This window comes from Trichosurus vulpecula, chromosome 7 (assembly GCF_011100635.1).
Source record: "Trichosurus vulpecula isolate mTriVul1 chromosome 7, mTriVul1.pri, whole genome shotgun sequence".
Taxonomy (NCBI): domain Eukaryota; kingdom Metazoa; phylum Chordata; class Mammalia; order Diprotodontia; family Phalangeridae; genus Trichosurus; species Trichosurus vulpecula.
This window is the reverse complement of record NC_050579.1, coordinates 272,243,661-272,511,904: the sequence shown is the minus strand read 5'-3', so window position 1 is coordinate 272,511,904 and position 268,244 is coordinate 272,243,661. Positions and strand designations below refer to the sequence as shown.

The 268,244-nt window shown below is 41.7% G+C and overlaps 1 protein-coding gene and 1 non-coding gene across 6 annotated transcripts; both read left to right on the top strand.

Annotated features, from left to right (window-relative positions):
* Positions 1 to 62,831: 62,831 nt before the first annotated feature.
* Positions 62,832 to 172,731, top strand: ILRUN (inflammation and lipid regulator with UBA-like and NBR1-like domains). 5 transcript variants are annotated; one of them, XM_036768761.1, is made up of 5 exons: positions 62,832 to 63,057; positions 110,480 to 110,634; positions 117,596 to 117,793; positions 151,576 to 151,679; positions 169,280 to 172,731. In XM_036768761.1, the coding sequence occupies exons 1-5, from the start codon at positions 62,900 to 62,902 to the stop codon at positions 169,313 to 169,315; spliced, it is 651 nt and encodes a 216-aa protein (XP_036624656.1). In that variant the 5' UTR covers positions 62,832 to 62,899; the 3' UTR covers positions 169,316 to 172,731. The 5 variants fall into 5 exon arrangements, with proteins under 5 accessions (XP_036624656.1, XP_036624652.1, XP_036624655.1 ...); XM_036768757.1 differs by having other exon boundaries at positions 151,576 to 151,904; XM_036768760.1 differs by lacking the exon at positions 169,280 to 172,731 and adding an exon at positions 162,065 to 162,164.
* LOC118858917 lies at positions 76,295 to 76,397 on the top strand. The gene has a single exon (XR_005011030.1). It is a non-coding gene; the product is annotated as a U6 spliceosomal RNA (small nuclear RNA).
* Positions 172,732 to 268,244: the final 95,513 nt, after the last annotated feature.

The window sequence follows — 268,244 nt, the reverse complement described above, 5'->3', positions numbered from 1 at the left end:
TGTGGTATATGATTGAGATGGAATATTATTGTGCTATAAGAAATGATGAGCGGGATAGTTTCAGAAAAACCTGAAGAGACTCACATGAACTGATACAAAGTGAAGAGAGCAGAACCAGGAGAATGTTGTACACAGTAATAGCACAATATTGAATGATGATCAACTGTGGATGACTGAAGGACTTAGGATGAAAAATCCTATCCACCCCTAGAGAAAGAACCAATGAAGTTTGACTGCAGGTTGAAGCATACTATTTTTTACTTTTCTATTTTGGGGTTTTTTTTTGGCCTGTATTTTCTTTGACAACATGACTAATATGGAAAGATGTTTCGCACAACTATATATGGATATCCTATACCAAACTGGTAGCCTTTTCAGTGAGGGGAGAGGGGAAGAATTTGAAACTCAACTTTTTTCTTTGAGGATTTTTAAAATTAAATTTATTAATTTTTAGTTTTCAACATTTACTTTTATAAGATTTTGAATTTAATTTTTTCCTTCTCCCTCCCCTCCTCCCTCCCCAAGACACCATGCAATCTGATAGAGGCTATACATGTACAGTCATATTAAACATATTTCCTCATTAGTCATGTTGTGAAAGAAGAATCAGAACCGAGGGGAAAAACCACAAGAAGGAAAACAAGAGAAAATAGTCTGCTTCAATCTGCATTCAGACTCCGTAGTTCTTTCTCTGGATGTGGATGGCATTTTTCATCCTTGTCTTTTGGGATTATCTTAGATCATTGCATTGCTGAGAAAAGCTAAGTCTATCAAAGTTGGTCATTGCATAATGTGGCTGTTACTGTGTACAATGCTCTGGTTCTGCTCACTTCACTCAGCATCAGTTCATATATGCCTTTCCAGGTTTTTCTGAAGTCAGCCTGCTCCTCATTTCTTACAGCACAATAGTATTCCATCTCAATCATATACCACAACTTATTCAACCATTCCCCAATTGATGGGCATTCCCCTGATTTCCAATTCTTTGCTACCACAAAAAAGAGCTGTGATAAATATTGTGTGTATATGTGGGCCCTTTCCCCTTTTTTATGCTCTCTTTGGGGTACAGGCCTAGCAGTGGCATTGTTGGATCAAAGGGTATGCACAATTTTATAACCCTTTGGGCATAGTTCCAAATTGCTCTCCAGAATGGTTGGATCAGTTCACAACTCCACCAACAATGCATTAGTCTTCCAATTTTCCCACATCTTCTCTAACATTTATCATTTTCCTGTTTTGTCATGTTAGCAAACCTGATAGGTGTGAGGTGGTACCTCAGAGTTCAAACTCAAAATTTTTAAAATGAATGTTTAAAATTGTTTCTACATGTGATTGAAAAAAATAAAATATTTTTAAAAATTAAAAAACAAGAACAATAGTATATGAGTGTGCCTATCTCCCAAAATCCATAAGGCTTTCCACTGTAGCTTTCCACTGGGGGAAAATTTACTTCTTAGGAGTGAAGTAATCCAGTATAAAGAATGGAAGCACCAGTAGTCACTGACTATAACAATCCTCTTTGATAAACCCAAAGAATCCAGCTTCTGGGCTAAGAATTCACTATTTCATAAAAACTGCTGGGAAAATTGGAAAATGGTAGGGCAGAAGCTGGGCATAGACCAATATCTTACACCATATACCAAAATAAAGTCAAAATTGGTTCATGATTTAGGAATAAAGGCTGATACTATAAGCAATTTGGGAGAGCAAGGAATAGTTTATCTGTCAGATTTATGGGAAAGGGAAGCATGCATGACCCAACAAGAGATACAGAGCATCATAAAATGCAAAATGGATAATTTTGATTGTTAAACTGAAAAGTTTCTGTATAAACAAAGCCAATGCAACAAATATTAGGAGGAAAGCAGGAAATTGGGAGAAAATCTTTACAACCAGTGTCTCTGATAAAGGCCCAGTATCTAAAATATACAGGGAACTGAGCCAAATTTATAGGAATACAAGTCATTTCCCAATTAAGAAATGGTCAAAGGATATGAACAGTCAGCTTTCAGAGGAAGAAATTAAAGATATCCATAGTCATATGAAAAAATGCTCTAAATCACTATTGATTAGAGAAATGCAAATCAAAATAACTCTTAGGTACCACATCTCTCCTGTCAGATTAGCTAACATGACAAAACAGGAAAATGATAAATACTGGAGAGGATGTGGGAAAATAGGAACACTGTTACATAGTTAGTGGAGTAGTGAACGAATCTACACATCCTGGAGGACAATTTGGAAGTATGCCCAAAGAGCTATAAAAATGTGTATACTGGGGCAGCTTGATGGCACAGTGAGCACTGGCCCTGGAGTCAGGAGTACCTGAGTTCAAATCTGGCCTCAGACACTTGACACACTAGCTGTGTTATCTTGGGCAAGTCGCTTAACCTCAATTGCCCTGCCTTCCCCCCTGCAGAAACCAAAACAAAAAACAAACCAAAAATGTGTATACCCTTTGACCCAGCAATACCACTTCTAGGGCTGTATCCCAAAGAGATCACACAAGTGGGAAAAGGACCGGTATGTACAAAAATATTTATAGCAGCTGTTTTTGTGGTAGCAAAGAATTGGAAATCAAGGGGATGCCCATCCATTGGGGAATGGCTAAACAAATTGTGGTATCTGAATGTAATGGAATACTATTGTTCTATAAGAAATGGGGAACATACAGACTTCATAATAACCTGGAGAGACCTACATGACATGATGCTGAGTGAGTGGAGCAGAACCAGGAGAACACTGTACACAACCACAGATATATGGATTCTGTGATGACTAACCCTGATAGACTTGGCTCTTCTCAGCAATACAAGGTTCAAAGACAGCTCCAAAGGACTCATGATGGAGAGAGCTATCTACATCCAGAGAAAGAATTGTGGAGTCTGAAAGCAGATTGAGGCAAACTGTTTGCTCTCTCTTTTTTTCTTTTCTCTCTCTCTTTTTTTTTTTTTTGGTTCTGTTTCTTCTTTCTCATGATTCATTCCATTGGTCGTAATTCTTCTTTACAACTTGACTATTGTGTAAATAAGTTTAATGCAAAGGTATGTATCAGATTCCATACTGTCTTGGGGGGCAAGGGGGAGGGGAGAGAGGGGAAGAAAATTTGGAACTCAAAAACTTGTGGAACTGAGTGCTGTAAACTAAAAATAATAAATCTAATTAAAATACAAAACAGAATGGAAACACATGCTGTCCTTTGTTTTTGAATTAACTTAAAAACCTTGAATCCTTGGTGGGATATTCCTTTAATATAGGAACCTTAGATATAGCCCCTAGCCCCCTCTAGTAATCAGGAACTAACTGTTGACATTCATAAAAATTGTTACCCTTCTGAAACCATTTTAGATGATCATCTATTCATTCGTTCAATGAGCATTTATTAAACACCACTTTTAAATTAGAGCGCATTTTTATAACTTTGATTCTGGAGGACTAATGATTAAGCATGCTACTTGGCTCCTGATGGAAAGGGGATGGATTTAGGGTACAGATTGAGACATATATTCTTGAGTCATGGACAAAGCAGAAATTCCTTTTGCTTGACTATCTGCTACTAGGGCTCTTTCTCTCTCTCTCTCTCTCTCTCTCTCTCTCTCTCTCTCTCTCTCTCTCTCTCTCTCTCTCCTTTTTCAGTGATAGGTGGGGAGAAAAAGTGATTTTTGTTAATTTAAACGAAAATTAAGTTAAATTAATCAACTAGCGGGGGTGGGGAACCTTGGACCTCGAGAGTACATGTGGCCCTCTAGATTCTAAAGTGTGGCCCTTTGACTGAATCCAAACTTCATAGAACAAATGTTAGTTTAAATTCAGCTTCCCCACCCCTGAACTAGGAGGTCATTTTAAATAAAACCAAAGTAAACACTGCCCAAAGTTCCAAACCATAAAATAAAGATTTTAAACTCATGGGGACTGGGAAAAGGTGTGATGCTAGCACCTCCTGGTGGAGGAGCAGAGCATAGCGTGAGAAGAATTTTTCCTGGCTGAAAATAACCACTCCTGTTTGTTTGTTTGTGTTTTAAGCTTAGGAAGAATTTTAGATAAACACGATTTTTCTCCCCTATTTTTCAAAATAATTACTTCCTTTATACAAGTTATTGCAAAAGTTTTAGTGCATTTTTAAGCTTTAATTCCTGAAAACTGCCCCAAGACTTTTGGGATATTCTGTATTTCAGTAACCGATTCCAGCATTTGAACCCGACACTTTGTAGACTATTCAGTTAACAAACTTTAGCCTTTCTGGTTTGCAGATGAACTTTACAGCGGTCATCAGTTAAAGATATAGTAGGCTTACCCACATGCCTCTTCTGTTTGATTAGGCTCATCCATAGTTGAATGGGGTTGAAATAACTGTGGGAATTTGGAAGCAAATTCAAAGAAAAAGTATTGCTCTCAACAGAAAAGTTTATGTGAATACTTAGTGTATAGCAGATTTAGATTTTAAATACTTTTTTTGAGACCGCTAAGTGGCACAGTGAGTAGAACACAGGGCATGAAGTCAGGAAAGTCCAGAGTTCAGATGTGATCTCAGCTATATGACCTTAGGAAGTTACTTAACTGCTGTGTGCCTCAGCTTCCTCACCTGTAAAATCGGATAATAATAGCACCTATTTCCCAGGGTTGTTGTGAGAATCAGATAACATAATAATGATAAAGTGCCTACCACATAGTAAGTGCCACGTAAATGTTGGCTACTATCACTTTTTAGTAGTCTTCTCGGGAGGGGTGGAAAGCGATTCCACACTTGTGACTTCATTGGTAGAAGAAACTCCTGGAAAGGAAATTCTCTCTACCAAGGCAGATTAGCAACTTTTTTTTCTTTAATTTATAGTCTGTTTGATTTACCTAGAGCACTGATCGGCTAAGTCACTGGACCACGGTCATATAACCAGAGGCAGGAACTAGATGCAGGTCATTCTGATTCTTTTAGACGACCGTCTCTCCCCATGCCATGCCCCCTCTCTTTATAGCCTTAAATTAAATAAATAAGCCCGACACATATGAACAAAGGCCAGGCTTTCTACCTCTTCCTTAACCTTACCACTTAAGAATACCTCCAAAGCAAACCGATTCCTCGATGCTAGTTTATGGACCATAGAACATGAAATTCAAAGGGCAAGAAGACATGAGGAAAAAAGTGCAGGGTGATTGCTTTAAATAACAATGATGATCATAATGAAAATACCAATATTAATAATTAACATCTCTATAGCATCTACTAAGTACCTGATACTTTATCACAAAGGAGATGAACCAAGAATAAAAGAACGAATGAAAGCAGAAAGATAATCCAAAACACACTTAGTTTGGGGTGCCTAGGCGGCTCCGTGGATAGAGCACCGGGCCTTGGGACCAGGAAGACTCACCTTCCTGAGTCCAAATCTGCCCTCAGACACTTACAAGCTGTGGGACCCTGGCAGGTCACTCAACCCTGTTTGCCTCAGTTTTCTCATCTGTCAAATGAGCTGGAGAAGGAAATGGCAAACTGCTCCAATGTATCAGCCAAGAAAACCCAAATGGGGCCACAAAGGGTCATCCACAATGGAGCACTTGTATTTTGGTACAGAATGCAGTTGGAGATATAGATAGATAGATAGATACACACACACATTTGTCTATGTATATATACACACATACATATATCATATACATATATTTAATTAAATCCACATTCGTCTTTGCCAGAGTCCAAACCCCTTCCGTTTCAACCTTGTCCATTGCCTGGTACCATGCGGCCAGTGCGGAGGGTTGTCCCAAGATCATTCCTATTCAGTTAAAACAGGCACTGTGGATACAAAGATGAAAAGTTACAGTCCCGCTTTCCAAAAGCCTGTAATCTAATTTGGAGGTGGGATGTCATATGTACACAAATAAGTGTGAAGCATGGGAGCATGTGCCAAGGTAAAAGTCAGTTCCAAAGTCCTGTAAGGAAATCTGAGGAGAGATCACTTTCAGCTGGGGACTACAGAGAAGGCTCCCAGGAGGAGGCAATCCCTAAGCTGGATCCTGAAGAAAACTATTTCAATAGGTGGAAATGTGCTGTGTGCCCTGAGCATGGAGGCAAGTAAGGCCAGGATGAGGTCAGGGGATGGCTAGTAATCCAGTCTGACTGGAATATAGAGTGCTTGGAGGAGGCAGAGTGAAATAAGGCTAGAAAGGCAGATTAAAGTCATTTTGTGGAAGGCCTCAAATGCTAAGCTGAGGAGTTTGTATTTTATCCCATAAGTAGTAGGGAGCTACTGAAGGCTCTTAGATAGTAGAATACCGTGGTCAGACCTGTGCCTATATTAGGGAACAATTTATAGGCCTGATGAGTGACTGTGAAGTCGGCTGTGTTACAGCAGGTTAAGACAAGTAAAGATTGTGTTAACCAGCACACATAGGTGTTGAACTCTGCTTGCTTCTCAAATGTTTAACAATGCACACATCTGCCTCTGTACCTGCCTGCCTGTTGTAGAACTGAATTTTGGGAGAGACCTCTCTGAGACAACAGCTACTTGCAAGGTCTCGTAGAGGAATGCGGGTGTCAGGTGTGATAAACTTTTGAGGACAGCCACAGGCTAAATCCGGAGCCAGCCTTCATATAGTGTTTAAGGTTTGCAAAGAGCTTTACGTGTGTTATCTCATTAAAATGCTACAACAACCCTGAAAGGTAGGTGCTACTACCACTCCCATTTTATAGGTGAAGAAACTGAGGTTGGTAGAGGTGAAGTGAATTGCCCAGATTCACACAGCTAGGACGTTTCTTGGGGTCTGAATTTGAACTCGTCTAGCATTCAATCCATTAAAAAACCTAAGCACATTTTATCAAGTCTTTTTACTCTCTAAACTAATGATAATGTTGGTGCACTTCAAAGAACAGATTTTTAAAGAAGTCAGTCACATGTATATACATACATATATATATACACATACATATATATAGAACTTATATGAAATTGCCTACCATTTTTGGAAGAGGGGAGGGAAGGTAGGGAGGGAGAAAAAATTTAGAACTTGAAATCTTGTAAAAATGAGTGCTAAAAAATGGTCTTGACATGTAATTGAGGAAAAAAACTACTATTAAAAAATAAAGAAGTCAATCAGTTAATAAACATTAAGCACCCACTGTGTTCCTGACACTGTGCTAAGTGCTAGGGATACAGGGAAAGGCAAAAGAGAAGTCCCTATCCTGGAGAAGCTCACAGTCTAATGGAGGAGACAACATGTGAATAACTAAGAATAAACAAGCTACATATAAGATAAATGGGAGGTCATCAGCGGGAAGGCACTAGAACTAGGAATAATCAGGAAGGACTTTCTAGAGAAGCTGAGGTTTTAGCTGGGACTTGAAGAAGCCTGGGAATCCAGGAGGCAGAGATAAGGAGGGGGGATATTCAAGGCATGGGGGACAGCCAGTGAAAATGGAGAGGTCGTCTTATAAGTTGAGAGATGAGATTTTAAAAACGATTGTTGAAAATTGTTTTTACATGTAATTGAAGAAAAATAAAATACTAAATTAAAAACAATAAGCTGAGAGATGGAGCGTCTCATTCCAGGAACAGCAAGGCTAGTGTCGCTGGACTGAAGAGTACATGGATTATAGTAAGAGGTAAGAAGTCTGGAAAGCTGGGGGTGGGTGAGTCAGCTTATGAAGGGCTTTCAACGCCCAGAACAGGATTTTATATTTTATCCTGGGATGACAGAGAACTGCTAGAATTTTTTGAGTGGTTGTTTGGGGCTTGGGGGAAGGTTGACTTGGGCAATCTTATGAGGAAAGATTTGTGGGAGGCGGATGAGCCAGCTGGCTATTGCAGTAGTCCAAGCATAAGGCGATGGGGACATGCACTAGGGAGGTGACGGTATCAGAGAAAGGGTTCATTTGAGAGAGTTTTTATGAAGGTAAAATCAATGGGCCTTAGAAACAGATTAGATATGGAGGGGAGTGGTAGGGGAGAGACAGAGAGAGAGACAGAGACAGAGAGAGACAGAGAGACAGAGAGGGAGAGGGAGAAGATTGAGGATGCTATACAGGGTGTCCCTAAAGTCTGGACACATGGGAAAAATTTTCAACAACGTTTTATTTATTTAATTGGAATATTACAGACCTTAGCCCCCTTGACTTCTTTTTCTGGGGTATGCTAAAGGAGAAGGTTCACTCAATGAAAATCACAGATGCAACGCACTTGATTGGACGCATAAAGAGTGAATGTGCTAAAATTGACGGCAATGTGGGGTTACTGCATGGAGTTCACGTGAATCTTGCAAAGCACATCAACCTTTGCATTACAAATGATGGAAATCATATTGAAGATGTTATTTGTTCATATTCCAATTACATAAAATGTTGAAAATTTCATTCATTTCATTTCTTGAAAATGTGCATTTTTGCCTGTGTGTCCAGACTTGAGGAGCACCCTGTACATAGGCTATGAGCCTGGGTGACTGGGAGGTTGGTGGCACCCTCAACAATAACAGAGAAGTTAGGAAGAAGAGAGGGTTTCGAAGGGAAGATAATAAATTGAGTGTCGTACGTGTTGAGTTTAAGATGTCTACAAGACATCCAGATTGAGATACCCAAAAGAAAGTTGGAGACTTGAGACTGGAGGTCAGGGGAGGTGGCGCAGTGGCCCTGGCTTCAGGAGGACCTGATTGAAAATCCAGCGAGAGATAGAGAGAGAGAGAGAGAGAGAGAGAGAGAGAGAGAGAGAGAGAGAGAGAGAGGGAGGGAGGGAGAGATTAGGGCTGGATGAGTAGAGTTGGGGCACTTAAATGATGCTGACCCTGGAGTCAGGAAGATTTGAGTTCAAATCTGACCTCAGATACTTCTTAGCTATGGGACCCTGGGCAAGTCCCTTTACTTCTCTCTGTGCCTCAATTTCCTCATCTGTAAAAAGGGGATGGTAATAGCACCTACCTCCCAGAGTTGATTTGAGGACTAAATGAGATGATAATTGTAAACTGATGATAACAGCACAGTGCTGGGCACATAGTGAACTCTTATATTAAGCACTTATTAGAAATACTTATTGACTGGTTGGTGTTCCAGGCACAGTGCTAGGCACTAAAGACAGAAATACAAAGACGAAAGGCTCTACACTCAAGCAACTTATATTCTCTAAGGAGAGACAGTATTTACACATATATGTATATTTTATACATGTATTAAATGAATGCAAAATATAATCAAAACCAGGTAATGGGGGTGCAATGGGAGGATTGTAGGAGGGGAGAAGAGGGCAGGCTAGAGCATTTTCCAGGTGTGGGAGAACACCCCGGGCAAAGGCAAGTGGAACGTCATGAGGAAAAGCAAGAAGGTCAGTCAGGTTTTGGGTTGTGGAGTAGGTGAAGGGGGATAATGTATACTAAGCCCGGAAAGCTGGGGTAGAGCCACCTTGTGAAGGGCTTTAAATGTCACCCAGAGCCAGCACTGGATCCTAGGGCAATAGAGGGCTTTTAAAGATGAGAATGACATAGGTCACAGCTTTATGAATGTCACTTCACAGCTTTGTGGAGGATGGACTAGACAGGAAATGTCTTAGGCAGGGTGACTAATTAGGAGGCTATTACAGTAGTCTGTGCAAGAGGTCATGAGGCCCTGAAAGAATGGTGGCCTTGTGAGTTACGAGAAAGACAATGAGAAAATGTGGAGGCCAAATTGATAAGATCTGTCAGAAGAACAGCCAAAGAAGGAAAGAGGGAAGGAAAGAGGGTGAGAGGATAGAGAGAAGAAAGGAAGAAGAAGAAAAGGGGGAAGGAAGGAGGAAAGGCCTTCCCTTTAGTGAACTCTTCTTTTACCCAGAGAAGTATAAGCTGACCTTTTCTCTCAGAGCTGAGCCTGTTATCCCCCCTCAGGCAGTCAGAAAAGAGCCTTTCAACCTATAAACATCTATTAAGCACCTTCTAGATGCCAGGCACCGTGCTAGGTGTTGGGGATGCAAAGAAAGGCCAAAACACAAAATAAAAAATCCCTGCTCTTAAAGAGTTCCTGGTCTAAATGGGGTAGATATCATGTAAGCAAATATGTATGAGCAAGCTATATATAGGAAAAATTGTAAATAATCAACAGAGAGACACACGAGCTTTAAGGGGAATTGGAAAAGGCTTCCTGTAGAAGATGAAATGTTTGCTGGCACTTGGAGGAAGTCAGGGAAGCTAGGAGTAGAAGGGAGGAAGGAGAGTGCTTCATGACAGCCAATGAAAGTGCTTGGAGTCGGGAGATGGAGTGTCCTGTTGGAGGAACAGCAGTGTCACTGAATTGAAGAGTATGTGTATGGGGAAGAGAATGGGGCGTAAGGTGGGAAGGTGGAAAGGGGGCATGTTCTGAAGGATAATGTGACAGGGAGCCGCTGGAGTTTATTGGGTGTGTGTACGTCGGGGCGGGGGGAGGATATGGTCAAACCTATGCTTTAGAAATAACACTTTGATAGCTAAGTGGAGGGTATACTGGAGTGGAAAGAGGCTTGTGGCAGGGAAATCTTCTAGTAGACTGTTACAATACTCTAGGCATGAGGTGATAAGGGCCTGTACCAGAGTGGTAGCAGAATCAGAGGAGAGAAGGGGGTGTATCAACAGGCCTTAACAACAGATTAGATACGGGAGGGAGCACTCTGAGAGAGTAATGAATTAAGGACAACACATTGTCTTCGAACCTGGGTGATTGGGAGGATGTTAACGCCCTTAACGGCAACAGGGAAATTAGGATTAAGAGAAGGTTTGGGGCAAAAGATAATGAGTTCAGTTGAGTTTAAGATGTCTACGTAACTTGAGAGCTCTGAAAGACGGGTGGAGATATGAGACTGGAGGTCAGCCAAAAGATTAGGGCTGGATAAGTAGATCCGAGAATCATCAGCCTAGAGACGATAACTGAATCCATGGGAGCTGATGAGATCAATAAGTGAAATGACACAGAGGGAGAAAAGAAGGGAGACCAGCACAGAACCCTGTGGGATACCCATGGTTAGTGGGCAGCACCTGGATGAAGATTCAGCAAGGGAGACTGAGGAGTGGCGGGATAGATAGGAGAAGAGACGGGAGGGAGCAGTGTCATGAAAATCGAGAGAGAAGAGAGCATCCAGGACAGGAGTGTGATTGAGGCTGCAGAGAGATCAAGAAGGATTGAAAAAAGACCACTAGAACTAGCAATTAAGGGATGGTTAGTTTTGGTTGAATGATGAGGTTGGAAACCAGATTGTAGAGCATTGAGCATTTGTTAAGAATACTTAATTTAAGAACGCCAGGCACTCTGCTAAGCTTTGGGGGATACAAAAAAAGACAAAAACATAGGTCCTGCCCTCAAGGAACTCACAGTGTAAGGGAGGAGGTAGCATGCAAACAACTATGTACGAACAAGATATAAAGGTAGATAGATATATACACACATATACACATGTATACATATACACACATGCATACTTGTATAATAGATGGAAGGCACTATATAGATATATACATACATACACGTGCATACATATATGTATGTATACATACATGCAGTAGATGGAAAGCACTCTCAGATGGATGGGACTATGGAAGGAGGGAGACCGGACTTTTTTGGCCTGTTGCAGAAGGTGGGATTTGAGCTGAAATTCAGAGGAAACCAGGAGGCAGAGGTAAGGATGAAGAGCATTCCAGTCGAGGGAGGCAAAGTGAATAGTCACAGTCACGAGATGGAGTGCCGTGTTTGAGGATTAGTAAGTAGGTCTGCATAGCTGAATCATAGAGTATGTGAAAGGGAATAGAGTATAAGAAGAATGGAGAGGTATTAAAAGACAGGTTGTGAAAGGCATTAAGTGCCGAACAGGGTTTACATTTGATCCTGGAATTAATAGAAAGCCACTGGAATTTATTAAGTAAGAAGCAATATGGTCAGACCTGTATTTTAGGAAAACCACTTTGGCAGCTGAATAGAGAAGAGACTTGAGCCAGGGTGACCAATCAGCAGGCTGCTGAAATAGTCTGGGCATCATCATTTGGAGAATGGCCGAACATGCTGTAATATATGATTATGATGGAACACTACTGTGTTATAAGAAATGATGAGCAAGATGGTTTCAGAAAAACCCGGGAAGACCTATATGAACTCATGCAAAGTGAAGTGAGCAGAACCAGGAGAACATTGTACACTGTAACGGCATTTTGTAATAATGATCATCTGTGAAAGACTTGGCTCTTCTCAGCAATACAATGTCACAAGACAATTCTGAAGGACTTATGAAAAATGCTATCTATCCCCAGAGAAAGAACTGATGGAGTCTGAATATATATCCAAGAATACTTTTTTACTTTATTTTTCTTGGAGTTTTATTTTGGTCTATGTTTTCTTTAACAATATGACTGATATGAAAATGTAAAAAAGACTTAGTTACTCTGATCAAGACAATGATCCAAGACAATTTCAAAAGACCCATGATGAAAACTACTCTCCACCTCCAGAGAGAAGTGACAAACTCTGAATGCAGATTGTAGCATACTTTTTTCACTTTCTTTATTTTTCATAGGTTGTGTGTGTGTGTGTGTTTTCTTTTGCAACATGGCTAATATGAAAATATATTTTATGTAATTTCACATGTATCATTTTGCTTATTGCTTACTGCATATCAGTATCATTGCTCTCCTTCTCAAGGGGTGGGGAAGAGGAGGGCAGGAGGAAAAGAATTTGTAAGTCAAAATTTTTAAAATTTTTAAAAAGTAATTTAGATTTTTCCTTTTGTCCTGTTCCTTCCTTCTTTCACAACATGACTTATATGGAAATGTGTTTTATATGATTGCTCGTATGTAACCTATATCAAATTGCTTACTGTCTTAGGGAAGGAGAAGGGAAGGGAGGGAGGGAGAAAATTGGCAACTCAAAATTTCATATAAAATGTATGTTAAAATTGTCTTTACATGCAATTAGAAAATACTATTTAAAAGGAAAAAGTAATTAAGAACATTTAATGAAATAAATAAAAATATATTTTAAAAAAGAAATAGTCTGAGCATAAGGAAATGAACTAGGGTAGTGGCAGAGTGAGTAGGGAGAAAGGGATGTATATGAAAGATGTTATGAGGGTAGAAATGATAAGACTTGACAACAGATTAGATATGTGTGGTCAGAACAAATGAAGAATCAAATATAATACTGAGATTGTGATCCTGAGTGACTGGGAGAAGGGTGGTGCCCTCAACAGTAACAGAAAAAATTTGGAAGATAGGAGGGGTTAGGAAGAAAAAGTGAGTTTGGTTCAAGACATGACAAATTTGAGATGCCTTCAGAATATCTTGTTCGAAATGTCCAGAAATGGTCATCTGGGACTGGAGTTCAGGAGAGAGATATGTAGATCTGGGAATCATTTGCATAGAGATTTTAATTGGACCCATGGAAGTTGACAAGATCACCAAACAAGATAGTATAGAAGGAGAGGAGAAAAGGACCCAGTACAAACCCTTGGGGGCTTCCATGATCACTGAGTATGATCTGGATGAAGATCCAGCACAGGAGATTGAGAAAGAGGTCACACAGATAAGAAAACAAGCAGGAGAAAGTAGAGAGGAGAGAGCATACATAGAGGAGGCAAAGGTACGTAGCAGTTTCAAAGCAGCTATTGAGAGGTCAAGAAGGATCAGGATTGAGAAAAGACCGTTAGATTTGGCAATTAAGAGATCACTGGTAACTTTGGAGAGAGCTGTTTCAATTGAATGATGAAGTTAGAAGTCAAATTGCAAAGAGAGTAAGAGGATGCATCTCCTACAGATGGCTATCTCAAGGAATTTAGCCAAAAAGAAGAGGAGAGATACAGCATGATAGCTAGAGGAATGGTGGGATCGAGTGAGTGTTTTTGAAGTATGGGGGAGATATGAACATGTTTGTAGGTGGCAGAGAAGGAGCTATTACGTAGAGCTGGAAGGGAACGATATAGGGTACAATCAACTGAAGATGATGGGATAGAATAAGAACAAAGGTGGACGCCGAAGGGTTTGTCATGATAAGAAAAAGCCATCTCTTCATATGAGATAGGAGGGAATGGGGAGCTAGTAGCAGTAAATATCTGAGTCATGTGAGATGAAAAGGAGGTATGAGAAGACGGGGCTCTTGGCAAGTTTTCTGGGTGAAGTCTTAGGCACCTGAGTGAGTGGGGAGAGGTGTTTATTATGGAGGCCTTGAGGAGACATGAGAATGTTTGGAACAGACACTGTGCTGAGTAGGATAGTGAATTGATTAAGGAGATGGAAAAGGATTGTCTTGCTGCAGTAAAGTCTCAGTTGTGATTATGTAACAAAAATTTGTAGGGGACCCAGTCAGTAGAGTTTTTTTTTAAATTTTTTCCATTTAGCAAAGAATAGGAGAGAAGGAGATGGGGTAAGCTAAGGCTGGGGTTTGGCAAGGCCTCCTTTTTTCACTTGGACAAAATGCTTAAAAATCCTTTGGTTCCACCTCTCTGGCCACAGGTAGTGGCATAGAATGGCAGAACTGAAAGGGATGTTCTGAGTTGTATCTTCATTCTCTCCAGCAGCCCCTGAGCTGGAGCAGCCCTGCAGAGAGTAGAGGTGGCTTTCCATGGGTAGAGACAGGGAGACACTGGCTCCTCTCCTTCTCCCTTTCTGTAGGGGTCCAGAGAGGCAGTCTATAGGGCCTAGCAGGGTCCATGTGTTTCTTGTTATACCCTTTATCTGTGTTGCTCCTGGAATTTCAGGGCTGGAAATCTTACAGATGTAAATGTGGGGAATAGGATTATGTCTATTGTAAGAGCTTCGATTTTGGTGCAGGGTGTTCCAAAAGTCTGGACACATAGGAAAAAATGCATCTTTTCAAGAAATGAAATGAATGAAATTTTCAGCATTTTATTTAATTTTAGTATGAACAAATAACATCTCCAATATGATTTCCATCATTTGGGATGCAAAGGTTGATGTGCTTTGCAAGATTCACCTGAACTCGATGCAATAACTCCACATTGCCATCAAGTTTAGCACATTCACTCTTTATGCGTTCCATCAAGTGCGTTGCATCTGTGATTTTCATTGAGTACACCTTCTCCTTTAGCAAACCCAGAAAAAGAAGTCAAGGGACCTAAGGTTTGTTAATATTCCAATTAAATAAAATGTTGTTGAAAATTTCATTCGTTTCATTTCTTGAAAATACGCGGTTTTTTTCTATGTGTCCAGACTTTAGGGACAACCTGTATGGATAGGAAACAGTCATTGGATGAGAGTCTTTGAAGCTGAGTTTTTCTCTACTGAATCAAATGCTTTTTTTTTTTAAATCAACAAATAATATGTACAATGGGGTCTTCCATTTTTGACTGATATCTTTCAGTCAACTGTGCAACGATAAAGATGTGATCTCTTATGGAATTTCGCTTGTGAAAGCTTATCTATGCCCTCCTAATACCCTCCTAGAAGTTTCTCTTGGTGCTTATATAGCTCGTTCTCACACACAACAAGATTATTTAGATGCAAAAGTAACTACAGAGGGCAGTAGTTGTCAATACTTTTTAATTTGGCCTTTTTTCAATATTCGTGTTTCCTCCCACACCTTAGGCATCTTTTTCCTCCTTCAGATATCTTTGGAGTTGATTTCCCAATACTCTCACCACTGTGTTGCTTCCAGGATGGCTCTGCCCTTTGTACACTTGGTCTAATCCAGCCGTTTTTCCTGCCTTTGTTCTCTGTAGTGTCATTTCCACCTCCTCTACAAACACATCCGGTATTGTGTCATTAGAGTCCAAGTGTTAAGGCTCTCCTCTCCTTAATGGGGAAAAAAAACTTCTTTATAAAAATCTTTGCATATCTTTTCCATCTTTCTTAGAACTTTGAGGACCCTCCAATCATAAATATCAGGGTATAAAATGGGGAAATGTGCTTGCCTGAGGTGTTCACCAATATCATGGAGGAGCATCAAGTTCACATTGAAGAGAGATATCCTATCAAGGGTGAGGTCTCCCAGATGCTCTTGTGTATGAATGACATTGACCTAGTTGTATTTAGTCCTGGTACACCAAAGAACCTTCTGGAAAAGTCCTATATAATCATTGAAAGGAGTTTGACCTGTCCATTCACATAGGAAAAACCAAGTGGATGAAGATCATCTATTTACCAGATTATAAAATGGACAACTTATAGGACTTATTCATATATGCATGTTGTTGCTGCTGTTCAGTCATTTCAGTCATGTCTTACTGTTAATGACCCCATTTGGGGTTTTCTTGGCAAAGATGCTGGAGTGGTTTTCCATTTCCTTTTCAAGTTCATTTTACAGATGAGGAAACTGAGGCAAATAAGGTTAAGTGACCCATGGTCACACAGCTAGTAAGTCTGGGACCAGATTTGAACTCAGGAAGATGAGTTTTCCTGACTCCAGGCCTGGCACTCTATCCACTGTGCCACCTAGCTGCCCTTCATATATGCATATATACAAGTATACGTATACATACAAGTATATAAAGATATAGATAAAAACATGACTAGATTCAGTATGTACACACAACACACACATATACACATCCCATATACACGTATCTGGAATTAGTCAATATTAATTGATCACCCACTATGTGCCAGGAACTGTGCTAAATACTAGGGATACAGAAGGAGGCAAAGGACAGTTCTTGCCCTCAAGGAGCTTAAAATCTAATAGGGAGACGACAAGCAAATAAAGATCTTCAAAGCGAGGATAAATAAGAAACCACTTAACAGTGGGAAGACACTAGAATTAAGAGGAGTTGGGACTTACAGGAAGCCAGGGAAGTCAGTAGGTAGAATTGAGGAGAGAGTGTGTTCCAGGCGTTAGGGACAGTCAAGGAAGATGCCTGGAGTCGAGAGACGGATTGTCTTGTTTGTGGAACAGTTAGGGAGTTAGTGTCATGGGATTGAAGAACACATTTCAGGAACAAGTAGTATAAATGGGTGATGAGTGGTGCCCAGAATTAAGCAAGAGGGGAGCGACAGCAGTAGGTAACATTTATATAGTGTTTATCATGTGCCAGGCACGCTTTCTGCTCAGCCAGCCTCCATAGGCGCTGAGTGTTTGTTGAATGAATGAATGTTCACTGTCCAATTTAGATGGGAAATAGAATCCTAGATCCCAGCTCTACAGACAGGCGTATCTTGGAGATATTGCGGGTTCATTTCCAGATCACTGCAATAAAGGGAAAATTGCAACAAAGCAAGTCCCATGAAGGTTTTTGGTTTCTCAGTGCATATAAAATTATGTTCACATTAAACTGTAGTGTGTTAAGTGTGCAATAGTAGTATGTCTGAAAAACCATGCAAATAATTAAAAAATCGGTTGTTTCAGTCCTGTGTGACTCTTCGTGACCTCATTTGGGGCTCTCTCGGCAAAGATACTGGAGCAGTTTGTCATTTCCTTCTCCAGCTCATTTGACAGATGAGGAACTAGGCAAACAGGTTAAGTGACTTGCCCAGGCTCACATAGCTAGGAAGTGTCTGAGGCCAGATTTGAATTCAGGAAGATGAGTCTTCCTGATTCCAAGTGCTCCATCCGATGCACCACCTAGCACCCTAATTAAAAAATACTTTAGTGTTAAAAAAAGATGCTAACCTTTAGCAAGCGGTAATCTTTTTGTTGATGGAAGGTCTTACCTCAGTGTTGAGGTGGGATGACTGATCCGAGCGGTGGTTGCTGAGGGATGGGGTATCTGTGGCAATTTCTCAAACTAAGACAATGAAGTTTGCCCTCATGGATTGACTCTTCACTTAGAGGCCAATAAAGGGTTGTTAATTGGCTGAATCTCAATATCGTTGTGTCTTGGGTCACAGGGAGGCCCAAGGGGAGGGAAGGAATGGTCACTGGTGGAGCAGTCAGAGTAGCGTAACACTTGTCAGTTAAGTTAGACACTTACACAGGCACGATGAACAATTACAACGGTGACGTCAAAGATCACCGATCACGGTTCACCATAGCACATAATAACAGGAAAAAGTTTGAAATATTGCGAGAATTACTAAAATAAGACACCGAGACACAGCGTGTGGGGATGGTGGAAAGTGTGGTGGACTTAAAGAGAAGCCTGGGTTTGAGTCCTGCCTCTGGAGTCAGGAAGACCTTCCTTCAAATCCAGCCTCAGACACTTACTAGCTGTGCGACCCTAAGCAAGTCAACTTTTTCCTTTGGTTTCCCCATCTATAAAATGGAGATAATAAATAATAGCAGCTGTGTTTCAGGGCTGTTGAGGTAATAACTGTAAAGCCTTTAGCGCGGTGCCTGGCACGTAGTAAGAGCGATATGGATTTCGGTAGTAATGACAGTGGCCTCCAAAGCAGGGACTGGTCACTTTCTTGGATCGTTCCTCTGGCCATCAGATAGAGCCTAGGGACCTCTTCTCAGTAACAGGTTTTTAAATGAATAAAATTAAATACAAGAGAAACCAGTTATAGTGAAATACAAAATTCAAAAATATTGAAATTCAAAGTTAGCAAAATATATTTTTAAAAATAAGTTCACGGATTTCAGGTTAAGAACACCTACAGGTCTAAAAGTTACTAGCTATGTAACAATGGCCAAGCCATTTAACTTGTCTTCATTGTCCATAAAATGGGGATATGAGCCAACTGTGAGAACTTCCTCCCGGGATTATCTTTGGGATCAAATAAAATAATGAAGATAAAAGTGGTTTGCAAAACTCTCAGGTACCTTCTCTGTGCTGCTGCTACTATTAGCCACTCTGTCTGGGGCAAGGAGAGCGGGTGGGCAGCCCCTGGGACTGCTTAAGAGAACTATGCTTTTGCATCCTGTAGATGCTAATGACAGGTTTGAGCTCAATCTCTGGCCTTCACTGGCCTCAGACTTTGCATACATGGTTCTGTCTATTTGCTTATGCACTGAATCTGTCATTCTAAGTCTCACTCCATAGCCCAAAGTCACCACCCTATGCTACCTAGAAAGAAGCCAGGTAAATAAATCCTGTTGGATGATAAGTGCTCTCTGCACTCCCAGCTGGACCTCCAAGACACTGGAGGGGTCCTAACCTGAAGCCATTTGCTTGGATTGAGATTTTCCTGTTCTGAAGCATACTCAGAAGGCTAAGGATAGGCCCCAGTTTCTTGGAGCAGCATGGGACCGTAGAGCACAGACTATGCAAACTAACAGGAGCTTCTCCGGGAGGCTGGAGCCATAATTGTGTCTGGCTGGTGACAGAGACAGAGATAGAGAGAGACATAGACAGAGAGAGAGAGAGAGAGAGAGAGAGAGAGAGAGAGAGAGAGAGGAGAGAGAGGGAGGGAGGGAGGGAGGGGGAGAGAGAGAGAGAGAGAGAGAGAGAGAGAGAGAGAGAGAGAGAGAGGGAGAGAGAGAGAGAGAGAGAGAGGAATCATTTTGGCTGACATCACCCACCCCTCCCACTGCTCTTTCTGCAATGGAATCGGCTTAAAGAAATAGAGCTCTAAGATTCCAGGTCAAAGTGGGCAGGATTTCTCCAGCTAGGTAAGAAGGGAATAGTGAACTGATAGCTACCATACCCTTAGGCAAAAAGGATGGCGTCGTCTGTCTTCAGACCTAGAAGAAAGTGGCGACAGAAACTCTATCCTTCTTTGCCTGGCTATGTTTAGAAGGAAATTACCATTCATTAGTCCCCCTGTGATTCAATGGCCTTCCTTGGAGTAAACAGAGTGCTCACCAAGGAGGGGAGAAAAGGCTTTCCAAGTCCCAGGGACCTAGGAGCTCATCTCTTTGTGCCATTTCAGTAAGTGGAGGTGGATTCTCACCACTAGCTAGTTCTGCCTGTCAGATTCACGAGTGAGTCCAGACGCTAACCAACCCAGGCAGAAAAACTGGTTTGGGAGGTGAGTGGGAGATGGGGTGGGAAGCAACTCTTAGTGACATGGGTGTAGGCTGTGTGGGCACTTAGCATCCCATGTGACACTTTGGGCACTCCAGGAGTGCAAGCAGCCCATGGCAGCTCGTAGCTTACAGGAAAGCAGGGTATCACTTTATTAACTAACAAGCAAAGGAGCATAATGTATGATTTGCCCATCATGTAGCTTTATTCTCAATCCACTAGCCCTGTGATCTCATCAAGGTCTCTCTGTTGTGGGCCATTGAGACCCCTCTTCCTTCTCTCCCCCTCCCAAGCTGGGTTTCATGGCTGACAAGTTTAAGGAGGAAAACCCCACAATGTCAGATTATAGGGTATGAAATGGCACATAGTCATATAATTACTTAAAATCTCTGGCTTACTACTCCCCCACCTTCCACATGGGAAACTCTTTTTGACCAACCCCCACGTTCAGTAGACAAAGGTACTGAATTTACGGTAGATTAGTTTATTTAATATACCCAGTTCTGCCTCTGCTTTCCATGTTATTTACCCCAGGAAAATGACTAAGCACTCCTCCATGGAACATCCTACCCCACCAGCTCTCAAAGATTTGCCCTTCCAGCTTTTCCTTTGGAATACTCTGGGGTCAGTTTTAAAGAACTTAGCCTGTCTTCTTCCACCTTCCACCCTTCACCCCCTCAAGTAGCAGGTAGTGAGGAAGATCTAGGGAGGTTGGTTGGCCATGGGTTTGGCTCTGTGGGCAAGGGAGGAGCAGGAGCTCAGGGAGGTGGCTCAGTTTCCCTGCCTTCTCACCAGCCTGGCTACAAGTCTGATCTTGTCTCTATGATCCCCATCATCTGCTTTCTGGAACTAGCTTTCTCTGACACTGGTCCTTGTCTTCTGGTCCAGGGCACCATAGATTGAGGGAGTACTAATTAGCTCATAGGATAGTAGATTTAGAGGTTGAGAGGATCATCTAATCCAATCCCACCATTTTACAGATGATTAAATTGAGGCCAATAGAAAGTGATTTGCCCAAGTCCTCACTGATAATAAGTGTTAGAGACAGGATTTGAAGCTGGTCCTGACCCCTGAAATCTTAGATTGCCATAGTCAGGCAATCAACTGTTACTTCTCCCTGTGCTGGGCAGGGAGTCTCGGTAGACCTCTAGTGGTTTCCTGTTCTCCATACACCACATGCAGCAGTGTGCTGGTGAATATCGAAGTTCTAGCTATCTATGTGCAGGACACACTTTTAAGTGGTGACTTTGTGTAACTCTGCCTCACTTAGATCCAGTTCACTGGCAAGTCAAGACATCGCCTATGATGTCACGGGTCTTCTTTGAAAACAAAGGATGAATGAACAGCAATAACATTTCCTCTGTCATTTTTTTGAAAGTCCAGACAATCAACAAAACAATAAATGGAGCCAATTTCCAAGGTGTAAATGCATACCCTGAAAATTTAACAATCAGCTCTTGTGACCTAGTTCCAGCTAGCTCTTGCACCCTGCCCCTCCCCATAAAGGAATGGAAGTCTTTCTCCTAGGCAGAAAAAAGAAGGGGAGATCTCGTTCACCTCCTCCAATCTCACGGCACATATACTCTGTTTCTACAGTGTCTACACTGTCTCCCTGTAAGCTTGTACTTCCTTAAAACTCAGTGAAGGGAAGGGCATGAGTGGGAAGTGGGGGGAGAAGCAGAAGCACTCTTTGCTTCCCAAATTACCATTGATCACCCTGGGCCCTGGAGTAAATAAAAACATAAAGAGTCAGAGCCTGGGCGTAGGTTCTATCTTGATTAGGGAGGACGTCTTTCCTTCTCGTAAAGTCTAGTCTTAGATGCATACATTATTTGGACTGGGCTGGTTTCGTGGGTTTGAGGATGACTCTGGTGTCGGGAGGTGAAAGGTAAGATCATGCCAAGAGCATCGGATTCACAATCGGAGGATCTCAGTATCCCAGCTCTGCCACTCTTTGTCTGGGTCACCTTGTAGAAATCACTTTATCTCTTGGGACTTCAGTTCCTCATCTATAAAATGAGGGGGTTGGACTAAATGATCTCTAAGGGCTCTTCCAGCATTAAGTCTGATCCTATGAATTAGTCATATTTAGCTAAACCCATGGGAACCCCGGGATCATGTTTTTAGCAGATATATTTCCTGCTGCCACTCATCATATTGTCTTTATGCTTTTTTCATTCATTTAAAATATATTTATTCGCATAGGAAAACCTAATTCCATAATCTGTCATTTAATTAGATGTTCCAATACTTCCTGCATTCTGAAGAGTGCATTTAATCCATTCTGCATGGAGATGAACGGAATCAACCATCCTTTGGGCTGCATCTGTGGCATTCCCCACAGGCAACAGCAACGACCGCAATCAATTATTAAATTTCTTCTGTGTGGAGAACAATGTGTTACAAACTAGGGAAACGTGAAGTTGTAAAGGTTCACCTCTGAATTCAAGGGAGAGTCACACAGATCACACACACACACACACACACACACACACACATGAAAATGACTTAGTTTTCTGTAGATTTGCAAAGGGAGTAGTCAGCCTGGATTCATCTCGTTTCTGACACGTAACAGCTGCATGATCACAGGCAAGTCGTGTCACCTCTTGGCGTCCCAGGTAAGTCTCTAATACTATAAGTTGCAAAAAGAGTTGCCTGTCTCCATTGGTAGAGGGATTTTCCTGCCTAGGAATTTCTTATGCCAATGAAATCATAGATCCAGTGAAAACATTTTTATTCATATAGTAGCATATTTTACTGATGTAGGGCATAGTATGAACATATGCTAACCTGCGATTTGGACACCCGTGGTCCCTTTCGAGCTGATTCTAGGTCATGTGACAGTTCAGGTGATGTCCCAGCTCTGCCTGCACTGCATGTTGGTTTTGAGTGGTCCGTTTTCCAGGGGCATGCCTTTGTACTCCGGGATTAAACAAATTTCTCAGGTGCCTCTTTATATGTATACTAGTGCAGGGTGAGAAAACTTTATGCATCTATAACCGCCAATGGGAAGCAAGGCAGATGAGGCACACCAAGATTGACCGAGTTTCTTTGGTTCTACCAAAGGATTCATCACCATTATCATTGTTCCTTTCTATGGAAAGGAACTTTCATTTGGAAGGAAGGACCTTCTAAAGGAGGTACTATTTCCTTCCCCTTGTGCCCACAGCCCACTAGGAAAGGAATCAAGTCTGATCACACTGTTCCAACAGTTTAGATAAGACTGCATCCTCAAAGAGTTTGTAGCCTTATAGGAAGACATAGATAACTAGTGCACGCCAATATAGAGATATCATTGTGGTTCTCTTTGAGTGTGAACGACGACAGCTCACTAACCAGCTTTTTTGGGCCACGTCGTGCTTCCTCAATATAATAAAATGTCCCAATTTTTAAAACACTCTCATGGGCATTAAGTGATAGAGCTAGGTCCTGTTACCCCAAGGTGTAAGAGAAGGGTTAGAGAACAGTAACAATAAATGAAACAAAACATTATATGGGTTAAAGGGGCATATGGTACACGGGCAAATCTCCCCCGTGTGCTCAGATGAGGACTCTCCTAGGGAACTGCTTCTAGGAGCATCGGGGTGATGTTAAGGGAATTTCTTTGGAGAGACTATGGGATAAGCATGGACTTTCTGGGACTGGTTCTTTTTGGCTAACCATATGGTTGAGAGGAGCCTTTTTCTATTGGCCCTCATAGCCATAATGGCCTGGGTACTTCCTCAAAATGGAGGTTCTTAGAGCAATTCACCAATGGGAAGAAAAGGTTACAGAGGCAGAGGCATCTTCCAGAGTGAGAGGACTTCTGGAGAATGGCAAAGATGTCTAGGAAGTCAGCGGTAGATAAAGTTTATTTTATTGAATAAAAGAATGTTTAAATTATTTTATATTTATCTCATAATGTATGCATTATTACGGTATAATACTGCATAATTTAGAATATGCATTTATTGGCAATGTATTTTCAAAAAGTTTTTATTGATAGGGGTTCATGATCAAAAGCATTTGGAAGTGATTGGTTTAAGAAGGCCTGTGTCATATTCTGATTATCCAGCTTTTGAGACCATTGGCTTTGTTCTGCTCGGTAGCCACAGATGGCCCATCAGACATCTGACACATGAGTGTTGTCGCTGACAAAAGGTAAAAGAGGAAGGAAAACTACCACTTAAAAAGTTATTCAGTGTATTATAGTTCTTCCCGACTCGAGTTCATCCGCCGTATCAATGGAAGATTAAGCTAATTAAAAGCATAAAAGCATGTATCTGCTTATCTCTACTGCTCCAAAACCTTCGATGGCTCCCCAACACTTCCCACATCAAGTCATTTGCTGCACAAAATCTGGCTTCAACCTCCTCTTCAAAATTTCTCACACTATTCTCTCTTAGGCCTCTAGCAGACTGGACTCCTCCCCATTCCCAAATCCCTCAATTGCCTACCGCATCCCTATCTTTAGAGATTGTTTCCCACCTTGTTTCCTACATCTGCAGTCCTATCAAATGCTCCCATTCTGCTTGTTGAAATTCTCCCCGTCCTTCAAGATCTATCTCAAAAGCCTCTGCCTCCATGGAGTCTTACTTAATTGCCTTTAATGTCTTTTGGGTCCTGTACCCCTTTAGTAGCCTGGCAAAACCTACAGGCCTCCTTCTCAGGATAATATTTTTAAATGCACATAATACATAAGATTATAAAGGAAGCCAATTATATTGAAATAGTTAAATATTTTTTGAAATCAAATTCACAGACTCTAGGTTATGAACTCCTGCCCTAGTTAGAAGTGATATCTCCCTCCTCGGGAAAAAGTCTTCTCAGGAGCACTTTCCAATTCTTTTAGGTCCTGCTCGGGTTCTGTTTTGTACACAGAGTTTTACTTTTCAAACAATGTTAGATCTAGAATTTGTTTCCTCCTCTAATGACCTTGCAAAGTTGGAAGATCAGAAATCACTACCTCATTTTGACACAAGAGAAAAACTGAGCCATAGGAAAGTTTGGTAGGGACGTAAGGTCACATATTCAGTTAATGACCAGAAGTCAGGTGTCCTGACACTCAAGCCTGGGCTAGGTAACTTCTCAAGTTCCCCTAGAAGGCCCATGTATCTTATTTCCTTGGCTGGTGCCGGTATGAGCTCTTGCCAGCTCCTCCCACATGGGACACTCTCGTCACATTGCTCTCAGCCCACAAAGTTCCATAGATTTGCATTAAGATCCAGGATGATCGGGGGCCTTGCAGTGCAGCCTTCCATAGCAGAATATAGAGCAGGTATTTGGAGATCATATCATGTGATTGGCAGGATATGCTTCAGTGGAAATGCCTGAGGCGAGAGACAGCTGGGATTCTTCCTCTTGGCAAGACGATGATTTATTCACTCTCTTGGCAGCAGGGGAGAGAGAAGGGAGGTAGCTGCTCCCTTCCTTGATGGTGGTGGGGAGATGGCATCTGCTCATCGGTCATAGCTGCCTGTCTTCCCCATTCTCACACTGGGAGTCACTATGCTGAGAGCAGCCTTGGTGGCCCAATCAGCAACAACATGGTTGAGGTACCCCTGAGGGTAAGACCACCCCGGGACTTTGGCCTGGTGGCTAGAATGGCTTTTCCCCACAAAGTTAGCCATGGCATGAGCACCCTTCTCTCTATAACTGCCAGAAATTTCCTGGAAATTAGGAGCTGTTGTGGGGATTTGGTATTTGCAGCCTCCACAGTTCTTACTCCACTACTGCCATACACGCAGATCAGGACTGGAGTCACCAAGTTGTTCAGCTTTCTGACTTCTGGATAAAGTGGAAAAGTTTAGCCGATTGGGAAATGAGAATTTGATTCATTAGTGTGGCCAAGTTAATCTCTCTTTTAGATCAGTAATGGAGTGAACATTTTAAACTATATAAACTATCGAAGTTTGAAATGTAGGGTAGTTTAAAAAACCCCTCTGAGAACCTGACTACGGAAACCTTCAGAAACAAACACAAGAATCTTATTGCAATCCTATGTTCATTTGGAATAGAGGGAAATGTCACAAAGATTCAGGTGGCTTGCGTATAACAGGGATTTTTAGATTAATTAGGAATGCCCCCCTTACCTTTTAGGGAGATTGGAGCTCCATCTTGGAGAGAAGACAATCCCTGTAGCAGATAATCCGTGACTGGGTGATCACTTTCTATTTCAGAGGAGGTACTGGGATAGAATTATATTTATCTATTACATATCACATATTTGCAGTCTAAGGATATTATTTTGAGGGGCTCAGGATAAAAGCCACTTTCCTTGGCTGGTACAAAGAGAGAAGTCGTTCCACACAAACCTGGAAGTTAGCAGTTAAATTAAGCTTAGCTTTCCTCCTATCAAATGCTAAGTACACACAGGATAGTTTCATATGGTTAGCAAACATTTATGCATCAAAGCAAGCAGCAAAAACCATAAACAGATCAGTGTGGTAACAGAATACACAACAATCAGGGGGCTCTGTGAACCAGGTACAAGATGAAATCTCAGCTCACCGAGGAAGGGACTGATCTCACCGGAGTAGTCCACTTTAAAAGTGGCCAAAGTTTTAGTTGATGTTAATCAAGGGACATATTGGGGCACCCGCTTCTTCCCACAGGCCTCCAGCTCCGGGGGCCTTCCCTCTCTTCTCCCCGTCTCTTTCCTCAGTAGTTTATCAGCTAAAAGGGAGTCACTCTCCCTATGCATACAAAACTTCTAGGGCTGTGCTTTGGGAAAACCAAAGGTACCTGGGAGTGGGGAATATGGACTGAAACATTTGTACTCTTGCAAAAATGAGCTGGGGCGAGCTTGAAATCTGTAATTCTACAGTAGATACACACCAGCACTTTAAACAGTAAGGGGTATTTTCCTGCCACCCTTCATCGAAAAAAAAAAAGCTAGGTGGCGCAGTGAGTACAGCACCAGCCCTGGAGTCAGGAAGACCTGAGTTCAAATTTGACTTCAGACATTCGACACACTTACTTAGCTGTGTGACCCTGGGCAAATCACTTAACCCCAATTGCCCTGCCTTCCCCCCTCCAAAAAAAAAAAAAAAGAAAAAAGAAGAGAAAAGAAACAGACATTAACTTTACACGGTATATATAGCACTATACAAAGATGACCCAACAGGGTAACTTGGGTGATAACGCACCTGAGTCACATGCAGAACACAGTACCGAACACTGCAGCGCTTTGGCAGGTATAGTTCCAGTATGTACATCCCCATATTCTAACTGCCACAGTAATTATAAACAAGGACAGCTAGCTATATCAGTGTATAAAAATGGCATGACAATAAGCATTCTCACGTATTGAAATAAATAAATAATAAAACACTTAAAAGCATGACCATCACACAGACAAGTCAAGTGAACACGCAGAACAACAAACAGACGTATTCAAATATGAAACCATAAAACGCATATGGTGACGCTGAAGGCACGTTTCACGTGAGCAGTCTCTAGCATTATCACCTGGGTATACGCTACAACTATTTCTTCAGGCCTGCCTACAGTGTCATAAGTGAGTCTGGTGACAGTCCCTTGTCTCTCCCTGGCAGACCTCTGTCCTCCTACACCTGAGCCAGCAGATGGTACAGGCTGGTATCGGGATCGTTGTAGACGCCTTTGTCTGTACTTTTTGGGTTGACAGCAGGGACGGGTTGGCTGCTAGTATGTTTGTGCTCTATGGGGCATATCTGCACCCTAGGAGACTCTATAGTAGCAATTCTAGGCAAGAAATATAAGTTGCCTCTGGGTCTAGTCCCTCTGCCTTGTAATAGTAATCTCGTCACCAGGCACCTTCAGTGCCCACATAGTAACGGTAGCTGGCATTTATATGGTGCTTTAAGGTTTCCAAAGTGCTACATACATATGATATTATTTGATGCTTACAACCACCCTGGGAGGTGGGTAATTTTATTATCACCATATTACAGTTGAGGAAACTGAGGCACCCAGAGTCACCTAGCTCAGAAGTGTCTGAGGGGAAATTTGAATTCATATCTTCCTGATTCCAAGGCCAGAACTCCATCCACTGTACCACCTTGCTACATATCTGGGATTTGAATTCATATCTTCCTGATTCCAAGGCCAGAACTCTATCCACTGTACCACCTTGCTACATATCTGGGTAAGGCAATCTTTGTACCACTGGTGGACAGTCTTTGCTCAGCATTCAACGAGGAGAGTGACTGCCATTTCTCTCCACGTATTCGTCAGAAATTCAAACTAATTTGCGTCTGGATGAGAGGCAATTGTGGCAAATAAATTTTGATAGTGACCCTCTACTTTCTGAGGGAAATTCTGTGAACAGCCAGATTGCTCAGTATGTAGAGCTGATTCAGTGAGTGGAGCGCTGGCTCTGCAGTCAGTGAGGTCTGAGTTCAAATACCATCTCCGACACTGGGCAAGTCATCTAATCTGTCTTCCTCAGTATCCTCATTTGCAAAGTGGGGGTGATATTAGTACCGACCTCCCAAGGCTGCTGTGAGGAGTAAATGAGATAATACATAGAATTTTAATATATTTAATTTTTTTCCTTTTTGGGGGGGAGGGGGAAAGGCAGGGCAGTTGAAGTTAAGTGACTTGTCAGAGGTCACACAGCTAGTAAGTGTGTCAAGTGTCTGAGGCCAGACCTGAACTCAGGTCCTCCTGACTTCAGGGCCGGTGTTTATATTTAACACTTTCTATTAAATTCTCATTTAATCACACACACTTTGCAAACATTAAAGTACTCTGTAAATGGTAGCTCGTAGTAGTTATTTTCTATTGGTCAGCTAAATTGTGAAGCCCTTCAATGCTAAGGTTCCTCCTTAGAACTCTGCCACCTTGTTGAAGGCTTTGACCATATACTCTAGCATTCTATCGCCTTTTATTTCTGTCACACAAACTTTGCTTTGTTGACTAGCTCCTTTTTGCTTATGATGACTGCTGCTAGTTGGAATATGACTATGCATGTACCGGAGCTATGTACCTTTAAGGTTATTAAAACTTAAAACTGCACTAAGACTTTTGGGACACCCCGTTCAGAGCTGAAACTATGGCTCACCGGTAGCTTCTCTCTTGGTGTATGGAGTGTGGGTATTTACACCTCCTCTAATATCTGGATCTCCAAAAAGAACAGGTAAGTGTGACTCTCACTTCAACATGAACAAGTACGGTGTTAAGCCTATGGCATCATTCCTGATGGGATTGTATGTGTGTACTAGAAAGAACATGTTGACTCCACTGAGTTTTTTGTTCTGGCCTCAGAATTTCCAACACGTTCAGCAGTTTGTGGTTGATGTGCTCGAGCTGCGGTTCCCCTCGTGGATGGGATGGCATATTTTTAGCCTTTTCGATACCTGCCAAAGCCAAGATTTTGTTGAGCAGCTTTTTCCCAAAGAGTCCACCTTGGGCAGAATGGATCCTGGCAGAGAATCCAGACACAGAGAAACTCTTTTCCCATCCGATTTAACAATCATGCACGCTTTCTAGCTCCTGGTTGAGTACGCTTGTATATACCTGGTGAAACAATCAACCACCACTAAGAAAGGGCTTATATTTTTACTGTCTTTTTTCCAGAGACAAAAAGTCGTAATAAATAAGTTCCAAAGGTTACTTACACTTATAGTCTCCAAATATGTAGCACGAGTTGGCAACGCTTTATTTTGTACACATTGGGCACAAATTTCTCACTTCTTGGTGATATCTGCAGCCATCTTGGGCCACTAAAAATCCGCTTCTTATAAGTTATAGGGTCGTTTTCTGACTCATATGTCTGTCAACAAAGAGGGCTTTTACAGCCGTGCGATACGCTCTGGTCGGCACCAACTGCCTCTTGGTTCTGTGTGAGGAATCACAGTCAAAACCCAGAACGGTCCCAAATTCTTCCCTTGTCGCAACAGCAGAGTTCCTTCTCAGGAGTGGAACTTGGGGGTCTTAGCACAACTTCCTTGCTTTTTGGCTTGTGTCACTTCTCTTAGTACATCAGTCATCTCTTCTTGTTTTCTGTCCTCCGCAGATACCTGAGGCAAGTAATATTGGTTCCATGAAATAAGTTTTACATATGTGTTTTGGGATTTTGTGGAAGTCCTAAGCGCTCAGCTGCCCTTCCAGTTGTTTATAGTCCAAATAACTCTCCCATTTCCTTCTGGTATCCAGCTCTGCCGTCATGTGGCCTTCTTGATAAAGCATCTGTATCCACATTAATCTTACCAGGCCTGGAGTGCAAACCGAAATCGTGGTTGACGCTGCTACTACTCAACGCTGGCAAGTAGCATCCTACCTGGCAGTCAGAAAATGTCAACGGACTTACGTCAGTCCATAGTTGGAGTTTTGTTCCATATACAGAAGTCTTTGACCTCAACAACGGCACATTCCACCAGCCAAGAACTCAAGCCTGGGGGCAGCGTAATGAGTCAAGCTATGAATCAAACCTCTTCTGGTGAATACCAATGGTTTCTGATGACCATCATTCTCTTGGTACAGGACATCTCCCAAACCTTCTAGGCCGGCACCTGTGTGAAAAACAAAAGTCTTGGCTGGGTTGGCATACACCAACGTTGGTGCATGGACGAGACATATGATTAAGTCTAGGAAGGCTTTTTTCACATTTGTCTGACCCCCTTTTCTCCAACAAACCTTGTAGGGTTTAAGACAGTTTGGCCTTTCTGGTTCAGCCTCTCTCATCAAATGTTCACAAGTTCCTTCATTGTGAGGAAGTGCCCAGGCCAGCCATACTTTCTCCTTCACTCCTCTTCAGAATCCACTCCTGAATCTCCGGACTTCACCCTTCCTGCATACACACCTTCTCCTTCTCCCTGCTACCCACTACCTACCGCTCACAGATTTACAAAGCACTTTACACGTTAACTCGTTTGAGATCTCTGTGAGATAGGTGCTATTCAGATGAGGACACTGAAGCACAGAGAGGTTATATGACTTGTCACGTAGCTAGTAATCATCTGAGACAGGATTTGAACTCAGGTCTTCCAATCACATGTCCTCTACTCTATCTACTGAGTGTAAACTAGCATTATTTTAAAATGATCTAGTGGAAGACGGATTAGATTTGCTTCGGGTCGGCCTCAGAGGCCACAACTAAAACTAGAACTACAATTAGTGAAAGTGACAGGGAGGCAGATGTTAGCCTGACAGAGCTGTGGAAGAGTGAGCTCCCCACCGTTTATGGTCTTGAGCAAAAACTAGACGATCACGTGGTGGGGATGTTGCTGAGAGGGCTGATGATGTAGGAAGGAAAAGAAGCAGCCATTTGCTGAGCTCGTGCTCCTGTGCTAAGTACTTTACAAATATCTGTGATCCTCACCACGACCCCGGGAGGTAAGTGCTGTTACCATGCTCCATTTTACAGCTGAGAAAATGGAGGCAGACCTAGGTTAAGGGATTTGTCCAAGGTCATTCAAGCCCAGGTCTTCCCGGCTTCAGGCCAGGGCTCTCTCCTGGGCACCGCTCAGATGATCTCTGAGGACCCTTCCAACTTTCAGTCGATTATTCCATGACCTCTTTCATCCCCCTTGGTCTTAGAGCTCATCTTGCTCCATTCCAATCACTTCTTATTGCAACAGCCTCCTAATTGGATTCTCAGCTTCCAATCTCATCTCTCTCCCATCCTTCCAAAAGGATGCCAAAATAATCTTCCTCAAGCCTAAGTCTGAATCCCCTCTGCCCCTGCTCAGGATGCCCGAGGGACTCTCTAGGACAGCATCCACAGGAGAAAAGAGAAATCCCTCTGTTTGCCATGTAAAGCCCTCTACAAGCTGCCTCAGTCTAGCTTTCTGGGCTTCTTGTGCTCACCTCCTGCCACGGTGCTCTTTGAATTTGATGTTCCACATCTGGGCCTTTGCACAGGCTGTCCCTACACTTAGGAGGTATGACCTCCTGCCCCCGCCTCAGAATCCCATTTCCTTTGAGATTCAGACCAGGTGCTTCCTCTAGGTAACCTTTGTTTTCTGAGCCTGCTTCTTGTGACTGTATGCGTATGTGTACATATACTTACATGCACACACACATACACATGTTTTGTACATCTATAAATACACACATGCATATGCACTTATGTGTATGTATATGTATAAATATTTTTAATGTTGCCAACATTTCTCCCAATATGCCTCCTCTTTTTCCCTGACAGAGAGCTGCCTCATGTAATAAGTAATTTTAAAGGAAAAAATAAGGTGCTGCTAGGGATTGCCTTCTCCTCCACCAAATGATCATGAACGTTCTTTCCATTTGCACATTGTACACAAGAGAAAGTAAACTCCTTGAGGGCAGGGGATTGTAACCCTCACACCTAACCTGGTGCCTCCACAAAGCGCGTACAATAAATGCTTGTTGGACTGGATAACTGATTTCCATGCACGTGATCCCTTACCTCAACTTACCTACGGCATCTGCCAGACCTCTCCTGCTCAGCCAGACAATATGGGGCCTGGCGTCTTCTGGGCTCAGCTCTAGCCAGTTGCCATCCACACCCTGGTGAGAAAATATGTGTGGGGGAAACCAGTTACACAGGACTGAGCAGCAGGGGCTGATTTCACGCACTTTAATTAGGAGCATCAGAAAAGAATGGCCAGGGAAAGAATTGTAGTGTGTTTTAAAAATCACTCAATATTTTATTTTCCCCCAATTACGTGTAAAACATTTTTTTTAAATTTTGAGTTCCAAATTCTCTCCCTCCTTTCCTCCCCCCACGATTGGGAAGGCAAGTAACTTGACACAGGTTATACATGTGGTAGTGTGTTTTAAGAGCTAGCATTTTTGTAGCACCTACTATGTGGATCCTGTGCTAAGCACTTTACAAATATTGTCTCATCTGACCGTCACAGCAACCCTGGGAGGTAGGTTCTATTGTCTCCATTTTACAGTTGAGGGAACTATGGCAAACAGAGGCGAAGGGACCTATCTGGAGTCATATAGTTGTCAGACTGGATTTGAACTCAGGTCTCCCTGACTCCAGGCCTGGTACTCTACCCAATGTGCTACCAGCTGCTGCTTTCGCCAGACCCTATAGAACAGCGTGGCAGAGAGGAAAGACTGATGGATTTGGACCAGGAGGACCCAGATTTGAATCTTGACGCTGCTAATTTACTGTCTGGGTGACTTGGTGCAAGTCACTCGATTTCCAAAAGAGGTCCTTTCCCAATTCTGAATCTTGCGGAAAACACACCCCACCAGAAGTCAGAGGTCCACATAAGGAAGATCTCTAGGGAAAGGGGGGTGCAAAGGCTTTCCTACTTATTGCCTGAGAGACATTTGGCAAGTCACTTAATGTCTTCAGGTCTCAGTTTCCTTATGTATAAAATGAAGAGACCCCAGTAGTTATCTCTTTCCCATTCTGGAATTCTGACAGCATCACTTTTAAAATGCAAATGCTCATGGGAGAGAGCACATCTCAAGATCTGACTTAAGATCACATCCTCTCCTGTGGCTTCTCCATGGAGCCACAAGGGATGACTCTGTGACCTTAATCACAGGCCAGTGGCATTTGTTTACCTTTCCGTGAAGCACCTCGGCTGACAAACACCGATGTCTGACTGACATCACTTAGGAAGGATCGGCTCTTGATAATGTAGACTTTATGAGAAGATGAAATATACTTTTTTATATCAGTAAATTTGCTCAATGAAAGTCCTTGGGCTACCTGGAAATTCTGTTCTGATCTTAAAATAGACCAGCAATTATTTTTAAAATTCAACTTATCTTTTAAGCTAACATAAACCTCAATTCTAGGTCCAGAGAGACCTTAAAGAATGCAGAGGAATCATGGTGACAGTTGAAAGCTCTGGGGGGAACAGATAGTGGGGAGAGCCACTGTTGTTGCTGCCACCTGATTTGCCCATTCTGACAATAGGTTGGAATTGAGAAAGGTCATTACATTGTTCATAGCATTTGACTCTGAAATCCTGCTATCGACGTTCGACCTAATGAAGTCAATGACAAAGGAGTCCCATCTTAGGCAGCTAGGTGGCACAGTTGGGATAGAGTACCAGGCCTGGGACCGAGAAGACTTAAATTCAAATCCAGCCATTTCTTAGCTACATGGCCCTGGACAGATCACTTAGCTTCTGTCCGACTCCGTTCCCTCAACTGTAAAATGGAGATGATAGCACCAGCCTCCCAGGGTTGTCGTAAAGGTCGAATGAGATGCTCTTTGTAAAGCATTTAGCACAGTGCCCAGCACTTAGCAGTTATTTAATAAATGCTTGGTTTTTTCCTTCCTTCCATTTATAATAATAACATTCATAGCGGCATCCTGTGTGGCAACAGGGTAGGGAAAAAGTGGACTTACATTGGTTAGTGAATGCCTGAAAACACTGCGGTGTGAACGTGATGCAATATTGGTAAGACTGGTAAGACGATGAATGTGAGGAAGGCAAAGACATTCAGGATCCTCGATTTAGCCCTGGAAGGAGCCTCAGTCCAGTTCCCTCATTTGGCAGAGGAATCTGTGCCCAACATCACACAGGCAGGGTCAGTACTGGAATCCAACTGCTCCTGCCTGCAGTTCTAGGACCTTTTCTGCCCCATCACTCTTGACCGGTTTGGATTGATATGAAGTAAGGCAAGTGAGAACAATTACAGAAGAGAGCAACGCAAAGGAAAACGAGGCAGAACTCAGATCAACGCAACGCACATTTACGGCTCCAGAGAACACGAAGAAACAAGCTTTCTCCCTCCTCGTAGTAGGAGGGTGGTGTATTACAGGTGCGCAAAGGGGCATATGCTACAGGAAGCTGGTTTGTTTTGCTCAACTATCACCCTTTATTACAAGAGAGGTTTCTATTGGTGAGAGAGGGCATTAGACAAAAGCGTCAATAAAACTTTTTTTTAACAAGGCTTGGATTTGAATTCAGAGAATCTGGGCTTGAATCCTGGCCTTCCTAATTATTACCTGAGAGACATTTGGTAAGTCACTTCAAATCTTCAGGTTTCAGGTTCCCCATCTGTAAAAAGAAAGGACAGGGGGGGCAGCTGGGTGGCACAGTGAATAGAGCACCAGCCCTGGAGTCAGGAGGACCTGAGTTCAAATCTGGCCTCAGACGTTTGATACACTTATTAACGGTATGACCTTGGGCAAGTCACTTAACCCCAATTGCCATTTTTGGAGAAGCCCCTCCAAAAAAAAAAAGAAAGAAAAAGAAGGGACAGGAGTAGATTATCTTTAAGATCCCTCCCCATTCTGGAATTCTGACAGCATCACTTTTATAGGCGAGATCACATCTTATATGTGATCATACCTGAATGGTCAATAACTTGGCAGCTAGGTGGTACAGTGGATAGGTGCCTGGCCTGGAGTCACGACGACTCTTCTTCCTGAATTCAAATTTGACCTCAGACACTACTAGCTGTGTGACCCTGGGCAAGTCACTTAAGCCTGTTTGCCTCTCTTCCTCATCTGTAAAATGAACCGGAGAAGGAAATGGCAAACCACTTCAGCACCTTTGCCAAGAAAACCCCAAACGGGGCCATGAAGAGTCGGACATGACTAGAAAATGACTGAATAACCACAAACTATTTCAGCTGGCATCGGCTTTTTAATGACTCCACCAAGAATGGGACCTATGGTGAGGGAAGCAAACAGTACACTATTAAGTCTTATTTTATGGCTGTTACCATCTTTTGCTCTTTACTGGCCCATGCCATTTTGGGTACTGGAACAACCCAGTTCTGCATGAGGCGAATACACATTAATAATGTGCCCTCACCACTTTGCATGCATATGCACACATGCTCGCACATACACACACACACACACACCCCATGCTGATAACAGTGGAAAATGTGTTGGCCCACCAACTGCTGTGGACCCTCCAACCATTCTATTTTTCTCCAGTCTATTACAAACCCAATCTTCTAAGATCAAGGTCCCATAATCACTGACCGTCCCTACTATTCTCTAATACTCTTCTCACCGAGGTTGGTATTCATCTCTACCACTTTTTATCATATACAAAGAATCTGCAAACTTCTTAACATCCCCAAATAAACCTATGGAACTGAAATCAATTTTCTTATCCTCTTTCCCCCCCCAGAAGCCCTGTAATGAAAGATTTTCTTCTAATTTTTTTTCAAATGAAGATCTTTCTTTTTCTCCCACTTCCCTCCCCTCCCCATTGAGAAAAGAAAATCAAAATCTCCTGTTACAAACATATACAATAAAGTGACACAAATTTCCATATTGGCCATGTCCCCTGAAATATGTTTCAATCTATTCTGAATACTTCACCTCTTTCAGGAGGTGGGCAGCATGTTTCTTCTTGAGTCCTCTGGAATTGGAGTTGGTCATTGGTACATTGATCAGAATTCTTAAGGCTTTCAAAGTTATATATCTTTAAAATATTATTGTTATTGTATAAATTGTGCTGGTTCTGCTCTCTTCACTCTGTATCAATTCACAAAAGTCTTCCAAGGTTTCTCTGACATCATCCCTTTCATCATTTTACAGCACAGTAGTATTCCATTACAGTTATATACTATAGTTTGTTCAGCCAATCCCCGATTGATGAGTGTCCCCTCAGCTCTCAATTCTTTGCCACCACAAAAAGAACTGCTATAAATATTTTTGTACATGTGGGTTCTTTCCCTCTTTCTTTGATCTCTTTGGGATATAGACCTAGTGGTGGTATTTCTGGGTCAAAAGGTATGCATAGTTAAACAGTTTTTTGAGTATGATTCCAAATTGTTTTCCAGAATGGCTGGACCAGTTCACAGTTCTACCAACAGTGCATTCATTAATGTACCTGTTGTTCCACAGTCCCTGCAGCATTTGTTATTTCCTTTTTTTTTTTTGTCAACTTTGATAGTCTGAGAAGTATAAGGTAGAAGGAAGTTTTTCAAGGGAATTTGTACCTCTTTTCCCCTCTTACCTTGAAGCATCCCAATGTTTTAATAAATTGTGACAGTGCTGAATAGCTAGATTTTTCCCACTTAATAATTTATCCTTCTGCACAAAAAAGTCTAGAAAAACCATTGTTAAATTTTTTAAAAATTGCTTTACTTTCTGAATGTCCTATTTTTTATGCTTCTTCCTTACTTTTTCTTTTTTTAATTATTATTTGAGCAGGGGAGGAGGAGGTCCTGGGGAGGAAGAATGGAAATGGCTATATCAAAGGACCATAGATTTAACCAGCCAGAATTTAAGTAGTTCTTTAAGGTTTGCAAAGCACGTTGCATATATTATCTCATTTGAGACTAACAGCAATCTTGGGGGCAGTGCTATTAAGGATCAAAGGAGATGATATTTGTAAAGTGCTTAGCAAAGTGGCTGGCACATAGTAGGCATCTAATAAATATTTCTGCCTTGCTTCCTTTTATTATTCCTGTTTTATGGATTAGGAAACTGAGTCTGAGAGAGGTTAAGTGACTTGCCCAGGGTCACACGGCTAGTGTCTGAGGCTAGATTTGAATTTAGTTCATCCTTAGCTGGAAAGGACTTTAGAACCGTCTACCTGCATGATTTCTACAGATGAGGAAACTGAGGCCCAGGGAGATAAAGTGCTAAGTAGCAGAATTGGTATTCAAGTCTAGGTTCTCTGCCTTTGAATCCTGCGTTCTTTCCACTGTTCTCTGCTGTTTCCCTCTTCTGAGATGCCCCTGCCTCAAGGGACCTTTGGCAGGAGTGGTTGCCAATTCCTTATCTGGATAATTGACAACAGCTGTTTATTTTTCCCATGATGTACTTTGGTTGGCAAACACTGATGACTGTTAGTTTATCTCATGTTTAAAGTCCTAAAGCACAGGGTTAAAGTTTGAGCTTTGCATGAATACTATTTTTTTTTCTGTATCAGCAAAGGTAAAAAAAAAAGGGTTTACCTTACTCATTTTTTTAAAAAAAGGTAGACATGATGCCATTTGTTTCCACGTTTCTTGAAATAATTTTCTCTGCCCACCTCAAAAGTGAACTTTCCCTGGTAACAAAGAAAAACAGTTCATCATAAATGCCCCCAGTGATTCCATCTGGTATCACATTTGGCCCTAGTAGTCCTCTGCTTCTCTGTCATGAAGACAGGTATATGTCATTATATGTTCAGATATTGTCAAAGGGAAAGAGAGATCTCTCCTTAATGGCCTTCAGGGCTTCCTCTATGTAAATCCTATCCCCTCAGACTACTGGTCCTGGTTCGGTCCCAGTCCTCACATCCATCATCCAAGGAGGCAATTTCTGTGGAGAACTGACCAGTCATTCCCAACTGCCAACCAACTGCCACAGCACCCCCCCGCCCCCTGCCCCAGCAGGTAATCCAGCCTAGCTGAAGGAGCAAGCCCCCCCACTTTGAGGCAGAGACAGGAGGTAGTATATGCCAGCAGCACCACCACTTTGTCCACTGAAATGGGCTCGGACCCTTGATGGACACAGTCTAAGGCACTGAGACAGTGAGCCTTGGGAAGAGCAGTATTCTTCCCCACCCCAAAAACACCCCACTAGGCTGCTTCTAGCCCAATCACCACAGCCATGCTCTGCCTTGCTCACCACCAGCAGCAGCTATTGCTGACCAACTGCCACCAACAGGCAACTCCAACTCTGGGAGTTACAGCACCCCATCCATCAGCCACCAGTCCTACTTCTATCCCACCTCTCATAATCATCATCTAAGGAGGTAACTCCTGCTAAGAAGGGGCCAGTCAAGATTCCTACCAATTGTCAACCAACCGCTATACACACAGGGCAGGCAACCCAGCCTACCAGAAGCAGCAAGGCTCTCTGAGGGCAAAACAGGAGGCGGCATATGCCAGGCAAGAATGGGGCTGGAAGCTATGTTGTCTCTGTTGTCATCAACTTTAACCACCATCCCCCCTCAGACCCTGATGGAGACAGCCCAGGACCCCAAGCCCAAGAGCCTTGGGAATGGCAATGCCCAGTGCCCTCAGCCATTAGACTGTAAGCTCCATGAGAACAGAAGCTGTTTCATGCCTTTCTTGGCCTTCCCAGCATTTTTCATAGTGACTGGCACATTAATGAGTTGCCTGGCTGATTTAGCTGTCATCCTGAGAAGTAACCCTTGTGGAGCTGTAGTGTGCTCCAGATACTACTAAAGACTTGGAAAAGAAAGACGATCCAGCATTAAAAAAATTCTATGATTATATCAACGAAAATGACACGGAAGAAGACATATTACTGTTTGCTTTGCTGCAGTGCCCTGAGGACTATGGAACTCTTCATTCCGACTTGCAGCTGAAACTTCCATCTGTGTTGTCTCCCTCGTTAGAATGTGAGCTTCTTGAGGGCAGGGCCTGTCTTAGTTTTCTATTTGCGGCTCCATATCTTAGCTTAGTGCTTTGTGCAAAGTAAGCACTTAACAAACGCTTCATTCATTCATTCATTCAATAGGATAATTACAGATTCTTCAGTTCAGAATTCAACTTCCTTTTAAGTCTTCTTTTAATTAACATTGATTTACATTATTGTAATCATGCATATTGTTTTTTGGTTCTCATTTTGCATCGGTTCATACGAATCTTTCTATTTGTCTCTGCATTACACCTAATAGTGATTTCTTACCGTTCGATAATATTCCATTGCAGTTCATTTAACTACAATTTATTCGATCATTCCCCAATCACCGAATATCCATTTTCCTTCCAGTTCTTTGCTATCATAAAGTTGGTTACTGTGAATGTTTTGGTAGATATTGGACTTTTGTTTCTGTCCTGTAGTATGATTGATGGGCCAAAAGGCATGAACAGTGCAGGCATCTTTCTTCTGTATTTCCAACTCGGTATCTAGAACGGTTGGACTAATCCACTACCACACGAGAGTCTATTAACGTGTCTGTCTTTTCAGCATCAGAGTATTTCTTTTTTGTTGTTCTTGTCTTCTGCCAATTTGACCCTTTGGAATTGTTTGCATTTGCATTTCTCTAACAGTGATTTGGAGCTTGCTTTCATATGGTTATTCATATATTGCAATTCTTCCCTTGAAAATTGTTCCTATCTGAGTAAAATGTCGATACCTTTTGACTCAGAGATTCCATTACTAGGTTTATATCCTAATGAGGTCATTGATAGGAAGAAAGTCCCCACATATACTAATATATTCATGTCAGCACTTTTTGTGATAGCAAAAAATTGGAAACAATGTAGATGTTCATTGTTTGGGGCATGGCCAAAACCACATAGTGCTATGTGAATGTAATAGAATACTATTGTGCTATAAGAAACAACAAATATGATGAATACAGAGAAGTGGGAAAAAATTTACATGGCCTGATACAGAGCTGAGAAGACAACATACATAACTTCACTGGTATAAATGGTGATAACATCTACAAAACCATAAAAAGTGAATGTTGGAATATTATAAAGAACAAGCATGGCCCAAAAGAAGAAATTAGATAAGAGCCATCCTCTCTCTACTCCGTTGTCAAGCTGGGAGATCCACAGGTGTTGTACATTGTATATATTTTCAGACTCTTCTGATGTATTGATCAGTTTTGCTGATTTTTTCTCTTTTGTCTTTTTTTTCTAAATATATATATATATTATATACATATGGGGTTATATGTTATATGGGGTGGATTTCTTGGAGTAGGGAGGGTCAGGATACTGGAGAAACTTTGGTGATGTAAAAAATGGACCCCAGTAACATTTTATTTTAATTGAATTTTTTTGTTAAATCAATAAAAGCCCTGAAGGATGTTATTTTGCTTAAGAATCATTTAGAGAAGTCTACAAATGTATTATGGAAAGTGAAATTCAACAAAAAGGTAAGACTGAAGAACATTGTCTTCAAGGAAGATAACAGTTTATTCATATAGTGTTGGACCTGTTGATAAAAGCGTCAATGACTTGCCTCAGTTTCTAGTCAAAGACTCTGAAATAAAGACAACTCATTTTTACAAGGTTAGAACAAAGAACAGAACAGGGTTGAGGGGTTGAGGACAACACAATTGGTTACACAGCTGAGTCAAAGGGTGCATATAAAAAGTTTGAGAGACATAGTGTCTGGGTAATCAATCATTTTATTAATGATGTTAGCATATAATTAATAAAAGGGTCAGTGGCATTCTTGAATACCAAAGACCCTTCATAGAAGCCATTCAGAGCTTATATGCCCTTTCAACTCTGATTGGCTGACAATTAATGAGAAGAATAAATATTATAATGAGGTGGACTTTTTCTAATGAGTGTCTGGGGGAACAGGTCTCCCATCACTCAGTCTTGGTCAAAGAGATTTATATACCCATATCACCTTTTCTAGGGCAATCTAGACAAAAGGGGGAATCCACTTTTACCCAGATCTGTCTGAATAAAACACAATGGGCTGGAATCCACCAATTCCCCTAAACTAAAATTTTGATCAGATCTGAATTTTCCAATTAGGTCAGTTCCACCCAAGATTCCATCTCATTTTGAACCCTGCACTTCGAGGGCTGCCTGATTGACCTACAGGGGCTGATTTCTAAATAAGGAAGTAGAACAGGGGAAAAACCTTAGTCCCAATTCAATAATTGTAATTAATATAAGAGAGAAATGATGGTTTATAATTGGTTGGAAACTGGAGAAGAGAGTCTAGCACAGGGGTGGGGAACCTGCATCCTCGAGGCCACATGTGGCCCTCTAGGTCCTCAAGTTTGGCCCTTTGACTGAATCCAAACTTCACAGAACAAATCCCCTTAACAAAAGAATCTGTTGTGTAAAACTTGGATTCAGTCACAAGGCCAAATCCAAGGACCTAGAAGGCCACATGTGGCTTCGAGGCCACAAGTTCCCTACCCTTGGCTGGCAACAGCCCCCTCCTTCCCACCTACGAGCAAGAAAAGTTTCTTGTTTGAGTCTGCCTGGAAGGTCAAAGGATATTAGGCCAGACATCCTTGAAAGATAGCTTGGTGGTGTAAAGACACAAGATCAGACCCCCTGATATCGACCTGCACCCCCCAAGGATGGCAGAATTCCATGAAGCCACAATGGAATAGTGATTAGCAGGAGAAGTGAATTTAACTCATGTCAGGCCTGATGAATTTCTGAACTAAGTTCAGACACAAAGAACTGTAACTTAAGCAGTAACAGGACAAAATCAATTAATTTTAACTAGGATCAATAAAAAAAATATACAGAATCAATTTAATCTTCTCAGTATTGTAAAGAAGTGACAGTGCAATGAAAGAGGAAAAAAAAACCCAAACCTGAATGCAGGAATCCCAAGTTTTTGTCCCAGGTGCTACTTCTCTTTGGGCCTCAGTTTCTTTATGTGTCCAGTGAACTAGGAGCTCCCAAAGGTATATAATAGGGCAGCTAGTGGCAAAGTGGATAAGAGCGCTGGACCTAAAGTGAGAAAGACGCATTTTCCTAAGTTTGAATTTGGCCTCAGATACTTACTAGCTGTGGGACCCTGGGAAAGTCATTTAACCCTGTTCGCCTCAGTTCCTCATCTGTAAAATGAGCTGGAGAAGGAGACGGCAAGCCACTCTACTATCTTTGCCAAGAAAACCCCAAATGGAGTTACAAAGACTCAGACATGTCTGGAAACAACTGAACAGCAAGAAGGTACATTCCAGAAAAAATTATTCTATGCTTCAAACCCACAACAAAAGCTGTTGCAATTTGGTTTTTTGCTTTTTGTTTTTTTTGCTTCTGTGGATTTTTTTTAAACTAACTTGGGACGTTGTGTTATCCCATCTGACCTATTAGGTCAGAGCAGGCAACTATAAATAATCAGAACCCTTGGGGGCTGGAGTGGCAAAGGTAATCCCATCTCCCTAGGGCAGGATGAAGTATAGGGAATTTACTACATTGCTGCATTGCTCAAGTTGAAATCAGCTGTAGTTGGTTATGTGATCTCACGGGTTTTCCTGGGAAGGAATCTGGGGGAATTCAACTTCTCTTTTTTAAAAAAAAATTCCTTTCATTATAATACACTTAACAAATATTAAAAAACACAAACATTTCTATGTACAAAGAAGAACAGAAAAAGAGGATTGTATGTAAAAGCATGCGTCTTCACTCCAATTCTACTTTTTTTAAAAGCATATATTAAAATTAACATGGTAGTACCAACACAGCCCTGCTAATCTGTATCCCCTTCTGAACTTCCTTCTGTTTTCTTCTGTGTAGTTTTTAAATGTTTCTTCAATGCTCTTTTCCCTTTTTTATGTCACTATTGCTACTCCAACTCCATTAATCTCTCTCCCCCCAAAAACTCTCACTTATAACAAATAAGCATGATCAAGCAGAAAAGATCCACATGTGAGATGTGTCTGAAAATGTATGCCTCATCCTGCGCCCCGCCTCTGCCAAGAAGTGGGAGCATAAGCTTCATCATCTGCCTTCTAGAGTGTTTGGGCACTGCATTGATCGGAGTTCAACTTCTTTCTGCAAACACTGCTGAGGGCTTTCAGGGACATATCTGGATTTTTGTTGTTGTTCAGTCATTTTCAGTTGTTTTTAGTCATGTCCGACTCTTTGTGACCTCATTTTGGGACTTTCTTGACAAAAATACTGGAGTAGTTTGCCATTTTCTTCTCCAGCTCATTTTACAGATGAGGAAACTGGGGCAAATGGGGTTAAGTGACTTACCCAGGGTCACACAGCCAGTAAGTATCTGAGGCCTGATTTGAACTCAGGCCTTCCTAACTACAGATTGTATCACTATCCATTGTTTTTTTTTTTTTTTTTACTAGATTTACCTCTCCCTTTATGAAAGAATTCAATTTAATGTAAGAAATCAGTCTAAAGCTATCCCTTCACAAAGCAGCTAAAGTTTTCAGCATTATAGAAAACGATTTACAAAAAGTCCTGCTGAAACGATTCTCAAATGACATTTAGAAACGTGTTTGTCAGTTAGTAAGAATGCTGGGTGATAGTTGTCTCATGTACCATTAGCTTCCCCTCTGACCTGCCATTTATTTCCACTTGTGAATATCTTTTCTACTGGTCTGTGACTGGTGTTAGTGATTTAGTCTTATTAGGTGAGATGCCTGCTATTCATCTTATCTGCATTGACCTTTGACCTGTATTCATGGAATCACAAGGGATTGCTTTTTTTTTTTTGGAGGCAATCTAGGTTGAGTGACTTGCCCAGGGTCACACAGCTAGTAAGTGTCTGTAATGGCAAGCAAAGTGGGACTTGTTGTTGTCAATTTTGGAGTGCTTCTCAGCACTGAGGCAATCAAGCACCTTTGATTGAGTCTTGCCTTTGTTTGTAGGAAGGCCCACACCTTTTTGCTAGTTAGGTCAGGAGAAGAGTAAAACCCTCAAGAGGTGTGAAACCCTTGAGAGCTGTGAAGTGCTCTAACTCTGAAGAAGTGTATATATATATATATATATATATATATATATATACTCTGAAGTTAGCATTTTGTTTGGAGGCTCACTCACTGGAAGAGTGTTGGTGTGGAGACTCCCCATATGTTGGTGCTGCTCTCTCTGGTAGCTATGTATGTAATGTCTTGGTCAGACAGCTAGAAGCCCTGTCTGTTGATTTCTGTTTATTTGCTCTGTTTATACAGTTTCTGCTTGTAATTTCTGTTTGTGTTTTCTCTGAAGTTCATGGCTTCTTCCCCTGAACTAAGTGAGTGACATATGTATGTTTGATTCAGTTGAGATGGTAAACCCCTTAAAGTTGCTTTCTTTAGAAATGCAGATCAAAGAACCTGTGCTGGCAGCCCTCCCGTGTTATTGTGTTATTGGCCTTAGACAGCCACAGTAGCTGCAAGTAACATTGTCGCGATAGTGTCTGAGGCCACATTTGAACTCACGTCCTCCTGACTCCAGCCACCCCATGGGGAACTTTCAATGCGGAAACTTGACTGGTCTATCCATCTCAATCAATAAGAAAGAGCTCGCTAACACCCTGAGCCAGTCCCTTAACTTCTGTTTGCCTCGGTTTCCTCACTATAAAACCGAGGTAAAAACAGCACCTGCTTCCAAGAGTTATTACGAGGACAAAATGAGGCAGACACACACACGCACACACGCACGCACACACACAGACACGCACATGCACGCACACACACACGCACACACACGCGCACACACACACGCACACACACAGACACGCACATGCACGCACACACACGCACACGCACGCGAGCGAGCCTTCTCTTCGGCCTCTTGTTTTTGAAAGCTGCTTGGGGCGCCGACAGATTGAGGGACTCACCAAATCAGTATTACGTAAAAGGCAGGACTTGAAGCCGGACCCTTCTGACTCTAAGCCTCTAGCTAACCACAGCACGCTGCCTCTGATCATTATCAGGCCACATAGGTCACATAATGTTATAACAGCCTGTAACACTGTCATGGGCTGGACAAAGTTGTATATTAGACTATGTGTTTTACGGGTCATTTAACACATAATCCGTGTTATTTAGTCTCAGGGCAGTCCTCATTCTGTTTTCAGACCCTGTCTCTGATAATCAATAGATCATGTACCATACAATTTTGGATACATGGTACACTCTTGTATAGACACATATACTTATACAGAGTGCAATTTACAAAATGCTTGCACATACACTCTCTTTTTTAAGTTTTATAATAACCCTCTGAGACAAAATAAGGCAGATTTTAAAACTCATTTCAGAGAAGGAAAATGAGGCTCTGGGGGTTCATTGTCTTGCCCGATCAGGGTCATACATCTAGTGAGGAGAAGATGCAGGATTTGAACACAGGTGGATTGACCTGGAAATTCACTCAAATGGACCTGCCCGAGTTCACAGAATCACTTAGGGGCCTTTAAAGTGGTCGGGACTCTTAGCTCAGACTGCAGAGAAGCCCATCTCCATCTCCGCCTCTCCCAACCCCCAAGGAAGAGAACCTGATACTTACTTTTCTTAGTGTTCCAAAGCCACAAACTCCCCAAAGCTTCGGTTCATCAAAATCACACGCCACTATTTCATCTATTCTTCTTAGCACAAGTTAAACATAATAACGCCTCACCTTTATCTGTGTAAGACTTTAAGATTTACAAAGCACTTTCCTCAGCATGACTCTTTAAGATAACCGTATGTATTAGCCTCCCAATTTTTTGTTTTGTTTTGACTGGACCTGCATTTTCACAGGTATCCAGGATTCCTGTAACTAATGCAGGTCTTTAGTCACAGAGTTCCCTGGGGCACTGAGAGGTTGGCTTACTGGCCCATTTTACAGATGAGCAAAATAGGGCCAGGAGGGGTTAAGTGAATCATCCAAACTCTACTGTCAGAACCTTGGCTTGAACCCAGGTCTTCTAAGCCCTACTTCTCTCCCCGCTTAAATTTGTGTTAGCCATAACAATGATCCAAAGCATGTCAACGCTTTAGTTAATTGTGAAGGCTTCTAAAAATTCTCCAGAGTTGATCCGGGTACTTTGTCTTTTGTTGCTGGTGCCTGTTTTCTGAAAGCTCATTGGGAGCGGTGTTTTTTTTCACTCTTTGTACTCGTGTCTACAGAACTTATTATAAGGCCTGGCACGTAGTAAGCAGTAAAATGTTTGTCGACTGACTTCTTAATGGTCTAGGCTGGTTTACCTTCCTGGGCATGGGGAGGGCCGTTCTTAGGACCATCCTTTGCTTGGTTTCCTTGCCACCAGAGGTATAAAAGGCCCAGCCTATGTGGGGTTAGTGCCCGAAGTTTCTGTGGAATTCCCATTGCGCTCCAGCAGTGGTTCTCAACTTTCTGTCTCGAGACTTCTTCATGTTCTTAAAAATTATTGAAGCCCCACCCCCACCTCCCAGGTGGCACAGTCAGGAAGGACTCATCTTCCTGAGTTCAAATCTAGCCTCAAACATTCACTAGCTGTGCGACCCTGGGCAAGTCACTTCACCCTGTTTGCCTCAGTCAGTCAACTGTCACGTGAGCTGGAGCAGGAAATGGAAACCATTTCGTGTATCTTTATCAAGAAAGCCCCAAATGGGGTCGCAAAGAGTGGGACATGACTGAAAAACACCCAATCCACAACCAACCAAAGAGGTGCTATTTGTATCAGTTATATTTACCAATATTTAGTATATTAGAAGTGAAAATGGTATTATGATGTTAATATTGTGACCTCTCAGACCCTCTGGGGACCACACTCTGAGAACCAATGCCCTGCAGGGATGCTTTTCTGATCACTGTGGTAGCAACTGCGCAGGAGCCACTCTGGACAAGGAAGGGAGTAGTGTTTTATCTAAATTTGTATCCTTCCTAACTTTCAGAATTGTATCCTTTCTAACCTTAGTCTAAGTAATGTTGCCTTTTCTCGAGTGCCTCATGGCATTCCACAGCTAAGCCTGAATCACTGAAAGCCTGTCCTGAGCTTGGGCCTGGCCCTGAATAGAAGAAGATCAGAAAAGAAGCAAAGGGCCATAGGAAGAGCCGTAGTAGCTCCCTGCTGAGAGTTTATTAGAAAACTGGAATCAAGAAGAATGTGCTCCTCTTAGTAGGTAAGTCATGTATCCTTCCCATTTAATTTTCTTCACCTTTAAAACGGAGATACAAATATACATCACTTCCTAAGAATTCTCTGTAGATAAACTGTCTATAGTAAACTGCTTTGGGCTCTGGGAAGAAAGGGCTAACTGTGGTTGGTAAGATATGTTTTAGGACCAGTTATGGGTTTTGTTATTGAGCGTCCCCACTAGGGACTCCGAATAGCTTTAAAGGGTGTAGAGTACATGTATAACCTTTATCTAATTGCTTGCCTTCTCAATGGGGGGCGGGGTGGGGAGAGGGAGGAAAGGAGAGGATTTGGAACTCAAAGTTTCAAAAGCAAATGTTAAAGTTTTTACATGTAACTGGGGAAAATTAAATACTAAATAAAAGTAATTCTGAAAAAAAAGAAATGACAAGGCCGGGGTGGTTTCAGAGAAACATGTCAATATCTACATGAACTGATGCAAAGTGAAGCGAGAAGAACCAGGTGATCCTTGTGCACAGCGACAGCAATGTTGTAAGGATGATCAGCTGTAAAGGCTTGGTTACTCTGATCAATACTATGTTCCAACACAATTCCAAAGGACTCCTAATTAAAAAATACTATCAGCCTCCAGTGAGAAAACTGATGAACTCTGAGGGGAAATTGAAGCATAATTTCTTCATTTTATTTATCTTGCTTTTTTATATGTGGCTAATACGAAAATGTTTTTCATTATTTCACATGTACAAAACAGAGTGTAGAATAGCCACATCTATTGCTGTCTAGGACAGATAAAGTAGCTGGAAAAACTAAAAATAAGCTTGTGTGTATATATCATAGAATCATAATAAAATATTAGATCTGGAAGCTTCTCAAGATACCTAGTCCAACCCCTTATCATTTTACATTTAAGGTAATGGAGTCCCGGAGAGAGCCCCAGTGATTTAACCATGGTTTCATGTCATCATTTCAATGATTTGTTGAATCTCTGATCCCACTGAAGGGAGTACTCTATCCCACAGTGTGGTCTATGATCTAACCATTTCAGCCCATGCTCTGAGATTCCTATTCATCATTCATTCAGTTTGTTCAATAAGCATTTATAAGCACTGTCTATGGGCAAAGCACACTGCTAGGCAAAAAAAAAAAGAAACAATTCCTACATTCAAGGTGTTTACATCCAAAGTGCAGCCAGAAAAGTAAATATACAAGATAAATATGAAGTAATTTGGGGGTTTTTTTGGCTGATTAAGCGAGATCAGGAAAGACCTTTCATAGCTAGTGGCACCTGGGCTGAGCCTTAGAGATAAGAATTTCCAAGAGATGGTGGTGAGGAGAAAGAGCTTTTCAAACTTAGGGTGTAGCCAGTGAAGATGTATAGAGGTAGAAGGAGGCAAGCTTGAATGGAATGTGAGGGAAGTAGAGTATGGGATGGGAGACAATGTGAAAGAACTGGGGAAAGTAGGCAGGAGCCAGACTGTGAGGAAGGGTTTTTGCTTGTTTGACTGTGACAAGCCCAGGGTCCCTAGTAAGTGTCTGAGGCCTGATTTGAACTCAGGTCCTCCAGACTTCGTGGCTGGTGCTCTATCCACTGCACCACCCAGCTACCCCCTGTGAGGGGCTTTTAATGACCCCTCTCCAAAAAAAGAATCTCTATTTTACCCTAGAGACAATAGCAAGCCGCTAAGACTCCCTGAACAGAACGATGTTGTCAGATGTATGTTTTCGGAATATCAGTCTGATGTTTGGGTGGAGGATCGATTGGAGAGGGGAGAGGCTTGAAGGCAAAGGGTCCAATTAAGCAAGAGGTAATGTGGGTCTGAATTACATTGTGTGACTGGAGAGAGGTTCCCCATTATATCTAGGATCAAACAAAGTTCTCTGTCATTCAAAACTCTTCACAATGGGGTCCCTTCATCTCTTTCTAGACTTCTCGCTCCCCACCCTAGGCACTCTGCAGTCTGGTCAAACCGGCCAACTTGCTAGCAGACATTTCATTGCATCTCTTCTCTTCATGACTTTGTACTGGTTGCCCCCATACTTGAGAGGCTCTCTTTCTTCTCACTTCTTCATCTTAGAATCCAGAGTTTCCCTCAAGATTCAGGTTAAATACCATCTTCCGAAGGAGGGTATTCTTGGTCCCCTCAGGTGCTAGTGCCTTCCCTCTAAGGTTAATGTGTACATCTTTTCTTTTTTTGAGCTGTGGTGCTTATCTCATTGTTGTATGCCTATGAAACCCAGATAGTCTACCAGCGCCATGCCAGGGAACTGAATCACTCTCATTAAAATTGTCTTAGGAAGATTCTGAAGATCACCTGGCAGTATAAGATGCCAGACACTGAGGCTCTTAATTGAACTAAACTGCCAAGCATTCAAACTGCTTCAGAGAGTGCAACTCTGATGGGCTGGCCATGTTCTTCGAATGCAAAACGTACACTTGCCAAAAAGACTTTTATGGAGAACTCACACAGGACAAGTATTCACATGGTGGTCAGAAGAAGCAATACAGGGACACTCTCAAGGTCTCTCTGAAGAACTCTGGAATTGATTGTGTGACAGGGCAGACATTGGCACAGGACCAGTCAGCATGGCATGCCCACATCGGAGAAGGTACTGTGCTCTATGAGCAAAGCAGAATTGAAATGGCTCAAAGGATGTGCAGAATGTGCAGGTTTGGGGTACCCACCTTAAATGTTCACATGGACTTTTTGGGCCCCATGTGTGGTAGAGCATTCTGAGCTTGTGCTGGCCTGATCGGCCACAGTCGGACACGTTGAATCTTGACTCAAGCATAGGGATGTCATGTGGGTGCTCTTTGAGAACAAAAGACACCAACTGATCTGTAGACATACTTTATAGATATATTGTATATAACATGGGTGGGGAATGTGCAGCCTTCAGGCCACGGTGGATTCGGTCAAAAGGCCGCACTTAAGGACCTAGAAGGTCACATGTGGCCTGAGGACTGCACATTCCCCGCCCATTATATAGAGGGATACACTGTCCTTCTTTTTAGGATGTGAGCTCCCCGAGAGGAGAGACTTTTGTTTTTGTCTCTGAGTCTCTAGTCTAGCATAATTCCTGGTGCAGAGTGGGTGCTTAGTAAATACTTTTTGACTGACTGATCAACAGGAGACATTGGGGAGTTGGAATGGACCAGAAAGCAATTGATTTGCTGTGGGGAATGAGGAAGAGGGGAGAGTCAAAGATGATTTTAAGGCTGCAAACCTGAATTGCAGGAAACATGATGGTGCCTTGGACAGAAATGAGAAGTTTAGGAAGAGTGTGATGTCTTGCAACAAAGATATGAACAAGAGTTGCAAGACTTCACGCCAGCTGAGGTCTGCAACAAGGACAAACAACAGGAAATCCATGAAATGTTTTTGGTGTATACTTCAACTCCGAAAGTTAAATGTAAATGACAGCTTACTTTTACAAATACATTATATCAGAGCCTTAACTAGTGTGGCTCAACTGGGCTTTGCCTAGAAACATGAAATTTATTACTTTATTTTTTGACTTTTGACTAGAAATGAATGTTGATTTTTTTGGTCTTTGTCACATCTATTTTCCAATTAATAAAAAATCTGATTAAAAAAACTTCATCTGATAACGTCTGCCAAGTTAAAATTCTGTCATAGACCCTAGCTGTGTGACCCTGGGTTAGTCACCTGACCTCTCTGGGAATAATCATGCCAACCTCACAGAGTTGTTCTGAGGAGTAAATGAGATACTACGTTGTCAAGCATCTTGCAAACTTTAAAACATTATGTAAATGTTAGCTATTATCAGTATTCTTTTCTAGCTCCCTGCCCCGCCCAGGAAGAGAGATATTTTTGTATCTCATCTCTAGGACTTTTCCAGGTTTTTTGACTGCTTAAAATCCAGCCTCCTTTTAGAGTTCGTTTCATTTACATGGTTGTAATCCCTGTGCTTCTTGATTCTGCTTATTTTGCTCAGTATCACTTTGTAAATATCTTTCAGGGCGTGAAATTAAGAGGGTATTAAAAGCACCATCCTAAGGCATCTCCTTGCCCATCACGGTCCACCAATCCTCCAGCAGCACAGACGGCTCATGGTGTCACAGGGGTGGTTACTTCCATTGATGTGTGAGGGAGGCTGGTAGAGGGAAGCTAAGCCTCTTTTTTCCTTCTTTCCTGTTCCAGGTAGGAAGGAGCCACCTTTAGCAGAAGGAGTGATGAAAGCCACTGGGTGTGTATAGCCTCATTCTTGGCTCTGGTCTCTCTCAACTTGTTCATACGACCATAAAGAGGCCTTACCGGTCATCTAGTCCAACAAACTCATTTATAGATGTGGAAACTGAGGCCCAGGCAAGATTATGAGATTTGCCTAAGTTCACACGGTCTAGTAAGAAGCAGGTCTTTTAAAATCCAACAGTCCATTATGCCGCAAGGGAGGAAGTTTCTCAGAGAGCAAAGGAAAGGAAGTGTAGAGGAGGACGTTGGCCAGAGAAGGGCCAACTATAGTGGGTGGTGAGGGAAGCAGGGAGCCACCTCACATTTCCTATTCCCCCAACGGACCTTAGGTTGATACTGAGATTCTGCATGGCACCAGTCACCAGATCAGACAGTTTGTCTGGGGTCAGCGGCACTGCTTTCTTTTAAGTTGAGTGGATACGTGTAACTTACGTGTAAGTCATGTCTTAATTGTCCAAATGTCGGCCAGTACTCAGTCAGACTCAATGTGATTTTTCAAAAAATAAATTTTTATTGATGCTTTAAAAAAATGTTGTTGTCACTTCCCAATGACTCTTCTTGACCCATGGAGCTGTCCTTTGTAGTAGTTACATCTTGTCATTTTTTTACCTTTACATCTGTCATCTGCATCTTCTTTTCACTCACACAGCCACCACCCTTGTGTAGGCTCTCCTCTCCTCTCACAGGAACTGTTGCAATAGCATAGAAAACAAGCACTTGTTAAGTATTATGTGCTATGCACTGTGTGGCAAGTCCTGGGGATACAAAGTAAGGTAGAATAGTTCCTGCCCTCTAAGAACTCAAAATCTAATGGAGGAGACAATATGCAAAAGACCATGTACAAATGAAATACAGACAAGATAAACTGGGGGGAATCTGAGAGGGGAGGCACCAGCAACACGGATTAGGTGAGGCTTCTTCCAGAAGATGGGGTTTACATTGAGACTTGATGGAAGCCAGGGAAGCTAGGAAGTGGAGGTGAGAAGGGAGAGAAGTCCAGGCATAGAGAATAGTCAGTGAAAATGGATGGAGCTGGGAGATAGAATGTCTTGTTCAAGGAACATCAAGGAGACCAGTGTCACTGCATTGAAGAATAAGTGGAGGGGAGGTAAGGTATAAGAAGGATGGCAAGAAGAGGTCAGATTATAAAAGGCTTTAAAAGCAAGACAACAGGGAACGCTTGGAATTTATTGAATAGAGCAGGGCTGTCCAACCTTAGGTTTTTATTGAAACAATGGACAATATATTTTGATTTGCCATTTTAGCGAGAGCTCTGTGGTAGCACGGCTTTGTTTACTAAAGCATTTGTGTAAATTTCTATGCTTGTAGGTGGGCCTCATAAATCGCACTGCGGCTGGACAGCCCTGGAATAGAGGATGACATGGTCAGATTTCTCCCACCGACCCCTTCTCTCTCTCTCTTTCTCTCACTCTGTCTCTCTCAATCTCTCTCTCTCTCTCTCTGCGTCTCAATCTCTCTCTCTCAATCTCTGTCTCTCTCTCAATTTATCTTTCTCTCAATCTCTGTCTCTCTCTGTCTCTCTCTTTCTCAACTCCCTATATTTCAGGTTTCAGTTTTTTAAAGACATAAAATATATCATAAAACACATATTCTCCCTTCTTTTCTTCTGAATCTTTGAGAAGTAAGTCCAATATATTATTATTATTTTATTTTTCTCTACTTACCTATAAAAACAATTTCAACATTCGTTTTTATTTTAAGTTTTGAGTTCCAAGTTCTATTACTCTCTCCCCTCCCTCCAGCCTCCCTGCAGCATAAGTAATCATATAAAACATTTCCATATTAGTCATTTTATGCAAGTAAGCTCAAACAACAACAAGAAGAAAGTGAAAAATACTTCAGTCTGTATTCAGCCAACATCAGTTCTTTCTCTGGAGGCAGATAGCATTTTTCATTGTGAGTCCTTTGGGATTATCTTGGATCACTGTATTGCTGAGGATAGCTACGTCATTCACAGTTGTTCATTGTATGATATTGCTGTTATTGGATATGAGGGGTGATAGTGAGGAACAGAGATTTGGAGCCTGGAATACTGTGAGGATGGTGCTACTGCTTGACAGTAATAGGGAAATTAGGAGGAGGGGAGGGTTTGGGGATGGAGGGAAGATAATGAATTCAGTTTGGGATATGTCAGGTTCAAGATGTCTACAGAACGTCCAAAGGACCATTTTGAGTTCTTCCCACCTTGCTCCTTCCTGTCTTTCCAGTTTTCTCATACTTGAGTTCCCTCATGAACTCCACTCAGTAACACCAGTCTAGTTGCAGTTCTTCACATAGAATGCTCTACCTCTTAACAGTATGCATTTGCACTGGCTTTCCCCACATTCCTGGAATGCTTTCCCTTCTCACATCTGCTTCCTAGCTTCTCTGGCTTATTTCAAGACTCAAGTCAGACCCTACCTTCTGTGAAATGTCTTCCTAAGTGCTTCCTCCTGCCCTCCCTGTTCCCAGTCCCTTCCTTCTTCCAGTGATGCTACATGTACATAATTATTTACATGTCTCCCCCATTATTATGTGAGATGGTTGAGAGCAGGAACCTGATTTTTGTCTTTCTTTATATCTCCGGTACTTTGCACAGTCCCTGGCACAGAATAAATGCTTAATAAGTGCTTGTTGACCGAGCAAATAGTTAAGCAAGAGACATTACCTTGAGGACAAAGGTCCAAAAAACTATGGTTCTTCCAGTAGCAATATAGCGCTGTGAGAGTTGGACTACAAGCTGAGTCAAATTGTGGTGCTGGAGAAGACTCTTGACAGTCCCTTGGACAACAATGAGGTCAAATCAGTCAATATTTAAAGAAATTAATTCAGATTATTCACTGAAGCTAAAGCTTAAACACTATGGCATCAGCTTCAGTATTTGATTTTCCAGTAAATAAACTGAATTAAGTATTGACTGATTTGATGAGACGACAGGACTCATTGGAAAAGACCCTAATTTTGGGAACAACTGAAGGCAAAAGAAAAAAGGGGAAGTTAGAAGATGAGGTGGATAGATAGTATCATGAAACAATGAACATGAACTTGGGCAGACTTGAGAGATACAGGAGGATAGCAGGGCCTGGTATTCTGTGGTCCATGGGGTCCATGTTGGACATGGCTGAATGACTGAACAACAAAAAAACAAGCACACAGGGCATCTTTGGCTCATTTCATACCTACCTTTCCACATACCACCTTTCTGCCAGAGTGGTGTGTGTGTGTGTGTGTGTGTGTGTGTGTGTGTAACAACAATGCTGCTTGCAGCTGCTGCTGAGGTGTAAGACCCAACAAGACCAGCAACAAGAGCACACAGGAGGGCTGCCAGCACAGGTTCTTTGATCTGCTTTTCTAAGGAAAGCAACTTTAAGGGGTTAGCAATCTCAGTTTAATCAAACATACATATAACATTCACTTAGTTCAGGGGGAAAAGCCGGCACCCTGAACCTCAGAGAGAATACAAACAGAAATTACAAACATACATTACGTAAATGGAGCAATAACACAAACCAGTCTCTCCATAGCAATACATAATTACCAGAGAAGCACCAACATCTGGGTTTCTTCAAAGCGGGGGTGGGGAGGGTGGGGAGGGGAGGGATGAGGGGGGGTGGTGTTCCTTAATGGCTACCCAGAGTCTCCATGCCAATATTCTTCCAATCAGTGAGAGCACCCAAACAAAATGCTAACCTCTGAGCCTGAAGGCTTCACACCTAATCAGCAAAAGGGTGTGGGCCTGGGGCTTAGTACCCAGCAATACTTAATCAAAGGCACTTGATTACTTTAGCATTCTAAAAGAGAAAACAGTGAAAAAAACCAAAAAGTCCCACCTTAATTACAGTACAGTGTGCTTTTCATCCATCTAGCATAGCCAGTTAGCACCAGGGCAAGAGTGTTTGTTTTTCATATCCCATCAAGGATATAGGATCAGAGTCTCAATTTTTGTGCTAAAGGGGGATGTTCACACAGTATAGGGGAGATATCTTCAAAACCAGAGCAAAGGCCTGATCTTTCAGGTTTTTCCTGGTCACACCCTCTCCACAAGCTTTCAAACACTAAGTAAATGTTAGTTTTGAGAAGTACTGTGGCTAAGTGGATTGTATACTGAACTTGGAGTCATAGCGGATTTGAATTCTGCCTCAGGTATGATAGCTGTGTGACCCTGGGCAAGTCACTTAACCCTGGTGAAACTCAATTTTCTGCAAGATCAATTGAAATTAAGTATATGCTTTGCAAACCTAGAGCACTTTATGAGTCAGCTCTCCCTATTTATTATTTTTAGCAACAGTAATAATAAAAATAAACATCACTTCATACTGCCATTAAGTAGGAGACCGAACATTATCTCTGAGCCCCCTTTGAAGAAAGTCTCAGTTGGCCAATCTAGGACATTTGCAAAGAATTAATCCTGCGATTGTTGTGTGTGGGTCCTATACCTTATCTGAGAAGAAACAAGCTGCAGAGACAGCCAGATTTTATATTTATATTTAGCATGTGTTTGGCAGCCTGAGAGGGCAGAGTGCCTTGCTTAGAGCTTCTGAGGCACTTTGCAGAAGGCGTTGCTATGTAATGTGTTCCCTTGTCTCCACTGGTCCTCAACGCTTCGGAGTCCATCTCAAGTCTTGGGTTCTGCATGCAATTTTCTTTTTTATGACTAGGCCAATCCACAGGGATCTCTCTTCTAAATCACTGCCCCCCTCCCTTCCCCCCCAGTAACAGTTTAACTTTGAAATCTGGCCATCCCAACAAAAATCTTACAGAGTCCCTCTTCTTAATCCCAGTGCCTTTCCTCTATTATTTCCCCTTTATCCTGCATAGTTTGCTTCGTATATATTTGTTTTCATGCTGTCTCCCTCATTGATTAGATTTTAAGCTCCTTGAGGACAAGAATTGTCTTTTGCCTCTTTTTGTATCCCCAAAACTTAGCACAGTGCCTGGCACATAGTAGGCACTTAATAAATTTGACTGACTTTTGTAGCTACCACCACTTTTATTTTATTTTTTAAAAGTTTTACTTATTCTTTTTAAAATTTTTATATATTATATATTATATTTATTTTATATATAATATATAAAAATATTTATATATAATATATAAAGTATATATTTAATATACTTTAGTTATACTTTTTAAATTTTTACCTATCACCCTTACTTCCCAATGAATCTTCCTCCTCCTTCCAGGTCCTGTTTGACTTTCTCCTGTAACCTTGTAAAGTAAGTATCGTCAAGCAAAACATGCGACGGCTATGTCTGAAAATGCCATCCCTTACCTATAGTCCACCCCCTCTGTTTCACCCATGTCCTCTGAAGTCATAATCGGACACTTCATCGATTGGAATTCTAAACTCTTTCGCTGTTGTTTTCTTTGACGTTATTGTGGTCATCATGCTACACCCTTCTTAGTCCCAGGATTCTCTCACTCTAACATGACATTTTCTTTTATCTCTCTGCCCAGTATGTCACTCAGTGTTTGTGGACTCAAGAGGCTTCTATCTCACCAAGAAGTGCTGTTCCTATTTATAGTGTGGGTGTTTTTGAGGGCCTCATGGGTAAGTTAAACAACTTTATTTCCTAGAATTAGGAGCAAAGGGAGGAAGAAAATGGAGGAGTGTTATAACGAGTCATTATTAAATCTTGGTTGATCTTTGGGCAGCCATGCAGAGAGTCCCCACCTTGCAACGCTCCCTCTGGGATCCTTGGGGCAGGTGACCTTTAGCCAATATGTACTCTCATAGTTGATATAGGGTAACATACTTTGAAGAATAATGAAGGAAGGGAAAAAAAGCCAAATCTCCTTATTTTACAAGTGAAGTAAATGAGGCCTGGGGAGGTAAAGAGACTTGGCCAAGGTCACACAGTTAAGTAAATGGTGGAGGCAGGACTAGGACCCAGACCTCCTAATTCCTAGTCTGTCTATATTGGTTCTATAAAACCATACCAAACAGAACACAACAATTGTTTAAATCAGCCGAGGTATCAAATCTGTTGGGTATGTGATTCATGGAAGACTCAAACTACAAGGTATTTAACCTATTTTGTGCCTGCCTCCCTTGCTACTACTGAAGGAATGTTTGGCTATCTTGTCATCTAAATAATAAATTCTAAAACATTTCAGAAGTCCAGGAACTTTGTAAACTGCTATACATCTTTTAGAAGTGCAATGCTTCAGTTACTGTTGTTTATTGTAGTGGGGCCTTTTTCTCTGCTCCCTTTGAAATCGTCATGCCTGGAAGAAGTCTGGGACAAAGGAAGAATCTGATGACCATAGTTAGTCCCTTCAACCTCTTTGACTTTGGCAGCATTTAACACTGTTAGCCCCCCACCCCCTTCTTAACACAATCTCCTCTCTTGGTTTTGGCCCCTGTGAAATACTGCTAGATATCTAGATGTCTATTCCTTTTAAGTCTTCATCACTACTTTTCCCACTCCTCTGAGGCCTTTCTGTTTTATACCCTATTCTTTTCTCTGTCTTGGCTCTTCCTTGGCAATTTTAATTATGTCCTCACGGCATTCATATGCTACTTTTTATGCATCTGACTCCTAAATCCATATATTTAGCCTGGTAAACTAGGCACCAGGGTTAGTCCTTCTCTGACGAGGTAGCCTATTCTGTAGATATATACAATATTTCCCCTCTCGCTTCTCCTTGGACATCACCACCTGCTTATTGGACATCAAGGAAAAGACCTGCTCGAAGATCTCCAACCAGTGGAAGAAAGTGATTGTGACCAAGGAGACTGTGGGACAGCAGACTGGATCAGAACAGCTTTGTATTGTCCCTGATGGGAACCCCTCCTGGGATACACTAAAATAAACGATCCTACTTTGGGCACATTTTTCTGTGCCTTTGTTTTTAAAGATAGGCCAGAAAGGACTCAGTTGGATGTAGGGGGAGAGGGAAGTGTTATTGATGACTAGAGCATATTAAGGATATAACAAAATTAGGATATCTAACCCAGTTTTTAGCAGGAAGATGATGAATCACATTTGGACATGTTGAGTTTGAGGTTTTGGCAGACCATCCAATAAGAGATGTTTGACAGTAAGTTGAAAAGACAGGACTGTATCTGTTTTAGAAGTGACCCCTTCAGTGGTTTTCTTTATTTGGTCACCTTCTGGCTTTTGGGTTTCTTGTAGCAGAAGTCTAGTCTTCTTGGATCAACTCTGCTCCCTTGAGTGAGACACTGGCTGGGTGGCTAGGTCTGGCACTTAAAGTCCTGAGGAATCTAAGAAGAAGGAACACAGGACCTCGCTCCAATCTTTTTAACATTCCAGTCTAACTTGTCACCATCACCTGTTCATACATCTTCAGTATATGCTTGTTGATTTGACTGGTTTCATCATTGTCTGCTTGATAAAACAGAAACGAATCCAGCCAGGCACTTACTGACTCCGAAGTCAGTCCACTTTTCCCAACCAAACTGGATAACTGTTTTTCAAATTACTCGTGCATTTCTTCCTCCAGGCATTTTGTACAGACTTACACAACAACATCCACATTTTTGTCTTGAAAACATACCAACACACCATCAATTACTATTGCATACAGACTAAATTGGCCTGACCCCTTTCCACTCTCCTATTCCTTGGATAACATTGTTTAAACCTCTTCTATGCCTTTATCAGGAGGGAGCTAGGTGGTTCAGTGGATAGAACACTAGTCAGTCTAGACTGGAGCTTCGATAGACCTGAGTTTAAATCTGGCCTCAGACACTTACTGTGTGATTGCCTTAATCCACTGGAGAAGGAAATGACAAACCACTTCAGTGTCTTTACTAAGAAAACCACTTGGCTAGTGGTCGACAGGGTCACTAAATATCGGATGGGAGCTGAAGAGCCACAAAAATGGCTTCATTTTACCTAGAGGCAGCGTGGCCTGGTAGATACAATTCTGGATGTGGTTTCAGGAAGACCTAGATTTCCTGGCTCCCACACAGGAGGGTGCTGGAGCCAGCTTATACTGGTTCTCATGAGCTGATGGTTAAAATTTTCAGTGTGAGCATTTTACAGCTTAGAAATAGTAAACTATAAATCAAAAGCTGATTTATTGTTTTGCTGATACTCTAGACTTAAGGGATGGGGAAAATGTTATTAATGCAGTTTAACTTAAAAGCATGTTGTGGGTTTTTTCCTTTGTAAAATGGGGGTGACAACGGGCAGACAATTACATCACAGTGTTGGGAGCCAAACAGTTGAAGATGCACATAAAGTGTCATATAAATATTACTATTATGACTTATTTGATGGAGCATCTGTGTTTTCTTGGTGTTAATTGTTGGGCCAAAATTAGTGCAAGCAGCAGAGAAGTGATCCGTACTTTGTTGCATCTCAGCTTCCGAGGCTGCACTGAATGCACAATCATCTGCAGACAGAAGATCATGCACCAACACTCCCTCCACTTGGTCTTGGCGTGTAGCCTTTTGAGGTTGAAGAATTTACCATCAGTGTGGTAGCTGACCTTGATGCCATGTTCATCCTCATTGAAAGCGTCCATCCACGTGTGGAACCAGTGGTTACAGCAAATGGAGAAGTTTGGAATGCCGTGGTTAAGGTCACTTACCTTGGTAGTGAACTTTCCAGGTTTGTACACGTTGATAGTGAGGTTGACGCACGCATTGCCAGAGCCGGCTCAGTGCTTGGGAGGCTCCAAAGGAAAGTACAGGAGAGAAGATGTATTAGAGTGACTACCAAACTGGAGGCCTACAGAGCTGTGGCGCTGACCTCATTGTTGTATGTCTGTGAAATCTGGACAGTCTACCGGTGCCATTCCGGGAAACTGAATCCCTTCCATTTGAATCGTCTTAGGAAGATTCTGAAGATCACCTGGCAGGATAAGTTACCAGACACAGAGGTCCTTACTCAAACTAAACTGCCAAGCATTCAAACTGCTCCAGAGAGTGCAACTCCGATGGGCTGGCCACATTGTTTGAATGCAAAACATACGCTTGCCAAAAAGACTATTTTGTGGAGAACTCGCACATGGCAACCATTCACATGGTGGTCAGAAGAAGCAATACAAGGACACCCTCAAAGTCTCTCTTAAGAACTTTGGAATTGATTGTATGACATGGGAGACACTGGCACAGGACCACTCAGCATGGCACGCCGACATCAGAGAAGGTGCTGCACTCTATGAGCAAAGCAGAATTGAAACAGCTCAAAGGAAACACATGATGCGCAGATTTGGAGAATCCACCTTAAATGTTCCCATGGACTATTCGTGCCCGACCTGTGGTGGAGCATTCCGAGCCTATATTGGTCTGATTAGTCACTGTAGGTCATACTGAAACTTGATTCCAGCACAGCAATGTCATTTTGGTGCTCTTTGAGAACGAAGGACAGCAGTCCACCACTATGATTATTTAGCATCATGCATAGTTCTCTGTCCCTCTCCATTGAGTTAAAGGGAGGCAACGTAGTATAATGGAAAATATGTTGGCCTTGCAGTCAGGATAAGCTTGGGTTCAAATCCTGCCTCCGATGATCATTACCTGTGTGACTTTGGGCAAGTTTTCTCCTCTGTAAAATTGGGACACTTATAGTAACTTTTTAGAGTTGTTACGGGGTTTGAATGAAATCATGCATGCAAAAGCGCAGCACAAATGTCAGTGATCATATGACAGTAACCGCTCCTTCTAAAGGTCAACCCTGACCTTTAATGGAGGGCAGAGAATCAGAATGTCCCTCCTCCTAACCTTCCTGGTACCACAGACACTGCAGCATTGTGGATCTGGGACTTACCTCTGGCAGGCCTGAGACAGGCTGCTGAAAAAGGTAGCGTGTAAAAATAAACATTGGATATAGAAATGAGGAGTCCTGGTTCTGCCGCTTACCCTCCAGGGCCTTTCCTTCTCCTCTTCTGCCCATTACTAGGTGATGCGTAAGGCTCCTCTCAGTTTTAATATTCATTGATTCAATGACCACATAAGGGGGGCCTGGTCAGGGAGATACAGCACAGACTCGAGGTGTTGCTCAAGTGTGTGTTACACTGTTTGTTACTGTAGGACATGGATAATAAGTTACTGGGACTTAGCCAGTTTTTGGAGAGGGGTTGACCAAACCTTTGATTGCACCGTGTAGTTTATGAGGATGAGTTTGGTTGTATTATGCATTGTGTTTAGTTAGCCCTCCGTCTGGGTATAACGTTACACGGGCGCTCACCAGGCTTTTGGAAGAAAGATGCAACCATTTATGTAATAAGAAAAATACATGTGTCTATGTGAATATATTATTACTATGGCACATGTATATAAATACGTATACATGCTGCAGTAATACTGTATTTAGACCCGTTTAGGAAAAATATTGATGCTGAATTAAGGTCCACGATTATGGTTAAGGACGTATATACCGCAGCTTGTTTCACTATAAGAACCTTACTTTGGAAACCTTCAGTGTACATTCGTCGGCACAGAGTAAGGGCTTAATTACGCTCGTGGACCATTAGAAAGAAAACTGGCCTGGGAAAACCAACAGGCTTGTGCTCTCTTTTCCCGGCTTTCCTGCGTGACCCCGGGCAAGTCATTCCCTTGGGTCTAGAGAGATCGCATTTTCCCGATCTGTAAAGGCTTAGCCCGGACGCACTCCCCTCTCGGGGCTCTAGAACGCCACAGTTTCGGGACGCTCAGATCCCAGCATCACGACCCTTCCCTGCCGCCCCCTTTTCCCCATCCCCCTCTCTGGCAGATCGATTTCCAAGGTCCTCGGGCAAGTCATAACCTGCCTCGGTTTCTCCGTCTGTAGGATGACTATTCTGGCTCCTTTCTTCCGTTTGACGCCAACTAGCATTCATTAAGCACCTGCGAAGGGCCAGCTGGACGGCCTTCATTCCCACTTTACAGCTCAGCCAACTGAGGCAGGATGCGCCATCTAAAGTCAGGGAGGCACTGACTGCCGCTGCAAAGTCACAGCTCGAACCCAGCGCCCCTAAGCAGGCCGGGATGGTCCCCCCGGGCCGCTTCCACCGGGGCGGGCGCGCCGCCTCCCGCGCTGCACGGGGGCCCAGGCCACGCTCCTCTCCCGGCTCTCTTTGCCCAGGTCCTGCACCCTACCAAGCAGCGAGCTCTTGCACTCTTCTCCCCACCCCCCGCTCCACCTCCGCTCCCCCCCTCCCCTTCCCGACCGCTCGTCCCACCGCGCTGAGGTCACGCGGGGGACGTCACGGGGTTGTGACGTCACTGAGGGGCGGGGGGACTGGGGAGAGGAAGGGGCAGGGAGGGGGTGGCCCCTCCACCCCCCTGCCGGGCCGCGGCGCCTGCGCAGTGGGTGCGGCGCGGGAGGAGGAGGGAAAGGAGAAGGTGGAGGCGGAGGTCCGGAGAAGAGGGAGGGGCAGCGGAGGAGGAGGAGGAGGAGGAGGCGGCGGCCGCGGGGGCGCGGGGGGGGGGGGGGGGGTGGGGGCGGGGGCGAGCGCGGAGCGTGAGAGCGAGAACGAGAGCGAGCGAGACTTTGCCCCCATGAAGCGGTGAGAGGCCCGGGGCCTACCTACCTACCTCAGCCGGGCGGAGCGGGCTCGGGCTCGGGCTCGGCTCCGGGGGGCGGGGGGGTGGAGCCGGGGGAGCAGCGCCCGGCGGCGGCGGCGGGAGGCACGGTTGTAGCGGCGGCGGCGGCGGCGGCAGGGGTGGCCGGCCCCCGCCATGGAGGGCATGGACGTAGACCTGGACCCGGAGCTGATGCAGAAGTTCAGCTGCCTGGGCACCACCGACAAGGACGTGCTCATCTCCGAGTTCCAGCGGCTGCTCGGCTTCCAGCTCAACCCGGCCGGCTGCGCCTTCTTCCTGGACATGACCAACTGGTGAGCCCGGCAGCGCGCCCGCCCGCCCGGGCGGGACGGGACGGGACGGGGCGGCCGGGCCGGGCCGGGGGCAGGGGCTGCGGGCGGCCGACGGAGACAGAGGGCCCGGGCGGGCCGGGCTGGGGAAGGGGGTACAGGTCCGGGCACAGAGTTAGTAAGGGGCCTGAGCCCGCCAGAAACGAGGGGGAGACGGGAGGTCCGGGGGGAGCGAGGCTCGGGGGGGGGGGGGGAAGCGGGGGAAGTCGTTCGGGGCAGGAGCGAGTAGGCTGGGGTCCGTGGGAGAGAGGGGAGGAAGGCGTGTGGTCGGGATGACACCGGCCGAGGAAGGCTGGTCTAGGCGGAGTTGAGAGGCAGGGCTTGGACAAACTTTAGGGAAGGGAGACGGGACGAGAGTTGGCGAGGAGTCGGGGATCTGTGAAGGGGACTCCCGTACATCGGCGTCCTCGGCTCTTCTCGGAGCGCTCGAGGATTCCAGTGAGGGGCAGTACCCTGGGGTGGGGTTAAAAGGGGGGGGGCTTTTCTTTTTTCTGAAATGGGGCTTTTAAAGTGGAAGGTAGAGAATGGAAAACTTCAGGTGCCCAAGAGTGAGCCGCCGCTGCTTAGGAAGTCAGGATGTGGTGGAGGGGATGCCCTTTACCCTTTGTGCTGGGCACTCAGCCTCCTGACGTGTGGCACCTTGTTTTCCTTGGCATTACTCCCACAACCTCCCTTTTATCCGGAGCTCCCTGAACTCTGCAAAAACGCATTTAAACGACCCCAACCAGAAAGGTGACTGTAAACACCCGCTCCTGGTCACTTCTCTCCCTGTCTTGGAGGTCCCATGTGTTTATCGTGAGTCCCCCGCCTGTGTCTGTGTGTCAGTCAGTCAGTCAGTCAGTCAGACCAGGCCTGCTACCTGCTTTTTCCTGCTGCCTGCATCCTCAGAAATGCCTCTCTGCTCTTTGATGCTAGTTTGTTAAAGGCTAGTAGATAATAGTAAAAAGAGGGCTTGAACGACTAACGTGACCTTTAAAGTCCCAGTGCCTGAAAAGCTTTGTTATAAGGGGCAGACTACACTTGTGTTCTCTTTCTGTGCAGAGTATACATCACCTTTGGAGGCGTTTATCTATTAGCATTTGATAATGCAGGTGCAGTGCATTAAGACTGAAAACAGCCCTCTGAGGTAGGGACTGCCACCATCTCCGCTTCCATTTTAGAGATGAGCGAACTGAGGCTCCGAGAACCAAGAGTCGCTTGACTGGTGGGATCACGGAGCTGACACCTGTCAGGATGGCTTTCCTGAGTCAGTCTGTGTAGCTCTTTCGCCCTTCTTTCCTCCCTCCGAATGCCTGTGTTTTATTATTGTCTGTACAGCTATTCAGCATTTATCACGGACCATCCTTCAGCATTTATCTGGTGTTTAAGTAAGCTCCTTGAAGACAGGGACTCTCGGATTTCTTTGTTACTTAGCACAGTGCCTTTTTACATAATAAGTATTCAGTGAATAGTCAGTGAAAAAATTGGGAAGAAAATCTATTGAAGAAGCATCTTTTGGACATTTCTCCCCAGCTTTTTATGATAGCACAGGATATAATCCAGCGATCTCATTTGGGATGGATCATTACTTTCTTCAATCTGCCAGTGTGTGAGTGGTGCCCTTTAAATCCTGCCATTGTTAAGTTTAGTGGTTTCATCGTAGTCTTTAATTTTTAGTAATAGGATAGGGTTAGGAGCGAGGCTTGTGACCTCATTGCAATAGGGAATTCCCAAGTGAGGAAGCGCCTTTTACCAGTGTAGGTCACTTCTCTGTAACTTATAATCTTAGTTTAGAACAACTGTAATTGTTAAGTTAAATGACTTAACCAGGATCACAAAGCCAGTCTGTACCAGAGGCCTGGTAGGTCCTTTTGACTTGCTATCTGCTAAATATGATGGTTATAAAACATTACTATCTAATGTAATAAATTTTATAAGCCTAGAGAGAGTTCTATGTGTTTATTTGTTTGTTTGGCATCTGAAATGTTTGTTTTTAGGTATTATGAAAGGTGAAGAATAGATGATAGTGTAAATAAGAATTTAAGTCACTTGAATTATTGGGCTTTAAAAATTTTAATTAAATTTTCTTATGTTATACTTTTTAAACAAGCATTTTAAAGGATATATATATATCCTTTAAAAATCCCAAAGATCAAAGATGATCATGCAATAGGTACAATATGTAAATTACTTATATTCTTCTCTGTAACTATGTAACACTAGATATAACAGTTTTCAGGGTGAAGAGTGAACCATTCAGACAAGTTTTCTGATAAACTTTCAAAAAAGTATGATCTTTAAAATTATGTAAGCTTTTGGTATTTACCAGAATCTACTGAAGTGGTAATCTAGTTTTTAGTAGCAAATTCTGTAGCTTATAGAACTAATGTTTCCTTCCTTTGCATTAATTCATTCTAAAAGAAAGGAATCATTCAGGAAATAAGAGTAAGAAAGCCTGAGGTCCTTCTCATTTTGTGAGTAAAAAAGACTTAACTTATATGAACTGATAGGGAGATTTTTAAATATTTTCTGTTGACCTGGATGAAATAGTACACTTAGTTTTTGTTTTAATCACAATCATTTCTAGGTAAAATTACTAAAAATCTAGAATGTTTTGTTAAAATAAACATTTAAGTTTTAGAATACATAGGCTTACCCTCTTAGTTAAGAATAATTTGCATGTCTATTGCTTTTGGAGATAATTGTCTGATGGTTCATTACAAACACTGATACCATTAATAGTAACGTTTTCCATTGAATAGTAGTACTTCTCTGACTTCACAAACAATGTGTTTTAGTAAAAAAAAAAGTAACCTTTTAGCTCTCTGATGTAGCTACATAAGTAATCTTAAAATCTGGATAAATGTTTTACTGTGTATACTATTTACTTTGTAAAAATAAAACTAGTGTCATTCTGAATTATAAAGATTAAGCTTTTATTCAACAAGAATGAATATTTTTGTAGACAAAATGTATTAAATTGATTCTTTATTATCTGTTTAAATGAATGTGATCTGTAAAATCTATCTTGGGTAATAACTTAAATAACTATATAGAATGTAGTTTGGGTATATTTTTGTACAATTTAAAATCAGTGCTACAGTCTATAAGTTACAGAACAGTTTTAAATATGCATTCATAGAGGGAGTTTCTATGGGAATTCCTATCCTGATGAATCTGTGGATCTGGTACTCCCAAAATTGTAACCAAATGTCGATTTTAGTTTTGAGTGTGTTTGCCCTATTCACACCAGATGAAGAGAATAGTGTTATGGGAAGAAGGGAATAAACATTTATAAAGTGCCTACTCTGTGCCAGGCACTCTATATCATTTGATCCTTACAACCACCTTGGTAGGTAGGTGCTTTATTATCCCCTTTACAGTTAAGGAGACAGCTAAACAGAACTTGAGTGCCCCAGGGTCACACAGTGAGTAAGTGTGTGAATTGCCCAGGGTTACTGGGAGTAAGTGTATGAGGCTGGATTTTAACTTGGGTCTTCTTACTCCAAGACCAGCACTCTCACTGCACCACCTAGCTAGTTACCTCATCTCCTGTTGAAGAATAGTAAGTCTGAATTTCCCAAATGATAATGGTTATAAAATTCAAATGATGAAAAACAAACCAGACAACTTAAAAGAACTTTTAGTACTATCCACAGAAATGAAATGGCTTTTCTTACTGAGATGATTTTTTCACAGAATTTGATGTGTGATGGGGGCCTTAGTGGCTAGCTAGTCCACCCCATACTCAAAAAGGATCCCCACTATAATTTACCTTAGTGGTCATCCAGTCTTTGAAGACCTCCAATACCACCACCCCTCTTGGCAGTCCCTTCCAATTTTGAGCCACTCTAATTTTTATAGGAGGATTTTTTGACATCAAGCCTGAATTTACCTCAAGGCAACTTCTACCCAATGTTGCTGGTCCTGCCTTTTGGGGCCAACTAGAACAAGTCTAATTCTTTTTCCATGTGATAAGTTGGAACTTGAAATAACTTGTTATAGCTATGCTGTCCTCCCAGAATCTTCTTCAGACTAAACAGACACCCCTCATTCTTTCAACTGATCCTCATATAATATGGTCTCAAGGCCCTTCACCATTATCTGGCTTATTAATTTTCTTCTTAAACTGTAGTGCCCAGAACTGAATACTCTACTCTGGATATTGTCTAGCTTTGGGCAGAACTATTGGACACCTTATTCCTGGAAATCATGCCTCTCTTAACGCAGCCCAAGATTGCATTAGCCACTTCATACTGCTGACTCATGTTGAGTTTGCAATCCACTAAAACCCCCAGATCTTTTTTAGACAACCTGCTGTCTGACTGTGTTTTCCTCATTCTCTGCTTTTGAAGTTGATTTTTTTAACCTAATTATAAGACTTTACCTTTATCCCTACTGAATTTCATCTTCAATTCAGCCTGGTGCCCAGCATGTCAGGATCTTTTTGAAGCTGTGTGCATATTTGATGAACATGCCACCTAAACCCTGTCTGTAGTTCAGGGCCAAGTGCAGATCCTTAATGGAGCCTACTGGAGACGTTTGCCACGTTGATATTGAATCGTTAACAACTACCCTTGGAGTCTGGCTGGTCATTCAGTTCTGAACCTATCTCATTAATTGTATTGTTTGATTTACATTTTTCCATCTTCACAGACTAACATGGCATACTTTAGTAGATGTTTTCATATAATCTAGGTATACTGTAGCGACAAGATTCCCCTGATCTACCAGTTGAGTAACCCTGTCAAAAAAGGAAATAAGGTTAGTCTGGCATGACCTGTTCCTTAAGAAGCCATGCTGACTCTTTGTAATCACCACTTCCCTTAATGGATCTTTACTAGCTATCTCTTTAATGATTTGTCCTACAATTTTCTTGGGAGTCAAAGCCTAGCCCATTAGCAGGTAGTTTGCAGAATATTCTTTTTCCTTTTTTTGCAAATTGAGAGCCTTCTCCAGTCTTCTGGTACCTCTTCTGCTTTCCATGGTCTTTCAGATAAATGTATTACTGACAGTGGCTTTGCAGTCATATCTACTAGTTATCTTAGTACCCTGAGTATGTGGTTTGTTCCCATCAAGGGCAACTAAATGCTCTTAATATCTCCTTTACTTGTCTCAGATATTAGCTCCCTGTTAGCCATTTTAATTGTCATTTCCAGTGCAAAAGTCATTCACCTTGACACAGAAAATAAGCAAAATAGTAATTGAACTCTGCTGTATTCTCTGTTGATCCTTGGCTATTATCATGACTTCTTGAAGTTCCTTGGAGAGATGACCTATCCCTTCTTTCATCCTCTTTTCTCTAGTATAGCTCAGTGCCCCCCCCCACTCCTGTTCATTGTCTTTAGCTTCCTACACCAGCCTCACATGCTTAACTTTTTAGCACTTCTGACTTTTTCTATAGGGTTGTGCCATATTCTTATAGTTATCTTCTGTACATTTGTTTTTTAAAAATCTGTCCATATCACCTTTTTTAGATAATACCCATTTTTCTTCATTGGAATTGTTCCTTTTTATGTCTAGAGTATTTCATTCTTGAGCATTTCTCATTACTCCTGGGCTTTCCCTGTAGAATTTTAATCCATAGGATCCTACCTTTCCTTTCTCTGACTCGTTGAAATTCTCCTCCCCTCTCCCCCCAAATTTTAAGGAGGCATAAGAGAGTATAACTGGATTTTCCTCTCTTTATCACAAATTCTAGGAGGGAGTAGTCACTTTTCTCCAGGGTACCCCATCATTTTTCACTCCAGCAGTCAGTTCTGTAACAGTGAGAATCAGATTCAGAATAGAATTTCCCCTTATTGGTTCCTCTGCCTTTTAAACACTGAAATTATCATTAAGAGAAGTAAAAAGGTTAATAGTTGGTTGGCTCTGGGCAGAGAGAGAACTTTAGTAGCCATCAGGATAATTGAAGCTCCAGGCTCTGTGCCAGGCTTGTGATCTGTTTCTTAAACTTGCTATTTATTTCTTCTTTCTGTTTAGGTGGTCTGTAGCATAGTCTGATAACAAAATTGCTTCTGTTTTTCCTGCCACTGACCTTCACCCAAATGTTTTCCACAGTGCTTCCCCTGCTTTGCTTCCTGGATTTCCTCGTGTCAGTTATCCAGTTTCTTTTGAATAGAGTATACCCATCCAGAGCTATATTCTGGTTATGAGTTTCAGTGATAACCAAGTCTCCAGTTATAACCGTAAGGTCATATTTGCTTCGTTCTGTTATGGCCTCTAGTTCTTGTTGCCTAAAACCTTATCCATTTGAAGTATGAAATAGAATTATGAATATACAATAATAAATGTTAGACCTGGAAGAAAACTCAAGATCTAGTACATTCTAGTTGTTCCTGAAAGACTACGCCTGATCTTTCCAGTTTGTTGTCCTTTTATTCTTGGTTCCTCAAGGACAAAGATTTACATGGTGGTCCTATGTAGTATTTTAAATACAATTCAACAAATATTATTTAATCAATTTGCTAATCGTATATGGAATTCTATGCTTAGGTACTGGAAGTCCAAGGAGTTCACAGTATAGTGGGATAATATGACAAATTCAAATATAACTAATATAAAATAAATGGTAAGTATATTAGGGAGGTGTAAAGAAAGTGCTTTGTTAGGTTGAAGGTAGAATAGACTAGGGAAGGCTTCATGAAGGAGGTGGCAACATTTGGTTTGACTTTAAAGAATGGGTATGAATTTTTCATAGGAGAAAATGTATTGAGGCGATGTGTATGAAATTATCATACGATATGATTATGTGAGAGAGAGCTAACACAGTGAATGACGGTCAAGATTAAAAAGATTTTTATAGGAGCACTCAATGGGCCATATTCTAATAAAAAGGAATTTAACAGGGATAAATGTAAAGTGTAAAACTTGGCTTCGCAAGTACAGGAAGTGGAAGGTGTGGTTAGGTCACAGTTGCTGTGAAAAAGGTCTGGAAGTGTTAATTGAATGGAAGCTCAAAATGAGTAAAACTGTGACATGGCAACCAAAAAATTGAATTCAGTCTTGCACTGCATTTGGAGAGTCATAGGGTCTTGATTAAAGAAACTGATCGATACTCTGATTAGAACACATCCGAGATAGTGTGTTCCTTTCTTGGTCCCACACACCTTTCTTACTCCTCCTCTAGTGTTTTGCACACATTCGATGCCTAATAATGTGATATACACTTTTGTGTGCTAATAAATTGGCAGAAAGTCCTCTTCTGTGCATATTTGTCTGTACTGTTTTAAGTAGGAAAACCAGCAGGCAGGTAACAGTAGTACAGTAAGAATCATGGAATTTAAGAGTTGGCCATCTGGTACATCCTGTACACAAAGGAATCCCTAACCAATGGAATGTACATGATGAGCGACCATCTAGTCTCTGCTTCAAGACCTCTAAGGAGGTAGAATTCACTACCACTTGAGGTGTGCCCTTCTATTTTGGACAGCTCTAATTATTATGTGGTTTTTCCTGATGTTAAGCCTAAATAGGACTCTGCCGCTTCCACCTGTTGGTTCTAGTTCTGCCCTCTGGGGTCAAACAGAGCAAATCTTATCTTCCTCTTAAATATGATAGCCCTTCAAATACTTGACCATAGTCATCATGTCCTCCTGAATCTTTTCTCTAGGATAAACCTGCCCAGTTCCTTCAACAGGTCCTCATATATGGTGAATTCAAGGCCCCTTGCCATCCTTATTTCCCTCCTTTGGAAAGTCTCCAGTTTCTCAATGCCTTTCTTAAAAATGTGGTGCCCAGAACTGGAAGAGAGAAGACTGCTGCTGAAGAACAACCTTTTTTTTTTTTTTCTTTGCCATAACCTGCTCTCCAGAGTTCAAGTAAATGGGTAGGAGTATTACTCTCTGTAATTGTACATTTAATACTGAACACACAAGCCATGTTATGCTATCGTAGACCCCACAGTTGTAAGCTCCATGAGTCAGGAGCTATGTCTTAATTATCTTTTTATCTTCCCCTGTGTCCTGAGTTCATAACCTCAGCTTTTATTGTTTGACTCCTCACTTCTCTTCACTGTATATATCCAGTCAGTTGCCAGAGCTCATCATTTCTACTTCTACAGTATCCCTTCCATCTTGTTCCCTTTCTCACTTATAGCTAACATCTTAGTTCAGGTCTTCATCACCTCTTTTCTGGACTATTACAGTAGCCTCCTAATTGATCTCCCAGCCTCTAGTCCCAGGGTGGGGAACTTTTGGCCTCGAGGCTGCACGTGGTCCTCTAGGTCCTAGGGTGGGACTTTTTGACTGAGTCCAAGTTTTATTAAGGGGATTTGTTCTGTGAAGTTTGGATTCAGTCAAAGTGCCACATTTGAGGACCTAGAGGGCCATGTGTGCCCTTGAGGCCAAAGGTTCCCCACTCTTGCTTTGGTCTTTCTCTTCTCTCATGGAGCCTCCACATAACTGCCAAATTATTACCTCCCTCCCCATTTATTTACGATTTAAAAACCAAAACTTTTTTTTTCTTCTTAAGTTTTAAGTTCCAAATTCTCTCCCTACCTCTCGCCCCTCCTCCATCCATTGAGAAGGCAATCAGTATGATGTCAATTATACATATGAAGTCATGCAAAACATTTTCCTATTAGCTATGTTGCCAAAAAGAAAGGCAAGAAAAATAGAGATAGTGAAAAAAGTATGTTTGAATCTGCTCTCAGGAGGTCATGAGTTCTCTTCCTGGAGGCAGATCCCACTTTTAATCATGGGTCCTTTGAAATTGTTTTGGATCATTGTATTGATCAGAGTACTTAAGTCTTTGACAGTTGATCATTGTACAGTATTGCTGTTACTCTGTGCAGTGTTCTGCTCACTTCACTTTGTATCAGTTCCAAATGACTCTTCCTGTAGCACTAGTCTGACTTACCAGTTCTCTGCTCAAGCACTTTCAGTGGGTCCTGTTGCCTTTATGGTTCATATCGGCCTACTTCTACAGGCTCATTTCCCTTTTGTTCACTCTGGGTTCCAGCCAAACTGGCCCTCTTGCTTGGCTGTTCTCCAAACTCGGTATTTCTCGTCCTGCCTTATTCCTTTGCTCAGGCTCTAGACTAGGCATTTCTTCTCACCTCCACCTCTTAGAATTCCTTGTTTCCTTCAAGACTTGGCTCCTGTGCCCCACCACCTGTGTAAAGCCCTCTGTAGAAATTTGTTAGTGATCTTTGTCTTAAAATTGTGTACATCCTTAAGCTGCATATATGTTTTGCCCTCATCTCCACAGAAGAATGTAAATTATTGAGGGCATGGGCTATTTTTTACTTTGCATTTGTGTCCTTAGTGACTAGCATAGTTTTTTTTTACCTAGTAGGTGCTTAGTAAATGCTTATTGTATTATTCTCTTTGGGGAGTTGGATGTTCATGGAGGATTTATGCATCATTTTTTTAAAAAAGCAAAATACTTTAAGAAATTTAGCTTTAAGATATTTTCATAAATTTAGTTGCATCTTTCCACAGTGATTTAACTTTGTACAGAATTATCTTTGTGATAAAATATTAGAACTTGAGAGGCACACAGTAAATAATTTTACCTTTTTTCCCCAGAAGTCAAATGATTTAAATAATTCCTAAAAATAGAAAATTTTCTTTCAGTTTATTAAATTCTAAATTTAGACGGAAAAAAAAAAGAAATTCATCCAAATTAAATCTCACCCACTACCTATGGCAGTCTATGAAGTGTCCCTGACCTCTGCAAAGAAGGGAGGGAGATACACTTTCTCACTTCTTGGACCACTCTTGGCCATTTTAGTCACACAGCTTTCATCTTTGTGGGTTTCTCTTTCTGTGTCCTTTGAGGTCGTATGTATATTCCTAGTTTTGCTTACTCATTCTGCTTCAGTTAATTTATTTTTTTTTATTTTTTTATTTTACTGCTTCAGTTAATTTAAATATTCCCAGGGATCTCTTGAATTTTTCATAAACATCGTTTTTCACTGCATATTCCGTAACTTGTTTAGCCACTCCCTAATTGATGTGCATCTATTTTATTTCTTGTTCATTACCACAAAAAATGCTGCCATGAATATTTTGGAATATGTGGGACCTTTCTCTCTTTGACCTTTTAGGTATAAGATGTCTGGCAGTGGGATCTCTGGGTCAGAGTATAAGGATAATTCCAGATAACTGTATAGAATGCTTTTCTTTTCTTTTCTTTTTTTTGTTTACTTAAGATTTTTAGTTTTCAGCATTGATTTCCACAAGATTTTGAATTACAAATTTTCTCCCCATTTCTGTCCTTCCCCCCACTCCAAGATGGCATATATTCTGATTGCTCCGTTCCCCAGTGAGCCCTCCCTTCTGTCACCCCACTCCTCCCCATCCCCTTCTCCCTTACTTTCTTGTAGGGCAAGATAGATTTCTATGCTCCATTGCCTGTATATCTTATTTCCCAGTTGCATGCAAAACAACTTTTTTTTTTTTTTGGAACATCTGCTTTTAAAACTTTGAGTTCCAAATTCTCTCCCCTCTTCCCTCCCCACCCACCCTCCCTAAGAAGGCAAGCAATTCAATATAGGTCACACATGTATCATTATGTAAAACCCTTCCACAATACTCATGTTGTGAAAGACTAACTATATTTTGCTCCCTCCTATCCAGTCCCCCTTTATTCAATTTTCTCCCTTGACCCTGTCCCTTTTCAAAAGTGTTTGCTTTTGATTACCTCCTCCCCCATCTGCCCTCCCTTTTATCGTCCCCCCTTTTTTATCTCCTTCCTTCTTCTTTCCTGTGGGGTAAGATACCCAGTTGAGTGTGTATGTTATTCCCTCCTCAAGTCAAATCCCATGAGAGCAAGATTCACTCATTCCCCCTCACCTGTCCCCTCTTCCCTTCCAACAGGACTGCTTTTTCTTGCCATGGGATAATTTACCCCATTCTATCTCTCCCTTTCTCCCTCTCTCACTTTTTCCTCTCTCATCCCTTAATTTGATTTTATTTTTTTAGATATCCCTTCATATTCAACTCACCCTGTGCCCTCTGTCTATATGTATATATGTATATGTATATATATATATATGTATGTATGTATGTATGTATGTATGTATGTATATTCCCTTCAGCTACCCTAATACTGAGGTCTCATGAGTTACGCACACCATTTTTCCATGTAGGAATGTAAACAAAACAGTTCAACTTTAGTAAGTCCCTTGTGATTTCTCTTTCTTGTTTACCTTTTCATGCTTCTCTTGATTCTTGTGTTTGAAAGTCAAATTTTCTATTCAGCTCTGGTCTTTTCACTGAGAAAGCTTGAAAGTCCTCTATTCTATTGAAATTGCGTGTTTTGCCTTGGAGCATGATACTCAGTTTTGCTGGGTAGGTGATTCTTGGTTTTAATCCTAGCTCCACTGACCTCCAGAATATCATATTCCAAGCCCTTCAATCCCTTAATGTATAGAATGCTTTTCTTTCAATTCTTAAACACCTGCATACAACAAAAATGACTTTTTGTTCTTCTGTTTCATGTTATTGATAACAGTATACTGATAAAATTATTTTTCATTTTATCCTAATCCGTTATCCCCCAAAATTTCTTTTACTTGTTGAATGTAGCCAGAGACATTTTCTTTTCCCTGTTTTTTGACTGAAACTGAAATTAACTTGGTTCTTCCTCTATATTTTCTGACATGGTGGCTTTTTGTTGCACACCCTAACATGTTTTTGCGGGGTTTGTGGATCATTTTGATTGTGGCTAGAAGTGGCTTCTTAAAGCTATGTGTATTAATTTAAACTTGAATTCACCAGAGCTTTTAAGACCCTTTGCCATATGGTTTTGCCATATGCATCCTGGCTTGTGTTTTCTGTTCTAGCTTTGCAAACCTGGTGCAGGGGAAATCCAAATGCTGTCCCTCCCTTTCTGGATGGAGCCAGTTATCCAACTCCTCAGGCCTCATTTCCTAATCTGTAAAAGAGCAGCCTGCAAGCTGCTTTAGTGTCCATGGCATATTTTAGAAAACATCTAGAGACACACTTAAAGTAAGAACATTGATTGGGCAGCTCTCCTAGGGATTGGTTTATGGGCAGACATGGACTAGAGTCACACAGCATATGAAGAAGGCATGGGGGGATGAGTTTTGATCTGTACTTATAGAGGGAGATAGCCGTATCAGTGACATTTAGAGTCATAGAATACCTGAAGCAATACTACCTCCTTCACAAGGTAATTGTCAGGAAAGTGTTTGGAAAGCTGCAAAACAATGCGTGTATGCATGTATACACAAAAAACTATATCTGCAGATGTAAATGAGCTATTAGTAGTGCTTTCGTTAAGTTACCTGCTTTTCTCATGGAACCATCACTCAGTTGCCCTGGGAAAATTACTTTTTTTCTCTGCCTAGCTATATCTTTTTCCTCCTTCAGAACTGTTGAAGATTTACTTCCTCCATGCAGCTTTTCCCAACCTTATCTGGCTACAGACACGGTTCAGTGCCTTGCACATGTAAATATTTGATTGAATGGCTTCTCCAGCCTCTACTTTTTGTCTTCTCAGTTAATTAACATTTATGTTTTGATCTTTTGTATAATTATAGTTAAGCTATAGAATCATATAGTGTTAGTGCTGGAGGGGGTTTTAAAAATGTGAAAGTCCAATCTGATTTTATAGATGAAGAAATTGAAGCCCAGAGGGGTCATGTGATTTAATCTTACAGTTAGCTTGTTGGTTACATGCGTATTCTTGTGAGTATTTGTTTTTACATGTTGAATATATATATAATTGGATCTTTCTTCCTCAAGAGATTGGGAAATTTTCGAGGGCAGAGAAGCTTATCTTGTTTAAAACTTCCCAGTTTTAGTTATGTGTTATGTATGTAGAAAGTGTACAGCAAGCTTTTTTAACCAACTATTTGTCATTTTCAGGTTCTCAGGCTGTATTATCACAGATGGAAAAAGGAAAAAAAAAACCTAGTTTGGCTTTTTAGTATCTGTATCATGAACTATTTCAGAGTAACTAGGATTCTTGAGTATACCTATTAACAGAGGGATATCATTGTTCTCTTTTAGATAGAGTAATTAAAATTCAGAAAACTTATAAATCTTCTTTGAACTATTAGATTTAAAGTTTTCCCTTTCCCTCAGTTTTTAACCCATCTACCAACAAGCAGCCAGATTTGAAATTTCATATTCCTCCTTTGTCCTCCCATTGGAGGTGCCAGTGAATCAAATGACCAAATAAAACGTTTTCTAACTGGAAGGGTTAGGAGCCTAGAATCATCACTTCTTGGCTAATCTAGCATTGATTAGTGGTCTCTTTGGCAGCACATATACAGAAATTGGAATGATGCAGAGATTAGTGTGGCCCTGCACTAGGATGACATGTAAATTCATGAAATGTTTCACTTTTTTGGATCGAAAGTAAAATAAAATTGAATTTTAGAAAGTTGAGTATTTTGAGACTTAGCGTCAATTGAGGTAGAAAAGCCTTCTAATATGTCCTTGGTTTACTTTCCCTTAAATTTCCATTGGATTCTTATGTACCAAACATAACCAGCTTTATTTTTGCCCCTCAGATGTTTTCAGGAAAGGACAAGATTTTGTTGTAATAGAAGGTCCTATTTGGGGGATGAGGGTTGGAAGAAGATTGTTACTAGGAAATGACATTGGTGTAAAAAACAAAAACAGTAAAACATTTTTAAAAAGAAAGAAGTAGCTTATATGCCTTAGGTGTACATTTTGTCCTTCTATATCTTTTTTTTAAGTTAAATTTTGTTTCTTTTAATCAGCAAAAATCTGCCTTCTTTCCCCCCAACACCAATTGAGAACGGAAAAGAAACAAACCACTTGTTACAAATATGTTTGGTCAAAGTATATTTCTGCATCGACTGTGACAGCGCACATTTAATATGTGCAAATACAGGGAAACAAAAATATACATCATGAACAACACACACACATGATAACAAATTAAGGATGTACAAAAGTATTCTTAGGTTTTAGAGATCCACGTATGTGTTGGTCTCATTCTGCCCTCTGAGCCCTTTGGTGGTCACTTCCAAAAGCTTTCACAGTTCTTTTTTCTACAGCACTGTTGTCACTGCATAAATTGTTCTGTTGGTTCTCCTCACTTCACTCTGCATCAGTTCATGTGGGTCTTCCTGGTTTTCTCTGAAACTGTCGCCTTCATCGTATCTGACAGCATTCCTTACGGTATTCCATCACATATACCGTAACTTCTTCAAACCATTCCCCAGTTGTTGGGCCGTCTCTCAGATTCTCATTCTTTGCTACTTCAGAAGAGCTATGAATGTTTGGGGGACATCTTTAAAGTTTGTTTGGCTTAGTGGTACAGTGGATAGAGCGTCTGGCCTAGAGTCAGGAAGACCTGAGTTCAAATTCAGCCTCAGATGCACGCTATCATTGTTACCCTAGGTAGGTCAGTTTAGCGACTGACTGCCTCGTTTCCTCATGTGTAAAATGGGGATAGTCATGGCGCCCGTCTCCCAAGGTGGTTGTGAGGATTGAATGAGGTAACTCTTGTAAAGCACTTAGCCCGGCGCCTGGCATACAGTAAGCACTATGTAAATGCTGGCTGTTACGATTCTGGAATCACGCGTGATGCTGTCTGTTGCTCCTTGGTACTTGAATTCTTTCTTTCTGATTCTGTGTAGTATTTTTTTTTTTCTTTGATTAGTAGCTCTGGATTTAGACTATAATATCCTTGGGAGTTTTCATCTTGGAGTTATTTTCAGGTGACCAGTGAATTTTTTCAATTTATACTTTGCCCTCTGGTTGTGAGAGGTCAGGGCGGTTTTCTTTTATGATTTATACAAATGTATCTGGGCAATTTTTTCCTGCCGTGACTTTCAGAGATTAGATATTAGATTACAGCAACTTAAACTAATTTAAGACTCTTAAATTATTCCTCCTTGATCTCTTTTCCAGGTCAGTTGTTTTTGCTATGATGCACCTTACATTTTCTTCTGTTTTTTCTCTGTCTCTTGACTTTGTTTTAATGTTTCTTGTTACATCATGGAACTAATGCCTCATATTTGATCTTTTCTAATTTGGGGGGGAGTTTGTTGGTTATGCCCAGCTGGTAATTCCCTTCAGTTCCTTCTTCTGAGGCTCTCATTTTTTTCCATTTTTCCCTCTGGTATTTTCATACATAAAAACATTTAAAAATTATTCTTTTTTACTTGCTTTATCTCTTAAGGAGTTCTAGTTGAACTTGTACTGGAGCTGTGTTTTTCTTTGAGACTTTGTTTTTGGTGTCATTCTCTTGGGTTTGTGTCTTAAGTGTCCTTGTTATTTTTTTTTGTTGGGATTCTTTTTTTGTTTGATTTTCTTCCAGCCTGCTTTTTTACTTTGGACTTTATGTTAGGGTCTCATTCTGTTCACTTGTGGAAGGAACGTCCAGAATGGTCCTCCAGCTGCTTTCTTTTGAGGTATTGAGTATTGTGTTATTCCGGTATCTTGAGGATGGCTTAGGCTGATGACTTGAAAGCTTTCAGTGCTCCCGCAGTGGTCTGATCCAGGGCAAAGTCAGATAGTCTGATTATACTGACCCTCTGAGCTCTACAGGTTCCTGACTTGAGTTTGGGTCCAAGTATACTGCTGTTGATTTTAGCTTTATCAGCCAGCTGGACAGCTCTGCTGGTTCTTAGGGACAGACCTGTAGGCTTGCTTTTGCTGTGGGATTCCCACCTTGATTATTCCTCTGCAGACTTTAGACTGGGCTAGAGGTTGGAACTGAGACCCCATTCCACATCCTGAGGTCTGAGCCACTGCTTGCTTCTGAACTTGTTTTTTGCTCTGTACACAACTCAGCCCTGACTACTCTTCCTTATCATGGATTACTTCCTCTAAGTGCAGATCCCTTCCTCAGTTTATTTAGAATCTGTGACCTGGAACTGAGAATGAGCAACAGAGCTGCTGGTTGGCATCTCTTTCTGTACCAGACACAAGGTCAGGCCCCTATATTCCAGAACTAGAGCTTTTTTTTTTTATCTCCTGGTGCCTAGCCACTCTGTAGTCTGATATGTTCCATACCCACTAGTTCCTGGCCAGACCCCATCCTATATCCATAGACTTCTCTGTCTCCCTGTGCCAACCCCAGCTGGAAAAATGACTTACTGATTTTTTTTTTTTGAATTTCCTGATCAGGATTCAGTCTAGTGTATTTTCTAGGTCTTTTTGGAGGAAAAGTGTTGTTTTGCTGGTTTTTTTTTTTTTTGGTTTGTTTGCATTGTGGGGTCAAGGATGGTTCTCTGTACTTTGTTTTTGTCTTGACAGTGAAAGAACTACCTCTGAGTTTCTCTCTTTGACTCTCTACATGTTCTTATTGATCCCATTTACTTCTACAATTTCAATTAGAATGCAGGTGATTTTTCAAGTCTTACTCTTCAACGGCTACCTTTCTCTTCCTGCTCCAAATTCATGTGTCTGTTTTTTGGACACTTAGATGTTCCTCTAGCTTCTAATTCAGCTTGCCCAAAATTGAGCTTATTACTACTCCTGCCTGCACACTCATTCATTTTTTTCTTTTTGTTCCCACTTAATTGTATTTTATTTTTCCAATTATATGTAAAGATAGTTTTCAACATTCATTTTTTTAATAAGATTTTGAGTTTCAAAGTTTTCTCTCTCTCTCCCCAAGACAGCAAGCAGTCTGATGGAGGTTATAAACATACAATCATGTTAAACATATTTCTACATTAGTTATGTTGTGAAAAGAAGAATCAGAACAAAACGGAAAAACCATGAGAAAGAAAAAACAAAAAAAAGTGAAAATTGTATGCTTCGACTTGCATTCGGACTCAGTAGTTCTCGATGTGAATGGCATCTTCCATCATGAGTCCTTTGTTATCGTCTTAGATTATTGAATTGCTGAGAAGAGCTAAGTCTGTCACGGCTGATCGTTGCATAGTGTTCCTGTTGCTGTGTAGTGTTCTCCTGGTTCTGCTTACATCACTCAGCATCAGTTCATGCAAGTCTTTCCAGGTTTTTCTGAAGTCTGCTTGCTCATCACTTGTTATAGCACAAAAGTATCCCATTATACACATCCATCCTTACTTAGGTATTTCTGGTAATGATCAGTATTAGTTTTCTAGTCAACTTGAGTCCAAAAACTTGAATTTGTTTTGACTCTTCCTTTTGTCTCCTTAATCTTTCCACTTCATTCAAATCCAGTTAGTTGCCAGGTCCTATACAGATTGTTCCTGCATAATATCTTGAATTTATTCTTTTCCCTTTCTTGCTGCCTAGTTCAGGTTCCATCTGCCTTTTAGTTGGGCTATTGCTATAACCTCGTCTCTAGTTACTTGTTCCTTCTTCCAATTCTGTCAGCTATTGCTAGAGTCATTTTCCTAAAGCATAGGTCTGTTCATGTTTCTATCCTTCTTACAAAGCTTCAGTGATTTCTGCCGTCTATTAAAATTCAGACTTTTAGTTTTATTCAAGAGCCTTCATAATCTGTCTCCAGCCAACTGTACCTTATACCAACAGTCTTCTGTTGTCTGTAGTTGCTAGTCCCCAAATGTATCCTATTTTTTCATCTTCAGCCTGTCACTCTTGCTGTTCCCTTACTTAGAATTTCTTGGGCCCTTACTGTATGTACCTTTATCTATTGAAATCCTGTCCATTTTTTCCAGGCCATGCTCACATGTGTCTTTGGCTCATGTATGTGTTTGACTCACATTTTTATTTTTTGAAGGCTCCTCTCTTTACCCTATCCAGAGCTGAACATGCCTTCTTTTGGATTGCTGTATTACTTTATGCCTCTCTGGTACCTGTATGCCATGAGTTTGTGTATATAGTTTATTTCCCCTTCTAGATTTTAAATAAAAGGATTAGATGAAAAGAAATTTTAAAAATTTGTCATTAGACATTTAGTTTTTGAAAGGACCGACAAGGTATGGCATTTATTGTAGTTCTGAAATAGGATTCTCATTCTTCCCACATGTTTTTCCATTTTGTTTTAGAGCCTACATGGGGAAGCTAGTACTTTTCATTTTTGGAAGGGGAAAGGATGTAGAAATGAGTGAAATAAAAAGGTAATAATTTTTTTCACTTGTCAGTGATCCAGCCCTTGTTTTTTAAGTGCATTTTTAATTCATCTTTTGTCTTTTATGTTACCTGTATTTCACAGTGTATTGCCGTTTCCTTCCCAGGGGATTATCCTGACCCACAAAGAATAAAAGAGAAAAAAGAACAATTCAGCAAAACTTAGCAATGTATCAGTCATCTCTGACATTTACACACTCAGAGTGTTCCATGTCTCTGAGGAAGGGAAAGAGTTGCCTTTTTCTTTGTCTTTTTTGAGGCTAGTCGTGGTCATGATTTTGCAGTATTCAGTTTCATTTGTTGTTTTCTTTCCATTTATATTGGTTTTATGCATGTTGTTTCCCTAGTTCTATACTTCATTTTTGTACCAATTCATATAAGTCTTCTCAAGTTTCTCTGTAGACATAATTTTTGTATAGCATAGTGACACTGTTACATTCACGTGCCACAATGGATTTAACCATTCCTCAGTAGATGAGCATCTACTTTTTCCTAGTTCTTTGGTATTTCAGAAGGTGTTGCTATGAATAATTTAAGGCATTTTTGTCTTTGACCTCTTTGGGGTAAAAAAAAATCTATAAAGGTAAAATGTATAAACATATATGTACATATTATGTATACATATATTATATGCATATATATGTAGCAGTGGAATCTCTGGATCAGAGGTCATGGGCATTTTAGTCATTCTATTCTCATAATTACAGATTGCTTTAGAATAGCTGGATCAATTCACAACTTTGCTAACTACTAGTCTTTTTGTAATATCTGCTATTGACTTCCCAACTTTTGTCATCTTTGCCATTTGCTTGGTTGTGAAGTAAAACCTGGGAGGTACCGGGATTTGCATTTCTCTTAGTGATTTGGAACATTCTTTCATGATAAATAGATTGTAATTCTCTTGAGACCTGTTTGTTTCTGTCTTTGGGCAACCATCCTCTCAATCACCCAGGCTTGCAAACTAGGTGTCATCCTTGACTCTTAACTCACCTCTGCTCTCTGAATCTAATCTGTTGCTAAGAGCTATTTATTTTACCTTTATAACATCTCTTGCATACTCTCCTTCCTCTCCTCTGACACTTCTACCACCCTTGTGCAGGCCCTTATCCCCTTACACCTGGATTATTATAATAACCTACTTGTTGGTCACCTTGCCAGAAATCTTTCCCCACTCCAGTACCTTCTTCCACACAGCCATTAAAGTGATCTTCCTAAAGTGCAGGTCAGGCCATGTCATCCTCTCTTCTTTCCCCCTCCCTCCCAATCAATAAATTCTAGTGACTCCCTATCACTTCCATGATCAAACATAAAATCTTCTGTTTGGTATTCAAAGACCTTTATAACTTGCCTCCTTCCTCTTGCTTTTCCAGTTTTCTTACCACTCTTCCCTCCCACCCCACACCTTCTCCCAGTATACTGTTCTATCCAGTGATAGATTTGGCCTCCTTGCTGTTATTCAAGTAAGGCACTCCTGACTTTGGGCATTTTCATTGCTCCAATGCCTGAAATGTTCTACCTCTTTATCTCTGCTTCCTGGCTTCGTTAGCTTTACTGAAGTACAAGCTAAAATTCTGCCTACTGCAAGAAATCTTTGCAATTTCCCTTTAATTCTAGTGCCTTCCATCAGTTGATTTTTTTCTGACTTATCCTGTATATAGCTTGTTTGTACACAATTGTTTGCGTGCTGTCTCCCAGACTCCTTGAAAGCAGAGCCTGTCTTTTGCTTTTTCTTGTTTCCCTGGCACAGTACCTGGGACATAGTAGGGCTTAATAAAATGCTTATTGTCTGACTGATCACTTCTCTGTTGAAGTGATATGTTTCTGTTAGCTGTTCGTAAATCTTGGAGGTCAAACCCTTATCACAAACATTTAAAATAGAGATGATTTTCCTTTTATATCCTGGATGCATTTTGTTCACACAAGTTTTTCAATTTCATATAATAAAAATTACTTTATCTTTGTAATTTCTTATATCCCTAGTCTGGTTAAGAATTCTCCCCACACCCACAGCCGTGAAAGGTATATGATTTCCTCTTTTTTAATGGTGCGATCTTTAATATTCAGGTCATGACTTTATTGTAGAATGTGGTATAAGATGTTTGTCTAAGCCGGTTTTCTGCCAGACTGCTTTCTGATTTTCTTAGCCATTCTTATCAAATACAGAGTTCTTTCCTAGATAATTTATATTTTGGCATTTATTGAATACTGAGCTCTTGAGTTGTCATTCCTGACTCTTCCTATTCTAGCCTATTCTTTGATTCTCTTCTTTTTTTAGCCACGAACAAATGATGCTCATAATTACTGCTTTCTAAAATAGTTTCAAGTCTTGAAGTGCTATTCCGTCTTCATTCCTACTTTTTTCCCATTATTTCTCTTGATGCTGTAGATCTTCTGCTCTTCCAAGTGAATTTTGTTACTATTCTATCTAGCTCTATGAAGCATCGTTTTGGTAGTTTGATTGCTGTGGCATTCTATCCATCAGTTGACTTGGGCAGTATTGTCATTTTTATTTTATTGACACCTCGGCTATGAGAATTGAGAATTGAGTACTCCTCTGCCTATTTAAAGTGTTCTTTATTTCTTTAAAGAATACTTTGTAATTGAGTGTAAACAAGTATTGAGTTTACTTTGGTATAATGATGCCCACATATTTTATGCATTTTGTAGTTATTTTGAATGGGATGCCTTTTTTTTTTAGACGTAATTGTGTTTTGAGGGACTTTTGATATATTAGCATAGTTTCTGAGATAATGGAAGCCATTCTGGGGGCTTAGTTTGGGTATTACAATGTTTTACTAATTTGTCATTATGTGGTATGGGTACTTTAAGTGTGAGATCCTTATGCAGAGATAATAAGCAGGTGAAGATGTTAGTAGAGCAATGTGTGACACATAGTAGAAGCTTAATAAATGTTTCTTGATGGAAAAAACCAAATCCTATTATTTTTGACATTTTTACTGTAAGTGAAACCAGAAGACAGAAATTGTAGCAAAATGGAAAGATAGCTTATAGGTTGTCTTGGAGATACAAATAAAGGAATTAGCAGGCTTGGTTTTGTTATGTGTTCAGGAACTTCATGAAACATTATTGCATATGATACTTGGTCATCTTGTGTGACAGTGCTTCTAAAAAGTATTTGCAAAAAGAGTGTTGTAAACATAGTTGCAGTTTATTGATTGCAAAGGATAAAGAGGTAGAGAAATTCTGTGATGATTTAAGTTTGACATTAGTGATTCTAATTTTATACAGCTGTTTCATTGAATGATATAAATCAATTACCATGACAAGGAGATAAGAAGAGCCTTAAAAATACTTTAAGTCAGTAAACACTTGATTTACTTGCCAAGTAGAAAGAGATGGGGGCCAAAGCCCAATACCAGTTGCCTTGTAAATTAGTTTGTAAAATCTCATGAAGAAGGATTATGGAAAATTCTGAGCTGAATTGCCTCATAAAACTGACAGGAGTATAGGGTAAATCAGTTTAAAGAAAGTTTGGTGTGTTGAACCTGAAAGTTGGTTGAAGGAAACAACAGGATAGGCGATAGAAAAATTTATATTACTTATACGTTTATTTATTCCCTTTAAACTTAGCGGATACATGCATGCATGGGGGCCAGACTAAGTCTGACTCCCTGAACAAAGAAATGAGGAAGCTTAAATACATTTTTTGCTCTCAACACAGCAGCCTGAATTACATCACTTTTATGACCTCCATGTATGTTAATTATGATACAAGACAAGGATTTTCCTTAATGAAATAGATTGTAAATACAGTAAGTCAGGATAGTTGACAAAGTGTCAATTGAAATTACAACCCAGGATCTCTGTGTTTAATTTGCCGTTAACATTCCATAACATAGCATATGCCCATAAAATATTAAGATAAAAAGTCACATAATTCAGGATAGTGTCTGGGGTCAAGGTTCTCACCCTTAATGGACGTGGACAGAGGAAGGAAAGAATGCTCTTAAATCAGCCCCATCTGGGCTTGTTGACATAAGATGGAGACATCTGTGAGCTTACTCAGAGAACAAAGAGACTGTTAGGGTTAGGCTTTTCTTCTGGTTAATCAGTTCAGGCTCTGAGTCTTATTGAAATTACAAAAATGATATAAAATGGTATAAAATGTTCCACAGGTGGGACACCCAGCTAAACAGTAGGACATTTAAGGTTGACAGTGGAAGGAGGACAACAAATAGAAGAAAAATGGAACAGATCTGCAAATTATTTTTTACCATCAAACACAGTAGAGCCACCACAGTTGAAACACTATAATTCTAGATGTATTTTCAGAGTTGGCAAAATGACACTAAAGAAAAATAGTTGGATTGGACAAAATGTACAAAAGGAGCTCTTTGCTGAAGGTGACACAATTGTGAGGTTCTCACAAGGTATCTAAAGAAGGGGAAAAATACCAAGGGTATAGAAAAAAAAAATCTTGTGTGTTATTAATACCTAAAAGAGACAAATGAGAGAATATCAACTATTAATCCATATCCTTTCTTATCATAAGGTAATAGGTTTAGAACTGGAAGGGATCATATTGAGTCTAGCCTTCTGTAAAGCATAAGGAGTTTGGTTTAACAGGATTCATGGCCATAACAATCTCTTGTTGCCAGGTGTTAGAGATATGAGTTCAGTGGTTCAAACCATCTCCACCACGTAGACTGTGTAGATTGTAAGGGCCAGGTGTCGCCTGTTTAGATTGTAAAGGTCAGGACCCTGGAGGGGTGGAGTGTAAGTGTAAAGCGGGTGGGAACTGGTCAGTGAGTGGGGAACGTTTAGGGTTGCAATACAAGAGCTAGGATGTTGTATGTGCCTTGATTGGCCCCCATCAAGGCCTGGGGTGATCTGTGTTTGCCTCAGCTGGCCCCCATTGAGGCTTGAGGGGATTTTAGGGGGAGTTGCACACTCCTTCCCCCTCTTCTCGCTCGCTCCTTTCAGAAGGGTGATTAGGGAATGCTGTAGGAATTGGTGCTCAGCAACCCTCATGAGGAGGTTAGGTAGAATAAAGTCTGTTTTGTTTAATTGTTAAACCTCTTTGAAGCTGTCTTTTCCTTTATAAAAGCAGATCAAAGAACCTGTGCTAGCAGACCATCCTGGGTGTGCTATGGTGCTTGCTAATACACCTCCTCATTGTACAGATGAGAAAAATGAGGTTGAGTGTTAAGTGATTTGCCCAGGGTTGCATATACAGTCCTAGACACAACGTCTAGTGTAGAATTTGAACTCGAGTCTTCCTCACTCAAGTCCAGTACTCTCTCTAGAGGAGAGGAAATGGTGGGGAAAGGAACAAACATTTATTACACACCTACTGTATGCCGTGCACTGCTTTATAAATACTGCTTTTGATCCTCCCCACAGTAGATAGGTGTTGGTATATATCCAATTAAAACTTTTTTTTATTTTGTGAATTTTTTTTAAGCTTAAATACAAAATGACAAAAGAAAAAAAATTGCCACGTACACAGCAGACTATAAGAGAGGATTTAATAGAAGACAAATTTCCATTTCAAGGAAAACTCCACATTGTTTTCAAAGCTTCCCAGATTTTCTTTTCTTCCACGTAGGTTTTCTTTTGTTCTCTGCTGTGCACTTTTTGCTTAATTTATTCTCCTTTCCTTCTGTCCCTCCCACCACCACCCTAAAGAAGGCTACAATTAAGCGCACACACACACCATGGAGATATGTGTGTATACATACACACATAGATATCTATAAACATACACATATGTACACTCACACACACATATATAAGACTGTACTATGCTTATTTCCTTATATCATCTATTTCTGTGAAATTGGATAGCATCTTCATAAGTTCAAGTCTTTCCATGTTTTTCTAAATCATTCAGATCATTTCCTGTGCTACAGCAATATTCCAACCCAGTCACATTGTATCTAAGAGCTAGTCTATCAAAGTTTTTTTCCCCAGTTTTCTGCATTCCTTCTATTCTTGGCTACATAGGTTTTTTACATAGGTATTTTAATGTAAAATAATTGAAATTATCCTTTTTACACTTCAGCAATACTTTAACCTTATAATATAGTTTAAGTTCTGATAGTGCTGAATCTGCTTCCTTTACACTTTTCGCCCCGGTTTTCTTTGAAGTTCCTGACCTGTTGTTCTTCCAAATGAAATTTATTATTTTTTCTAATTCAGCAAAACAATTTTTTAGTAATTTAATTGGGATGACATTGAATCAATAGATTAGGATTAGTTAGGTAAAATTGCCATCTTAAAAATTATATTGAAAAAAATTATATTGGCTTTACTCATGAACAATAAATATTACTTCAGTTATTTAGATTTGAGTTTACTTGTATAAAAAGTGTGTTATATTTATGTTCACGTAGTTCTTGTGTCGGTTTTGGCAGGTATACTCTCAGATATTTGGTACTGTCTAGATATTTTAAATGGTTTAAAACAATATTGAACAATGTTGCTTGACACAGGGTAGTTTCTCTTTTTTCACTTTTGATTAAATCTGTTTTAATGTTAACTTTGAGATTATGATTACTATCTATCTCTGCCCTTTTTACATACTAAATTTTACTCTTGCCCTTTATTTTATCTTTGTGTGTATCTCTCATTTTTATAATGTTTCCTGAAAGCAACATATTGTTGAATTCAAATTTTTAATCTGCTATCTGTTTCCATTTTATGGGTAAATTCATCCTCTTTACATTCTAAGCTACAATTACTTGTTTATTTTCCTCCCATTTTTCCAACTTGTCCGTGTCACTCCATGTACCCTATCCTTCCTCATTCCTCTGCTTTACTTCTGGCAACTACCTTGCCCTCCTATTTCCTTAGCCTACTCACCCTTCTAAAAGTCCCTTCCTTATTTTCCCTCCCCCACTCTAACCCCTTGCCCTTTTATTTCTTTCTCAATTTAGAAGACTTTTATCTCTCTATATATATATATCTATATATCTCTCTCTATATGTATATATCTGACCTTACTGAGTCCCTTATAATTGGTCTTTAACGTTTACTAATGTTATATGTTGAATTTTCTCTTAAGTTCTGGGGTGTTTGTCACAAAAACCTGAAAGTCTTTGAGTTCATTAAATGTCCATTTTTAAAATTCTGGATTATACTTAACTTTTCTGGGTAAGTTACCCTGGGTTGTAACCCTAGCTCTTTTGTCCTTCAAAGTAGAGCTGCTAGGTCTTGTCTAATCCTTGTTGTAGCTCTATGATATTTAAATTGTTTTGTTTTTTCCTTGTTTCTTCCAATATTTTCTCCTTAACCTGGGAGCTTTGAAACTTGGCTATGATATTCCTGTAAGTTTTCCTCCTGGGATCTTTTTCAGGTGGTGATTGGTAGGTTTTTCCTGTTTCTACTTTGCCTTCTTGTTCTAGAACTTCAGGGCAGTTTTCGTTGTTAATTTCTTGTTAAATATATCAAGATTATTTTTTATCGTAATTTTCAGGTAGTCCGACTATTCTTATATTATTTCTCCTCAATCTGTTCTTTAGATCAGTTGTTTTTCTGATGAGATGTTTCATTTTTTTCTTCTATTTTTCCATTCTTTTGATTTTCTTTTATGATTTCTTGATGTCCTGGTATGTCCTTAGCATCTCCTTGCCCAGTTCTAGTTTTCAAAGAATTATTTTCTTAAGTTTTTGATTCTCTGTTTCTAGTTGGTTGGCTCTCTTTTCATAAATTTTTTGATTGTGGATTGCTCTTATTTTTTTCTAATTTTCCTTGATTTCTCTAATTTAATTTTTAAAGTCCTTCCGAGAACTCTTTTTGTGCTTGGGACCATTTAACATTTCTTATTGAGAAAGGAGTGGCTTTTTAAGCTCCATTATCTTCCTCTGAATATGAACCCAGATCTTCTCTATGTCCTGTAGTAACTATCTATGGTTGGGTTCTTTCTCCTTTGCTGACTCATCTTTATTTATTTTGTTTTATTTTGTTTTTAGCAGCTATTAAGTTGTAGCCTTGAGGTATGGGGAATGATGCTGCAAGCCTCAGGGACCCAATCTTGGGCTCTCCTCTATACTCCTAAGCCACAGCTAGGGCCACACTGCCCCGCAAATAGTCTTGCTTCCCTCTGGTCCCTGCAAGTGTCCCCTCTGCCCTGAACTGGGAACTCTGCTTTCCTGTAAGTGCCCACAGCCAGCATGGTCCCTGCCCCTTGCTGCTATACTCACCAGGTTTATGCTTAGCTCCTCCCCACAGCCACAGCCCGGGATGCATCTGGTCAGCACAGCTGTGCTTGGCGTCCCTCAACAATGAGAAGGGCCTTCGGTCTGGGTCTGTGAGATTAAAGTTTCTAAGGCTGAAGTTGCCTCTCAACCCAGCTGCCCCCAGTGCTTGTTGTAAGTTGATTCTGCAGATTTGGCCTGGAGGTGTTTGCACTTCACTCAGGCCAAACCTCCTCCCCTGGAGATCCAGTCTTTCCTGGGGGTCTTCTCAGATTGTCTTAGGAGGACAACTGCTTTACATTCTGTTTATATCTGCTGCTCTGAGGCGATGTTCTGTCTTTTTGTGGAGGAAATTTGGAGCCCTGAAATACTCTACCATTTTCCCAGAATCCTCTCTGGTATATTCACATTTACCATTGGGAGAACTTAGGAAACTTAGTTAAGTGACTTGCCTAGAGTATAATTAATGTTTGTGATTGGATTTGAATTCAGGTTATCCAGTGTGTCACTTTAGGTGCCTTGTCTCTTCACATTTTTTGAGACATCACCATATACATCCTTGAGGAGGACATTATTAGTTAGGAATAGTCAGACTTTCACAAGTGATATTCCATAGTAAACCATAGTTTTACCATTACATGATTAACCAGAAGATGTGTAGAATACAGGATCTCATTGTGTTCATTTTTTAATTATGAAGAAGCATTTGATTTGGTAGAAAAATGGTACTTAAATACTTGCTTCCAATAAGGTATCTCCCATTTACATATCAAAATCATTCAAGATTCTTTGAAAGTTACAACAGATGTGAACTTCTTCACTAACCACAAAAATCAGATGAGGAATAAAACAGGGAGAGATGTACATACCTAAGGAGTTCATCACTGTGATGGAGGAGATCCAGCCAAGAGTCCAGGTTGAAGAGGAATTTTCTGTTGTTGGTGAGGTCCTCCAGGTGCTCTTGTTTGTGTGTGACATGGTGGTTGCATCAAGCCCTGGAACCATTGCAGAGCTGTTTGGAAGGGGGCTGTTCTCACTCAAGAGTTTGGCCTGATTAGCTACACAAGAAAGACCAAGTAGATAAAGAATGTTATCCATGCTTCACCTCCTGTCCAGTGCAGGTTATGATGTGCGTGTGAATGGACAACCTATAGAAATTATTCATTAGTGTGTACTTTCTGAGGCAGAAGGTACAAAAAGACAAGTTGGACCCAAAATTGCACAGGAGAAGCAATGGGCTGGATTTCAAATTTCAGTGATCCTTTAATGAACATAAACTTTGCCAGAACAGGCCTAACTTTTTTTTAAAGAGATTTTTATTGATAGCTTTGTTTTTCTGTTACCTACATTTTCTAATATTTTCTTCCACCCCCTCAACTCTCTCTTAAAGAATAGAAAAGAGGGAAAATAAACCAGTTATTTAAAATTTCTCGACTTATGAAAAAAAAATCTGATGCTATACACACTGTCCCATATACATAGTCCTCCACCTCTTCAAAGAATCAGGGAAGATTTATCTCTTTAATCTTATGGTGTTGTTTGGCTTTGAGAGAGAGAACACAAGTCTCATGAGTTGAAAGTGAATATCATTTAGAGAGCCGTAGACAGGGACATTGTAAGTGTGAGCAGGCTGTGGTATTTAACAATTCTTTGAACAAGGTCCTTCAAAGAATGAACAAGAATAAAAGATGTCATTAAGAAAATAGAAGATTTTAAAGAAAATGGATGGTCAGCTGGCAAGAGACAACAGGTAAACAGATTGAGTGCATCATGGGTGTCCTTGTGATTTCAAGAAAAAATGAGGAAAGCCTCTAGCCTGTGGTGTAGATTCCCTTTGGAAAATTTAGGTGAGGACATGGACAATAATTGTACAGAATGAACAGGTTATGATCTTTATCACTAGAGGGGAATATCCACCTCGATGAGGTGGCAGATTCACTTGAGTATTTGTGTATACTTTGATACTTTCTGATTTCATTGCAAAAATAGGCATAAGTCAGGATGGCAAAACCTATGTTGGAAAATACTATTCAAGAATAAGGAATGGGAGAGACCAAAGAAATGTAGAGGTAGAAGTGAGGAGAGAGTTTATTCTAGATAAAGGGCCAGAGTTGGAGCCAGAAACAGATTTTAAAATATTATATGTTTTTAGGAAGATCGGTGCTAGGATAGCCCTGTCAAATGGGGCACTTATAGATAACTTCTCATGATCATTTGATTCCATAGCTACAATATCCCTCGTGTCCAGCCCTCTGTCGTTTCCAGTGTTTTACCAATCCAGTAAAGACCCTCAGTACTATCTGCTTAGGCCGTTTGGAACAGCTTTCTTCTAGTTATAGATTTAGAGCTGCTAGTAGAAGCTTTATTGAATGCAACCTTTTTCATTTTTTTTTTTTAACCAGCAATGAAACTGAGGCACAGAAAATTTAAATGACTTGCTCCGGGTTTATGGCTACTAAATATGTAATTTGGAATTTAAATTTAGATCTTGCTGATTCCAGCCATGTTATCTTTCCTTACTGATCTTCCTGCTCTAATTTATCTTGTAATCTGCTACCAGAATTATCTTTCTTATCAATGGATCTAGTCCCATCATTGCATTGTTTAACAATTTTCAGTGGTTCCCCATTAATTTAAACTGCTTTCACATCCAAGAGCCTCCATAATGCGTGTCTCCTCCTCCTTTCAGTCATCTCTGATATTATTCCACATTACTAGGCCTTACTTAAAATGGTCTAGTCTCTATCCCACTTGCCTTTCACCCACTTGACTTTGCTCTAGTAGTTGAATGAGAGTACCAAATTACATCATACATTTAAGGTGTTATTTTGTTCAGTATTTTTTTGGGTCTTCTTTAGAAAGCTGTTGACTCATTTTTCATGGTTTTCTTTTTTTTTTTTTTTTGCATTTTTTAAAAATTTATTTTTAGTTTGCCACACACGGTTCTACATAATTTTGAGTTCCAGATTTTCTCCCCTCCCTCCCCCCTCCCTCCCCAAGACGGCATGGAATCTCATATAACTACCATGTATAACTTTGCATTGAATTAATTTATACACTAGTCAAGTTGTGGAGAAGAATTATTTCATGGTTTTCTTGCATCACTCTCATTTCTCTTCCCAGTTTTTCCTCTGTTTCTCTTATTTGATTTTCAAAATCCTTTTTGAGCTCTTCCATGGCCTGTGACTGACAAATTCATATTTTTCTTGGAGGCTTTTGATGTAGTTGCTTTGATTTTGTTGTCTTCTTCTGGTTGTATGTTTTGATCTTCTTTGTTGTCAAAGTAAGATCCTATAGTTTGAGGTTTTTACACTGTTTGCTCATTTTCCCAGGACATTACTGACTCTGCTTCTAACGTGGAGAGTACATAGTCGCAAGCTTCAGGGGTTTTGTGCAGCTGTTCTCAGAGGTACTTCTAGGCACCTGTAAATTTTCAGTTCTTCCAAGGTGTTATGATCAAAGGAGGGGTGCTTACTCTTCTCCTGGCCTGCCTGTGCTCTGGTCTGAGTGACCTCAAGCACTCTTTTCTGCCTTGAAACTGTGAGGAGGATTGCCTCTCCACAGCCACCATGAGTTCTGCCACACCAGCACTCCTCACCCAGGACTGCAACCCAAATCCAAGGAGGGCAAAGAAAGAGAAAGTTGCCTCAGCACCAACAAAGAGATCCTACAGCCCCCTCTGGTCAGCTACTTGATCCCCCCACACCGTCTATGGGCCTGGAGCTCTGGAAGCAGCCACTGCTGCTGTTGCTGCTGCCCCTGGCGCCACCTCCACTGCCCTGCAGCTGGGGCGAGACCTTGGTTCTCTCTCACCCAGGTCCAACAGAGTTTTCCCATCGACCTTCTACGTTTTCTTTGGTGTTTGTGGGTTGAGAAGTCTGGAAGCTGCCACAGCTGCTAGTGATTCAGTCCCCTGGGGCCTGTTCCAGCCCCTTCTGTGCTGGTGCAGCCCATGCTGGACTGCTCTCTGGTGTGATAGACCTTTCCTGTAGACCTTCCAGGTTGTCTTGGGTTGGAGACTTGTTTCACTCTGTCATTTTGTGGGTTCTGTAGCTCTAGAATTTGTTTAGAGTCATTTTGAACAGTTATTTGGAGGAGAGCTCAAGCAAGTCCCTGCTTTTACTTTGCCATCTTGACTCCACCTTGTGTGGGTCAAAAGACCACTGACTCAAGTTAAAAAAAAAAAAAAAACCAGAGGTGGCTCGGTTTTCTTAAGGCAGAAAAAAACCCAGAAGCTCTGTTTGATCAAGTCTCGCGAGAACTGGGCATCTCTCACTACCAGGGTGGAGATAGCAGTGACGAGAGAGGCAATGAGAAGAAGGCAAGCAGGGAGATATATACCCTTGTAGAAACAATTCTAAGAAATCCCACCCCAGAGGCTGGACCCCTGTCCCCATTTGCGGGGACAGGTGGCCTCACAATCTAACCAGGAATAAGTTTTACCCAATACAAGCACAGAAACTACAGAATTACCTTATAGGGAAACTTTAATGCTAAGATGGCGGTTTGTAAGTAGGCCAGGGGAGGGGGAGAGGGGAATATCATCTGGTTTCCCCAAAATCATGTGATTTACAGGAAAACGAAACTTAGGCCTAGTGAGGTTCACATCCTAACTAAATTTGTACTACTTCTATTTGAGTATTTCCTTGCCTGAATTATTCATAGGGAAGCTTTCACAATCTTGTATTCTACTCAACCTCTATCATACATTTGAAAAAGAAGGAAATCAGTTTGCTTTCTCTTCCTTTCCAAATTCATCCAGGTACTTTTCTTTTTTAATATGTAGGTGTAGTGTGAATGCCGTTATAATTTTCCTGATTTGGTTTACAGTAGGTCATATGCCATTTTTTAATATTTCCTTTTGTTATTTGTATGCATCTTTTTTGTTTTATGATTTCATTCTTTGCATTAATATAATTCATTTGGCCACTCTTCATTTGTTGGAGTGTAGGATTTTTTTCAAGTTTTTGAGAGACTTTTGAGGGGTATGGTTAGTAGCTAAAGGATTAAAAACTTTTTTTTCCTCTTGGGTACCACATTAGGGCTGAACAATTATGTTGTAGGAAGTAACCTGAAATGTTGGTACCTGTATACAGGCATACCTTGGATAGGGTTTGGTTCTAGATCACTGCAAGTGATTCACACAAATTTTTTGATTTTTCTGATGCATATGAAAGTTATGTTTATACTATATTGTAGTCTTTTAAGTACAATAGTATTATGTCTTTAAAAATGTACATGTCTTAATTTAAAATACTTTATTGCTAAAAATGCTAACCATTATCTGAGCCTTCAAGCAAGTCATAATGTTTGCTGGTAAAGGGCCTTACCTTGATATTGATGGTTGCTGACTGATCAAGATGGTGGTTGCTGAAGGTTGGTGTGGCTGTGGCAATTTCTTAAGATAACACAATGAAGTTTGTTGAATCTGTTGACTCTTCCTTTCATTCGAACACTTGTAGGGTTATTAATTGGCCCAATTTCAGTATTGTTGTATTTCAGGGAATAGGGAAGCCTGAGGGGAGAGAGACAGGGAATGGCTGGTTAGTGAAGCATTCAGAACACACACAACATTTATTGATTAAGTTCACTTGTGCACAGTTCATGGCACCCCAAAACAATTACAACAGTAACATCAAAGATCACAGATCACCGTAACAGATATAATAATAATGGAAAAGGTTTGAAATATTGTGAGAATTATCAAAATGTTACACAGAGACACAATGTGAGCACATGCTGTTGGAAAAATGGAGCCAATAGATTTGCTGGACTCAGGGTTTCCACAACCCTTCAGTTTGTAAAAATGCCGTATATGCGAAGTTCAGTAAAACAAAGTGTGCCTGTATTTCTTGACCATTTTGAGAAGCTGGCATTGCAGTATCTATAGGTGGCAGCCTTACTTTCCTCTCTTGAAAGTAGGGATGACACTTGCAAATTAACTTGATTTTGAGCGGAGAAAAACTTTTGTTAATCAGACTTTGACTAGGCGTGAGATTGTGTGATTGTTCCTTTTTGGGTAATCTATAATCAGAAACCTCTCTTGTTATTTGAATTAAAAAAAACTTACTTCATGGAAACTGTGGAATTAAGAGGCCTTTTTTCTTTTTTGATTTATGAAAGTGGTGATCTGGTTAATTATTAGTGGTTCCTAAGTAGTGGTATTTACTCTAGTAGGACAAGATTGCATTTTCTTACCTTGCCTTTATTCAAAGTTATGAGAAAAAGAAGGGCACCATGTAGAAATTTATTTAACTTCCGTAGCTTGGTACATCGAATCTCTTGTCACTGACTTTACATCCCATTGGGAATATTCTGTTTTTGAGATAAGAGAAAAGGTAGCCATGCAGAAATGTTGTAAAGAACTTGAGAGTGAAGGGCATTTCTCTTTAAAAACACAATGTGTAATTGGTTTTTTATCAAGTTCAGATCTGAATGCTTTTGTGAAATTAAAAAAGTGCTAATTAAAAATATTTTGGGGAGATAGATCTATATGATATTTCTTAGACAACAACCAGATAACCCCCATCCCCAGGCTGTTTGTCCTCACATTATCTTTTAGCATAATTATGGATGCTTGTGACTGATAGTACATGTGGCTTTTCCCTTTTGTAGTTTATTGATTAACAGGATGTATCCTTCAGCTTTGACCATATGATGCCAATTTTGGCAGACAGATTCCACCTGAATTTTTTCCCCTTCTATAGATGAATTGTATTTTTGCCTTCTTTATTTCACCAGCACTTAGCTCAGTACCTGTCACATACATAATAAGTACTTAATAAATATTTGTTGATTATTGTGATTCTTGTGTATGTTCTTTGGTTCGGCTTTTAAAAATTCTGTACCTATCTTTCTCAGAATTCCTCATATGCTTCATTACATACAGTATCAGTAAGACCTGGGTCCATTTGTACAAAAATAGAGCAATTCTTTTTGGAGTGGCAAAGAATCGGAAATTGAGGGGATGCTCATCGCTTGTGGAGTGGCTGAACACGTTGTGGTATGTGGTTATGATAGAATACTATTATACTGTAAGAGATGACTAAGGGTATGGTTTCAGAAAAACCTGGGAAAACTTATGTACGCTGATGCAAAGCGAAGTGAGCAGAACCGGGAAAACATTGTTCATGGTCACAGTAACACTGTAGCAACAATCAGCAGTGGGGAGAGAGGTGTCTTCTCACGTCTCCTTGGGGGCCAGGCTTGTTTCTTGAAATTCTGTCACGTTCAATTTTGGTTGTTTTGGTTATTCCTAACATTTATATTGTTGTCATTGTATATATTATTTTCTTAGCTTTGATTACCTCACTTTGCATCACTGCGTGTCATTGTTTTTGATAAGACAGTGATGTAATCATAATAATGATAAAAATTTCCAAAGCACCTCCTGTGTGTCAGGCACAGCGCTGAGGGCTTTGTCAGTGTCTTCTTTGATCCTCACAGCAGCCCTGAGAGGTAGGTGCTATTATCATCCCTATTTTACTGATAAGGAAACTGAGGCAGAGTTGGAGTGACTTGCCTAAGATCACACAGCTGGTACGTGTCAGAGCAGGATTTGAACTCATGTCCTCTGGACTCCAGGCCTCTCATACTGTCCACTGCTCCACCTTGTTGCCTTGAGTATAAAATAATCTATTACATTTACGTATTAGTTTGCTTTGCTGTTCCCCAATTAATGTACATCTGTTTTGTTTCCATTTCTTTTCTGTTGCAAAAAATGCTGCTTTAAATAGGTTGGTATATGCAGAACCTTATCTCTTTCTGGTATTTACTTAGCTGTGGAATTGCTGGCCTAAAAGGTATGGATAACTTAGCTACTTTATTTGCATAATTCCAGATTGTTTTCCAGAATGGTTGTACTAATTCACAGCTGGGCCAATAGGACATTAGGGGGACTGTCTTTCTATAATCCCATCAGCATTGACTGTTACAACATCTTTTGTAATGTTTGTCTATTTGTTGGTTGTGAGGTGAAACCTTAAGATTGTTTTGATTTGCATTTCTCATTTTATTAGTAATTTGGCTCTTTCATATGATTTTTTATAGTTTGCAGTTTAAAGAACTATTTATTCATATTCTTTGATATGAATAGAGAAGTTTGTCTATTGGGGAAAGGCTCTTGGTCTTACCTGTTTGTATTAATTGTCTTTGTATGTTGGATACAAAACCCTTATCTGAGAAGTTTGGTATTAAGAATTTTTCCTCCCAATTGATAAAGCCCTTCTTACACCAGCTGCATTAATTTTGTGAAAAGCTTTTAAATTTCATGTAATAAAAATAATGTGTTTTATCTTCTACAGTTGCCTCTATCCTTTCTTATTTGGTTAAGAATTCATCTCCTCTCAGCTGTGGAAGGTATAGGATCTGCCCCTTTAATTTTTTAGGTATTAAGGTCACATATTCATTTGGATTTATTGTGAATATATGGTATAAGGTGTTGGCCTAAGCCTAATTTCTGCCAGACTGCCTTCCAGCTTTTTCCCAAGAGTTCTTAATAAATAGGGAGTTCTTTCTCAGGTGATTCACGGTCTTGGATCTGTCTACCACTGTGCTACTGAGTTCCATTATTTCTGATTCTCTAATCTGTCCTATTGTCTATTTTAAAAGAGCCCAATACTAAATGATTTTAATGATTACTACTTCCTAATACCGTTTGATGTATGGAAGTATTACTCTCTCTTCATATATTTAATTTTTCGTTATTTCTCTAGATATTCTAGATCTTTTGTTCTTCCAAATGAATTTCATCTTCACCTAGTTGTGTAAAATATCCTTTAAGTAGTTTGATTATAGTATTAATTCTGTAAATTAACTTTAGTTGCATGGTCATTATTCTCTTGGCACTGCCCAGACATGGAAATTGAATATCCATCTAGTTATTTAAATTGTTCTTCATTTCTTTAAAGAGCATTTTGTGATTGAGCCTATAACCAGCATTGAGTGTACTTTGCTAGAGCGACTCCCAAATATTTTGTGCATTTTGTAGTTACTTTGGGGGCAAATGGGATTTAACTACATATTAAATTTAATACTGTTTACAGAACTGCTCTACTTGGCTGTGTCCTCTTCTGAATTTTTTCCTTGTGCGTATTTTTCACATTAAAAAAATTTTTTTATGGATGTCTTTTAAAAAATCACCATAATTTCTTCTGTCTCCCTGAGGCAACCATTCTAGATAACAAATTGTATTTTTTAAAGATCCCTTTAAAAGAAAAAGAAGGGGAAAAAAGAAGCATAAGTGAAAATACAACAGTCGTGCAAAGGGGTGTGTTGGGGCTTGTTCTTTAAAATTTTGCATGATTCACTTTTTTTGGTGGTTCATTTACATCGTCATCAGTGTGTAGGTGAGCTAGGCGGCAAAGTGAAGGGTGTGTCAGGTCTAGCCTCAGGCACTAGCTGTCACTGCCTTAGTTTCCTTATCTGTAAAAATGGGCTGGAGAAGGAAATGGCAAATCATTCCAGTATCTTTGACAGGGAAATCTCAAATGGGGTCACAAAGAGTCAGACACAACTGAAAATGACTGAACAGCGACAACAGAGTCATTTGTTAGTGTTTACTGTCCTTCCCCCCCCCCCCCCCGCTTTTTTTTGGAAGGGGGAAGGCAAGGCAAGGCAACTGGGGTTAAGTGACTTGCCCAAGATCACACAGCTAGCAAGTGTGTCAAGTGGCTGAGGCTGGATTTGAACCCATATCCTCCTGACTCCAGGGCCAGTGCTGTACTCACTGCGCCCCCTAGCTGCCCCTTCCCTTTTGTTTTTGGATTACTTGCTGGCTCTCCATCAGCTCTCCCATCCCTCCCCGCCCCCCCATAGGAGCTTTCCCTTATAACAAATAGTCCAGTAAGATAAATGTACATGTCTAATTCAGCACATTTAGTCAGTCACCTCACTGTCTAGAGGCAGGAAGCACAGACTTCAAGAATAAGCCTTCCTCATGCTCAGTCCTGATCAGAGCTCTCGGATCAGAGTTCTGAAGTTCTTTTCAGGGTTTGAGAAACAAATATGCTCCATTCCTGCCTCCTTGCTGCTCCTCTCTCCAAACAACATCTTTCAAGGCCTTTGAGCTCTATCCCACTTACTCAGACTTTTTAGGAAGAATAGTTTATACTTGTTTCTACTCCCTCACTAATAATAACTAGCATCAAGTTTGCAAAGTACTTTACAAATATTATCTGATTTTATCTTCAGAACAACCCTGAGAGGTGGGTGCTGTCACGACCTCCATTTTACAAACGGTCACATAGCTAGTGTGTTGGAGGTCTAATGTGAATTCTGGATTCTGGGTTCCATACTTTCCTCTTCACCATCTAGCCCAGAGGTTCCCAAACTTATTTGGCCTATTGCCCCCTTTAAAAAAATTACTCAGCGCCCCACTGGAAATCTACTTTTTTAACCCTTTAATTTTTTTTTAATTTGCGTCATTTCTAACAAATAACACCCCCGGATTGTTCCAGCGTCCTCCTCCTTCCCCCTGCAGTATCGCCCACTTTGGGAACCTATGGCCAAATCCGATTATTTTTGTTACTCTTCATCCTCTTTGACCTCTCTGCAACCGTTGTTTACAATCCCTTACTTCATTTTTTTTTTGGGGGGGGGGGGTTACCTGTTACTTGGTTCCCTTCTGATAATTTTGTTTTTCTTTCTTCCACCTGCTTTAATGCAAACTGTTCTGAAGGCACTCTGCCTTTCATTCTTCTCCAGTGGCTTTAGCTATCAAATTATATACAGACAACTCCCATGTTTATTTCCCTAACCCTAAAGTGTCTGTAAGCTCCGGATTTTATTTCCAACTGCTTACTGAAAATAATCGCTTGGATACCTTGCCAGAGCAGAACTCGTCTTGTCTCACATGTCTCTATTTTCCACCTGCTTCTCCTAGAATTACTTATCTTAATTTTACAGAAGAGGAGACTGAGGCTCAGAGAGGGGGTGATTTGCCCAGACCTCGTCATTTTTATACAGTTTTTTCTATAAACTTCCTCTCAAAGTCCATGTATCATAGCTTAGTATTTGAAACCCTGTTTAGCCTGACTTTAGCTTTCCCTTTCTCTCTGTCTCTTTTTATGCCATATTCATTTTCTGTTAATTTCCTTCTCTTATAACAGAGAAAAGTTAAGCAACATTGCCTGATACAGCAGTTGTGTAACATTCTTATTCTGTAGGTTAATATCTCTTTGCTTAGAGGCAAGTGGGTGATGTGTTCGTTTGTCATTCTTCTGGAACCAAAACCACGTTTGCTGGGAGTATTTTCTCCCCTTTCATTATTATCTTACATATTATTGTAGTTATGTATGTCTTCTGGTTCTCTTTTTTTTTTATTCTGAATCAGTTTATATGGTTTCTAACCAGTCTGACCAGGTTTCTTGGAATTCCTTATATTCATCATTCCTTATGATAGAATAACATTTGTTTGCATTCATATACCACAATTCAACCCTCTCCAGTTTTTGGGCTACAACCAAAGTGTTCCTATGTACATATTTTTATTTTTTAATTATCTTCCTTGGAATGAACAACTTAAGTCACTTTTCTTGTATAATTCCAAATTGATTTCCAGAAGTTGAACTAATTCAGTTTCACCAGTGGTGCATACCTACCTCTGGGTATGGTAGCATATACCTATAATCCTCTGTAAAGGCTGAGGCAAGTGGATTGCTTGAGCTCAGGACTAAATTGGTTGGACGTGTGTATTAGTCCCAGCATCAGTATGTTGACTCCCAGAATTTAGGAGGCTACCACTTTGCCTAAGGAGGGTCGAACCTATCCCAATAAGAAATGGAGCCAGTCAGAAGTACTCATGCCAGTCAGCCTTGGGCTTGTGCCGATTACTTGTCCCTTTACTTCTAGCCTTGATGAGATAGGGAGACCCAGTTTTAAAAATATGTACCTGTCTTCCACAGCCTCCAATATTGAATATTTTTGTCTTTTATTCTCTTTTGCCAACTTGGCAAATGTGAAGTAATACGTAGAATTGTTTTGATTTATTTTTTTTCATCGTTAGTGATATGGAATACTTTCATGTGGTTGTTGATAGCATTTCTAATTTTGAAAACTGCTTATAACCTTTGACTATTTAATTTTGGTGGGATAGTTTTAGGTCTTATAAATAGACTTTCAGGTATTCAATGCAAAGATTTCCCCACAATTGCTAGTTTGCTTCTTTTAATAGCATTGGATTTGTTTGTGCAAAAACCCTTTTGAATTTTCTGTAATCAGGATAGTCTGTTTTCTTATTTGGAATTTCTGCTGTCTCATATAATTTTAAATTTCCCCCACTTGTAGCTGTATGTTCTTCCCTGTTTTTTTAACCCCTAAATGATATGCCTTTATATATATAGATCACATCCTTTTGGAACTTATTGTGGCATATAGTATAAATGCTGGTCTAAATATTTTCATTTTATTTTTTATATTGCTGTCACTTGCTAGTAACTCTGCCCTTATACCCCCTTGCCTTTGAACAAAGTAGAGTTGAAGCAAACCGATTTTTGGTTTTCTTTGGATTTTACTGATAACGTGTGCCTCTTTTTCTGCCGAGAGGCAGGCCACATGTTTCATTGTCATTTTTCTGGATTTAATATTGGTCAGTGTGTTGTTAAGAGTTTGAAGTCTTTCAGTGTCGTTCTCCTGTAGTTTTCTGAATAGTTCTTATTGAACAGATTCCTTTCCCTGTTTGCTTCTAGGTCTTGGTTTTCTAGTCTGTTCTACCAGTCTACTACTAATACCAGAGAGATTTCATGATTACTGCTTTATAGTATATAGTATGAGATTGTCTGCCCTACCTTTCTAGCTTTATCTTGTTTTATGCCCTCAGATGCTCTATGCTGCAGCCAAATCACGTATTGTTCATTAATATTTATTTTACTTTTCCACCTCTGTGATTTTGTTTCCAGCACTTAACACCAGTGCCTGGCACATACTAGGTGCTTTATTAATTTATTGAATTAGTAAATTTTTATTTATAATAAATTTTTATAGAATTGCTCCTTGTGTCTGAAATTCCTTTGCTTTATATCTCTACCACCTGAAATTGTCAGTCTTTCAAGTCTCAGCTTTAATGCTGCCTCATCCATGTAGGTTTCAGTGGTAACCCCTAGCCAGAATTGAGTTCTCCATTTTGTGAACTCTCATAACCCGTTAAATCTCATTGACCTCTTACTTTATCTTGTATTATATTTGTTTACATATTTTATTTTCTTTCCTATCCTTAGGAAATGGTCTTCTTGTATCCCTTTTATATAGCCCTCCCCAGTCACCTAGATCTCCTTTCTATGCCCCATTGCCTGTGTATCTTCTTTTCTAGTTGCATGCAAAAACTTTTTTTTTTGTTTTTCAACATCTGTTTTTGAAGCTGGATTTGAACTGGGGTCTTTTGATTCCAGATCTAGCACTCTGTCTACCGCACCACCTAGTTCACTAGCTTTAATCTCATTTTGTCCTTAGGGCAAGTACAAGTAGATGACTTATGCATGTTTTCCTACAATTGCAAAGATTTTAACCCCATTGATTTTTTTTAAAAGGCAGTTTCCTAGAAGATCACATGAAGATGTAAGTCTGAAGATGGAGAATTTGTATTTCTCAGTCTGTTTTTGTTGAGTTTTTTAGGGTTTGTGTATGTATATCTGTCTATCTTTGTCAGACTTTCCCTTTTAAAATTGTCCGTTGTGTACCGTGCACTTACTAATTGTTGTGGAATTGAATAACTGATCATAATATGGAAGGGAAATAGATTTTTTTGTACTTGTTACATTTATGGAATAGAATCTTATGTTCCTTTGTCTTTAAAATTAATGAGCAGACATATTATTTCTTTAAAAATATAAAACAAAAGCAAAACCCAGCACAAGAGCTGCCAGAATTAAATGATTTCCCTTTTTTATGTCTCTCATCTTTTTTCTCCCCTTGTGGATTGCTGGTTCTTGTTAGGACTATGATTCTCCATTTTTGTTGCTAGGAAATATTGATTCAAATAATTAAAAAAAATCTTGGCTCATATCACCTCTGGGTGGTTAAAAAAATAGGATTTGAAAAATAGATGGATTTGACATATAGGAAATTTTTGGTCGTTATCAGTGGGCTGGAAGTAGACAAGTAGGCAAGGCAAGAGTAGAAACTGGGAAAGTGGTGGAAAGCAGCAACAAAGTCAGGCAAAAGCAGAGCTTTGGTTAAGTGGAAAAACCCGAAGTCAGACTGAAAAGAGTTAATGTGAGGAGAGAGTTCTGTTGCCCAGTCGTATGATAGGAGGTTCACTGATTAAATGGAGTTTGACAGTGGAGATGAGAATAGGTCTGTCCAAGCACAGAGAGAACCAGCACTACCAGCCCGTAGTGATAAGAGAAGGCTGCTGTGGGGCTGTGGTTTCCACCAAAGAAGATGATGGCCTGTTACAGGTGTGTTTCACAACTAACACACAGGAGGCACTGGAGTTGCTGAACTCTAGCCTCTTCACAGGTTCACTTTTGATCTGTTTAGACAGGAAGGGCAGGAAGACAGCCTTGGAGGGGTTAATAACCTTACTTAATCTGGTCTAGTCTTCTCAGAAGGGTTGCTGATAATGGGAGCACCAGCTCCTACAGCATTCTCTGATCCCCCTTCTCACAGGGGTGGGCGGCAGCTACCCCTACATCTTGATGCAGTCAATCAAGACAGGCACAGCTTGTGCATTCCCCTAAATACCCTCAAGCCTCAATGGGGGCTGATTGAGGCAGGTACATGCATTCCTCTAGGCATTACCTGTGGTTTCCCCACTCACTGACCAGTGCCCACTTGCTTTATAAGGCAACAGACAAAGAAGGCATCTTGCCAATATTAAACTCACAGGTTAACTTTAGCAATATCATCACTCAGCACAAGTGTATTAAATTTTACTTATGTCGTCCCTGTATTTCACTGCGCAGTCTCAGTAGGACTGTCTATCACTATGATTCTAGGAATTACTGTCTGGGATCCTTGGGGCTAGGCTGGGAGTTACTGTCTAACACCTGGAAACTAGACATTGTCATGGCCATGGATCCTGAGAAACTGAACCCTAAAAGGATGCCACAGTCCTCCTTACTTACAGGGTGGAAAGAGCACTTGACTTGGAGTTGGAACGCCAGGCGTCCATTCCTGATTCTGGCGTTTACTTGGTTCTGTGACTTCAAGGAAATCACTTTGCTTTTGTGATGCTCAGGTACAGATGCATCTGTACAATGAAGGGGCTGGATAAGAACTTCTAAGGTCCTTTCCTCATCTTGGATCCTAGGCGTCGGAAGAATGAAGCGTTTGCAGACAGTAGTAGGAGCTCGATAAATATGCGGCTGACGGTATTGTATACGGGATGTTTGAAATCTTTTAAAGCTTAGAGTTCAGTTGTCATAACTGGAGGTGTTAGACTTAGATTAAATGTTCTGTTTCTTTTCAAAATTGATTTCTGAGAGATGGAGATGGGAAATGCCATTAGGATAAAGGAATAAAACTGGTACAAACTGACCTACAGAACACGTCTCAACTCGTTTCCCCATCCTATGTTCCAAGTCTAATCCTTGTTGTTTAATGCAATTGACATCTGACTCATTAAAAACTTCAGTTTATTACCAAGAGTTTTGGGCCGGTGTTGTAATTGAGTTTTTCTCCTTTTCAGATAGGTTTGATCTTTTGTATTAGCTAAAAGTTGCTAATGAGGAACCAATAATTTCTAACAGGGTGTTCTTGAATAGTAGCTGTAGCCTCAAAAAATGTTCTTTTGACCTTTTGCTATGAAAGACAGCTGTGGGGAACAGGAAGCTCTGGAAATTGATAAAATTAAAGGATCAGTAGAAAGCCGGGAAGAGGAAATGTGATATGATTAACAGTTCTTGAATCCCATTTTGGCTGTAAAGAAGCATGAGGATTGTGGTGTGCACGCTAGACATTTAATCAAACTTATCACAACCGCCCTTTTTTGTTCTTGGTTTTGCACATTGGATAGTAGCCCCATTTAGGACCTTCACAGGCATCCCATTCTTTCTCAACCCTGGGCCCAGTGTCTCACCTGCAGTCCTTTTTCTAGTCCAAGTAAATTGTCAGTTCCATCCCAGACTGAAGCAGATTGGAAGAGTGGGCAGGGGCTTTTTCCTCCTGGCCCTCCATTTAACTGCTACTTTAGTTAAAGTTTGGTGAAGTTGGACCATCTTTTTTGGTGTTGCATTAACAGTAAGGTCTTGATACTTTAAGTGACGATAGCAAAATACAGTGCAGCATGGATTATCTGGGTTTTCCCAGTAATGCAGAAGGATTGTTTCATTATCTACCACTCAAAATTGTGTGAATAGATGCGACATGCCTTAAAAAAAAAAATCTGCTTGTTCAAAGAATAGAAGATAATTGGTTTTGTCATTCAGAATTGGGGTCCCGGTAATAGTTCTTGCCCAACTTACCGTCTCACGATGCCTTTGTCCTTGATCTGTTCCACCCTTTTCTAACCCAATCTCTTTAGAAGGTTTCCTTGCATGTATATGTATGTAGATGTATAATATGTAGATTTTGTGCCATTTTATATTGTAAAAATGCATTCTATATTTGCAACAGTTTGCATACTGTGTTCATTCTCATTCATCCAACAGAAAGACATCATACCTGGTTGACAAGCAATCTGTTCATAGGATTTACTCTTCAGTATTCCATATTACTTCAGCTTTTAGAGATTAATATAATTGAAATATTTGGAATAAGAGTTGTAAATTTTGTGCCTTTTGGATAGATGGGCTGCCAAAGTACAACATTATATCAGGGAACATATGATCAATATAATCCACAGTAAAAATCAAGTTATTAATAAAGGTGGAAATATACATTGTGCAACTTGTCAGCGAAGGCTGTGTGTTGTAGTACAAAAGAACTGACTCGAGAGTCAGGAAGACCTGGGTTCATCTGAGCCTCTCAAGCATCCTGGTTATGTGACCCTGGGCAGTGCATTAGTAGAGGGCAACTAGGGAAACTCCTCATACCAAGGAGATCACAGGGCTGACTTCTGCCCCTCTCCCCAAAACCCTAGGCTAGGGGAAGCCACCCATATGAGAGGGAGCTTGGTGATTATGTGTATTTCCCCAAACTCGGGAAATTGAGCCCTGTTTTTTGTTCTTCTTTAGAAGAATAGATAGATGTCTCAAACCTGATTCCGCATTCCTAAAACAAAGCAGAAACCTAAAAAGCAATATTTAAAAGAAAGTACTGAAATCTGCTAGATGTTTAGACCTTCCTTCTGTCCAGAGTTCTGGCTTATTTATTGCAAGGCCTGTGGTAGGGTAAAGGGAAGTCTTAACCATGTCAGCTGACGTTATTTGATGCTGAATTTTTTGTTGGCCATGTATAACAGCATCATAGGTTCATAACTAGAAGGGACCTCATAAGCCTTCTAGTCCAGCACTCCCCTGTTTTACAGGTGAAGAAACTGAGGCCAAGAGATGTTAAGTGATTTGCCAATGGCCATACAGATAAGTGGTAGAGGTAGTATTCAAACTCAGGTCTTCTGACTCTAAATCCAGTATTCCTTCCTTTTTACTAATTCGAGGTGTGAAGGAACATGCACAGGGACAGGTCTGTCTGTTGGTGTCTGTGAATTGAAACCTGGGTGAGTCTGTTCCTACCATTGCTTCGCCCATTGAGATTGTAAAATAAATTATTTGATCGCTGAAGAGTTTTTTACCTTGCTAGGGAATTTTAAATTTGGGCTAAAAATTCTTTCTCAACTCTAAACTTGAACGAATTTGCTATGTCATTCTTGCTACCTTCTGCCAGGCTTCTGCTTTGCTACTTTCATTTTCAGTTTGATCTTAAAAAAAAAATGGTTGGATCCTTGCTTGGCTCAGCAACCTGCATTGTAAGCTATGAGAGTAAGCATTTTCTTTTGCTTTGGGTGTTTGAGAACACATTGTGGGAGACAAACCTCTTTGTGTGGAGTAGCAAGAATGTGTTTTTGAACTTGTATCCGGAGGGTGTTTAACCTTCTGCAGTGCTCTGGGTCTCATCCTCATGTCGGGACCAGGTGGTGAAATGTGACACAAGACAGAGAAGGCAATTGGCAGCAGGCCTGGGGGCATAAATAGCTTCTTTACTTTAAAGTCTATTTTACAGCCAGGGAACCGAAAGGAAACAGCAGTTCTTCAGACTCCTTGTCGAGGAATTGAAATAAGAAACAATTGCATTGACAATAGGAAATACTGCTTCCTTTAAAATAAAATGAACAAAAAAAACTTTTGAAAGAAATGATTGCAAACTGAAAAATCAACAAGACTTACTAAGTGTGTACTCTGTGCATTAAACACTGGGATACAAACACAAAGTGAAACAGACTGTTCCCGAAGAACATAGATCCCACTGGGGGAGGGTGGGAAGGGGAGCAGGACAATGTAACATGTTCACAGATAAGTAAGTGAAGGATATTTACAAAATAAATATTGTGTCATGGAGATGTGCTGCTTTTATTAACAACTAAGGGGATCAAGAAAGGCCTCTTGAAATAAGTGGCACTTGAGCTGAACCTTGAAAGGATGTAGGGATTCGAAGACAGACTAGGGGGAGAGGATTTTATGAAATATCCAGAGCTGGATCGGTGAAATATTGTGTAATAGAGAACAATAAATAGGCCAGTTTGTCTGGAGTGCCAATATGAGGGAGGCGTAATGTGTTACCAGACTGTGGGTTGGAGCCAAATTATGAAGGACTTTAATGCCAAGTAAAGGTATGTGTAATGTATTCTAGAGGCGATAAGGACCCACTGAAGTTTTTTGAGTAATGGAATGAGAGGAGAGGACAAGATAGGAGAAATACAGTGAGATAGAACTGATTGAGATTCGTTAACTGACTGGCTATGGGGGGAGATGGAGAAGAAAAGTAAAGAAGTAAGGATGACTGAAGTTAGGGGACAGGCTGGGTTTAGAAAGGTGTGTTTGGTTTTCACATGTTCAACATTAGATAGCTGTGGGATAACTCCAGATTGAGATGTTAGCAGGCAAAGAGAGATCTGGAACTGGAGCTCAAGAGAGAAATGAGAGCTGAATATGTAGAATTGGGGGTCATTTATGTAGAGATGATGGTCGAGTACTTGGGAACTGATAGAATCACCAAGAAAAAGCCTAGAGAGAGATAAGGAAGAGGACTAGGAGTATGTCTGCACATAGGTGGGGTGATAACCCTGCAGAGGAGACTGAGAATATTAGGCAGTTAGGAAGAGAACCATAACCAGTCATTGTCATGAAAACTCAGGGAGAAGAGAGTATCCAGGAGGAGAGGAGGTCAACTGTGTTAAATACTTGGGGAGAGGTTTGGGAGATAGTGGAAATGAGTGTACCAATCAGGTATTTATTAAGTACCTACCATGTATATATAAGTCACTGTACTATGACTTGGGAATATAAAGATAAAAATCAGCCTCTGTCCCTAAGGATCTAACGTTCTACTGGAGGGGAGGGGAGGGGGAATAAAAGCAGAGAGACAGTTCCTGCCCTCAAGAAGCCTATATTTTAATGGGGGAAGACACCATATTAAAGATCCCTGGATTGGGGGAGGATGAAGGTACCGTCCTGTGGGCTTATAAAGGAATGAAGACATGGGTGATTGTGGAAGGTTGTGGGAAGAAGCGGCAAATCAGAGGGAAGGGCCTCATGTAAAAAATGGCACTTGAGTTTTGTGTTTAAACAGGTTTTTTGTTTTTTTTTAAAGAATTTGACTATGAAAAGGAGGTGAGAACTAGGATAGCTTGAGAAGGGATGGTAGGGTCAGGTGAAGGCTTTTTCAAGATAAGAGAAATCTGGGTATGTTTGTAGACAGCAGATTAAGGGTACAGGGGATAAGCTGAGATGGAAAATTAGAGCTAGAGCAGAGAAAAGGGGCAAGCTTCCAGGAGAGATAAAAAGGGGGATGTGGGATCGATCAAAGGTATGAATAAAAGAGGCAAGAAGAAGGGCTTTTTATTCACCCTCTGAGATTATAACAAAGGGAGTGAGAGGTTGGGAGGGATGATGTTAAGATGTTTTGAAGTTTAGAAGTGGGGAGGAGAGGATTGGCCTCAATTTTTTCATGAATTATGAGGTGAAATTTTTTGAAGAGGTGTGGAAAAGTAAAAGGTAAGGTATAAGTAGCTTGAGGAGAAAAGTTTGGGCATAGACAAGGTGGGAAAGACGTTAGTCGCTCCTACTCTGTTTCACTGGCTCTAAAACCTATGCTTCAAGATCTGATGACTATCTCCAGGTATTCTCATATGCCAGTTTGTGGGAGGTAGGGGGTAGATTACATACTGCTTTGGATTAAACACATGTCACTGTCAATCAAAGAGGAAATTGTTATGAAGACTAGTGCCTAAGCTATACTGTTATCTGGTATAGCAAATAGGATCTGTATTGAAACTTGGTCCTGTTCTGCTTTATGTAAATTGTTTAACATTTATGTGATCAGTGTTGTAATACTAGTCAAAATTAGCTAATGTTAGAGACATTGATTTCAAAAAGTTTGGCCAAGCTGGCCATTGTAGGGAAGATAAAGCTCTGTCACTGTAAACATTTGCAGCAGCAGGTGAACATCCTGGTATGAATTAATTTATTGTTAATGCTGTGCCTGTTAAGTAAGTTAGCGACTCTTGCTGCCATTGGCTGTGTGCTCTGTTTACGAATTTGAGTACGTGCTAATGCTTACTTAATTGCTATGCTGAGGAAGATACAGTTGATGTTGCCGCTTGCCGAAGGGACCTGATTCCACTAGTTGTAGTAGTATGAGAAATGAAGCAACTAATGTAATTACCAGCATTTCTGTGATTTTTTAAAAATAGTAATGCGTATGACTTAAATCAGAGCACTTTTCTTTTGGCAGTCTGTAGAATTTTTTTACCTTTCGTGTTAATGTAATTGTGGATCCTTTATTGTGTGCTTTGTAGTAACACGATTGGGTTTTCAAGGTGTTGTTTAAATTTTAAAGTTATTCTTTTCATATCCCAAAGTAATAAGTACATGACAGCTTCTGATTCTCATTCTGTCTCTCTCCTGACCCCATACTTCACCTGTCCTGGGGCCTCCGTGAGTGTGAGTACTTCACGAAATATGCTTCTGCTTGTTTCTCTTGGTATTTGGTGACAGTCATAAGAACTGAAGACGTATTTATTCTAGGAATATGAGCATTTGTCATGAACTCTGAGGAAGAAGTCTTTTCCCTTGGGTTTGGTAGTGAACTGCTGCGGCTTACTAAAGGGTAGATTTAATGGGAGGCTTTACTCCACTGGGACTGAAGTGTGTTGCATTCTCTCTTGATTTGCAGGAACCTGCAAGCAGCTATTGGAGCCTACTATGATTTTGAGAGTCCAAACATCAGCGTGCCCTCTATGTCCTTTGTTGAGGATGTTACCATAGGAGAAGGGGAATCGATACCTCCTGACACCCAATTTACAAAAACGTGGCGGATACAAAACTCTGGTAAATGTGTGGCCAGGGAGCTTCCCTTGCCCACAACTTTTGGTTTCTCCTTAAACTAAAATTTAATAAAAGTAAGAGGTAAATGTTTTAACTTGAGCTATATGATTGTGTAACTTTGTTTTTTCTTCTCCTTAAACATGGTAAAGCATCTTCTTGTACTGCCATGATGAACAAAGATCAGTTCCATAAAATATCAATGCCTATGACTAGGAAAAGAAACTGAGGTCTTCTCCTACTCCCTTCCATCCAACCACTTGTGACTTGGCAGCATATAAACTTATTTGAACTTCCACATAGGAAATGGAAAAGAAAGAGCAGACTTGTCTGTGCTAGTGACTTCACCTGCTCCTGCTTCCCATTTTAGTTCTACTCTCGTTAGTCTTCACCGTCAGGGTATTACCAGTGTGTATAGAAGAGGTATCTTTTTTGAGCAAAACTAGGTGGTTGGGAGTATAGTTAACAACTTTTCCTTTAAAAGTTTTTGTCATTTGGGACCACAAGGATAATTCTGTAAACTGTTCACTGGGGCCTGAGTACTTGTCTGTGATATTAAGGCAAGGGGCCTTACTCCCTCTGTGGAAGAGGGAGTACAAATTCTAGGAGTTTGCCTAAAGCCAGTAAAGAAGGAAAGATCTGGTTGGAAAACAAAATTTCATCATATTGAATGGACTGCTTTGCAGAAGCATTCTAGCTTTATGGAAGTTTATTGTACTCCATTTGTTGACAGTATATCCAAGTAAGCAGTACCATCTAGCTACTGAAAATCTCTACTGACTTGTAAAAAAATTTGAATTGGGATTTTACTTCTTCTGATCTTGTACGTGTTCAATTAGCTAATGAAGGTACTTTGAATGAGTGAGGTCCTAGTAAAGTGGCCTAAAGTAAGTAGTCTATTAAGAGAAGCACTGGTTGAGATGAAGCTCCTTAAAAGAGCGAGATTTAATTGGAACCTATGGAGAAAACAGTAATGCAGTTCTAGGAAGATGATCGGATGTGAGATGAAGCAAAACTCTGGACTCTCAGAACAAAGCCAGAAAGGGATTATGAAAGTGGGACCTCCTTTAGTTTTTGTTTATATTTTCTATTAAGGAAAATGGTAAGAAAAAGCAAAACCAGAAGACTAGTAGAGTGAACTCACCTGTCTTAACCATCATATATAATATTTCTTACGTGTTTTAGAAAATAGTCATACTTGATTTGAAGGATTGTACAATTGATGAATAAGAAACTTGAATTAATTCTGCCTTATAGGTGGTGCTTGTTTTAGAGTAATACATCACTATGATGCACATGGTAACTTGTGGGGAGAGGGGAGAGTCAGATTTATGTAATTTTCTTGAGATTATTGTCTAAAGCCTGCTTTTTTTTCTTTACCCATTCTAATTTCTTTGTCAGCTTCCTTTGAAGAAACTCCATTTACCAGTGCTGACCTGTAATGGTTTCACAACAATTTAGGAGTTCCCTAGGGCTCTTGGAGGCTGTGACTTGCCCAGGGACACATAGCCAGTAGGTGTCAAATGAAGGCTTTGAACCCAGATGTTGGTAACTCAGAGACCAGCCCCTCTACCCGCTAAATATGCTCTCTCTCTCTCTCTCTCTCTCTAATTTTTTTTTGTATCGGTGCTGATTCCCATACTTGTTTTGAATTTAGTAATATTAGAAAGGCACTGGATAGAGAGCTGGTCTCTGAATCAGGATGATCTCGGTTCAGGTCCTGCCTCTGACATGTACTAATTATGACCCTGACAAAGTCACTTAATTTCTCAGTGTCCCAGGCAACTTTCTTAAGACTAGGAGTTGCAGTGAAGGTGTTTTCTTACATCTATAGAGGACATTTCTTTATGGGGAGACTCCCTATGACAGTGAAATCACCTGTCTGGTTTCTGTCTCCAGTATCACAGTGGTTCTACAATTTAGAACCTTCTCATCATTTCTCCTTTGAGTAACCTTATAAGCACTGATGATTTACTATGTTAACCAATCAAAAACTAATTCAGTTGTCTTTGACCCTAAGTTTAATCTCTTTATTATGAGAGCAGCTTTTTAGAAGCAATTTACTTTTCTTTTCCCCAAAATTAGACTTTTTTTTAAAAAAAATTAAATTGAGACCTTATTTATTTTAACCAATGGCTTATGCTCAAAATTTTGGTGCTCCTAATATGAGCTTGTAGTTTTAGCACCTAGGACAGTGCCTGACACATAATAGGTACTTTGTAGATTCTTGTTGATTGATTTTTAATCCATAAGCTGTTTGGAGTTTCTTTTAAGGATGTTTAATACTGTTTTGCAGGAAAATGACTAAGTTTATAAAAGTCCAGATAAAGTCAAGACTAGGCAGTTAGACAGTCGTTAGATTAATTGGGAAAGTAGTGTCAGCAGTGGCTAAAATGTCAAATTGTGGAGTGGATGAGGGATCTGAACTCTTGGGTTTTGGCCTGACTTTCAGGGCCTGTATTTGTGCACCAGATTTTTTAATGAATGTTGAGAATTGGACTCCTTGTATTTGACTTTTTTTTTCCTTTTTCTGAGTGGGGAGGGTTACTTGTAACTAGAATTCTTTTTTTGGCAATTGGACAGAAAGTGCTAAAAGTTGTTTTATCTCTTAGCTAATTAGTGCAAATGTGATTTTATTTTTCTAGAAATGTGTCCATTTGTAAAGTAGCTTTGTAGAGTTACCCTGATTGTTCTTGTTGTAGAAAAACTGATTTAAAAAAAGAATGCATGCAATTTGAAAGAGCTGTGATTTCACATAAAATTGTAAACTGCAATGCACTGGAGCCCTTTGATATGTGATTTTAATATTTTGGAGTTGGGGAGTAATGTACCACTTTGGGTTGTTTAGCCCCTCTGCTTTTTTATCATACTTATTGTTAATAATGCCCTTTATTCCACTTTTAGCACCCAAATTGTCATGTCACATACTATAGCCTGCTTTTCATCTGCTTATGTTTTTTACTCATTGTTTGGGTTATTTCTAATTTTAATTCTTAAGGAGATTTTGTTGGTCATTGATTCCTAGGCATAGAGTCCTTGGAAGAATGTTGTTAGAGAGAAGGGCTTTTGCAACCAAGAACAGTTTGGGGATCCTTTAAAATACTGTGTGGCGTCTCAATGAATTCAGCTTAGCCCAATTTGTTTACTCTTATTCAGTTCTGAGTCTAGCTTATTACTCATTTGCAATACTGGTCTAAGGTATACATATTGATGCATTAATTCAGCAGATACATCATAGTCTGGGCATAATGTCTTTGGTATGCTTTGTGTTTTTACCCTAGTATTTGTGGTTGGACCAAACTCATAGAGACAACTCCATGGCACAGTGGAAAGATTGCTGGGCCTCGAGTCAGGAAGACCTGATTTCAGATCTGGCCTCAAGACAGTTTCCTAGCTGTGTGATCCTGAGCAAATCACTTCACCACTATTTTCCTCAGTTTCCTCAACTGAAAAATGGGGATGATAGTCTTGAAGGGTTGTTGTGAGAATCAAATGAGATAATATTTGTGAAAGCATTCAGCACATAATGGCACTATATAAATAATCATTCCTTTCTCCTTCCCCTCCACCCCCAATATATTACTGTGGATTGCACTGAAGAGGGTCACGGTGTTTGCATTGTCATCTACAAATAGGAGCTTTGGAGACTCTTGCCATTGATAGAAAATCTCCCTTCTGTTGAGAATGATGGCTAGTTTAGCTTTTAGTTTTGTTTAGACTTTTTGGTGCAGAGGATCTTCTGTGACACTGGCGAATACCTGTAGCAGACATACACATCTTCCTCTCTTCCTGTTTAATGTGTAATTTCTAGAGTTGTGCCTTTTGTGGAATTTTGTATAACTTTCCTGTCTATCTGAGAGATGTTTTGTCCAAGGAAAGCTTTCAAGATTGTATTTTATTCTACAAAGTTGAGTGCATTAAAAAAAATCAGCAGGATATCTTATATTCTATATACCTTTCAGTCACAAGAATATAAAGATGTAGCCTGTAGTGAAAAATCATATACAAAAACCTGACCTCCTTCCTCTCTTCTCTTGGTTTTGTGAAGTTTGCATTCAGTGCGCACAGGTCCTTTTCATAAAAATTTTATATAGCTGAGAAGGAAATATAATGCTAAGAAAGCTAGTATGTGGGTCAATAATTGCTAATGTTTTCTTGCTTACTTAAATTAAAAAAAAAAGATGCCTTTTATTTTTTTATTTCATTCCCATTTGGCTATCTCTGTACTGGAAAATACATTTGCAACCTTTCTTGTCGTAAAATAAAATGGTTAAGCAGAAATGACCAATATGGCGTAGGTTATGCACATGCAGAGGGGATATGTGTGTGCATGTGTAGGGGAGGTGTAAAAGAACGATTTGTGATCTTTCTCATTCTTTTGGAATCTCTTCTATCTATGCTAACAATTGATTGAAACACTTGGCTTCAAAAATTCCTGCCTCCAGCACAGGCTTTTTTCCATAAGTACTTGTTTTTGTCTTTTTTTGTTTTTGTTGTTTTGAGGGCAGTTGGGGTTAAGTGACTTGCCCAAGGTCACACAGCTAGCTCCTGTGTCAAGTGTCTGAGGCTGGATTTGAACTCAGGTCCTCCTGACTCCAGGGCTGCTGCTTTACTCACTGCGCCACCTAGCTGCCCCTGTAAATGCTTGTTAAGGTCTAGCTGCTATTCTCAGTTTTGTCATAAATTCTGTTATAATTAATTCACCTACAACAGATACTAAGGTGGAACTATGCTGTATTTGGACTCTCCCACCATGTTGGCAGCTTGGTTTAATTTCCCATCTTCATGTATTCTTGGGTCAAGCCAGCTTAACTGAATTTTATACCAGGATCTCTGTAGGCTCATTTTTTTTCCTCAGCTATTTTTAACAGCTTTTGAAATGATACTGCTTATAATCTTTTGTCATTTTCCTTGGTGTCTATCGTACAAATAAGTTTGTACCCTAAAACAGCTGCCGCCCTTGTCCACAGAAATTGTTTGCTAGCTAGGGTAAGTTTCTAGGTTCCTTGGGCTTTCTTGTGAACTGGGCTGCTATTAGGGTGTAATTTAAAATTACCCAGACAGGACTCCCATTTCGTGATTCTCCATATTCTTAGGCTTCCTCAGCCGCGTGTTCAGGGTCTGACAGGTAGCTGCTTTTCCATGAAATGGTTTTACATCAGCTATTTTTCTCCTCCTGAATGTGTACTTGGCAGGCCACAAACTGTCCTGTATAATACAGTAGGAATAAAAGCGTGTGGTGTGTGTGCGCTTAGTTTATTTGCTGCCGCGCTGTCACTGATTATTTTGCTTTCTATTCAGCAAAGAAGCTTCAGGAGACACGCAAAAAAAATCACTACAGTTTGAGGAATTTCAGAGTATGAACCACAGATAGTTATGTGGCTAGCTAGCTAGATCGATAGATAATTGTGTAAAGAATCATTTATCTCCAGATTAGATATTTTGGCAGTTTCCTTGTTCTAGATTTCTCTTTACCCCTCAGAATTTACTTATTTACCGTGTAAAAGTTTCTCTTCTTGGTTTTTCTAAGTTAGTTTTCTCCTATCAGGTACATAATCTTCTAAACCTCCTAATCTAAGCTAGATCCCCCTTCTTCTAGGCAGCTTTGATCACCAAATAAGAAAGTAGATCTGTCTCAGGCCCTCCAATCAAAGTAGAATTATCTCTTAGTCTTAATTTTCCTTAGTCTTGTAGTTCTAGGATTTTACTGTTTATTACCAGCTCTCTGGAAGTTACCCCTGCATTCTAGCCTCTTTACCTCCAAATTATCTAGCTGTTGTTGGCTGTTATCATTATACCTTCTTTTCTCTTATAGCTCACCACTTTTTATTGTGTAGGATGCCTAGGTCCAAAGGATCTGCCAGATAACTCCCAGTCATTGGAATTAATTGCTTCTTTAGAGGCATAAGCCTCAGACTCAACATAAATAAAATGGCTTCTACAGAAGAAAAAAACAGAGTAATGCACGTAAGAGGATGGAGAAGAGGGCTATTGGTCACAGGGAAGCTTCCTGTCAGTCACATGGTGGCTCTGAATTTTTTTTTTTTCCAAATTGATGCTTTCTAAATAAGTGAAGATGTGTTCTAAAAGCACTGTGTTTCGGTGTCTTCAGAGGATGTTTGCCAAAGCTGTGTGTGTGTGTGTGTGTGTGTGTGTGTGTATGTGTGTGTTTGTGTGTGTGTGTGTGTGTTGTTCTTTGTACCATATCCTTGAGGATTGTTGGCCAAAGCCTCCAGGATCTCTCAGTACAGCTTGGCAGTAGGAGCCATCTACATTGGTTGCCAGGACAAATAGCACTGGATAAACCCCCCCCCCCCAAGTATCCACTCCAAGAATGTAGAATTACCATTTGTCTCTCCTGCCACTTTTCTGCCTGGGATTTCTCTATTAAGAGGACACAGGAAAGGAAGACAATTAATAAAAATTATTTCAATGGGAAATATGGGTGTGACTTTGGTTGTCCCAGCTCTCAGCAAATCTGAATGGTTAGTAAATTGAAAAATCAAAGATGAGCAAAATGACAGTTTTGTTTTAGGGGCAGCTTAAGAAGTTGAAGACCATATCGTAACTCTTAGTGAAGCGTAAATGAAACCACCAAAGGATTAACAGTGTGATTGGATGACATTTGGACCCTTTTTACCTGTGGTTTCTTGGTGTAGTTAGTGATGATGACCTATCCTGGGCTCGTTAGGCTGTTGATTTCTTTATTCACGAGCACTCGTTTTACTTCTGCTTGGGTGTCCTCTCGAGGATGTAAACTCTTTTATTGATCTGAAGTTATTTGCTATCATGCTTATTCTTTCTAGCTGGTTGTGGAAATGGTATAGTCCTTGGAAATAAACAACTTGTGTGTGTGAAGGAGACTCTGGAAAGTTTGAGCAGTTATTTTAGGTTGCAGGCATGTTGCAAGCCACACCAACCATGGAATCACTAATGTCTTAACATTCTTTTTTTTGTTTGAACTCAGGAGCAGAGGCCTGGCCACCAGGGGTTTGTCTTAAGTATGTTGGGGGAGACCAGTTTGGACATGTGAACATGGTGATGGTGAGATCGTTAGAACCCCAAGAGATTGCAGATGTCAGCGTCCAGATGTGCAGTCCCAGCATAGCGGGAATGTATCAGGGACAATGGCGTATGTGCACTGCTACAGGACTCTACTATGGAGGTGAGTCTGTCATCTTGTAACCCTAGGTGAGGAGCGCTCTCATTGCTCACAGAACCTGCTTGTGCAGCATCTTTTAAACGATCCCCAAATATAGAGCTAAAATGAGTTTAGAGTAGGATAAACTGCCGTACTCTCTGTGGGGTAGATTTATTCCCTTTTACCTTGATAATTTGATTTAAAATTAACTTAGTAAGCAAAGGAAGGGTGCTGATGTGCTATGCTATACATTGCTTATTATTAATATCACCCTTATCACATAATATGTGTTAGCTGCTATACAGAATTCAAAAGTCAGTCTCCATCCTCAAGGAGGTTAATAGAAGGTTAACAGCCACGCCAAACACAGACAGAAGATGTGTGTACTTTTATGTAAAAATTTACCGTGCTAAGAACATTTATTTCTCTTCACTTTTTTCTTGCTTTTTAGTGCTTTTAGATGAGAGGAAGCTGATGTATACTATTTGTGTTATTCTTTTATTCCAAAGATCACTTCTTATCTTGTTTTCTTTAGTCCCTGAGGATTATAGTCTTCAGGACTTTGTTTGCTTTTAGTGTAAAGTTGGGAATAATTATAATCATTCTACGTAGTATTAAGGTAGTTCTTTTTTTTTTTAAATAATATTGGAGGCTATATAGGCCTCCATTGTGTATAATATGGACATCATGGACTTTTAAGAGTGGAAGGAACCTTAAAAGCTCACCTAATTTCATCCTTTCCTCTAGGCCAGGCCCATTCTTGAGAGATGAAAATATATCTTTTTGTACCCCAAAATTGTTTCTTAGTTAAATAGAACTGTCTTTTTTGGGGGGGGGACAGGGGTGACTATTTTAACAATCTTCTTAGGATGACAATGTTTAGAAGTGGAAAGGATCTTAGAGATTAAGTCTAAGACCCTCATTTTACAGATGAGCAAACAGGTCTGTGAAGTAAAGTGTTTGCCTAAGATCTTAGAGGTCCACATTCTATTCCAGGTTCTCATGTCTTTGCATTGAACCAGTGTTTTCTTGGACTGTCTTAGAGGTTCTGACTTTATTTTGTTAAATGCTCTCTTATTTCTGTAATAGTAGCACTCATGAAGTAATTTATTTCTCATTTTTTAGACATTTAGCGAAGAGTTTCTTGTCTTTTTTCACTTTAGTTGAATCAGATGTCACATTTTAAAAATCCTGTATTGCACGGTGGTTAGAGCCCTGTACCTGGACTCAGGAAGACCCAAATTCAAATCTGGACTCAGACACTTACTAGTTGTGTGACCTTAGGCAAGGCACCTGTTTGCCTCAGTTTCCTCAACTGTAAAATAGGGTTAAAAACAGCATCTATCTTGCATAGGGTTGTTGTAAGGATCAAATGAGATAACCACTGTAAAGCGTTTAGCACAGTGCCTGGCACACAGTAAGCAATATATAGATGTTAGCTACTATTACTACAGTTGTCACTCAACATTTACAGGGGTTAGCAATGCAAGACCCCCATGAATGTGAAAAACTTTGAATAACTCTAGGCCCCACCCCAAACCTTTATTTGTAATAATTATTTATTTACCACACAAAACAAGTAAAAGAGTTGCAGTTTCTGTGAGAGATTAGAATCTTACACGCTGCGTAGTATCTTTGCAGCTGCGGGTTGCAGCCACTGCTTCGTGGATTTCTTTCTCTAAAGCTCAAGGAAAGAGGAAGCATTTCCAAAGAGAGCACTTAGCCCATATTTATTGCAATGAAACTTTTAACAAAGTTTAACTGTTTATAATTTGTGAATGTATACATATGGTACTAAAAGATAAAAATGGATTAATAATTTACAATATTTATGCATTTATGACTCAGTAAATCTTTTTTTTAGTTTTCTTTACACATGTGCATCATCTGCGATTTTCCACAGTTCATCACAAATCTACAAAAATTCCTTTTAATTATCGATGGCCAACCTGCTAATAACTAAAACCACAAATCTGAAACTCACTGTTTTAACTATTAAGCGTTGTTTCTTACATGAAACCTTTCCTGATCCCCCAAGTATCTTTGACCTCATTTGACAGCTTTGAATTTACCTTATATTTACTTTGTATATGAGGCAATCTCGCACAGTGGAGAGAGAGTCGTTCTCAGAACCAGGAAGGCCTGTCCTCAATTCCTGCCTCTCAGATCCACTGGCTGTGTTGCCCTGGACAAGTCACTTAACCTTGTGTCCATACTCCAGTCCATCAGGGTCAAACTCAAACAGAAACAGATCCCTGTGGACCATACACTGATTTAGAAAACCACAAATCAACATTATCTGTGATTGACTGTACTATTTTGTTTAACATTTCCCAATTTTATTTTGATCTGACTCCTCCATGTCCAGTTCAGGGCCCCAGGCAGCCTTGACACCTCTCTAGTCTTGCCTTGCATTAACAGAGGAAGCTCCTCACCAGGTTCTCTCTATACCAATTAAATCACAAGTCCAAGCCCTATCCCTATGCCTACTTTGCATATATTTTCCATCTCTTGACATCTATACATGTTGTTTTACCCAACAAAATAGAGGCTCCTGTAGAGCAAGCAAATTTGATTTTTGTCTCTGTCCCCCACTGGGTATAGTGACTGGCACACACAGTAGCTTAATAAATGCTTGTTGATTAATTGTTCTCCTCAAGAAAAAAGAAAACCAAATGTGACATCTGTTATCTATAAAATGAGGTGGTTAACTGGATGACCTCTAAGTCCCTTCCAGCTCTAAATCTATGGTTCTATAATTAGGCTGAGTAAGATTGGGATTAGAAGTGGCATCTGACCTATCAGATAGTGAGACTGATTTTTTTGTGTGTGTTAATTGTTGTTGTTTGGTTGTTTTAGTCATGTCTGACTCTTTGCAACCCCATTTTGGGGTTTTCTTTTTTTATTATTATTTATTTAATATTTTTAGTTTTCAGCATTGATTTCCACAAGATTTTGAATTACAAATTTTCTCCCCATTTCTGCCCTCCCCCCTACTCCAAGATGGCATATATTCTGATTGCTCCGTTCCCCAGTCAGCCCTCCCTTCTGTCACCCCACTCCTCCCCATCCCCTTCTCCCTTACTTTCTTGTAGGGCAAGATAGATTTCTATGCTCCATTGCCTGTATATCTTATTTTCCAGTTGCATGCAAAAACAGCTTTTTTTTTTTGAACATCTGCTTTTAAAACTTTGAGTTCCAAATTCTCTCCCCTCTTCCCTCCCCACCCACCCTCCCTAAGAAGGCAAGCAATTCAACATAGGTCACACGTGTATCATTTGTAAAACCTTCCCACAATACTCATGTTGTGAAAGACAAACTATATTTTGCTTCCTCCTATCTAGTCCCCTTTTATTCAGTTTTCTCCCTTGACCCTGTCCCTTTCCAAAGTATTTGCTTGTGATTACCTCCTCCCCTCACATCTTTCTCATTTCTCTTCCCAATTTTTCCTCTGCTTCTCTTACTTGCTTTTCCAAATGCTTTTTGTGTTCTTCCATGGCCTGAGACCAATTCATATTTTTCTTGGAGGCTTTTGATGTAGGCTCTTTGACTTTGTTGACTTCTTCTGGCTGTATGTTTTGGTCTTCTTTGTCACCAAAAAAAGATTCCAAAGTCTGAATCTGAGTCTTTTATGGCTGCCTGTTCATGTTCCCAGCCAACTACTTGACTTTCGAGCTTTTTGTTGGGATATGACTGCTTGTAGAGTGGAGAGTACTTTTTTCCAAGCTTGAGGGTTGCACTGCTGTTTTCAGAGCCACTTCTACACAGCAAGCTCTGCCATACCAGCGCTCCTTCTCCCCCAAGAACTGCCAACCAGTATTGCAGCCCAGATCCAGGCAGGGCAAAGCAGGCTTTGCACTCCCGCTCTAATCTGCCACTTAATTTCTCCCACCAGGTGGACCTGGGGTCGGAAGCAACTGCAGCTGTAGCTCTGGAAGCAGCCTCAGAACTGCACCACCTCTGTGAACTCCTTTTACTCTGTCCCAGCAGCTTTTCCCACTGACCTTCTCTGTTGTCTTTGGCATTTGTGGGTTGAGAAGTCTGGTAACTGCCACAGCTCACTGATTCAGGGAGCTAGGGCCTGTTCCGCCCAACTCCCAGTCTGGTTGGTCCAGCGTGGCTCACGCTGGGCTCTGCTCCTTTCCACTCCCAGGTCTGTGCGATGGACCCTTCCCAGCGACCATCCAGGCTGTCCTGGGCTGGAGCCCTGCTTCCCTTTGCTATTTCGTGAGTTTTGCAGCTCTAGAATTTGTGCAGAGCCATTTTTATAGATGTTTGGAGGGATCTGGTGTAGAACTTTAGCAAGTCCCTGCTTTCCAGCTGCCATCTTGGCTCCACCTCTCCCCCCTGCCCGGCCCCCCCCCCCACCCCATTTTGGGGTTTTCTTGGGAAAGATACTAAAGTGGCTTCTCCATCTCATTTTTGGATAACATAACTAGTGCCTGAGGCTGGATTTGAGTTAAGGTCTTCCTGATTCCAGCCACAGGGCTCTAATCAGTGTGCCACCTAGCTGCCTTCGAGGGCCTAAACTACGATAGGTGTGATGTGAATGGTTGCAGATGTATATGAGAAATGTTCTGGAGATAAAATTGACAAGATTTGGCCACTGATTGGTTATATTCAGATTGAATGAGAGAGTAAAGAATCAATGACTCCATTATCACAACAGTGACCCTAAGTTTCTCCCTGAAGCCAAGGCCCATGGTTTTTTAATACCAATAGTTTGGTGGTTTGTTTTTTTTTTTGGTTTGGCAGGGCAGTTGGGGTTAAGTGACTTGCCCAAGGTCACACAGCTAGTTAGTGTGTCAAGTGTCTGAGGTTGAATTTGAACCCAGGTCCTCCTGACTCCAGAGCCGGTGATCTACTCACTGCGCCACCTAGCTACCCCGAGTTTGGTGTTTTCAGATCAAAGTTGGTGGTTACTGAGAAGGCAATATGGAGTTTTATGATGGGCATAAATAATTTGTTGTTCATTTGTTTTCAGTTGTGTCTGACTTTTTGTGACCCCATTTGGGAACTGGTATTCTAGATGATAATCACAGCTGTATGTCCAAAAAAGGAGAGGGGCCATACATGTGGCTTTTGGTGCCTACATAATGGCAAGAGGGCTAGAGGAAATCCCCTAGAATGTTGAATGGGTCCATTGAGGAAGATTTATGGGATAATCTATGTAAAAGCCTCATAGGAGGAGAAGATACAGATCTGCAGGCCCATTGAAACATCAGAATGCACCTCCAGAAAATTTACTACGTAGTTGATGTACATTATTTTATTGGATTCTCAAAACAACTTTGTGAGGTGGGTACTACTGGAACTTCAATGTATTTAAAAAAGGCCTTTTTACTCATGTACACATTCATATTCTTTCTTTAGTCTGAAATAATTTTTCTTTTTAGTTCACAATTTCCTCATCACTCTAGAGAATTAAAAAGGGAATTAGAAGAAAGTACATCTTCATTACAACATTCTGATTTTGTTTTTGTGAAATCAGTTTTTTAAAATCTGTCATGTGAATTTTAAGCCTTTGTCACCATTAATATGTATACTGACTTTCATTTAAGACTGATAATGCTACTGTGTGTTTGCTGTTAATAAGATATACTGACACTGATGATAGTTAAAACCACAGAAGCAACTTTGCAAGCAACAGTTTTTTATATCAGATTTTATTTAAAAAACTTCATTATTAATCTGTCCTTTAAGTTACTCTTTTGTTTTGAACCTTCATGTTGGTTTCATAAAGTGAACATAAGCCACCTTGTCAAACTTAAACCGGTTTATTTTTTATTTTATACTAAACAGACCATATATATACATTATATATTTTAGTCTAAAATATAAAATCAATTTTTTGGATTTCTTTTGTTGTTACATCACAATCATTTCATGCTCTGCCTCCCATTCCAATTGAACTCTCTCTTGTGACAAAGAAAAGCAGCTAGCTTAAACCAATAGGACAGTAAGTGCATCTGACTATTGTTTAACAACATTCTACTGTAATATTCTCCCATCTCTCTTCTGTTAAGAGAGGAAGCTGTTTTTACGTTTGAAAATGACTTGGAGTTTAATTTCCTTATAGTGATTTTTAAAAATTGATACCTTTTTAAAAAACATATTTCCAGTATATCCCTTCCCCCTCCATCCTTCAGCAAGATAAGTCTTTTAACCAAAATTTAAAAAAGCAACAGGAAAAAAAAATTTCTACCACAACCAGCTGATACATTGACCTTGTTCTATAGTATAAGGCAGTATTTTTGCCCATCATCGTCCCCCTTTCCTTAACTCTTCTCTGTGACCAAACTTGGTTATTAAAATTATACAGTATTCATTATAATTTCTTGTGATTTCCATTTATGTAGTTGTAGTCATATATACTCTTTTCACTCTGCTTATTTATCTCTGCATCCATTCATTCAAGTCTTCCCATGTTTCTCTTCCTCATTCATATTTTATTACACATTAATATACTTCATTGTGTTCACATACCAAAATTTGTTCAGCCGTTCCCTGGGTTTCTGGTTCTTTGCTCTACCACAAAGAGTACTGTTATGAATGTTTTGGTACATATTAGACCTTTTTTCGTCTTTGAATTCCTTAGGGTATCCGCCTAGTAGTGGGAGCACTGTTACAGAGTATGGACAGTTTAGTCACTTTTCTCCCGTAATTCCAAGTTGTTATCCAGCGTGGTAGAGAGCCAATTCAGAATTATATCAACAGTACCAGTGTTCCTATATAGCCCTTCCAACACTTCCTGTTAATGGTGGGAATCTTTTTTGGTTGTTTTGGCCATCTTTGCTCATTTTTGTAGTGCAAGGTGAAACCTGAGTAGCGTTTCAGTTTACATTTCTCTTACTGTTAGTGATTTGGAACATTTTTATATGGTCATTCATAGTTTGCAGTTCTGCTTTGATCACTACGTGGCCTGTTGTTGTTGAAATCATGCTGACTCTTTACGTCATTGCTTCCTTTTCTGAAAGTTCCTTGCCGTCTCTAGAGTGCCTTCTGAAATTTTCCAAAGAATTATAGTAAAGCTCACTGGGCCATAAGTTTGTAGGTTCTATTTTCTTCCTTTTGTATTTTTGAGTATTGGGAAAACATTTTTCCTTCTCCAGTACTTCTCAGTACTTTTCCATCTCTCTCTTCTCTTACAAAGATCTCAATCACATCTGCCATTTTTTTTCTAGTTCCTTAAATTATGAATCATCTGGGATTTTGGTGATTTTTTTTAACTCATCGAGAATAGCTGGTTATTGGTGTTTCTTCGTTTGTCTTAGGTTCCAATCCCTGTTAGCCATTTTTGTACTCCTTTTTAATTATTTGTTAGCCAAAAAAAAAAAAACAAAACCAAAAGCAAAATACGATTTGGGCTTCTTTGCTCTGTCTCTGAGTTGTCACCATTCTGTTTATGATGAGTAGGGGACAGTTTGCTGCTTCCCTTGCTTTGGGAGCTTCTACTTTTTTCTGAGTCCCAGAAATAGCACATGTAGAGACGTGATTGAGACCCCAAGTTGAGACTGAAGTGAGTCAAGATTGAGAATATTATACTCTCCTAACTTTGTCACCGGAGCTACTCACATCCACTGTTAACTCTGTACTAAATCCTCAGTGGTCCTTGTGATACTGAATTCCAGTTGGTGGAAAAACATTCTCCACTCCTACCCCTGCCCAAACCTTGCTTTTTACACTCTTATCCCCTTTTCCCTCAATTCCTGTTCTCCAGTCTACCTTCCCACCCTTTCTACAGTGTCCTCTGCAGTTCTCACACTATAATAAACTAAATTCCCTTCCTTCTAGGCCTCTTTATCTCATATTCTGTTCATCTTTTGCTTCTCACTGAGACCTGGCTCTCCCTAAATAACAGTACTTCCCCCATCTTCGTTTCTAGCACTGGCTGCACTTTCTCTCCTATTTCTCCAACTTAATAGTCCTGGAGGTAGAGCTGGAATACTCCTTGTTCCTCATCACTACTTCTAGACTCTCTCCTACTGTCACTGAGTTAACCTCTCCTCCTTTGAGGTTGACTGTATATCATCCAATGCTATTTCTGGTAGCTGTTGTCTACCAATCTCCAGGACATTCTTGATGCTTTTTCAGTGAATTCAACCTGACTCACTTCCTTTTTTGTTCCAACTCCTGCCCTCATACTAGGAGACTTCAACAGACATGTTGATATTCACTCAAATACCCTAACTTTCAGATTCCTCAGTCTGCCCAGCTCCTAAGACTTACTTTTCCACTTCCCCTCAGCTGCACCTAGGGATTTGGTTATCACCCTTAAGGGTTCTATTTCCATGTTCAAGAGCTCTAAAATTACCTTATCTGATAACCATTACTTATTTTTCTTCCTATTTTTTAGGCTTTATTCCTCCTGAATTTATTTTTTGTAATCACTTTAGTATACAGTCTGTCTACCACTCAGTTCTTTACCAGTCCAGACCTCTTCACCTATTCTGTATTCTTGAATCTTCTAATATTTCTTTGACCTGTTGCTACTTATGCCTTGCTAAACCTCAACCCTAGATTACTCTTACCACTTGGCTCCTCTGATCCTACACCTGCTACTGAACAGGGTGAGAAGTCAGGAAATTGTGCTAATTGGGTCCGTTACAAATTTGTGTTATCTAATTAACCAGGCCCTCCCTGTATCCATCCCTGTATCGAGACATTCCTTTTATACCTCCTCAATTGGGTATACTATATGCCATTGTGTAACTCCATAATGACTATTCTAAATTACTCCTTTCCTCCTGTCTTCTCAAGGCATCCACTGCTCCAGCTCTCAGATAAGTGCCCCACTTCCTAAGTCACTATAAAAGTTGAGGCACCTCACCTTAACTTTCACTCTCTTCAAAACTCTTCACAGTAGATTTACTGACTGGCTTAACTGCAGCTGCTCTCTCCATGTACCGTTGATCTCCTAATTGCCAAATCGAATTCTTCCCTGTCCTTCCTCTTCCTTATCATCTCTCTAACATTTGACAAAGTTGACCACCCTCCCCTACTGGTTACTTTCTCATGTCCTAAGTTTTCATGACATTTTTCTTTTCCAGTTTTCTTCCTCATATGAGAACATATCTTGTCCTCATTCTCCTTTGCTCATTCATGTCATGCTCTCTCTGTGGACTTTTCTTATTTATACATCCTGGTCACTCAGTGAGTGAGAACTTCCATGAATTTGATCTCCATACCATCCACCCTCAGATCTACATATCCAGCTGTAGTCTCTTTCCAGATTTGCAAGCCTGAGCAATGAATTACCTGTTAGACATTTCAAACTGTGTTCCTGTAGGCATCCAAAATTGAATTTCTTTCCCTCAAAGCCACCCCGCTTTTGAGGGTGCCACCATCTTTCTAGTCACCCAGGTTGTCACATAGCCAATTAATTGTTAGATGTTCCTTCAGCCTTCACAGTATCTCTTATGTATATATTCCTCCCTCATCACTTAGCCACTTTGCTGCTGTTTTTGTTCAGTCATTTTCAGTTGTATCTGACTCTGTGACCACATTTGGGGTTTTCTTGGCAAAGATACTGCAGGGGTTTGCCATCTCCTTCTCCAGCTCGTTTTACAGGTGAGGAAACTGAGGCAAACAGGGTGACGTAACTTGCCCATGGTCACATGGCTAGGAAGTGTCTGAGGCCAGATTTGAACTCATGAAGACAAGTCTGTCTTCCTGGCTCTGGGCCCAGCGCTCTATTCGCTGCACTGCCTGGGTGCCCACTCAGCCACTAGTCTGTTCATATCTTCATCACCTTTCCCCTGGTTCTGGCCTTTTATTTGGTTTCTTTACCTAACATCTCTCTGCATTCTAATCTGTCTTCCAGACATTTGCCAAAATAATCGTGGTAAAGCGCAGGTCTGACTATACTACCCTTTTTCAGTAAACTTCAGTGGCTCCCTCCTCCCTCTAGAATCGGGAATAAATATTCTTCTTTGGCATTTGACTCTCTGACCTGGTGCCTGCATAGTTTCATCTAGCCAAACAGGCTTATTTGCTGTTCCTCATCTATGACATTCCATGTTGCCAGGCTTGGCGTGCACTTCCTCTTTTCCTCCTCTCAGAACCCCTACATTCTCCTTAAGACCTTTCCTGGTTCCCTTGAGCGTACGGTGAATTCCCTCCCCAAACTTTTTTGTGTATGTTATATATACACTTACAGATGTACATGTTGTTTCCCCTATTAGAATAGAAGCCCCTTGAGGTCAGGGACTATTTCATTTTTGTGTTTGTACACTCCCCTGCCCCAGCCTTGGCACATAAGTCCTCCATAGATGTCTGATGATGATTTGGCTCTATTCCTTCTTTTGTTCTCCTTTTCTCCAGCATAGCCAAAAAGCAGACCCCGCAGAACTCTACAGTAAAACAAAAACATCAAACCTATTTTCCTGAGCTTTTCTCACAAACTTCACCTTGTTATATGGCATTCTTGATACATTCAACCAGTATTTTGCTACACTTTTTTATTCATTCTCTGTTTCCTTTCTTTGCTTTTATCTTCTCCATATGATTTTTTTTAAAAACCTAAATTGATTCATGAGTGTATCCATATTTGTTTTTGGTTAATTCTCTCTTTTCTTTCTTGATTGCCTTTCTTTGTATTTTCAAACTTGCATTCTTTAGAATTTCCTTAAAGAATTCTAGTCCTTGAGATCATACCTATCTTCTCTCTGATCCCTTTGTGAAATGGACTTTTCCCGAGTCTAGGATGAATGTCGGATTATACCCAGCTTTCCTCTACTCTCTCTCAAATTTTAAAAGGGAGTGGTCCTTTTACCCCCAAAGTTCCTGTCATTTCCATTCAAATATCCTTTCCCCCTTGCTGGTCAGATCCATCATAGTGGTTATCTGAATTGGTTCTTCTGTCATCTGAATGATAAAATCATTAAGACAAGACATGCTTTGCTTTTGCCAGAAAGACTGCTTTTGTGCATGCCTGGTTAATTGAAAGTCCATCATGATTACTCTATCATACTTCTACTCCAGGCTTATGACCTATTTCTAGGATTCTTTCCCTTCTCTGTCCAGGTGTTATGTAATATATTTTGATGACAATATCTATCTGTCTGTCTCTTTGATCTTCCACTGTGCTTATTCCTTTAGGTCAGGCCTGTACAACATACATCCTGTCCCACTTATAGGCCAGTAAAAGATTTCAGGTAGCCTGCCTCTGCGCATTCTCTTCTGTTTGTCATGTGACCCGTAGCATTCAGTCATCATCAGTCTGTCTCTAGTTACCTTTGTTTGCAAAGTGAGCCGCTAAAAACCTGTCTGCAGCCTGAAAAAGTTTAGCCCATTTTAATTTTGGCTTCTGCCTGCTGCCCCGTTGTGCAGGTCTGCTTTAGGTTCTTATATGAGTGTGTGAGTGTATCTTCCTAACATACGGCGCTTTGCCACCCTACCTCCACAACACCCTTTTGCTTGTATCTTGAAGAAAGTATGACCTTCCAGAGTTACGCTCTGTTCCCAGTGATCAGATCTGACTCCTTGGGAGAGGTTTGCCGCTAGTCCATCTTGCCTGTTAGGTGTATTTGATCCATTTGTGTACAAACTGTGAAGTTGTAAGTTTTATTAATGGCTCCTTTGGTGGCTTTTACCAGTTGTTGGGCACTTTTACTGCTTCTTTTATGGTGCAACTATATAGCTAGGTGGTTATGCTTAGTCAGTTTTCTCCCACTCATTTCCTTTCTAATTCCCAGCCCTTATGGTTAGATCTGGAATACTCAGACTTACCAGCCCTTGTTAGGTACATTCTCTCCCTGTATTTTAAGTTGTCCTTTAGAACTCTAAATACCATTCTCAGACACTTATCTTTTTTTTTTTTTTTTTTTTTTTTTTACCAACCATTCACTTCTCAAATCTGTTCTTCTTTTCTGAATTTTCTATTCCTGAGAGGGTGGAAAGTATGAAAATACCACCTCTGCCTCAAGGCTTCCAATTTCTTGCCAAAAATTTCTTAATCTTTATCAATGCTCTTTTAGGCTCCTTTAGGCAGTATCATTTGTGCCTACGTGAGTCACCAAGTAGGTGATAGTCCGCTGACTCCAGGGAATAGGCAAGCCTGAGTTTGATGTAGAATTCATTTTGATGATTAGTCACCTGACTGCTCCTCCCAGTTTACATAGCACATGCCCAGGCTAATCTAAACATCTTAATGGTGATGTTAAATATTTTTTTTTTTTAAATTCACTGGAAATTGCCTCTGTAGTTTTCTAGCTGCTGTGCAGAGAATGTTTTAGTTCCTGTTGACAACTTGGGCCCTAATGACAGTCTTTTGCACTCAGATATTTAACATTGATCTGGGCCAGTTATTAGTTTCATATCTGAGAAATCACTGTAGTCAAAATTCCCACATATCCGATGCCATTATGATGAATGATTCCATACAGTGGTGATTTACGTCTACTCTTATGTAGGCCCTATAATAGTTGTTTGTTGATTTGGTTTTAACAAACTTCTTCTAGCAATTAATTCTGTATAGCAACTCCAGTAAAAGAAGTAAATTAGAGGAAGTTCGGAAGGTCAGTAGGCAGAGCAAAGGAGGAAGAACTTTCTAGTCAGGGACAGCCAGAGAAAATGCCCAGAATCAAGAGTCTCTTTTTTTTTTTTTTTTTTGCAAAACCACCAGGCGGCTAGTATCACTAGATTGAAGAGTATGTGTTGTGGAGTAAGGTATAAGAAGACTGGAAAGGTAGGGAGGGGCATTAGGTTATGAAGGGCTTCGAATGCCAAATAAGAACATTTTGTATTTGATCCTGGGAGCCACGGGAGTTTATTGAGTAGGGGGTGATGTGGTTGGACCTGTACTTCAGGAAAATCACTTAGTGACTGAACGGAGGATGGATTGGAGTGAGGAGCAACTTGAGGCAGGCAGGCTGCTGCAATGGTCCAGGCACGAGGTGATGAGGGCCTGTCTTAGAGCAGTGGCATTGTCAGAAGAGAGAAGTGAGGAAAATACAAGAGATGTTGCAAAGAAGAAATTGACAGGCCTTGGCAGCAGATGGGCCATGGGCAAGTGAAAGATAGTGAGAATTTCAGGATGACTCTTAGGTTGAGATCCTAATAGGGAAGGCAGGAGTTAGCGAGAGTTTTGGGGGAAAGATAACAAGTGTTTAGACATGTTGAATCTAAGATGTCTACTGAACATCTAGTTTAAGATGTCTGAAGGGCAGTTGGAGATGTGAGATTGGAGATCAAGAGAGATTAGGGAAGGGTAGGTGTATTTGAGAATCATCAATACATGGGAGCTGATGAGCTCACCAAGTGAAGTAGCACATAGGGAGAAGAGAAGGAGGCTCAGGACAGAACTCTAATGGACGCCTAGGGTTAGAGGACATGATCTGGAAGGGGATCAGGAGACGGAGAATGATTCCTCATATAGGAGGAGAAACAGGAGAGAATGGTTTCCTGAAAATGTAGAGAGAAGAGCATATCAAGGAGGAGAAGTTGATTGATATTATCAAAACCAGAAGAGAGATCAAAGAGAAGGAAAGAGGATTAAGCAAACGCCATTGAATCTGGCAAGTAAGAGATCATTGGTAAATTTGGAGAGAACAGAATGATAAATAGAAAGCCAGATTGTAAGTGGTAAACAAGAGAGTGGGAGGAGACAAAAGTGGAGAAATCTATTGTAGATTGGCCTTTTTGAGGAGTTTAGCTACAAAGAGCAGAAGAGAGATATGATGATGGGTTGGTAGAGATGAAAGCTCAAATCAGGTTTTTCCCCAAGATGGAGGAAGTGTGGGCATGATGGTAAGCAGAAGGAAATGTGCACAGGAAGAGACTGAAAATAAGTGAAAGAGTGGGAATGACAAGAGAGGGCAATCTGTTGGAGGAGATGGGATGGAATAAAATCTCTTAAATAAGTAGAGGGGGTTAGCTTTTGTAAGGAGTAAGGCTACTTCATCATGTGAGACGGAACTGAAGGGGGAGAAAGTGGCAGAGGTATGTGAGTGACAGGAAGAATGGAGAAGAGGGAGCTCACGGCAAACAGCCTGTTTCATTTCTGTAAAATATGAAGGAAAGTTCTCAGCAGAGAGGATGGGGGAGGGCGAGCCATGAGGGAGGTTTGAAGAGTGATGAAACTGTTCTCAAAGAGCTTACTTTGGAAACTGGGATAGTGAGTTGATAAGGGAGATATAATAGGATTGCCTAGCAACAATGAGGACCCCATTGAGGTTATGTTAATAGAAATTAGTAGTAATTTGTGGAACATAATTCACAATATCTGTCTGTCTCTTTTGATCTTCCATTGTGCTTGATTTTTTCTGTTCTTGTTCGGCAGCTTGTGTGTAGAAAGGGAGGTGGTGAATGGTGGGAGTGATCCATTGCTAAGTCTTGACTGGTGTAATTGCTGATATCATAAGGAGACTTAGAGATTCAAGAGAGGAGGGCAGTACGGAGTTGAATTTGTTCACCAAGGGGTCAAGATGGGGACAAGGGGGAAGAAAAGAGAGTTGTTGGGGGGGAGATAGCCTGGGAGAAAATTGAGTGGTCAAGGGATTGGAAGTAACATCATGAAAAGAGTTGAGTTTTTTTAAGGGAAGGCAGAGGAAGAGGTGAAAAAACCAATAGATTATGGTTAGATGGGGGACTTCAGAATTCTCAAACATAGAGATGATATATTTTGTAAGTGATGGCTTGATCAAGGTTATAACTGTCTGTGTGTGACTGAGGAGGGATGGAGAAGTAGCTCATGGGAGGGGTGAATAGGTTGAAGAACCAACTGGTTAGGGTATTTGAAGAAAAATCAGTGTGTATTTTAAAGGTCCCTAGTATGAGGGTAGAATCTGGGGAGGGGAGAAGAATTGTGAGCCAGGTATCAAATGCATTGAGGAAGAATGGGGAGTGACCCTGGGGGGGTGGTGTCTGTAAACAATTGGTATCAGGATTTTGATTGGTTAATAGATATGAACAGCATGAACTTTAAAGGAGGAGAGGTTACTGTGTGATGGAGAAAGGGTGAAAACCTGGAAGAGGCAATGGGAACAAAAAAGTATTCTGGCTCCCTCGTCTTGACCAGTGAGCTGAGGAGAATGAGTAAAAGTCTAGCCAGTACTGGAAAGGGTGGCCAGAGAAGCTGTGTCAGCAGGGAGGAGCCAGATTTCTGTAATAACTAATGAATGGGTACAGTAGCAGAGGAAAAGATTTAAGATGAAAGGAAGTTTATTACCTATGGAACAGGAATTCCATAGGGCACAGTGGAAGGGCTGTTTGGTGCTTGGTTGAGACTTTGAGGTGGGAAGGTTGAGACTGATGGGAATAATGCATTGGGGTGGGGTAGGGAATGGGGTTTGGACAGTCATTTAAAGGATCACGTAGCTAGTAAATACCTGTCTGAATTTAAGTGTTTCTGACTCTAGGTCCGGAACTCTACCCACTGTGCCACCTGATACCTTAAGCTGCAAGATTTGTTTTTGCTCCCCAGTGCCTTTCACATAGCACTTTCTAAATTTGAGTTGAACCATGAAGGAAAAGAATGTGGAATAGATCTGGAGAGGGATAGGGATGGGGAAAAGGTTTGATAGAGAAAAGACAGGTGAACTAATATTAAGCTAATCTGAGTCTAACTCTCTGGGCCATTTTGAACAAGTATATTCTCATAGGATTATGAAATCCTGAGCAAAAAAACTATAATCTGAAGAGAGTGGGGCACAAGTGGTGTTTTTCATTTCCATTATCGCTGCTTATTGATTGGGGCTTTGGACAGTGAGCATATGTGGTAAGTAAACAGCTGGTTAAAAAGCCAGTGGGATCATAGATCAAGGCCTGAGAGGCCAGGCTAGGGTATCTGAGGGTGAGTTTTGTATTTCTGAATTATGGCTTAAAATAAATGGAGGACATATTTTTGTCTAGAAGAGATAGGACATTTTATGAGGACTGGTAAAAAAAATATACCTGTAATCCTAAAAAAAAAAAAAAAGGTAATTAAAACTGCATTAAATTGAAAAGAGTTGGAGATGGGCTCATCTACTTAGGGGACATCTACTTAAGTCTAACAAGCTAGATATCAGAGAGACTAGCAGTTATAGTATAGGAAGAACGGTAGAAATTAAGAGAGACCTAGAAAATTCACAGGAGAAACATAGAAAAGGACCCAAAATTAAAACCCATTGACCCTATAAACAGATGTATAAAATATGATGAACAAGTAAGTTGAAATATTCCTTTGGAAAGGAAGCAGAGGCAGCTAGGTGGCGCAATGAATAGAACACCAGTCCCGGAGTCAGGAGGACCTGAGTTCAAATGCGGCCTTAGACACTTGACACTTACTGGCTGTGTGACCTTGGGCAAGTCCCAATTGCCCTGCCTTCCCCCTTCCAAAAGAAAAATGGCAGCAATTTTGGCCTAATAGGAATCAATAAAACTTAGTGAGGGATGGGACAAATGACTGAAATATAGTTGTTAATCAAACAGTTATTAAATACCTACTATGTGGCAGGTACACTGCTAGGCTTTGGAGATAATAAAGTTGTGAAAGAAACAAACCCTCCTCAAGGAATATTAGATCCTATCAGAGGAAACTTGTTCATATATAGATAGATACAAAATAAGCACAAAGTAATTTGGGGACTGGAGAGGGATACTAAGAACTAGAGAAATTAGGAGAGGCTTTATTGTAGAAGGTGAGGCTTGAGATGGGTTTTGAAGGAAACAAGGAATTCTGAGAGGTGGAGTTGAAGCAAGAGTGCTTTCGAGGCACTGGGAATAGTCTGTGCAAAGGTAAAGCAATAAGAAATAAAGAATGTTGTATGTGAGGAGCAGTGCAAGGTGGCCAGTCTGACTTGACATCTGAGTGTGAAGGAGAGAAGTGCATAACAAGGTTGGAAAGATGAATTGGAAGGATTCTGTGAAAGGTTTTCAAAGCCTTTGTATTTGATCTTAAAGGCAATAAGGGAGCCATTGGAGTTTATTGAGTAGTGGAATGACCTGGTCAGATTGCTGCCTTTAAGATGATCTCCTGTATGGAGGGTAGGTTAGAGAGGGGAGAAGCTTGAGGAAGTGGGGCCGAGTAAGAGGCTGTTGCAGTAGTCCAAGGGATAGGTGATGAGGGCCTGAATTAGTGTGGTGGCCTTGCTAGTAGAAAGAAGGGAACAGATGTGAGAGATGTTGTAAAGTAGAAACCAAAAACTGGCCGCTAATTGGGAGAGTGAGGAATCCAGGATAACAAGTTGTGTGAACCTTGGTGGTTGTAAGAATGGTATGCACTCAACGAAAACAGGGAAGTTCAGAAGATAAATGAATTTGGGGGGTTAGAGAATGTGTTCTATTTTGGAAATATCAAGAGTGAAATACCTATAGGTCATCTTGTTGTAAAAGACCAATAGACATTTGAAGATGCATAACTGGAGCTAGGAGAGAAGAGGATAGGTAGGGTTTGCTTTCAGATAATCATTAAGCTGATGAGGTCACCAAGTGAGAGAGTATAACAAAAGAAGGAAAGGAAATACCCTAAAAGGAGAAGAGGGAAAAAGATATAGTTATGAGAAAACCCAGGCACCAGAGAAGAGAAGGGGTGAATATGGTGAAAAGCAATTGGATGAAAATCATTTGAAGGAAGAACAGAAGTGATGCTGCTACTACAAGACTCATGAACAGAAGGGAGAAATAGTTAAGAAATTAAAGTAAACCCAATTGCAACTCTGACATGGAGGCCATATTATAGAAGTGATGGAATTCTTGGGTTGTCTATTCCTGTGTTAGAATGTTCTCCACTGGAACAGAGCTGTCCTTCAGTTCTTCTATGCCTTAATGATTATTTCATCCTTAAGCTGGAAGATCCATAAGGAGAATTGCTGTTTTGGACCTGATTTTCAGTCCTTGAAGGAATGAGTTACTAGATTAGAAATGATGGAAACTTTGGGTGGCCATGACCATTCTATCTCAGAGTTTGTGATAAGAGAGACAAGGAAGCAGAGATTGTTTGATATGCATCCTAGATTTTGTAGGTTGGACTTCAAAGATTTAAAGAGATTAGGTATAATACCATAACCTGAAATACTTTGGGATGGAGGCAGAAGAATCATTTATCACCTTAGATTTTCTAAAGTTGTATTTAGATGATTGAAGGACAAATAAGAGGGGATGAATACAAAAGTATAGTATGATCCTGTCATAATTGTGTTAGGCACATTAAAGTGCAGAATGAACTAAAGTTGATGATGACTGTTGAGGAATGAAAAAAAAAAGTTTTATTTTTTCTCCTCTGGTTGGGGGAAGAAAAGGAAAGAAGGAATATAGAGTCCCTGCTTTGGGTGGGTGAGACAGTGATAATAGATGCTGGAGAGAAAGGAGATATTTTTCATTTTTCTTAAATTTTATTAATGTATTTTATTTTCATATTACAAACATTTCCAGATTACCCCCACCCTATTAATAGCTATCTGATAACAAAGTAAAACCAACAGATCACTAATAGTACCACCATGACCTCATCTGAAAGTACGTACGACATACCATACCTCTGGCCCCCTCTCTATTTTTACTGTGTTTTTAAAAATTAATAAATTTTTCCCCCTCCCACCTCCATTTCGTTGAACAAGAGAGAAAATAAAAAGAAATCCCTTGTTCCAAATATGTACAGTCAAGCATGCAAAATATATACAAGCATCCACATATATCCGTGGGGGTGTGTGTGTGTGTGAGAGAGAGAGAGAGAGGAAGAGAGAGGGAGGGAGGGAGAGAGATTCTACACCCTAATTCCATCAATTCTCTGTCAGAAGGTAGATAGCATGTTTCATAATTGGTTCTCTGGAATCACGGCCAACCATTCTTACAGCTTTTGACATTATTTGCCTTTGTAGTGTTGCTGTTACTGTACAAGCTATTCTCTTGGTTCTTTTAGTCCATTTTTAAAATCAATTTATAAAAGTCTTCAAAATTGTTTGTTTTTACAATATTGGTGTTATTTTGAGGTGTTTGATGGCACAGTGAATACAGTGCTGTACTCGTAGTCAGGAAGTCCTTTGTTCATATCTGGCCTCAGCCCCTTACTAGCGGTGTAACCTTGAGCTAGACACTTAACCTCTGTTTACCTCAGTTTCCTAAATTGTAAAGTGAGGATAACAATAGTGCCTAACTCCCAGGGTTGTTGTGAGGATCCAATGAGTTAACATTTGTAAAAGAACTTTGCACAGAGTCTGGCACATAGTAGGCACTCTGTAAACCCTTAGAGCATAAAGTCGTCTTGTTCTTCTTACTTCACTGTGTCAGTTTGTACACTTCTTTCCATGTCATTTTGAAGTCATCTATTTCCTCATTTCCTACATTCACGTGCCACAGTTCAGCACCTTGCAACTCTCCTTAAGTTTTTCATCAGGTTCAGGGTATTGAAAGAACTTTCAGATGAGGCTAACAAGCCACTGTCTGTGACCTTTTAAAGATCATAGAGAATGGAAGGGATATGGTGGGACTGGAGAAGGTCAAATGTCTCAGTTTCAAAACCAAAAAATCAAGGCGGAGTTACATCAAGATAATAGTAGAATGAAGTTAGGAAAAGCACAATTCTTCCCACCTCCTCTGCTTCCACCAAGAAATGAATATTTAAAAATAAATAATTGGGAAAAGAGAAAAGGGAATCAGCAAAAAGCCTTAAAAGAGAGAAATCTTTCTCAAAGGAGAAAAGAAAAAACAAGCAGCAGGACAATAAATAATTACTATTCCTCCTGAATAAAAGTCACCAGAAGAAAAAAAAGAAATGAATTGTAGTAATGGTCTAGGAAAAGGAAGTTGGACCTAATACATGACATACCAAATTGGATAATAAACACTTTAAAGGTAATGGAGGGCGTTCTAGCTTTGGTAAAGAGTGATCTGGAATTATTCATCAGAGTTCTGGCAGGGAAAATGAGATAGGCCAAACTGATAATGAAAATAAACAACTTTGAAGAAGTAGAAAATTTGAATAATGGAATGAAACCAACAGGCAATGAAATTCTCAGACTGAAAGACTATTCTTCAGAAGTGGCAGAAAATGTAACGGAAGAAGATTGAAGGAAAACACATCTGAAGAAAGAAGGCTTTACAAGCAAAGATGGTACATCTAAAGGACAGAATTGTGAGAGAGAATCTAGGAATCTTTGCATTACCTGAAAAAATGCAAATACAAGGTCCAGCCATGATCTTTAAGGAGCTTGCTGAAAAAGATTTTCTGGACATGGAAGATAAAATCAAGGGATAGACTACCAATTGATAGAGTTCAGAGAATGCCCTCAGACTTAACTCATCCAGACACATTATTAAACTCCTCAAACTTCCTTGGTAAGTGATGTTTTTCTTCTTAGATACTATGAAATCCTCCATCACATGAAAGCAGAAGAAAAACTGTGAATATAATTTACAAAAAGTCAGTAGGAATTGTACTTCACTTCAGAATTTTCTAACCAGCTAAACTAGGAGTTACATAGATTTTGTTTTTTAATTCATATTGATGTAGATGAGGAAACTTCTCACATCAATGCAGATTGGCAAGTGTTCTTCAATATAATCTTAACTTTCTCAAATGTTTAACCAGGGTTCGGAGGTGGGACTTGAACCCATGTCTGCCTGACTCCAAAGGTAGGCTTTCTGCTGAGCCTTGTTTCCTGTCTGAAATAACATAAAATTAAAAAAAAATTTCAGTATCCTACAGCATTTCCATGAAAAACGTTTCTATAGGAAAATGAAAATCTTGCTGAAACTTTTTTTTATGCACTCTGCTTCCTGGCAGATTTGTGTGTTTGGCTGGAAAAGGGTAGGGATGCAAGGAAGACATTTCATAAAGAGACATCAGAAAGATTGACCTATTGGTATGGTTTCTTCATTGGGCAATGTTAAGGCAGCAAAGGCCAAGAAATGCCCAGCCAGAATGTCATTTTTGATGGAAAACTAAGGGTCAAAAAAAAGCCCTTGGGATTTAGCAGTGGAGAAGGGAATTAATTAACAAACAGCATTCAGATACCATTTAAAATAATGAAATGTATTCAGTAACTTGAAATTAACCCATAAAGACATATGGAAGACTTCTATAATGTTGACTGTGAAACAGTTTATAAAGATTTAAAAGAAGTACATAATTGAAAACTGATTTAATGTTAAGCTAATATAATAAAATTTCAGGTCCTTCCCTCTCTCCCCTCAAATCCATAGAGTAAATGCTATATCTTAATAAAAATGCCAAACATACTTTATACAATTAGAAAATAAAATGCATGTAGAAAAACAAAATGTCAAGAATTTCAAGGCATATTATGCAAAAGAAAAAGTAGCAAAGGGGACATATGCAATACCTGATTTCAAGTTGTGATTTAAAGCAATAGTTAATAGAAACATCTGAATGAAAAAATAGAAAAACATATCAGTGGAATAATTCTGATGGTAGTGAGCTAGAACCAGATACATATAGTAACTTAGTGTTTATTCTAGGATCACAAAGCATCAGGAAAAGTATCATCATTCAATAAAAACTTTTGGAAAAACTGGTTAACTGGCAAAATATGGAAACAAACTGAAATAGCACATGTAACACTTCAAACTCCAAATGGATAATCTAATGTCTATATACAAAAAAGTATCAAAAATTTTTAAGATTGTGTTTTATGTCTTCCACAGCTATGGAAAAGCAATACTTTTTTTTCCTTCTAATCAATGAGCATATAGTTTATTTAACTACATGAAACAAAGTTATCAACAGTGTGTAGTACCATGAGATAAATATTTATAAGTATATTTTAAAGACTGTAATTTACAGGTCCTTGAATACTATTTGTAACTTGTTCTAACACATTTTGCTATTTTCCTGGTAAGTAATTGTTATTTAATGCAGCCAGTATTTTGGGGGGGAACTTATTTAGTATTTTACTTTCCCCAGTTAAATACATAAAAACAATTTCTAACACTTGTTTTTAAAACCTTGAGCTCCAAATACCCTCCTTCCCTCCCTCCCCCCACCCTTATTGAGAAGGCAAGCAATTCGATATACATTATACATGTGTGGTCATGCAAAACATATCCATAATAGTCATGCTGTGAAAGAAAACACAGACCAAAAAAAAATGCTCAAGAAAAATAAAGTTTAAAAAAAAGTATGCCTCAGTCCGTATTCAAACACCATCAGTTCTTTCTCTGGGGATGGTTAGCATTTTTCATCATAAGTCCAGAATTGTCTTGGATCGTCGTATTGCTGAGAATAGCTATGTCATTTCACAGGTGATCATCTCACAATATTGCTGTTACTTTGTACACAGTACATTTCACTTTGCATCAGCCCATGCAAGTCTTTCCAGGTTTTTCTGAGAGCATCCCACTCATCATTTCTTACAGTACAATATTATTACATCATAATCACATACCGCAGCTTGTTCAGCCATTCCACTGCTGATGGGCACCCTCTCAATTTCCAATTCTATTCTCTCTCTTCTTTCACCCTGTTCCTCCTCAAAAGTGTTTTTACTTCTGAACAACCCCTCCCACAATCTACCCTCCCTTCTATCACCTTTCCCCTTCTCCTACTTTCCTGCAGGGTAAGATAGATTTCTATACCCAATTGAATGTGTATGTTATCCCCTCTTCGAGCCAGTTCTGATGAGAATAAGATTAACTCACTCCCTCTCACTTCCCCCATCTTCCCTTTCACTGTAAAAGCTTTTTCTTGCCTCTTTTATTTGAGATAATTTACCCCATTCTACCTCTCCCTTTCTCACCCCTTAATTTTATTTTTATATATCATCCCTTCATATTCAATATGTCTATATATACTCCTTCTAAGTACCCTAATGATGAGAAAGGTCTTATGAGTTAACAAACAACATCTTCCCATGTAGGAATGTAAACAGTTTAACTTTATTGTTACTTATGATTTCCCTTTCCTGTTTGCCTTTTTATGCTTCTCTTGAGTCTTGCATTTGAAAGTCAAATTTTCTATTCAGTTCTGGTTGAAGGAATAAATTCTTAAACTGCCACTTAGAGAAAATCATAAGAGAAAAGAGATTAACTTGATTATATAAAAAGAAAAGGCTTTTATGCAAAAATAACCCCAATGTGTTATCAATGTGAAGTTAAGAAAAATACTGGGAAAAAAACTTTGTATCAGATACTTCTGATAGAAATCTAAAATCCAAATTTTATAAGCAAATCTATGCAAGTTTTCAGAGGTCTGTTTTCTGATAGATGGTTAGTTGTTTTCCTTCATTCTCAAAGAAGACCAAAGTGACATCACTGTGCTAGAGTCAAGTTTCATTGTGTTCCTCTGTGGCTGATCAGACCAATACAAGTTCGGAATGCTCTACCATAGTTCAGGCACAAATAGTCGTTGTGAACATTTGAGGTGGATACTCTAAATTTGCGCATCCTGCGTTTCCTTTGAGCTCTCTCAATTCTGCTTTGCTCATAGAACGGGGCACCTTCTCTTACATGGGCGCACTATGCTGAGCTTTCCTGTACCAGTGTCTCCCATGTCACACATTCAATTCCAAAGTTCTTAAGAGAGACCTTGAGAGTGTCCCAGTATCGCTTCTTCTGGCCACCATGTGAATGCTTGCCCTGTGTGAGTTCTCCATAAAGTAATCCTTTTGGCAAGCATATGTTTTGCATTCGAACAATATGGCCAGCCCATCAGAGTTGCACTCTCTGAACAGAGTTTGAATGCTTGGCAGTTTAGTTGAGTAAGGACCTCAGTGTCTGGTACCTTACCCTGCCAGGTGATCTTCAGAATCTTCCTAAGACAATTCAAATGGAAATGATTCAGTTTCCTGGCATGGTGCTGGTATACCCTCCAGGTTTCACAGGCATACAACAATGAAGTCAGCACAATGGCTCTGTAGATGTTCACTTTGATAGTCTAATACCTCTTCTCTCCCATACTTTCCTTTGAAGCCTCCCAAACACTGAGCTAGCTCTGGCAGTGTGTGTGTCAACCTCCTTATCAATGTGTACATCCCTGGAAAGTTCACTACCAAGGTTATGTGAACTTATCCACAGCATTTAAAACTTCTCCATTTGCTGTAACCGATGGTTCCATGTATGGATGGTATGATGTTGGCTTATGGAGCACCTGTGTCTTCTTGGTGTTGATTGTTAGGCCAAAATTAGCACAGGCAGCAGAGAGTTTTATGCTGATAGTAACAATCCATCATGCTTTTGTGATGCCCTGAAGGCTATTTATGGGCCAAAGACCTATGGTGCATCTGAACTACTCAGTGCTCATGGAGTCATATTGATTAGTGATGTGGACATGATCCTACAGAGATGGGCTGAACACTCCCATAGTGTTCTCAACAGACCATCATCAATCAATGCTGAGCCATTGGCTGTTTACCTCAGGTAGAATTCAGTTCCTCCCTAGCTGAAGCTCCAACCGAAAAAGAGCTTTTGAATGCCATTAGGCTCCTTTTATATGGCATAGCACTTGGTGCTGATTCTATTCCAGCTGAGATTTACAAGGTAGGGGGTCCGTTGCTCATACAAAAGCTGACTGAAATTTTCCAGGGTGTATGGCAAAAGGAGGTTATCCCCCAGGAGTTCAAGGATGCCTCCATTGTCCATCTCTGTAAAGGTAAAGGAAGTAGGTTGTCCTGTGACAATCACAGGGGAGTCTCTCTCTTAGTCATTGATGGCAAGATTCTTTCCAGAGTCCTCTTTAATAGGCTGATCATCACCTGGAAGATGGTCATCTACCTGATAGCCAGTGTGGCTTCAGAAAGGGCCAAGGACCAATTGAAATGGTGTTTGCTGCCTGACAACTCCAGGAGAAATGGCACGAGCAGAATAGAGGTCTGTACACAACATTTGTAGATCTGACCAAGGCCTTTGATACTGTTAGTCATGAGGGCTTGTGGGAAATCATGTCAAAATCTGGTTGCCTGGAGAAGTTTATCAGCATTGTGCATCAGTTTCATGATGGCATGCTTGCCTGGATTCTGGATAACCGACAATGCTCTTGTGCCTTTCCAGTCACCAGTGGAATGAAATAAGGCTGTGTACATGCTCCCATGCTTGTTAGCATGATGTTTCTAGCCATGTTGTCAGATGCTTTCAATGAGGATGAACGTGGCTTCAAGGTCAGCTACTGCACTGATGGCTGATTCTTCAACTTGGAAAGGCTACCAGTTGAAGAATATAAGCAGACAATTCTTAAAAGAAGAAACAAAAAGCGTCACATGAAAACAGCGTTTTTTAATAATCAGCGAAATGCAAACTCAAATTCTAGCTGATCTCTATCAGACTGGCTGATAAGAAAAGATGATAGAGCTCAGTATTGGTACAGATCGTATAAAACTGGAGTACCATTGTGCTGCTGGCAAAGTCGGAGCATATGAAGTGACACAATAATTTACTAAAGTGTGCATACCCCTCAATCTTGTGGTTCTGTTAGGAGAATAGGTTCCAAGGAGGTTACTGACAGAGGAACAAAAAATCATCTGACAAAAAGCTGCCAAAAAAAAAGAGAGAAAAGATTCTCAGCCATACTATTTGTAATATCCAGTCTTGAAGCTAGGTATCTTACTGGAGAATGTCCATACAGATTATGGTATATTAATGTAATGAAGTTAAATTATTATACAACAAATAATATAAAAAAACTCAAGGAAATTTGGGAATACTCATGAAGTGATGCAGAATGAAGAAGGGAGAGCCCGAATAATAGATATGTTGACTCTGATTATGTAGGTAGGCAATGATAGTAGCAGTGGCAAGTTCATTTATTTCTAGATATTTACATATATTACACATGTTATGCGTATACACGTAATAGATATAACACAGATTACATATATTGTACCTTGTGTATATTGTGCATATTGTGTGTGTGTATGAATTCTTAAGATAGGAAAACAGAACTATGAATACTACCTTTCTGGGCACTATTGAAGACCATTAAATAATAGAATCCTAATAACTGATATTTATATTATATCTTAAAGTTTACAAAGTGTTTTACCAACATGCTTGTGAAGCTCCCATTCGAACCTTAAGACATTCTTTTGAAGTAGATGCTACAGGTATTCTATTCATTTTACTGAAGAAGAAAGTGGTGCTGAGAGAGTAAGAGACTTCCTAGGGTCACGCAGTGAGTGTCAGAAAGGAGACTCAGATGCAGGTTTTACCAGCTCCAAGCGTAGCCCTTGATTGTGCACCGTATCATTCAGCCTTTTGGTTTGTTTCATCCTGCAGGATCATTTTTCTTATCTTTTCTTATCCTCTCGTTCATATATTAGAATATCTGTTCTCATCAGTAGAGGTCACCCCAAAATTCAGATTGGGGAGAAAAACAGAAAACTGGCATCTGCTTAATGTAGGTCAGTGACGTTGACTGAGGCTGTTGGCAAAGTTGTAGAATGTATTGTTAAAGAGATGTTTAGTGAGTGAACCTTTAGAAAAGAAATGATCGCCAAGTGCTGGAATGGCCTTGTTAGGAAGCAAGTCATGCTAGACTTAATTTCATTTCTTTTTTTGGACAAGATTACTTGGCCGATAGATTATGGGAATTTAATAGTTTATCTAGATGTCACTAAAGTAATTATGATAGTCTCTCGTGCTTTCCTTGTAAACAGTGTGGAAGGACGTGGGTTAGCTTATAGTATTTTGGAATATTCAGACTAGTTGAGTTGCCATTAATAAATTTATATCATCTCAAGGTGGAGATAAGTCTCTAGTTGAGTACCCCAGAGATCTGTCCTTAGCCCTGTGCTATGTAATGCCTTTAACAATAACTTGAAAGGAGGCAAGCTTAACAATTTATAGATGAAATGAGCCTGGGAGGAATAGCCAGTGTATTGAGCAATAAAACCGGGATCCAGAGAGGTTTTTCTTTGGGCTAGAATTACAGGTCCACTCCAGTAAGATGAACTTTAATAGAGATAAAGTCAGTTGAGAGTCAGAAGAGAACTAGGGATTTTAGTGGGCTGCAGTTTCAATATGAGTTAACAGAGAGTCATGACTTTACCTCATAAATAGGTTAAGAGCTGTAGTCAGAAGGTGATAGTCCTGCTGTACCATACCCTGGTTTGAGTCATACTCAGAGTATATTGTTTTTGGTTCTTGGTCTCTCGTTTCAGGAAGAGCATTTATAACAGTAGCATGGACAGAGGAAGGCAACCACTGTGAGGGGGACTGGAAACCATGTCCTCTGAATATTTATTGAAGGAGTTAGGGATTTTTAGCCTAAAGAAGGGAAGACTTAAGAGGAATATTATAGTTGCCTTCAAGTATTTTTATAAGATGGAATAGGGATTAAACATATTTTGCTTGACCCCAGAGTTCTGAACTAGAGTGCAGGTTTTATCAAGGTAGATTTAGGTTCAGTACAAGCCATGCTAACTCTTGCCACACACACTCCTCCACACTGCCTTCTTCCCCCTACCCCCAAACTTGATAAACTCCAGTGTTTACCCATTACTTCCAAAATCAAATATAAAATCTTCTTTTTGGCTTTTAAATCCTTTCACATTCTGGCCCCTTACTACATTTCTAGTCTTCCACGTATTTTACAGTCTTTCAACACTGGTACTTGCTGTTCTTTCCACACAACACTTCATTTCCTGACTTTGTGCGTTTTCACTGGCTGTGCCCCATGCCTGCAAAGTTTCCTTCCTCACCTCCTTCAAGACTCAGCTCAAATCCCACCTTCTACAAATGACCTTTTCTGGTCTTCCCTCTGAGATTTTATCTTCCATTTATGCTATATGTACCTATTATGTACAGTTGTTTTTATGTGAGCTCCTTGAGGGCAGGGACTATGTTTTTGCCTTTCTTTGTATCCTTATTGTTTAACACATAGTAAGTGCTTAATAAATGGCAATGATACTTTATCATCATTATCTGTCTTCTGGTCTATTTTCAGTTTTATTTCCTGATTCGTGGACAATAACCGTACTCTTTATTTTTTCTGTGTCCCTGCTGGGTATAAAGCTCCTGAAGTACCAAGTTTGTTTCCTTCTTTATCTAATTTCTTTGTTATTGTCTTTGTAGATCTTACCCATCCTCCTTTTTTCACTGTACCTCACTCTTAGAAATAGAAATTCTTGAGGTAAGTAACGTCAGTTGAACACTATTTTGTAGTAGAAGTCAACACAGCATCCTAAATTGTGAAACCCTTACTATTCCCTGCCCTTATCAGACACCATTTGTAAGATGCTGCTATTTTTGGGTTCCATATCTCCCTAGTCTTCTGGGTGGTAGTTGCCCTTGGGGACTCCAGAGTGGTACAATCCTTGCTCAGATAAAGTGGTCTACTGTGCAGATTCTCTACAGATGAAACCTACTGTCATGTTCTTGTCTCTTATTTGTACACATTTTCTCTCATGGGAATATTCTTTAGTAGAAAATCTTTTCCTGTTCCTTTCTGGGACAAGACCCTCTTTTTCGCAGTTGATCTCAGCTGTTGTTTTTAACCCTGGTCACCTTCAGCACCTTCTCCTTTTTACTCTCCTACTCACGTTCCCTCTTGTTGAGACACTGTAGCTATTAATCCTTTTACTGTTCACCTGTGAACTTTGTGGATTGTATGACCCACTCTTTTCTCCCCATTCATACAACTTCCCACTGTTATTCCCCATACAAAAGATATCGGTGCTTTAGTTGTGGAGGATTAATTCAACTCTTCTACCTTTGCTTCTACTGATTAAGTTCCTCTTAAATCTTTAGCTCCTTAGATTTTTTTTTAATCCCTTAATCATTCCTTTTTTTTTTTTAACCCTAGCGAGCATTCTTTTTTTGGAAGAAAAATAGGAATAATCATGAGAATTTATTTCATTACATAGTCTTATTTTGATAATTGTACTTGCTTTTCTCATGCTTGTGTTGTTTGGAGTGTTTGCAAGTCATATAATCTTTGCCTGTCTTCTCCCCCCCCCCCCAGTAATTCTTCAAATACTTTTTGTCCATTTCTACCCATTTATTACAGTAAAGGTTGCAGATTGAGCTCTCTGATTTTTTTAAATTAAATTTTATTTTTTAAATTAACAAATATTAATTTCTTCTCTCCCATCTCTTGTCTCCCTTCCAAAGAACCACAAAGTTCTTTTAACAAATATGGTTAGTCATATGAAACAAATTCTCACATTGACCATGTCCAAAAATGTGTGGCTCATTCTTAATCTTGAGCCCATCCACATCTAAGAGGAGGTAGGCAAAATTCTTTATCTTTGGTACTTTGGAACCATGGTTGGTTATTGCATTAATGAGAGTTCTTAAGTCTTTCAAAGCTATTCATTTTTACTGTGTTGTTGTTCTGTATAAATTATTCTCCTGCCTCTGCATGCTTTACTCTGCATCAGTTCATTTAGGCCTTCCCAGATTTCTCTGGAACTCTTTTTTTGTCATTTCTTAGAGAACAATAGGGTTCCATTATGTTTAGGTACCATAATTTGTTCAGCCATTCTCCAAACGATGGGCAGTCTCTTAGATTCCAGTTCTTCACTACCAAAAACAGAGCTGCTATGAATGTTTTTGTACATATGGATCCTTTTCCCTTTTCTTTCCTTGCTTTGGTTTATAGATCTAGTAGTGGTATTGCTGGGTCAAAGGGTATGCCCAGTTTAGTAACTTTCAGGGCTTAGTTGCTCAGAGTTGCTTTAATTTGCCTTATCTAATTATGAATTATTAATTTGTTATAGTTAACATTCTTTCATATTTTAATACTTGTTCAAAGTGATTTATTTTCTTTTTCAAGTTTTATTTATTTTTCCTTCTATCTTTATGCCTTTTGGTTTGTCTCCTTGTGGCTTGGGCTTTCTTCCCTTCCTCTGTCCCCTTAGTCTTTTGGTCTTTCAACTTTTTCTACTATATCTCCCTTCACTGACTCTTCTTCACTCTTTAGCTCCTCTTCTTCCCGTTAAGGCTCCATCCTTCAGGCTGAGGCTTCCTAGTTTGGTTGTTCATCCATGAGGATTAGGTAGTCTTTAGTCATCTTGGGATAAGGGAGGGGAGAGGGCAGGGTTTTTAGTCCCTTTTGCCTTTCACCTAACACTGTTCTGCTCTAGTCCAAATCTCTTGAGTGGCAAGTCATCCTGAGTCTTCTGTTTACTCTGTACTTTCCTTTTAGGGATTGTCACGTCTTTTCAGGTTCATGAGTTCCGGTGTTTCAGGAAAAGCCTTCCAGTTTGCTAATGCTCCCTTCACTGGGCATGCAATCAGTTGGGAGGGGGTAGAGCTTGTTATGGGGTAGGACTACTGAAGTGGAGCTCTATTAAAATTCTCCAGTGTTAATTCATGAAGTTTTTACTTTGCTTAAAGATTCTATTTTCTTATGGGTTCAGCTGTAAGTACTCTTATATCTGGCACATAATTCACTTAGAAAAAAAAGATTTGGGGCTGAAGAAGTTTGTAAAAAGCAGCTATATTTGGCAGTTTTCTGGGCACATGATTCTTTCATTAAGATCTTATTGATTTTTTTTTGTTTTTACTTTATAGTCATTATCTAGACCTTTTTCTTCCTCTTCCTTCTCTCATAAGCCTTCTCTTGTAGCAAAGAAAAATGGTTAAAAGCAAAACTAGTGAACATAATGACCATATATGAAATCATATGAAACTCTTTGAACTCATATTCCTAGTCCCTCCACCTCTCTGAGGGGTGAAGGCCCAAGATTGGAGATTACAGTCATACTACATTTGACTTAATTTTAGTATTTTCTTTTTTTAAAAAAAAATAAGTTTTTATAGATGTCTTTTAAAAAAAAACATTGTTTTCATTTTTATTATTTTAGTCATTGTAACAGATTATTAATTGGGGAGTTAGGGTTGAAGACCAGGAAACTAACTTTGAGTTACCTTCATTTCTCACACGAGTTGATCTCACAGACTGTGCTTCATGCCTGAAACTGGCACATCCTACCACATCTCCACCTGTTGAATTCCTTCTTTTCTTTCAAAATCCAACTGAGCTGCCACCTTGAAGTTATGTGACCCTAGAGAATAATTTTTAGTACCTGAATTTTTTCTTCTTGTATCCTTAGCACTTAGAGCAGAGGTTCTTTCTCGTGCCATTGATGTTTTGGTAAGGCCCAAGGAGTCCCCTTTTCAGAAAATTGCTTTTTAAAAAACATAATTGGAGGAAATGCTAAATTTTAGTTAGACGTTGGTGAAAATAAAGATGTCTTTTTTTTTCACTAAGTTCTTGGACTCCTCAAATTTCTTCATGATCCCCAGGTGAAGAATCCTTGACCTAGAGCAAAGCATTATTAGGTGCAGTGTGTAGTAAATTAAGTTGAATTGTGTGGTGGCAGTTAGTATAGGAGAGTATTAAATTTAGGCCGCCACTTGATTTTTTTTTTAATACCCCAGTCAATAAAAACTAGTTTATGTGATTAACTTAAATTTGACTCTGATTTACATTCCTGTTCTGCTCCTGATACTTTCTTAAGTTCCTAAATTAAGCTATTCACTATGTGTTCTCTTACCATGCTAGAAATTCTATGCCGTTTGTTTGTGTAAATCTTGATCCTGTTTAGATTGAAGGCAGCTGTCCACTCTCCCTTTACACATAGGCCCAGCTTTTTCTTTGTCACAGTGTAGTAATGGAGGACTTTATATTCCTTGGCTAATTAGGACTCTTTGCCATAAGTTAACAGCAGATGGCACTGTATTCCCATCTACGTTAGGATTTGGACTTGGAGCTATTTGATTAATCTGAGAATTTGAGAGCCATTTATATGTTGTCACCAAGGTAAAATATTCCCAAGAAGCTCTGAACAACAGACTTTCTTTTGACTAGGAAATGTATCCCATGCTGAATGATTTCATAAAATCAGAGTTGCTAAGTATCTATTTGATTTTTAATTGAAATTCAGTTAGAATTTTTTTTTTACCTTGTTTCTCATTCTTTGTTAGTCTGTCACTCTTAGTCAGTTTTAAATTGGTGTCCCTATCCTAGTCCTTTAGCTATTACCTGAGAGGCTAGATTTTTTTTTTTTTTTTTGCTTTGTAAGATGGTAATCCTTTGGGAATGTAAATACATCTATTCTCTGAGTCTTGCCATTCAGTTTAAAAGAACCCTACCTTTCTTTTCTTTTTACTTTGTACCTAACTTAGTCTGTCAATTCAGGAAATTAGGAACTAAATTAGGAAATTTAAGGTGTGGTACACCTTAAACTGTCTTCTTCAGTGTAACCAAGTAGTTGGGGTTTTCATGTATTTGAGGCACAGTTAGTATTAAATTTTAGATATTAATTTTAAAATTATAAACTAATCATTAACAAAAAAAAAGCTTTATAAAGTAAGGATTAAAACCTTACATTAAACCCTAGCATTTAACACAAAGCTAAATGAATTAATGAACTAGCAAAAACAATTTCTGTTCTGTCTCATTCCAGGTCTGCCTGAAGTTATTCTGCCTTTGTCCTTACTTTCTTTTTTTTTCCCATCTTTTAAAAAAACATTGTTAGTGTACATGCAGTTTGATGCTACTAGTTTTTCTTCGCATCACTTGGTGTGGAAGTCTTTGCCTATTTCCTCGTATGCTTCACATTTATTTTTTATGTATAATATTCTGTTACACTCATATACCATGATTCATTCAGCTACTCTCTAATTATTGAAAATACAGGTAGTTTCTGATTTTTTGTTATTAAAAATAGAGCAGATGTGTATATTGTGCTAGCTCTTCTTTCCCCTTTTATGATTACTTTGGACATATGGCCAGTGTTGGAATCATTGAGTCAAAAGTTATGATCAATTTTGTGACTCTTTGTCCATATCAGTCTCACATATACTAAACTACTGTCCCACAAAGACATTGTAGATGTCAAACTCAAGCAGGCTGCGGGGAACCAGATGTAATTTGGAAATGTTTAACAAAATAGAAATACAATAGAACATAATGTTAATTTGTGGTTTTCTAAGTCAGAATGCAGCTGGCAAGGATCTATTCCTTTTTGAGTTTGATACTGTCTTAGATGATCAGTGATAGTCCCAGAAAATAAGATAATGAAGCTTACTTCCTTTATTTTCATAGAGATGAGTGACTATGGGTCCATAATGTTGTATATGCTATCAGACATAGTAGTTGTGAAATTGGTTTTCAACTTTGTTGTTACTGTTACATGGGGTAGGTTATAATGGTAGTACCTAATATGGTATATTAGGAAATGACTGGTATAACTCCTTCTCCCTCCCTTCCCCTAATTATCTAGAAAGCTTAAAACCCACAAACAGCATATTCAAGTATTTGTTTCCTAACAGCCCTGCTGCTATGGGTTGAAACGGTTTTTTTTTCCTGGTTTTTGCCATTCTCAATGAATATGAAATGTCATGAATCCTTGATTTGTATTTTTTTTTCCTTATTAGGGAGTTTTAGCAACCTTTTATGTGTTTGTTAATGATTTATATTTTCTCTTAGAATTTGTCTCATAAATTGGAGGTGTTTAAAACTAAAACAAAACCATTGACAGGAATTGTCTGTTTTTCAGTGGTGTTAGAAAATGTTAGAAAAAGAATAAATTACATCTCTATCAAGATTTATTATATTTTTCCTTTTTTTATTTAAGAGTTATGCCTCCTGTCTCTCTGAATGTACTTATAGTGATAAGACATAAAACCAGAACTGTCTAGTCATTCTGGGAATTAAACCTTTTATAGTCTTGTCTAAATGACCATTTTACTACACAGGGCCCATAAAAGTTGAATTTGGAATTTAAAAAAAGAAGGAAAGAAAGAAAGAAAGAAAACTTTGTGTAGAAATGCCACAGCAGCAGTTCTCAAAAAGATAGCATTGCCTCTTTGGTGCCTGTTAGAAACGGTCCAGCCTCTAGACTAGTTCAGGGTTGAGATTCCTTCTGGTTGTCACAGTGGCCCGAGGATGATTCTTTGCATTCATGTGAATTGACTTTATTTTTCAGATGTCATCTGGGTGATCCTCAGCGTGGAGGTGGGAGGACTTTTAGGAGTAACGCAGCAGCTGTCATCCTTTGAAACCGAGTTCAACACGCAACCGCACCGCAAGGTAGAAGGAAACTTTAACCCATTCGCCTCTCCGCAGAAGAACAGGCAACCAGATGAAAACAACTTAAAAGACCCTGGGGGTTCCGGGCTAGGCACTATCAGCAAAAACACATGGGCTCCTGCTCCTGACCAAATTGAACAAGATCAAAATGGACTGTCACAAAACTCTGTAAATCTCTCCCCCAGCAGTCACTCAAACAACTTATCGGTAGTGACTTACAGTAAGGTAGGTGCCCTAGGAGAAATGGAGAAGGGGTAGGTGACGGGCCTTGGTGTTTGTTGTCATTGCAGACTTCGAAGCCCAGAATGCCGTTCATCTAAGGAGTTTCTTTTAATACTACTTAACTCTCTTGTTGGCCCTTACATTTTGATAACATCATCTTTTAAAAAAGAAACCAAACAAATCCCTACTTAAAAAATCTTCATGTCCTGTAGACTTTGCTGCATCCATATTTTCAAATTCAGTCTTTAGTTCTCATCTCGTGTGGGTGCTGTAAATGACAGAGAGGTCCTTAATTTTCTTGAGTATTTAAACAAAGTCAAAATGTCACCAGCTGTGCTTCCAGGTTAAACGTAGACACCCTTATAAGAAGAGTTTGAAAACAAACTTGGGAATTTGTCTAGGATTTGTTTCTGAGGGAAAAGACCGGTGAGCTACTATGGACCCAGCCATTGCTATTGGGTCTCTTCAGATATTCTTATCGCAGACAGATGTACTCTTCTCTGTACTCTTTGACTATATTATTGCCCATCAGCCTGTTCACACAAAGAGGGAGTGAACTCTGTGATCTGAGTGGCATTTTGACTTTGGCTTTTCATGTGTGGAAAATGCATGTTGAGTTTATTATGATTTTAAAATCATTTTATTGTTGTAAAATCCTCTCCTAGGTGTTTGCATACTTGTCTTTTGTCTTCACGATAGTTGATTAAAACCTTTTTAATCATAGCTTATTGTCTTCCAAGCTCTGTCAGAGTTACTATGCCCAGTTGTTCATTTTTCATGGTTTAATAAAGCCCTGATGTTGGGATCTGTACTGTTCCAGGTGGTTCATATGGCTGGGTCCCTATGAGTATATCTGGTATATTTTGTATCATTTCACTCTGACTGATAATACTAGGATGAACCCATCAGTGATTTGAATTTAGTTAGATGTTAGATCCAGCATCCCTTTCTGCTGTAATCATGAAAGCAGTTTATAAACTAACTTTTGCCTTGCTTCATGCCACCTTTGGCATTTAGACAGAGGAAGCTAAAATAAGACCATTTTATTTGAGGGGTGAGCTGTTGCATTATAATCTTGGCTTTTAACATTTCTGGCCAAAGGTTTATGCCTAGTGTAGATCAGGAGCCCTGGAAAGAAAGTTGTAGAAAGTGTAGCCTAATAGGAGAGACCTTCAAGTAATAATGGAAAATTCATACAAATCCATGTTGTTGGAGTTGTGGTTGGAGCTCTGACATCGTTTCAGGCTATGCTGTGGAAGTTGGTAGAGTTTATCTTCATTTGATGACAGCAGTCGCTTACCTGTGTATTTCCTAATTTCAAAATCTTAGAAATCCAAGTATGGGTTCATTCCAGCTGGCCCATAGTAAAAATGAACTGGATCTAGGGTGAGCACTGCTGTTTCCTGTGATTAGAACACGCCATTAAAATTGGAGAACTCAGAACTCATTGAGAGGGGATTGATGGGAAATTGAGGGTTGGAGGAGGAAGGGATTGAGAAAATTGGTGTCTCCTGTGTAATCTCAGTCCTTCGTATGGGAACTACTTGTTTTATCACATCATGGTGCTGCAGGGTATCATCTGCTTAAGTGGATAAAGGCAGCACTCTTTTCTTGTACCTGAAGACCTGGCCTACAGAAAAGCTAGGGAGGTAATTCGTTGCACTCTTATTTTTATCTGAGATACCACATATTGATGAATTGGGGAATGCCCAGAAGAGGGTAATAAGCTAGCGAGAGGAGCCTTTTAAACCATGCCCGAGAAGACTTAGTGGGAGAACATAATAGTTGAAGGGCAGTGGACTTAGGCTTTGTAGCTGCTGAAGGTAGATTGTAGGGCCGGTGGGTGAAACTTTCAAGGAGACAGATGGTCTTAGAGTGAGGGAAAACTGTTTAACAATTAAAATGCTTCCCAAAATGTGCTGCTGCCTCTTGAGGTATTCCAAATGGAGTAGTGGACCTAACTAAAGCCCCTCTTCTAATTCTAAGATGCTCTGATTGTATGAGAACATGTGCTGATTGGTTGAAGTTTAAATTGTTCTCCCTTTTAGTTGTGACTTTCACTTTTCACTGTGCTGGTGCTTTTACGTGAGGATTGGGGTTTTTTTGTTTGTTTGTTCTTAGCCTTGTGTTACAAGATGTTTTCTCCTCTAGCCCTCCTTAGATTTGCAGACATTGCTTGACACTTCTTTGGAAATGCTAGGTGATAGTGAGGAGGTTTTGATTTCCCTTGTAGTTCAGGTAATACTACTGTAGTACTGCCTGAAGTTTTTCTGGGACTGTATTGGATTTTTTAGGGCTTGGCGATATTGTAGTTGGGGTTAAAGTTTGAAAGGAACTGTGGCAAAGAGCAAGACTCTGAAGATAGAGCCCAAGAGGAAATTGCATTGACTATGGGGCATCTGGAGGGATAAAAGACTCCAAACCTGAACAGCATCCTGGTCAGAAATATTAAATCACTGCATTCGGCCTCATGATAGGCCCCTGCTGGCATTTCAAGCTAAGGCCCAGTCATCTCCACTTCTTATCTCCTACATAGAGTAGAACTCTTGGACAGTCAGTAGGTGTTGAGCGCTAGAATATGCCCAGCAGTCGCCTAAGCGCTGTGGAGAATTTACCCTCCCCCACCCACCCCGCCACGTGACATGACCCTTGACAAGTTTACACTCTAATTGGAGAGATAAAACCTAAACAGAACAATTAGAGATAAGTCAATATACATTAAAATACTCACCTGTTAAGTACAATTAAATGGTCATTTATAAAGTTTTATAACGTTTGTTTAATTGAGTTGAGAGTGCCAATTTTATGATACAGTCCGTGAGTCTGATAGGAGTTAGAGATCATTGTGGGACAGTCATCAGTGAAAGCTTCGTGGGTTTTGAAAAATTAGTAGGATTTGAATAAATGGAGAGGGAGGATATGTAGTGGTGGGGAACCAGAGAATGTATGAACAAAAGTACGGAGGGGGAATAAGTAAGGGAGGGGGCGTGTGTGTGTGTGTGTGTGCAGAGGAATTAAGAGAATCAGCCAAATGGAGCTGAGCGTTTGGGTAGAGTAATGGGAAATAAGGTGGAATACATAAGGTGGGGCTGGTAATTGTCTATTTCTAGTTTATATAGTTTCTAGTTTCTTTTTAGTTAGGGCGATAAAATTCCTTATCCTTCATACTACTGCCAGATTAATCATCTTTCAAACCACAGTTCTGATAATGTCACTTGCCCGCTTGAAAAACTTTCAGTGGATTTCCCATCGTCTGCTGAAAAAACAGCTCAAACTTCTCAGCCTGGCGTTCAACGGAGAATTCTCCAACTTTCCTCCCCCTACCCCGTGTCCCTCATCAGTCTCTGTCATGATCTTACTTATTCTCAAAGGACTGTTCTACACGCTGCCTTATTCATGAAGAGCTTCTTGGTTCTGTCCAGCTGGATGTGACCGGCGCTCTGTCCTCTGATCCCCCAAAGTACTTTGTTGCCTTTCTTATGACACTTATATTCTGTCTTGTTTAACAGTTGTGCTAGGTGTATACTCCATTAGATTATAACATTTTGAGGGCAGGATATATATCATCTCTGAAGTGCCTTCTACTAGGCCTTACACGAGGTAGATGTTTTGTGAGTATTTGTTGTATTGAATTACCAGAATGAGCGCAGTAACAATACTTCTTCTCTCTCTCGCGTGCGCGCGCACACACATGCACACAGTCGTGTGTATAAGATTTTAATTGTTTTTGCTGAGGGAGGCAAATAGTGGCCAATACTCTAAAGGTCATTGCCTGTAGAATTATGAATTTTTGATCTATTTAAATATAAGTATGTACTGGGTGTACATTATGATTCAAGCTAAATAATAAAGTCATGTTGTAGAGACCTGGCTATGAAAAATATGGAAAGCATCATCTTCGAGACCAGTGCCCTCACCATAAGTAAAGTCACACACGTACATTCTTTAATCTTACTGTTTGATTCACCCTTCTTGGGCAGAGAGGTGAAAAATTAAGTATTTTTTGTTTAAAAGCTCTTTCCTAGTGCCACAACTTAGGACTTTTGCCAGATCTTCCTAAACTTCATTGAGGAAATAAAAGAGTAGGGTAGGTAGAGTAGCTGAATAAATCAACAGAGTTGAAGCAGCATCACTTCACAGATAAATTGGAGGTTGGCCCATGCCACCTTTTTTTCCCTAAAAAATATTCTTGTATGTCATTTGAATGTTGTTTATTTGAATAAATTTTGTGATTCCTCATTTGCCCTTCTAGATGTGAGTATGGAGAGGCAGAAATATTATCTGTGTTGCACATAAAAGGAAACTGAAATAAGGAGAAACCTATTGATTTGCCCAGGGAATTTTAGTGGTGGAGTCAGGAGTGGAATCCAGGCTGCCTGGTTCTGACCTGGAATTCTTGCCACTGGATCTTAGTATGCCATCAGCACAGATTCTTAGGTCAGAGACAGCAACATGATGTAGTAGGAAGGATGTTGAACTTGGCCTCACGATACTCAGCTTTACCACTTAATACCTGTATGATCTCGGACAGGTCATTTAATGTATCTGAGCCTCAAGTTTCCTTACATGTAAAATGAAAGGTTTAGACTAAAGAATCTCTGAAGTGCCTTCTAGATCTAAGTATTTTAATCCTGTTGTTTCTCCTGGCTGATGTAGGCAAGGAGGGAGGAAACATCCTTGGCAATAGAAATCACTGAGTGAACATGGTTGGAAATTTGGTTTGCCTTAAAAAAGAAATTTTCTGCATGGTAAGTGTGTCATGATGCTGTTGGTGGCTCATGACAGCAATTAAAGAAGGCAGGTACAAATTCCTGCTGCCTTCACAGTTTACAATTTAACTTGCTAAGGTTGGCAGAATAAAATTAAAAGATTGCTTCATGCATCCTGCTTTTTTAGGACTGGGTGGATATGTTAACATAATGGTACATCTGTTACTGTCAGGAACTGGACACCTTTGCTCCATGTCTAGAGCTCCTCCCCAGCAACAATTTAATAATAAAAAGCTCTTTGGGCTTAATGAAATGTGCCCAGTGGGAACCTGCAGGTGGGAATGACTCTTCTGTCTGCATCCCATACCCCAGGAGTTCCTGAGAGCTTTCCAAAGGCAGCCAGAAAAGTGTATGCTGACCTGCCCTGCTCAGTCATAAATCTGGTTTATTAGAAATTGACTGGTCTGTTTGTCAGCTCAATTGTAAGTAGTCTATCCCAGGGATCACTTATCCTTGAAGGTTAGGAGCTGTTTCAATTAACCCTTTATATGCCCTTGTCTACAAAGCCTCTGTTTCAAAACAGACAACACAAGTGAATAGACATTCATTCTCTTGACCCAAGGTTAATCTGGCAGATGTGTTTATTCTAGTACTCTGAATTATCTTTTAAGGTTGAAATAGCTTCTGTTTGGCGATGTTTAGTGTAGCAAAAAGCAATTTTGGTGGTATGGAAGGTTAGAAAAGACAAGAAGCATTAAAATTAGTCTGTTTCTCTTGTAATTTTGCTCTTTAAATTTTTGAAGAAATTTAGTTTGTTTGAAGTCATAGTCCCTCAGAAACCAAACCAATTGGTTTGGTTCTGAACATAAAATCACTCTGAAAATAAAGACTAACCCGGGATCATGATAACAGCTTTTTAATCAGCCAGTAGCTGACGTACCCTGAATGAGTAATCAATTATGCTGGACAAAAAGAGACTCTTGAATTAATTTATTAAGTACCTTGACTAGGGTAGGGTGTTTAGGTTTTACTTCTTAAACTACTTCTGGGTGATAGTATGATCATCTGTTACTGCTTCTGCCAGATGCCATGTCAGAACAATCACCTTGCCGTTCTTTCATCTGTGTAGAAAAGTTCACTTTGTTCCCAGGTGTTCATTCAGCCATTGCAAGTCATTTACTTTGCTTTCCCTGTACCCCTAGCCCACCTGCATTCTCGTGCAGATTTGTCTTCCTAACAGCCTCTGTCTGATGAATTCTGTATCTAGAATTTATCAAAAGTCAATCTGTCATTTTTATTAGGGAAGGAGGAGGAGAAGGGAACAAGTATTTATATAGTTCCTACGATGTGCCAGGGACTGTGCTAAGCGCTTTTTACAAATACTATCTCATTGGATCTTCACAATAACCCTGCAAGGCAGGTGCTGTTATTATCCCCGTTTTACAGTTAAAGAAACTGAGGCAAACAGAGGTTAAGTGACTTGCCCAGAGTCACACAGCTAGTAAGTATCTGAGTCTGGATTTGAACTCGTCTTCCTGACTCCAGGTGCAGCCCTCTATCTGCTGTATCACCTAATTGCCCCTATTAAGTATTAAAATATTAAATAAAAAGTTAACTGTTCTGGTTACTAAGTATTTAACCTAAGTATTTAAAACTAAAGTGTCCAGCCCTCTTTTCAGTCAGTTTTATAGGAGTCATTGAGAGTGCCATCCTTTTGAAATAGCCTTCTGAAGGTTTTATGAATGTGAAATAAAGGTGGATCCTATTATTTGCATCTCATGGTGGTGATAGGTACAAGTGTTTGGGGAAGAGGATGGGGTGTAATGATGACTTCTTACTTTGGAGTTTGTTTTTTAAAAAAAGCATACAGCGTTCGTCTGTAGTGAGGCTGATGGCTACGTATGACACTAGAGGATGTATGTAATCATCATGTTAGCCACTGCGCTGTAGGGTGGTCCTCTCTGACTGGCAGAACTTTTAAAAGATGGTTCCTGAACAATGAAGTGGACTTTGCATCTCTTCCTGTTTTATCCAGTGTATGGCAGGAGTTGGAGAGCATACCTCTTCCATTCTGCTGTCAGAAGCAAAGAACACAGCCAGTTGGGGTATTTAGAGTTGTGTTGCTCCCTTGGGGCAACCCCTTTGGCAGCTATAGCAGATTCAGCCAACAATATTGATTTGTGGTGCTGCGAGCCTTTTATTACTAATTTAACTGAAATTTCTTTTACTTACTCTCCCATTCTCCAAAGAAGGAATGGTTCTTCATAAAGCTTCATTTCCTGAGTTTAGTGTATCATAGGCAACACTTATATCTTAGTTTCTTGTGGCAGCATTGGGTGATACACATTTCTCAAAATAACTCTTGTGTGGCTATGTCCCCTGATGACATCCGAGATAGTACAGTGTTTGGGCCTTGGTCATCCATCAGTAAATTTCTTTAGAATGTATTGTGCTGATTGCTCATTCCGAAATACACCTAAGCGTAACTTGGTCACGATTTGTTCTTAGGGTTGTAGACCTCCGGAAGATCACTTTCCCATAGGAACCGGGTCTTCTGTCTTGGAACAGGAAGTAGTCTACTCAGCTCTGTTCTTTAGAACAAGGAGTCTAGCCAAGGGTCTATGAACTTGTTTTCTGAATATTTTGATAGCTGTATTTCAATAAACTTTGTTTTCTTTGCAGTCCTAAGTATTTTATTTTTTATTTAAAAACACTATTTTGAGAAGAGATTTTGCTAGGTCTTCCCCAAACTGCCAAAGGGATCCATAATATAAAAAAAGGTTAAGAACTTGTGCTCTAGAACCTCCTTCCTGGAGAGTTCTTTTCTGGCCATGATTAGGTACCTGCTTCTGTATTTACTGCTGCTGCCATTAATTCTTCATGGACAGCTTGTGGTTGTAAGGGCAAGTAGGCTAAGACTTGCCAGGCAGTATTGTAAAGTCTTGCAAGCTTTTAAGGAAGCAATCTACTGGGATTCCTACTGTTAAATGGTCTATTGCTGTGGGGAGAATGGGTCAGACATTCTCATGGGGCTCCTCAGGATTTTCAGGCCATCGAAATTTTAATTTTTTAAATGGAGAGAAAAATAAGCCACCAACATAAATACTTTCCATGGAGCTCAAAGGAAAGTAGAAAATCATGTATAAATACAGATTGTCTGAAATTCTTACCTTCCTAAGGGAATCTACAGAACATAGTAATAATAATGCTATATAGCCATGTGGTGCTTTATACTTTTGCAAATGTTATTTCATTTGATCCTCAAAACATTCTGCAGAAATGTGCAGGTGTTATCCCTGTTTGACAGATGAGAAAAAGGAGACATAGAGAGGTTATGACTTACCAAAAGCCATTCATGAATCTGTGGTTGACCCAGGAGAACAGCCTGAGTTTCCTGACTTGTAATTATAGTTCTGCCATACTAGACATACCATTATATGTTCTTTGATGTCAGACACCGAGGTAAGTTGTGTTTAAAAAAAATAGCCTTATGCTTCTAATTGTGATATAGATCTATAACTCTGTCTTCCTTGTCAAACACTCCAAGAGGATTTGTGGCTGAGAAGGAAGCAACAGAGAATGATGCAAGGGAGCTTGCCATGGGTTAAGGCAGATTAACAGCATGGACATTCTGTACTGAGGAGGAGTTTGCCAGATTTGCTTGATCATTCTAAAGTAATTCTTTTTTGGAAATTGGTTAAATCTTTATCATTTTTCTCCTGTGTTTAAATTGGCAAGGTTCATAATAAATCAATCAAACACTGTGGGCTTAAAGATTAAAATTATGTCCAAGCACTGATCTTTTTTGCTCATTTAATAATGTTTCATTTATTTCTAGTGGCAGCAAAACCACTTAGCCCCATTTTGTTTGCTTTTGAACTTTGAATATTATCCTGGCTGCCCAGATTCTGAGTGTACTTGCTAACACGCTAAAATGGATTTGGTATTTTTTATGAATGCTGAGCTGTTTGGGGGGATGAGGAGGAAACACTTTCCTTTCCCATCATATTAATAGTGCCAATCAAATCCTAGTAGGAGTTCAAAAATAATAAGTTTTTTAAGAACAGGACTAGTGGGGAATTGTGTACGGATAGCAGAGATAAGTTCAACCATGTTTATGTACTTTACAGGTACCTGACAGTTTGATTCCTTGTTTAGGTGACATTATCTATATTCTGAATTCATTCTCCTACGTTACTATTTCAAACCTACTAAGAAATGTAAAGTCTATTATTGTTGTCCACTAAAAAGACGCTGGTTCCCTAAATTACCTTCATTTCTTAAACCCCTTCCAAAGATTTGGTCATGTTCCAGCAGGAATGTTTGTGTTTTTGCTGCCATTTCATCTCCTGGGGGCCAGTTCTATTCACTCCATATATTCACATAGAACTACTCTGGTATCAATAATTATCAGCTGTGTGTTTATTACTATGCTGGGTAAGCATAATGAGGGATGTGGAAAAGTGTGAGACATCCCTTCCTCTCAAAGGATGCATGGTTGGAAAGCTAAAACTACCACTTGGTGAATAATGAACTATATATATAGTATATGATTATAAGTTGAGGGCCCTAGGATTCAGAGAAGGCCAGAGTACAGGATCTTAGAATGGAAGACTGAAGAAGAAGCTTAAATGTTATCTGCTCTTCCCTGGGTATCCGACATATGGACTGTTGACCCCAGGTTGCATTCCACCAAAAGTCTCACCTAATAAGCTAGCATAGATGTGCTTGTATGACCTGCCTCCCCAACACCATTGTGTAACCAACTGCTAACAGGTTGAATCAGTTAGTATCTGTAATTCTTAAAAAAAAAAAAGTTCCTGTGTAGCAAACATTGATAACTAATGCGTTATTAGATCGGATCCAGGCTCCTCATAAGATAGATTGGGAGATTGAGACCTAGAGGAGCCAGGGAAGATTAACAGAAAAGGGATTGAAAGAAGATATAAGAGGGGAACTGCAAGGAGAGGTGGGAATGAGCATGTGGAAAGTGAGAAGGTAATACCTGATTAGAAGAACAGTGTGCATATAAAGGAGTATGGTGGGAAATAAGTGTGGGTAGGTAGAGTGGGGGTCTAATTAGGAGGGTCATGGTCACTAAATAGAAAAGTGGAGGTTTTATGTGAAAAGAAATGGAAAACTATTGATTACTTTTGAACTGGGAAATGATTTGAAAGCAGGGTATGATAAGACTTGGAGGTTTTTTGTTTTATTTTTTCCTTCATTTTCTTCATACCCAGCACCAGCATGGTGGGTGAAGTAATTGTATTCTAGGGAAAGGAGAAGTATTTAGAGAATACTGCATAAAGTTGACTAGAAGTTCAACTAGGATTGTGGGACTTGGGGGGAGGGGGGAGGGGAGTGTCCATAAGTCTCAGCCTACTCCTTACCAGAAATCCTTGTTTGAATTCAGACTTCTTCCTTGCACCAATGTCAGTTTGTTTATGTCACCAGGAACTTGGATCTCCACCGGCCAACAGACCTTCAGACTAGATCCTCTCCATTGGGTTTCCACCCCAGCGGGACTCTACAGGTGTTTGGATCCAGTTCTTACCCCCATTCTAGCGTTCTCCCCTGCCCCAAGGGTAGAGAAAAGGCCACCAGGGAGCTCTGCTATTATCCCACCTGGAGTCCAGCACACTTCACTGTTGGAGAACCATTTTGCTTTTGTTTTTGGTTGTTGTTTTTTTTGGTTTTGCATTATTCCAGACAGTTTGAAGAGTGCACTTTCTAAACTTTTTACTTGAAAGGGTGTGTCTAGCCCAGCTGGAAACCTTCTCCGTCTTCTTGTAGACCTTTAAACAACTTGTTCTCATTCAAGTTAGTGTTTGAGTTTTATTCTTCAGAGTGCTTTTCTTGAGACTTAAATGGGTAGGGGAGGGCTTCTCAACAAGGTAGGATCCGCTCTGCCCCTTCTGGGTTGGGGATTTGGGGATGTCCAGGTGGACTCTGGGAGCTACCTTTGACCATGGGGATTCTGGAACACGAGTGAATCCGAGGGGCCTGACTGCCCCTGGCAGGGTTGAAGAAGTTAGTTGGCAGCCACAGAAGAACTGCTGTAGGCGGTAAGTATGGGTGATGGTTTAGCAGTGCTTTTTAAGCCTTTCCATTCTGCGGCATGCTTGGAGCTTTGTGGCGCAGTAATAGGCATCACCAAAAGACTCATGACCTGAGCATGTCGCTGCCCATAACCAAGCCATGCTAACTTGTACTCATGTGGTTCTTTGACTCATCCTTGGCCAACACATGTGTGTATCTTCTCTTATCACATTGGAGTGGTTTTTTTGTTAGCGTTATAGTGGCCAGAAAACTTCTTTCACTAATGGCATATCATTAGCATGCCTCAGCATGCTGGTTGAAAAGCACTGGTTTAGAAGAAGTGGAGAAAAGAAACTAGATTTGACTAAATGATCTTTGTCCATATAAAAGTTAACATTGTCCCTGACATCTATACCAACATTCAGTATGTTTTATTTTAGCTGACAAGTGACTGATGGTTTGAAAAAACGTCACTGATTTAAAACCAGGGTAGCCTTGGTGTGCATAGAGAGGTAGGGCCTTACCCCCTGACCACACCGTATTTGCCTTAGTAGGACTGGGGTAGAACCAAGTACTAAATGCCATATTCTTCTGTGTTTGCATTCAGTGTACATAAGTGATACAAAAGAATGAGCGCTAGTCTGGAGAAGCATTGACCGGGAATGACTCAGGAAATGATCTAGCAGAGAGAAGGGACTCGTGGTGTTATCTGATGCTGCCATCAGTGTACACTGGGAGATTTATGTTATTTTGCAGCCATGCAGCAAAAGCCTCCTGTCTCTTTATTACCTGTGTGAACCTTTTTATTTATTTAAATCAAATCACAAATAAAAGCAAAATAAAGACAGGTGTGTGAAGTTTCCGTGTTGTGGTGGTTTATCCAACAGTAAGCTCACTATTTTGAAAAAGGTAACAAAAAAATAAATAAAACCTTCAGTAAGGTACTTTAGTAATTTATTATGGCAGTAATTGGGGTCTGTCCAACTTCTAGAGATACTTTAAAGAGAGCTGGCTCACAAGAATAGTAAATTTCAGTCTTGATTTCAAAAAGTAGTTAAATGCCTACTATGTATACCATATTGTGCAAAAGCATTAGCAAATAGAGGGACCAGAGATTGATCCTGAGACAAAAACTTGCAAAGTGTGCTCTCTACCACTGAGCTTAGTGACAAAATTTGTACATCTGCGTAACACTTTTCCGGTTCTCAAAGCACTTTTATCCTCTTTTTTTCTGATCTTAGATCCTCACTAAAATTCCGAGGTGGAAGTTGGATAGTAGGTGGTGATGACTCACATTTCTGTTATATTTTAAGGTTTACGAAACATTTTTCTCATAAGGATCCTATGAGGCAGTGGTTCAAGCGTTGTTATCCTCATTTTACAGATAAATAAACTCAGGCTCAGAGGGGCTGTGCCTTCCCCAGAATCACATTATAGCCAGGGCCTGGACTTTACCCCTATTTCCTAACTTCAAGTCCAGTGCTCCTTTCCCTCTTCACTTGTCAGATTAGGAAACAAGGTGGCATATTCAAGATCATGCAGCTACTACATGGGAAAAAATGAAACTAGAATGCCAGTAGATCTTATAAATCTGAATCTATGATGCTGAAAGTAATTGGTGAAAATAACATCGGAAGGACTAGTTCTTTCTCCCCTTGGTACCTTGGCTGGGTAAACATCCTCTTGCTCAGAAGTAGTTTTCAACCCATGATTTTTCTCTGAAGACATTACTTAGAACAGAGTATTTCAGCCAGAGCCACAAAGTACTTCAGGTGCCAAGCTCAGGTAAGACAATTGGTGACCAAATCGTAGTATGTAGACTTTGTATTGTACTACATAGGCGCCTTGGAAGCTATCATGCTACCTGCACATTCATTCTGACAACTGTAAGAGCCAATGGTGTGTTTGATGATTTAAGAAAAAAATTTTTTTAAATATGTTTTGCTCTGAATAATGCTAAGGGTTAGAAATTTTTTTTTTTAAATTTCAGGAGCCTGAGTGCAAGGTAGATGGAAACTGAGTGTCTTTGTGTAAATTTCATTTTTAAAAAATCTTCTAAATAATAGATCTTGGTTGTCTTTGGGTGTCTTATTATATAAAATCTGGAAGACGCAGGAGCCTGCCTGACTACTATACCATCTGATTGGTTCTTACAGTAGAGCAGGTTGTTCATGTGGGGAGTAGAAAAGCATCCCTGACCCATCTGAGAGGTAGAGAGCTACTCTGTTACCCATGAGAGTTTCTCTACCTCCTAACTTGAGTCAGAACTCTGGTTCCATTTCCAGCAACTATAATATAACAGCCGCTGGATGTTGGAATCTCCATTGAGGAAAGTGGGACTACTACTTGAAGAATGAGTTTCTCATTGTTGAATACTTGTTGGGAACCATAATCCTACATGAATGAAAGTCTCTGGTAGATGGGCCCAATAACCTTGCCTCAAAAAGCGTATCTACTTGTCCAGGTAGGGTCTCATGAACTTTGGCAGCCACTGTGTTGTCATTTCAGATAATTGGAGCTCATTTCAGATAGTAGCAGCTCATCAGTGATCTGCAAACTCGCAGATTTAAACTGGGGTTTTGTAAGCAAAAAACTTTTATACTGTGTAAAGGATTCCGTTTGGGGACTGGTTAGAGTGAGATAATCTCAGAAATCCCTTCCTACTCTAAAATTCTGTGATCTTTGCTTGAGGGTGTAAATAAAGATTATTTCATATATAGCCCTTAGGGAGAGTCCCCAGTTTGTTTTCCTGCTTTTGGTCACCATATTGCTGTAAATTACCAAGAGTCAATTTGAGTTTCAGCTTCCATTTGAAATGTACAAAAAGTGTTTACTGATAAATGTTTTCCTGGGCAACTAGATGTGTGCTATGCTAACTTTCCAAATAGGAATTGAAAATGGCCCTTTGTTTCGTGCATCTTGTAGGCGGGCTTAGGACTTAGATGTTGCCACCTGTTATATCCTTCCTGTTACATTCCATCGTCACCTGTGGCATCACTGACTTGGGAAAGAAACTATGCTATTGAAACCAGGTCAGATCAAGTGCTTGTGATATCATGATCTCAAAGCGATCTTGAGTCCTACCTAGTTTAGTCTTTAGCTTAATTTCACAAGTTAATTTCTACATTCACCCTATTTGGGAGTGCAGTGAAAAAGAGTCATTTCCTAATGTGTAGATGCCTTAAGTCTGTCTCTGTCTTATGATGGAAGCTGGTCATGTTGGCCACAGTACACTGTTACCCTGTTACCCTGTCCTTTCAACTCAAGCTGCTAGAGAATGCTAAACATGGTAGTGGGACTGCTCACTAGCTTAGGCTGACAACTCCTGTTTAGCAAAAAAAAAAAAGAAAAGTTTGTGGTCTCCTGCCATGAGATAGCCCGCACAAGCTGTGCTTGGAAATTCCTTCATTCTTTGCTGCCTACTTTTTCCTCTCTTCTTGAACAATCAGTATTTAAAATCAAACATATGTACAGCTGATGTCTGAAATTATATGAAAATTGTTTTCTTTGTCTTAAAGTGATAGTGCTTACTGTGGTGTTGTGAGAGCAGTGGAAAAGGGAGGAAGAACATGCACCAGAAGATACCTTTCTGCCCCACTAAATAGGCCTTCAGTATCTCTACCCCTGGAATGATTGCCATTCTCCTGGTGAAAGGGAATTAGGAATCATTTTCCCCTTTCCCATCTCCCCTAAATGTCAAGAAAATAGTAAATAGAGCATCAAGGAAAGCTTGTATCAGATTGATTAAATACCACATTGTAAATAAGCAGTCTAAGGCTCAGAGCACTAGATTAGAAATTTTCAAATATGTGCTTCCAGCCAACAAGCTGAGGCTTTAATGTTTCCTCCTCAGTGAAGTCAAGATGCACACTTGTGTCTCGAGCTCTGGGCTGTGTATTTCCCAGACTTTTAACACTGGGTAGTTCAAATGTTTGTAATGTGAGTTGGGGGTAGGATAGTTGTGCCTCATGGAGGCTGGACTGAAGTTTGACGGGCAGGCAGGGAAGTTTAGTTCGGTACGAACACTCTCTTGACAGTAACTGAATATTCTTCATATCCAGTTTCTCACTATGTGACCCCAGGCAAAGTCACTCAGATCTCACTGAGCCTTCTTTCCTCACCTGTAAAATGGAGATAAAAATAGTGCCTAACTAGGGATTCTTGTGAGAATCAAATGAGATCATAGACCCAGAGTCTTTTGCGATTCCTTCAATCACTATATAAACGTTAGCTGTGATAGTGATGCCTACTGTCGGTGGTACTGGAAGGTTATAACAAAATTATTTCCTCCCAACAACTATGTGGAGAGCAGGTAGTATAAACTTCATTCTCCTTGTCTCAGAGATGAAGAACCTGAGATTCAGAGAGATAATGGCATACTCCAGATATCACATCGCTAATTTATTGTAGTCAGGACTCAGTTGTGTGTTCCCCCATTCAAAATCCAGGGTTTGTTCCATTATGCTACACACTTAATAATTCTGTGAAGCCTGTAGGGCAAGTATTTATTATCTCTCTTTGACAGATGAGAAAACTGTGGCTCAAGGAAGGGAAGCAATTTGCCCATAACTCGTAAACTGACTTAGTCTTTACGTCTGACTCTCAAATACAGTGCTGTTTCTGCTGTATCATGATGCTTCCTATAATATTTCTCTAAACTGAAACTCTACTGGTTTTGTGATATGTTTATGGCAGACTAGCATAAGTGTTTGAACTGTTGCTGAGAATTGAGTCTGAACCTCTTAAGCCTTCTCCTTTCCCTTTCCTTCCTCTTCATTCAGTAGCTACAGTTCTGCTTGGAACGGTCACTCTAAAGAAGTTATTTCTTAGATAGTGGGGAAGGATGGAGCTGTCTGCAGCAGAACATCAGGGAAGTAGAAGTGATAGCTCCCAGGGGTTTTGGTTCGGTGACACTATTAATTTACCGGGATTTGGGGTGGGGGGTTGGTAACAAAAAAGAAAACCTCTGGTTAGCATTTAGATAAGATTGTGCTTTATTTTGGGAGCACCCTCCCCATTCTTTCTAGTCTCCCTAATCTCTAGGTTTGAATATAATCAAGCTGCTGGATCTCTGGATCTTTTGTGGCCTGGTTCAGGTAGATTTTTGCAAACTTGAAGATAAAATCACTAAAATATTGGAACTGGAAAAGGGCCCTTCGTCCTTAACCTTTTTTGAGGTATTGATCCCTTTGGCAGGCTGGTGAAGCCTATGGATACCTTCTCAGAACCATGTTTTTGAATGCATAAAATAAAATACACAGTGTTACAAGGGTGACCAATTATGTTACAATAAAGATGTCTTTTTTTCCCCATCCAAGTTCATGGACTCCTAAAATCTATCCCATAGATTCCTTGAGGGGACCTCCAGGTTAAGAAGTCATACTGTAATTGCCTCATTTTAAAGAAGTGAAAAGGGAAGCCCAGAGGAGGGGATTTGACTTGCCAAGAGTTAAGCTATCAGTCAGTGGCTAGACCGATAGTGATGAGCCTCTGTCTTTAGCGCTGCTCTTGCCACTATCCTGTGTTATCACAGTCCTTTGGTTCATACAGGATGGTGCTAGACATAGGTAACATGGCCTATTAATGAAATAAGTCAGCACGTTACCTCTGTCTGAGAATGTATGCTTCGATCTGTAACTCTAGTCATTCATCTTTTTACTGGGAGAAAATAGGCATGCTTCACTCTCAGCTGTTGTCATTCCTTTGATGAGAGTTCTGAAGTCTTTCAGCATTTCTTCCCTTTACGTTATTGTGGGTTTTTGCAAATAACTCTCCTGGTTCTGCTTACGTGGCTTTGCACCAGTTCTTATAAACCTTAAATTTTCCTGAATTTGTCTTATTTGTAGTTTTCTTGTGGTGCAATATTATCCCATTATATTAGTTTATCATAATTTCTAGCTTTCTACCACAAAAAAGTTAATATCTGTTTTTGTGACTTGTTTCTCTTGCCAGCTAACATTCCTTGATGAAGTGGGGTTATCTAAATGTATAAATGTTAGCAGTTACTTATCAAACAAAGGACTTTTTGGCCAAAGGTATTTTGTTCCCAGATACTTAAAGTTGATCACAATTTTCAAAAAAATAAACTAGTAGGAGAAGGGTGATAATTGCAATACTAAGAATGGGGGAGAAGAAAAAAACTCTATTTTGCCCTTTGGTGATTTCTTTCAGCAGGAGTACTGGGCTAAATCTGGTTCTTACCAGATGGGGAAGTAAGACCATGAAACATTGGATTCCTGTCTGTGGGACATAGGTTATAGAAGCATGATATCTTTGGGATTTGGGAGCAAACTTCTTTGAGGGTAGGTAACAGCAGGTGACATACACATGTGGTACATACACCATGTCCAGGTTTGTAGATGAACAAAAGTGTCATGTTAGCCACTTTGGGAGAGATCTTATACAGTGTCAGCACTGGTACTTGAACCTAGGCCTTCTCACAATTAAGTTCTTGGTTCCCTCCACTGTCATACTGACTTCTGGCGACCCAGGGACCCTACTGGCAGTTGCTGAGACAGTGGAACAAAGGAAAGTGTTTTGGATGCAGTTGGTTCTGTTAATGATTGACTTGTCAACACTGTCTTGATGCTGTCAAAAATAAATCACTGATTGTCTCCAACTCTCTTCTAGGGGTTCCACGGCCCTTATCCTTTTGGACAGTCTTAAAGCGGGTATCATCACGAAGAGAAATTTACAAAGAAGGATTGACTTTGGGTGGGGAGGGCAAGGGGTTCCTTTGGATTCCAGACAACACAATATGGACCTCTGGCTCTGACTCCGCATCCTGGATGAAGAGGAATCTAAACAGACTAGTTTCAAGTAAACTCTGTATGCATGTGTGAATGCCGAATTGCGGGAATGCTGATCGAGGCTACAGAGAAGAAATCCTCATGGTCAAGCTGTGTTACGGGAAGGGGGGAGGGGCTTTTTTTTTAAAGGTAACACAAGTAATTAGGTTGCTCAGGAGGGGAAAAATGTTTAGAAATGGGAGAGAGGAAAAAAAAAGCCATCTTTTTAAACAAAACTTATTTTGCCTACAGAGAGGCTGTTGTTTTGAGAAATGTTAAGTCGGTTTTTGATTTGTTTTCCCACCCTCATCCCCTTCTCGCCCTATCCTCCAACCTCATTTTAAAAAAAACGGGCAGCACGCGTGGTTACTCCTTGCTCTGAGCAGGGGTGGATTGGAAAGCTCGAGTCGTGTGTGTTTTGGGAGTCTGTGTGCATTGCAGTGAGTGTTTCTTCTGTTGTTTAATATGAGGTTTGAGCAGGTGCTGACTTTGTGTTTTGAATGGCATTGGCCATTTAATTGTTGCTCCTCCCCCCTTTTAATCTTGTTGATTTACCCTTTTGGCATCTGAATCAGCCAACCTGTGGCTCTTTACCACAAGAAAACCTCTCTGAAGACCAAACTCTTTTCCTTGTGTTGTCTTCAACAGAGGAGGCCTCTGGAACAGACCTCAGATGATGGAGGCTTTTATTTGTCTGAAGGAATCTGCGAGCTCGCATACGAGCACACGCACACACACACACACGCACAAACGTGTGCACTCTGAAATCTGTAACAAGAAGCAAAATTAGGTTTCTTCCACATTTCTTTTATTATAGAGAAATATTTTCCACAGGTGAAATTCTATTTAGGGTTTTTCATGCTTTGAGATAGGCTGCATGTCATTATGTTCTTCCCCCCCCCCCCCCCCCCCCCCCCCCCCGCCCAAAAGTGTGTATGTTTCTTGGTGTAATTCACCAGCCAGTGTGTCAGTTTCAAGGTGTCATGTAAGTTTTCTGTTTTCATCACATTTCCTTGACTGTGTTTTCTCCCTCGAGTCCTCCTTTGTGATATGTTCACAGCCAGCCTGTGGAGGCTGAGCTGCTGCTGTCTGGAAATATTGAAACTAGAGCCGCAAGTGTAATCAGCCATAGGGGAGAGCCACATTGTCACTTCTCAACCTTAGAGGCCACATTAGTCTGGAAACAAGAGGTCCTCTGGGCAGGGTGCTTTGTAGAAGTGGCTGGGAACTAGGGTTAATGGGCAGGGGAGGGGGGTGGGGCTCGGGGATTACAGCCAGAGCTGGGATCCAGCTGCTGGCTGTACATCTGTTTCAGGCTCAAATCTCTGCACTGCCCTAGCTGCCTGTTGGCTCTGGGACAGGTAGGATATGGATATCCCAGTGGGAAGCTTGAACCAGGCTAGAACAGCTGTCTGCCAAAGATACAAGAATATGCAAAGTCCTCTTCCAGCCCCTATCCTTACCCAATCCAAACCCCACCTCCCATTACCCTTCTCCCCAAACCACACTAAAAAGTCTTAGCAAATAACCAAGTCAGGAGGGTTGTGTTGTCTCTCAGTGAGTGGATCTGAAATGCAGTTGCAGTATTGTCTGCCCATTGCCACTGCCAGGGTGGCATTAAGCTTCCCAGACCAGATATGCAGCTGCAGGGGGTCCTGTAGCCTCTGTATGTGTGTGTGTCTTTGTGTGCTTGAGTGTGTGTATGTAGGTATGTATGTACGTTTGAGGTTTTGGTGTCTCTGGATGGTAATTCTGAGAATGTGGTCGTCCTCATCCTCCTCTGATGCTGGTGTTTTGGTTTTTTTTTAAAGCATGATTGTAGGAGAGGGGTGTGTGTTTGTGTATGTGTGTGTGTGTGTGTGTGTGTGTGTGTGTGTGTGTGTGTGGCCTATAATGAGAGGATGACCTTTTGCCTACTAGGGAAGCCCTGGGGAATGTTAGGAGCCAGCTTGATCATAAGGGGACAATTGTAGACCAGTATGGGATTGGGGGTAGTGTTTATACTGCAGTAACCATTTTCTATGCACAAGCTGAGTGCCTCATGCCATTTGCAAAGAGGGAAAATGTGCTGGGTGACTAGTAGGCTGTGGAGCTGAGTTAAACCAGCAGAGTCCCAAGTTCTAAGAAGCAGAATTGTGGAATTCTGGGGAGAGGCATAGATTTCTGCTTCTGCTACCATCTTCTGCCCTTTCAAACTTTTTGTGGGCTCGGGCTATATCCTGAGACCCAGGAATCTTCTGCTAGTTCCTTCTTTTGCTAGCCCAGAAAGTAGAAAATCAGCAGCCCCTCCCAGCCTTGCTCCATCATACTCAGGCCCAATTTGTATTCAAAAGCATTGTCCCACCCACTGTAATAGCAATAGAGGGGATTGGCTACAGATGCCTCAGGCCCTCTTGAATCACAAGCCTGACCCCTTCCCTGCAGTCGGGGGATGCTTCTTACCTGCACACACTGGAGTCACCTTAGCTTAAACTCCCTTCAAAATACAGACTAAGGAGGGAGTGCTGTCTGGTTCAAGTGAAGCAGGGCATGGTCAGCAGCTCTCACCAGTCAGGAGCTTTTAGCTGCTGACTTCCCCATTTGTTTCCTTTCTTCTCCTGTGCTCCCATTCCTCCTGTCCTTATTTTGGAAACATCCTACAATACCTGTAAATCTCTGGACAGGGCCACCTTCCCCATTTGAGGTAAGGAGGGAGACGTTTTGCTGCCATGTCTGCAGAATGGAAAGTATTTCCCCTTTGGTGCTGACTCATGGTCTACCTTGTTTAGGCCAATGGGGAGTAGCTAGAGGGCTCAGGGTGAGATATCAGTATGTGTGGTGTGTATGCATGTGTTCCTTTGGGGGAAAGGAGGGACAGGAGTTGTTTGGGGGCATTTTTCTAAAGTAAATCTGTGCTTCCTTCTGGGAGGGGTGCTTCCAGCCTGGGGAAGAATCTGCCCTGACAGTAATACGGCCTGAGGTTAACTAGGAAGGGAAGGTGATGGGGACGGAACTTCCAGGACTTGGTCTGTGCCCTAGCACCTGGAGTGTAGGGGTGCTGGGCCCTCCTGGAAATGCACGATGTTACCTGCCTAGGTTTTCCTTCCTTGTCTCTGGTCATTGGAGTGGGGTGGCATGAGGAAGCAGCAATAGGCCCAGGCTGCCCCCTTTGGTTAGGGTGGTGATGCATGTGTTGAGAGAGAGAGAGTTGGATGATGTGGTGGGGCCTCACAGTGCCTGGGAAGAGATGGTGAAGAGGCTTTTCATTACTGTATAAATGAATATTTGTATGATTAAATTAACGCAGAAAATCTACGTCTGTGCAAACCTGGTGTGTTTCATTGAACTCGCATATCAAACTCTTCCACTGATCCTTTGGCACCCCAGAAATTTCATTCACTGTGTTGTCAACTCGGGGGTGTTTTGCAGTCCCCAGTTTCTGGGTTCCCAGGGCTCTCCCAGCATCTAGAGTCGGGGACTCGCCGTACTACATTTTGAGAAACAATCAACTACAACCATATGCCTTAGCCTCCCATTACTATTGGTGCCTATCAGTTGTTGCTCCCAAAGGGTAGTAGTTGTTTAAAAAAATTACTAGACACTCTTAAGTCCAGCCCTCTGCTTGGTACTGAAGTAGTGGGGTAGTAGAGTCTGGACTCCCCACCTTCTCTCTGCTCATGGATAGGAAGAGTCTTCTTCCTTCCAGTTTTAAGAGTCAGGTTACTGATCCACAGAATGTTTGTCTCCCCGGACCTGCCTTGCTGGATAAAGTCTTTGTTCATTTTCATTTTGCTGGCCCCCAGCCCATGTAACCCCAGGGGAGTTGTGGCTACTACCAGGCTGTCTCATGATGAGGAGGGGGTAGGGAGAAGGGATGTGTTCCCTGAGTTGAAATTTGGTGCTTCACGCAGAAACAATATTAAGAATGGCTATGTGGATACTGAATAGGTGTTTATAGATTGGCCTGGTGGGAACCTCACCAGCATTTTAAACATTGTTTCTCTGTACGTATGCCCTGTTTTGCCTGTAGGAGGACCACCTGGATAAGTCAATCCCTGCCTGCAAGAAATTGGCAATCTGAAGTAGAAGGATGGCATTAAATATATGAAAAGTTAAACACTACTGCAAGAATCAGTAAAGACAACAATAGGAGTTGGCACAAGGCAGTATGTTATTTTTTTCTTTTAAAAATTGCTGTTTGTTTTTGCGTCACATTGATTTTTGAGCATCTCCTTCCTTCCCCTTCCCCCACCATGAGCTATCCCTTGCAACAGATTAAAAACAGTGTGTGATTGATGCCGGGTGAATGGTGAGTTCAGTTCAACAAATAATTAAGTACTACGTGTACCCTGGGGGCGCAAAGACCAAAAAATGAGCCTGTGCTCTGAAGTCAGAAAAATAGTCCGTGCCTTCCAGGGGGGTATGATCTGGACACAAGCAAATCCAAGGTCATTTGAGGAAGAGAGAGTTCTAAGAGAGGCAAGCCTGCAGGAAGACTATAATGACTGATAAATAGGCTTTAAGTTTTACCATGCCCCTTACATTATATCAGCTGGGCCTCATGTCTTATTTGGCCACATCACTTCCCCCACTCTGTAGGTTTCAGTTTCCTCTGAAAAATGAAGTGGTAGGGTTGAGATGGCTTAACATCTCTTCTAGTTCTAAATCCTCTGATCCTGCAAAACGCAAGTTTAAGATTCTGAGAGGCAGAGGTGAGAAAGGAGTGTCTCCTAAGCATGAGAGCAGCCTATTTGGGGGAATGGAGGTAAGAGATGAAATACTGTTTTAGGGAATAGCCTGTTTCTTTGGAACATAAATTGTATTAAGGAGAGGATAATGTGAAATGTTTGGCAAGATGAGAGTCTAGGTCTTTAAATGCCAATTTGAGTTTATATTTTATCTCAGTGGCACTAGAGAGTCACCAAATATCTTTGAGCAGGGCAGTGATGGGGTCATACCTGTATCTCAGAAAGATTATTGTGTCAAACGTGTGTAGGATGGATTAAGGAGGAAAGAGGGGGCCAAGGAAGCAAGGAGAACAGTTACTCCTTAGCACAGTCCAGAGATGATGACTTGACTCCTTCCATGACGCTGCTCTGGCTTGTTTGTCCTACGTGTATGACTGACTCCTTGGTCTCCTTGATAGCTCATCTGGTAGTGGGGAGGGTTGGGAGGATGACTGGGGCTTCCGTTCATTCTTTCCAACATCACTTGCTCCAGCTGCCTCCCTGAGCCTCATAACTTTGGAACCTTTGTATTTATTTTCTCAGTTTGTCCTTGAGCAGGGAAACAAAAGCTCAAGAGAAACCAAGTCACACAGCTGTTGTCAGAATCATGGTGAAAACCCTGCTTTCGTAGCTCCAAGACCAACACTTTATGGGCCTGCATTACTATCTATCCTAACCTCATAGATCCCCAAATTTTTCTTTCAAGAAGTAATATCTCTAGGTAATAATATAATAATAGGTGTTATTTAGCTAGCATTTTTAAATTTACCAAGGGTTTTATGTGCACATAATTTGTGCCTCCCTATGACTCAGTGAGATAGACAATGTAGTTATCCCTATGTTACAGGCTGAGGTTATATCAGTCAACCAACCATTAAGTTTTAAGTGCCTATTCTTCATCCAGCACTTTGATAAGCTCTGGGGAAAGACATATTCCCCATTCACAGAGTTTAACGTAGCAGGGGGAGGGGGGGACTGCATGTACATTAACATATAGATATATACAGCATAATGTAACATGAATGAATACAAATCTACAGGAAGCTAGTTTGGGAGGATTATGAAAGGGTTCATGTAGGATACAGTCCTTGAGCTGCTGTCTTCAAGGAAGACAAGGACCCTGAGGAGGAGGTAAATACGGAATGTATTCTAGAAATCTAAAACAACCAGCTCAAAGCAGTAGATACAGGAGATGGAGCATTGTGTGTGAGGTGCAAAGAAAAAGCTGGTTTGGCTGGTTCACAGAGTATATAGGAGGAGGAGCAATGTTCAGTGAGGCTGGAAGGATAGGTTGGGTCCGGATTTTGTATGTTTTACTTAAAAGCTAAACAGAGGAGTTTATGCTTTAGAGGCAATAGGAAGCCATTGGAGTTTATTGAGTAGAGAGAGGGAATATCATGGTCAGATGTGTACTTAAGGAAAATTTCTCAGGAAGTAGTGTGTATGGTAGACTGGAGTGGTGAGAAACTTGAGGCAGGAGATCAGTTAGGAGGCTTGTTGCAATAATCTGGGAGAGAGATGATGAAAGACTGAACTGAGGTGGGAGCTGCGTGAGTCAAGAGAGATCTTTACGTCTTGAGAGATGTAAAGACACAGAAACGTGAGATTTAGCAACTGGTTGGATTTGTGGGGTGAGGGAGGGCCAAGAGTCAAACGTAATTCAGAGATCACAAAGCTGGGAGACAAGAAAGATGGTGTCGCCTTGGACAGAAATAGTAAAGTTTGGAAGAGGGGAAAGTTTTGGGGGAAAGACAGTTCAGTTTTGCTGCTGTTGACTTTTCCATGGTCATTCCTCTTCTAAGTGTCATAGTCAGGAACCGAACCCAGGTTCCAGCACTTTACCAATATGCTATGCTGCCTCCCAAGGTACTTACTGATAGTAGAATCAGAACAGGACATTCGTGCCAGTTAACAAGCATTTATTAAACACTGGGATACAAAGACAGGCAGAAACATGTCCTCAAGGAGTTCACATTTTAATGGGGGTCAAGATTTGGACATTATGTCTCTTGTGTGTTATTAACCATTAGAGGTCTTAGGCTTCACTGTAGTACCATTAATTGTAAGATTTAGAGTTGTAAAGGACCTGAGAGATGGTTATTTTATGGATGAATAAAAAAGGATTGCTTGAGTATTTACTATATGTAAAACCCTGTGCTTTGGAGGTTCAGATAGAAAAGCAAAGGCAATCCCTTTTCTGGAGGAGGTCACTTTCTGATGGAGGCAGTTTCATTGCATGTTTCAGCTGTAAGTCATTTGGAAAGGTCTTGTGGTCCATAGGGTACATCTGCAAAGCAGATAGCAATGGATCTTCTTTACTGTGGAACACTGATAAGATGTTTTTCTGATGTTGAACCATTTGACAGTGCCAAGGACTTTGGTGTTAAGATGTTTTTTCTAAGCCTTCAGGGGGCTTCCTTGGATGATGGCTGCAAGTTGCTGGTTCAGAAGCAGGGCTAGTATCTTTTTAAAAAAAATACATGTTTCATTTATTTTTAGTTTACAACATTCAGTTCCATAAGCTTTTGAGTTCCAAATTTTCTCCCCTCCTCGCCTACCCAAGACGTCATGCAATCTGATATAGGCTCTATACATTAAACATTTTCACATTAGTCATGTTGCAAAGAAGAATTATAACCCATGGAATAAACCTTGAGAAAGAAGAAACAATACAAAGGAAAGAGCAAATAGTATGTTTTGATCTGCATTCAGACTCGTGTAATCCTTTCTCTGGATATGGACAGCATTTTCCATCACTGTCTCAGAATCTTGCATTGCTGAGAAGAGCCAAGTCTATCAAAGTCAGTCATTGCACAATGTGGCTGTTACTGTGTACAGTGTTCTCCTGGTTCTGCTCCCCTCACTCAGCATCAGTTCATATAAGTCTTCCCAGGTTTTTCTTAAATCTGCCTGCTCATCATTTCTTATAGCATGATAGTATTCCATTACATTCATGTACCACAGCTTGTTCAAACATTCCCCAATGGATGGGCACCCCCTCAATTTCCAGTTCTTGGCCACTACAAAAAGAGCTGCTATAAATATTTTTGTAGATGTGGGACCTTTTCCCATTTGTATGATCTCTTTGGGATATAGCCAGCAGGCTGGTATTTTGGGGAGTACTGCTGTTCCCGGTTCTCTTGGCCTTACCTGCCCATCAGTGGCAGCAGACAAATGGTTGTTAGTGATGGTGTTGAGAAAGGTAATGTTCTCAGGGAATGCTCACACTAATGTTTGGAGGCCAAGCTAGAAACTGGGCTAAGCAGTACAGTGGCCACTGCTATTCCTAAGACTTGGGTTTCAGGGTCCTGGGGTGACTCCATTGGGGTCAGAGGAGAGGTGATGGTAGCGGTTTGACCCTACTGGCATGTTGTTCTCTGTTTCTCCCTAATTATGGTGGGCCAGCTCACCTCCCTCCTCGGTGGCAGAGAGTATAAATGGTAGGGCCCTTGTCCACAGTAGTTATGGAGAGTAAGGTTCTAGAGAAGGGAACTCACTCAGTTACATTGGTAATAACTACTAGAGGCAGGGTTCATATTCAAGCCACCTTCTAATGGGTGATCTTTCCCCTTGTGCCCCTTACAACCCGACTCATCACAAAATTTTGTTGTTGTGTATTATGGAGAGCGGGATTTTCTGGCATCAAAAACATGCATATATCTGAAGAGGAATATCTGGGTCCTATGTTGCATTTCTTAGACCCCACTCTGCCAGGATGAGTAGGCCCTGAGGGGAGATGTTCTCAGAAAATTCAGCAGAGGGAGCTGGGCCTGATGAGAAGGGAGTACATTTGGCTGAGCATAGCAAGGTAGTGCTCAAATTGGGGCCTAAACCCAAGGTTCTAGGTCTGTTGGTTAGAGATACCAGCCTCTGGTGTCCATTGCATGGGGCCCAGCTCCAGGCACAACTGGGACAAGGTGTCTGGAGAATGGGATCATAGAACGTTATAGCTCAGTGAATGTTACAAAGACATTAGAGGCCAATCCCTAAACATTTTTACGTAGATTGTTACTGGTAACTTTTGTTTTTACATCGCTTCCATTTCGCCATGTCTTTCTCTCCCAGAGAGCTATCCCTTAAAACAGAGACCTTTTTTTTTTTTAAAAAAAGAGGAAGACAAGACCAATCCCCTCATTTTTATGGCGAAAGAAACTTAGGACCAAAGAGAGAAACAAACTTGCCCAGGATCACTCAGGTAGTAAGTAGCAGAGCTGGAATTCGAACCCAGGTCCTCTGACTCCAAAAAGAGAAGCAGTCCCCTCCAGAGTGAAGTTCCTCTGAATTGAGTAAGTGCTTACTGCCCTTATCCCTTACCCTACCTCTATTCTATGGCACAGGCCATGACCCCATATCCTGCTTCAAGTGCCTGTAGCTGTTTGTTCTGGTAGGGAAATGCAGCCCCTCCACCCTACCCCACCACCTGACTTCTTTCTCTCAGGACTGCCCCCCTTTGCTACTCACCGTCGTACACATACCCACACCTCTTTCTGTCACTGAGCAGCTAAATACTTGACAGAATCTGTTTGTCTTTGGGGCTGTAACCTGTCACAAATCCACCGGGCTCAGGGAGAGCAGAGCAGATCAGATGGCGCCTCCTCGCCCAGGTCATTCCCACGGGGGCTTTGTGACGCAGGTCAGGGCTCTCAGCCATAGTTCTGTGTATGTGTGCATTGGGGGGTGAGGGGGAGTAGGGGGCAGCTTGCCAGGGCCCAGCCCTCCTGGCAAAACAAATGAGTCCCCCCACTGGGGTTGCACCTGGGCCAGCCTTACCTCCCACCCTGTTCTTCAAGCATCCTGCTGGGCACCTGCTGGTGCCCGTACCACTCTTTCCCAGAGCAGAATTTGGATGCCTTGGCCCCATTTGGCAGCAGGGGCAGCCTCTGCTCAAGAATTGAACACACCCACACCACATCCTGAAGACCAGGATGGTGAGCCTTCACCGAGGCTGTGGTGGCAGTTTCTATTATGATTACTGTCATTATCATGTTTATTTGCGGTACAGCCAAAAGACTTGGAAAGAAAGGACTCAACCATCAGCTGTGGCACTGACTGACTTAGCTTTGTGATCTTGGGCAGGCCCCCGGGCCTTCATTTCCTCCTCGTATGTGAAACATGGATCTGGACCATACGAACGTTAACGTCCAAGTGCTGCGCTAGGCTAGGCCCCGAGGACGCAGACAGTGTGAATGAGACACTTCCTACCCGCAGGACGATTGCATTCCAACGGGGAAACAAGACGATTAAAGATAGCTGAGAGAGCGAGGCACCAGCGGCCGAGGAGGCTGGGAAAGGCTCCACCGAAAGGTGATGCTGGAGCTGGGACTGGAAGAGAGGGACTGGGAGGTGGCTGCCCTTCCGGCCCTGACGTTCGGTTACCATCATCATCCTTACCGTACTGTATTTGTGTAGTGTTCGGGGTTTCATAAAGCACTTCCTGACCCACGCAGCAAAGCTGTCGGGGAGATAGAATAAACATCCCTAGGCGAATTGATAGTGTGGGTGACTTCCAAGGTCAAACGCTGAGAACCCCATGTCGTCCTAACTCCAAATCCAGCACCCCTTTTTTCTGCCAAGTCTGTTGTCTTGTATTTTTATATCATGATTATTTCTGCTTAAACCCCCTCCTCCTGAACCATACCTTTGTAATCAAGAAATGCGTATAAGCAAAACCAGCTCATACAAGCAGCTTCTTGAGACGGTGCCCATCCCATTCCGTGTCTCCCCCTGTCTCCTCTCCTCCGCATTCCCACCTGCCTGCTGAGAAGAAGGCTGTATGTTTGGCCTTATAATTAATCAGTGTGTGTCGTCAGTTACAGTATTGTCATCCTGTCCGTCTTTCTCCGGGGTTCTTTGCTTTACCCTATATTGGTGCGTTAAACAGCCTTTAATAACTTCTCAAGGCGAGGAAGCTAGACTGGATTGGCATCGGGGTTTCTGTCCTGCTTGGCAATCTGTGATTCTGTGAATGAATCTGTGGTCTCCTCTGGGGTGGGCACTAAGCAGAGTGACAGCTTGTCCCTTTATGGTTAGAATGCCCTTGAGGCTGAGCCAGACCGACCACTGACCACTTTAAGATACTGTCTGCCTGTTCAGAGAGGAGCTGAAAGCTCAGGTGGTAATTAGATTTGGGCAAAATTCTGCTCCCTTAATAATAATTTACATTTTTATAACACTATCCATGTATTCCCTCATTTGATCCTCACAATAGAAAACATTGGTATAGTGCCAGCTGTGTGCCAGGTACGGTGGTAAGTGCTTGACAGCGATCGTCTTGGTTGAACCTCACAACAACGCCATTTGACAGTCGAGGAAACTGAGGCAGACAGGTTAAGTGTCTTACCCAGGATCACAAAACTAGGAAGTGTCTGACTCCACATTTGAATTCGGGTCTTCTGACTCCAGCCAGGTAGGCGGTGCAGTGGATAGAGTGCTGGGACTAGAGTCAGGAAGACCTGAATTCGAATGTGACCTTGGGCAAGTCACCTAGCCTCTCCCCTGGTGGAGGAAATGGCAAATGGCTCCAGTATCCTTGCCAAGAAATCTCTGGACAGTATTGGTGTGTTACGGTGCGCGGGGCTATGACGATTCGAATTCCACTGAACGACGACAGCTTCCTGACTTCGTTATCAGCCGTTAGCACCTACCTGCCCCTTAATAATCAAAATAGCCAGCATTTATCTAGAGTTTGCAAAATGCTTTAGAAACGTATGAAAGGCTATTTGCCCTATTTTACAGATGAGGGTACTGAGGCACCTCGCCTAGGGTCTCCTAGTTAGGATCTGAGCTGGGATTTGATCTCGGGTCTTCCTGACTCCAGGTCCAGTGTTCTATCCGCCGTCCCTCCTGGCTGCCTCGTGGTAAGGAAGAATGATAACAGCTAATGTTTATGTAGTGCTCTACGCTCTGCCAAGAACTTTGTACATCTCATTAGATGCTCGCAACAACCCTTGGAGTTACTGTCCCCATTCTATTGGTGAGCAAAGTAAGATTGAGCGGTCAAGTGACTTCCCATCCTGATAATGCGTGTCTGAGGCAACAGCCTCATCTATGCCACCTAGTACTCCCTAGCTCGCGCAAGCGTTGTTAACCTCGTTTCATGGGTGAGAAAACCGAAGCTCACGGACATGGGGAATCGGCATGGCTGAGACTCGGCAGAGCTGGGACACAAAGTTGGGTCTTCTGACAATGCCAGTGTTCTACCATGTTGAATGATCTTTACTCTGGGTGACTTGTCACTTCACGTCTGGACAGCTGTGCCCTTCCTTCGTCTCCTCTTGCCCGGCCCGTTGGTCCCCCTGATCCCCAAGGGGATTAGGGCTGGAATTGGAACGTAGCTGCTGAATGGGCGAGGGAGCCCTAAGCTTGGTTGGGTTTTTCAGTGAGGCATCTTTAGAGCTTGAAGCTGTTGTTCGTCCTTCATTTTCAAAGAGGAGCAGTGACCTCACCAGTGACTTGCATGTGAATTGGATTGAAGTGAGGCAGAGTTGAGCAAAGTCCATCAGCCTCACTCTCTTCCAGAGTCAACCAAGTCTGGTGGCAGGACAAAAGTCAGGGTGACTGGCAGTGGCCCAGGATGCATCTTCAGTGTCGAAGCACTTCATAGCACCTGCTTCAGCTGCCTTTGTGGCCTCTGGAACAAATTGTCCTCACCTGCCCATTCTGCCAGAGAGCGTCTTCATAGGCTTGGGGTAGACACCCCCTAACTCACCGATAGATTCGAACCTGGCAGTTACCTTCACCTTTGTTCAGCCTGTCTGCTGAGATGGGTTTACCAGGGTCTGGCTGCTGCATGGCTACAACTTCTTGGAGCTGCAGGTGAGAGTTGGGTGCTGTGTGGACACCAAAGGTAGATGAGCAGCCCTGAAAAGGGCTCCACAAGCCCTCGCACTAGAGGGGCTAGACTTCCCTGAATACCCCACACGCTCCAGAGCTTGAAGGTACGTCAGTGGTCAGTGCTGGTGTTCAGTCAATGAGCATTTATTAAACACCTTTGTGCCAATAACTTTACTGAGTACACAGGATAACAAAGAAAGTTAAACACAGGCCCTGCTCTTCAGGAGCTCCCAATCCAGTAGGAGAAACAACGTACAAATAACTGTACAAACAAGACAGACACAGAATAAATTGGAGATAGTTAATAGAGGGAAGGCAGGAACTTGAATGTTTCTAACTGTTCCCTATGTCTGTATTTTGTTTGTGCTGTAAATGAATAATGCCTAGTGTGCCACTGTTTGATGTGGGTATTAAGGTTGGCCCCTGTCTTGGAGGACAGTGAGCAGTTGGAAGAAGCATTCCCTCTAGATCAAGCAAAAGTAATTTTTATTCACTTAGTATATGAATGAAACAATCCTTACAAGTGACTTACATTCTAGTGGGGGAGACAAGAAGAGTATGTGTGTGTGTGTGTGTATGTGTGTATATGAATAAACACAGGGCAATTTGAAAAAGAGGAAAGGTTTTATGTAAGTGGCATGTCAAGGCACACAGCTCTGCTGATTGGGTCCATTATAAATTCATATTCAACTTCAACTGAGCCCTCACTATAGCAAGGCAATCCTTTTATTTTTCCCTAATTGATTTTCTCCCCAGAAAAAGCTCATCTTAACCTCTTCTCAAGCCTCTCACACTGAGATTCTCCACCATCCACATTTCTACCGAGAGCCCCGAATCTTAATTTACTTAGAAAAGTGAGGGTGTTGTATGTGAAAAGCTCACATTTGATTCTTATCCCTTTCTCTTCATCTCAAAACTCAATATTCTCCCCCACTGTCTCCTTTTTCCCAGTCTCTCACAATGAGGTGGCCATTCTCCTTGCCAAGACTGTATAGTGCCCTCAATCCCATACCCTTCCATTTCTCCAGCTTATTGCCCCCTCAAGCATTCTTACTTAGTCTCTCTCCAACCTCTCCCTAGCTACTGGTCCCTTCCCTACTGCCTTTGAACATGTCTAAGTCTCCCTCATCTTAAAAAATCCTCTCTAGAACCTATCAACCTCTGATAACTCTTATCTTGCCTCCCTTTCTTTGCCAAACTCCTAGACAAAGCTGTCTGTGCTTGCTACCTGTATTTCTGTTTCTGACCTCACCAATAGACTGAAACTGTTCCTCCAAAGTTACCAAGTATTTCTTAATCTCCAAACCCAGTGGTCTTTTCTTCAGTCCTCGTAATTCTTGCTCTCCTGCTTCATTTGACATTGTCTTCCTGGATCCTCCCTTCTCTGGGTTTCCACCACACTCCTCTCCTGGTTCTCCTACCTGTCTTAATTTTCTTTTTCTTCCTCTTTTAAAAATTTTTTGATCTAAGAGATGACTCTTGGGAAAGAGGAAGGGGAGGGAAATGTAGATGATGTAAAAGCAAATGATACCAGTACAAATTGATGAAAAATAAAATACAGATAAAAAAAGAATAGCACAGCACAGCGTCATACAATAGGGGAAAATTGTTAATAGGCTTGGCTGGGGAGAACTTCTTAATAATTAGAAGTATCCAAAGGTGAAATTGCCTATTTTGGGAAATAGTGGCTCCCCCCTCACTAGAGATTTTTAAGCAAAGACTGAATGACCACTTGTTGAATATGTGAAGGAGGGGAATAAGGTTCTTTCCCATATGGATTGATCTTGAAAGACCCTTAGAATTGTGAGATTTGTTGCCCATGTGAAGTATGGTTCTTTGCTGTCCTATCCAAAGTGTTAGTCTTCCATGTGTTCTGGTCATTTTTTTTTTTATTGCCAAAGTAGAAGTGATGAGAGTAGGTGCAGAGCAGCCTAGCATAGGGCACTGAACTCAGAGACACAAGACTAAGGTTTGAATCCTGCCTCAGTTATCTCCTTAGTCATATGATACTGGGCAAGTCACTTAATTTTCTCTGAGCGTCAGCTCTAGCATCTGTAAGATGGTGATAATAAGTGCCTGTACCTCACAAGGTTGTGATGAGAAAATCAAATGAGATAATGTATATAAGAAACTTGGCAAGCCTGAAGTGCTGTATGAAAGTGAGCTATAATTTTGAGGTTCAATGGTGTATTCCCCTTTATTGAGGTAGTCCTCAATGAGGAGAAAGTTGGAGAATATCAGGTTCTGACGGTTTCCTGTTTCCAGACTGGTGGGCAGTCTCATTCCTTTGAGGTCATTGGATGAGAAGATGGGACTTACTTGGATGGTAAATTGAAGTTCTGAATTGTCAGAAAATTCTTCTTTTCGTTCTGGTTTGACTTATATCTGGATTTAATATTTCAGCCTATTTCCACTGTCAAGGTGGAGGGCAGCTTTGGGAGGGGTTGAATGACTAGTATTCTCGCATACCCTATCCAATCTTTCAGTTACCAAACTTTAAAGTTTAATTTGCTGAATACATATTCGTTATTATTATTAATTGTTGTTATCTCTCCACTTGCCTCTGAAAACTCTATTCCCCAACCCCCAGTTCTTTTGAGCAGCCTTCTCCCTAACACTCCAGTTTCCTAACACTCATTGTCAATCTTTTCATTTTTTTTCCCCAGGCAACCCTAATTTGACAGTTTATTGCTTGAAGTTCCTGATTTCCAGTATCTTCTAAATTGCTGGTTCCAGAAAGCAGGGCAAGGAAGAGAAGCCTTTGGATTCAGTCAATGAATAAGCATTTACTGAACACTTGATATATGCCAGACATTGATGATACAAAATCAAAGCAATCCTTACCCTCAAGGAGCTTATGTCAAGGAGACAACATGTATACACATAACCACATACAGAATACCAAAGTAGGGTCAAAGGACCCTCCATCTCTCTTGATAGGGAAGAAGCATCTCTAAGCCTTGGGATGGGGAGTGGAATGAGGATGGTGAAATATGGAGGCAGGACTTAGCTCTGCCACTGCCTCCTTTGACTTTGGGAACTAGTCTCATCTGTCCCAGTGTTTGCCTGCTCTGTAGTGCCATGTACTGAGAATTTGAAGTCTGAGGATTGATTGAACATTAGAGCTGAGAAGAGACCTCATTCCAGCCCAGCTTCCTCATTTTACCGATCAGTCCATCAGAAGCATTTATGAAGTACTTACTGTGTACCAGCCACAATGCTAGAGGCAGAAACAGTCCCATAGAGGGCAAGTGCCAAAGGACCCACAGGGACTTCAGTGACCAAGCAGGAACCACAATCTGTCCCCGGTTCCCATCTCTCACGTTTTCCAATACACCAATCTGTTTTTTCCCCTGTTTGGGGTCTAGCCTAGTTCTGGCCCAGACCATTCCACTTTAGGTCTAGGCAGCAGCCTCATAGACTTTTTGGGGCAATATCTGGACAAATTCCCCAGTCCTCTGTACACCCAACTCACATCTGCCTGTAGTGAATAGCTTGAGCCAGCAGAGGGCACTGAGTGATCCTATTCTCTGTCAGGTCTAGGGGTTGACCGCTATAGCTAGGAATTCTAACTCCTGGGGCATTCAGTAGAGATGGGAGAGAGGGAAGCAGGGGAGATCTGAGGTATCTCCTATGGATTGGAGCCTAAAGTCATGGGAATAGAAGTTAAGGAACTTAGGAGCCAGGGTGTTCAAAGGGAGCAGGGGTTGGGGTAGAGAGAAAGATGGGGTTCTAGGTGGTGAACCAGGGAGGGAGGCCTGGAGGTCCACAGGGGAAGGCAACAAGATCTGGGCAGTCTGGAGTGTACCCTAAAGGAGGAAGGTGGCTGCTGAGTGATGCTGACAGAGGGAGTGTCAGAGTAGCAGTGGGAAGCAAGAAGCATGCCAACTCTTCTTCCTGGCCCCGTGTGCCAGGGGTGTGAAGGAAAATGAGCAGTTGGCCATGGAGAGGATGCCAAGAGATGTGGTGTCTTTGGGAGAAAGCTCGATTGTGGTTTTGGTGCGATGTAAACCTTCAGAGAGGCTTATATTGACATCATAGATTTAGAGCTGGAAGGAACTTTAGCTAATGATGATGACAGCTGGCATTTATGTAGCTCTTCAGGGTTTGCCAAATTCTTACCACGTTCTCTCGTTTCATTGTCATGATACTCCTGAGATCTAAGTGTGCTTGCTATCCCAGAGTTTTTGTTTGTTTTGCAAATGAAGAAGCTGACAAAGACTGAGGGGCCTGCGGACCCCTCATAAGTATCTGAGGCAACATTTGGACTCAAGTCTTCCTGATTCCAAGTCCAGTGTTTAATTCACTAGCCGTTTATCTCTTTGTCTAGAGGCTATTGAATGCAACCCTTCCTTCCCATTTTACAAATAAGTAAAGGGAAACCCAGAATGGGATTAAGTTGCAGAGGCAGGATTTGTCCTCTGCCTCTAAATCCAGGGATCTTTCCAGTGAGGAAGGTTCTCACAGAGAATGCACTAGAACAGGAGGGCTGAGGAGTAACTGGGAAGAGCCAGGACTGTAGATGTGGGGGGAGCAGGTTGGAGAGGGTGCTTTGGGTGACCTGAATTCCCAGGTCAGATGCCCCTCTTGGCATGTGATAGCTATGGAATTTTGGAAGAGCTGTGGGGCAAGAATCAGTGGCCAAGCAGGAGAGCCAGCTGGTCTGATGACTAATGAATGATTCTGGGGAGTGGTAGCCTCCCCATCCCAGGATGTAAAATCCTGATTGCTTTGTGTTAGTTCCAAGTGGAGAGAGAGGGTGAGATTCTAGGCTGCGGTAATTGGGCTGGAGTCAGGTGATGGACAAAGCTGCGTTAATCTGTTCTGGACCTTGTGTTGTATAGTTAGGTGGAGGGTGGGGAGGAATAGAGGTGCAGGTGGTAAACTTGTTCCCTTTTGTGTGCTTTTATAGCAGGACCTCCAACCTATGTAACTTCTACCACTTCACTCACTAGGTAAAAAGGAATTCTGACATGGGATGGCCGAGGAACCCTGTTTGGGCAGTTGTCAGATAGTAAATAGAGCTAGGATTGATCAGAGGAGGACACAGTTTCCTAAGAAGGAGAGGAAGACCTCTCAGGGATAAGCCTGTGCAAGGGTACTGTTGTCAGTTTTTGTGTTTTAGTTTAAGTGGAGGCTGGCTTACGAGTGGGGTTTTTAGCCAGCTTTATGGAGCTGTGATCTTCTAGTGGTACATACTTTGGGCTTAGACTCAAGCTTTGATCCCTCATCTCCTCCAAACACCCAGGAAGGCAGTGGGGGCTCTCTGGCCTGGCTGCACCAGGGGGTTCTGAGTGATGGCCTGGGGAGCCTGTGGCTAGGAACTGGTTGGGCAAGCCGTTCTTGGCCTGAGCTGCTGTGGTTTACCACTTCCGAGCTGGTCTCTTCAGCTAATAGCAACTGGGAGAGCAGGAGTGGAGGCACATTTTGTCCTCAGTGCCACCTCACGGGGATGGAGGTCAGAGTGATGGGCCAGGTATAAAAATGGGTTTGGGCCTGGAGCTTCCAACCAGGAAGCTCTTCTTGGCTCATTACCTGTGCTCCTTTTGTTTATAATAACAACAATGGCCTCCATTTTTATTGAGTTTTTCACGTTTACGAAGTGTTTAACTAGGAAGACGGCACAAGTATTATCATCGTCCTCATTTTAAAGGGGAGAAAATGGAAGCTCAGTGGTCTAAATGACCTCTTAGCATAGGATAATAGAGCAGCTAGGTGGTGTAGTGGACACAGTGCTGACTCATCTTCCTGAGTTCAAATCCAGCATCAGACACTAGCTGTGTGACCCTGGGCAAGTCACTTAACTCTCTTTACCTCAACTTCATCTGTAAAATGAGCTGGAGAGGGAAATAGTAAACCACTTCAGTATCTTTACCAAGAAAACCCCAAATGAGGTCAAGCGTCGGGTGCACGACGACAACAATAGGGTCACATAGATTTAGATCTAGAAAGGACCTCAGAAGCCATCTCATCTAACCCCCCTCATGCTTGCGGATGAGGAAGCTCGGGCCCAGGTAGGAGAAGTGACTGGCCCAGGGTCACACAGGTACCAAACAGTAGATCTGGAATGTGAACCTTCAGACACAGCCAATGTGCTGTCAGTGCACTAGACAATCACTAAACATAAGTATTAATCTCTACAGTCCCTTCAGCTCTTGAGTCTGTGACCTGGCTTGCCAGTGGTCAAAGGGGTCACAGCATCAAAATCAGATAGAAATCTCCACCCTGCCCCACTTAGCAGAACTGAAGCTAGGTATTGGGACTTCACTCCTTGGGGAGAATTCAAGGGAGAGGAGGAGAGGGCCTGAGTACTATGAACATTAAGATGTTAGCTCCCCCTGTTCAGCGGGAGTCCCCCAATACTGCAGGTATTGCAGTAGACATGAAGGGAACATTCCGGTCTAACCCAAAGCCCCAGTCCCTCCTAATAAATTCTCTTCCCTACATCCCCAATGCCTCTCAGGCTCTTGTGCTTGGGGTAGATTCAATTTGGGATGGGAGACACAGCAGCGTAGAAGATAGTCCAAGTTCAGAGGCAGTCATTCTGGGAACGGCATAGTATGGCTCAGTGGGCAGGATACAACACTTGGAGTCAGGAAGGCCTGGTTTCAACTCCCACTTGAATTTACTGGCTGTATGATGTTGGGAAAGTCAGCATTGCCTCAGCTTCCTCATTTGTAAAATGAGCAGGTCGGGTTTGGTGGCTTCTCAGGTCCCTTCCAGCTCTAAGTCACCAATGATTCCATGATTCCTGTAAGAGATGGAGGAAACATGGGCCCTGGGAGAGGGGTAGTCTTGGCCCCATGGGCATCTCTACCACCTGGGCAGAGTGGGCTGGCAGAACCTCAAGGTGAGTTTTGGAGAAGGGGATCAATGGTGGTGCCTTGGGGCAATGCTCTGATCACCCCCATGTTTTTGCACCTCTCTTCTCTCCCTATCTCTAAGGAGTTCCAGTTAGTCACTCAGAAGATGGAACTACCTGCTTGGTGTCCAGCACCAAGCTGCCTGCCAAATCTTCTTCTCCCCTTATGTTTGTTCACTCTCTTTGTCCTCAGGCCCAGAGTAGAGGGGAGAAGACAGACTGAGACATCCTCTAACTTATGTAGCTAAGCTACCACTACCAGGCTAGAATAAACTGGGCAGTGTGGTGGGAATAGTTTCTTGGCCAAACAGAGAAAATGAGTATTGAAGGGGAATTGTCCTAGGCTGAGTTGGAAACCCCAAATGGTAAATATGCAAAACTCTAAGGTTTGGGGGGATTAGCAGGAGACCTGTGTTGCCAGGGATGCCTCAGGGAGCTGGTGGGTGTAGGGACCCTGACCCAGGCTAGCAGTAGTAAGCTCAGCTAAAGCTGGGTTCCAGGTCTGGTGTTGTACATGGTGGGGAGAGAAAGTTAGGGACCAAAATCTGCAAAAGGGCTTCTCTTTCTTTGCATGTCCTTCCCTCTGAGATTACCTTCAGTTTGTCCTGCCTCTTTCTATGTACATAGTTTGTTTGCATGTCCTCTCCCCCGTTAAATTGTGTGCTCCTGGAGGTCAGGGACTCTCTTTTGCCTTTCTTTGTATCCCCAGCACTTAGCACAGTGCCTGGCACACAGTAGGCAATTAATAAATGCTTGTTGACTTGACATTTCCTTTCCTCCTCCTCTATCCCCACTTTTAAAGGAATGATCATGATGCTGAAGGGAACCTTAAACATCATTAATCCCTTTGTTGTATTTACCCAAGGTCATACAGCTTGGCCCTAACTTGTCCACAGTCTTACTGCTTGTCACTGGTAGAGCCCATGATATCCATGCCAGCCTGGGGTTCTTGGAACCAGCACTGTGGGTGGTAATGGTTGGTGTATGGTGTGGGGAAGGGTTGGTATAAGCAAAGAACTCAAAATAGGGGAAGGGAAACTGTTCATTTCATACCAGAGGTTCTTTCTTTGTGGGGGATGGGAAGGGAGTGAGTCCAATCTCAGTCTGAGTATCTGGCCCTGGTTTGTAGGGCACAGGGACAGTTTGGGGCTCCCAGATATTATTTGCATGCAAAGAAAGGAAGTTTGCATTTTTGAGAAAGAGCAAACTGCGGGAACAAGGAAGAGGAGGAGGAGGAGTGAAGGAAAATGAGGTATTAGTGAGAAAAAAAGGTGTTTTTGTTGTTGTGGCTAACAGGATGCTTATCTTTCAGGGAATCTGGAAACCAACCACAGCTGAAGTCAGACAGACATTGCTTAGTAGAGAGTGAAGGAAGAGGTTGTGATGGGGGAGGGGCCATACTTTCTTCTTCCCAACCTTTCATTATCAGGAGCTGATCAAGCTGCTGGGTTTTGGATTCAGACTCTTTCTTGCTTCAGGTAGTCAGAATTCAGGGAATATTTATATAAGCCAGATGGCCAAGGATCCACGTGCCCTCTCTCATCTATTTCTAATAAAGTGCAAAATGTCAGAGTTAGAAGGAATCTTAAAGACCATAAAGTTCAACTCATTTGTCCTGTGGAGAAATCTGAGGCACAGAGAGGGGAAGCCACTTGGCTGGTACATAGTAGTCAGGGCCTCAGATTCAAATCCAAGTCTTCTGACTCTAATACTAAAAACCAATCTACATTTCTGCATTGCTTTCCTTAAACAACTCTGTGAGGTAGGTAGCGTGGATATTTTTGTCACCATTTTGCAGAAGAACAAACTAAGGCTCCGAACTCAGCCATGATTGGATCTCAGGCTCTCCCAAGAAGATGGATGCTTGATAAAGCCATTTCCCTTCACTCAGGAAGAACTGCCTGCAAACATGAAGAGAGGAGGTGAGGCAAAAAAAAAAAAAAAGCAGGATGAGAAGAGGTGATTGAAGTCTGAGTAGCAGAAAAAGGAGAATTGGGTTCTGCTTGAGATCTCAAAGGCAACAGTGGGAGACTTATGTTTGCATTGGGGCTTTGACAGGAATCTGCTGTCAATCAAAGACGGTTGAGCAAAGCTAGCATCATCTGACAAAAGACAGGAAGTCTGTTATGAGTAAATACTACAGCCTCACTGGGGAGTCCCCAGAAACTAGGCTGCTAGTGTTGCTGATTGGAAATCAGGCTGCGAGAAATGGCCCCAAGAGCGAACAAGGAAAGTGATGGAATGCTGAAGAGGTCACGATAAGTATGGATGACGAAAATTTCACATTGACTTGCAGAGTTTGTTTTCCTGACAATAACTAGCCAACAGCTTTGCACACACAAAGTCTAAGTCAATCTCCCTCCTAGAGGAGATGGTTAAAATGACTAGAGAAATTCTTTGGGGTCAGAGGTTTTTAATAGTGGAATATAATATATATCTATTTATAACATATAATATATTATCATATAAGATATACTAATAATAATATATGGTATTACATGTAATAATATAATAATAATGGGATGAAGTGTAGCCCACTGGGACAGAAGGAAGAAACAGATGAGTTGAGGAAACGCCACAAACCTGACCCGAGGTGTGACATAATAACAAGGTGTAATAGCAATTTAGATCTGAAGATCTCCCACCCATTAATAGGCCATGTGACCTGCTTACATTCCAGGAAGCCTAAGTCACTTAGGGTGGAAGGAGCTTGCGTCACAGGAAATGCTGAGAGAGCGGTTACAACGGTTAGAACTGAGGGAAAGAGAACAGATGTGTAGTAGCTGTAAGTTTGCTTGTTAGTGGCAAGGCCCCAGAAGGTTGTGGGATGGAGTGGTTCTCTGCTGTGATGTTGTGGACTTAGTGATTTCAGGATCTGGTTATTTGGCGTTTGAATAAATGGTTTACTTCTTCTGCCTTCTATGTGGAGAGAACCATATAGGCATTTTGACAATTATCTCTATCGTGGCTATTGCCTTGCTGGTACACAAGGGATTTCAGCCATGCTGATATCTGTTGGGATTCTCTTTTTTCGGTACATCTTTTAATGAATCTTTTACTTGGCTTAGTGACAATTTCAAGTATTCCAAACGTGAAAGAAATCATGAAGGGAGTTGCCATTCCGGACTTGATTCTGACCAATGTGCTGAAGGAGAAACGATGGGAACTTTAGAAGGAAGTGACCCCTCATGATCGAGAAGACAGAAACCAATACAGAGCCTGAAAAAGAAGTTTCGAAGGATTCAGAAAAGGTATAGATAGCATCCCATGGCTTAAGTTCTATAGGAGAAGGCAGCCTAGGAGGAAGGGAAAATCTCAAGGATGAAATCCTGAAGCCACAAAGACAAACAATTCTCATTTGGAGGAAAAATGTGATCTGTTGACAGAAGAAACACATGTGGATGCATGGGGAACTTATCTACCAACTTAGATTTTTTTTTTCTTTTTAGGTATCTATGGAAGATGGAAACAAGGGCACTTAATACAGATGAGTGTGTCAGCCCATGAGTGTTAAAGTTTGGAATGAGCTAAGCCTGAACACAGTGCTGATATGGACAGAGAAAAGAGTCCATTGCTTTTAAGCTAAAGATTGAAGTGAATTGAATGCTAATAGCCGATAGAGAGAGGTAAAACTTTGTTGTTGAGTCGTTTTTCAGTCATCTCTGACTCTTCCTGACCCTGTTTGGGATTTTCTTGGCAAAGATACTGGAGCGGTTTGCCATTTCCTTCTCCAGTTCATTTAACAAATGAAGAAACTGAGGCAAACAGGGTGAAGTGACTTGCCCAGGGTCACACAGCTAGTGAGTATCTGAGACTGGATTTGAACTCATGAAGATGAGTCTTTCTGATTCCAAGCGCAGTCTATCTTCTGTGCCACTCAGCTGCCCCTCATTCTTATCTTGACTCTGCATTAATTGCCAAGGAAAATGATCTTCAGGCTGAGGATAGAGAAAAAATGATTGATATGGAGTTGAAATGCAAGATAAGTCAATAAGCATTTGATAAAATACCTACTATATGCAAGGCACTGGAAGGCAAAAGGTCATCTCTGCTCTCAAGATGCTAGCAATTTGGGGGCAGCTAGGTGGTGCAGTGGATAGAGCCACTGGCCTTGAAGTCAGGAGGACCTGAATTCAAATCTGGCTTCAGACAGTTACTAGTTGTGTCATCCTGGGCAAGTCACTTAACCCTGATTGTCTCCCCCTCCAGCCTCCCAGAAAAGATGCTAGCAATTTAATGGGAGAGACATGAAACAACCATATACAAACAAGATATGGACAGGAAGCTAGGAGTAGGTTCTGTAAGAAGGTACAAAATTGAGGAGTGCCAGGACCTTCTTGCAGAAGGTGAGACTCCAACTGAGCCTTGAAGGAAGCCAGGGAAACCAATAAATGAGGAGTGACAGGCATGAAGGACAAGCCAGTGAAGATGGAATGCTGGGGAATAAGAAGACGGGAAAAGTAGGAATGAACCAGATTATGAAGAACTTTAAATGCGAAATGGGATTTTGCACTTTATCTTCAAGTTAATGGGGAGCCATTTAAATTTATTGAATGTGTTTTAGGAAAATCAATTTAATAGTTGAGAAGAGCATGGGCTAGAGTGGGGAGAGACCTGAGTGATGGAGACCAACCAGCAGGCTGTTGCATGAGTCTAGGGATGAGGAGATGAGAGGCTGTCTGCACCAGGGTGGTAATGGTGTTTGATGAGCGGGGGGGGGGGGGTGGGGGGAGGGGGCCCATACAACAGATGTGTTGAAGGTAGAAAAGACAGGACTTGGTACCTCATTGGATATGGGAACTGAGAGCAAGGAGTCAAGGATGACCCTTACATTGCAAGTCTAGGGAACTAGGATGATGGTGGCGTCCTCCACACTCCAAGATGAATATGTCATGACATTACATGGGGGATCTATCTGGCAGGGAGTAGTTATAATCTCTGAGGTGACTTACCATGTACTCCCCATTAGCATGCGAGCTTCTTGGGAGTAAAGACTTTGTTTTTGCCTTTGTATTCTCAGTTCTTAGCACAGCGAGGGGTACGTGGCAAGCAAGAATTTAATAAATGAGGGTTAACTTGAATTGACTAGATTGTGGTTACCGAAGCACCTGCCAATGCTCTTTGGAAAACTATGCAGAATAGCAGCCATACTGAAGGACTAGAGAGGGGCAAACTCCCAGATCAATATAATAATAATAATAAGAGATTGGGATTTATAGATTAAGCCTCCAAGTTTGACTTTGATTTCTAGAAAAAAGTCCAGAAACACCCTCCTGAATCTTTCTTGTGTCTCCTTGATGAAGTGTCAGATTCCCTTGATAAGGCTAGCTCTTTGGTAAAATCTGAATTCAACTCCTGCCTTCCCACCCTCAAGATACTCCCTTTGTTCACGTTGAAGATAAATTATTGGGCAACTCTAGAGTTCAACTATATGCCCTTGGACTTAGTATTTAAAAAGAGAGCTGTAGATTAGACTTAGGGCTGAAGAGAGAGGAAACCCAAAGTTGGGAGGTCACACAGAAGGAATTCAGTTCCCAGGAGGTAAGCTCCTTCAGAGACTTATGCACTCCAGGAAACCACTGGTTTGCAGAAATTACGTTGGATAGAGCTGGCAGCAGCAGAGTGATGAAGGAGTTCTTAGACCAAGCCTCTTGGATTCAGCAAAAGTTTTAAGGCCTAATGGGACATGGAAGGAAGGAAATAAACATCTGTTAAGAACCTGTTATTTGCCAGGTGCTGTGCTTAAGCCATTTACAAAAATTACCTCATTTGACCCTCACAGCCACCTCCCAACATGAGGCCGGGGAGCAGCAGCCATGAGATAGAGGGGCCAATCTTAACCTTGACCATCACTGCTGTTCAATCAGTTTATTTTTATATTTTTACTATATATTACACATATATATCTATATAAAATATTTAGATCCATTATTAAGCACCTACTGTGTACCAGGCCGAATGCTAGATGATTGGAATTCAAATACAATCTTACATTCTAATGCGGGAGATAAGTACATCAAATATGTGATTATAATATAGATAGAAGGGCAGCTGGGTGGCGCATGAATAGAGCACCAGCCCTGGAGTCAGGAGGACCTGAGTTCAAATCCAGCCTCAGACACTTGACACTTACTAGCTGTATGATCTTGGACAAGTCACTTAACCCCAATTGTCCTGCCTTCCACCCTCCAAGGAAATATAGATCATGTAAATAGAAGTGAATAAATACAAAGTAGTTAAATAGAGGGCAGTTTGAGAGGGAAGGGACTAGCAGTTGGGGGGCGGGGCATCAGAAAAGATTTCATGCAGAGGATAGTGTCTGAGCTGCATCTTGATGAGAGACTTTTTCTGTATCATGCAGTCTGTTTAAAAATTTATTTTATTTTCCCCCAATTACATGTAAAGAGAGAGACTCTTTGAGGAGATGAGTTCACATCTCAAAAGCAGGAAAAGCAGGGTTGATGGACTCAGCGGGAAACTTGAGTTCTTGATCCACTTGGAAGAGAGAGAAGGAGGGTAGTGGTGGTGGTAGCCTTCAACCTCCCAGTGCTAGAATAAATCTGAAGAGTCTGTGTATTCGCTTCAGTAGCAGCCCAGCCTCACGGTGCTTGACTCCATCTAGTAACTCTCCTTGCTACGAAATGGACCTCAAACCCAGGCTAAGTCTGGAGGACTGTTTAGGTCCCTGGGGAAGAATAGTTCACTGGAGGGGGAAGGAGAATTATCTTAACTGTTTATGGACTCAGGTGTAAGTTCTTTGCATTTTTCTGTTGAGTTAAATAAAGCCTGTCTTATATTCAATATTTTGCTTAGCCTGAGGGTTGCATAAGAGCTGAGGGTATTTCTTTTGTTGAGAGCTAGACACAAGCCAAATTCTGATATGCCCAGGGGAAACTCTGGGTGGGGGAAAAGTGAGATAAATTCAAATTTCTCAGGGAGAACCCCAGGTGGGGACATGATCCAAAAAGAGAGGTTACATGAGAAGTTCCGAAGATTGAACCCAATCTTTGTAAATCTACCCTTCAGGTCCGGGGCGATAGGCTGCAGTATTATTAAAGGGATGGCTTCTGAATCATCAGAAAGGGAACAGTGATTGACGAGAGCCTGCATAGGTTCATCCAGAACAGTTTATATTAGACCTCTCTTCATTTTATCTCAGGGCTACTGGGTTGCTAGATCACAGGGTCCCATAAACATTATATAACAGGTTTTCCACAAAGCCTCTCATGCTATCTCGTGAACAATGTAGAGTGATAGAGAGACGGTAGTAGAGTTATTGTACCAGATATAGTAGTTAAGGGGATTTACAGTTGCTTGAAGGACCAGATCTCCAAAGTAGTCACTTAATGGGTCCATGGAGAGAAGTCTCTAGTGTAATGCCCAAAGGATCACTTCTTGTCCGTACGCCACTCAACATTTTTATTAATGATTTGAATGAAGGCATAGAAGCTATACTCATCAAATCTGAAGATGACCGAGAATTGAGAAGGAGAATTAACGAGCATAACAAGGCATGATTCAAAAAGATCTTTACAGGTTTAGATCACAAGGCCCATATTTATGATAAGGTGAAATTTAATAGGGATCATTTGAACCTGGGCTCCAAAAACGAAGCTCACAAATGCGGGGGGAAGAGTGGGGAAGGAAAGAAACAAGCATTTATTAAGTACCAGGCTCTGTGCTGAGTACTTTTATAAATATTATCTCATTTAATCCTCACAACAACCCCGGGAGGCAGGTGCTGTTATTTTGAACAAGCTGAAGCACATACAGGATCACAGTTCAGCATCCGAGGTGGGATTTGAACTCAGGAACTGTGGGTCCAGCACTCTTACCCACTGGACCGCCTAGATGCCTCTAGAAAGCCATATCTAGACAATAGGTCATATGCAAAGAGACCTGGGGGATTTTAGTGGTCTATAAGGTCAGCTGGGCAGCTAGGTGGTACAGTGGATAGAGCGCCAGGCCTGGAGTCAGGGAGACTCATCTTCCTGAGTTCAGTCTGGCCTCATATTTATTAGCTGTGTGACTCTGAGCAAGTTGCTTAACCCCATTTGCCTCAGTTTCCTCGCCTATAAATTGAGCTGGAGAAGGAAATGGCAAACCACTCCAGTATCTCTGCCAAGGAAACCCCAAATGGGGTCACAGAGAGTCAGACACAACTGAAAACAACTGAACAGCAAAAGCTCAATGAGCTGTGTGATGGTGGCCAAGAAAGAAAAGATGATTTTGGAGGCGGTTGGTGGCGTGGAGCTTGGAGTTCAAATCCAGCCTCAGCCTCAGTAAGTGTCTCAAATTAGACATTAGTTGTATGACCCTAGGCAAGTTACTTAGCCTCTGCCCCTTTCTGTTTCCTCATCTATAAGGTGGGGTTAAAGTAGCATCTTCCTCCCAGGGTAGTTGTGAGGACCGTATGAGATAATAATTGTGAAGAGTGCTTAGCACAGTGCCCGGCACATAGTAGGCGCTTAGTAAATGTTTATTCCCTTCCTTCCCCTGCATGAAGAGAAATGGTGTCCCAAATACTGGATGTGATTGTCCTGCACTGGTCAGACTGCCCCAAATAAGTCTTGGACGCCCCAAGTCAGAGCGGACGTTTCCAAGCTGGAGCACATCCACGGGAGACCAGCGTGGGGCTTGGGGGCGGTCTAGATCATGAAAGCTGGCTTCAGATATTTGAAGGGCATGACATAGAAGAGAGATTAGGCTTGTTCTGTTTGTACCAAGATGGCAGAACCAGGTGAATGGGTGCAAGTGGAAGAGAGGCAAATTCAAGCTCAACATAAAAACAAGAGCAACCCAGAACAGAACAAAACAAAGTTTCCTAGCCATTTGCTATGTAAAGAGGCAGCTACAGGGCTGAGTGGATTGAGCACTGGACTTGATAGTCTGGAAGACCTGAGTTCCTATCCTGCCTCAGATATCTACCAGCTCTGTGACCCTCTCTGCCTCGGTTTCCTCATCTGTAAAATAAAGATGATCATAACAGCACCTACCTCAAAGGGTCATTGTGAGGGTCAGATAATACAGGATACCCCCAAAGTCCATGGCTAGATATACCAATACCCATAGATAGATACATAGATGTAAAATGCTTCGCTAACTTATAAATGTTAGCTATTGAAAATGGAGTGGACTGTCTCAGGAAATAGTGAGTTCCCCATATCTGGAAATCTTCAAGCGGGGTCAAAGGTAGCCTAGAAGGAATTCCTTTTCAGGGTCTTTGTGTAAAATACTGGGTGATCAGAGGATTCCCAATAACTCTGTGCTTGAGAGACCTAGGAAGCACCAGAACCTGAGCCCAGATTTCTTGATTTACGGCCTAGCAAACTTCCCACTATCCTAGACCTGTTTCCTCCCTCCTCCTTATGCCCCGCACTTATGCTATCCTGTGGTGACACAGTAGATAGACTCATCTTCCTGAGTTCAAATCCAGTTTCAGACACTTCCTAGCTGTGTGAACCCGGGCAAGTCACTTAACCCTGTTTGCCTCAGTTTCCTCATCTGTAAAGTGAACCGGAGAAGGGAATGGCAAACCACTTCAGCATCTTTGCCAAGAAAACTCCAGACGGGGTCATGAAGAGTCGGACACACCTGAAATGACCCAATAACAACATGGACAACCCTTCACCTTGACCCTACAAGTTACATAAAAATATGTGATACTTGTAATGGAAGCCAGGGCGGATGAAAGCTTCAGGAAGAGCTCTGCCTACGGTATCAGTACCATGGAGATATTGAAGAGGATAAGGAATGGGAAAAGGTTATTGGATTTGGTCATAGGAGTGCATTAGTGATCTTTGAGATGGCAGCTTCAGTGGAGTGATTTCCGATTTTTGGTGGGTCCCGGAAGGGTCACTCTCAATGGACTGACTAGGCTCTGGACATGGAGCCTCCTCTTCCTCTTTTTTTTCCCCTAGAAACTTCCGTACCTTATGCTTGCTAATTTATTTACCAGGTCCGTCCCTAGGGTCTACCTGCCTAATGCATCCTAACATCTGAGCTGGAAAACCAACCCGAGGTTGCCTGGGCAGGAACCTGCCCTTTTCCTTGAATGCTTTGTTGAGCGGCCTTAGTATGGCTAGGATGAGGACCCAGACATTATTACAGGCTGATCCTGAGTGTGCCAAGACTGAGGGCAGCTTCTCCGAAGGAACATCACTGACTGCCGTCTGTCCTCTTGCCCAAAAACTTGACCACTCTTGCTTAGATCTCTTGTGATTAAGATCCATTGTATCCATCCCCTCCCAGCAACTGAGATCAGCTGGTGTTCTTCACCCTAAATTCCTCTTCCCTCCCTCAATTTTGCTGTAACAAAGGCTTATTACATTACATATCACTGGTCTGTCTCATTCTGTTGAGAAAACTCTAAATCCCTAAACTGCTGCGTTGAACTAAATCAGTGGGTGGTGAGGAAATGGAGCCAGCAATTGTGGATGATTTTTTTCCAGGAGTTTGGCTGACAAGGGGAGGAGAGAAAAGAAGATGATGGCCTGATAGTGGCAGAGTCAAGAAAAGGGATATTCCTTCCTTACGTCCATCCTTCCTGCGTGCCTGCCTGCCTTCCTCCCTCCCTTTCTTTCTTCCTTTCTTCCCTTCCTTCCTTCCATCCTTCCATCATTCCTTCCTCCCTCCCTCGCTTTCTCCCTTCTTTCCTCCCTCCCTTCCTTCCTCTCTCCTTCCCTCACTTCCTCCCTTCCTCCCTCCCTTCCTTCCTTCCTTATTTCCTTCCTGCCTTCCTTCTTTCCTTCCTTCCCTCCTTTCCTTCCTCCCCCTTCTTCCCTCCCTGCCTGCCTTCTTTCTCTCCTTCTCTGTCGCCCTTCTTCCTTTCTATAGGTGAGACCCAGGCATGTTTGTAGGCCAAGGGGAAGAAGCCAATAAAGACAGAGGCTGAAGATGTAAGAGAGAGAAGAGATAGGATCTGAACTGCTTGGGGATTCTGGCTCCACTCTTAGGTAATCAGTGACTCTGTTGCTATAACCTTGGTTTGGTCCCCTTCCTGTTCCCTCCACCCCCCGGCTTCTCCCATCCCATCTGGCAACACCTCCTTCTCTCCCTTTATTTTATTTATTTAGTTTTATTATGAACTTGTCAAATATCAAATGTAAACATTTCCGTATACAAAGAACAGACAAGATGATTGCGTAAGAAGCCATTTAGTTCTTTAGCTCTGTTAGATAGATTGGCATTTTTTAAAATATAGAATAAATTTAACACAGTAGTACTAACACTGCCCTGCCCGTCTCTATGCCTTTCTGAACTTCCTTCCGCTCTCCTCAGTATATTTTTAAATTGTTCCATCGGTGCTCTTTTCTGCCTTTTCTCTTTCAGACTGCAGCCCTGGGTCTTGCTTTTTCTGAGCGCTGTGTTTAACGATAGTAATCCTGGAAGCACAGAATGTCAAAACTGGAAGGAATCTTATTGGTTACCAATCAATACGCTTTGATGAAACAGCTACTTTGGGATTCTACCAGGGCCTATGCCAGATGCCGAAGAGGCAAAGGCCCCTGGTTTCAAGGAATTCACATTCTATCAGACAAGCAAATAACCACAACAATGATAAAGAGCATTTATAGAAGGATTTTAAAGTAACTATCTTACTTAGACCTCACAATAACCCTGGGAAGAAGGGGCTATTACCCCCATTTTACGGGTGAGGAAACTGAGGCAGAGAGGTGTTAAGTGACTTGCCCAGGGTCACACTGAGACAGGATTTAAATTCAGGTACTCTTACTCCAAGTCCGGCCCTCTATCTGCTGTGTCATCTCATTCCCTATATAAAATAAATACAAGGTCATTTATTACATCAAGACCCGGAGAGAGGAAATAACTTATTTAAGGGTTCCATGGTGAGCATGGCTCTGTCCCTAGCTGTGCTACCTCTTGGGTTTTTGACATATTTTCCTACCTATCTGTCCATCCAACCATCAAAGAACAAGTACGTATTGAATGCCTTTTTTTTAATCCAGCCCTGTAACAGGTCCTATAGTATAAAACATCATTCCTATCCTCAAGGAACTCATAGTTTATCTGGGGAGCAAGAGAGACACAACGAAAGCAGTGAAAGAGTTTCATTAAAGGCTAAATTAGGTGGTATAGACTGTGGGGACAATTGGAATTCAAAGAAAGGAACTTAAAGGTTCTGTGGAGAGCATGCCCCAGCAAAAGCTCTGCCAGCCACTAGGGTATTGGGATGGTGTCTGTGTGGGAGGGCCATGTTGGGGGATGGACTAAGGGAAAGGTGACAGCAAGACCTCTCACAAGGAAAGTTTCCTAGAAGATTCCTAGCCATTTGATCCTTTCAATGACCCTAAGAGAGGCAGCATGGCAGAGCCAGCCTCAGACTGAGGACAAATTGGGTTCATAATTCGACTCTTTCACGTATTGGCTGCAGGACCCCAGACAATTTACTTGAACCTCTCAGGATCTTAACCAGAGTCCCCAACCATTTCAGATCCTATATCTTCTCTCTCTTACATCTTCAGTCTCTTTGTCATTTCTGGCTTCTTCCCGTTGGCCTACAAACACGCCTGGGTCTCACCTATAGAAAGGAAAAAGGGAGGGAGAGAAGGAAAGAAGGCAGGCAGAGAGGGAGAGAGGAAGGAAGAGTGAAAGGGGGAGGGAGGAGTACAGGGGGAAGAAAGAAGGGAAAGAGAGAAAAAGGAGGGAAGGAGGGAGAGAGAGACTGTAAGAATTCTAAGACTATAAAGTGCAAACGGTACTGATCTACATTGGTAGAAAGAATTCAGAGATTAAGAGCTTGAAGGGATCTAAGAAGTCATTGAATCCAATCCTCTCGTTTTTACAGACAAAGAAACTGAGGCCCAGAGAGGTTAGTATGTGTGTAAGGTGGGATTCAAATTGAGGGCCTCCTTACTCCTTTCTATCCACCGTATCAGTTGCTTCCCTTAGGGCTGTTTTAAGGATCAAATCAGATAATGACCTTCCCTTGAAGCTTTCTATGGGAAGTTTATCTTCATTGGCCTCTTTCCTTCAGTCCATTTTCCACGACCAGCTTCCTTATCAAGAGTTCCCAATACCAGTGAAGTTACAGGTCTAGTTAAAAAAGGAGACATGAGGTGGGGCGTTAGCAGAGAGGTAATCTTGCTGTTGTCATCCCCGTTTGACTTCCCATATTCACGTTGCTGTTGTTCAATCGTGTCCGATTATTTGCGACCCCATCTGGGGGGTTGCTTGGCAAAGATCTTGCAGTGGTTTGTCATTTCCTTCTCCAGCTCATTTTACAGACGAAGAAACTGAGGCAAACAGGGTTAAGTAACTTGCCCAGGGTCACACAGTAAGTGCCTGAGGCTGGATTTGAACTCTGGAGGATGAGTCTTCCTGATTCCTAGCCCAGCACTCTATCCCCTGTGCCACCTAGCTGCCCGTAGTCATGTAGCAAATTAGTAACATGGCTAGATTCAGAACCCAGATCTCCAGATGCCCATGAGCTTTCATTTACACCATTCCAAACTTTTAGTATCACACACATGCCATGCATGCTCCCTAATAAGTTACACAAGTAATTGGGGTAGCAGTAGACATTGGAGGTAGGATTAGAATGAGTATATGGTGAGAGGAAAGAAATCACAAAGGGAATGTAGTGTTCTATGAAAGGAACCAAGACGCTGTTTCCTATAATTCTGTGGGTCCAAAGCACAGGTGCAATAGATGGAATTATCATCATTTATAACTGCCACCTCCCTAATGTGGAACCATGAAATTCCACTTTCTGGTCATAACCACTAAGCCTTCCATCTCTCCCTCCTCTCCATCCTTCTCCAGCTCTTCCATCCCTCCCTGTTCTCCTAGTCCATCAGCTTTGCTTTGGCTTCATTTTCCTGTCTGAACAGTCTGGATTCTCTAACTAACCAGTCCAACTCTCCACCGCCTTCCATTCAACCCTTGAATCCTTTGCCCCCTTGCCCTACTGCCGTTCACGCCCTGTTGGTCCTCCACCCTGTGGCATCCATCTGCCTTCTCCATTCCCACTCCCCTGCTGCTGAACAGAGCTGGAGGAAATTATGCAACAATAACTCAGACTGAGTCCACCACAAATTATTATCTAATCTCAACCCAGCCTTCATTGCTGCCCCTGAACTTGTTAGAACCTGCCCTTAGGTCCGACTCCAAACCCTCACTTCAAGTTCCCTAACCCCTCTTGACCCTCTCCTCGCTCTCTGCACATGATCTTCCCTTTTGCTTTGTAGAGAAGTTGAGGTCACCTCATCACCAGCTCTTCCTCTTTGTTTAGAGGAAGACCATGGACTTCATTCATCTTCTCTGAACTTTGCCACCATGCCCTTACACTTCCCCTCTCCCCTCTTAAACTTATTTAATATGTCATTTCCACCCATTAGAACTTAAGATAGGGGCAGCTAGGTGAGGCAGTGTACAGAGTCAGGAAGGCCTGAGTTCAAATTTGACCTCCAACACTTAACTAGCTGTGTGACCCTGGGCAAGTCATTTAACCCACCACCTCTAAAAGAGCAAAACAGAAAAAGAACTTAAGATAAGCTTCTTTAGATAAGAGACTCTTTTTCTTCCTGTTTCTATTTGTTTCCCCTGCGCAGTGCCTAACACATAGTAAGTGCTTAATAAATGCTTCTGGTCTTCTTGGCTTGACTTGGATGCGGTCTGGGAGATTACCCCCAGCAACATCCCCCTTCACCCCTAGCATCCTGTACCTCAAGCTTCTAGGAAGAATTGTCTGCTCTCACCCCTCTACTCTCTCACGTGTCACTTCTCTACCCCTTGTAATCAGGCTTCTAACTCAACTGCTCTCTTAAAGGCTACCCATGATCACTTACCATCCAGATCCACCCAGCCACCTTTTCTAAGTCCTTTTCCTTCTTGACTTCCCTGTAATTTTACCACTGTGGCTCCCTTTTCCTGAATCTCTCTCTTCTCTTGGCTTCCACGATGCTCTGCTCTCTCCTGGTTTTTCTCCCTAAAGTCCGACCTCTCCTTTTCAGTGTCTTTTGCTGGTTCATAATTTGTTTCCTGCCCCTGTATTTGAGTGTCCCCCAAAGTTGTGTCCTGCCTGTGTGCTGGTAAATGTTTAACAATTGATTTTCCTCCCAAAAAAGAAATGTACACAAGGCATACTTTTAAACTTAATCTGCATTATTAACATGTAGTCCAGCACTTTCTTAGTAGACAGTCAGCAAACTATAAATCAAGTCCTAATTTGTAGCATTTGTTAATTTTCTGGTTCTAAATGCTCACCCTAAAAATTTGACAATTGGTTCTCATGAGGTGGTACAAGCTGGCTCCAACAAACCCTTGTTGGGACTGTTGCTGCTCTCTCTCTCTCTCTCCCTCTCTGTCTCTCTCTCTCTCTCCCTGTCCCTCTCTGTCTCTCTCTGTCTCTCTCTCTCCCTCTCTCTCTCTGTCTCTCTCCCTCCTCTCTGTCTCTCTCTGTCTCTGTCTCTCCCCCTCCCTCCCTCTCTCTCTCTCTCTCTCTCTCTCTCTCTCTCTCTCTCTCCCCCCCCCCCACTTCAGTTCCTGTGGATCTCTGTGCACATGCCTCCCAAATTTGTATTTTGCTTTCTTCTGACCTTGTGTATCGTATATGCAATTATGCGTTAGACATCTCTATGTGGCTGGTGCAAACTCACTGTATAAAAAACAAAATTCATCCCTCTCCTTTAGGTTTGCCCATTCTCCAAACTTTACTGTTTCTATCAAGGGCACTACCATCTTCCTAGACACCAGAGTTCTCACCTTTAGAGTCACCTTTGATTCCTCCTTCTCCTTCCCTCCCTTCCCACATTCAATCAGTTGCCAGGTCTTGCTACTTCCATTTCCATACTGTCTCTCACATTCAATCCCTTTCTCTAGTAATGCAGCTGCTACTGTAATTCAGGAACTCATTACCTCTCACCCGGACTATTGTAATAGCCTCCTAATTGGTTTCCCTGATCCCTTCAATTCCTCCACCACCCAGCTGCCAAAGTGATTTTGTTAAAGTATGGACCAGACCATGTCCCTCCCCACCTCGATAAACTCCAGTGGCTCCCAGTTACCCCTAAACTTCTGTTTGAGGTTTAAAACCCTTCAAATCTGGCTCCGATTTTTCTTTCCAGCCTTATTATATATTACTTCCCTTCATACACTTTTTAGTTCAGCCAAACTAATCATCTTACTGTTCTTATGACACTTCTTCCATCTTTCTGTTTTTGCCTAGAATATGTTCCTTCCTCACCTCAACCATTTAAAGCCTCTGGCTTCCTTCAAGACTCAGTTCAAGTCCCTAGGTGCTTTTGCTTTCTTCTCTGCCCCAAATTACCTTTATAGGTATTTATTTTATTCATTTCTTTTGCATAGATTTTGAATTTACTTAAGTACATATATAATGTCTTCCCCATTTAAACACAAGCACCTTGAGATTTTTATTTTTGTCTGTGTATCTCTAACACATGGTATAGTACCTAGTATATAGTAGGTGCTTAATAAACGTATATTCATTGGTAGACCCCTAATCTGTCTTTTTGCTTCCAGTGTTTCTTCTAATACTCCTTCATGAAATTGATGAATTAATATTTCTTTTTAAATATATTTTTATTTTATTAAATATTTCTGAATTACGTGTAAAAATTTTATTAACACTCATTTTTTAAAATTTCAAGTTCCAAATTCTCTCCCTCCCTTCTTCCTTTCTTCCCTCCTTGAGAAGGCAAGCAATTTGATATCAGTTATACATGTGAAGTCATGTAAAACATATGTCCATATAAGTCATGCTGCAAAAGAAAACACAGACCAAAAAAAAAACCCCAAGAAAAATAAAGATTAAAAAGTATGCTTCAATCTGCATTCAGAGTTCATCAGTTCTGTCTCCGGGGGTAGATAGGATCTTTCTTCATGAGTCCTTTGGAATTGGAAATGGCTGAACAAGTTGTGGTATGTGATTGTGATGAAAAACTATCATGCTATAAGAAATAAAAAGCAGGATGGTTTCAGAAAAACCTGGGAAGACTCGTGTGAACTGATGCAAAGTGAAGTGAGCAGAACTAAGAGGACACTGTATACAGTAACAGCAATATTGTGTGATGATCAACTGTGATTCACTTGGCTTTTCTGTTCAAGACAATGATCCAAAACAAATTAATATTTCTAAGATACAGGTCTGACCATATACATTCCCTTGCTCAAAAATCATCAGACACTCCCATGTGTTTCATATAGTAGGCACTTAATAAATGATTACTTTATTTGGTTAAAGAGGCATCCAGAGAAGGATGAAGGAGAAACCACAAGAGAATGGGTAGGGCTTCAGTTTAGTGATGGCAGGTGCTAGGAACTCAGAGTTTAGTCCACCAAGATACAAAGAATTCCTGAGCCATGTTGGGTGCTCTCGAAGCTATGGTGACCTGGTGGTGCCATGTAGACTGAAGGAATGAAGGCAAAGTAAGACAGTATAGACCAGTCAGATACCACAGGATGTGAGCAGACCCTGGAGATGAATAAGGTGAGGAGTGCATTCTGTATTCAGTGATGTCTCCAAATCTACTTGAACTACTCTGCGTTCCCCTATTGGTGTTGTGAGTTTCATTTATGCCCTTCTGGAGGAGAGAAGAAGGAAATGACTCTGTTCTCTTGTTAACCAGGTTCAGATGCAAGCCTCCTTTCTGTTTTTTACACTATTTAAAATACACTCTCTGGCTGCTTGTTGGAAGTTTGTTGCTTAGAGAAAGATTGAATAGTCTTAGGAGAAAACTAGAAAGAAACCAAATCCGTATGTTCCCATGGACTGAGTGTTCCTAGGAGGGAACAAATATGAACCAACTGACTTCTTAGTAGAAGGAAAAAGATACCCATAATCCCTTAGGGGTCTCCCTAAAAGCTTTAGGGGAGATGTAGCCAGCTTCTGTCTGGAAGTGTGATCAGAGAAGAATCCTTGCATTGGCTTAAGTCTCCATTCCAATGTGGCACCTCACTTTAAAAAAAATTACTTCATTAAACATTCCACAATTATATTTTAACATTCAGTTTTTAAAATGTTGAGTTCTAAATTCTCTCTCTGTCTCCCAACTCCTACCACATAGCTTCAGAAGGCAAGCAATATGATATTGATTTTATATATATGAAGTCATACAAAATATATTTCCATATTAGCCATATTTCAGAAGAAAATACACAAAACAAGAAAAATAAAGCTTAAAAATAGGCTTCAAACTGTACTTAATATTCAAAAGTTCTCTCTCTTGAGGTGGATAGCCTTTTTCATCATGGGTCCTTTGGAGTTGTCTCGGATCATTGTCTTGATCAGAGTAGCTAAGTCTTTCATAGTTGATCGTTGTGCAATATCGCTGTCACTGTGTACAGCGTTCTCCTGGTTCTGCTCACTTCACTTTGCATCAGTTCATATAAGACTTCTTAGGCTTTTCACCGTTTCTCATAACATAACAGTATCACATCATAGTCACATATCACCAGCTGATGGGGATCTCCTCAATTTCCAGTTCTTTGCCTGTGGTGCTGTACTCATTAACCACTAGTGATAAATAAACACCCCGATTCCTTTTAACCAATCGACATGAATTAGCCTTTACAGAGGAATATTTACTTTGCAGATAGCACAAGAACAGAAGTGCAAACATTTCTCCCCCTGACACCTGAGGACATAGCTCTACCCCTCCACCGCCTCAGGGTCTGGGAAAAATGAGTTCTGGAAATGCAGTTTCCGAATAGCCTTGATCTTCAGACAAAGAACAAAGGTCTGCGTCTCTCCTTGTACAGCGCTATATCTCTTTTCTCACCAGAAAAGACCGGCTTGGGCATTTTGGATACGCTCCAGTTCCAGCTTCTGCAGCTAATCAGAAAGCTATTTCCCACTCAGGACAGCCAGACAGGCACACAGTTACAGAATGTGTGCATGCTCTCCGAATCTGTCCGGGGCACTTCTTTTATGTGTCATCATGTCTTTCCAGAAACAGACTCCCAGGCTCTTACGTGTGGAGGATTACGTCAGCTGAGCACACTCATGCCTGTTCACCAGCCCCCCATTATCCCACAATGCAAGAAGACTGCCTGTAAGGACCTAGAATGGAGAATATGGTAGGGGGATTCAGGGACTATTTGTTGCACTCCTAAGTCCAGCTACCTCCATTCTGCCCTCACCCTCTGCTAATAGATCCTCGGCAGTAGTAAAACTTCCTTTCCTCCTTTCAATTACCGCCTCACCCCCATCCCATTTGTGGATGGATCTGTCATCAGACTGGGTGTCTGCTCTTGAAGCCTGGCCCCTGCCCCAGGCATAGGCCATGTACGGCCTCATCACGCTCCACTGCCTACCCTGGGAGGGGCTTATTTTCCTTCTTGGATCACTGGTAATCAAGCCTATTTCATCCGGCCTCCACCTTGGCAGGGACAACCAGAGGTTAGAGACCTAAGTGGCTTTCCTACCCCCTCAAGCCCCTAAGATTCTGCTGTAACCAGTCACTCTATGGAGAAAACTTAGATGGTGGTGAAGGCTTTGGGAGAAGGGAGAAAGGGGAAGAGCATGAGGAAGGACCAAAGGAAATGAAGAGGATTGGGTAAGGGTAAGTAGAAGAAATAAAGTAATAGGAAAGGGGGATCGATGAATGATTGTGAGTTAATGAGACAGAAGAGGAGGGCGGCCAGATCCAACTCACCTGGAATTTTCATTTTTGCTCTATGCGTGACCTGTACCCCAAAGCCAAGATGCATTTCCCTTCTGAATTTCAGTACCAACCAGGCAGAATCACAGGGTTTAGAACTGGAAGGAATCCTGTTGTTCTTCAGTCATTCAGCCATGTTCAACTCTGTGACTCCATGGACTATACTGTCCATGGGGTTTTCTTGGCTAAAATACTGGAGTGGTTTGCCATTTCCTTCTCCAGCAGATTAAAGCATACTAGGTTAGCAACTTGCCCAGGGTCACACAACTAGTAAGTGTCTGAGGCTGGATTTGAACTCGGGTCTTCCAGACCCCGTGCTCTGTGCACTGAGCTAGCTGGAAGGGAGCCTATACAATGTTAAATCTAAACCCTTTTATTTCACAAATGGGGAAGCTGAGGCCCAGAGAGTTTAAATAACTTGCCTAAGGTCACTTGGGGCAGCTCGGTGGCACAGTGAATAAAGGGCCTGGAATCAGGAAGACTCATCTTCCTGAGTTCAGATCTGGCCTCAGACACTGGTTATCTGTGTGACCCTAGACAAGTCGCTGAACCCTGTTTGCTTCAGTTTCCTCATTTGTAAATGAGTTGGAGAAGGAAATGGCAAAGCACTCCAGGACCTTTCCCACAGAAACCCCAACTGGAGTCACAGAGAGTCAGACAACTGAAAAACCACTGGACCACAGCAAGGTCACTCAGGCAGGGGAGTTAGAATTTGAACTCAGATCCTTGCCTACACCAACCTTGTCACCTCCTTCGTAGCTTACCTGGAGAAAGAGAAGGTGGTCTTCTCGATAGAGATTTACTGATTTAATACTAGTTGAAGTGAATGATAACAACAACCAAAAACCCCCAGAATGCAGGATAACTTAAGCTTTAGAGCGCAGGAATCAAAATCAGAGAGTTAGAGCCGGAAAGAACCTTAAAACACACCTAGTCTGGCTCCCTCGCTGCACAGAGGAGGAAATAGGACCAGAAAGGGGATGCGATTTGTCCAGGCTCAGACAAATAAACCAGTGGGAGGATTGATACTGACTCCTAATCTACTCCTTCTGTGGCACTGCTCTGCTTCCTAAAACACCCCTAAATCGGCCCTAGAGGCTAGTGCAACTTCCTGGGATAACCAGTCTGAGTCCCATCCATCTAATGGGTGGTCACTTATCTGCCAGGATATTCTGCTCCTTGTGACCCTCTCTATGCTTTAGTTTTCCCTTCTGCAAAATGAGGGGATTGGGCTAGACAGTTTCTAAGGGTCCAGCTCTAATTTTTTGTTTGTTTGCATATGAAACTGTGAATCTCTATTCTGTATATCTTGGGTTGTTTAGGGTTTTTTTTAAGTATATGATAAATAGTTATAAAATTATCCCACTTGTGTGTATCTCCCTCTCCCTCCTCACTTCTTCCTCCTGGCTTCCTTCAAGACTCAGATCAAATCCTACCCTCTTCAGGAGGTCTTTCCCAGCCCTCCCTTCCTGGTGTCTTCCCTCAGATTGCCTTCCATTTACACTGAAAAAATCTTGCGTGTACTTAATTATCAGCATGTTAATCACCCCGTTAGACTGGAAGCTCCTTGTGGGCAGATGTAAATTTTACCTTTTTTTGTATTTCCAGCAATTAACACAGTGCCTGGAACATAGTAAGTGCTTAATAAATGCTTGTTGACTAACTGATTCTGAATTTCCTTCTGGTCTCTTCTGGGCATTTTTAAAAAAATGTTTCATTGATTCTCTTTTTCCCACTTTTTTTAGTATCACTGTCTCCAGCTCTGAATTTTGTGGTTCTCTAGTCCTATGAGGAAGACCATCCTTATTCTTCCCCCAGCTTGGGGGAAGTACTTCAGATTCCTGTTCACTCTTCAAAGCTAGTGACCCTCCTTACAGCCCCTTTTTCCCAATTCTAGAGTCACATGCCCACAAGCATTTGTAAGACCCCACTTTCTTTGGTGAATTGTGTCATTTTCATGTTCCCCAAGAAGTTATCAGAGGCCCTTTTCAGTTTTACATTGCTATAAATTCAGTCACATTTAGTCATATCCATATATGAGCCTCACTGGTAAGGAAAAGGCTGTTTCTTCACAGTGAGAAAGAAAATGGACAAGGGGAAAAGAGAAACAGAAGAAAGAACAGAAAAAGAAAGGAAAGGGAAAAAAAGAAAGAGGAAGACTGCGTATGCTAAAGGAAGGGAACTGATGCCCATCAGTTGGAGAATGGCTGAAGAAACCATGGTATATAAATGTAATGGGAAATCACATAGGAATTACCATAGGAAATTATAAAAAGAGATGATTTCAGAGAATCCAGGATTATGTGAAGTGACACAGAGTAAAGTGAGCAGAACCAAAGAACAGTTTATATAAGGACAGCAACATGATACAGAAAAACAAGTTTGAAAGACTTTTTTGTTGTTGGTCAGTCATTTCAGTCCTGTCTGTCTCTTGGTGACCCCATCTGGGCTTTTCTTGGCAAAGGTGCTGGAGTGGTTTGCTATTTCCTTCTCTGGCTCGTTTAAAGATGAGGGAGATGAGGCAAACAGAGTTCAGTGACTTGCCCAGGGTCACATAGCTAATATGTATCTGTGGCTGAATCTGAACTCAGGAAGACTCGTCTTCCTGACTCGGGGCTCAGCACTCAATCTACTGAGCCACCCTAGTAAATTCTCTATTAAATGAGTTACACATAGGTAAGATGCTTTGCAAACCTTTAAGTGCTATGTAAATGCTAGCTGTTATTACGTTTGTTACTATTCGTTAGTATAGGAAACTCCCTGATGAGGAGGGTGTTTACAGCAGGCCAGTGACTCCTCAGCTGTTTGTAGTCTTAGAAAATTGTCAAGGACTTTGATAGCTTAAGTAACTTGCCCAGGATCATACAGCAATTATGTGTCAGAGGCAAGATTTGAACACAGGTCTTCCTGACTCCAAGGTTTGCCTTTTTCCCCCCATTATGCCATGATGATAAATGCACAAGAGAACACTTAGACACTCTAAACAAAGTGCTACGTAAGTGGTATACAAAAAGTGAAATTCTCTGAAGTTTTAGGTTTGGAAAACCAAATGTAAGAGATTATACTAAATTGTATTAAGTCTGGTTACTAGCAGGTTTTACCAGAATTACATAGGAACCTCTAAAAATTATTTGGAACTAGAGAAGCAGAGCCTCCTTTATAGCAGTCCTAAGAACGAAGCCTGTTTCAGAACGTATAGGAGAAGATACCCAATGACCAGATGGCTATGTGGGACATCTGGAATCCAAAATGTGCTGATTAAACGGACACTGGGAGTGGATTACTGAGATACAAAGAGGCTTGATATTGGTTAATATTGGCAATAATTATTGTAAAAAACAAAACAAAACAAAACAAAGTGCTTTGTGGAGTCTATGGGAGAAGATCATGATTGACAGGGTATCAGGGAAGACTCTCTGAGTTCCTTCTAGAACTCAGCATGTGAAAAGGGAAAGAGAGAGCCTTCTAGGCAGGAGAAAAGCCCTCAGCAAAGGCCTAGAGACAGGAAAGTGTAATATCCTCACCATCTAATCTAGCCCCATCCTCGAAGGGAGGGCCTTACAATCTCTTAAACTAAATGGTGCAAAGGACTTAGCCCTAGGGCAGCAAGAGGTATAGGCAAGGGCCCCAGTGAGGCAACTCAGGAATTTCTTTCTCTATCCTTGCCCTGATTCTAAGGACCCTAGAAGAGGAAAAGAGAGTGTTGCCTGCCTTGGTTCCTTAAAGTTGGTACCTACTAATGTCCCTTCTTGGCCTTGGTTGCCTGTCAATGAGCCCAGGAGCTTTGGGAGGGGCAGGGTTCTCTGGAAAAGGGAGTGGTGGGTTGGGATGAAACACCCTTGGTCCTTCCTGGGCAAAGCTGGGAAGCTTACCAGGGGCTGCTAACTAGCTGTCCACTCCATGTGAGGCCTGCTTTCGGAAATGGCTTTATGGTGACATCTGGGAGATGTCAGACAAACAGCAGAACTCGTAAAGGGCAGGGGCAGGGCCGGGCTGGCACGAGGCCACAGCAGAGGGAGGGACTGGCACCCAGCTGTTGCCTGGCAATGGAGGGCTGTGGTCATTTTTGTGCTTCTGGGACAAAACAGGGGCAGGGTAAAGGGAAGTGTTGGGGGGTAGAGAGAGGAGAAGGAGTTCTGTATCGGGAGTCAGAGGACCTACATTTGAGTCCTGGGTCTGCCATTTACCCGTATGAGACTTAACTGGGCCTTGGTTTCCTCTTCCATAAAAGGAAAAGATTGAACTAGATGATTTTTAAGGCACTTATCATCTCCAAGTTTATGATCTGGGTACAAATATGGCTGCCATTTCTGACCTTGGGTAAGAAGGTTGAGCTGACCTTCAGCGCTTCCCTCTGTGAGCCTCAATGTCTTTGTAAGACAGGGGAAATGAAACTTAGGGGGAAAGTTAAATGACTTGTCCAAGACCATGCCAAGCCCTGGGGTATGGGACAGTGTATCTTAATAGAGGATAGGGGAGGGAGTTGGGGAGTTAGGGCAGGAAGAGGATTTTGCTTTGAGGTGGACGCTGGTGGAGGGTTTTAGTCCAGGAGCCTACCATGATTCCCTATTGCCGAATAGGTAGGGGTCAAATACATCTGTCTGGCATGCTAAGAATGGAATCTAAATTTATCATTTACTACTTTCCTATATAAATACTACACTTTAGTGGGCCTTGTGAAGAAGCCAGTGTTAGGATTTCGGCCTTATTGAACTTCCCAGAGTCTTAACTGATCCTTGGAACGGGCCCAGAGGACCTTGCCGTAGAACGCAGGACTTTCACCTTTCACTAATTTCTCCACTTCCCTGAATACTAATTCACTTGAGCCAATCAGTAAATAAGCACTTGTAAAGATGTGCCTGATCCATTGTGCTAAACTCTGGGATTACAATGTAAGGTAAAAGATGGTCCTTACTCTTGAGGAGCTCACTTCTAATGGTCACCACCTTCTTGGTTCCTGAGCTCGCTTGGCTCCTTGGAATCAGAGCTCTTCCATAGCTGATCCCCTGTTACCTTCCCCCTCTCCCCTTTTTTTCACAGCCAGGACAACCACATGCCTGATTCTAGCATCCTCTCTCTCTTTCCCTCCTTTGCTGGCCACACACCCCAGACCAGAGTGCATTTTATGGGACTTCGTCATATGGGAAAAGAGAATTATACAAGTTTAGAATATTACACCAGTTATAAGGCAATTAGTGTATATAAACAGAAACTACTCAGCCCCAGATTGGGTGGCACCTAAGCTTCCTAACTTAGTGTTTAATTCAGGCTCCTTGGACCTGTCTTGGCTTTCACGAGCCCTTAGTTCTGGCACCCAACCTACGATGCTGTTTTATAAATTTTCTGAAGAAGACCAGAGTTTGAACCTTAATGTTGTCATTTGCTACCAGCGTCACTTTGGACAAATCATTTCTCATCTCTGAAACTTAACTTCCTCCTCTGCAAAACAAGGGAGTTAAATCTCGAAAGTCCCTCCTGGGTTATAATCCTATAAACGTTCAGGGAGAACATGTCCTATGATTATAGTGTGTGTGCTCCCCCTATATTCCTATATAATTGCTTGCTGTCCATTTCCACCCCACTCTCCAAAAAAGGTAAAGGAAGTACCCCCAACTCTGATCTTCTTGGTCAGAAGGATGGATCAGGACCAGATTTTAAGGTCTTTAAGAGATAGAGAACTTTGTATTTTATGCAAGAGGCAATCCAGAATGACTGTGGTTTATTGAGTCAGGAATGACGTGGTAGGACACATACTTAAGGATAGTCACGCTGAAAGTAATAGAATAGATGGGCTAGAATGAGGAGAGCCATGCGTCAGGAAGACCAACTGTGAGGCCATTGCAATGATGTCCACCCAACTCTCACCCATGGCTCCAAGAAGCTGCAGCATCACCAGCAGCCACACTCTGGTAAAACAGGCTAAACCGGGTTGAGGGTAACTGACAGGCCTCAAACCCACTGGTGAGTTCATGGGGTGTCTACACTGAGCATGTGAAGACTCCCCCCGGCAGAATGGGTTGATGAAAATAATTTGTTCCAAAGGCCATGAAGGCTGCTGAAGCAGGCACTGTGAAGCTAAGAGCTGTCACTGGTTCCCTTCGAAAACAAAGGACAAACGACAACCTTCTCTTAGTCTCATTGAGATCTGCTCCCTTCTAATGACACGGCTTCCCCGTCCACCCTTTCTAGCACTGTTGTGCTTTCACTCGTACCCTCTGCCTCCTTGGTCATGGTGGGGGAATTGGAGCACCCCTTGTTCCCCACTTCCAGGCTCTCCCTCTGCTACCATCACGGAGTAGCGTCTCCTTTGAGGTTCATTCAGTCCATATTGATCACCCAACTGAGATTCTGAGAGTTGTTATGTGCCAGCCTCTAAGACACCTTTCTTCTTTCCTCAATGAATTCAGTGCCTGGTTGAGAGTCTTTGTCCCTTCTCCAACATCTGTCCTCAGACATATATAGCAATGCTCCTTCCATTTCCTCAACTTACTAACTCCTCAGGACCTATTCCTCCATCCTAGATCACATCACTGATCTTGCCATCACCCTCAGGCGTTCAGCTTCCATGTTTATGAACTCTGATATTCCTTTATTGTGTCATAAATCTACCGTCATTCCACCTCTTTGCCTTGTGTAACAACAATGCTACTGGCCGCTACTGTGGCTGTGTAAGGCCAATAACACCAGCACACAGGAAGGCTGCTAGCACAGGCTCTTTGATCTGCTTTTCTAAGGAAAGCAACTTTTAGGGGTTTACGATTTCACTTTAATTAAAGATACATTTATCATTCACTTAGCTCAGGGGAAAAAAGTCAGCACCCTGAACTTCAGAGAGAATACAAACAGAAATTACATAAACAGAGCAAATAACATAAATTAACAGACAGGCTTCTCTCTGACCATAGCAATATACACATAGTTACAGGAGAGAAGAGCACCAATATTTGGGTTTTCAAAGCCAGGGGGATCCTTAACGGCTACCCAGAGTCTCCACACCAGCACTCTTCCAATGAGTATGCCCCAAGCAAAATGCTAACCTCAGAGTATATATACACTTCTTCAGGGTCAGAGGACATCACAACCATGCAACTCAAACTCATGTGATTTAGGATTTCTTATGACTCAGGCAGGTCATCAAAGACTCTTGATTCAGTCAAAGGTGAGACACAAAGGCACTTGATTGCCTTAGTGCTGAGAAGCACCCCAAAACAAAAGACAACAAAAGCCCCACTTTACTTGCCATTACACCTTGCTACCCCAAAACCTGTTCTTTGTCCTCATGGCGATCTGCAATTCCATGACCTTTCAGTTCTTTTCCAGGCCATTACCTCTGGACTGGCTACATTCTTCTCCCATCCCATCTTGGTACCTTGGTAAACTATTTCAATTCTATGCTAACTTCTTCTGAGTCCCTTGAGCCCTTATCTTATCAAATAGTCCCTGTCCAGCCTCAGCCCTGGATCGCTCCCACCACCTTTTCCCTATACTGCTGAATGAAATGGAAGAAAATCAGAAATCCATGCTAACTGGGTCCACTACACATTTATGTCACAAAATTTCAACTGGGCCCTCCGTTCTGCAAGGCCATCCTAATTGATTCATTATCCCACAAGGTTCTTCCAAATCTTTTCATCCTTCCTTAAATTTTACCTGACTCTCCCTCTTTCCACACTCTCAGCTGATAACCTTTACTATTTCACTGAAAAAAAAAATTGAGATTATTCATGGAGAGCTCCCTCTTCTCCATGACTCCTCACCTCCCAAACCCTCTTAAAGATACTGGGTGGGAGACCTGGGGGGAAGGAGTCAAACGTAGCATACCTGGCCTTTCAGTGATGAAGGTAGAGGCAGTCGCTGTTACAATTGCAGAAGTCTTCTGATGGGTCTTTCTGCCACAAGACTCTCCTCATTCCAGGCCATCCTCCTAAAATTTACTCTCCTAGAGTTCAGGTATTACTATGTTGTCCTCCATTCAGCAAATTCCAGTGGCTCCCTATCACCTCCAGGATCAAATATTAAATCCTCTGTATGGCTTTTAAAGCTTCCCAAAACCTGTTCCTTTCATACCTTTCTAGTCTTCTTAACACTTTATACTCTCCCCCCAACCCTACTCTGCAATCTAGTAACACTATCATTCCTCGAACAAGACACTCCAATTCCCAATTTCGGACATTTTCACTGCTCCCCCATGCTCCAAATGCTCTCCGTCCTCATCTCTGCCTCCTGGCTTCCTTCAAGTCCCAGCTAAAATCCTACCTTCTCTGGGAAGACTTTCCCAATCTCTCTTAATTCTAGTGCCTCTCCTCTGTTGATTATTTCCAATTTATCCTGTATGTAGTTTGTACATAATTGTTTGCATGTTGTCTTCCCCATTAGACTGTGAGGTCCTTAAAAGCAGGGACTGTCTTTTATGTTTCTTTATACCCCCAGCACTTAGCAGAATGCCTGGCACACAGTAGGTGCTTAATAAATGTTTGCTAACTGATTGACTGTCAATCACAGTATTTAACGCTGTACCTGGCATATAGTAGGTACTTAATAAATATTTATTGATTGACACCTGTGGGACCCAGAGTAAGTCCCTTAAGTTTTCTGGGCCTCAGTTTCCTCATTTGTAAAATGAGGATGTTGGACTAGGTCACAACATGAAGACCTGAGTTCAAATCCAGCTTTAGACACTTAATAGCTATGCAACCTTGGGCAAGTCACTTGACCTCTGTCTAACACATATGTAGGCACTCTTTCCCAATTCTGCTAACGATATTCCCGGGACTTGATATACGGCTGTCACTTATGCACTCTCATGTACCTCTGCCAATTACAGCTATCCCTCCTCCGAGGGACATCTCGAACGCCAGCCTTCCCCTGACCTTCCCCAGGTGTAGAGGGCAGACCTCGTCCTGACTCCTCGCACCCGGTATGCGGTGTGTCTTTCCTGATGTTCTCGTCATGTTCTGTTTCCTCTTATCCTTGATCTCTGCATATGTTCTGGGTCTCCCCTGTCTGCCCTTCCTGCTCTTAGCCCAGTACTATTTAAGAGGTAACTCTTATAAATGCTTGTGGAATTGAAGCCCCCGACCAACTTAGCCCATAATGATCTTTCCCTGTTCCACGTTTACCCTGTGGCCCGTTCATTTGTCATTTACCACATGCTGCTCTGTGACAGCTTTGGCACTGTTATCTTAACTGTGTCTCCTTGGCACATCCCTCCAGGTGTCTGTGTTTGTGTGTGGGAGACACAGCCCCTCGACTAGATGGTGAGCTCCCTGAGGGCAAGAACCATACCCAGACCAGGGCTAGGCACCTGAGCCCCCAAGGTGCCTAATAAATATCTGATGAGAGGAAGAACGTTGTGGCGTAGTAGCAAGTGCTGGATTTGGCTCTGAGGATCTGTTTGAACTGGACTTGGTCAATGTTAGGTCGGTTAGTTTTGCTGAATTTTTTTGTTTCTTTTTTATTCTTCACGATAAGGGACGTTTCTCTGGGAGGGGAGAATGAAGGGGATATCTTGGGAAATGAAGGTGATAAAAAAACAAAGTATCGATATTTAGCGAACAAAAATAAAAAACAAATGCAGCAAACAAGCAGCACGACCCAAAACTCCAAAGGTCTGGGTTCAAATCCTAGCTCTACTACTTGGGATCACAAGGACCATAGATTTAGCTGTGGAAGGGACATTAAAGGACATCAGATCCAATCTTCTCATTTTACAGACAAGGAAAGTGAGGCTCCAAGAGGTGAAGGGAGTTACTAGCGTTTGAAGTGGGATTTGAACCCAGGTCCTCCTGAGCCTGAGTACTAATATCCAGATCTCTATACTATTTCCATTAGATTATGAACTCCTTGAGGGCTTTTTGAGGGACTGTCTTTTACCTCTTTTTGAATCCCCAGTATTTAAGACTGTACCTGATATACAGTAGGTGCTTAATAAATGTTTATTGATTGATACCTGTGGGACTCAGAGTAAGTCCCTTAAGTTCTCTGGGCCTTGGTTTCCTCATTTGTAAAATGAGGAAGTTGGACTAGGTCACAACATGAAGACCTGAGTTCAAATTCAGCTTTAGACACTTAATAGCTGTATGACCTTGGGCAAGTTACTTGACCTTTGTCTGCTTCAGCTTTTCTGTAAAGTAGAAATCGTAACTGCACCTACCTCCTAGGGTTGTTATGAGGCTCAAATGAGATAATATTGGGAAAGTGCTTAGCACAGTACCTGACACATACTGGGAGCTTAATAAATGTTAGCTATTGGCTAAATCTAAGGTCATTTCAGCTCTAAATCCGATAATTGAAAGGGCTGGGTGAATGGGAGTGGGAGCAGGGAGGGGTTGGCCCCATGGGAGAAAAGGTGATTGAATGACGCTTAAGGAGCCATCAGAGCCTTCGCTCTCTGCAGCTGCTGCCTGCTCAGCCCCAGACAGCGAGGAAACCCCAGGCTACCTGCATCATCCCGATAGAGGGGCCACCTTAAGGGGACTGGGATAGATTGAGGGGTGGGGGTATAGGTAGGGAAAGGAGGTCAGTCGCCACAAGCCCAGGAAGCAGGGTAAATTCCTCACGTCTGTCTTTCTCTCCAGTGCACACCACTTGCCCTCCCATCCCCAGGAATCCCCATGAAGTGACTTCTGTGGAACTTGTTTAAAAGCTGGAGGAGAGAGGAGGGCCGATGACTTTGAGCTGCTCTGCCTCATTCAAACCCAATGCAAGCACCAGTCAAAACATCAAGCTGCTGATGTCATCGATCCTCTTCTGGAATGAAGCACGAACAAGAACACGAGCTGCCGGAAAACATCTGTGGAGGGGCTGGGAGAGGGACCTTTCAGGGGCCACGCACGCCCTGGACGGAGTGAACCCTGGAGGACCCTTCCAGGAATCCCCTGATCCTTTCATCCTGCTCACAATCCCTCGGGTAGAGAAGGCAGACTGACTCACTCGAAACTGCAGCCTGTCGGAAGTGACTCAGGCAGTCACCACATACATAGTCTCAACCCTGTTTTAGGAAAATCAGCTTTGGTGGCTGAATGGACGATGGATCAGGGATTCTTATTTTCTGAGTGACTCTGCCTTGTTTGCCTGTCTCTTCATCTGTAACATGAGGTGCATTGGATTCATCAGCTCTAAATATACGATTCTATGGGTCTTATGGCTCTAAATTCCTATCTTAACTCTCCCACTGACTGGCTCTGTGAATGAATGAATCCATTAGCTTGCCTCAGTTTCCTTATTTGTAAAGTGAGGGGAGTAAGACCAGAGGATCCAAGGCCCCTTCCAGCTCTAACAATCTGGAAATAGGTAATAATTAATTTTTTTTCCCTGACCCATAATTTCGTCAGTGGAGAGAATTGCTGGGGAGGTACTTCCTCCTATCAAAGCAGACTGACACCTGCTTTGCACCTGTTCTTCTTAGAGGGCTGCCTGAGGTGCTGAAATATTAAGTGACTGGTCAAGGGTCATGGAGCCAATCCATGATGAAGGCAGGACTTAGACCCAGGTCTTTCTACCTCAGAAGCCGGTTCTCAAATGACCATAATATCATGCTGCCTCAATAAATTAAAACGAATTTAAGAGCCTAAATCAACTCCATCCTATTTTTAGGTTCCAAAGGATGTGAGGATAGCGCTTTTTACCCATGCTCCTCTCTTTCCTCTCCTTTCTTCCTCTTTCTTGTTGTCCTTTCTCCTCTAAATGAGTGTCTGGGAGAACAGTGGAGTTGAACAGGCTCAGTCCTGGGGGTGAAAAGGGAAAGGCTGGTGGGGATGAGGGGAGGAGTCATCTGGCTGTTTGTGTTGGAAGGAAGAGCGAATATGGGAAGTCAGTGATATCCCCAGGCAACATTCCCTCTCTCCCCCATTGCAAACATTCAACTCTGGTCAAATCCCTTGGAGACCTGGCCCCAAGCTGATTGTCATCCTCATTATACGTGATTCCCCTTCTTAAACTCTGCAACTCAGCCAAGCTGGATCCTTCACTCAGGACACACCATCTCCCACCTCCATATCTTTGCACTAGTAGTCTCAAACGCTCGGAATGCTCTCCCTTCTTGACGGCTACTAATATTTATCTCAAGATCCAAGACCTTTCCTCATCCTCCCTCCTAACAGTTCGATCTCTCCCTTCTGAATTACCAGCAGAGTTTGTTGTGTTCTTGTATAGTCGTGTCTGACTCTTTGTGACTCCATTTGAGGTTTTCTTGGCAGAGAGATACTGGAGTGTTTGCCGTTTCCTTCTCCAGCTCACTTTAGAGATGAGGAAACTGAGGCAAACAGAGTTAAGTGACTTGCCTGGAGTCATACAGCTAGGAAGTGTTTGAGGCTGGATTTGAGTCTTCCTGGTTCCAAGCCCAGTGCCCTGTCCACTGTTTGCCCCAGTGAACACATTCTACTTTATATTTATTCTGTTTATACATACATAGTACATAGCATCCACCCCAACAGAATATAAACCCTCGAAGGCAGGGACTTGTGTTTTTTGTCTTTGTATTCCCAGCACACATAGAAGGTGCTTAATAAAGACTTGTTTGAGAGATTGATCTCCTCATGCCCCACTATCAGTAGAGGCTTCTCTCTACCCATTGTGACCCTAGGTGGGGGACAAAAAGAGGTTCTGCCCTTAGTTGGCCCTCCTCTCTGAGAAAAGAGAGAATCTGTCTGGGGAACACTAGCAAAGAGACTCTGCCTCTATTCCCTCCTTCTGGCTGAGAGTGCGGTGGAGTTGATAATATCTCTCTCCTGTATTCCCGGAGACAGCACAGAGAAAGGTCAAACGTCCGCCCCTCACTGGGTCTCTCCCATCAGTATAAAGGAGACAATGGTCTTGATCCTTCCTTAGGCTAGAGGGAGAATTCAGTGGGATCAGAGTCGGGCAGAAGTGTGGAGGGGAAAGAGCTGGTCTGAAGGGCGATATCCATGTGTCTGGCAAAGCCTCAGGGAGGCATTACCTTTGAAATAGGAGAGCTGAATTTCAGAGGACCTGGGTTTGTGTCTTGACTCTGTTTCCTACCTGTGTGACCTTGGGCTAGTCACTTTACATGTACACTTTTTTGTAAATGCTAAATGCGCTTCCTTATCTGAAAAATAAAAGTTGAATAAAATGATTTCTATTGTCTCTTCCACCCTACCATCCTGTGGGCCTATAATCTTCCGTCCAGTTTAGGGCACCTGTCCGGACCAGATTCTGAGGAAGGGAGTGGTTCTCCTGGCTGACTCAGGTGGTGGCTTCTGTGGCCAGAGCCCCAGGGTGAATAGCCAATGGCTACATGGGACCAGGCAGCCGGAAGCAAAAATAAATCCACTTTTTCCCAGCCATCCTCCACCCCTATTTCTTTGTCCGGCTATCCTACCATTGTTATGTAGTTGTAACAAGACCTTCCCAGCTGCTTATCACACCTAAGCATCAGGTTGGGGAGATGGAAGGGTGAGAAAATGCAGCCGGGGCAGGGCCTAGACACCCCAACACTCCCCTCCAAGCTTTGTCTTCTCCATAACCCTCCCAGCCTGACCTTGTTCACGGGATATTAGAGCTGGAGGAGATCCGGGAGATGACCTAGCTCACTTAGCCCAGGTCTTTTGTTTTGAGATAAGGCAGCAAAGTTAAGTAATTTATTCGAGGTCAGAGGTAGGTCCTGAACTGTCATCTCTTGACTCAAGGGATCTTTCAGCTGGAGCACACTCATGGGCTCTGAGTCCTCTCCCACCAACTCTCCAGCCTCAGTCCTTGACTCCAACCCTGCACCCTGCCTGTAACCCTGACCTTGACCCTAGTGATGCTCCAACCCTCATCCTGGTCTTAATTGAACTGCCCATGCCTCTGATCTGCAATCCTTAAGAGGGTCAGGGCCCAGCCTGTGAGAATCCAGGCAGGAAATGAAGGGACTGAGAGTGCCTACTCCCCTTGGGGGATGCCTGGCAGCCAGGTGATCCCTCTGAACCCCTCCCTCCTCTTGGTTTACAGCTGAAGAGGCTTAGACCTTCTTTCCCAGGAACCCCATGGTAACTGTATCTGTGAAGCTAGAGGGCGGGGTGTGTATAGGGGAGGTCGAGCAATGACTCACTCCACAGGGCCCAGGGAGGAGCTGCACAGGTGCTCGGGTCTGATGCCTCAGGCAGAGATGGGGCTCCATCTGCTCCCCTCACCTGAATGGTACCTCCAGACTCTGATCATGGCTTCTGAGTCCTCCAGGTCCCCTGTGCCTCCTACTTCCCTTTTCTCTCATTCATAGATGAACACCAATGAAGTTCATCTTTGGAACTCTCTTACCTCCCATTCAGGGTCTCTCCCCACCCTCCCCCAACTACTCAGGCCCCTTATCCCAATATCTGGGGCACATATCCTACCTCTTGCCTATCCTAGACCCTTACCCACCTAAGGCCTACCTTAGAATCGCAGAACCACAGAATCTTAGAACTGGAAGAGATATTTTTAAAAAAATAAGTTGATTTATTTATTTTCACTTCCATAAGTTTTGTATTTTCTCCCCCTCCCCAATACAGCATGCCATCTGATATAGGCTCTATATGTACAATCCTATTAAATGTATTTTCACATTCGTCATGTTATACAGAAGAATTAGAACAAATGGCAGGAACCATGAGAAAGAAAAACCTAAAAAAAAAACAAAACCAAAAAAGAAAATAGTGTGCTTTGATCTGCTTTCAGCCTCCACAGTTCTTTCTCTGCATGTGGATGGCATTTTCCACCCTGAGCCTTTTGGAGTTGTCTTAGATCCCTGAACTGCTGAGAAGGGCTCAGTCTGTCCAAGTCAGTCCTCAAACACCACGGCTGTTACTGTGTACAGTGTCCTCCTGGTTCTGCTCCCCTCACTCAGCATCCGTTCATAGAAGTCTTCCCAGGTTTTTCTGAAGTCCGCCTGCTCATCGTTTCTTACAGCACAGTAGTGTTCCTTTGCACTCATGTACCACGCCTTGTCTGGCCGTTCCGCAGTGGATGGGCATCCCCTCAGTGTCCAGTTCTCGGCCGCCACAAAAGAGCCGCTTTAAGTGTCTTTGTACATGTGGGTCCTGTTCCCTGTTTGTGTGACCTCTTCGGGCGCAGCCCCAGAAGTGATGCTGCAGGGTCAAAGGCTGTGCAGGTTGTTACAGCCCTTTGGGCATAGGCCTGGAAGAGATCTTAGAACTGATCCAGCCCACTCAACGGGCAGGAGAGGAGGAAAAGTGGGGGTTGTGGAAAGAGCACCGAATGCAGAATGAAAAGACCTGGGTTCAAGCCTTGGTTCTGCTACTGACCACCTATGTGATGCTGAGCAAGTTATCTTACCTCTCTGGTCCTCAGTTTCCTCATGAAGGGATAGAGAGGGTTATTCCCTGGTATTCCCCGGATGAGTTCAAGGAAACTGGTCTGAATGAATTAAATGCTAGAAAGAAAAACTGCCAGGTGTGATTGCTGAGCAACCATCAATGATTCTTTTTTGGAGGAAATTGGGGTTAAATGACTTGCCCAGGGTCACACAGAGTGTCAGAGGCCAGATTTGAACTCCGGTCCTCCTGCCTCCAAAGCCAGTACTCTACCACCAAATTTATCTAGATTTTACCATGGCATTTGACAAGGCTTCTCTCGTTATTCTTGGGGAAAAGAGAAAAATGTGAGCTGGATGACATTACAAGTGCTTAGAAGCTCCTCCTGGAACCTCCATTTTCAAGAACGGCCCCTGCTAACCATTCTTCACTCTTTGGACTTTGCTGCCGTGTTCTGCCATATGAGACATCTCCACTCCAAACATTCATACAGATTATTTGTGCCCAACCTGTGGTAGAGCCTTCAGAGCTCGTATCAGTCTGACCAGCCACAGTAGCACACACTGCATCTCGACCCCAACGCAGTGATGTGATTTTGGTCCCCCTTGAGCACAAAGGGCTACAACCAACCACCACCATCCCTGTATACTTTTCCATTCCCCGATTTTCAGCTCTCCCATTAGAATGTAAGCTCCTTGAGGGAAGGGACTATTTTTGTTTTTGTTCATATTTGTATTCCTAACACTTAGCACAGTGCCTGGCACATATGAAATGTTTAATTATATAACTTATTAATTTGACTTGATTTAGAGCTGGCCAGACCCAAATAGTAATCAATCATTAATAATTTGAAGTCAGCTTGGAGGGAGCTCCTTCAAGGGATCTGGCCTTGTGCTGTTAAACATCTGTTTCACTGATTTTAATAAAGGCATAGATGGTACACTTCCAGATTTACAGAGGATATATGAAGCTGGGAGAGGCAGCTAATTCACTTGATGACAAGTGAAAAGTCAAAAAGATACAGATAGGCCCGAGCTTTGGGCTGAATTGAATAAGATGAAACCTAGTGGAGTTAAAATATAAATTCTTTGGAGCCAAGATGGCCAAGCAGGAGGAAGAAATACGGTGAGCTCCCCTCACAAAAACATTTTCCCAAACAGATCTAGAAAACATATCAGACCAATTCCTCAAGGGAAATCCAAGGGGAAAAAACATACCGAGTCATTTTTTCTGCACTAGATTGGTATAGAAGACAGGCCTGCAGACTCTGGGGACAAGGTCTGGTCAGGAGCATGCAGTCTAGGGTATTTCAGCATAAGTAGAGATCATGTACCGGATCAAGGAGAAGTCCCAGATGCAGCAAAGAGAGGCCTAAAGATGCAGGATGCAAGGTCAGGTGTCGAGTGGTAACTCTGTCACTCACTACCCAATTCCAGGGTCATAAATACAGGGTACACTGAGGAGGGAACTTGCACTTAGGGCTGAACCTGCAACAGCATGGTTCTCTCTGGGGAGCTAAGCTTGACCCTATGCGAATCATCCCCCCCTTTTTTGGGCAGGGCAATTGGGGTTAAGTGACTTGCCCAAGGTCACACAGCTAGGAAGTGTGTCAAGTGTCTGAGGCCAGGTTTGAACTCAGGTCCTCTTGACTTCAGGGCCGGGGCTCTACTCACTGCACCACCTAGCAGCCCCTGGGAATCATCCGCCTTTTTCTTGTTTCCCTAATTTTTTGAATTCCCTTTTAAAAAATTATGAATTTAATATCATCCCCCAAAAAAGCCTCCAACCTAAAAGGAGCCAAAAAGATTGTATGTGAAATTGTGAACTACTGTCGCATAAAATGTATTCTTTTAAAAATGTGCTTAAAATTTAGCAAGTTAGTAACAAAATTGTGCAGACGCTTTGTGCCCCCTCTGGACGTCTGTTTCCTTGTGGACCTTCTAAAATGTCGCATTGGCGTTCTTTTCTTTCCTCTTATTTTTGCATCTACATCACTCCCCACTGATTCACCCCCCTCTCCCAATAGAAGCCCTCCATTATAACAAATAAGTTCACCAGGTTGTGAGTTCCTTTAGGGGAGGGATTGGTTTTTGCCTTTCTTTTTGGCCTAGTGCTTAGCACACAGTTGGAGCTTAATAAATGCTTATTGATTGACTTTTTTTTTTTTTTAAATTTACATCGAATTTAACACATTCAGAGTGATGAAATTTCCCCATTTGTGTCCCCTCCTGAACTTTTTGTGTGTGGGTGTATTTTTGATTTTATGAAACCATAGAGGAGAGGATTCTGGGAAGATGGTGGAGTAGGTCAGAAAAATTCCAAACTCTCCAGATTTTCCCCCACGAAAGAGTTAAAATAATACCATACAAAGTATGGGTGGAGACAAAGAAGAATAGAGACACAACCAGGTCTTCCTGGGACAATTTGAGAAGATCAGAAGAAAAATCCCAGGAAGAGGTTTGGTCCTTCGAAGAGTAAACACCTCCAGGTTAGGTTCTGTTTTAACAACAAGCGGCAAGTCCTGGGGTTAGTTGGTTTGAGGGGCTGCCTTGGCTCCAGCCACAGGAACCATTCACCCCAGGATAGTGAAGGGAGTTGGGTGTTTGATCCCAGGAAGATTGAGGGAACCTCTGCTGACCAGGAATGCCAGATCCAGCTGTGCTTCGAAGAGTGGTGTGGGTGAGAAGGAACCACCGCAGGCTTGGTGAGTGCAGAAGCAGCGGGGCAGAAAGCCCCTGGCTCTGCGCACTTAAAACAGGTTGGAGGTCTGGCTTTGGTCCCAGGAGAGAGGAGAGAACTGAAGATCTGGGGTAAGAAGCACCATTTCCCACACCCCAGGGCTAGAGGTGATTACAAAAATCAAGCTATTACCCCCCAAAAAAATGCTCAGGCAAAGGAGAAAGAATTCAACCATAGAAACCTATTATGGGAATAGAGATGACCGGGGTTCATCTTCAGAGAAGGATATTGAAGTAAAGAAACCTCCAAAGAGCAACGTCAAATGGTCACTTGCCCAAAAAAAATTTATAGAAGATCTTAAAAAAGACTTTAAAATCAAATGACAGAGATGGAGGAAAAACAAATAAGAATAATCCAAGAAAAACAAGAGGGTTATAAAAGGAAAGTCAACCAAGTCCAGAATCTCCAGGAGGAAAATGACACGTTGAAAATTAGAATTGGGCAAAGTGAAATTATCAGAGATCAAGAAATAATTAAACAAAACATGAATAATAAAAAAACAGAAGATAAAGTGAAGCATCTTACAAGAAAAACAACAGATTTGGAGAATAGATCAAGGAGAGAAAATATAAAGATAATTGGACTGAAAGTTATGATCAAAAGACTCTTGGTACAATAATATGAGAAATAACTAAAGAAAATTGTCCTGAAGCATTAGAACAAGGCAGGCAAGTAGAAATAGAGAAAATCCATTGATCGCCACTTAAAAGAGATCCTATGAGGAAAACTCGTAAGAATATCATAGTCAAAGTCCGAAACCCCCAGCTCAAGGATGAAATATTAAAAGCATCAAGACTAAAACAATTTAAACATGAGGGGGCCACAATCAGAATTCCACAAGACCTAGCAGCAGAGACATTAAAAGACCGCAGGTCTTGGAACACAATATATCAAAGAGCAAAAGACCAGGGGCTCCGGCTGAAAATATCATACCCAGCAAAATTAAGTATTGTTTTGAATAAAAAAAATGGACATTTGATAAACTATCAGACTTTCAAGACTTTGTAAAAAAAATCCTCAACTTAATAGAAGATTCGACATATAAAAACCAAGAGAAACATAAGGTATATACCAAAGACTAATTATAAGGGATTCATGAGGATAGACTGTTTACCTTTTATATAACATAAAATGCATGTCTAACATTCTTATTAATAACTGGTGAACTCACAAGAAAGATTGGGGTAAACCTGACCATGCTATGAATTTTAAAAAGTAAAACCATTTAGGAACAGCTAAAACCATAAATAGTTGATGCTGCTTATCTAATGGTCGAGGCAGCCAGGAGTCAGGAAGATGGAGTTCAAATTTGACCTCAACTCCTTATTAGCTGTGTGAGCCTCGGCAAGACACTTAGCCTCTGTTTGCCTCAGTTTCCTCATCTGTAAACTGGGGACGCCGACCTCTCTGGGTAGGGGTGAAGACCAAATGAAATAGTGATTATAAAGCCTAGCCCTGACACATAGTAAATGCTATAAATGTTAGCTATTATTATTATTATTATTATGTTCCCTGCCACATTTTTCCATTAGTTCAGAAACCCTTTGGAATAGATGCTCGGAATAGTAAAATGCTACTAAATAGACACAAATGATTTTTCCTTTACTTCTTCCTCTATGAAGATATAATAACAAGATAATATGATTATTCCCAGTTTAGGGCAGGCAGAGGTAAATGACTTTCCCGGGATCACATGGCTAGGAAGTTTCTGAAGCTGGACTTGACAACACCCGCTGAGCAGAGCCTCACAGGATCCCGCAGTCTGAGAGCACCAGGGTAACTCCAGATCCTCCAGTTTAAGGATGGACTGAGAGAAATTCCACTTTGGAGACTTTCCGGCCCCTGAGGAATGGGAGGTTTACCAGAGGAAGTATGTCAGAGCTCTATGGAGCATGGAACATTAGATATGCCCGATGAATGGCACCACGGTTCACCTCAGTGACTCCTGACCGCACCGCTAGCTGTCTAGCCTGCAATTCAGTGGGCTGAGCTACCTTGGTTCTCCTATTCAAAGTCCTATGTTCGGTCATTTTTCAGTCGTGTCTGACTCTTCCTGACCCTGTTTGGGGTTTTCTTGGCAGAGACACTGCAGTGGTTTACCATTTCCTTCTCCAGCTCATTTTACAGATGAGGAACTGAGGCAAACAGGGGGAAGTGACTTGCCCAGGGTCAAACAGCTAACAAGTTATCTGAGACTGGATTCGAACTCAGTCTTCCTGACTCCGGGCCCTATGCCCTATTCACTGCACCCATCTGGTGCCGTGGAAAGGCAAGGAAGGTCAAGGCAACAAGCATTTACTAAGGGCTAACTAGCTGTATGTCTTCAATGAGCTTACTTTTTTTGAGATTTTATTTTTTAAGTCAATTTACTTATTTTTAGTTTACAACATTCAGTTCCACAAGCTTTTGAGTTCCAAATTTTCTCCCCCTCCTTCCTCTGACCCCCTCCCCAAGATGGCGTGCAATCTGATAGAGGCTCTACGTATACATTCACACTGAACGTATTTCCACTTTGGTCATGTTGTAAAGAAGAATGAGAACCACTGAAATGAACTACGAGAAAGAAGAAACGAAACAAAAGAGAGAGAGCAAATAGTTTGCCTCCATCTGCATTCAGACTCCATAGTTCTCTCTCTGGATGCGGATGGCATTTCCCATCATGAGTCTTTTGGAGTTGTCTTAGAACCTTGCATTGCTGAGAAGAGCCAAGTACATAAAGGTCTGTCATCACACAATGTGACTGTTACTTTGTACAATGTTCTCCTCGCTCTGCATCAGTTCATATAAGTCTTCCAGGCTTTTCTGAAGTCTGTCTGCTCCTCATTTCTTATAGCCCAATAGTATTCCATTACATTGAGCTTACAGTCTAATGGGGAAAAATCAAAGAAAACTGAAAAGCAGTGGCGGTAGTGGGGGGTGTAGAAGGTACCCCTGCAGGGTGGGGAATGAAGGATAGCTGGCCCGGGCCCCTCCCTAAAATGGAGACTCTGGAAGAAACTCAGCAATGGAAGAAGGAGGCCAGCATGGCAGAGGGAAATTCCAGGTGAAGAAGCCCTCAAGGGAAGAGTGAGGAGGCCCCAGGCGCTAAGGGAAGCTCCAGGGTGAGGCAGCTGCCGAGGCCTGCTGGTGAAGTCTGGGAAGTCACAAGCAGAGCTGAGAGAGGGGGACCCACCGCCTCTCTAAGTGGCCCTTTTCACTTTTGGCCTACTCTAATTGTTAGGAAGGTTTTCCTGACATCAGGCCTAAATCAGCTCTAGATGAAGATTTCCTCTTCTGATAGCCTGTATTCTAATCAATTATCATGTCCAGTGCTTCTTAAACTGTGGGTCACGACCCCATAAGGGGTCGAGAAAAATTTGGCGACAGGAAAGGTTTCTGAATGTGCAGTGACCAAAAGCTAATTAAAAATCAAAGGTATGATGAATCCGATGTGTTTCTGGCAGCACTTGCCCGCATGGCATCATACAACTTTACCGCAACCTTGGTTCTGAACACACATGTGCACTTTGCACTGCACACGTCGTCATGCCCACGCAGCGCCGAGGAATGCTGCCAAAACTCGAAAATGGGTCTCAGAGTGAAAAAAGTTTAAGAAGCTCCGTGTACCATTCAGGCATTTATAGTTAACATCAAAAAACAACTCCTACTGACTTCCAGTATGTTGATTCACTCATTTTCATTTGTGTTGGACTCTTCATGACCCCATTTAGGGTTTTCTTGACAAAGATACTAGAATGGTTTGCCATTTCCTTCTCTAGGTCATTTGACAAATGAGGAAAGTAAGGCAAATGTGTAGCTAGTAAGTGTTTAAGGTCAGATGTGAACTCAAGTCCTCCTGATTCTAGGGCTGGCACTCTATCCACTGTGTCACTTAGCTGCCCCATCCAGTACATTTAAAAAATACTAAAAGCCCTGTGTTCACATTTTTAACACAGGCACCTCCAGGCTTCCTGTCTAAGTCTGGTTGTTTCTAAATTTACAATGATTTTAGAGAAGAAAATTATTCTTTCAATGTCTTAGGAAACTAAGGTTTTAGAATTGATTTATAAATTACCTGGGAAAACAAAATAACTCTAGACATGTTCTTCCTCTGAGTTTTAAAATTAAAACTGTGGCCAGCATTAACTGAGTCTTGTGAAAATAGCAAAGGTCTGGGGTTCAAGAGACCTTTTTTTAGTGCCAACTTACTTACTCAGCTAACTTGATCAAATCCCTTGTGTTGATGATGTGTTTATCAAATCTATAGCTGACACAAAGCTGGAATGAACAGCTAGCAGGCTGACTGAGATAACTTCATAGACTAGAACCATGGGATGAATATAGTAAGCTAAAATATTATCAGCAGAAACATAAAATCCTCCACTTTTTTCTTTTTTAAATTAACTACATTCTATGTTGTTATTTTAATTAAAAAAAAAAAAACAACCACCATGGAATATCAGAGCTGAGAGAGACTGTAGAACACAGACTATCAAACCTGAAAAGGAACCTAGGACATAGAATGTCAGAAGCATAAGAGACCTTAGAGATCATCGTGGTGGATGAGGAAAACTGAGGCTCAAAGTAGGGAAGCTACACACAATGGTAATTGAAGGTCATGAACAGAGCCCAAGCCTTCTCCTTCCCAGGCTGGTTATTTAGGAAAAGAAGAAGGAGGAGGAGGAGGAGGAAAGGAAGGAAGGAAGGAAGAAAGAAAGAAAGAAAGAAAGAAAGAAAGAAAGAAAGAAAGAAAGAGAAAGAAATGAAGAGAGAAAGAAAGAAAGAGGAGAGAAAGAGAGAAAAAAAGAAAAGAAGAAAGGAAGGAAGGGAGGAAGAAAGGAAAAAGGAAGGGAAGAAGGAAAGAAAGAGAAAGGAAGGAAGGAAAGAAGTAAAGAAAGGAAGGAAGAAAGAAAAGAAAAGAAGAAAGAAGGAAAGAAAGAAAGAAAAGGAAGAAAAGGAAAAAGAAAGAAAGTAGGAAGGAAGGAAATAAAGAAAAAGAAAAGATCAGCTGTGCTGACGGAAGAAGAGTTGACTAGAAAGCAATTCCTTTGAAAACGCTGCGGCAATATTGAGCGGGCTGGAATCCCAATATGAATCGACAATGTGCCACAGCAGCCAAAGAAGGTATGAGATCTTAAAGTGAATTGAGAGAGGCGTACTGTCCGGATAGAAGCTGGATTGACTGCTCGGGTCAGAAGACATCTGGAATAATGCGCTCAGTTCTGGGGTCCGCGTTTTTGGAGGGACACCTGTGACTTGTAGTCTGCCCAGAAGAGGGAAACCAAGTGAAATCAGGTCGAGTCAACAAGAATTTCTCAATCACCCGCTGTGTCCCAGGCACTGCGCTGAGCACTAGGGATACAAAGAGAAAGCCAAAGACACTCCCTGCCTTCAAGAAGCTCACAATCTAAAGGACGCAGCGTTCGAACAACTGTGCACAAACATGCTGTGTACAGGACAAGTTGGAGGCCATTGAGGGAGGATGGGTACTAGAATTAAGGAGCACCAGGAAGAGCTTCCTGTAGAAGGCAAGGTTTTAACTGAGACGTTCAGGGAAAAAGTAGACAGTCCTTGCCCTCAAGTTGTTTAGGAGCAAACGTATAAAAGACAGTCTGTTTGCAGATAGAAAGATCGGAAGTCCTAAAGGCACAGCAGTGGATGGATGACAAGACCTAGAGGTACTTAGGTTACAAAAGTAGTTACGATGATACTACCAGGAGAACCTAGGGCATAGAGGTAGGGCAGATGGTGAGGCCTGATGGTCCTCAACCTCATCAGAAGGAATGGAGTGGTTGATTCTCAACTCATCCAAGCCCTCTGATCAGTCACGCAGGTTGAGTAAAGGGGGAAAACAAAGACAGCGCCTGTTGGTTGTGTCTCTTCGCACTGCCTGCCTGTCCCAGAGGAGTTCTCTAACAGCTAGGCCCGGGAGAGGGATAGATGGAGGAAATTAAAAGAATGAATGGTTCCTGTGATGGCAGCATTTGAGGCATTTATGCAAAAAGGAAAAAGATCACAAAATAGAGATAAGCAGAATATTCAACTTGCAAACATCCCAAAACAATAGAATAAGTACAACGGTGGAGAAAAGATGAAATACTGAAATCTATTATTTTGTGTTTATAGGCTATTAAAAAAAATAGATTGACCTGAAGGGCAAAAGAAAGAACAAAGAGGCAGGGGAAAATTGAATTAACACACCATAGACTAAGTCCCAAAATCTCCTGTAAGTAAATCAGTCTTTCGTGGGAAAGGAAAACACCGTAGGAAGAAGGTTAGGTAAGATTCAGAGAGGGGCTGAAGAGACACTCTTAACCAGTTTATAAGTGAGCAGCAAAAAGGATACTAATTTCTCTAATCTCTCCAAAAGAGTGGGGGGGGGGGGCGCTGTGGAAGAATAAAATAGAAGTAGTTGAGGAGAAGAACTGGGATAGAAAGGCAGGGATAGGGTTGCCTTGGAAAGGGAAAGGAAAAGCTGTCACCGAAGAACATTCTCATGGAGGAGGCATAGGTCTGTAATAAGAGATAGGAGGCTCATAATAGGTTTCATCTGAGTGAAATTTATACATTAGGAGACATTCTTCTCTGAGAAAGATCCATACCTCACAGAACTTCATTCCAATCCCAGAACGGTAATATATGAATCCCCCAAAGGCAGCTAACCCTCAGGGTAGTGGGAGGAGCTTAAGCCAGAGATAAGATAACCTGGCCCTAGGAAAGGTGAATGATCACAGCAAATACGACACTGAACTCTATAACTCAGGATATAGGGTGACTCACCACACGTCAATGCTTCCATTTGACATTGTTTCTATCATGAATTGATATTTCTTTTTTTTAAATGATCTCTTCCCTTTTATTAGGTAGCAAAATGAAACTAGCAGATAAAGTATTTATGATCATGAATTGATATTTCTTTTTAAATTTTTTTTTAGATTTTTTATTTTTAGTTTATGACAATCCCACAAGTTTTTGAGTTCCAAATTTTCTTCCTCTCTCTTCCCTGCCCCCTCCCCCCCAAGACGGCACAGAGTCTGATATATGTTCTACATATACCTTCGCATTGAACTTATTTACACAACAGTCAGGTTGTAAAGAAGAAGTATGACCAATGGAATGAACTGTGAGAAAGAAGAAACAAAACCAAAAAAGAAGAGAAAAAAAAAGAGAGCAAACAGTTTGCCTCAATGTGCATTCAGACTCTGTAATTCTTTCTCTGGATGTAGATAGCTCTTTCCATCATGAGTCCTTTGGAGCTGTCTTTGAACCTTGTATTGCTGAGAAGAGCCAAGTCTATCAAAGTTAATCATCACAGAAGCAATATGACTGTGGTTGTATACAATGTTCTCCTGGTTCTGCTCCCCTCACACAGCATCATATCATGTAGGTCTTTCCAGGTTATTATGAAGTCTGTATGTTCCCCATCTCTTATAGCACAATAGTATCCTATTACATTCATATACCACAACTTGTTTAGTCATTCCCCAATTGATGGGAATCCCCTTGATTTCCAATTCTTTGCTACCACAAAAAGAGCCACTATAAATATTTTTGCACATATGGGGTCCCTTTCCCACTTGTGTGATCTCTTTGGGATACAGCCTTAGAAGTGGTATTGCTGGGTCAAAGGGTATGTACATTTTCATAGCCCTTTGGGCATAGTTCCAAATTGCTTTCCAGAATGGCTGGATCAGTTCACAACTCCACCAACAATGTAACAGTGTTCTAATTTTCCCACATCCTCTCCAGCATTTATCATTTTCCTGTATGAATTGATATTTCTAATATTGAGACACACCAGAAAAAAGAGGATGGGGTAAGGTTTACAAAAAAAAAAAACAAACTAGAGAATGGGATAGAGAAAAGAGTTCAAATTTGGCACTCCAAAAATGTATCCCCATAAGGAACACAGAGAAAATAAAGAAGAAACAAATAGGATATAAAACACAAATTGGAAAATAAATTTTAGAAAGACTAAGAAGGAAGAGAAATGAGGACAAAGCAAAAGAAAACTTCTTGGAAAAGTACAGCAAAAAAAAAAAAAAAAAAAAGAATGTTACTTAAAACTTAGAGATTAAAGGGACCAGGGAGAAAGAAGATTGTGAACCACATGTTTAGCTGGCTATAGAAAGAGAAGGGTCAAAAGACGGAGAGAAATGGATAATGAATAAAAGAAAGGTGGAAAAAGAGAAATTAAGAATGTAAATAAAGTCAAGGAACTTTTACTATAAAGAATGACATGAGAGGAAAGAGCCATTGGGAATGGCAAATTCAAAAAAGCAGGGGTAGCAATCATGAACTCCGACAAGGTGGGAGTAAAAAGTGGCATGATTCAAAAGGATAATCAGCAAAACTACATTTTCCTTAAGTACACTATAGATATTGAAAAAATATTGATACTTAGTACACATGTACCTAATAGGGAGCATAGATTTAGAGATAGGAACTTAGAGACTTCTTCATGTGCCCCTTTCAGTCCTGGAAAATTTTAACAAAAGGATAAATAAGGAAAAAGTTAAGGATTTGAATGGAATTTTAGAAAAGCTAGATATGGGAATAAAAATGAATAAACATATTGCTTGACCCTATTAAAAAATTGTTCATGTGCTAGGGTAAAAACCTCATGAACAATTGGAAATAAAAAAGCAAAAATATTCAATATGTGCTTTCCTGACTGCCATGCAATAAAATTAGAATAAAAGGCTCCAGAAGAAATAGTTCAATTCTAAATAATTGATGGGTCAGAGAACAAATTATAAAAACAATAGGTTATTTCATTAGAGAAAAAGAACAACAATGAGATGTCATAGCCAAATTTTGGGGCTGCAGCAAAACAATCCTTAGAGGAAAATGTATATTTCTGAATATTTTCATTAAGAAAATGAAAAAAAAAGAACAGATCAATGAGTTGAGCATTCAACTAAAAAAAACCCAGAAAAACAATAATTTTTTAAAAAGAAAACTAACCTCGAAATAGAAATTCTGAAAATTAAAGAAAAAAACAAAACTGAAAAATTTATTAAAATGATAAGGCAAAACTGGGACCCGTTTTTAAAAAAAAGTAATAAAACAGACAAACCATTAGTTAATCTGATAAAAAAAAAGAGAGAGAAAACAATTTCCAAAAGAAATACAAAAACTAACAACAAATGAAGAGGAAATAAAAGAAATTAACTGAAACTATTTTGTCAAATTATACAGCAGTGAAAAAGATAACAAGTGAAATGGATTTTTAAAAATATATAAAATACCTAGATTATCAGAGCAAGGCACAGATCATTTAAATAATTCAAACTCAAGAAAAGGAATTAAGCAAGCCATAAATGAACTTCCAAAGGAAAAAAAAAAAAACCTAGGACCAGATAGATTTCAAGTGAATTCTATCAAACATTCATGGAATAATGAACTTAAAATTTACCTAAATTCTTTACAAAAAATAGGGATAATTGGCATCTCTTTCTATATCTAACTTCTTCTATGAGATAAATATAGTCCTGATGCCTAAAAAAGGTAGACAGAAGTTGGATAAATAAAACTTTAACCCATTATGTCTAATGAATATTTATATAAATTGTCAAATAAAATATTAAGAAAGAAGTTACATATTAAAGGCATTAGAAACTATGTCTAGAATTTATATAGAAATACAAGGTTGGTATTAGCAAAAGCATAAATATAAAACCGACTATGTCAATACTGCTCCCCACAAAATACAAATTACATGATTATATTAACAAATGCATGAATATTGATGCAAAAATTTAAAATAAAATATTAGCAAAAAGATTGCAGCAACTTATTATGAGAATAATACACTACGATCAGGTAGGATTTATTCCAGGGTTGCAAGGCTGGTTCAATATTAGGAAAACTATCAGCATAATTGATCATATCAACAACAAAACTAGCAGAAACCATATGATCACCTCAATAGATGCAGAAAAAGCCTTTGACAAAATACAACACCCATTCTTATTAAAAACACTAGAAAGCATAGGAATAAATGGAGTCTTCCTTAAAATTATAAAGAGCATCTACCTAAAACCATCAACAAGCATTATTTGTAATGGGGATAAGCTAGATGCATTCCCAATAAGATCAGGGGTGAATGTCCACTATCACCCCTATTATTCAATTTGGTACTAGAAATGTTAGCTGTAGCAATAAGAGAAGAAAAAGAAATTAAAGGAATTACAATAGGCGAAGAAGAAACTAAATTCTCGCTTTTTGCAGATGATATTATGATTTACCTAGACAATCAAGTAAAAAACTACTTGAAATAATAAACAACTTTAGCAAAGTTGCAGGATATAAAATAAACCCACATAACCTATACTAACAAAACCCAACAGCAAGAGATAGAAAGAGAAATTTCATTCAAAGTTACTATAGACAATATAAAATATTTAGGAGTCTATCTGCCAAGACAAACCCAGGGCCTATATGAACATAATTATGAAACACTTTTCACACAAATAAAGTCAAATCTAAATAAATGGAAAAACATCAGTTGCTCATGGTTAGGCTGAGCTAATATAACAAAAATGACAATTTTACCTAAATTAATTTACTTATTCAGTGTCATACTACCAGAAGAGGTTTTTTTGTTTGTTTGTTTGTTTGTTTTTTACGAAATGTAATACTCAGGTTAAAAATACACCAAAAAAAAGCACAGGACTAAATGCACCTTCCTTTGATATGTTAAACAGAATTTAGCTAAAACCAAAAGCAAGTATCACTTCTAATGGAGAAACATTAGGGGCCTTTCTCACAAGATCAAAGGTAAAAATTGTCACTATCATTTCACATAGTTCTAGGAACATTATCTAGAAAATACAGCAACAAAACAAGAAAAAATTGATGGAATAATCATATGCTAAGAAAAAATAAAATTATTGCTTTTTGCAAATGAAATGATGGTTTACTAGAGTACCCTGAGATTTCAACTAAATTAATAGAAACAATAATTTCAATGAACTGACAGGATATGAAATAAATCCAAAAAAATCATCATTCTTTCTGTACATTACCAACAAACCGCAGCAGAATGAGATAGAAAAATAAATTATGCTAAAAGTTACTGAAGTTGGATATAAATCAGTTAATAAGCATTTACTAAGTACCTTCTAGTTGCCAGCAATAAATGAAAATATTTCTACGCATAAGGACCTTGTGGTTGTTGTTTGGTTATGTTCAACTCTTCATGACCCCATTTGGAGTTTTTTTGGGGGCAAAAACATTGGAGGGGTTTGTTATTTCCTTCTCCAGCTCATTGTACAGATGAGGAAACTGAGGCATGTAGGGTTAAGTGACTTGCCCAGGGTCACCCATCTAGTAGGTGTCAAACTGGATTTGAACTCAGGTTTTCTTGACTCCAGGACAGAAATTCTATATATCCACTGTATCAATATTAGCTGCTTACCAAGATATGCACAGTAATAATATTCCTACAACTATAACACAATTTTTACAGGGATAAAAGAAGGCTAATAAATTGAGAGGAATTAATTACTAAGGTTGGGCCATGCTAATATGATAAAAATCACAATATTGCCTAAATTAATTGATAAATTCAATCCCATGCTAATCAAATTCCCAACAGATCACTTTATAGAATTAGATAAAATTATAACAATTCTTATGGAGGAATTAAAGGTCAATAATTTAAAAGGCAAAATGGGGAAAAAACGGTAAGGAAGGAGGGTTTCAGAGCAATAGCAGCTCTCAAGCGATATCAGAAAGCAGTAATCATCTAAATTTCTTACTCGTTAAAAAAATAGATAAAACAATCAATGAAACAGATTAAGTAATAGGTGCACAGTAGAGTAGTGTTCAATAGAACCAAGGACACAGACTTAGTGAGGTAAGGACTCGCTATTCAACAAAAACTTCTGGGAAAATTAGAAAGCAGTTTAGGAGAAATTAGTCTTAGATCAACATCTTGCACCATACACCACAATAAGCTCTCAATGAATACTTGACCTAGATATAAAAGGTCATGTAATAAACAAACTAGAGGAAAAAGGAAGGTGATACCTTTCATAACCATGGAGGAAGAGTTTCTGACCGAACAAGGGATAAGAGGGATCACAGGCAATAAGTTAAACAAATTTCATTACATACAATTGAAAGGTTTTTGGATAAACAAAAGTAATGCAGTTTAGAATTGGAAAGGAAACAGCTGACTGGGATAAAATCTTCACAGCAAATTTCTCAAATAAAGTTTTAATGTCCAAGAGATATAAGGAATTGGTACAAATGTATTAAAAAAAGAACAATTTATCAATAAATAAACAGTGAATCATAAGAAGAAGTAATTCCCAAAAGGAGAAATGCAAAGCTCTCAACAATCATGTGAAAAAATGCTCCAAGTCACTAATGGTAAGAAAATGCAAAGTAAGACAATTCTGAAGTTTGACCTCATGCCCACTGATGCACAGAGATAACAAATAAAGAAAATGGCGATTGTTGCAAAGATTGTAGTGGAGTTAAAAAGTGGTCTAATCATTCTGGAAAGCAATTTGGAGCTAAAACCAAAAAGTAACTTATCTGAGGGCCAGCTAGTTTGCATAGTGGTTAGAGCACTGGGCCTGGAGTCAAGAAGATCTGAGTTCAAATCCAGTGTCTAAACACTTACTAGCTGAGTGACCATGGGCAAGTCACTTACCCCTGTTTGCTTCAGCTTCCTCCGCTGGAAAAGGAAATGGCAAACCACTCCAGTATCCTTTCCAAGAAAACCCCAAATGGAATCGTGAAGAGTTGGACACAGCTGAAAGGACTGAACCCCAAAGTCACTTGGGCACATCCTTTGATCCAACTGTACTGCTACTAAGTGAATGCCAACAGAGACCAAAGAAAGAAAGGAACTTTGTGGATGAAAATATTCACAGCTATGTTCTGATGTGGCAAAGACTTGGAAACAAAGTAGGCGCCCATCAGCTGGGGAGTGGGGGAACAAATTACAGTCTAAGAATGTGGTGGAATGTTACCAGGCTCTAAGACGCGATGAAAGGGACAGATTCAGAGAAGCCTGAGAATACGCCTATGAACTGATACAGAGTGAAGCGAGCAGAACCAAGAAAACAATGAATGCATTGGAACAACACAGGAAACCCTGGATGGCTCCAAAGAAGGAAGCCAGGGAGACACTCACTTAGTAGACTTTAACTTCCTGTCCCTAGGGTGGCATTTAGCTCTCTCTCCTTGGACTTCCCGTTAGGGAATGGGATAGGGACAATGTCTTCATCCTAACTCCAGCTCGCCTAGAATTGGTGAGCTGTTTGCACATGAGAGTTAGTACATGCACTGGACTAAATGAGCAGACTAAAAGATAGCATTTCAAGGCCCTAGATGCATCCCTTGCTGTATGCTTCTTTCGTGAGCGTAGGTGACTGAACAACAATACTGAGATGGACCCGTTTGGCTTTGGAGACAACCTTGTGATCTCAAGTGGGTGGGAGTCCCGGGGTTCCTTAATTGGCAATAGCTTCACAAGGCATTTACTATACAACTCTTCTTGGAGGAGAGGAGGACCACCAACAGTAGGATGCACTGAAGCCCTAGCCTATTTTGACAGAAAACATAGACCATGAGGGAATTGTTCAGGTAGTGCAAAGTTGAGGAGAAAGTAGAATGGTTACTCAGCAATCCTACAAAACGTTTCGTGCTTTGATGTTTTAAATATCAATCTTCTGAGAGATGGTTGTAAGTTACTGTCTTATATTTAAATTTTTATCAATGAGCATCTGTGAGTCTTTTGTATTTGGTGACTTTTTTAAAAAAGCATTTCTTTTTATGGAGGAAATAAATAGCTGTCCTATACCTGATCTACATTTTATGTTGAGTACCTTCCTAATTGCCTTTTGGGGAGGAGCTAGGTGTGAGCCAAACCTAAGCTTTAAATGATTCTCCTGATGCTCTGGGGTGGCAAAGAGCCAGAGTAAGAAAAAACAAGCAAACTTGACCCCTATGGTTCACATAGATCTAGAGCTAGGGACCCCTTTAATGGGAGAGAAGGAAAACAAGTGTGCCAATTCCCTTGGGCCGGAAGATTTTTTTTTGTCTACACACACACACACACACACACACACACACACACACACAAAAACACATATGCATGCATATATATGTGTACATGCACATATTTACATGTTATGTATATTTGTATACGAAATATGTGTATATATGCGAATATGCAATCCACATATGTCTGTATATTGTAAACATATATTTATACGTGTGCATCTATTCTTTTAGATCTGTGCATATGTGTATATGTATATGTAGAAATATAGGTACATGTACATATGTGTAGATGTATGGATGTCTATGCACATACACACTTCAGAAGTCTGAGGGATATAATGAGTAATTATGTCTTCCAAGGACCAGTAGAGAAGCAGGCCAGCCAGCCAGCTCTTTCTTAGCAGAAAAGAGGTGGGCTCTATGTAGCAAATGAGACATACATTTCAAGACATGGTCAATGTGTTGACTATATTTACGTGTTACAGATAAGGATCCTGTTGGGGGTCAGGAAGAGTCATTGGGAAGTGATAATAATGTAAAAAAAAAGACAAAAACATCGATTAAAAATAAAACATTAAAATATATATAACACCTTTGTAAAAGAAAAAAGGAAAGCAAATAAAACAAATTTACACAGAGTGAAGAATTATTGAGAAACAGAAGCTGGAATCCCACTGATATAGACACAACCCCTTGATTACACAGTTCCATCTCTCATCTTGCTCTCATCTTGCCACTGAACAAGCCAGTGCCCAAGGGGGTGAAGATTAAAGAGAAATTTCACTAACTTATAATTGTCTCTGGCTAACTTCCTTCCTAGACAGGGGTCCCAGGACTTGTAGCTTCCCCCTCTGTCCATCCTCCAGTCCTGACTTGGCCAGGAGAGCCTATACAAAATCTCTAATTGGCAGCTTGGTAAAGAGCCAGTAAAGGAACTTGGGGTAGTGCCAGGGCTGTGCCCACACCCTTCTGGTAAGCTCTGCTCATCTATAGAAGCACCCTCTATTTGGCCCCTAATTGTCTATTCCTAATCTACTGGTTTCCCCAGTATGGACTTGGTGTCAAGCTCTTTAGGCATCAAGGAAATGTAGAAGATAGAGTGTCATGGAAGGGCAACAGCACAGAGTTAGGGACCAGGAGAACCAGATGCTAGGATTGGCTCAACTATTGACCTTAGGTCAAAATATCCTTCTCTGGACCTTTGTCTCTTTCCTTAAAGAATGGAAATTTTGACCTATGCAACGGCAAAAGCATCCACCTAAATTCTCTGTCCCTATGTCCCAGCAGTCTCCTCGGCGTCCCCCACAGACTACTGCACAATGGTCTGGTTTCCCCTGCACATGTTCCAGCACCATCAGGGTCCTTTTTCCTGGGCCAGTTTCACCAATGGGAGCAGAGCAGCAGGTGGAAGGTCAAGGCTAAAGAGGTGGGCTGTATGTAGGGAATGAGATGTACATTTCAAGACATGGTCAATGTGTTGACTATACTTACGTGTTACAGATAAGCATCCTGTTGGGGGTCAGGAAAAGTCATTGGGAAGTGATAATAATGTAAAAAAAAAGACAAAAACATCAATTAAAAATAAAACATTAAAATATATATAACACCTTTGTAAAAGAAAAAAGGAAAGCAAATAAAACAAATTTACACAGAGTGAAGAATTATTGAGACACAGAGACTGGGGCCCCATTGATGTAGATACAACCCCGGAGACTGAAAGACCTGTATAAGGGAGGGACAAAACAGAGCTCACAAGGGAAGATGCTGGCTAGGGGTGGGATGCCTGATCATGAAGAGGGTCTATGCCTATCTCAGGGCCCAAGGAGACACCCAATTTTTGTATCCGAGACTATGATTAAGGGACCCTCTAAGTAACTGAACATGGTGGATAGAGTGCTGGGCTTGGAATCAAGAGGACTTCTCTTCATGAGCTTGAATCCAGTGGACTCAGACTGTATGACCCTGGACAAGTCATTTAACCCTATTTGCCTCAGTTCCTCATCTGTAAAACAAGCTGGAAAAGGAAATAGCAAAGCACTTCTTTGCCAAGAAAACCCCAAAATAGGTCATGAAGAGTCAGATGCAACTGAACACCAACAACAAGCCACTAAGTGTGACTCTCTACATACACACACACAAACACAACACACAAGAGTGGCTAGAACATAGAATCTAATACTGCCACTCGCTGGACTATGTGACCTTGGCCAAACCTGGGGCTGTCAGTAGGGATTTTTAAATCTGGAGCAAGGGAGAGAAGATAGGGCAGGGATGGGGTGCTGGAGGAGAGAGAAGGCAGGATCAGAAGTCAGAAGGGTCAGAACTCTCCTGGGGTCCAGGCATCCTGAGGGGAGGAAGCATAGACAACGCTGTCGGTACCCTCTATATTTCAACACACTGGGCCAAAGCCCCGCTCCCCCTGTCCTAGTTAGCACTCACAGAGTTCCCCACTCTGGGCCTCGGTTCCCTCATCTGTGAAATGAAGGGACTGAACTAGGTATAAAGTCCCTTCCACTAGGATTCTAAAGGGAACGAGGCCACTTTCTTAAGGACGGACAGTCTTGAACCTTCTTTTCCTGCTACCCCCCACTTCCCGCCACGTGTTCCTTTCCAAATACAAAGCCTTTCCTCTGGCCAGAATCTGAGCCCTGGAGGGCAGGCTGGCAGGTGAGGTCTAGGAACAAAGGCATAATCACTTTTGGCTCAAAGAAAGCTCTCTCCCTTGATAAGGTGGGTAAATTTCACACTGGGCTAATGAGGCAAGGAGTGAGAGGGGGTGTTGGTGTTGATAGCCTCCGGACTCAGGGGGCCCTTGTGTGGCCAGACCCCTCCCCATTCCCCAACCCCCCACCCCCCCAGCTTCCTCCCCACCCCTTCCCCCTTGCAAGTCTATTAACAAAACAGGTTCCGATTGTGCTCTTATCGGAGCCTGTGGTTTTGTAAACGCGGCTGTTTGGCACTGGGCTAGTGGGGAAAAGGGCAGTGGCCACCTCTGGGGGTGGGAGCAATGACACCCTCTCTTCCCCTGTGGCTCTCCCTAGCCAAAACAAGCTTCATGGGTTGGCAGGATGAGGCTGGATCGCACCCCCGAGCAAGGACACTCCACCAGCAATCAGTCAGCCAGCCTTTCCTTAAGACACCAGTCCATATTATGTGCTAGGTGCTGGGGGCATACTTCCAAGGAATGAAACAATCTCGTCTCCCCCATCCCCAGGGTGGAGCAGGAAATATGGGGCACACGGAGTTCCAGCAGAGCCAGGGGCTGGAGTTGAAGGAGTCGGGGGCAATTAAAGAAATATGGAACAGTGCCAGATCTGGAAGGTTTGCCAGAGGTTCTCTCTCCGAGGATTGGAATTCAGCGCTGGTCCTCCCTGAAGGCAGGGGAAGGAATGAGCAGACACTTCTCTGTGTGTATATGTCTGGGGTTATGTTTGTGTCTGAATGGGAGGGTGGTTCTGGGAGTGCTGTGACTGCGTGTGAATGTGGATGTGCCTTTCTATTTCAGATCTATCCTGTATTTTGAGGAGCTGTTGATCAGTCATGTCTGACTCTCTGTGACTCCATTTAGGGTTTTCTTGACAAAGATACTGGAGTGGTTTGTCATTTCCTTCTCCAGCTCATTTGACAGACGAGGAAACTGAGGCAAACACGGTCAAGTGACTTGCCCAGAGTCACGAAGCTACTAAGTGTCCGAAGTCACATTTGAACTGAGGAAGATGAGTTTTCCTGAGTCCAGGCCTGGCATTCTATCCACTGTGCCACCTAGCTGCCCTTTTTACCCTGTATATACCTCTTGTGCATACCTAGTTATTTCGCATATGGTCTTCCCCATCAGAAAGTGAGCTCTTTGAGGACAGGCGTAGTGCCAGTCCCGTGCAGCTCTTTAATAAATGTCTGATTGAGCGTATTGTGAGTATATATGCCAACATTTGCATTCACAGCGGTGCAGTGGTGCTGGGATCAGGAAGACCCGAGTTCAAATAGGGCCTCTGACACCAGCTGTCTGTGTAGCCTGGACAAAACATTGAACCTCCCTGACTCAGTTTCCCCAAACTGTAAAATGGGGTTATAATAATAGTACCTGCACTGCAGGATTGTTGTGATGGTCAAATGAGATAATATTTGTTAAAAGAAAAAAAAAGCGCTTAGCACAGTACCTAGCACATAGTAGGCGCTATATACATGCTTATTTCCTTCCCCCTCCCCCACTTCCAGTTACTCTCTCCTTCTTCCCCCTCTCCCCCAAAGCCATGCTCACTTGACTCTTAAAGAATCAGATGGCTAGCTGCTGGCTTTAATCTCATTGGATGGGGATAGGGAAGCGGGAGATCACTTTCCAACAACTCTTCCCCTACCCACTCTCAATCTCTCTCCTCAATCTTCTCTGTGCAGACCTCAACCCCTGGAGGGCTGAGATTCAGAAGCATGATCAGAGGGGTGACCATGGCTGGCATGCCAATTCAGGAAAAAATAAAAGCGAATCATCAGACTTGGAGCTGGGAGGGAGCTTAGAGGTAATTTAATCCACAGGCCCCCCCCCCCCCCTTTATAGATGAAGAAATTGTGTCTGAGGTCAGACAGACAGTGACTAACAGAGGAGATCTTCTGTCTCCAAATCTGGAGATTCCCACTACACCGTGCTATCCCAACAGACGATCTCAAGGTTTATTATTTCATCTTAGAGGGATGATTAGATAAAACTTCATCTATGTACCTATTTTCCAAAGCAGAGACCATGACTTGGAGACTTAAACCTTTCAGCTCTGGAATTCCTGCCCTAAGGCCCATGCTGTCCTGACTGGTATGTCATATGGTCTGCTACATCTAGCTGGTCTCTGCTGTGATTCACTTTCTACCTTACATAGCTTCTTGCCATCTGACCTGCCCCTGCAACCTTCCCCCTATAGTGCCCCCCCTCCCTCCCCAGCCCCTGTATTCCATCTGTAGAACCATAATCTAATCAACACTGCCATTACCACTAGAGCAGGCATGCCAATCAGCTCCTCTATGGCCCCACTCACTATCCTGGTCTTCCTAAACTTCCTCCTTCCATCTTCCCCTGACTCTAGGATAGAGGGGCCTAAACTTGTGCAGGCTGCAGGCATAGGTGCCAAATGGCAGCTTTGTTGTTCACTACTTAGTCCAGAGTCATTAATGCAGGACAGATGAAAGAAGGAATCTACATGGCAAGGTAAGGAGTGGTTGCAAGTCCTGGGCTGTGTACTGAGCAAGGGACAAGTTCAGAAGCAAGCAGCAGCTTGTGGTTCTGATCCCACAGGATCAGAACAGTAATAGAGCAGGGTCTTAGTTCCAGTCCACAGCCCAGTCTGAAACCTGCAATGGAATAAGCAAAGCAGGCATCTCAGACCAAAAAGGATCCTGCAGTTTTGTCATCCTGAGCCAGCAGAGGTACCAACTGTAACAGTGGCTGAGTCCAACATCAGTCTACTGGAACTCCAACTAGGCAAGACCATAGGCCTCTTGGTCAGACTCAAACCCATGTCATAAGACTTGCAGAGTTAAGACAAGGGGGAAACAAGCAAACTTTGCTCTAGATCAGAACACTTTGGGAGCCCTGAAGGCTTGCAGGTCCCCAGTCTGAACAGTCCCTGAGATCCTAAAACAACCAGCCCAAATATTCCCTTCAGAAATGCACTGAGCCTGAATGTGATATAAAATCTGAAGTCAGAAAGTAAGCTGAAAAATATAAGCAAACAAATAAACAAAAAAGAATCCCATCATAAAGAGCTATTTTGTTGATATAGACACTCAAGTCACAAACCAAGTAGAGAATGACTCCCTCCGAAAAACTACAAGCAAGGACTCAAAGAAAAACAAAGATTGGGCAGAAATTCACCTAAAATTCTTGGAAGTGGTAAAACAAGAGGTAAATGGAGGGTTTAAAAATGTTACAAACAAAACGAGAGCCCTAGAGGAAAAAGAAGAGAAATGAGAATTATAGAAGAAAGAAATGGAAGGGGAATTAACAGCTTGGTACAAAAGGGACCAAACCTTACCCAAGCAACAAGTTAGTGACTCCAAGAGACAATAAAAATACTAAAACAATCAAAATAAAGTCAAAAGACTAAGAAATAGAAGCATTTGTGAGTTATCTAATTAAAAAAACAACTGACCTGCAAAACAGATTGAGAGGATGAAATCCATGGCCAAAAAAGAGCCTCAACATCATATTTCAAGAAATCATAATATTGCTCAGACCTCTTAGAACCAGAGAGCAAAGTGGAAATGGAATGAATCTACCAGTCACCTCTTGAAAGAAATTCCAAAATGAAAACTCCCAGGAATACTATAGCCAAAATCTAGAGCTTTTAAGTCAAAGAAAAAGTACTTGAAGTAGTCAGAAAAAATTCAACTACTGAGGACCCACAGTCAGGATCACATAAGATTTATTTAGCTCCTACCATAAAGGAGAAGAGAGCTTGGAATATGATATCCCAGGAAGCAAAAAAATATAGGCTTACAGTCAAGAATAGCTTGCCCAGGAAACTGGATATAATAAATTGGGGGGGTGGGGGTGGATCTTTAATGAAATAGGGGACTTGCAAGAATTCCTAATGAAAAGACCAGAGCTTTACAAACTTTGAAATGCAAACACAGGAGCCAGAGAAACAAAAAAGGTAAACATGAACAATCATAAGTGTCTAAAGATAAACTGTTATATTCTAATATGGGGAGATGATACATGTGATCCTTTAAATCCTATCATCATCAGGATTCATAGGAATTTAATTAGACAAGGCCTGAGAGTGTTTCTGTTATCTCCTGATGATTCTTTAAAAAAAAAAAGGAGTGGAAAGGGGGAGAAAGAAGAGTACATTCATAGAGGAAAGAGAGAGAAAGATAGGGCATATGCAGAGTCTTCTCAGTTTTCCCAGATGCTAGAGCTGGAAGGAGAGTCACACAGGGAGGCTGAAGGAATGTTAGGTGGACAAAAAAAAAAAATGGGCGGCCGCTGAGAATAGTGCCCAGTTTGTGAGTAGATGTCAAGCTTGGGAAGGCTGGGAAGTGCTGAATGGTTCAATGCCTTAACATGGAATCAAAGGATCAGAGATTTAGGGTTGAAAAGGGTCTTAGAGACCAACCCTCTCATTTTATAAATGAGGAAGATAAGACCCAGAGAAGAAAGAAGTGAAGCTACAAGAAAATAGAGCACGTCTCCTAACCATAGAGGTTTTCTTCTTCTTCTCTTCAGAAATACATCCTAACAGTCAGAACCACCGCATAGTGGAATTGGCTCCCTCAGTCACTGGAGGGTATCAAGAGGACACTGGCTGACCACTTGCCAGGGTCATTGTAGAGAGGCACCCTGTCCAAGTATGAGTTGGACATAGGAGTGTGCTGGTTAGCAACCGCATCTCTGAAAAGAAAAGTATGCATGATATGCTTTAAAGTTTAATCCTCGTTTTTAGCATTTCCCCAATCACTTTCTTAAGTCTATACAACAACAAAACAATTAATCAAGTCATGATTTGTAGCTGATTTCCAAAGTATAAATGCTCCCACTCAGAGCTCTTGACAGCTGGTATGAGCTGGCTCCAGCACGCCCCTGGTCGGACTACATGTCATCCAAGCCCTAAGATTCTGTGATTCTAAACTACTCAATTCTTTACTCATCAGGAGTCCAAAACTTGGGGCGGGAGTGGGGGCGGCAGTGGAAGGGGCTGGGTGAGGAAGGGATGCCAGGTGGAGCTCTCAACTGCTACCTTCATACCTGGACTGGCTTCAGCTTGGATGTCTCCTTTCTTCTCTTTGGAATATCTAAGACAGAGGTTGGCTTTTCCAAAAGGCCTTTCCTCCTGCTAACAGCTCCCATTTCTTTATGGTTGAAGGTTTTCAAACCTGTTTTGGCACAACAACCCTGGGAGGTGGGGAGTATAAGTAGTAATTATTATTATTATTATCATCATCGTCATCATCCCTATTTTAGGATTATTGAGGTTCAGAGAAGGAAATGTCTCATACAGCCAATGTCAGAGCTTGGGCTTGAACTTGAGCTGAGGTCCTCTGGGTTCTGCTTCTAAGCCCTGTTCTCCTGCCATTTTGTTGTTGCTGAGTCATTTCAGTCATGACTGACTCTCCATGACCCTATTTGGGGTTTTCTTGGCAAAGATACTGGAGTGGTTTGCTATCTCCTTTTCCAACTCCTTTTACAGATGAGGAAACTGAGGCAGACAATGTTAGGACAAATAAGGTTAAATAACTTGCCCAGGGTCATACGACTAGTAAGTGTCTGAGGCCACATTTGAACTCAAGTCCTCCTGACTTTAAGGCTGGCGTTCTATCCAATGTACCACCTACCTAACTGCTCTTCTGCCATGCCCATGGGCTAAGGGGGCAAAAGATAATAGAAAGGAGCCTCAGAAATACAAGACTGATCAGCCACAGAGCATGAGAATCTTACTTTAAAATAATAACAATGAAAATGGCATATGCATGTATGTGTGTATATATGTATACATATGTATATGGTGTCCCAAAAGTCTTAGTCAGTTTGAAGCTTTAATAATGTCAGAAGTATAATGCTATAGACTTATAAAAAATATCATTTGAAATTTTATTTATTTATATTTCTCTTATATTTGTTTAGTTTTGTGAATTTTGAATAATAAAAATATAATTTTAATTTAATTTTCTGGATGACACTTTCTCACAGAAAAGGAGGTCCTTTGGCTGCGCCACCTTGGTCACCTGATCTCTCTCCGTTAGCCTTTTTTCGGTAGAGATAGATACGCAAAAACCTCATTCTTTGGATGACCTTAAGACTAGGATTACAAATGTTGTCCTTTCAGTCACTGAACAGCAGCTGATAAAAGTTTTTTACTAAGTTTAAAAATCTACTAGAGCGATATATAGCACAAGCTGGTGGCTATATTGAATTTTTAATAAGAAAGCTATCAGTATTTTAAATAATTAACTTTTCAAAAGATTTTTTTGTAAATTTGTAGCATTTATTCTTCTGAAGTTATTAAAGATTAAAACTGCACTAAGACTTCTCGGACACCTTGTGTATATATTCTTTGGTCTAGGTCTATGATTTCATTTTCATGAGGTACTCCCAATGTGGAAGTTCCCTCCACTGATAACAGATGGTAGGGCTGTAGCTGGAATGAACCTCAGAGACCTAGTTCAACTTCCTTACTTTATAGATGAAAAAACTAAGATCCAATGGAGATTAAACGACTTGCCTAAGGTCATTTAGACAGTCATCTGATAGTTCACATAGATAGTTAACATCACAGTGAGAAGGGGAGACTCGAACCCTGGACCTCTGACTCAAGAGCCTTGGATACCAAGCCTCTCTACCAGGTAACTTTAATTTAAAGTGTTAGAAAGCCACCAGAGACGCTGAAAAGTTAAGAGACCTCTCCACCACCAGTATATGTCGGAAGTGGGTCCTCTGTTCTCCATCCGCCACTCTAAGTTACTTCATCACCATCATCACCCCTAGTATTTATAAAACACTTTCAGGTCTGCAAAGCACTTTTCTCACAACACCCCATGAGACAGGCCGTACAAATGTTTTCACCCCTTTTCATAGATAGAGATTTATAGATGAAGGTTCTCCCTCTTCTGGCCATGGTTCACAGTTGGAGGGAACTAGGATTATGGGAATTGTGGCTTGAAGGGACCTTTAAGATGTCTTAGCCCAATCCCCTCACTCAACAAACAGGAAAACTGAGAACGAAGGGGAAATAACTTGTCCAAGATTGTACTACCAGTAAGGAGCAGAACTGGAATCCAAACCCAGATCTAGCCTCGCTACAGCCTCAGTCTCTAGGCCTATCCATGGCCCATGGTTCCCATGCTCTTTGGGGATAATACTGATAAACTGTCTCTTCCGACCCCGTCTACAGACCAACGCCCCATTGCTTTTGCTTCAGAACAAGCATCCCTTGTGGTACCACGTTCTATTTGAAAGGCTGGGCCCAGTGAGACCCAGTCAGATATCTACTTCTCTGTCAGCTACTTGCCCTGCTCGCTCACAGCAAGAGCAGGTTCATTTCATCAGATATGGACCCTTTGATGCCCTAACACTCTATGCTCTACCAAGGAGACCAGGTCACAGCCCCCAGCCCAGGGAATCTGCAAGTGATTTACAAACATAACCCCCTGTTGTTTTCTCAGGGTCAAAATCTGGTAAAGTTTGGATTTAAACCTCATCTCCCTGATTCCAGGACCACAGCTCACAGCTCCCCTAAGGCTTTATACAAACAAAGGGCAATGTTCTCCTTTTGGTGTCCAGACTAGAAGCAAAACCAGGCATAGGCAAAGTAGATGGTTGACCCGGGGGCAATATGCAGAAGGGTGGTGGTTGAAGAAAGGACAGTTTTTTATTTTTCTTTTTATAGACACATAAACATACATATGTACATACATACATATATATACATATACATATATATGTACATATACATAGAGAGAGAGAGAGACAGAAGCACAGCGCTTGGCACATAGTAGATACTTAATAAATGTTTATTGACTGACTGACTGCCATATATTAGTAATACCAGAAAACTCTGGGCTTTGTGGCAGGTTTGATAGAAGTATCAGCATAGTGTAGTGGAATGAGCCCTAGATTAGCAGACGAGAGTTCTGGTAGATGGGCAAGGTTTGACGCCCAACTGTCACTAACTACAGTAGCTGAGTGACACTGGACAGGTCACCCTATAGTGTCGGTAAAGCCCTTAGACCAGTGGCTGACACTTAGAAGGTACCTGATAAATGCCTGTTTCCTTCTTCCCTTCCTTTTTCTCTTCACTCCCTGCTTCCTTCTTTCTTCTCTTCTTCCTTCCTTCCCTCTCTCCCTCCCTCCTCCCTTCTTTCCTTCATTCCTTCCTTCCCTCCTTCCTTCCTTCTGTCCTCTCTTCATTCCCTCCCTCCCTCCTTCCTTCCCTCCTTCCTTCCTTTCGCTTCTTTCCCTCCTTCCTTCCTTCCCTCTCTCCCTCCCTCCTTCCTTCTTTCCTTCATTCATTCATTCCTTCCTTCCCTCCTTCCTTCCTTCTGTCCTCTCTTCATTCCCTCCCTCCCTCCTTCCTTCCCTCCTTCCTTCCTTTTGCTTCTTTCCCTCCTTCCTTCCTTCCTTTGAACAATGTTAGACAGCAGTCAATGTCTATGGACATCTGACACAGCAGGACAACATTTAGCCCACTAGACCAAGCACGAAATCTGTGGGACTAACAGGACTAGGAATAGAGGGTCCAAGCACTCTGAATGAGTCTCCTGAGACACGGGAGCCCTTGATAGTATCTCTCCACTTCCCATAACCAAAACCTGCTATTAGTCAGTCAGTCATTAAACATTTATTAAGCACCTACTGTGTGCTAGGCATTGTGCTAATTGCTGGGGGTACAAAGAACAGTAGAAGCTAGTCCTTGCTCTCAAGGAGTTCACAACATAGTAGGGCCAACAACATGCAAACAATATGTACCAATGGGCTACACATAGGATGAGCTGGAAATCATCGACAGAGGGAAGGCCCTAGCGTTGAGAGTGGAAAAGGCCTCCTGGAGAAGTTGGGGTTTTAGCTGGGATTTGAAGGAAGCTGGGAGGGAGGAAAGAAGGTTCTAATCAACTCAATGGCCTTGATGAGTTAGCTCTCCTAGGAGAACTGGTATTTCAAACAAGAACAAAGCCTGAAGCCGAATGGTAGAATTTCAGACTTCAGTTAGCGGGAGGCGGGAGGCGAGAGGCGAGGATTTTCTTAAAAGCTGCTGTAGATGGTAAATCACCGGGTCGTGAATTTAGAGCTGGAAGGGCCCTCAAAGGACATCCGGTCCAACCCTTTGTTTTATAGGTGAGGACACTGAGGCCCAGATCTGCCAACCAGTAACAGAAGCAACCAATTGATATTAATACTTCGATCGGTGGCTGGGTGGCTCAGTGGACGGTGCTGGGCCTCTTCCTGAGTTCAAATTTTACCCTCCAATACTTACTAGCTGTGTGACCCTGGCCAGGCCGCTTGAGCCTGCTTGCCTCAGTTTCCTCGTGATCTGGAGAAGGACATGGCGGAGCGCTCCAGTATCTTTGCCAAGAAAACCCCACACGGGGTCACGAGGACTCAGACGAGACTGAAACAATCCAGCGACAACGCAGGCATTATGGACGTGCCAGGCACCAAGCACTTCGCAAACGTTATCTCACCCGATTATCTCATTTGATCACGATAACCTCGTAAGGGCGATGCTGCTATGTATGTCCCCAACTTACAGTTGGCAAAACTGAGGCAGGACCGGGGTTAGGTGACTTGTCCGGGTTACGTGGCTATCAAGGGTCTGAGGCAGGATTTGAACTCAAGTCTTTCTGACTCCAGGACCAGCAATCTACGGTCCCCTGGGTTACCTTGGGGCTAATTGAGCACCTACTGTGTGTTTAACCCTGTGCTAGGCTGCGGAGAAGCAGAGTTAATGCCCTCAGGGAGCTTATAGGTTATTGGGTGGGGAAAAGGCCCGTACAGAAGTGACCTGAGGAGAGAACAGTTAGGAGCTGAACCGTCTATGGGCTCCTTCCCCGGATGGAGCTGTGAAACGTGATGTCGATGGGCACGAGAGAGGGTGGGAAGCTGGGCAATGATCCGAGGGTGGATCCCCCTTCCTTCTCACTGGCTTGCCCTTTGGGGCCGGGCGGCTGTGGCTACGGCTCCAAACTTAGGCAAGTGTAGTGGAAAGAAGATTGAGTTCATTGCTTTTCAATACAACAAACACTAAGAAACCACCTGGTGCGAGGCGCTGCACGTGGACAGATGGGACAGGCCCTGCCCCCAAGGAGCTTTTGTTCTAATGGGCAAATTGAGGTCTATTGGACTTGAAGACGGAGGAAAGGGGTTTGAAGCAGGTAAGAGTTGGACTAGGTGATCTCTGAGGTCCCTCCCAACTCTGAGATTTTATATATATATATATATATATATATATATATATATATATATATATATATATATGTAAAATATATATTATAAATATTATATATTGTATTTGAAAATAATAATGTTATATATTATAAATTTCTTTTCCTCCCACCATTTTACTGTTCAGTAGCTATGTGAATTCGGGCAAGTCACTTAAGATTACTTTCTCTGAGCCTCAGTTTTATCATCTGTATAATGGAAATTATTGTTCAGCTTTTTTTAGTCTTATTGACTTTTCCCGATGCCATTTGGGGCTTTCTTGGCAAAGACACTAGAGGGGTTTGCCATTTCCTTCTCTGTCTCATTTTACAGATGAGGAAACTGAGGCAAACAGGGTTCAGTGACTTGCCCAGGGTCACACAGCTAGGAAGCGTCTGAGGCTGGATTTGAACTCAGTTCCTCCTGACTCCGGGCCTAGTGCCTATCACTGAGCCCACCAGCCACCTCAAAAGATAGATTAGAAAGTCTATAGTCAACACCTACTGCACGTCCAAGACTGTGTAAGGAGACAGAAAACAACCATCATTTAAAAATTCTGCTTTGTTCTGGGCACTGGAAATGGGACATTTGGCTAGAGGCTTGGTAGCTACCCCCAGGGAGCCTACAGTCTGATAGGGGCTGAGGCACCCACTGTAACATGATAAGCACGTTAGAGAGGGTCTAGCAGAGTGCTCTGCGACGTCTGAAGGGCGAGAAATAGGATGTCAGGAACACGGTAAGATGGGATTCTTGCCCTCTGGGTGCTTGGAATCTCGGTGGCTGTTTCGGAAGAGCTCCCTGGAGTAAGTTTTGGGGGAGGAAGGAAGAATCCAGCCCTGCAAGGGTTAAGACTCCAAGCTATCTCTGTGGTCTGAGGTAAGCAGGGAGAGTATTTGTTCAGGTAAATAAGGAAGGATTACTTATAATGGGAAATCAGGCTCTGACCCAACACTTCATCTCCCGGCTCCGCTGACTTCCTTCCAATACATACCTGCACACCACCCTCTCCTGAGCTGCACCGACGGCTCTGTCCCCCAAGCTGGGCACTGCCCCCCTCCTACCCCCCGGGGGCTGGGCATAGCCACAGCCCTGGAAGGTGGCACTGGACAGGGGGTAGGTGGCACCCTGAGGACATCATTGCTTTTGGTCAGAGCACCTGTCTCCCCTTCCTTTCTGCTCCCCGCTCTTGGGCACCGCACATAGGGTGGCATTGCCCACCGTGCCACGCCCCATCGCTGCCTTTGCCTCCTGCCTTGTCCCCCCTATTCCCAGTCTGCTCTCCTAATGCCTGGCTGAGGCAATCTAGCACCCACAGCTGCCCTCACCTCTTCCTTGGCTCTGGGATTGGTGCTGCTGCTCCTGAGTCCTCCCTGGGCACGGGACATCTAACGGGTAAGTCTTGCACAAAATGATACAGCTCACCTTTTCTTTGGTTCTTCTCCCAGGCTGCTGACTCTCCTTCTCTGGGGGCCCTAGGAGAGAGGTAGGGAGGAGGGTATATTCCTGGAGGACCCCTGAACATTGATGAAATTTATTCTGAATTTTCAACCTTAACTTTTGGGATTCATCTGGGGCGGGGGGTTGGAACCTTGTTCCTTAACCTTCTGGGGGCCATGCCCACCTGTCCATCTCTGCTACTCCCACTGCCCAGTGCCAGGTGCAGAGAATGGGAAACATTGCTAGAAGACACAGTCCCCAATAGCATGAACGTGGCAAGTGTCTGATGCCATCCAAGCTTGTCATGGTCCTGGTGGAGGAGGGGAATCCCCTTGCTTTCCCTTCCCCTTCCCCTGTACACTGCTCTCCCAGCTTTTCATTCTCTGGGCTTAGGCAGGGGTCAGTTTAGGGGAAGTGTCTTGGGCCCAGTGAACCCCCTAATATATGGCTGTTGGTGCTCATACAGTGAAACACAAACAGTCCTGCTGCAGGAGTATCCTAAAGCCCTCTTTCTGTGCCTTCAAAACATCCCTCTGAGGCCAGACCTTGGGGGAGGGTTAACCCCACATGGAGGGGCTCCAAGGTCTGGGGCACCACGTATGTTTCCACTTCTCAGTCCTCAGTGGCCACAGCTTAGAGCTAGACAGAGGGAGAAAAAGAACATGGACAGTCCAGGATTCAGCCATGGCAAAGGGACCCAGCTGGGAAAAAGCAGGGGCACAGGGTGGGGGTGGAGGGGAGCGGGGTGGGGAGAACAGGAGAGTGAGGAGTTGGGGTGGGAACAGAAGACTTAAGGCAGCATGGAAAATGAGGGCAGCCGGGGAACAGCTTCAGGATAAACTGCTCTGCCAAGTGGGGTTGTGGGCATCGCAGGGAGGTGAGGTCTGAGTGCCTGTGGGGACTCTCTGTACAATTTTACTAGTCATTTGCATACAGAGGGTTTGGTGAAGAATTCCTCCCCCCTCCCCACCCCTTCAAAGCTTAACTTTTTTTTTTTAATTCCAAGATTTGCAAGATATATCCCCAGAGGGAGCGGAAGGATTGTAGAACGTTGGGGAAGTGGGGGGGGCGATGAGGAAGAGGAGGAGGAGGAGGAAGAGAAGGAGATGGGGGCAGTAGAGAGGCAGCTAAGGGGAGAGAAGGCAGGAGAAAGGATAAGATTTTCTGGGAATTGAAGTTGGACTGGTGAGAGGGATAGATGAGAAGTGTGGACAGAGGGACAAGAGAACAGGAGAGAAAGGTGAGGTTGGAGGAAGGGAGGGAGAAAGGAGTGAAAGAAGCAAGAAAAGGAAGGAAGAAGGAAGGGTGAGAGAGGAGAAAGGAGGGGAGACTGAGCCTATATCTTATTGATGTCCCTGGTGTCTGGCACATAGTAGGTGCCTGAGTGTCTACTGAACTGAATTATCAAAGGAAGGGTGTAGGGATAAGGGACAGATGGACTGAGCAGAGAAAGAGCAAGACTCAGGGTGAAGAAGCTGGAACCAGTTGCTCTGTTGGGTTAGGGTGAGGTAGATGAATTGATGGGGTCTTGAAGGAATTCTCATGGCATGGGGGTCAATTCTTAACTCCAGAGATCCCAGGTAAGAGAATGATGGCCGAGCTGGGCTGAAGATTTTCTCACTCCCAGTCAAACTCAGTAAACAAAAAATCCCCTACAGCTTCCTACCTTAGGCTCCGACCTCCCAAGCCACCCCCCACCCCACCCTACCCCCTGAATTCATGTGTCTTTCCTTAGTTCCATGGCCCTGGCTGGGCCTTTTCTCTCACTTCCTGCTATGCCCCCAATAAACCCTTTTCTGTCACCTCCCAATAAACCCCAGTTCCCCAGCACCAGCTGCCCTCTGAGTAACAAAGCAAATAGGCTAGCACAGAACTATCCCCGGTCTCGAAGAGATAAATCTTATGGACCCTGGCCTGCCACCCTCTCCAGCCTAGCCTGCCCACCTCAGAAGGGCAGGGAGGAGAGAAGAATCCTGGAACCGGCCGTAGGGTTGTGTCAGTGACTAGAGGGGTGGGACCATAGGCTGGGTCCGAGGCTCCTGGACCTACTCTCCCAATCAGGCCCAAACACACAGATTTCAGTGGAGGCACCCCGGGGAGGAGAGAGGAGGGAGGCCTGGAGGGATTCAGATTCAGTGTACATTGCCCTGCCCAGGGTCTACAATTCAGTCAATTACTGAACGAGTGATTCAAATTTTTATCGAGGCCTTTCCATACTGTGGTAGGCCGTCCAGGAGACGGATACTGGAGCACTGGCCTTGGAATAAAGAGCTGACCTGGTTTCAAGTCTTGGCTCTGACATGCATTACTTAAGTGGCCACTTAACCTGGATAGGACTCAGTTTCCTTATCTGTAAAATTAGGGCGTTGGACTAGATCAACGGTGCTGAACTTAAATAGAAACAGTGGCCACTAATCCACACATAAAGATCCCTGTGGGCTGCATGTTGACTTAGCTTTAAATATGATGTTATCTATGTTTTATTGTATTTTTATTTATTTTTAAGAAATATTTCTCCATTATGTTTTAATCTGGTTCCTAATAGCACTTGGGAGTATTGTGGGCTGTTGTAGGCTTGGCATCTCTGGAGTAGGTGAACTTCTAAGTGGCACTATAATGCATAGCGCCAGGCCTGGAGTCAGAAAGACTCCTCTTCCTGAGTTCAAATCTGGCCTCAGACACTTACTAGCTGCGTGACCCTGGGCAAGTCACTTAACCCTGTTTGCCTCAGTTGCCTCGTCTGTAAAATGACCTGGAGAAGGAAAGGGCAAACCGCTTCAGTGTCTTTGCCAAGAAAACCCCAAGTGGGGTCATGAAGTGGGGTCATGGATGGGATCATAATGGAGAGAGTGCTAGGGCTCGAGTCAGGAAGATCTGAGTTCAAATCAGCCTCAGACACATACTAGCAGTGTGACAGACCCTGAGTAGGTCGCTTAACTCTGTTTGCCTGTTTTCTCATCTGTAAAATGGGGATAAATATAGCACCTATCTCCCAAGGGTGCTGTGGGAATCACATGAAATAATATTTGTGAAGTGCCACATAAATGCTTATTCCCTTTCCTAAATCGATGGTTCTTTAAGCCTCAGTTTTCTTGGCTGTGAAACTGATAATAGACCTACCGCACCAGATAACAGATTTAGATCTAGAAGAGACTTTAAAAGATCATAGAGTCCAGCTCCCCCACTTTAGGACCAAAGAAACTGAGGCCCAGAGAGGTTAGAGCTCTGCCCAAGGTCACACAGCTAGCAAGTGGCCAAGCTGAGGTCCATCCAGTGAGGCTCGACTGTGACAACGTGCATAGCATTTTGTGACACCGCCAATGATGGAACACGCTTTGCTTGGCTACACGTTTGTGAGGAGGTTTTTCTTTTTCCTTTTTCAATTAGGAGGAAGAGGGAGGTGAGAAGGAGAGAAATAGCGCTTGTTAACTGAAAAACTTTAATTTCTTTTAAAAATTTAATTCAAAAAATTTTTTAAAAAGTGTGTCAAGCACTTTGCAAACCTTAAAATTTCTCTCTCTCTCTTCCTCCCTCCCCTCAACTCTTTCTCTCTCCCTTTCCCTCTCTCCTCTCTCCTCTCTCTGTCTCTGTCTCTCTCTGTCTCTGTCTCTCCCTCTCCCTCTCTCCTTTCTCTCTGTGTCTCTATGACTCTATATCTCTCTCTGTCTCTGTCTCCGTCTGTCTGTCTGTCTCTGTCTCTGTGTCTGTCTGTCTCTCTCTCTCTCTCTATCTCTCTCTGTCTCTGTCTCCGTCTGTCTGTCTGTCTCTGTCTCTGTGTCTGTCTGTCTCTCTCTCTCTCTCTCCCTGCCCCCCATCAATGATTATTACAAGAGGCATCTGAAGGAGATACTCAAACACCACCTTCTCCAGGAATCCTTTCCTGATCTCTCCCCCCAGTTGTGAGGGCCTCCCCTTCCCCTCAAAATTTGTTGTTGAACATGCAGTCGTTTTTCAGTCGTATCTGCCTCTTTGTGACCTCATTTTTGGGATTTTCTTGGCAGAGACGCTGGATCGGTTTGCCATTTTCCTCTCCAGCTCATTTTACAGATGAAGAAACTGAGGCAAACAGGGCGAAGTGACTTGCCCAGGGTCACACTGCTAGTAAGTGTCAGGTTGGATTAGAACTCATGAAAATGAGTCTTCTTGCCTCCAGGTCTGGTACTCTGCCCGCTGTGCCACCTAGCTGCCATCCCCTCTAAATTATCTCATGTTTATTTTGTGAATATTTTATGTCCACTTCTAATGTCCATGTTGTCAGCCCAGGCAGGACGGAAGTCCAGAGCTGAAAGGAGCCCCTCTCTCGGCTTTATGGGGGCCTGTAAAATCATAGGAACCATTTCCATTTCAAAGACATTCACATACGTTGTTGGCCTGTTTAACTCTCATCACCATCATAGCCGCAGTGTCTGGAACTGTCCCCTAATTTTACAGATGAGGAGACCGAGTCCCATCAAGGTTAAGAAGATGCCAAATAATAAATGTCAGGCCAGTGAGGCTCCTAACAAAGGCTGATTTATTAATCCTCTGATCACGAGCATGGCAGAATTGGAAGGGACCTGAAAATCGACCTAGTCCAAGTCCTTTATTTTCCAGAGAAGGAAACCAAGGAGGCTCGACTCACTGAACACCATGCAGCAGACTCAGTGGCAGTCAGGCTTCAAGCCCAGGTCTCCCATCCAAGGTCTTCTCCCATGATTACCTACCTCTCTATGATGCTTCTTTCCCTGGTGACTCAATGCTGACTAGCCACAAGGATATGAGGCTGCTGGGTGGCACAGTGCATGGACTGCTGGCCTTGGAGACAAGAAGACTGGCTTCCTGAGTTCAAATCCAGCCTCAGACACTTACTGACACAGTGACCCTGGACAAGTTATTTGCCCCTGTTTGCCTCAGTTTCCTCACCTGTTAAATGAGCTAGAGAAGAGAATGGCAAAACATTCCAGTGTCTTTGCCAAGAAAACCCCCAAAATGGTGTCACATAAAAAGACTCAACAACATTAAACAGCTGTGTGACTCTGGGCAAGTCACTTAACATGTCTGTGTTTATGATCAGAAGATCTAGGAAGGGTTCAAGGAGGAAGTGGGACCTGAGCTGGGCAGGATTAGGATGGTCTGAGGAGCTAGTCTTGGTGGGAGTGCGGGTGGCGGTTTAAGAAAGAAGAGAGGAATGGAATTTTGGCTCCCCTTTCCCCTGCCGGAGATTTGGCCGTGGCAGCTGCCAGCTGGGGGTAGATTTCTTTGCCTCAGCACTATGCCATTCTGAGGCTAGACCCAATATGAGCTCTTCAGCTTTGTCTGGGGATGTGGTGTCGTAGGTGCCTTTTATATTTCAGAGATATTCAATGTTCATTGGATCCCACTGGGGTTCAAGGCAATCCACCCCATCTCCTCCTTCTAGGGGAGAGCCCCCAGGGGACTTTGATTTACTATGCACCAGCTATGAACAGCCCTGGGACCAAGGCAGGTATCTGTCCGGGGCTCCCCAAGGGAGGACAGGAGCCATCGTGGGGATGAGATGTGGAGGGTGCCCCTGGGTTGTCTGTCGCCCAGCTCATGCTGGAGATGGGACACGTTTGGCTGCCTGGGGGCAAGGGAGCAAATCATACCTTGTGCAAGGGACGCTGAACTCTGGCAGGCTTTTACTCATTTCTCTTGCCCTTTTCTCCTTCCCTATAGGCTCCATACCTAGCCCCTCACCCATCTTCTCACCTGTTCCCTCATCTGTCTCCTCCTGTCCCCTCCCCCTCTTACCTGTCCCTTCACGTGTCTCTTCACCCCGGCCCACTTCACCTGTGCTCTCCCCTCACCTCCATTGTCATCTCACCCCCACCTCCCTTGTCCCCTCACTCCCACCTCCTCGTCCCCCCATTCCTTCCTTCACACCTCAAGCTTCCTATCCTATGATCTCAATTTATCCCCCACCCCCAGCCTAGCTGCCAGTCAGGTGGAGCAGCCCTTCCCAAAGCAAACTTTACACAAGGAGACGTTGCCCTGGGCCCTTCCTGACATTTAAGGCAGTTCATTATCTAAACTAGTTTGCATATGTTTCTGCTCAGCCCTTGGGCAGCCCAACCCAGGTGATTCCTCCCCTCCCTGGCATCTGGGTCAGAGCCAGAGTTTCTACCCATATAGAATCCCCAACTCCATTTCTCTGAACAGCCTCTCGTGGACACTTGATGGGAGTCTGGGAAAGGAGCTGACTTGACTGTCCTTCCTCTGTTTTCCTTAGGCCAGAGGGAGGGAGAGTTTCCTTCTTCCTCCTGTGACCTCCCCTCTCCTGCTCTCCATGGGCTCAAATTTCCCCCCTTCCCAGGGAAACTGTTGCCAGGAGCTGTATGGGTCTATGGTGAAAAAGCTCCCACAGCACTGGAGAATGTAGGATCTAGGTTATCTATCTGGTCCCACCCCATCCCACGCCATCCCACCCCATCTTAGCTCTGTTCTGCTTGGCCCCAGAAGGCAGAGCTAGGAGAAGTTGAAAGTTAAGGAAAAGCAGATTACTGGCCTCTGTAAAGAAAAACTTGGTAACTATTAGAGCTGTCCTTCTCGGGCTTGCTGCAGAGGGGATTCCTGTTCAGGTATTGGTGTTCAATCATGTCATTCATGTCTGGCTGTTTGTGAGCCCATTGGGGGGTTTTCTTGGCTAAGATACTGCTTGCCATTTCCTTCTCCAGCTCATCTTACAGATAAGGAAACCGAGGCAAACAGAGTGGAGTGACTCATCCCGGGTCACACAGCTAGGAAGTGTCTGGGGCTGGATCTGAACTCAGGTAGTCATTTTCCTGACTCCAGGGCCAGCGCTCTATCCACTGCTCCACCTAGCAGTCCCTACCTGTTCAGATACGGGTTAAACTATACAAGTCCTGAGGTCCCTTCAACTCTGGAATTCTATGATCTGTGATCCGTGTTATTCCATGGCATGCCAGGCCATCCCGTTTCATCTCGTCCCCTCCCATAATATTCCATTGATAGGTCTCCTCTTTTCTCTTCTACTTCCACAATGACTAAACCCTAGTTCAGTCCTTCCCCGTCTCTTCTTCAGCCGTTTCCCCCTACTTCCCTCTTTCAGCTCCTCCCATTGGGGTGAATGATCTGGGGTGGGGGTGGGAGCGAGGGTATGAGTCTAGAAGCCGGAAGAAGAATAGAGATTTGGAGATAATGGAAATCATACCAAATTTGAGTCGCAGGATTTGGGTTCAAATCCTGACGTTGCCATTTACTACTTGTGTCACCGTGGGAAAGTGATGTCACCTTTATGGGCTTCCAGTTCTCATCTTTAAAATTGCAGGGGTTGGACTAGATGGCCCCTGAGGTTTCTTCTGGCCCTGGATCTGTAATCTTAATTCATGAGGGAGTCTGGTACAGTGTAAACAATTCAAGATCCGGAGACAGAGGCCCCCGAGTTTGAAGACTGCCTCCGTTACTTACTGTAGTGCTTTGGGGCCCCTGGCTAGTGAGTGAAACTCTGGAGCACAGTTCTTTATCTGGGGGAAACAAGTGTGTGTGTGTGTGTGTGCGCGCGCGCGCACGCGCGTGTGTGATGGCTCAGCTAGTCTCTATGTAGGCCACAGAACAACTCCCTCTACATCTCTACCTCTTGAAGTTCTCCCCTCCTTCAAGGCCCAGCTCAGATAGGACTTCCTCTGTAGAGCCCTCTCTGATCCTCCTGACTAGAGGAGATCCTTTCCTGCCCAATCTTTTCCCCATGGCCCTCTAACTTTCTTCTTCATTTTCCTCATATTAATTCATTTTTAAATCAAACTTGTTGTGTAGCTGACTCATTCTCTCCCCCCACCCCATTAACTTATAAACTTCTCTAGGGCAGAGGTTGTGTGTCCTTTTTCCATCTTTTGCTCTCCCCCATGGCCTAACAAGGGTGCCTCAAATAATCAGTCTTTGGTGCATTAAACCCAACCCTAGACAATAACCATTCCATCCTCACTTCAGGGAAGTCTCCCACAATCAGTTTTCTCATCCTCTTCCTTGTCAGTCACCTCAGGGATCTATTATTCCACGGGAGAGAGGCCTCCTTCCCCAGAAGTAGCTCCTAACTCCTCTATGCCTTCAGAGACAGACTTTGCCTCTCTGATTCTGATCCAGTCTTCTGGGGACGAGCCCCTCTGAATCTAGCTAGCCTGGTCCTTGGATGACAAGACACATGTGTCACCAGACCCCTCCTCAAAGCTCGACTGCCCTGATGCAGCCTTCACAAACTCGGGTCAGAGACACATCAAGATGAGACATTGGAATGGGCTTTGGTAGAAGAAAAATAGTAAAATGGGCAGCTAGGTGGCACAGTGCTGGGACTGGAGTCAGGAAGACTCATCTTTCTGAGTTCAAATCTGGCCTCAGATACTCACTAACTGTGTCACCCTGGGCAAGTCACTAAACCCTCTTTGACTCAGTTTCCTTATTTGTAAAATGAGCTGGAGAAGGACATGGCAAACCGCTCCAGTGTCTTTGCCAAGACAACCCCAAATGGGGTTGTGAAGAGTCAGGCGTGACTGAAAAACAACTAAACGAATGATTCCCCATGTGTAAAATGAGGGAGTTGGAGTAGGCTTCTTCCAGTTCTACGTCTATGATCCTTTGACCTCCACCAAAGCTGAGATTCTATGATTCCTTCATTTGATACTCATAAAACCCTTTTGGAGGTGGCTAGGGAAGAGCAGCTTCTCAGCAGAGTTGAGACTCGAGCATAACTCTCCCCCTAGACCTTGGGGCCATGAAGCCCTGTGCTTTCTTTCTTTTCTTAGCTTAATTCCTAGAAGAAGCTGTCTACACTTACTGCTTCCCCTTCTCCATTCAGTCACTCCTCATCCTTCAATAGATTTCCTAGATTTGCAATTTGCCTTCTGAACTCCCCACTCAGTTGAAACTTCCCTCTCCCAAATCACCAAAGATCTCTTGTTGGCCAAATCTGATGGACTCAGTCCTCATTGTTTTCAGGCAATCTGCTCCACCGGACACCCTGGACCACCATCCCATCCTCAATATGCTCTCTTCTCTGAAGTTTTATGGTACTATTCTCCAATCAATTGTCAGAGGTTATTTTGATCTCCACAATATCTCTCACATCTATTTGTTCCTTACCACTCAGGCACCAAGTTGTATCTGACTCTTTGTGACCCCATTTGGGATTTCCTACGTCCTAACCAGGGGTGGGGAACCTGCAGCCTTGAGACCACGCGTGGCCTCGAGACCACAGGTTCCTCAACCCTGTGCCCTGCTACCCTTCTGTTTGATTGCCCTCAGTCAATGATCTCATCGGTCCCATTGGTTTAATTGTGATCTGTATGCTAGTGACTCCCATTCCTGGATCTCTGGTCCCAATTCACCCTGAGTTGAATCAATACTGGCAATGCTGCTTCAACTATTGCCTGTTGTACTGGATATCTGAGAGATAATCTAAAACTCAGCATGTCAGAAACAGACCCCAACACCCTTCCAAACTTCCCTATTTCTGTTGAAGTTCTTCCACCATTCTTCCAGTCTCCAAGGTGCACAATCTCAGCATCATCCTCAACTCCTCGCTCTCTCTCACTTCATGTACATGCTCATCCGCCAAGTCTGGCCATTCCCCTCCACATCTCTTGCACCTGCCATCGTCTCTCTACTCACACAGCTACCACTTTAGTTCAGACCCTTGCCACCTCTCAACTAAATGATTGCCATGGCCTCCCAGTTGTTCTTCCTGCCTCAAGTCCATCCTCCACATGTCTGCCAAAGTGATTTTCCATACGGGCAGATCTGTCCATGGTATTCTTCTACTCAATAATCTTCCATGGCTCCCTGTTATCACTCTAAATATGAACTCCTCTGCTGAGATTTAAAAACCCTTGACAACTTTGCCTCAACCTACCTTTCCAGACTCATTGGATATATTCCACTTCCCACACTCTTGCTGTTCAATCATTTTTCAGTTGTGTCTAACTCTTTGTGATGCCACCTAGTATTTTCTTGGCAAAGATACTGGAATGGTTTGCAATTTCCTATCCAGCTCATTTTACAAATGAAGAAACTGAGGCAAACAGGGTGAAGTGACTTGCCCAGGGTCACACAGCTAGTAAGTGTCTGAGGCCAGATTTGAACCTAGGAAGAGGAGTTTTCCTGACTCCAGGCCTAGCACTTTATTTACCACACCACCTAGCTGCCCTATGCATAGGGAAACTGAGGCCCAAATTAATTGATTTTTCCCAAAGGTAGTAAGTGGAGGAGAAAGATTTTGAACTCAGATCTTCCTGTTTCCAAGTCTAGCACTCTATGCTATCACATCTAAGAAGATATGAACTGTCATCTTTCTACTTGCTTTCCTAATAATGTGTGTGTATGTATATATATATATATATATATATATATAGAGAGAGAGAGAGAGAGAGAGAGAGAGAGCACTCTATAATCAACACTCCTAAATCAATACTCGTTTTGTTGTCGTTTAGTAGTTTCTCAGTCATATTCAGTTCTTTGTGGCCCCATTTGGGATTTTCTTGGCAAAGATACTGGAGTCACTTGCCATTTCCTTCTCCAGCTCATTTTACAGATGAGGAAACTGAGGCAGACAGGGTAAAGTGACTTCCCCAGAATCACTTAGCTAGGAAATGTCTGAGGCTGGACTTGAACTCAGGTCTTCCTGACTCCAGACCTGGCATTCTATCCATTGTGCTGCCTAGTTGCCTGTGGACATAACATGATACACGTATGTCATATACACATGTTGTATAACAAGCATATTGTATTATTCATATCATACAATATATTGTGTCATATAACAATTTACTATGTATTATATGCTTTATGTGTGTGTATCCTCATTGTCTCCCCTATTTGAATGAAAGCTCTTTATTTTATTCAATGCATTTTTATCCTGAGGACATATCACAATACCTGGCACATAGTAGGCTCTTACTGTGAGCCAGAGAGACATCTCATACATTCACACTTAAAGAAACAAGCTTTAAGTGAAACACAGACCTTGCCCTCATGGAGTTTACAGTTTGCCATTCATAGAGGGCCAAACACATGTGGAAATGCTTCCCTTCTTTCAATGTCCAGCCTAATAGTCACCTCTCCCCTGAAGCCTCTCCTGACTCTCCCTCCTCAAACCTTTCATGCCTCTATTTGACCTTTCCTTTGCCCTTAGGGTCCCAAAGACTCCTAGGATCACACATCTAGAGTGGGAAGGAAATTCAGAGGCCATCTCCTTCAACCTTTTTGTTTTTAGAGATAAGGAAACTGGAGTCCGGAAAAGTTGAGTGATTTGTCCAAGGTCACAAGGTCAGAGGAAGGACTTAAATCCAGATCCTCTGGAACTCAAGCCAGCGCTTGCTCCACTGTACCAGACTTAAAATATTCTAACTTTTATATTTGTCTTCCATGCATGTGTCTAACCCTTCTTCCCCAATTTGACTAGGTGGCAAGCTCCCTGACAGCAAGGATTTTGCTGCCCAGGGCATTACTCAGAGTGGGCGCTTATTAAATATTTATTCCCTTAAACTGGACTGAGATGAGCAACTGAATTGAAATCAACATCATTTGTATATAACCATAACAAAACCCAGGAGGAAATAGTATATATGGAAGTCCATTATTTAAAATACAAAAATGTACAAAAATCAGCCTACTGAGGCACACTCAAGACCTGTATAAATGCAACTACAAAATGCTACTTAAAGAATTAATGACAAATAGAAGAAAGGGTATTCAGTGTTCATGGTTAGGCTGTGCCATAATAATAAAAATAGAAATTAAATTAATTTACAGACTTAGTAGTGAGAAGATCTCTGGACTTGGAGTCAAGAAGGCCTAGTATCAGATCCAAGACAGCTACTAGCGCTATGACCCTAGACAGGTCATCCTCTGTGCCCCATTTGTAAAACATGGTAAACAATTAATAAATGCTTATTGCTAGATTAACTGACTGGCTGTGGAATGAGGGCTAAATGGCCTCTCAGGTTGTTCCCACTTCTAAGTCTATGAATCTAGAAACTCTGAAGGGGACATTTCATGGAGCTAGACAAAATAGCAAAATTCTTTTGGTGAAACAAAAGTTCAGAATCTCAATGATGGGGGAAAAGTAGGAATGGAGGGACAGAACATAATCGAATTGCATCCCTGTGAACAAATGTATACGGTATTGACAACCTGTTATATGCTGTGTTAGCCCCATGGTTTCCCCAGCCCAGCCCAGGATTCTGTCTTTGACAGGAGTTTAGCCTCACAAATTAGAGATGGCCTTCAGATCCTCCTGACTTTCTCAAATGACCCACAGGTTAGGAATGAACATGGATCTGTCACCTGAGAATTGATCTAAAGCTTTATTCAAGCTCTTGGGGTTTTCAGACAGTGCTATCTCTCCAGCACCGAAGCAGCAACAGACAATTTACCTAGGGTGGAACATCCAGGGGCTCCATTGAGGGGCTCGTGAAATTTTCTCTTCATAAATCTGCACATTTTTGAAGCCAGAAATTTTATTCCAGGCACAGATTAAGTCCTATATAGTCCAGTGAAGGTTATGGTGATCAGAAACATACAGGAGAGGCAGAATTCCCAAACCCAGGGCGTACAGATACTGCCTATTAGAGCAGGTGATGAATTCCATAAGTTACTTGATCCACTAGATGACGGAGGACTTCCTTTTATTGGTCCTAAAGGGGTCTATTTCAAGATTTAGGAAGCTCCCCTTACTTCCAATAACACCAATAATATCTAGCATTTCCATTAACCCCATTTTACAGATGAGGAAACTGAGGCACAAAGTCTAAGTGACTTGCTCAGGGTCACACAGATAACAACAGGATTTGAACTTGAGTCTTCCTGAGCCCATGTCCAGTGCTCTAACCACTGCGTGGCCTAGCTTTAGCATTTCGGGATCAGGTCCCTGTATCTCCCATCCCCCAAACATGCTTTTGATGATGTTTCAGATTTTGATTAGCCAACAAGTGTGTTTTGAGCACCTCTTGTGCACCCAGCTCTGTTCCAGGTGCTATGAGATACTCAGAGAAACACAAAACATGGTCTTTAACCTGAAGAAGCTTACAGCCTCTCTGGGGGAGCAAGATGCGCAAAGACGAATCACAGATAAATACAGTTAATGCTGGGTTGTGTGGTACAGACTAGTTCCTGGTAGTTACCCCCTGTGGAATATGGCACCACTTAAGGGTATCGATGGGACAGCTAGGTGGTGCCTTGGTGCCTAGAGCGCCGGGCCTGAAGGCAGGAAGACTCATCTTCCTGAGTTCAAATTTGGCCTCAGACACTTACTAGCTGTGTGACCCTGGGCAAGTCACTTCTCCCTGTTGGCCTCAGTTCCCTCATCTGACAAATGAGCTGGAGAAGGAAATGGCAAACCACTCCAGTAATTTTGCCAAGAAAACCCCCAATGGAGACACAGAGAGTCAGACACGACTGAAATGATGAACAAGAAGTGCATTG

Excerpts from the sequence above, each read along its gene's own strand:
- ILRUN (XM_036768757.1), top strand. The coding sequence starts at position 62,900 with ATGGAGGGCATGGACGTAGACCTGGACCCGGAGCTGATGCAGAAGTTC. Across the intron at positions 117,794-151,575 it reads TACAGGACTCTACTATGGAG|ATGTCATCTGGGTGATCCTC; the intron begins GTGAGTCTGTCA and ends TTTATTTTTCAG. Across the intron at positions 151,905-169,279 it reads CGGTAGTGACTTACAGTAAG|GGGTTCCACGGCCCTTATCC; the intron begins GTAGGTGCCCTA and ends ACTCTCTTCTAG.